Source organism: Protomyctophum bolini (assembly GCF_963924005.1).
Source record: "Protomyctophum bolini genome assembly, chromosome: 5".
In the NCBI taxonomy this organism is placed as follows: Eukaryota; Metazoa; Chordata; class Actinopteri; order Myctophiformes; family Myctophidae; genus Protomyctophum; species Protomyctophum bolini.
Genome location: NC_137866.1, coordinates 35,365,159 through 35,607,096, shown reverse-complemented (window position 1 = coordinate 35,607,096; position 241,938 = coordinate 35,365,159). Strand labels below are relative to the sequence as shown.

General features: G+C 43.0%; 5 protein-coding genes across 10 annotated transcripts; 4 read left to right on the top strand and 1 right to left on the bottom strand.

Moving 5' to 3' along the window:
* Nucleotides 1-8,052: 8,052 nt before the first annotated feature.
* Nucleotides 8,053-9,054, top strand: LOC308316171 (nuclear migration protein nudC-like; the record flags this gene model as incomplete). Its single annotated transcript, XM_080764608.1, has 1 exon — nucleotides 8,053-9,054. The coding sequence occupies one exon, from the start codon at nucleotides 8,053-8,055 to the stop codon at nucleotides 9,052-9,054; it is 1,002 nt and encodes a 333-aa protein (XP_080620734.1).
* A 17,659-nt stretch (nucleotides 9,055-26,713) lies between these two features.
* LOC308315091 (uncharacterized protein) lies at nucleotides 26,714-53,125 on the top strand. Its single transcript, XM_080762920.1, has 36 exons — nucleotides 26,714-26,807; nucleotides 27,098-27,244; nucleotides 28,847-29,433; nucleotides 30,418-30,438; nucleotides 30,565-30,642; nucleotides 32,624-32,677; nucleotides 33,502-33,546; nucleotides 34,072-34,098; nucleotides 34,180-34,224; nucleotides 34,563-34,607; nucleotides 35,594-35,647; nucleotides 37,534-37,602; nucleotides 37,709-37,777; nucleotides 38,474-38,542; nucleotides 40,473-40,541; nucleotides 41,586-41,654; nucleotides 41,838-41,906; nucleotides 42,042-42,110; nucleotides 42,421-42,492; nucleotides 43,361-43,429; nucleotides 44,109-44,180; nucleotides 45,684-45,752; nucleotides 45,881-45,949; nucleotides 46,746-46,814; nucleotides 46,946-47,014; nucleotides 47,137-47,205; nucleotides 47,559-47,627; nucleotides 48,704-48,772; nucleotides 48,861-48,941; nucleotides 49,488-49,523; nucleotides 49,695-49,731; nucleotides 49,978-50,541; nucleotides 50,697-50,914; nucleotides 51,247-51,310; nucleotides 51,606-51,788; nucleotides 52,556-53,125. Exons 2-36 carry the CDS (start codon nucleotides 27,106-27,108, stop codon nucleotides 52,561-52,563), a joined length of 3,465 nt encoding a protein of 1,154 aa, XP_080619046.1. The 5' UTR covers nucleotides 26,714-26,807; nucleotides 27,098-27,105; the 3' UTR covers nucleotides 52,564-53,125.
* Nucleotides 53,126-54,282: 1,157 nt separating this feature from the next.
* On the top strand, nucleotides 54,283-57,744 carry ssna1 (Sjogren syndrome nuclear autoantigen 1). The gene is made up of 3 exons (XM_080763103.1): nucleotides 54,283-54,506; nucleotides 56,205-56,404; nucleotides 57,561-57,744. Exons 1-3 carry the CDS (start codon nucleotides 54,455-54,457, stop codon nucleotides 57,651-57,653), a joined length of 345 nt encoding a protein of 114 aa, XP_080619229.1. The 5' UTR covers nucleotides 54,283-54,454; the 3' UTR covers nucleotides 57,654-57,744.
* A 1,669-nt stretch (nucleotides 57,745-59,413) lies between these two features.
* mtor (mechanistic target of rapamycin kinase) lies at nucleotides 59,414-197,304 on the top strand. 6 transcript variants are annotated; one of them, XM_080762886.1, is made up of 60 exons: nucleotides 59,414-59,580; nucleotides 59,886-60,030; nucleotides 61,043-61,151; nucleotides 61,571-61,803; nucleotides 62,213-62,413; nucleotides 62,715-62,849; nucleotides 63,140-63,415; nucleotides 64,069-64,177; nucleotides 64,512-64,559; nucleotides 64,883-65,066; nucleotides 66,395-66,523; nucleotides 67,040-67,284; nucleotides 67,999-68,214; nucleotides 69,789-69,994; nucleotides 70,435-70,557; nucleotides 72,496-72,579; nucleotides 73,707-73,799; nucleotides 74,340-74,474; nucleotides 75,253-75,382; nucleotides 82,548-82,798; nucleotides 83,596-83,682; nucleotides 91,195-91,362; nucleotides 93,013-93,125; nucleotides 95,023-95,185; nucleotides 96,292-96,384; nucleotides 97,913-98,059; nucleotides 99,361-99,503; nucleotides 100,827-100,989; nucleotides 101,431-101,576; nucleotides 134,031-134,106; nucleotides 139,312-139,451; nucleotides 146,564-146,664; nucleotides 148,879-148,994; nucleotides 154,747-154,824; nucleotides 155,700-155,807; nucleotides 159,497-159,622; nucleotides 162,272-162,436; nucleotides 165,896-166,011; nucleotides 174,945-175,062; nucleotides 176,835-177,038; nucleotides 179,920-180,020; nucleotides 180,267-180,363; nucleotides 180,498-180,596; nucleotides 181,210-181,332; nucleotides 182,040-182,222; nucleotides 183,063-183,197; nucleotides 185,077-185,251; nucleotides 188,715-188,850; nucleotides 189,284-189,310; nucleotides 190,162-190,309; nucleotides 191,670-191,792; nucleotides 192,195-192,277; nucleotides 192,629-192,701; nucleotides 192,793-192,867; nucleotides 193,415-193,550; nucleotides 194,054-194,119; nucleotides 194,210-194,290; nucleotides 195,044-195,124; nucleotides 195,216-195,321; nucleotides 195,978-197,304. In XM_080762886.1, exons 2-60 carry the CDS (start codon nucleotides 59,902-59,904, stop codon nucleotides 195,991-195,993), a joined length of 7,671 nt encoding a protein of 2,556 aa, XP_080619012.1. In that variant the 5' UTR covers nucleotides 59,414-59,580; nucleotides 59,886-59,901; the 3' UTR covers nucleotides 195,994-197,304. The 6 variants fall into 6 exon arrangements, with proteins under 6 accessions (XP_080619012.1, XP_080619011.1, XP_080619009.1 ...); XM_080762885.1 differs by having other exon boundaries at nucleotides 64,512-64,595; nucleotides 162,272-162,403; XM_080762883.1 differs by having other exon boundaries at nucleotides 64,512-64,595; nucleotides 176,835-177,029.
* Nucleotides 110,256-114,308, bottom strand: angptl7 (angiopoietin-like 7). The gene is made up of 5 exons (XM_080763083.1): nucleotides 113,713-114,308; nucleotides 112,134-112,234; nucleotides 111,585-111,779; nucleotides 111,221-111,416; nucleotides 110,256-111,067 (listed from the first exon to the last, which is right to left on the bottom strand). The coding sequence occupies exons 1-5, from the start codon at nucleotides 114,074-114,076 to the stop codon at nucleotides 110,898-110,900; spliced, it is 1,026 nt and encodes a 341-aa protein (XP_080619209.1). The 5' UTR covers nucleotides 114,077-114,308; the 3' UTR covers nucleotides 110,256-110,897.
* Nucleotides 197,305-241,938: the final 44,634 nt, after the last annotated feature.

Sequence of the window (241,938 nt, the reverse complement as noted above, 5' to 3'; positions counted from 1 at the left end):
CCTCCTGATCTTGACACTGCTGCAGCCTGCAGGCCTCAGTCTGCCTCAGTGTGTCCTCCTGATCTCGACACTGCTGCAGCCTGCAGGCCTCAGTCTGCCTCAGTGTGTCCTCCTGATCTCGACACTGCTGCAGCCTGCAGGCCTCAGTCTGCCTCAGTGTGTCCTCCTGATCTCGACACTGCTGCAGCCTGCAGGCCTCAGTCTGCTCAGTGTGTCCTCCTGATCTCGACACTGCTGCAGCCTGCAGGCCTCAGTCTGCCTCAGTGTGTCCTCCTGATCTTGACACTGCTGCAGCCTGCAGGCCTCAGTCTGCCTCAGTGTGTCCTCCTGATCTTGACACTGCTGCAGCCTGAGGCAAAACCACAGACATGCACGCTCATTAATAAAGCACATAAAAAGGAGCACATCATCACTGCTGGGTGGAAACCTTGTATGTCCACAGCAGTTAAGTCTAACCTGTGTTCCTATGGAGTCAATATAGTTGTTATTTTGTCACAAGTTGTTAATTCATCTAATTCATTTTGTGTGTGTGTGTGTGTGTGTGTGTGTGTGTGTGTGTGTGTGTGTGTGTGTGTGTGTGTGTGTGTGTGTGTGTGTGTGTGTGTGTGTGTGTGTGTGTGTGTGTGTGTGTGTGTGTGTGTGTGTGATTATGGACAGTGGAGATGTGACAACACCAGGGTGTAAGTAGGTGCATGTTGGTGGGGTGTGAGTGCCCCCTTTCGGCTTTTTTCCCCTTTTTTTTGCTTGAGCGTCCAAAATATCTGTGCATGGCCCTGATAGAGACATAAGTGTCACTTCTGCTCCTTCAGGCCTACTCAATGTAGCCTATTGACATTTCTCTCTCCAACCCAGGGGTGGGCAATTATTTTTCCCAAGGGGCCAACAAAAAATATTGTTGAGGGCTGGTCCAAAAGGCTCAATTCTGCATAATTAGATTAGATTAGATTAGATTACATTTATTAATTTATTGTCACTGCACATAGTATACAAATACTTTGACAATGAAATGAATAGTGGCGTCTATAGCCAGAGTGCAATACAGTAATGCAGTAATGGGAATAAATACACTTGTTGTACAGAATGTACAGTATGTACAGTAGTATATAATAAATAGAAAAGTAAGCAATGAAGTATAAATATAATACTATATATATAATATACGCTGGTAGGAGTATATGTTATAATTTGGCAATTAAAAAGTGAGGTTGCCTTACAAAAATAATTTATTCAATCAAATTTTCCAAAACAATGGTAAACAAGTTGTCAATCACACGCAATTCACAGCAGGAAACAGGTTGTGTAAGTGAATAAACAGGCTTCAAAAGCACGCATGAGGTAAAGTATGTTTCATTTTCTAATTTCCAACAATTCCAAGTAACCTTTCAATGGGTAATGCGCAGGTCTGCTCCAACCTGTACACATCTTAAAGAACCATTAAACCACCTAAAAATAAAGTAGGCCTACCCAGCAAAACACCAAGATGAAGGTAAACCAACACATCATAAGGTGTGAAGATCAGAAGATCTTTCACTTCTTGGAAGAACTTATTGGCTGGCGAAAAAGATGCAACAGAGATTACTATCAACACTTCTATTTATATTATATTATATACACTTATATTTACAAGTTTTCAGCTAAACGACCGACACTAATAAAATTACTGTTATGTGAGGCTGCAGTACCCTGCAGGTGCAACGAGACAAATGAGGAGACAGGAATAAAGTGCAGAAGTGACCAACATTCTGCATAGACCAACATTGATACTATATACGTATACATTAATGTTAAAAGAGTTTATCTGAAATAATGATATATACCAGTCAGTAACTTCAGCTGAAAACCAAACCTGGATATTATACAGACCAACATGCTTTTCAAGGTGTGAAGATTAGAAAATAAAGAGGTTTTAGCTGAATTTAGGGACAGAAAAATGTCATACCACAGCCACAATATTGCCACAAAAAGCAACACTAATTTGACATAGCCTGTAACATCAACATCAGTACATAATTATGGTGGTTACACAAAACATTATATCCATCATGCAGGATATCTTACAAGTATATGCAATTCATTTCTGAAGCAGGTACTGTAGTTATGTTTTGCATAGTTTAGCAGTCACACTGCAGCGTGTTCTTCTCACGGCCTGGATCTGTTTCCAGCCATATGCATCAATGTAATAATACATAGAACCTGGTTGTAGACAGTATGGTACAATCTGTGGAGCATGAACCATACCAAGTACTGGGAAGGAATTATCTGTTTGAATGGAATTTGTGTGTGTGTGTGTGTGTGTGTGTGTGTGTGTGTGTGTGTGTGTGTGTGTGTGTGTGTGTGTGTGTGTGTGTGTGTGTGTGTGTGTGTGTGATTATGGACAGTGGAGATGTGACAACACCAGGGTGTAAGTAGGTGCATGTTGGTGGGGTGTGAGTGCCCCCTTTCGGCTTTTTCCCCCTTTTTTTTGCTTGAGCGTCCAAAATGTCTGTGCATGGCCCTGATAGAGACATAAGTGTCACTTCTGCTCCTTCAGGCCTACTCAATGTAGCCTATTGACATTTCTCTCTCCAACCCAGGGGTGGTCAATTATTTTTCCCAAGGGGCCAACAAAAAATATTGTTGAGTGCTGGTCCAAAAGGCTCAATTCTGCATGCATAATTAGATTACATTTATTAATTTATTGTCACTGCACATAGTATACAAATACTTTGACAATGAAATGAATAGTGGCGTCTATAGCCAGAGTGCAATACAGTAATGCAGTAATGGGAATAAATACACTTGTTGTACAGAATGTACAGTATGTACAGTAGTATATAATAAATAGAAAAATAAGCAATGAAGTATAAATATAATACTATATATATAATATACGCTGGTAGGAGTATATGTTATAATTTGGCAATTAAAAAATGAGGTTGCCTTACAAAAATAATTTATTCAATCAAATTTTCCAAAACAATGGTAAACAAGTTGTCAATCACACGCAATTCACAGCAGGAAACAGGTTGTGTAAGTGAATAAACAGGCTTCAAAAGCACGCATGAGGTAAAGTATGTTTCATTTTCTAATTTCCAACAATTCCAAGTAACCTTTCAATGGGTAATGCGCAGGTCTGCTCCAACCTGTACACATCTTAAAGAACCATTAAACCACCTAAAAACAAAGTAGGCCTACCCAGAAAAACACCAAGATGAAGGTAAACCAACACATCATAAGGTGTGAAGATCAGAAGATCTTTCACTTCTTGGAAGAACTTATTGGCTGGCGAAAAAGATGCAACAGAGATTACTATCAACACTTCCTGTTATAATTACAAGTTTTCAGCTAAACGACCGACACTAATAAAATTACTGTTATGTGAGGCTGCAGTACCCTGCAGGTGCAACGAGACAAATGAGGAGACAGGAATAAAGTGCAGAAGTGACCAACATTCTGCATAGACCAACATTGATACTATATACGTATACATTAATGTTAAAAGAGTTTATCTGAAATAATGATATATACCAGTCAGTAACTTCAGCTGAAAACCAAACCTGGATATTATACAGACCAACATGCTTTTCAAGGTGTGAAGATTAGAAAATAAAGAGGTTTTAGCTGAATTTAGGGACAGAAAAATGTCATACCACAGCCACAATATTGCCACAAAAAGCAACACTAATTTGACATAGCCTGTAACATCAACATCAGTACATAATTATGGTGGTTACACAAAACATTATATCCATCATGCAGGATATCTTACAAGTATATGCAATTCATTTCTGAAGCAGGTACTGTAGTTATGTTTTGCATAGTTTAGCAGTCACACTGCAGCGTGTTCTTCTCACGGCCTGGATCTGTTTCCAGCCATATGCATCAATGTAATAATACATAGAACCTGGTTGTAGACAGTATGGTACAATCTGTGGAGCATGAACCATACCAAGTACTGGGAAGGAATTATCTGTTTGAATGGAATTTCTTAATCAAAGATACTACTGGATGGGTCTAAGCTTACTGACCACTGACAGACTGCTTTACTTTCAGAACGCAAATCTGTGGTTTTGTCATGGAATAATCAAATGTGTTTCTGTAGAATATAAACAGGTACAATGTGATGAACATAGTGTGTGATTATGGATAGCGGTGGTGTGGATGAAACATCACTACATCAGTGTGGGAATAATGACTGTCAGTGGGGTGAGTGGACTTAAAAATGTCCCTGGTTGTATACATAATTTATTTCCATTTTCTCACAAGTTTCTTTTCGAACTTCCAGTCTGAGGGGATATATTGTACACATTTTATTGAATAGGCCTGCTGCCATATACTGTAATGCGAAGCAACTTGTTTTGACATTTCTTTGAATGTTTTTGAATACATTTTTGACAAACCCAAATTAAGGACCGTTTCCAGTAGTTCATGAATTACACCCCCTATCCACTAGAGGGTGCTTGTATTCACTAAATCTTAACATGACTTCCCTTAGCTTCACCATGTACATGTAGGATGATTTATCACAAATGAATCATGAATTCATGTTAATGAAGATGAAGACACTACGTTTTTGTAGATATGCTTTTTTCGGTGGATTCTATTCCCAGGATGAGTGCTCCTAGGCGGGTATAGGAATAGCAATAAGGAATAACATTTAGTTCACAATTGTTATACTTGATTTTTACATTTATATATATATATTTATATATATATATATATATATATATATATATATTACACATGAAAAAAGAAAGAGAACAAAAACATGAATTGCATTAGTTCATCAATATCAGTATATATATATATATATATATATATATATATATATATATATATATATATATATATATATATATATATAAAACACAATTAAATAACATACATCAATTCTCAATTACGTATAAAACAGATTAAAACAGACTATAGTATAGAATAACTTGTATATATAGCCTAAAGTTGTTCTTTCAACTGGTCATTCAGGTAAATAACTCTTTACCTTTTTCTGAAAGGCTTATTTATCATTTGTTAGATGGAAGTGCTAACTTGTTCCAAAGATCTATAGCTCTATAAATTACAGTTTTTTTCATTGAGTTTGTGTTTGAACCAGGTACAGCGATATGCCCATTAACAGCATGCCTTGTATTGTGGGTGTGTATATCTTGACAATAATCTATTTCTTCAAACAAAAACAAAGGCATCTTTGACTTAATAACACAACAGAAAAATGTGGCCAAACTTGAGGAAATTCTTTGCTGAATAGTGAGTCATGAGAGGCTGAATAGTGAGTCATGAGAGGCTGAATAGTGAGTCATGAGAGGCTGAATAGTGAGCCATGAGAGGCTGAATAGTGAGCCATGAGAGGCTGAATAGTGAGTCATGAGAGGCTGTATAGTGAGCCATGAGAGGCTGAATAGTGAGCCATGAGAAGCTGGAGTGCATATTTACAATACTAGTTATTATAGACGTAGATGACCATACAGTTGAACAAAAATCCAAGTGACACAAAACTAATGATTTACAAACTTGACCCATGATGTCAGAATGAACATAAGATTGACACTTTCTTGTGACTGCAATAGCTCTGTCCATTTTGCTGACTATTGTATTTACATGCTCAGTCCAGTCAAGGACGCCCAGCAATTTGACGTTGTCCACCTGTTGTATGGGCTCACCAGCTATGGATAAGTCAAGTTTGGTGTAGTGACCAATTTGGGCCGTGACCCAAAGACAATATGCTCTTAGTCTGACATATATTTAAAGATAATTTGTTTGTTTTTATCCAATCGTAAACTGTATTCAACTCACTAGACAAAACTTGATTTAATTCATGGCATGAGTGTACATATAATAAATATAAAATTATTTAATGTGCAAAATAGGCACAACTGGCTGAGTCATTAAAGATGGGGGGGTTCAGGGTTCAGTACTCTTTCATGTCATGAAAGGTGCTATACAAATAAAGTTTTATTATTATTATTATTATTATTATTATTATTACAAAGCACATAGTAGACAACCAGTAAGATGCCTTATAGGTGAGAAGTGACTGCGGGACTGAGACACCAGACTAATGGAATCATCACTTCATTATGTTCTTTTTTAAATCAAAGGCTACTTAATATCCAAATCCAACAGATAAACTATATGAAGTGTCTTCAGTGTCTATGAATACTAAAATGTGCTTTACATGGGGGCATGATGAGAAAACAAATGACATTTTGGAAACACAAATACATCACACCAATTCATAATATGCACAATATATGAAAAAAACATACAATTGTCTATACTGTATAAGGCTATACTGGTGTCTTTAGTCCTCGGCTCGGCGTTTCACTATGGTTGTTTTTTATAATAATTAGGCATTGACTGGAAGTTCGAAAGTGTTCATAAATAATGTGAAAGCTATAGGCTTGTCAGAGAACAGTCTGCAAATACATTTACAAATTACCATGGGACACCATTTAAAAGGTATAAACGTTATGTTGAAGAACCATTGTTACAGAAATAGTCTATGAAACAGCAATCCCTAACTTTACTTTGTTTATATTACATCAAGGAATCAATGTGAGATGTGAGAAATTATTCTAGTAGATGTTTGTAATCAAATTAATTGGTTAACCTGATTAACCACTGAAGCCCTATTTACTTGCGCAAGCAGAGTGCGCAAGTAATAGTTTCGCCCAGCTCGTATGCACCGTCGCAGCCAACCCGCCACTTTTGATGCGTATGCACCGTCCCAGCAAAGTGTGCCTGATTTGCTGCCTATGGGACCAGATTACATGGTGTGTGTGTATATGTATACCGTAACTAGCTCTCAATGATGACGTAAGAAATATGTGGATTAAAGGACCCAATGCCAGAGTGTAATTGGTTTTCGATGGTGACGTAATGACGATATGTTTTAGTGTTGGGAGGATTAAAGCTAATGCTCCTGTGTATACATGTATGTAATCTGGCACCACTGCCGTATCAGGCACAGTTAGCTGTGACGGTGCATACGCATCAAAAGTGGTGGGTTGGCTGGGACTGCGTACGGCACAAAGTAACCACAGTATACCGCTAATCAACTTACAAATTACATATACATACTGTATATACATAGTATATATGCATAGCTCTCAATGATGACGTAAGAAATATGTGGATTAAAGGACCCAATGCCAGAGTGTAATTGGTTTTCGATGGTGACGTAATGACGATATGTTTTAGTCTTGGGAGGCACACAAGTTGTTGACAACGGTACAGCCTTGTTTTGTCCGTGTCTCCTTCTTTCTGGCAGGTTACAGAGCTGACGATTTGCCGACAGGGGATCTGTCCATTCCTCAGCATTTGGCAGTAGGTGTCATTGTGGTACCTCGTCATGTGTTTATGGAGGTAGATCTGAGACGTGAAGGCATAATTATGTACACTCAGAACAAGAGAATACCTTATTAGTCTGGTAAGACTGGGACCTCACTCCTACCAGGAGAGGTGGTTCATCGTCAAAGCTGCTGCTAAACATGACTGTGATGTGGAAAAGTGTAGGGCCTTTGTGTGTTCTCTCTCTTCCCCTCTCCTCTCTCTCTCTCGTATATCTCTGTCTATCCTGTCTATCCTTGTCTATCTTCTCTGTGTCTGACCTAACCTCTTAGGACACTATATGAGTTGGTAGAAGTGTACATAATGCACCGTATATAGGCCAGAGATCTGGTCTGACCACACACAACACAAACTGTTGCCATGCATGCTACATGATACCGATTTGTGTGGCCAATTATCAAGATGTTAATTATTAATATATAGCTTGATTAGTGCAGTGTCTTGAGTACTTGGAGGACATTCTATTATGGGTGCATGCATTGATATGATGTCATGATGTTATGACATCGTTCACAAACCGCATACCAAGTAACTTTCTGCCTTCATACGGTCTTCCTTGGTCAGCTGGTCACTAATTCCGCATTGGTTACCAGGAAGTGCAGTTAAAAAGTGTGACTCATTTCAAGTTGTTTCATCCGAGTCATTTTGTTTCCGATCGCTTTCACATTTGACCCATTTGTATCATATTCATCAATAATACTCATCATTATGGCTGATGGGGACGAGAAGTATGACGGGATACTGCTTGCTATGGCACAACACGAAGGAGGCGTACAGGAGATGGTTAATGCATTTTTCAGCTTCCTCCGGCGCAAAACCGATTTCTTCACAGGTGGGGAACATGGCGCCCCCGAAAAGCTTGTGAAAGAGGCATTCACTCACCACAGCACACTGGCGTTGAAAGCCAACAGAGTCAAACAGGACAGACAGGTGGACATGGAAGAGAAGGCAGGGAGAGCAGCTGCAAAGATTGCAAAGGAAGAGAGGAAGAAGAAAAATAAAGCTGGTCCCCAGATTTGTGAATTGACTGATGAGAAAGCAGACCAACGTAAAACTAAAATCAACCAGAGAAATCAACAAGAGGGGACAAAAGGGCCTGTGAACACAAATGAAAGCTCGTGTGAAGAGGAGAAAGCAGACATGGGGTGTAATTCAGAGGGAGAGGACGATGAGAAGGATAAAGATAAGATGAAGTCTAATGCTGGTAATGGAGCTGACCTTCCCAACTATACGTGGACACAGAGCTTATCTGAAGTTGACCTGGTGGTGCCCTTTAATGTGACGTTCCGTATCAAAGCGAAGGATGTGGTGGTCGACATCCAGCGGCGATCCCTGAAGATTGGCCTGAAGGGACATCCTCCGATCATCGACGGACAGCTCTGTAATGAGGTGAAGGTAGAAGAAAGCTCCTGGGCCATAGAGAGTGGTAAGATTGTGACTGTTCACCTGGAGAAGATCAATACAATGGTGTGGTGGAACAAGATGGTTACCACAGATCCAGAAATCAACACCATGAAGCTCTGTCCCGAGAACTCAAAGCTCTCGGACCTAGATGGAGAGACTCGAGGTATGGTCGAGAAAATGATGTATGACCAGAGGCAGAAGTCCATGGGCCAACCCACCTCTACAGAGCAGAAGAAACAAGACATTCTTAAAAAGTTCATGGCTCAGCACCCAGAGATGGATTTCTCTAAAGCCAAATACAGCTGAGAGGTAATTTAATCTACTATCTATAGCCATGTTACCTAGTGGCAGTGCTGGGAGTGCTAGCATTTAAACCAAACAAAGCAAACCAAACAAGCAACTATCCATTAAAAGCGTTCCAAGGTGTCGATGATGACCAGGCTGACCACCGTGATGTTGGGGCCGGAGCAGGAGCGCTGGAGCATACATAATTTCCCCCACCAAAAAACTCAAAACCTAGGCTACATTTTACAAAAGCAGATCTACAAGCTCCAGTCACATCGCAATGTATTTGTGAGCTTGTATCTGCTATTATGTGGTTAATTCATAATGCTTTTTCTGTAACTCTGGGTCCCAACGAGACACCAAATGTATTTTTCGGGTCTCAGCTGAATTTGGGAACCGATGCAGATTAGACTTCACCTTTTTCGCACAGGTTTCGCTTCGACAACCTTCTCAAATTTTGAGAATATGAAGAGGACTATTTTGTCTTTGAATGTGCCTCCCCACATTTTGTGTTATGTTATTTGAAATAAATACATTTAAATAAATGGGATTTGTGTGTGGGATCGTGTTGAAACCTTGGCCAAATCAAGTCATAGCTTTGTCAATACTGTCTGTTGGCTTTGTATATGGCCTATATACTGTATTATTAGGCCACATACTAAAGTACTCATGCCATTGTATATATAGGGCAGCGGTGGCCATTCGGTGCACAGATAGAAAGCCCATTACTTTTCCCCATAAAGATTTCCAAAATTATTTATATTAATTATTTTAAGAGGGGAACTAAGCCAGCCAGGCTCCTGTAGAATCATGAACATAAAATGTCTGATTCTGTGTCAACATATTTTAATATTTAATTCAAATTGATTTAATAAATGCCTTTTTTCTTCTTTATTTCTTCATTTATTTTTTTCCTTTTTTGTTTTTGCAGTTATGTTTTACATCAAATGTTTTATGGTCATGATCCACCAGGAGTCTGGTTGGCTTGCTTCCAGCCTTAAGATAATCTATTTGTTTTCGCCATGACCGTAGAATCTACGTTATGGTAGTGGCGAAAATGACATATACGGCGTAAACATCTACGGCGTAATGTCATAGTATTGATGACTGACATTAACCCATTTAGGCCTGACGTCAAAATTAAAAAAAATGTCTTCTAAATCCTGACAGTTTTCTGAAAATCCTCATATTTCTATATCAGTGGTGCTCAATATTTCATGTCAAGGACCCCACAAATGATATGTAATTGGCCCCTGACCCCCATCTGAAAATATGTTGTACCAGGGAATAGGGATCCCCCAGAAGCTAAATCTTTAGTTAAAAGCGTTCACTGTGAAAGAATATATATATTCAAAGAATTGCTCCATATTTTCAAGTTTTTTCTAAAATAGCAGATCTACAAGCTTGTAGCGCGGCACAGAGCTTGTAGATCTGCTATTGTTTAATAGCTAAACTATAACATAATGCTTAAAAATGGGTTTTAATAACCTATTCTGGGGGAACATATAGCCGATCTACAGGAAACAGGCTGATAGACGATCTGAGCTTGTAGATCTGCTATTTTTTAGGCAGAGATTTCGTGTAGATTAAGTACAATGAAACTCAGGTCTCTCAACTCATGTGAATTTGGTTAATTCATCATAGTATTCTGCACCCTGGACTTGTGTCATGGCACCCTATATAGGTGGGTGCTACAGGAACCCACTTTGAGAAAGAGCAGTGATTTGGATAGGTGTCATCACGATGCTCCACTTGTCTTTCATTTAGCCCAGATGAACCCAAAGGACCCAGAGAGAGGTATAGCCTACCGGCTCAAAGTGTTAAAGTGTAAAATGAGCTGCTCTTCTGCTCATTATGTATGCACTGTAGCTTTGTGTGTTTGTGATCATTTGATTGGCTGATGTATGCCATATAAGAGCACCCCTCATTTCACACAGGTGTGATTTTTAGTATGTTATTTAGCTGCTACATTTTAGCACACCCACACTTAAACAGAATCCATTGAAAAATCTCTGCATCAATTATTCAGGGAGAAAATGAATGGGGAATTTACTTCCTGCATGGGCCACTAGTCGTTCTGAAAGGGGGCGGGACTGCAACGCTCTATTGGCCCACATGACATCACAGGCCAACAGGAATAAAGATGTACCATGGGCTCGCTACTTGAATAAAGATGTACCATGTGCTCGCTACTTGAATAAAGATGTACCATGGGCTCGCTACTTGAATAAAGATGTACCATGGGCTCGCTACTTGAATAAAGATGTACCATGGGCTCGCTACTTGAATAAAGATGTACCATGGGCTCGCTACTTGAATAAAGATGTACCATGGGCTCGCTACTTGAATAAAGATGTACACAATAGCAGGACTGGCATTTAGAGCTTGTTGATTGGCAACTTTTGGCACACCGCTATAAGTATATAAATCAGGAATTACGATATAAGTATATAAATCAGGAATTACGATATAAGTATATAAATCAGGAATTACGATATAAGTATATAAATCAGGAATTACGATATAAGTATATAAATCAGGAATTACGATATAAGTATATAAATCAGGAATTACGATATAAGTATATAAATCAGGAATTACGACGCCATCACAGCGCATCAAAATACATTTTAGTCTAAACAACTGTAGCCTACTGTAGGCTAATTTATTTAGTCAACTAAAATTAAAACATTTCAAAATACTTTTTTTTTTTTCAAATTCATAACGACTATGACTAAAAGTAAATAAATATTTGCTGTCAAGATTAACACTGTGGCACAGTTTGTGTTTGTTTGTTTATTTATTTATTGCTGTAATCCCACCCTGATGTCCTTTAAGTTAACAAAACCTTTCTTTTGGAAGTTCGTGGTTCTTGGGAGTTGGTTAAATGAACACTTTTACACTGACAGAGTTAAACAAAAAATGTGCAATTCTGCAAGTGTGGTTGCACTGACAATTTCAAGGTTTAAGTACAGTATGATGATGATGTACTTTGACAGTGTAGTTACAGTGTACACTAAGTCCCAGAGGGACTTAGTGTACACTGTAGGGACACTACAGTGTAGGACACTACACTTAGTGTAGTGTCCCAGAGGGACTTAGTGGGGACCAAGAACAGCGATCATATGGGTACGTATGTCGGTACATTCCACCAGCCAATGAGACACCACTGTTCTCCATGACGTAACTAAAGTATTCAAAATTGGTATAAGGTCAATATAGGGGCTATGTATCGGCTGGGTATGTATGTATGTCGGTGTACCCCATTGGGCAATGAGGGACCACTGACCACTGCTCTATTTCAAACCTAGACAGCATCAGTAGTCGGGGATCCAGTCACCGGAAATTTGAGAGGACCTGTGATGTCATGCTATACTTTTTTTTGGTGTTTTTTCTATTAATTTGGTCATTAAGGTCCATAGAATAAGAGGGCTGCTCTGCCGGAAACATCGCGAAAAAAAGTTATGGCCATTTTAGTATAATGAAGCCTTTATTTTTTTGCCCATTTTCGCCTATTGTAAAAAACTAGGTTTCTTTTCTTAAAGTGCTCAGTAGGTTGTGTAGGCTGTCAATAAATGATTCCCAGATACACAGAACACATATGTGAACAACACCAAGTCCAGAAATACACTCACAAAGCCTTTCCAAATGATTTATAGCCATTTTTGGTACCAAAAATTCATCCGTTTTTTGCATTTTTCCCAATACTTTCATCTTTACTTCAATAGTAATCAACTTTGCCATGGGTTATGACATCAGCCAATGTGTCATTCTTTTCATCAATTTTTATAGTCATTCCACATTTTTTTTAATTAAAATCAACCCTAAATTAAAGGAACTGTGGTGACTTTATTACCCTTATGCTCAAAATTCCCAGAGCCTTTTTTTTTCTTGAAAACACCTGTACCCCCACAAAATAAAAGTGTAACACAACAAATTCAAAACAACACAAGTATTTTTTATTATAAAATAAACAGATGTGCACAGCTGATTCTTTGTTAGTTGAAATATCACACCTAGTGTGAAGTGAGCTGTGCTATTTATGATAGCAGGAGCACAGCTCAAAAAAGGAAATTAAACATTGTCTGAATAAAATAAAGATTATGTCTAATATCACGAAAATGAAAATGATCAGGAAAATGAAAACAACTAACTAATCAACTCACTCACTGTCACTGTCTTCGAGTGTGAGTTCAACTCGTGAACATCTTTTGGGGTCCCCAGTGCAGAGACAGGCAATGACATACTTGACACCGGCTCTTGCACAGGAGCATCCTCTGGCACACTTGCTTTTCTTGCAGTGGCAATATTTGGTGCGCTTGTATTGTGCAGGTTTTGCATCCTTCAGCATCATTGTTGCCACCAGCTTACCATTGACAAGCTCTCTGCCAAAGTTGATTGCCACAGGGTAGGTTGGCTGAGACATGTGTGCCCTCTTACATACTGTACAACCAACTGATGCAGGGCTCTGAGAAGGTGTAATTTGAAGGCATCTTCAGTAGGTGGAAGGCAACGCAGGTCTCCTTTGATGTTGCCAAAAAGATGGGCTCGCAGTGCATCCAAGTTACCACTGAAGTCACTCCTCTCATACAGTGAAGCCATGTAGGTAGATATCCATCTTCTTTACCCATAGCTCTTGTAGGCCATCCATGTGTGTGATGTAATATATGCACATCATGATCACATCTGTGTCAGTAGCCACAACTACAGCCCGTTCGTGGTGCAGATGTTCTACTGAGTATGCAATGTGGGCAAACATCCTGGTATCTGCCTCCTCATGCTTCTCACAGGACAGTTCTGGAAGCTCAACCTGACAATCTGCTGATAACAGAACAGTGCGACTAGGATCATGGAAAAGTCCACCCAGAATAAGTGTTCATCCAGCAGGAAGTGATTTGTGCTGAGCAGCCCATGCTTCTCCCATATACAGGTTTGCTTTATTCAGTGGATTTTGAACAAAGCCTTTCCATTCAGGTAAGGCAAGACTATCATGTGGCTTGTACTCCTTCATCTTGCTGGAGACATCATATCGATCACCAACAAAGTGGATGCAGTCACAGTTGTCTGGGATACCACTAAGGAGCTGCTTCAGGTATTTTTCTTGCAGTTCATGGAAGGTGCTGCAACCAAGATGTTGTTGACGCTGGATGAATGCCATGGCATCAACCACCATTACAACAGGCTTGTCGAATGGTGGCAATCTGTCCACTTCACACCATGAACTGCCAAGGGATGTCTTGATTGCAGCCAAGTAGTCAGCCTTATTCCCTTTTCGCATGGCATAACCTTGGTCAAGGGATGGATCTGGCTCCGTGATCCTAGTCGCACTGTTCGGTTATCAGCAGATTGCCAGGTTGAGCTTCCAGAACTTCCAGAACTGTGAGAAGCATGAGGAGGCAGATACTAGGATGTTTGCCCACATTGCATACTCAGTAGAACATCTGCACCACGAACGGGCTGTAGTTGTGGCTACTGACACAGATGTGATCATGATGTGCATATTACATCACACACATGGATGGCCTACAGGAGCTATGGGTAAAGAAGATGGATATCTACCTACCTGCTCATGCAATTGTGGATGCCCTGGCAGTGAAGTATGATGTTGAAGCTTCCGATCTTTCATCCATACTCCTCAGCACCTACATACTGACTGGATGTGACACAGTGAGCTATCTTTACAGAAGAGGAAAAAGACGTGCCTACAAAGCTGCCGTTGATCACCTGAAAGACCTTCTGCCTCTGTGCCAAAATGGTGACTCTGGGGAAAGTCTGGATGTTACACAAGATGTCGGGACAGCGGCTAGATGATACATGGCTTCACTGTATGAGAGGAGTGACTTCAGTGGTAACTTGGATACACTGCGAGCCCATCTTTTTGGCAACATCAAAGGAGACATGCGTTGCCTTCCACCTACTGAAGATGCCTTCAAATTACACCTTCTCAGAGCCCTGCATCAGTTGGTTGTATGTAAGAGGGCACACATGTCTCAGCCAACCTACCCTGTGGCAACCAACTTTGGCAGAGAGCTTGTCAATGGTAAGCTGGTGGCAACAATGATGCTGAAGGATGCAAAACCTGCACAATACAAGCGCACCAAATATTTCCACTGCAAGAAAAGCAAGTGTGCCAGAGGATGCTCCTGTGCAAGAGCCGGTGTCAAGTATGTCATTGCCTGTCTCTGCACTGGGGACCCCAAAAGATGTTCACGAGTTGAACTCACACTCGAAGACAGTGACAGTGAGTGAGTTGATTAGTTAGTCGTTTTCATTTTCCTGATAATTTTCATTTTCGTGATATTAGACATTATTTTATTCAGACAATGTTTAATTTCCTTTTTTGAGCTGTGCTTCTAGAAGGAGTATAGCTCCAAGCGTCATGGGACGTTTAGCATGTATGTACGCCAATCAAGATCAAGGATAGCAATTGCATCACTATGATCACAACAGAGACAATATATATTAGTATTCATAAATAGCACAGCTCACTTCACACTAGGTGTGATATTTCAACTAACATCAGTGGTGGAAAATAACGAAGTACAATTACTTCGTTACTGTACTTAAGTACAAGTTTGGAGAATTTGTACTTTTATTGACTACTTTTCTTTTGCTGTATTTTTACTTTTACTTCGTTACATTTACAAGGAAAAAATCGTACTTTTAATGCGCTATATTTAAAATCGGACACCTCGTTACTCGCTACAAATTAAATAATAAAATCTTATATTTGTCTTACTGGAGGAATGCGCAGTTGAGAATTGAACAGGGCTGCTCCACTCTCAGATAATAGGGGGGCGGAGTTGTGTTCTGCTGCCTGGCCTGCTTTGAAGACGGCAAGACGCACACACTGTGTTGTTTTGTCACACGCATTCAACATGGATGCATTAAACATGCCTTAATATTTAGCGGAAAACCAACCAATAAGTCCCTATCCGACACAAATTAACTAATCTTTCTCAGCCGTCACTGGAGCGCGCATCTAGCTACTGCATGATGATCATGCACGCTGACAGACAGCAGACACTGTCCCAACTCCTAACACAAACACTGAGGGAACTTGTTGTTGTACACACATAATGTGCCACGAAAAATAGCTTCCAATAGCTTAGTTGGTTATTATCGCTTCGAGGAGGTACGTGTCCATAATATCGCCACGAACGGCCAACAAAAGACATCTCTCTTCCACAGTGATGCCTAATTTATTCTTCGCCGTACAAAGTGTTCCGTGCTGAAAATAGCTGATATACAAGCTCACAACTCGTCGCGTCCGGACACGTTGTGAGCTTGTAGATCAGCCAACCCCAGCATGCGGAGATGCAGGCTCTGAGAACGTTCAGAAACTTTTGCCTTCACAATAAAAGCATACAAAAGCCCATATAGAGAAGGAAAAATAATTCGGTGGCATTTCACATTGCAAAAGAACAATTTTTGTAAAATGTAAAAAATATATAAAAATTAAAGCAAAAAAATAACGAAAAAGAACTATAATAGTTCATTTTTCAAAATTTGGAATGATGAACTATGAACGGAACTAGTTCATTTTAAAAATGTTGAACTGTGAACTGAACTATAGTTCCTAAAAAAAAAAGAACTTTCCCAACACGATGTATGCTGTTGGGGGTTCTGTATTTTCAGTATTTTTTGGAATAAAGCCACTTTTGAGGATGACAATTTTGGAAATTAATTTCTTTGTATTCATTTTGAAAATAATTTTGTATTTTGTACTTTGTACTTGTACTTTGTATTTTTTACTTTTATACTTAAGTACATTTTACGCCGGGTAAATTTTTGTACTTAAGTACATTTTATTTGAGGTACTTTTATACTTTTACTTAAGTAACTTTCTTAATGGGCACTTTGTACTTTTACTTAAGTAATTTTCAAGTAGAGAATCAGTATTTTACTTAAGTAAAATATTTTTGTACTTTTTCCACCACTGACTAACATAAAGAATCAGCTGTGCACATCTGTTTATTTTATAATAATAAAAAAAATACTTGTTGTGAATGTTTTGAATTTGTTGTGTTACACTTTTATTTTGTGGGGGTACAGTTGTTTTCAAGAAAAAAAAGGCTCTGGGAATTTTGAGCATTAGGGTAATAAAGTCACCACAGTTCCTTTAATTTAGGGTTGATTTTAATTAAAAAAAATGTGGAATGACTATAAAGATTGATGAAAAGAATGAGACATTGGCTGATGTCATAACCCATGGCAAAGTTGATTACTATTGAAGTAAAGATGAAAGTATTGGGAAAAATGCAAAAAACGGATGAATTTTTGGTACCAAAAATGGCTATAAATCATTTGGAAAGGCTTTGCGAGTGTATTTCTGGACTTGGTGTTGTTCACATATGTGTTCTGTGTATCTGGGAATCATTTATTGACAGCCTACACAACCTACTGAGCACTTTAAGAAAATAAACCTAGTTTTTTACAATAGGCGAAAATGGGCAAAAAAAATAAAGGCTTCATTATACTAAAATGGCCATAACTTTTTTTCGCAGTGTTTCCGGCAGAGCAGCCCTCTTATTCTATGGACCTTAATGACCAAATTAATAGAAAAAACAAAGTATAGCATGACATCACAGGTTCAACCCATTTTCAAGAGCTTTTGGGCCTGTGGATCCCCGACTACAGAGAGCTTTTGGACTCAGAGCAGAAGTCGTACCAGCAGTGGTGAGCTCACAAGTAGGCCATACATGCCCTATACTTGTCTGCAACGCGCAACTTGGCAGCTTGATGTCAGGCCGGGCAGAGGAGACCTCACACCTCACATTCTAACATGGGTGTATAAATTGTGTTTTTTGATTGAGAATTCAAATATGACATTATTTTTTTGATAGAATAACTCTAACCTAGTCTCCTGCTGGTCTCCTGAGCCCTGATCCCTCGAGAGAAGTATGTAGCAGAAGCCTCAGTCACCATCTTGACAACCCTCTCAATGCTCTGAGTGTGCATGGCAAGGCCAGTTGGGCGGAAATGCCCCCCCTAAACCCGCCACTCGCAGCCTCCGCTCCTCCAACACCCATGTTCTCCCCGCCCCCTCGCCAACCTCCGACCGGCGACCGGGTCTTCTGCCACACAGCCCCTTGTCTGTGGAACTCTCTTCCTATACACCTGAGAGCCACACAGTCCACTGACTCTTTTAAGAATGGACTTAAGACCCACCTTTTTAAGAAAGCTTTTCCCTAAACTTGTTTTTACTGCTAATGATGTTGCTTATGCTTCTTTTATTGTATTTTATTGTTTTATTTTTTGCCATGCTTTTAATCTCTGTAGCACTTTGAGATTGTTTAGTGTGCAGGTGAGAACAGAGGTCAAAGTCAAAGTCAAAGTCGTACGATTAGTCACACACGTTAGTTACCGCAGTGAAATTTGTTCTCCGCATTTGACCAATTTCTTGGAACGGTGAGCCGCAGCGTGCGTCGCTCTCGGGAGTCATTCGTTGATTTGACCCCCAATCCAACCCATTGATGCTGAGTGCCAAGCAGGGAGGCATTGGGTCCCATTTTTACAGTCTTTGGTATGACCCGGCCGGGATCGCTCCCAGTTTCAGGGTGGACACTCTAACCACAAGGCCACTGTCTGGTTGGCCTTGTGGTTAGAGTGTGTCAGAGGTGGCTCTGACACACCTTCTGACCAGCTAATCAATCCACCAATGCTGGAAGCATCATAATTGATGTCTCGGGTGTACTTCTGGTTCTTACAGAGGAGTCTCCCAGCTGAGTGTCTGCAGGGTCTCCTTCTCCCCTGATGGCCAGGATTCTCCACCCCCTCAATCATCTCATTCTGATCCGAGCACAGCAGTGTTTGGAGGATGGCTTCGTGCACTGTGGGCACACCAAGCAGATCTTCTAACCAATATTTGAATTCTCCATAAAAATAAAGACACTCCACGTTAGAATTTCCTTGGATAAAAAAAACAAAAAACATTTAGACAAATGTTAAAATGTCCTTTTACGTCTTATAAAATTGATGTAGGTTAGAGTTGTCCTATGCAAAAAATATTGCCATATTTGAATTCTCCATAAAAAAACACGCAAAATAGACACCTAAACATTTTAATTAAAATAAAAAAAAGTCTGACCTGCCCTACAGCGCCTGATGGAGGGGAAAGGAACTGGTCGGAATAACGTGTCCCTTCCACGCGCTACGTCCGGCCGGGGAAATTCCCCTCTGTCAGGTGAAAAGAAGCAGCTTGGACTCCTCATGCATAGAAGGGGGCATGAGGTCAGTCCGCTGCCCCCCCAGGTTGGCAGAGGAAGTGTAGCGCCCAGGATTACATTAGATAATTGGCACTGGGTGAAAAAGAAAACTGGGTTACAAAATCGTGGGATAAAAAATAAAAATAAACAATACAAATGATGCTAGTTTTGTGTATTAATTTACTTTTAATGCGTGGCCCCCTGTTCCCCCCACAATAGCGATTTTAGCAATTTGTGACAGGGGGGGCGCGGGGGCATTCGAACGTGGGGCTAAACATGTATTTCTTTACACCATTTTATAGCAATTTCATAGCATTACATTGCTATAAAATTGTGTAAAAAATTACATATTTAGCCCCATGTTCGAATGCCCCCGCCCCTGTCAAAAACAGCTAAAAGTCATAAAACGAAAGAAAGCAGCAAATGAAAAAAGATTAACACTCATCTTTTACTTTGTCTAATAACAACCTAAAACATGAACCATGGTTGAAAAAAACTAAAGTTGTCCTTTAGGGTCCATTTGGACTGGTGTCCAGGATCCTCGCCGTCTTCTGCGGTAGGCCATCCAACTGGCCACTAGCACCAGGACCAGCACTATCAACACACAGATGATCACCAGCTTCGGCCAGATGGTATCACCTGAAGACACCACAATGGTCCTGGCGTCCTTTCCCAGCCTGTTGCTCACGCTGCAGGTCACGGACATGGACTGTCCGTTGTGGACCACGGTGACTTCTTTCGTGGCCTTGCCTTCCCTCTCGTTGTAGGAGCTCTCGTCCTCCGTGGTGCTGACGTTCCACATGAAGACGGGTCGGGGCACTCCCTGAGCCTCACAGGCCAGCTGGATGCTGTTGGGGTGGGCACCGTCCTGGGTCAGATTGGTGATCACGGGTGAGCCTTCCACCACCAGATCAAAGGACTGGCGACGTGTCAAGCCTGCCGAGAAGACCTCATACATGTAGCTGCCTGCGTCGGTGTAGCTCAGCTTCCCAAACTCGGGCGCCGCATCCATCTTCTCGCCGTCCTTGGTCCAGGACACTTTGGTGTTGTTGCCTGAAGTGCTCACCTCCATGTTCACCGCCAGGGGCTCGCCGCGCAACTTCACAACATCCCCCGTGGGGCGCAGGCTCAGGTCCAAGTAGCTCACAGCAATGCTAAGTGAAGCCTCGATTGTCTCGTCATCGACCAGCGAACACTTGTACTCGCCGGTGCTGTCTCGTGTGATGGCCGTCAAGGTGTAACTGTCATTCTCCACCAGAACCGTCTGGTTCTTAAGATGGAAGTTGTAGCTGCTTGGAGGAGGGTTTCCGTCCGCACGGCACTTCAAAGTCACATTGTCCCCTTCTGTGATGGGACCTTCGGGGGTCAACACCTTTAGACTCAGACTCTTGGTCCGGTAGTGGACGGGAATGGTCAACGGCTCGGACTCTGCTGTGCCCAGCTGGTGGCTGGACAGGCAGTTGAAACGTGCGTCAACGTCCTGTTTGGTGGCATTGTACTGGAGAGTTGAGGACGTAGTGGACAGCTCGGTGGAGGAGTCGTTCGCCACGTTGGGCGTGACGACGACATGCATCCCATCGGACACCAACGGCCGGCCGTTCTTCTGCCACGTGATATTGGCCGCGGGATAGGCGTCCCTCGCCACGCACGTTCCTAACCTCATCAGCACGCCTTCCTCCAGGAACTCCGCTTTGTTGACGATGACAGGGAGAGCTGGCTTCTTGTAGACTGCCACAAAGCTGGGCTCGGACTCCTCTGTGCCCAGCTGGTGGCTGGACAGGCAGTTGAAACGTGCGTCAACGTCCTGTTTGGTGGCATTGTACTGGAGAGTTGAGGACGTAGTGGACAGCTCGGTGGAGGAGTCGTTCGCCACGTTGGGCGTGACGACGACATGCATCCCATCGGACACCAACGGCCGGCCGTTCTTCTGCCACGTGATATTGGCCGCGGGATAGGCGTCCCTCACCACGCACGTTCCTAACCTCATCAGCACGCCTTCCTCCAGGAACTCCGCTTTGTTGACGATGACAGGAAGAGCTGGCTTCTTGTAGATCACCAGATTTCTGTAGTAATACTGATCTGGTATCTTCTGAGATTTCACTTCGCAGTAGTAGTCCCCCTGGTCTTTCAGATTTACTTGGATGATTACGAGGCTGTAGTTGCCGTCGATGTCAAACCGTAGTGGCACAAATGTTTGAACTTCGGAGTGGTCCGGGTCCTTTCTTGCCAACGATGTGGAATCAAGGTTGTCGTTCAATTTGTACCAATCCACAATTTCCAGATGGTCCCCCGGTGGAAGAAGGAATGGACACGGCACTGTGGTGTTTTCGCCATATAGGCCAATCAGCATCTCAATGCTCGGGACCGGAAGAGACATGGCTGCAACGCCAAGGAGCATCAACATGAAGGCAGATAAAGGCATTTTGAACACTTTCTCTTCAGATCACTGCTGAAGATGCTGGAAACTGAATTTTGCCTTGATTGATCATTGTGTCTGCCATGGAGATAATTATGTGGGCAGATACACTATCACACTGATGTCACAGTTCTGACATCAGTGACTGGCCTCCAACTAACCTGGACAATAGCAAGATCAGTGAGATCCATATACAGGCACAAAATGGGGTATGCCCATATATAAGATACAGATATCCATCTAGGGTGGCGGTGGATCAGGGGTAGAGTGGCTGAAACCGCAAGGTTGCCAGTTCGAACCCAGGCTCCCCCAAAGTTAGTGTCCTTGAGCAAGACACTGAACCCCAAATTGCTCCTGATGTGCTGGTTGGTGCCTTGCATGGTTTCCGCCACCATCGGTGTATGAATGTGTGAATTGATGCACAATACACTAAATGCTCCGAAAAATATCTGTCTTTCACTCAGTCATTCTGACTGTCATTCTGTCTGTAGCCTACACAGAGCAAGGCTGCTGCTCGCTTAGGGTGCCCTACAAAAACGCCATGACCCACGGACAGCCTCAAGGAACCTAGTGCTGCACAGCCCTGTCCTCCAGCCTCAATGTGCTCTGCTTCACAAACGCCACCGATTTCAACAATCATCTTGATTTAATTAATTTGCATCAAAAACGACTCAACTTCCCGCAGATCACGTGGCACCAGTCAAATGCACGTTGGGAGACAGATTAATGTATGGTCACAGTTTTCTGTGCAACATTCCCCATGCCTTCCTGTTACGACCCCTTGTCTAGGGTAGGGAGGGGTAACATAATAATGGAGGAGACAGCTTTTCAAAATACGTTTTAGATTTTCTTATCACTCTTTTCTGTTTTAGCAGAGGCAAACTTCATCATAATGGCTTCAGGGTGCAGGTTTACATTTAGAAAACTTGCTATAGTAAAGGAAACCCCCTAACATCAACCTAACAAAATAAACAAACCGGTCCAAAATACAATTTACTAACCTACCTACCTAAAACTAACAAAACCAGGAGAAAACAAGGAGTTGGATAAACCAAACAAAAACCTACCTAACACCCTTACAGGATGAAGTGGGCTTTGACTTAGAATAAGGACATACAGAATTATATTATACAATATAATAATATAAATATGGAAATATAACTTAGGATCTTACTTTAACGAATTAGCAAATAAACAAGATTACAAAAGAAACAAACGAAGAACTAACATAAACCAAGAAGACATAACTCAACTTACTCACGAAGGACTAAAGACAAACAAACTCACAGACTGAACATCAAAGGAAACAGAAAGAAAAGGGTTGCATTGGGTGGAAGACACGACAGAGCCTCTGCTCAAACTGGTAGCTGTTGTCCTCCTAGAAGCCAAGTCAGACTGAGCATTTTATAGAGAACAGGCTAATAGCTCAGCCAATCGCAGATGAGGGCGTGGATGAGAATCAACGAATTGAGGAGGGAGGAGCAGGCACAAGTTGTGCCTGTCAATCTGCATCACCATCTGGGTTCAATCAGCCACTTCACACTCACACTATCAATCAGCACCACACCCAACTCCAGACTTCTCATTCACCTCCATTCACCACCTTACAGAAACACAAAAGGAAAACAATATAATACAAGCCACAAACTATACAGCATATTCCACCTCAACACAATATTTCCCAAATACAATAATCATAAGGACCTTGGTCCGTAACACTTCCCCACCGCACCGGCACTTCCCCTTTTGGTTAGAGCGTTCTCGCTGACTGTTCCTCCTGCCAGGCAGGCAGCAGAGCCACACAGGGAAACCTTCCGACACGGATATACTACATACACGTGCGACACCCGAGACTGACACACAAGACTGAGGACGCCTCTCTCTCTCCTCTCTCTTGCTTTTAACTACATAATTATGTCTCTCTCCACATCAACAGAGCTGGCATTGGCCAGGCCAGCCACATCACCACGCTGTGAGATACCGGTATGTCCATTCAGAATTTCAGATCAACACGGTAGCCACTACAGTTAATTGACACCTTCAAACCAAATGCGGGTGAAACAGCTCAGGCATTGTGGCAGACAGGCAGCTGCTACACACGTTGCATACTACAGTTATTATTATTTAACAACTGCGCTATTCGATGTTGGAACGTCACTCCATCATAACTTCAAACCAAACGCGGGTGAAACGCCTGGCCACTGACGACGCAAGGTTAATTGGTAAATGGTGCATTTATATCCAAGGCGCTTTACATAGATTGTGCATTACATTCACCCATTAACATGCACATTCATACACCGATGGCGGCGGAGACCATGCAAGGCATGCACCAACCAGCACATCAGGAGCACTTAGGGGTTCAGAGTCTTGCTCAAGGACACTTTGGGGAGCCCATGTTTGAGCTGGCAACCTTGCGGTATACCATCCAGCCACCCTGAGCCACTGCCGCCCCACCGCCGCCCCCGGCCACGATCACAACGGAATGATTATCTGTGCAGGGCTGGCTCTGTTGGATCATAACATATCAATAATACCATCCACCACTCGACAGAAGGGAAAGACACATCCCTTGCCGTCAGTAAAATACAATGATAAAATGCATACAGACAGAGGGGTCAGACGGGACAAAATGTCCCCCCACTTTTCAATGCCAGTTGGTACCACAAGGTGGAGCACAACATTTCTTTGCCCCACTTCTGTCCGCCTTCTTCTTTCGTGTATCGTCATATGTCCAGCGTTGTGTCGTGTAGCCATGCCCTCGTCTCAGGTCCCACTCGGAAGAGGCCCTCCTCTGAAGGTGGTCTATGCAGGGGACAGGCACTGATGATGTGATTGGCAGTCTGCTCAGGCTCCCCGCACTCGCACGCTGCGCTGTCTGTTAGGCCCCACTTCTTCATCGAAGCTTTGAAGCAGCCGACCCCTGTGCGCAGGCGGTTGAGGAGGGTCCATTGCCGGCGAGGTAGGTCTTCTCCGTCGACGCCACCTCCAGGATCCGGGACATACTGGTGTAGACGTGTCTGTCCTGCCGACTCCCACTCCTGCTTCCATGCTGCCGCCAGCCAGGCTTTAGTACTCAGATCCTCCGGGATGGAAATAAGCAGCTCTTGCGCAGACCGGTTGTATGGGTGGCGGGACTTGAGTCTGCTTGGAGGCGTTGCCATAGTTGTGGTGTCATGGAGGACTTATGGGGTTCCATGGCAGACCCCCCTTGCAATGCACCCTTTGCATAGACTTATCTGTGATGTTAGATCAAGAGGTTTTGTTTCCATATTGTATGATTATTTATTAGAATCTAGTTATGGGACCTTGCCTGTCGATACTGTATGGAGGAATGACATACCAAATCTAGATCCAGATTGGAGCTGCATGGGATACAGTGTGGTCTAATCAGCCAAGCAGTTAGCGAGGTATTGCTCAGTTTCAGCCATTATAGGAAGCCGCTCAATTTGGAGGAGGCATTGTTTCCTTTATCCATGATTTATGTCTGCTGCCCGGTGCCCGGTTCAACTACAGGGCTACAATCACACCATACAGAATTTACAAATATCAAATATCACCATGAGTCATTTCCAGAAATGTGGTTGTTTCTGTAGATAATGTGTCCATCTTTTGGTTGAAAATATGTCACATATTTCACATAATATCTAATCACTTTCTTTTTCATTATTGCTCTGTAAAGCACTTTGAGCTGCATTTCATCTCATGAAAGGTACCTATAAATGAAGATTCATCCAGATTATGCACTTTGACTAGTGGGTGTGTGCATGGGTACAAAGCAATACAGCGTTGTACCAGCAGGGGGAGCCACCACCAAATAATTTAGTATGTTACTGCATCATTCAGGTCTGTCTGTCTGTCTGTCTGTCTGTCTGTCTGTCTGTCTGTCTGTCTGTCTGTCTGTCTGTCTGTCTGTCTGTCTCTGTCTGTCTGTCTCTGTCTGTCTGTCTGTCTGTCTGTCTGTCTAGGGAGGTTTAGGAAGGGGTCTCAACACGTCCTGCGCTGGTGAAGAGAATGATAATATCAGGCAGCCTCATCCCACACTCACCCCATGTCTCTCAGAGGGTCTCGATCCCTGGTCAAAGGTCTGTCCACACCAATAGTTATGAACATAACTATGGCCAGGTCAGATGGCCAGGTCAGTCTCTAGGTCTATGTAATTAGAATTCCCACCTGAGGGGACCCCGGTCAAAGAAGTATTATGGTTTAATGGTTAAAAGTGTGGCTTTAAGAGTTAGACACAAAATTGCAGAGTTGCGGAGGACAGATTTCAATAGACGGTAGGCCTAACACTCCATATTAAGTATCAAAGACAATGTTGACTTTACTTCAATTATAAACAGCTCAGCAATAAATCAAACCGTCAACAATACCAAATAATATGATAATGATAAGATGGAGACCAACCAAATTCAAAAACTGAGATTTGCAGCCATTCTTGGCCAGCTGACCTGTACTAACTTGATAAGCAATTGCTTTCACTACGAAAGAAATCATGTTTCAAAAGTTACAGTCAAATAAAATAGCACTTTGATCACTATAGTCTACAGGACAAAGACGTGTTATAAATTGTACTAAAGCAATATTATTATGTTTGGTGAGCAACACTATTTGTGCCAAAGTATACTTAATACTGAGTCACATACTGCTCACATACAACTGATGCGCATCATTATAGCTAGTAAAAGTGACATTTTATTATCCTTTTACTTCACAGCCTTCCATTTCGCTTATATTTGAGTAGACCAATTTGATAGAGCTACAGAATCTATGTGCTTCTATTTCCATTGTATGAATTGCTTTATTTCAGGAAATGTTTGGGCATAAATCTTCAAACAGCACTTCAGTGTTGTAAACTTTATTCTAGCCGTCCCAGTACCTGAGGGCAGAGCAGAGGCTTTGGCAAGGTTTGGTTCCTCCTCTCCTCTCTCATAAAGACAGGGGGAGAGACCCAGGGGCTCACAGTCTCTCTCTGCACCCCAGAATGGCTCACAGCTCTGCTGCTGCTTCTACCGCTGTACAATCAATGAGCTAACTGGAGCTGACTGCTGTTCCTCGTATACCTGGATTCAATTTGACCATTTTCATTTGCCCTCAAAACAGGATATTGAAGTAGTAGAAGTTTCAGCATTCTCAAAGGATTTTGGACTGTGAGTCTATTTTTGGTCATTATAGGCAAAAATGTTTCAGATCTATACGCTCACAACAAATTGCATCATGACATGTGAACTAGATTTGCTATTCTCACTGTACGTACGATGAAGTATACTATAAATTAGTGGTTAAGATAATCTGTTTAAGATCAAATAACCTAAATTTATTGCACATTTAAAGCAAAAACTATCACTATTATATATATTTTTAAACAGTTATCCGTACCAATTAACTTCAATGAAGTAGTGGTGGGGGTGATGATTAATATTAGACTTTCTTTCAACAGTTGGGACAATGGTGTGTCCCACCATGAAGCTGGTGCTGTTCATCACAGCGCTGACCAGCGTCTGTTCCCAGGGATACTACAAGAGAGTCGAGAGACAACCCAGTAGGAAATCCAGGACTAATAAACCTGGATTTCATGATGGACAAGGTAAGACACTTAGGCTATGCCATGAAAATATTATTTACATTATTTGTTTCTGGTTGTTACTTGCGCAAGCAGAGCGCGCAAGTAATCATTTCGCTTGGTCTCTTCGAAGTGAAGCCAAGTTTTCTTCAACCGTAAGTCTGTGCCTGGTTTGCTGGGACTAGTTACAAGTTACAACATTACGTCATATACACACCATGTACTCTGGTCCCAGTTCTCAACGATGACGTAATGTTGTAACTGGTCCCAGCAAACCAGGCACAGACTTACGGTTGAAAAAAACGTGGCTTCACTTTTTGGAACCAAGTAACCACAGTATACTGCTAATCAAATTACAACTACATACTCTGTATGTAGTTGTAATGTGATTTGTAATTTGTAAATCTGTGCCTGGTCTGCTGGGACCAGACTACACAGATGACCATATCTCTTACGTCATCACTGAGAGCTAGTCATACATATACACACCATGTACTCTGGTCCCAGTTCTCAACGATGACGTAATGTTGTAACTGGTCCCAGCAAACCAGGCACAGACTTACGGTTGAAAAAAACTTGGCTTCACTTTTTGGAACCAAGTAACCACAGTATACTGCTAATCAAATTACAACTACATACTCTGTATGTAGTTGTAATGTGATTTGTAATTTGTAAATCTGTGCCTGGTCTGCTGGGACCAGACTACACAGATGACCATATCTCTTACGTCATCACTGAGAGCTAGTCATACATATACACACCGTGTACTCTGGTCCCAGCTCTCAACGATGACGTAATGTGGTATCTGGTGGGACCAGATTACACAGATGACCATTTCTCTTACGTCATCACTGAGATACAAATCCAACTACAGATTTCGGAAGTATTTTAGATCATGTATATTTCAACAAATTTGAAAGTATTATTACAGAAATTGAAGTTAGAGACACATATTACTCTGATCATGATTTAGTATTAATATCACTATAGTACAAAATGAAATACATTTAAAACAATTGACAATTTACAATAAGTAATAAAATAATTATACTGTATAATATATTTTAGTTTATATACCAGTTTATATACCTTTTTTTTCATCACATATCAATGATTCATTTTTCTGTAAAAAAGTAGTTAGGTAGCAAATAGTTACACGTAATGATTATACATTTCAAACATTCCTTCACAGAGATACTGAGATGTGATAGTTTCCAGCGGTCGAAAGTACTTGCGCGCTCTGCTTGCGCACTAGTAGGCCTAGCCTACTAGTGTGCAACAAGCAAGTATGCACTCGGCAGAGTGCAGTTCTAGTTGCACCTGCAACTGGTGACATTACTGGTGACATGACTGATTGACATTACTGGTGCTAATTATTTATTATGTCACGAGGAAGGTCAAACTACCAAAATCCGTTATGTATCTGTGATACAGTAACAGGGCCATATCTATATTGTCACAAAGTGACGTGTTGTGAGATTCTAGATTGGCTATTTGATGTTGTAGAGTGAAAAATGTGGACCAGGCGAAAATGATGAAGGTTTTGATAAATTTAGAAACATTTTGAAAAAGTTGAAGACAGAGTGTGTCTGTCGAACCATGTTCTCTTGTGTGCATACCACACAGCCATTCTAGACGAGGACTGTGGCTGCCGCCTGGAGCTCTTCTTCTTGTTGGACAGCTCCGAGAGCGCCAAGGAAGCAGGCCATGAGAAGGAAAAGCGCTTCACTCTGGACCTGGTCAACGGCCTGAGAAAGCGCTTCACTCTGGACCTGGTCGACGGACCTGGCAGACTGAGCTGGAGGGTGGCCCTGCTGCAGTACAGCAGCAGAGTCCGGGACGTGCAGAGGTTCACGGACGACACGGATGCCTTCAAGGCCCATGTGGCTACAGTCCAGTACATCGGCCAGGGCACCTATACCACCTACGCCATCAAAAACATGACCGAGATGTATAAGGAGTCTCCCGACAAAAGCATCAAGATAGCCATACTGCTCACGGACGGCACCAGCCACCCCAGGAACCCCGACATCTTCCCGGCCGTCGCCGACGCCAAGAAACAGGGCATAAGGTTCTTCACCGTGGGCATCACCGGGACGGCCGCTGAGCCAACCAACATGGACAAGCTGCGTCTGCTCGCCAGCCACCCGGACTCCCGCTACCTACACAACTTGCAGGATTGGAACATCACAGAAAAAGTCCTCACAGAAATTGTAAGTATGCTGTTTGATTTTCATGAAAAATGGAGAAATAGATTTAATTACAATAAAAATATTCAGAGTTGGCACTAGGGCTGTCCTCGACTAAACACATTAGAATATTAATGATAGGAATTGTTCGACTATTTGGTTAGGTGATTTCGTCTGTCTCTGCATACAATCATGCAGAGACCAGACCTTTCAGGTTGGTGAGGTTGAGCACTGATGATCCTAATGTTGAGTCCACAATGGCTACTGGCTTGAAACTTACAGTATTGACTGGCAGAATCAAAGGGATATATAGAGTTTACATCAGACATGGAATTAATTCCCCTTTGTTGTATGACAGTGTTGCACAAAAGTCACTCATAATGCGATGTGAGCTTATAGATCTTTGGTGTAGAGGACGCAAATGAGGGGCTAATGATGGTGGACCCCAGTCAATGAAGTAATAGGCCTACTATTTAAGGTTTAAGTGGTTAATCGACTATGATGGAACAGCTCTATTTGGCACAGGGATGGGTTTGTTCCAGCATTCCTACCACACAAGGTGGTGGAGTGATGGTGAAAAAATGAGGGAAAGAAAGAATGTCAATGACAGATGTGTTTTTGTCGACACCTTTTTAACGGAACTTATAGCTGTCATGTATGCATTGTGAGTGTGTATACTCTGAGGTTCAACAGCACTGTTGTACTTTTTTGTCTATAGTCTTAAGCCTAAAGACCCTCTTCATGCCATTTCATGTCACATTCCTCAGATTACAAAAGCCATATTCTGACACATGATAATGACACATGGCGTTGCATTTGTTCCATATAAAGGCATTTCTCTACAACCCCTCTGGTTTTGATATTGCCCATCAAGTTCAAGTATTTAGATATTTTATGGTTTCATTCAAGGTTGCGTAATTGTTCCGTAATGTTAATGAATGAATTGTCAGACTGCATGAGATTATTTAGTTTCTTATAATCTGTCTTGCAATTTATTTTTCTATGCAGGCTGATCTGGCTGATGAAGAGGTAAGTAGGCTATTTTATCTTTAGAATGTCGATGTCTACAGTGTTACACATACAATTAGGTGTGCCCAGCAGCAGAATGGGCTTCCATGCATCACAACACTGACAGACTGTCATTCCTTTTTGAAGTGCCCCCACTGCCCCCCGGGCGGGCTACGCCCAAAGTGTGATTGTGAGAAAGGAGAGAGGGGAACGAGCGGACCTCCGGTGAGTATTTACCCCGCTTACAATTCAAAATATCCCACAGCCAAAGAATAGCTTTCCTTTGAGGTTTTCCAGGGTTATTTCCCTAAACGGCTGGATTCCTTAACATCTTACAGCGACAGAATAACATTGTGTGTTGTTCTGAAATTGAATAATTAGGATAATTGGGTGCGATTTTCCGTCTCTCCTCCAGGCATATTACGCAGCGCTGTACTGTATATTGAATAGGCAGACTGAAAGGATACTGTAGCCTATAGGTGGTCGTCTGTATAGGGTCTTCTTAACCCACATTCTGACACTAATCCTATGGCAACAGGAAAAGCTTTGCTCTGGCATTCCCAGAGAACTATATTTGTTGCTTCTCCGCTTGTCGTGTCGGTGCAAATTAGTGCACATTTTCCATCCAAATAACGTGTCCCCCGTGGCAACGAGGGGCTCCAGTCCCAGTAAACCTGGACCTTTGGCCAGCATAAATAATGCTGACAACCCCTATTGTCGGGGCGTGACCTGGCCATCTGACCTGGCCACAGTTATATTCATAATTATTGGTGTGGACAGACCTTTGACCAGGGATCGAGACCCTCTGAGAGACATGGGGTGAGTGTGGGATGAGGCTGCCTGATATTATCATTCTCTTCACCAGCGTGCAGGACGTGTTGAGACCCCTTCCTAAACCTCCCTAGACGAAACCCCCTCTTTAAAATGTCACGTAAGCCCCACTCCTATAGTCCTTCGATTGATGACAGCTCAGTAAAACCACTTAAGCCCCGATTTATCTTTTTCGTGTGGCAGACGGCAGTGACTTGTGGCGAAAATAGCTGATCTACAAGCTCACAACATGTCACATCGGGAAGCCTTGTGAGCTTATAGGTCAGCTATTTTAGCCTAAAATGACATGCCCAAAATATTCATGCTAGGTTTAAAGTGGTTAATTTCAGGGTGTCAGTCACAGTGCTGACAGAGAGATGGGTGAGTGCGAACCAGGTGCCTTCGCCCCGGAGAGATTGTTGAAATTCTTACACTTAAGACTGAAAGTCTCTCGAAATTGCCCTCATTAGTGTAATGGTCATAAACAGGTGGTTTTTGAGGGCGGACAGTGGTTGACACTCGCTGTCCAGGTGCTGCTCCAGAGAAATGACCCTTCAGTCCGCGGTCATTTCTCTGAGCAGCACCTGGACAGTCATGGACTTCATGGACGCAGTGAAATTCCTGCCCTGCGCCCCTTGACCTTCTGGAAGAGACACCTCAATTGTCTCTTCAACCATAATACATCCTTAAACATGAATGCACGCACGCACGCGCGCGCACACACACACACACACACACACAGTCACACACGCAGGCAGGCAAGCATACTCAATCCCCAAAAATGTGCACATCTATCTTTTCCATGTGCCCCCTAAGACACAAACACACTCAACACATGCAACAAGGAACTCACAAATGCGCTCATGGGTGGCCATAGCTGAATGGGTAGAGAGGACGCCTGGGAAATGGAAGCACTTGCCAACTGCTCCTTATAGATGGGTTAAATGCAGGGACAAATTTCACATTATGTACAAATGTACTGTGATAAAATATACCCCAAAGGAGTGAGAACCATATTATTATATTGTGCTGCATGCATGCACGCATGCCCACATGCATGCATGCACATCCATCCAACCTATGAGCTTTTCCACCTTTTCTGTGTTTTTAAATAATTTATTTTGTAGGTATATTTTTTTTAAATTAATAAATAATAATGTTTACGTTCAGTATGATTTCAGAGACTGCAGGCAATATATTTTGCAAGCTCTACAAACTTGTACAAGTCGAGCTTGTAGATCGGCCATTTCGTTTGAAGATATTTGGTGTAGAGGGAAAAAGTAGCGTACCTAGTATAGAGCCTGGAGGACGCCAGTCAACTAATTACATAGGGTTCAAGTGGTTAAATGAAATGTGTGTAAGTGAATCTCACCCCGCTTTGTGTTCCATTCCTCAGGGGAAGAAAGGTCGTCCAGGAGATGACGGAGCCTCTGGCCTGATAGGAATGAAGGTCTTTCCATTCATTCTCATTCTCCTCTATTTTGGTCTATAGTGACACGACCCACACAAATATGAATTAGGCTTCTGTTATACGTGTTATATTCTGATGGTAATCGTTGCTATGTTGACCGTTTGTTCAGTAACAGGAGTCTCCAGGTCTCTTCAGCTCTTTAGCTTTAAAGATGGAGTGCCACAAGTTTTATATTTTTCCAGTTTTGCATGTGTCTATGAGGTGACAGTACTTCATTAGACACACTGGAGTCGTTTTTATGTGCAATGGTGTAATGACTTTGTATTTAGGGTTTTTTCCTGGAGGCTGAACCCTTGACGGGCCAGCTGACGGGCCAATGAAATAAACAGTAATATAATGACATCACATTATCAGCCCCTCCCCTAACCCCTCCCCCTTTATCATATAACTACAGCTGTGGGTGCAGCTTCAGTTCAGGTGGATCACCACTCATCACCACCCCACCACCACCCACTTAATGAACTGGTGGCGTGCCCACATAAAAACAACATTTTAACAAATACTGTACACTTTTTTGAAAAAATTATACCTCCTTATATAACAATAAGACCTGATGATCATGTTTTAGGGTATACAAAAATCAAGGCACTCCATCGTTAACAGAGAATGCATTTTCATATTGGGATATGAGTTTGACCCAATCAGAAGAGAGAACTCACACAAACTACATTTTTTTACTATCACAAAATAGAGCTTTACCTACCTACCTTTGAAATTTTTACATTTTTTTTTTATTGTATTTACATTTATGTATTTGTTGTTTGTATGTGACATGTACTAAGTCAGTAATCATTTCATAACAGGGTGAACCAGGGTTAAGCGGACTTCCTGGCCGAGATGGCACTGAGGTAAATATTACTATTTATACTATTTAACACAATAATATGTATTGAACATATTTTTATAAATTAAACATTACTTTCACCAATCTCTAGACTCAGACTATGTAACTAGCACGTCTGCAGTGATTGGAGGGGGTCTACCTAATCTTTCTTTTTAAATTTAAACCCTATAGTGTCAGGTAGGATGGTTGACAAGTAGTAGTACTGTGATATTTGTAACCCAGGAAGAATATTGCCAGGTGTAACAGTCAATGGGGATTCTATAAACTGCATGAAGCTCATGAGCGTATAGTATCTCCACTTGGTCTCTCATGCAGGCGAGTGAGGCGACAAGTGTTAAAATACTAGATTATGGATAACAGTTATGGATTCCCATGTTTTTGTTATTGCTTAATGTAAGTCGCTCTGGATTAAGAGCGTCTGCTAAATGCCTAAATTGTAAATTGTAAATTGATTGCAGCACCTGTATACATCACAAATATATTGATCTAATTCACATTCAAATTCTAACCTGATTATATCCACTTGCAGGGAAAAACTGGTTACAAAGGAGAGCAGGTATATCTTTCAGTTTAATGACAGTGTTAAATTGTTAAAAAGTATAGTTGGAACCGTGTTTGATGCTATTTTCTATTTCAGGGTGAAACGGGTGAATGTGGCACTCCAGGAATCAAAGGCGACAAGGTATAGAAACACTATCTTCAATATACTGTACATAAAGTAGCCTAGACATTTTGTTTGGCCGCAGCTGAGTGGACTGTAGAGACTGACCCGACTGGGAATTGGAAGCTTCGCAGTTCAACTCTCGTCCAGTCTATATGTGTCGATGTGACATGTGACCTCTAACAAGAACCCCTGTGGGCTCATCTGAGCCACCTGAGCAGTAGTCATCTGCTGGGTGATACAGTAAAAGTATTCTCCCCTGGAATACTCCATTTACCATCTATTGCCATTTTCTGTCAGATTGTCTTTTTCTCCACATCTTGTGATATTTACTGTCTTTCCTCTGTGATGTTGACCAGGGTCCTGAGGGTCCATTCGGTGCAAGAGGACCTAGAGGCCCGCAGGTCAGTGATGGAACATGTATTAGCATATTCTTTGAGATACACATAAGGGTATTTCCGAATCCGCTTTTCTTTCATGGGATAAAAACATGGAGTTGAATTACGGAACATTATACATACATACCCATTGTTACATTTTATGTTTATTTTTATTTCCGTCATAGTGCAACACATTAGTATTGTATTATTGAAGTATTGAAACAAACAACCACTCGTTATTGTGAAAATTTGAAAGGGGACCGCCAAATATCCTAAACTTTCTACAATTCTGCCAATAATCATATTCCTTGAAACACACTTGTGGGTCAAACAAGAGAATCACATGACGTTGATCTCCTTCCACTATTCGCTCATATGACAGGACGTGTAGGCAGAATATTTGCTGCTGGCAGCTTGTACTAGTAAATGTAAATTATTGTAACAAGATACGGGAGGAGAGTCATTTCCATATTCTGTGTCATCATATATTTCCACTGAGAATGAAATGTTGCTGTTCTTTATTTTCTGTGAGGATACTCCAAGGCAGCGCATCACAGATTATGCCTAATCTTCACTTAGTTTATAGCGTGCCGCTGTCACATGCCGAAAATAGCTGATCATCAACAACATGCAACATGAACATGCATCGTGATGTCTTGTATGTCTTGTAGATCTGCTATTTTCAGGTGTGCGACACAGGTGTGTGATAAGTATCATGTTGCGTCCACATGAGCAAACGCAACGACACAGTCTACAGTACCATTCAATGTCAATGGAAGCCAATGACGTGAAGCTACGTTTGTAGCTGCTGCAAAAGCTACAACAGCTACAAATACACTGTGTAGCTTTGTACAGTAGTGTGATGTCACACAGCTACCTTAATGCACACATGCATATACACACAAACATACATTATTTGTACAATCACGCACGCACGCACAGTCACTCACACAACCAGAACATGCTATCCACATGTACATTATTAATGGCTGTATGTTCTTCCTGCCCAGGGGTTACCAGGACCGCATGGTGACATGGGACCAGAAGGCCTTCAAGGAAAGCAGGTTGGTGCATTTTGTGCGGAAGGACAGGCCATGAGCACCTACAAAAAAAACATCTGCTGTGACCTTTACTTTTCCTTCTATTATGAGTTTAAACAACAGGTTTCTGCATTACCACCCAAACATTTAGCATGGTGGCCAGGCCTGTCTCCCTGGAGTCCCTGGTAATAGGCACCTGTGGGAATGTTTGGCAATCAGCCAGCTTCTTCTCCTTCCTTACTGTAATTCACCAGCGTGGGCATTAAATCAGAAGTGCACAAATCCAGTGCCAAGTTCTCCTGTATCCTGTATCCTGCTTCTAAACACAGCATAGGAACTGCCTACAGCATTGTCAGTTGTGTCAGTGCTTTGACAAAGAGTGACATTTGTCTGTTGATGATGGATGGGAGTGATTAAGATGATAATAACCGTGTAACAGTGTACAAACCATCCAACTGCTTCAATGGTGAAAGGAATTACAAGCTAAAACATCCGGGACAACACTCCCAAACTGTGGAACAAACTCCCCATTGCAATTACAACTGCAGACTCACTCCCAATCTTCCACCACAATCTGAAGACTCACCTCCTCAGACTCCACCTTAACCCGTAGCACTTGCACTAGCATCGCCGACCTTCCAGGCTTATGGGCTAAAATGTCATTTATATAGCATGTTATGTAGACCGATGCCAAGTCATTGACCTGGCAACCTGTAGTGTAGTGGGTATAGTTTTAATGTACGGACTATTGATTTTGTTTATACTGTTAGACTGATGACTGATTGGTGACTGGTTCTTGGTTTATGTAGAAGGGAGTTCCAAGCGCGCCTCTAGCCTATAGCAGGCCAGTCTGGTGCATCTCAGAAGCCTCTAGCCTATAGCAGGCCAGTCTGGTAACATGCGAAAAAGAAGGCACTGGAGCAGCACAGACAATTTAGGCCCACCCTGTTTAATATAACAGGGTGGAAATAAAAAGTGGCAACGTTTCGATGTTTAAGTTACATCTTCGCCAGGTTCTTGGTTTACTTATGATTCTAGATTATTATTTCTATGCATTCGCAATGGGTAGGGGCTAGGGGGCATGTTAGTATTAAATGTTTGTTTCCTTCGTCTTTGTAATCGGAAAGAGCTGAACTAGATGACAAAAATTCCAGGTATTTAGGGAACGATGAAGGCCATGTTTGTCGGTTTAGTTTGTAGGTAATGGAATGAAAATAGTATAAGTTCCATCTTGTTCCGTTACAACTTGTCAAGTAATTGGACTGTCAATTTTTTGACAGGTTCCATTCCTTTGTCTCATCTCCCTCGTTTAATAAAAAAAAGTGGTCTGAACCCCAAGTAAATCTCATAATTACTACAACAGCCTCAAGAGAAATAGGTCTGGTTGTTCTGGGACAAGCTTTATGTGTGCTGAGACATCAATGGAACTGATGACAATGTGAAGCTTGTTTGTTCTGACTTGTAGGAAGGGATCATATATCTTGCCTACCACCCAATTTACATTATATGCAACCACCATGATTTACAAGGGTTACTATAGTAGTCCTGATAACCTTCAAAACAACATCAGGTATCTCTGTAATGTCGTCTCTGTGATAATTGCCCTTTTCCCCCCTTTTGTTTTTAAATGTTCACAGTAAAATCAGTGTTAATTCATTTTAACTTTTAATAAAGGTGGTTGCACACTGGTCACTAGCTGTCAGCCTGTCACCAACACACCACTATAGACCCCACTAGAGAGTTGCGTAAAATTGATAAAATCGACACAGGTACAACTTTGGCCAATCAGCATGGATGTTAACTAACTAATCAGAATGATCAGAACATGGGTTATTGTCCTATGACATTGCATGGTGTGAGTTTCAGTGCTTCTTGTGTATGTAATCTTGTGTTTATATTTGTGGTCATAGGGTGAACGGGGCCCAGCTGGCCCACCTGGTGTTCAAGGTGAAACCGGAATCGGACTTCCTGGACCAAAGGTACATTCTCTTGTCAACTGTATTTTGCCGTATTTTGACATTTGGCTGATACTGTATGTTATGTCCTGCACCAGCTTTGCACTTCACTACCTGTGTTTACCTACAGGGTGACATGGGATTCCAGGGCCGCCATGGCCCTCCTGGACCGCCAGGAATGGGAGAAAGTGGCCCCCCTGTAAGTTAAGAAACCACACCAGTCCTGTAGCGCATTGTCTGACATTGGCCTATAGTTTCACTCAGCAGAAAACTACCCAGGGTTGTGTTTGCGTGCGTGCGTGCGTGCGTGCGTGCGTGCGTGCGTGCGTGCGTGCGTGCGTGTGTGTGTGTGTGTGTGTGTGTGTGTGTGTTCTTTTCTTTCTTTTTTTTCAACCATCATGTTGGTACGCCAGCAATATTTCACTGACAATGTGCAAGTTTCACATGAGCCCAATTCATACTTTGTTTTACGGCATTGTGGAAGGCCGGTGTTACATGCCGGTATCGCATACCAGTCAGCCACACGCCAGTGTGGTAAGCTGGTGTCGTATGTCGGTGTCGTTGCCGGTGTCATATGCCTTTGTCATAAGCAGCTTTTCACTCATTAAATATCTTTTCTGAAAATGGAGAACTTTTCTCATTTTAAGTCATTTCCATATAATTATTTAAAAATAGCAACTGATATTGTCTAGATATGGACTAGTAAGTAAATATTAAGTTCCTTATAGTTGCCCCTATAGTTAAATGTTTACTGCCCACAATCTAGACAGGCTTGTATGTGTGACTACCTCCAGTGATCAGCGATCACGGTGGGAAATGTGATCTGTTCTGCAGTTACAAAGGTACTTTGATCTGAGCAATGTTTTGGGGACATGCTGACTGTCTTCTCTTAAAGGGGCCTCAAGGGCCACAAGGTGTTCAAGGGGAAAAAGGGCCCCAAGGCGAGGGATTCCCTGGACCAAAGGTACGATTACGCATCTGTCACGAATCTAGAAAGAACCAAAACAAAAGAAACGTGATCTGGGTCAACACTACACTCCTGTGTTAACCCTTTTAAAGGTGTAGCCAACAGCCAAGGCGTCTAGAATCCGATTTGTCTGTATACATACATAATGTATGTGCGTATTTCTGTGCGGGTATATTCACACACAAAAGTTATGGATTGCAGCTATAACACCGTACAAACTATAATAAAGAGAAAAGTATATCTCACAGTTTACACATATCCGTTAATCCTGGGGTAGCCTTTGGTCAGTTGAGAATTTTCTGCAGTTCACCTTGAATGAATGATTTGGCTGAATCTTATAAATGTTCACCCATATCAGCCATGGTAACAGTTAGTGATGCACCGATGTATCGACCACATAATTGGTATCGTCCAATATTGCTGTTATTGGTCAATATCGGTATCTGCAAATAAAACCTGACATTAACCGATAGCAGTAGCCGATGTTTATCTGATGTTGATAACCATACATTTTGCATTGGCTATGTTGGTGTGTTGGTTATCTGTAGTCTACCAAGCTGTAGATTCTGATTCTTTATTTGTTGTATTGAATATGTATTTGTTTCTCTGGCACAAAAAAGGGAAATAAAAACAACAAAAATATTTTAAACATCGGTATCGGCCAAGGATTTCCATATCGGTGCATCTAACGCAAAAGCCAACACAACCTTAACCAGATGTTAAATCTGAATCCAGAGAATAAACAGGTGCCATCTAATTGAACAAAATATATATCATTTGATGACCTGATATAGTCATCAGTTTTGATATAGCTCATTTTAGAAATTCACCTGACCGTAACACATGGAATACAATAAACCAACATGAAAAGGGTCCTTTAGACTAGAGCATTGACTAATTTGTACATGTTTGCTGTTCATCAGCACATGGCCTACATCTGTCAAAACCAGACCTCACTGTTCCAACTCACTGACTCACTGAGCCTCAAGGTTTCACCCAAGTGTTACAGTTCCATTCATACTTCTGTTCATGCGTTACTGTAAGCCTGAGAAAGAAAAGGGGAAAAATGCCTCCATGTTGCAGCTTGTTACACAATATGCAAACTGTAGAACGTCTCTATTTCCTGTTGAAATGGATCGAGGCTTCCTTATAAGACATGCAGAACAATATAAATAAAATATATAAAACATTATTTTTTGCTTTCGCATGCAGAAGCAGAAGCAGTCTTCTTGGCCCTATCATTAGCATTATAACCACAGAGAAAGCCCTCATCATAGAGATGGTAAAATTATATTAGCTAAATAAACTAATAAACTAGACAACAAAGTACCCAACATAAATAGCCTCCTGCGGTTTATTGCACATCAAGTCAGGACTTGTGACAATGGGAGGGAAGGCCAAGTTTATACGATTGTGGGGGAAATCTACACACAACTTTTATTTGTGAAGGCAGCTCCTGGCCTAGGTTACAATTGTCCTAAGGCAGCTAAACATCTGTTAGACCTGCAGCTCATTGGCATCCCCTCCCAAAACATCCCCTCCCCTAATTGGAGAAAGTAGCTCTATGTAACTACAGTATGTCTGTATCTGCATGCCATTGAATTGGACACACATTGGTCTATAAACAAGTTTTACTTTACTGTTTACATTATGTTAGTACATTACTTGCATTACTTCCAGGTTTTGCTATTAATTTACACTTGACTCTAGAGTTCACTCTAGGGTTCATGCAGTTAAGCACATATAGAACAACTAACATATTTCCATTACCATATCTTTGGATAATTTCATGAGCACAGGAGAGTAACAGGTGCTAGCTTGTTCTTTTTCCTTTTTTCCTCCTGACTGAGAACAATGTTGGCTGTGAACCAACAAACTGTGATATGATATGCAGAGTCTGGGTTATGACCTTGTTTTTGTTCCACAGGGGGACCGGGGGCTGGCGGGGCCGAGGGGGCTACGTGGACAGGCGGGTGCAGGAATCAAAGGAGAAAAGGTAGGCTGTAAATACATCAGCTAATGAATGCCATTCGCGTAAAGAACCTACCACGTCTGCTCCACAAAGCATCAAATGAAATCCATAAAGAAGCCTGAATGTCCTTTCAGGCTACAATTAGACAGACAGCTCGCAGGAATTCTGTAATGAGACAGAACGGAGCAGATGGAAGGCTCTGGTTACTGTGGGAAAGTTTAACATCAACCACTTAATCCCTATTTTCCAAAACTGCAAAGAAATATCACATCTATAAACTCGATGTGACACATTGTGAGCTTGTAGTTCTGGTATTGTTTTTATACAGTAGGTGAAATTGTTCACCCATGTCCAAAATAGGGACGGACGTCATGTTAAAAGTGGTAAAAGGTCCATGGTACAGCACCACTGCCACATGCCATGAACTAATCCAATTCAGTCCAGAACAGCAGTGGGCAATTATCAGGAAAAGAGAAAAAGAACCTGCACACTCATCTGCTCCAAAAGTTTATTGACAACGTTTCGAGCCAAGGCTCTTCGGTCAAACATAATTGTTATCAGGAGCTTGCATCTCCATCCGTTATGACTATGCTAGTATAAAATATACCGTATATGACTGTGGTTTAAATACAGCAGAGATAGTTCAGCTAAGAGCTAACATTATTTCAACTTCGAGACTTTGTTGCTTTGTTTAATGGTATCAGTGTCTTCTTGCTGCTACAATGTTGAAGAAACGAAACCTAATAATTTTACTCTTACTCATACTTTTGTGTATTGGGATATAACAAAAGGCTCATAGTCATTTCAGAGAAACAAAACAATTTGAAACATGTTAGATAATTATTAGGACAACATGATCAAATATGCAAGTCATTTGATTGAATTCAAAGTTGAAATTCAATGTTGAAAAAGAAAACAAAATGAGGCAGAATATCAGTTAGCAGATAGCAGATATATACACTGTATAAATTAATACCGGATATATATAGCAACAGATATAACATCTGAATCAGAATTCAAGATTGTTGCATATTGAATATTGATTCTTGCATATGTGTTTACCTCCAGGGTGAATTTGGACCTCTAGGTTTTCCAGGGCACATTGGCCTGCCAGGATTGGGCATACAGGGGGAAAAGGTTTGTAAATGTGTCCTTATGTGACGCACGCACGCGCGCGCACGCACACACACACACACACACACACACACACACACACACACACACACACACACACACACACACACACACACACACACACACACACACACACACACACACACACCAGTGGATGATATCCTGATTGTTTTTTTTATCTCACAGGGAATGGAGGGTCCAAGGGGCCCACCTGGAGTGCGAGGAACCCAGGGCGAAGGATTACCTGGCCCCAAGGTCTGTAAAACACAACACCAAGGAAATGGGAATATAATCAACATAATGTCCAAGCAGTTCTGACATGGTGACATCTGCACGATGTTGGATTATATAATATAATGTTTAAATCATTTTTGGTATTGTGCAAATCAGGGAGAACAAGGTTTACCGGGAGAACAAGGAGTTCAGGGGGACAGAGGCATCGGTGAACCTGGCCCAAAGGTACAGTATAGGACTAACGTAATAATAATCCTATTACATGGTCCATGATAGATTATGGAAAACTATACGATGCTGTATTCATTTAACCACTAACTGTAATGGACTGTCCACAACAAGCTCTATCAATATAACTATGGTTCATCATTATGGTTCATAGTCGTGTTGTGGACATTTCCATCTACTAGAACCATTTGTAACGAAAGATTATTTTAGTTATAGTTATAATGTTTGGAGTGGATGGACCAAGGGATGTCAGTTTGAATGGGGTTAATGTACCAACAAATAACCACTTATTATGTTACCGTGTTAGGGTGAGATTGGGGCAGGCGGTCTGGGCGGCCTGCCAGGTCTTCCAGGAGAGGACGGGGCTCCAGGACAGAAGGTACAGTATATACAGACCCCATCAGTGGGCCCACAAAAGCACCTGGACACTGAGAATCACAATCAGGAAGACTTATACCAAATACCAAGCATGCATGAGGTTGCATGCAGTGACACAGGGGTAATGCCTGTCCACCTCTGCCAGTCTCCAGTAGGCGCTTGAACTAGTGTTGAATTTGTCGACTAAATCTATGGCGACAAATGTTCCTTTTTTCCCCCCGCGAAAACTACAAAAAAACTAAATGAACTATGTTATAATGACTAAAACTAAGACAAAATATATTGGCAATTTCGTCAACCAATAAAAACCAGACTAAAATGTTAGGGAGGGACTAGTTGATTTAATTCATTATTTACACCTTGTAGATCGGCTATTTTCAGCATGTAACCAAGTGTAAAATCAGGCATTATGACATTACGACCGCTAAAATACATTTTACTGATTTTAGTCAGCTGTAGATTTAGTCGACTAAAACTAAATGGAATTGTATTGAAAAGGGCTCTATTTTCGTCCATGTTAAACCCCTTATCCCTAAACTACTACCATTCTTTTTTACTATTTTGAAAAACATTTTTGAATAGTTCAAATAGCCAATCTACAAGCTCACAACGTGTCGATGTAGATTGGTTATTTTAACCATTCAAAAATGTTTTTCAAAATAGTTAAAAAGGCTAAATAGTTTAGGGATAAGGGGTTTAGCATGGACGGAAATAGAGACACTAGTTTGAACCCACTGTGGTGCACTGGCTTGGCAAACTCAAATGTCAATACGTACACAAATGGTCGCGTTCAGGGGAGGGAAGCTGGGCATGCAATGTTTTAAGAATAAAGATGCTGATGACTGAGAGAGGTGCTCTTCCTTCCTCAGGGTGAGGCTGGCCTACCTGGCTTAATAGGATCTGAGGGACCAGCTGGCATCGGCACTCAAGGAGAGAAGGTGTGTTTTACATTCACACATGTCTTCTATGTGATTCACTTTTTCCTATCACTGTGTAAACCAAATTCAAGGTGCCAAAAGTCAACTCTGAACTTGGCAGATGTGCTTATAACACATGGAATGACCTGCAGACTGCATTGAGATTAACCACTTTGGTACCCTTGAGTCGTTTCAGAACCTTTGGTGACCAAACAGATGCCCACAAAATGTAACTGTTTTTAGATTAAATGGTTTCCATTTGTAAACCTTATATTTCACATGTTTGCCTTTAATTTTAGACAGCTATGTGTGTGGGTCCCTGTGTCCCTGTGTCCGAGCACGAAAATAGCGTTTGTTCACCACCAAGTGTCACTGTTGCACAGCCTAACACACAGACACAGACAGGCCAAGGAGGAGGGCTTGTACAGTACAGTACAGTACAGTACAGTACAGTACAGTACAGTACAGTACAGTACAGTACAGTACAGTACAGTACAGTACAGTACACACTCACTTCAGACGGGTCTGATTTTTCCCAATCCTCTGATGTATTTTTTCAACAGTGATGTTTTGTATTATATATACCGTATTGTATTACTCGACGACACTGCAAATGACTTTAATTACTCAGTACTGTACTTTCGAGAATAAATACATGAAAACCACGCTATATAAAATGATGTGCTCTAATCCCTCCCAGGGTGACCAGGGTCAGAGGGGTATCCGTGGGTTACATGGACCTCCCGGAATCACCGGACCCTCAGGAGCAAAGGTGATTAGAGAGAGAGAGATTTTTATTTGAATTTTTAGGGATTCAACCTTATTGATGGTCATAAATCAACTGATAATCAATGATTATGATGACATAGGTCAACATTAATGGCTTAACGTAGGAGTCGGTGGGACCACATTTTCAAACTGTCCACTCACCACTGACCCAACAGTATAAAACATGTTGTGAGTGATTCTTGCAGATCGCATCGGCTCTCTCTTTTATACACTGCGAGTGTTGAGTGTGTGCATCAGTGCATGCATGAATGGATGCCTGCCGTTGGCATGCAGTTGGTTGCTGTCCCATTGGCCAGAGGTGCGTGTGTGCATGCATGGAGGCCTGCCGTTGGTAAACTTGGTATGCAGTTGGTTGCTGTCTCATTGGCCAGAGGAGGCAGACGAGGCAGCCAATCAGGCTAGGCCGTCAGTATATGACTAGGTCCTCTAAATGAGGTCATCTACATTTCATGAGTTTCAGGTTTCACCTGACAAAAAAAGACATACTACTGAGTAACGGTACATGTAACACAGCTATGACCTGAGTAGCGGTACATGTAACACAGCTATGACCTGAGTAGCGGTACATGTAACACAGCTATGACCTGAGTAACGGTACATGTAACACAGCTATGACCTGAGTAACGGTACATGTAACACAGCTATGACCTGAGTACTGGTACATGTAACACAGCTACTGTATGACCTGAGTAACGGTACATGTAACACAGCTACTGTATGACCTGAGTAACGGTACATGTAACACAGCTATGACCTGAGTAACGGTACATGTAACACAGCTATGACCTGAGTACTGGTACATGTAACACAGCTACTGTATGACCTGCGTAACGGTACATGTAACACAGCTATGACCTATAAGCAAATGCAGCATATCAGTGGTTCCCAAACTTTTTCATGTCAAGGACCCCCAAATTGACACGTATAAGCCCCACGGACCCCCATTTGAAGAGATAAGCCAGGGACCCCCATAAGAGAACATTTATATGGCTATAGCAGATATTCTCAACCCGTTTAATTTCAAGGACCCCCAGTTTGACATGCATTAGTTCTTTCATTCCATATGTTGATCTGACCTCATCAAACGCTGTACACTCAAGACACGCTCCATACATGGCCAGTACAGAATTCATTCCATATGTTGATCTGACCCCCCCATGCCAAAGCGCCAGCACTCGCCCATCGGTCTAACGTCACCCAGGCGGATATGTTGATCTGACCCCTCATTCCAAAGCGCCAGGCTGATGTGTGCACGCAAGGTCGCTTCTCGCCCTCAGGCGTCTTACTGGTATCTATGGTGTGGATATGGTTCATAGCAAAGGGGGAGGGGGATTATATTGCTATATTTTCATGAGCTGTAGATGTGTCCAATTCCCCCTCTCTGGGATCAATACAATAAAGTATTTCTATTTGATTTAGTTTAAATAAAAAAAATTGGTTTGGATAAAACAAGTGATCTGATTTCTTGCCATCTGTTGTCTTCCAGGGAGAGCCTGGTATCCCAGGCCGGCTAGGCATGCCCGGGCTGCCGGGGCGAGCCATAGCAGGTTCCAAGGTAACAAACGCAAATCTATTATCAGCGTCTGTCAACACAGGTCTTGGCAGGTAGACAACCAGCCTCCAGTCAGAGGGGTCTGATGCAGTGCCTTCAGTGATGTGCTTATATCTACTTCTTCGTTTTAGGGTGACGTCGGCCCTGCTGGTCCGTCTGGGCCTGTTGGGGAACCAGGCCATGGCCTACTGGGTCCAAAGGTCAGCATTGATTGATTGGTTCATTGATCGATTACTTTATTATTTATTATTATTTTATTATTAACAGTCTGCAATTTGTAAAGATGTATGGTTTAATGTACAATGAATAGAATTGTAAATTCTATAGTGCCACTTGAAGTGCCACTATTACTAGTGGTACAATATTCAGCCACTAGATGTCATTACTGTTATTGTATCCACCAGGCCGAAGGCCTATGTTTTACCCCCTGTCTTCCGTGAACAGCTAATCTCCGGTAGGCCTACTGTTGGTCTGATCCACTCCCTGTATGCCAGAGCAAAATCTCTGCCCCATTTGTTTCAGGTCGGCCTGTTTATTGGCATCTAAAGTTTGCAGAAGTGGTTTGCTTTGAACAAAAGTGCCACCCTTTTCACATTGGCCACCAGGAGGCCGATTTTGTTTTTTTTATATTTTTTTTGTCCAAACATCACGCAAAGCAGTACACATTATATCTATGGTCTGTGGTTGTATTATTTTCTTTATTATTCATTCTCATAATACTAGAGCTTTCCGTGCCCATTGGGCACTAGCCTATACTTGAACGATGCTGAGTTGAAAATGTCTGTGTCCCTTTTATGCCCAAATATGGAGTCTATGCTGTCAGAACACCATTGTGATGTCAGAACAGGCCATCTCCATATATGGAGATAAAGGGGTGATCAGGTGTGATCAATAAGGGGTAATTTATCCCCTGTCCAGAACCTGGGCAGAGTGGTTAACTTGGTTAACAGATTGTACTGTGTGCATAGTGCTTATCAATAACTTCTGTTTTACCAGGGTGGTCGTGGTCATTCTGGTTTACCAGGTCCAGCTGGTCTGAAGGGCGACGGTTTCCCTGGTCCCGTGGTTCGTATTATAACTAAGAAATAAGAACTAACAATTCCCAATAAATCACCCATTTATACTTTGATATAATAATACTATAAGTTTGGCAAATTAATGGCACTGTGAGTTGACTTTCCATGCACCATTTGTAGGGCGCTACTGGCTTGCCAGGCTTACCAGGTGAGCAGGGACCTGAAGGTGTAGGAATCCCCGGTCCCATGGTTAGTGTGTATACATGTACTCTCTATACTGTACTTTCATCATTACATTATAATGCAATATTATCATGTATGTACGTGACTGACTGTGTATGTACAGTACAGTAATAGCGTATCTCTTCCAGGGAGACATTGGCTTTAGAGGATTGCCAGGTTTGTCCGGTCCAGCTGGTGAGGGGCTACAAGGACCACCGGTAAGAACAATTCTGTACCACTTGACATGTTTCAACCCAACCCACATAGCCAATAGCTGTGTGTGGGTTGAAGCAACATCCAAGTATGGAAACAATCGTCATAGATGACTAACATCATAGACTAGCCAGATTAATTCCTGAGATCCACATACGTAGGAACCACGCCATTATTATTAACCCCATCCTGTTTTATTTTGCGTGCTGTAGATAGAGTTCAGCCATTACGGGCAATCATGCTTGGGTTGTTCTACCCACAGTACACCATTTGTCAAAGTTGAACATAATATAGTGAGTGGGCTCTTGGATCCTGTGTAAAAGCAGCAATCTGATGACTATTATTAATTTGCGTTAAGGGCAACGTTGGAAGACCAGGACCCCCGGGTGCAACAGGACCTCAAGGCGAAGGTCACCAAGGTCCAAAGGTAAGTACGTTGGTGCAGGTTCATTAAGCTGGTTGCATATACTTCAAATGAAGTCAAACCTTTTTTCCTATATACAGCTTTGTCCCCACATGTCTCAATATTTGCCATTGACAATGAAAGGAGAAATTAGGTCAAATGTCCACTAAATGTTGTCCCCACACGTCTCATATATTTGCCATTGACAATGAAAGGAGAAATTACGTCAAAATTCTGCTAAATAGCCTATGGCGTAAATTAAACATCAAAACATTAAACGCCATTGACATTGAAAGTAAAATTTACGTCATATGTAAATCACTAAAGTTAAACAATCACAGGCAACAGGCCTTCTGATTGGCCAGTATGAGATGATGATGTATGATGATAAGAGCTGAATATGACGCAAATTAAATTAAACATTAAATGCCATTGGCATTGAAGGGAAAACTTACTTTACTCATATGTAAACAAGCAAATCGGCTAACCAATCACATGTTGGTGGGAGCACTTGGCTAATAAGGGACCACCTTATGTACCGTATGTAGCAATGTCAAATGTCCACTAACATAAATTGATGTACGATTACCAGAGCGCCCCTCATTTCACACGGGTGTGATTTTTTTAATATACATCTACTCCACTAGTATACATCAGAGGCAAATGTACTTTTTACTCCACTACAATTACTGTATGTGACAGCTTTAGTTACTATAGTTGCTTTGCAGATCTAATGGCTGTATTTTGCGTGTCTTAAGTACCAGGTCTTATTCCCTAACTTGAGTAAACTAAAGACCTGGAGGCGTGATCAATGCTCTTTTGCCACTCAGAATAGCCAAATGGCATTGATCACGCCTCCAGGTCTTTAGTTTACTCAAGTTAGGGAATAAGACCTGGTACTTAAGACACACAAAATACAGTCGATTCTTATTACAAAATAATGTATCCCTATTTTATACTTTGTCTATTAAGAAGTAGCTTTATTGTGGCATTGCTACTTTAAGTAAATAATCTGAGTACTGATTTTGGTATATTACATGAAGCATGATGTGATAATGACTTATTGCCAGGTGCATTAAAAACCTGAATTGTAATTTCAGGGTGAGGTAGGGCCTTCGGGTGTGACCGGATCCAGAGGAATCCCAGGAGAGGGCCTTCCAGGTGCTAAGGTGAAGGAGCTAAATATATATTTTGTGTAGTTTTCACGGCCACCTTGCCACGTTGTCTGACTGTAGACGACCTGTCCTCTCATTACAGGGAGACCGTGGCGTACCGGGCGAGAGGGGCACCAGGGGAGTAAACGGAGACCTGGGCGATCATGGACTTACTGGTGAATCTGTATGTAGATTAGACCTTCTCTTCATTTTATTAACATGTCTTTATACCCCATTAGAAGCATATGGTTTGGTTCTATAATCAGCCAGGTTTGTACAGTAAACCATAATATGTTGCTGATATGATGACACAATATGATCTACACGATCTACAACCAGATCTACTATTTACTCACAATAGACCCTTCAAACTAATGCCACAGACTAAAAACAGTCTAAGTCCACACTATTGATCCATAATGTATAAATGATAGATAAGGGTTCAGGACAACGAGGCCTTTTCGTGGAGGGGTCAGAATGAAATTTGGTACGTATTCATTATAGAATGTAACTAAGCATTGAGTGATCAGTTAATTTGTCAAATGTATTTTTCTGAAGTTATTTTGATTACTAATTTGATTATTATTTAGTTATGCATGTTTGCATTGAGCATGCAGGCCACCACATTATTGGATGGATTAATTTATGATGTCAGTGATTAGGATTTATGGTAAAAAGTAAGATTTTGAGCAAAAACCATGTGTTGTGATGTTTTGTTTTCCAATCCCAGGGCATACCTGGAGCCAAAGGAGAGCCAGGCCTCACAGTAAGTTCATCTCCACTAATGTGTGACCACACTCCTCATAATACTGTAGGTATTGCAGTAGTCTGGCGTAGCATGCAGAGTTGCAGACAACTATTCCACAATCTCGGAATGAAGCTTTTGGAAATTGTGGGAGGCAACAGTCGTAACCCATACTTTGCTCATGTTTTCTAGAGAGAAGACATCATCAAGCTAATCAAAGAAATATGTGGTAAGATCTCAACCAGGCTGCAATAAACAAAATAACAGAAAAACTAGAATCGTCCATAACATTTCGGGTTTATTTACTAGAGCCAGAAAAAATATCAGACATTATTTGATGCCATCATGCCATAGTAAATTGGTGGTCTATAGGACTCTCCAAAATCAGGATTGGCATTGGACAAACACACAAATCTGGTATCGGTCGGGCTATAATATTTGATAAGGAAAAAAACATGCTTTCTTATTTTTCCAGGATGTGGCACTCCCATCAAATGCAAGCAGAGGCCGATGGAGCTTGTGTTCGTCATCGACAGCTCAGAGAGCGTTGGGCTGAAGAACTTTGAAAACGTCAAGGATTTTGTCACAAGTTTGGTGGACCGCACCACGATTGGACGCAGCGCCACCAGGATCGGATTGGTTCTCTACAGTCGCGACGTTCACCTGAAGTTCAACGTGGGTCGCGATATGACCAAAGAAGATATCAAGCAGGTCATCAGGAAAATGCCCTATATGGGCGAGGGCACCTACACCGGCACGGCCATCAGAAAGGCCACTCAGGAAGCTTTCTATGGCGCCCGGAATCAAGTCAAGAAAGTGGCCATTGTCATCACAGATGGACAGACTGATAAGCGAGAGCCTGTGAAGCTTGACATTGCCGTGCAGGACGCACACGAAGCGAACATTGAAATGTACGCCGTGGGGATTGTCAATTCCTCTGATCCTTCACAGATGTTATTCTTACAAGAGCTCAATCTCATTGCCTCCGACCCAGTCAACGAACATTTGTACCCTATTGATGACTACAATACTTTATTTGGTGATTATATTTTACGATCAGTGTATGTGTGTGTTAATGATCAATACAGCAGTCAGCTATGTAGCTTTGTTATGATACAATCACAACATATAATTATTTTCATGAATGGCCTGGCATTAAGTGATCTAAATACAATAGTTTTTTCTGCTTTTCAGCACTGGAGTCCAAACTCCTCAGTCAATTCTGTGAAGATGCAAACGGTGACCCAATTGTCAGTCTTATCACCAACATCTTTGGAAATGGCAACAATGGGCGTGGTAACACTCGACATGTGAAGGAGAACAACTTTGTGAATAACGGCAATAACGGCAAAACCACTTACCCAGAGGTCGTACCAACGCCTAAACGACCTGACGTCCGTCTGCCACTCCAGGTCCAACTTAATACTCATTAATAATCCTACAAGTGTTCATTTTCTATATACTTTTCAAGTCCGGGTGGGCGGGTGGTATTTGTTTGGTATGTTCAGAGAGAGAGAGAGAGAGAGAGAGAGAGAGAGAGAGATGGGGGGGGGGGTGAGTGGGAGATAGAGCCTATTTCAACCACACTAACCAAGTCAATGCTGGGTCCTGAACATGCTGATCGACGCTTCATTTCATTTTCTTCTTAGTTATACGATAATTCACCTCTTATTATTTCAAGTTCAACTGTGCATAACCCTTCTCAAATGATCATTGCTCATTTTACTCTATCATTTTAAACTAGGACGAGGGAGACAATGACGGTGGGGATCTGGAGTTTCATACGTTGTTTCCTGTCGTACCTGAAGGTGAGCAGCAGCTTCACTTAGTCTAGTTTGCATATTTTTCAGGAAGGACTATTCCATGTATAGCGCTGCAAGGTGTGTGATTCCTGTCGTTTACACTGCTATTACGCATAATTTATTTTTTAAATAGGGCTTAAGTAGTTAATACTTTGAACCGACAGGTATATTCTCAGCTAAAACCAATGGATAATAATATGAATAATGAATAATGAGTTACTACTGCTACTACTACTAATACTACTAATAATACATAAACATTTGAAATAATGTACTGTATCTTACACTATTTCTCCATCAGTGACTCCTGATTCCCGCTGTAACCTGACTTTGGACCAAGGTAGCTGTCGTGTTTACACAGTCCACTGGTACTATGACAAACAGGCCAATGCATGTGCACAATTCTGGTATGGAGGCTGTGGTGGAAATGACAACCGCTTTGAGACGGAAGACCAATGCAAAATATGCATTCGATCTAGAACAGGTAAGCCTCATTGATCCTTGACAACAAAACAGCTTGTACATTTTTTTCTTAAAGACGCACTAGTACTACTAACATTCAACTACTAGTTTACAGCACATTTGATGTATACGGTTAGATATTTCTACAGATATTTCTACAGAATCCTGTTCTGTGCAGCACTTTGGAACTATGTTTTGAAAAGCGCTATACAAATAAAGTTCATATCATATCATATCATTTCCCGTTAATTTTATAAGGCAACAAAGGCAGCAATCATGTAGTCTGACTACAACAAGGTAACTGCTTAAAAGGTGGCTGCTTTGCAAGAATGCATTTAGGGTAAAACCTACGTACCTTACCCAAAGGAAACAATCCCATAATTGTGGAGTTGTAACATCCTGACAAAATGATTACAATTATTATTATAAATTTATACCACAACTAAAAGCTCTGTGGATAGTTCACCATTTATTATTGATTTTCATACTGTATATATTTTTAATATACCTTTTACTATACTGTTCCGAAATCTAGGCAAAACCAGGGGTGAACGAACTTTTGCTGTGGCTGACCCCAGGCTTTGGAATAGCCTACCCCTCTATATTAGATCGGCCCAAATCCTATAAGACTCACCTTTTCTCCCTGGCCTTTACTCCTAGTTGACCCTGGTTGATGCTGTAACCTGTTTTTGCCTTTTATCTGTGCAATGTTTCTGTTGTGCTTTTTGCAACTTTTTTTGCTGTTTTGATGTTGTACTTGTACAACCATGTATTTGTTTCATTCCCCAGCTTTATAAATGAGAGGAAGAAACTCATATGAAGAAGCCCCTGAAGGCAACCTAAACGGAGTGGATTCTGCAAACTTTCTACTTCAGTAGAGAACTTTCACCTGTGATTGTCAAATCACGTCCTCTCTCCGTTTCATATGCAAACACAAAGTTGAAGCAATAAAGCAGTGCTAATGGGAACTGAATTCATAAGAAGCTGCTAACATATCACTGTATATAGCTATACTGCTAATTATGGCTGTAGAATTAAAGTCTAGCCAGAGTATATTATTACCTCACACACAGGGACGTGCACACATAGACATCAAAGGGGGCTTCGGCCCCTGCCATTGTACCCATCTGTAAAACAACTGCCCTTTCCAGACCACGAATGCAGCATTTACTATGGTGGAAGAAATGCAAATGCCACTCCTTTCCATGCCATGCCGGAAGGCAGCATTCAGGAAAAAACTTGGAACGCACCATTTTACGTTGAACACATTTGTTTAGAAATCCATGTCGTTACACAGCATCTCCAGTAGATACAGAGTGCTTGGTTGTGCCCCGAAAATAGCTGATCTACAAGCTCTCATAGCGTCTCAGCCACGACGCGTTGTGAGCTTGTAGATCAGCAATTTTTTGCTATTTTTGTTCAAAAGTGTTCTCTTACGAGATTCTCTGCACGTTCCTGCCCATACATGTAAAGTGTAAAACATTCTCAGTGAAACTTTTAGTCAAGGGCTTGGCTATTCCTCAAATGAAGTATAATCTTCAGAAAACACAAGTCGTTGCTGCCCGGAAGAAACCGCCTAACTCCATTTTTGAGGTTTTTGATTTATTTTATATATTTTTCATAAATCAATGTTGGTTAAAAGAAATACTGAACCAATGGAAGGTATTAAAAAGTGCTTCAACAAAAACCTCCTAACTCCACTTGAGCTGGATGTTTTTTATTTTGGAGTTAGGTGGTTTCTGCAGAGATATCACTATTTCAGGTTAACACATTATTCTTATACCTCTGACCATATGCTGTTACAACACTGAATTTATTTTTGTATTTGTACTTTGTATTTGCAAGACAACTAAGAAAGACATTTTTTTGCATCTTTTTTTCCCTTTTTTTTGTAGCCTATATTATTTCTGAAAAATGAACTGTGCTCTGAATATTTCTGTTTGTGTTTTTATGGTTGCTGTTTGCTATTGTTACAATTTTGTTCATTTTCGATGTAAGTAGCCCTCACTGAAGGTTGATTCTTAGTATTTTTTTGAAAAGTATTTTTTTGAAAATGTATGTAGCTTATTTTATATTTCTGATATTTCAGGATTCTCGATTTTAATACAGCCAGTATGCATTTTGGGCCATTTTAACATCTGAATAAATGAAATGTTTTATTAATATAAATGTATAAATTAAAATAAATGTGTCTTTTTTTGTTAACTGTTAAAATCATGACAACAGTAGGATAGTCATCATCTATCCTATTCATCATCATAATAATATATAAATGTGCATGAAAAACTGTTTAAAAAAAAATATATATATATATATAAAGCTACTGTGCACTGCTAATCTGGGAAAAAGTTTATACCGGTTAGTTATTTATAAACTTTTTCCCAGATTAGCACATTAGCCTGTACAACCACTAGAGGGCGGAAATATACCACTAATTATATTGTCGCGTCCCTTCGACGAATGTTTGTTAGTCGCTTGAAAACAACGTCAGGCGTTTCATTTAGCTCCATGGGAACTCATGAGAAGAAGGGATTTTGAAATAATACCCCAGTGGTGGAAACTAGTAATTTAATGTATACTTTCATGTTCCTAAATTAATCTTTTACACTTAAATAGATAACCTCACCGGTTATCTTGACGGGCAATAAATAGTAATCTTGTGTTATCAGAGAAACTTTGCGGAAGAGAATGAGCCAACAAGGAGCAGCGCTTCAGAGCTACAACAACGAACTGGTCAAATGTAAGTCACAACATCATAAATCATAACTACTGTGTGTGTATATGTGTCTTTAGTCTCGCGAGTCGCGAACCAGCCTAGTTTCATTCATGATACATTACATGTCTGTTTTATTATTAAGTTTACAGTTTACACAAAGTCCAGTTGTCTGTTTCAATCACTATAAAAATAATATGGCACCATGCATATTAAATTTGGGTTGACTCTAAACAAGCAGCAAACACGTACATGTACTGTAAACGTCCTTCAGTGCGCATATCACACTTAATCTGTGTGCCCAGTTTGATTGACACACACACACACACACACACACACACACACACACACACACACACACACACACTCCCATCACAGTTTGGAATGTCTGAATAAGCAAGTGGCACTGGCAGGACTGAGGGAGGGCACCTTAACAATACACAGTTACTGTTACATCTAGGTTACATCCACACAGGAATTTAGCTGACACTCTTGTCCATGTCTAGTTCATTATAATAAAAAAAACAGCTGTAAATCTCTACCTGTATAAACCTACCTGTATGACTCTTGTTCCATTTCTGTTCCTGAAATTCATGAACATCTTCACAACCATTTGAGTTATTCTGTTTGCAGGCAGAAGTTGTATTCCACAATGTGACATCACAAATAAGTACAGTAAGGAATTAGGTCGGAGAGGCTTAGGGTCGATTCATACTCCTATTTTAGAGCCGAATAAAAGTCGGTTCGGCGCTGTAGAGCCTACAATTTGACGTCATTTGAGGTTCGGGGGGGGCGGGTACCGTCCTAAAGTCGGCTCTTCGGTGCTACTGAAATTTTTTGACGAGCCGAAATCATTTCGGCACTACAGCGCCGAAACAGGAGTATGAATCGGCCCTTACAGTCGGTATCAGCCAAGGACTATAGGCGTCTATCCCTGGTGCAAGTGTCATCACAGAGGGCACAGATCACAGGTGGCACTTGAAATCACTCTGGATAAGAGCGTCTTATAAATGCCTAAATTGTCAATTGTAATATATTAACTACATCTCTCCATTCCTGAGATATGATTATGTCTTCTCTTCTTGAGCTTGACTGTGACCTTTGGCCTTTTCAACCCAAAAGATAATCGTTTCTTCGGGGTACCCAACTGAACCCTGTTATGTTTTTGTCTTCAAGTTTTTCTTTTTAATTTTAAGTTGTCTGGGTCGTGCTCGAGAAAAGTTCCTGCCCACCACTAAGGAGACTTGGGTCTCCTTTTTTCCGAGTGTTTTGCCTGAGGACCACCCACAATATTAGCGTGTCTAACCTTAACCTCACACAAACTATGCCTAAACCTGACACATGTTCATCTACTACACCCTACCACATGACCAACTGTATGGGGTTAGCAGTGACAGGGACTACACGTGTGGGGGGAATTAATGGCTCAGATGGGAGAAAGTATAGTATACTGTTGTTCACACACCCATGCAGAGACAGTGAGCGATTACAATACTCTTCCATGCAATGCTGTGGGTAAATCAGACGATGGTAGAATAATAAAATCAGTGTCTAAGGAACCTGGTTGTCACTGATTATTAAACATCAAGGATTGTACAGTACACCCCAGCTAGTTTTCATGTGATAGTACATCTCTTGACTAGATGATTCCATCAGTTCTCAATGTATTGAATATTGATGGGTTTGAGAGCAATTCTATTACGTTCCCTTCCGCCCCCCCCCCAGGTATTGAAGAACTGTGCTCGAAGCGGGAAGATCTGAACCGTCAGATCCAACAGGAGGAAGAGGAGAAGACCCGTTTACAACATGATATCCGCGTCCTCACAGAGAAACTGTCCAGAGTCAACGAGAGTCTGGCTCGTCGACTGACCGCCCGCGCTGAATTCGATCGCACCATTGCAGAGACGGAGACTGCCTACATGAAGGTGTGTAGCTCGGTTGTAATGGATCATGCTAAAGCTGAGCGATATGGCTTCTCACTCAATATCACAAATATTTAAAACCTTTGCCTTGATTACAATTAATGAACAATTATTCAAAAACAGTACATTTCAAGCACAACTCGATACGACTGTTAACTGTGAGTGGATGACCGCATAAAGCATTACATTTGTTTACAAGAGGGTTCACCTTGTTCAATTCATCAAATTCCCTTCTTACCTTTGTGGTCAATTACAAGAAAAACAAACCTAGAAGAAAGTAACAAAGCATGAGAACGACGAGTAACCATTATCTTGGTTAGCCGCTACTTGCTAGAGTCGTATAGGGGGTGAGTTTGAGTCTGAAGGGCAAGTAACCGTTGTGTTCCACAACACACAGGCTCATCCCACATATTGATATTCAACTCCCTGTGCACCTACTCTACTCTTATGACAAATAACCCCCCTCAGCTCCACTTATTAAAGACAACAGTGCAGGAACAAATGCCTGGGCATTTTATTAGTATTTTGGTATCGTGTCCATTTGTGTATCTATCTACCTGCCTATCTGCCTAAGTATTTATTCAAAAGAAACCATTTTGAAAAGTGCTACAGTATGTATTATTCCAGAGATTGGTGAGGTGTATATTTGTCATTCCTGTCTCATCATAAACACTTTATTGCAGAGTACGAGGTTCATCCAAAGATTTGGCTCAGTGACAACCTCACATTTTAATGATTAACACACAATTTGATGTTTAGTGACAACCTAACTTTTAAATGATTAACACACAGATCTAAGTACATGGATGTATGGAGTAACATGACAACATGATGTGTGTTACTGCTGGCCACCACTGCGCTTTACTTATATTTACTTAATACGCTTGTTTTGCTATCTATGGAATAGAGCAACAGGACATTACAGATCATATGCATTTAAAACACTTGTTCTCAGTGTGGGGTCTGGGGGGGTCTAAATGATTGATATAGAAACCAAATTGAGACTTTTGGGTCCATTTATACTGTACACTCGGAGTTATGGGGGTCCGTGGCCTTAATGCATACTGGGTCCCTTGAAAAAAAAACTTTTTTAGCACAGTGGACTCATGAGTTTACAGTATGGTCTTTTCTATTCTCTCTCTCTCACTCTCTCACACAGATTCTGGAGAGTTCTCAAACCCTTCTGAGTGTACTGAAGGAGGAGGCAGGAAACCTCAGTAAAGCAACGGAACCCAGAGCCAAACATCACTAATGGTGGACAATTACTTGTCCCCTGACCACTGCAGCATTCCTTCCTTTCACAACTATATGGACTATTTTCTATGTTTTATTATACTATCACAGTAGGCCTACTAAATTTTGATTAAATAAATTATTCTATTGAAAATGTCTGAGATTGTCATTTACTTGCATGGAATGACAATACAATTAGGGGTACTTTTCAGTGTATAAACTGTTCTGCACCTACAAGGATGGACGATGGACGATTCTTTTTTGGAACATTTATTGAATGTTATAACTTTACAGTTTATAATACTTTACCTGCTGTACACAAACAATTATATCGCCACTGTCGGGCAGAAACCTTCTATCTCCCTATTGTCTGTCATACAAAAGTAGAGAAAATGGTTGATCTACAAGCTCACAATATGTGAGCTATGTGAGCTTGTAGATCTTTTTTTCTGAAAATGAAAACATTTTCTATTAATGACATGCCAAATAATGCGTAATAATGAGATGCCAGGTTTTAAAGTGGTAAAGTTTGTCTGGATTTTATATTAATCAATGAAACTAAAGGCATAGTCACGCGATCTGAGAGAGATATGCTCTATCATTCTGATGATTCTGAGACGGAACATTTTATGTCCCTTTATAGCTTACTAGTAAGACCCTGCTGCTGACCTCCCTGGTGCAGGTTGGTCCAGCCAACGAGTTGTCTGGAAGTGTATAATAAATGCTTCTGTGATCACACCAGGGGGCACACCAAAGCCGAAACCAAAAAAATTAAACATGCACTAGAATGGTGGTACTCGGAGTAGAACCGCTGCTCCTTCGCCTGGAAAGGAGCCAGCTTAGGTGGTTCAGGCATCTGGTTAGGATGCCTCTCGGGCGTCTCCCTAGGAAGGTCCTTGATGCACGTCCCACTGGGAGGAGACCCCGGGGCAGACCACAGATAAGCGGTTGAAGATGGATGGATGGATAGAATGGTCAATTTGTTCCTAAGGGGAAACATTGAAACTCATGAATAAGCTTTGTTCTATAAAATATTACTAGTAGGCTAGGCTACTTTATGTATCCCTGTGTGTGAATTCCTCACCATCTAAAACGTTTTTCAAAATGGTAAAATATAAATATGACGTAAGAAGTCTAGGCATACAGTAAAGGGGTAAGGTGCACTACAAATATTTACAAATAATATATAGTGTTTGTGTGTGTGTGTGTGTGTGTGTGTGTGTGTGTGTGTGTGTGTGTGTGTGCGCGCGTGCACATGTGTGTGCTGGACATTTTTGGAAAGGTGTGTGACCTTGTGACTTTTCCTTCAGATATAATTGCTTAGTTTAGTCTAAAACTAATGAGTAGCTAACTTTCTAATTTACTAGAATATTCAGCAACAATTAAAACACCTTTCATCTATAATTTATTGTATTTCAACCTCATTTAACATATCACTTATCAAAGGTAGCCGCTATTACAACAATTTTAGATGTGATGATACCCCTGGGTCCCATTTCTCTATTATGTGTTTAATATTTTCAATATAAAAATAATGATCCATAAAATATATTGAGAGGAATCACAAGGCAGAAAGGAAGAAGAAAGGCAAAACACCATGACTTCTCATGTCTGTCAAGGAAAACAGCAGGCAAGATATACTGTCACAGTTAATAATACAATAAAGTTGAATTAATTAATTTATATTTCGTTAAACATACTCTCCTATTCCCCACTCCACTCCAGTTGGTGGCGGTAATGCAGCTCTAAATACTAGATTTGCCAACCCCCAAAGGAGGAGGAGTAGATCCCTTCTGTTTGCACAACACACACAGCTAGCTAACCTTGTCCTACAGTGTAACTATACTGTTATTAGGCCTCCTGTGAGTACTGTCTGACGGTCAACAATGACACACTGGCTGTCTGTCAGAACCGACTGATAAAAACTACTGAGTGGGACTCAGAACGTAAGAGATACGCGTTTTCTATGCAAGCTAACAGAACCTACCTCTATAAGCTGCTAACGTTAGCTCATTCACGCAGAGCATGTCCCTGCATTCATTGCTATAACGTTGCTATCAACAAATAGCAATTTCTACTGCTACTGAATTGAACTATATTTCAAAGCAGGACAGACAACCATCAACATTACATGACATTACATGACGTAATGTTGATGTACAATCATGCATATTGTTGTATTGACTTGCTAGCCTAGCATGTGATGAAGTCACCCAGCCAGACCTGTGTGATGTGCAATGCATGTTTACAGACTAAGCCATCCAGAGATGGTCATCATGTCGGGCACAGCCACTGTGCTGCAGCAGTTTGTCAGCGGCCTCAAGAGTCGGAATGAAGACACTAGGGCCAAGTCTGCCAAAGACCTGCAGCATTATGTGACTACAGAGCTTAGAGAGGTAAGTCATGTAGTAGAGTAGAGAATGCCACACATATGTGCTATGAGTCCTATTTCTGGCATGACTGCTGTTAACTCAAGTCATGTCTTGTGGACATGATGATGTACCATATCGTTGCTTGTCGGACAGAAACATTGTAACTCCACATTTCAGCCTTTTAAGATTTTCTTTGTAATTAATGCCTTACTTGGGGCACGTTGGCACAGTCGGTAGTGCTGTGCTGTCGCCTCACAGCTAGAAGGTCCTGGGTTCGATTCCCGCTGGGGACGCTGTGGGCGCTGGGGGTGTATTCTTTCCTCTGCGTCATCAGTGCCCATACCCGAGGTGGGGTTGGCGAAAGGACCTTTCTGTGTGGAGTTTGCATGTCCTCCCCTTGTCCCCTAGGGTAGGTAGTAGAGGTACCCTCACAAAAAATATGCAGTAATCCTGGTCTCTAAACTAAACTACCTCCCCCTGCCTGGCCTGGAACTGGTTCCTTCCACGCGCTACGTCCGGCCGGGGAAACTCCCCTGTCGGGTGAAAAGAAGCAGCTTGGACTCCTCATGCATAGAAGGAAGCATGAGGTCAGTCCGCTGCCCCACCAGGTTGGCAGAGGAAGTGTAGCACCCAGGATTACATTAGATAATTGACACTGGGTGAAAAAATGGTTTGCAAAAATTTTAAGATGAATGCCTTAATCAAATTAATGTCGTACATGAGTGTCACACAAAGTAGCGAAAATAGCAGATGTACAAGCTCGCAAAGCCTCGCGAATGTCTTGATGTGGAACGTGTTTTATACATATTCAACCAATCAAAAGTACGAGCTTGTGACTAAGTAACTACATTGCATCCATTGGAACACATTTTCCTTTCTCCATTTGAGGACCCCCTCTAAAACGAGATGCTGCATCTCAAGGGGCTATCCATTAAATTAAATTAAATTTCAATATATTCCACCCGACAGTGACGATATATCTGTAGTGTTTCCCAAAGCTGTTTGTTTTGATGTTTGATTTTGCAATCTTCCTCAGCTGAGCCAGGATGAGGCCACTACGTTCTATGATGAGCTGAACCATCACATCTTTGAGCTGGTGTCCAGCTCTGATGTGAACGAAAAGAAAGGAGGGATTCTTGCCATTGGTAAGCCTCGTCATACCACTAACAATGTCATATCATTAATTTGACTAATTTGTATGGTATAGCATATTAATACAATATAACGCAACAGAGGTGGTTAGAGGTAGTTTGCCTGCTTTTCTATAGAGACATTTAGATCCTGTGCTTGGGTAAGAACACGAGTTACTGCCTGAAGCTGCAATATGTCCCCTGCATGACGTGGGTTTTCCATCTTTGCTCAGCAGTACAATATCGACCCTCACACGGGAGACCTGAGTTTGGATCCCGGGTATATCGTCATAAGAGAAAGTATAAATATGGCCTATTGGTTTACTTAGCCGTACCATAGCAGTTAACCGTGGTTGTAAGAGGTTGACCTCGGTTGTGGTTGTAAGTGGTTTGTCATTGATGCTGATGATGATGGTGATGATGATGTCTTCCAGTGAGCCTGATTGGGGTCGAGGGAGGAAATGCCACCAGAATCAGCCGCTTCGCCAACTACCTCCGAAACCTCCTTCCTTCCAGTGACCCCGTGGTCATGGAGATGGCCTCCAAAGCCATGGGCCACCTGTCCATGGCGGGGGATACTTTCACTGCCGAGTACGTGGAGTTCGAGGTGAAGAGGGCACTGGAGTGGCTGGGGGCGGACAGGAATGAAGGCCGGCGCCATGCCGCGGTGAGTCGCTTAGCAGAACGCAGCCCGTAAGGGGCCGTGTTGTTTGTTGTTGCAGGGCTGCTAAGGGCTTGGGAGTGTTCTTATGTATATGGTGAAAATAGAGATGTCTACTGTAAGTATGATGTTGTATGACTAGATTGTCCCATCCCACTGCAGTGTTTCTTTGTTTAATAGATTTTAAACTGGAAAGAGTTTTCCACGACATTGACAAAAAATTACTGTGTATGTGATTATTACTAATAGGGATGAGATGGCACAAACACAAACACACTATTTGTAAATGATCCACATGATCCCGAGTAACACATGATTCGATTATTTTCATGGTACTGCAAATGTTTTCTTTTGCTACTTGAATTAATGGTTACCTGCTCCAATCGTGAAATGTGTTTTTTCCTTTACCATGCAGGTGCTGGTGTTGAGGGAGTTAGCAGTGAGTGCACCCACCTTCTTCTTCCAGCAAGTGCAGCCCTTCTTTGACAACATCTTCTATGCCGTATGGGACCCCAAGCAGGCCATCCGAGAAGGGGCGGTTTCAGCCCTGCGAGCGTGCCTCATCCTCACCACCCAGAGAGAGACCAAGGAGATGCAGAAACCGCAGTGGTACAAAGTAAGACATCCCTCTTTCCTGAAGCGACATGCATCGATACAGACTGTATAGTGCTGCGACAATCGATTATTTTTAGTGATTATTTTGTCATACATGTTGCTATCGTATAGATAGAATAAATCGTTCCACAAATAAATCGTTCCACAATCGATCATTTTATTAAAAGCAATACTATTTAATAATTGATTAGATCGCGTAGTTCGATTAACCGTTGGAGCCCTAGTACTGTATTGTATTTGTAAGGGGAAGAAATGGCCACCCTTGTAATGGGAAATCTTGACGTTTGTCCTTTCCCTCGAAGCAAACATTTGAGGAGGCCGAGAAAGGCTTCGATGAGACCTTGGCTAAAGAAAAGGGAATGAATCGAGACGACAGGGTCCATGGTGCTCTCCTCATCCTCAACGAGTTGGTTCGTATCAGCAGCATGGAGGGAGAGGTAAGAGGGCCTAACCTTTTGCAGCAAATATTGACATTAAATATGGATGTGTGACGACAATTTTTAAACCCCTTCCTTTTTGACCTATACACTGAACATAGAAGTTGCAAATTAACGAATTGCAAGCTTGTAGATCTGCTATTTTCACTGAATGTTCACCTATATTCGCCAAACGTTCAACATGCCCACTGCCCAGAATAGGGACGATAGGGTTCACAGTTCACACGGTTAAAAGTCAGATAGTGAAGCACATTCTCCATGCTCACTCTCACCTGGCTCTCTCCACTCAGCGGATGCGTGAGGAGATGGAGGAGATAACGCAGCAGCAGCTGGTCCACGACAAGTACTGCAAGGAGCTGATGGGCTTCGGTACCAAACCGCGCCACATCACACCCTTCACCAGCTTCCAGTCGGTGCAGCCGCCGCAGTCCAACGCGCTGCTGGGCTTGCTGGGCTACAGCACGCCGCAGGGCTTCCTCAGCTTCGGAGCCACGCCCGTGCCCGCCAAGAACCTGCTGGTGGAGAGCCGCTACTGCCGTGAACTCATGGAGGAACGCTTTGACCAGGTATGGTACCTTGTGGAAGCAGATTGTTTTGATAGGAATCTGTTGTACTGGGATGGGAGTTTACAGAGTTGGAGCCAATATGTACGTATGTATATTGGCATGCGCTTACCAATATAATACAATTATTGAATGTGGCTTGACTAAAATCTTTAGCCCCTAACATGAAAATGAAAGGACGCATTAAACCAACCACCACGGCCATTGCACATACAACTTTCTCCTGCTACTTCATGAACAAATTGTGGTCAGTGGAAGAGTGTATCCACCAAATGTTAGGAATCGCTAAATCCATCCACAAGACCACAACTGTTGGCTGCATATGCTCTTAGTTTGTCACGCAATTGTTAAGTAGCACTTTGAAAATCTTAAAGTCTTAAGTCTATAATATACAATTATAGTTAAAACAAGTTGGGGTGCCGGGAGCCCAATAACATTACTTCAGCTGCCGAACAGGAAGCGTTTGTGTGTTGTGGACATTGTTACATTTGTCAAGAGACAAAACATTGAAAAGACTCCTCTTGGGTTGTTTACCCTTCAAAGTCACTGTTGCCATTTATTTAGAGTGTAGGTGTGTGAATTGACAGAACAGCTTTATTCTTGAGATTAATGCTGTTAGTAGCAGCACATTTTATTTTTTATTGTGTCTGTGTCAGGTGTGTCGCTGGGTGCTAAAATACAGGACCAGTAAGAACCCTTTGATCCAGATGACCATCCTGAACCTCTTGCCACGGTTGGCTGCCTTCCAGGCTAACACCTTCACAGGTAAGGATCAGCAAGACTCTGGAGTAGTCTCCTGTCCCATGTTAAGTCCTGCCTCACCATTGACAAGTTTAACACTGTAATTTAAATGCCGGTTCCCACGATTTTTCTATTGCTTTTCCCCCTGTGGTTTTATTCCTCTCATTGGATAATAATATTATGTACTTTTATTCATTTACTGTGTTTTACACTTTAGTCTTTTCTAGGTTATATCTTTGTATGGTCATCCTTGATTGTAAATCGTTTTGGCTCAACTCCTGTTATTTCTAAATGTGATGTATAAATCATGACTACTTGACTTGACATGAAATCAACATGTTTCTGTGCTCCTATCCAGCCACAATCCAGCACAAGCAGACTGACGAACAGTTTCCTCCCCCAGGCTGTAAGACTGCTGAACAAGTCAAAACAAATTTCTGTGGTATTACAGCCTTATTTATGTACTGTTTTTATTTCTGTGTATTGTGGAGCACCCCCAACTTAAGTTTCTCACAGTGCATGCACTTATATATCCTTGTGACAATAAACATCTTGAATCATGAATGGCGGACGGAATAAAATAAATAAATAACTGCACCAGCCCATTTAGAATTAGACCAGAGGCTCTCAACGATGGATTGTTACCTGCCAAAGTTGCACGGTCATTTCAAACCTTTTGCATATAGTGTTGTCATTGTGGTGATTAACCTCCCCTAATCCCCCTTGCAGACCAGTACCTCTCAGACACCATGGGCTACTTGCTGGGCTGTCTGAAGAAGGAGAAGGAGAGGACGGCGGCCTTCCAGGCCCTGGGGCTGCTGGTGGTGGCGGTCAGGACAGAGATCCATCCTTACCTCACCAAGATCCTGGAGATCATCAAGGCCGCGCTGCCGCCCAAGGATTTTGCACACAAGTCAGTCATCTACCTCTCTCTACCATGTAGACTAGAGCAGTGTGACGAGAACGCCAATAACGCCAAACCACCTTAAGATCACAACCAAACGGGACGATGAGATCAACAATTTACTTTCATCATGATATTTAGTGCACAAACATTACAATGCCTAAAAGGAGCACACCTTTGTTTCCCCTCAATCAATACTGGTAAAGCCCAAGCATAGAATCTATATGTTTCCCCTCAATCAATACTGCTAAAGCCCAAGCATAGAATCTATCTGTTTCCCCTCAATCAATACTGGTAAAGCCCAAGCATAGAATCTATCTGTTTCCCCTCAATCAATACTGGTAAAGCCCAAGCATAGAATCTATCTGTTTCCCCTCAATCAATACTGGTAAAGCCCAAGCATAGAATCTATCTGTTTCCCCTCAATCAATACTGGTAAAGCCCAAGCATAGAATCTATCTGTTTCCCCTCAATCAATACTGGTAAAGCCCAGGCATAGAATCTATCTGTTTCCCCTCAATCAATACTGGTAAAGCCCAAGCATAGAATCTATCTGTTTCCCCTCAATGAATACTGGTAAAGCCCAAGCATAGAATCTATCTGTTTCCCCTCAATCAATACTGGTAAAGCCCAAGCATAGAATCTATCTGAATACTGGTAAAGCCCAAGCATAGAATCTATCTGCAACTTGATTATTGTTTTTGTTGATTATGCCATCAATTACTTTTTTGATAAATTCAATAATCGCTAAATTAAATTGATTAGTCCGATTAACTGTTGCAGTCCTATTTATTTTTTTATGTTTATTTTGAGGCTTTCGCCTTTATTTTATATATTTTATGGAGGGACAGACAGTAAGTAGGCTGACAGGAAATGGGGAGAGAGATGGGGGGGGGAAGACATGCAGTAAAGGCCGTCGGGATCGGGAGTCGAACCCGCGGCACACTGCCAGACTGGATTACCAGCCAAGGTGCCTGGACCACTGAGCCATAGCCAGTCCTATTTTGACATCTTACTGTATATAAACTATAAGATGTCTTATGTCTGTGTATTGTGTATATATTGAATTTGAACGTTATGTAGATATCATAATAACTCAAGCCTATGGACAGGGACACAAGAAATTCACCAGCTAAAATATATATTTATATTACACATTTTCTTTTATATATATTCAATTCAATTGATTAGTTTGATTAACTTTGCAGCCCTAATAATCAACATACAAGAAAGTTTTATTATAATTCAAATAATAAAAACATTGTGTGTGTGCGCGTGTGCGTGTGCGTGTGTGTGCGTGTGCGTGTGTGTGCGTGCGCGTGTGTGTGCGTGCGTAGAAGGCAGAAGACCATGCAGGTGGATGCCACAGTGTTCACGTGTATCAGCATGTTGTCCAGGGCCATGGGTCCCAGCATCCAGCCTGATATCAAGGAGCTGCTGGAGCCCATGCTGGCTGTGGGTCTCAGGTACAACATACTGTAGGGTTTCTATTTTCTACAGACACCATGAGTCCACTAACAAGGCTTTTAGGATGGACTGTGCTTATATGCACATGAATAGCCTGATGACGCTGAATAATCAGGTCAGTTAAAGTGCTTACATGTTTGATATAACAACCTAAACCAGTGATTGTCAAAGTGGGTTACTTCCGGGGACCCCCAAGGGCCTTTGAGGGGATTCCAGGGGGTCCCCAGCAAAATTAGTTGATATAGCGTCAAAAACTGTTTAAACACATTAACCCTTATGGCTATACTGTACATATGCTATTTGAAAATAGCCGAAGGGTTGCATTTTGAGCTTGTAGACATGCTATTTAAAAACAAACTCAAATCTTGCATGGGGGGATCCTTGGCACAAAATATTTTCTGATGGGGGTCCGTGGCCAAATACAGTACATTAGTTTGTGGATGCTTTACATGAAAAGATTGCGGAGAACAGCCAGCGTTCTAAGCAGTTTGTAAACGGTCCCTCCCTCCCTCCAGCCCTGCTCTGACGGCGGTGCTGTACGACCTGAGCCGTCAGATCCCCCAGCTGAAGAAAGACATCCAGGACGGCCTCCTCAAGATGCTGTCCCTGGTGCTGATGCACAAGCCCCTGCGCCACCCGGGCATGCCCAAAGGCCTGGCACACCAGCTGGCCTCGCCCAGCCTCACCAACATCCCTGAGGCCAGCGACGTGGGCAGCATCACCCTGGCCCTCCGCACGCTCGGCAGCTTTGAGTTTGAAGGTAATGCGCACAACGATGCGAATCCGTACATCATCATTTCATTTTAATGGACTTTAATGTATAGACTGATTAGAAACAGCAGGGACTTTAATTTCCAGTGTTTTTTGCCAATATTGACTCAATTATTCAGCTTCAATTCATGAGTTTCAAATGTAGACCTGCCATGTTGGGGACCAACAGGTGTTTCAAAACAAATTAATTCGTTCTATGCCAATCAGACTGTTCAGACAAATTGAAACACTTGTCCTGTGTTTGTCACCAACATGGCAGGTGTAGGACTATTATGTTCTAATGATTATGCAGATAATATAAACGATGTGGAATCTAGAAGTAATACCATTAACGCAGAAGTCTATATTCATGTGACATTTACTCTTATTAATCTGATGTATCAATGAACAAGACAATAATCATATTATGAGTGAGTCTAGTGTAATCCTGGGCGCTACACTCCCTCTGCCAACCTGGGGAGAGCAACGGACTGACCTCATGCTTCCTTTAGATAAATAAATAAAATTAATTAATTAGTTCATTTAGTGCATGAGAAGTTCCTTTCTCCTCCTGGCTGGCCAGGGGGAGCAGTATAGGGATGACTGCATGTTATTGTGAGGGGTACCTACCCTAGGCCCTAGGGGACACGGGGAGAAGATGCAAACTCCACACAGAAAGGCCCTTTCACCAACCCAACCCCACCCTTCTTTCCTCTGCTTCTAGGACACTCCCTGACACAGTTTGTGCGCCACTGCGCCGACCACTTCCTCAACAGCGAGCACAAGGAGATCCGCATGGAGGCGGCTCGCACCTGCTCCCGCCTGCTCACGCCCTCCATCCAGCTGATCAGCGGCCACGGCCACGTGGTCAGCCAGACCGCCGTGCAGGTGGTGGCCGACGTCCTCAGCAAGCTGCTGGTGGTCGGCATCACAGATCCCGGTAAGATAATATAAAGGGAAAAGTGTTTAAACGCATTGATTGCACATTATTCTAGAAAGCGTGTTTTGATATTTGTCTGTATAGTCGTTGTGATGTTATGCCATGTTGTTTTAGTGTTCTTTTTTGAGCTCCAAGGAACAGCAATGTCCGTATGTGTGGTTAACCTATGTGTGGTTAACCTATGTGTTGGTTAACACATTTAGTACCGGAACTGCATCAAAATAAAGGCGCTGCTTGCGCCGGAGTAATCGCCAGAGTAGTGATCGCTTCCATTTTGAAAGCCATGAACCGGAAATACTTTCTTAAAAAAGTTGACTGACAAAGTGCCATCACAATCTCCGATCATCTTAATATATTTATATACGCTACAAAAAGAGTTCATATTTTGCGGGAGAGACGGATGAGGAGCAGAAACGCAGCGCCAGCATATCGATCCATTCATCACCACGGAGAGCGCCCTGGATGAGGAGATACGAGTCATTCTTTCCGCCGCGCTAACATGGGAGTCAATGACAAGCTAATAGTTTCACAGAGCGTTAGCATACGGCAAGCGAAAAGCGAAATGCCAAAAAAAAAAAAAAGTAATTATTCTGAATATTATTATCTCGCCCCGCGTCGTTTGGACGTCGCTAGGACGTCCACAGACGTCTAAGGCACCTCTCGGTTCCAATCCTTATGACGTTTCAGGACGTATTATGTACAAAATGTGTTAATGAGCACCAGTATAATGAGTACCAGTAGGGGCGCTGTTGTGCCATGCAGAAACAGAGTGAGAGAGACAGTGCTGTTGCCTGCCATTGAGAGAGAGAGAGGGGGGGGGGGGGGGAGAGGGGAGTTGCACCACTCGGTTCACACAGGTGTGATTTTTTTGTTGAGGACCGCAATAGAAATGCGCGGAAAGGCTTTCTTGTGTTTTCATCCTCAGTGATGCTGACTTTTATGTTGGAATGTTGCTCTTTGCTCTTTTATTACCAAAACAAAATCAATCAATCGAGTTGAAAACGCAGGTGTAGGATCGGTGACGTATTGTGGCCCCGGAGTGCGGGCGTATGCGGCGCTTCCGCATGCTCCACATGCATCACGGCCTATAACTTGGCGAACTGAATTGTGCACAAAGTGTGCACTCACAACTTGTTACCGAATCAATTGTTTACAGTAGATGCAAACATTTACAAGCAAATCGGAATACATTGGAATAGACGAGCACAGTTGGTCTAGGTCTAAGTGCAGTGTCCTAAAAAATAATGCTACATTCTGTTTAATGTTCAGTGTAACATTCTGTACAGTACACATCCTTTGCCTTGATTATTTAAAGACAGTGGTTGTCAGATTTGCTATTACATTCATGTTCGCACCGAAGAAGGCATTAGGTTGAACCATGTTGGCGTTTTTAGTAATAAAGGCAATTTTGTCTTTTATCTTTTGATTGCCCGGATTACTTTTCTTCTCACACTGTTCTTATTAGAGTAGTATTTTGTCTATATTGCCCTTATCTCTCACTTTGTTCTGGGCCAAAAGTTTTTTCTGAAGTGAAGCTCTGTCTGAACTTAAGTTCTGCGTCCATTGTCCTCCAGACCCCGACATCCGCTACTGTGTGCTGGCGTCTCTGGATGAGCGCTTTGATGCCCACCTGGCCCAGGCAGAGAACCTGCAGGCTCTGTTTGTGGCCCTCAACGACGAAGTGTTTGAGATCCGAGAGCTGGCTATCTGCACCATAGGCCGTCTCAGCAGCATGAACCCGGCCTTCGTCATGCCATTTCTGCGCAAGATGCTCATTCAGGTAGGAAATCACACCTGACCCTAAACAAAACACTATACTTTGTTGACAATGTCGCCCAGATGTTTATCTTTGCTCCCCTAATTTTTCCCTCCATATAAATCTATATGTCAAAAATGTATGATCTACAGATTGTCTATTTCTGGGGACTGCTTGCCTATTTTCGTAGAATGTTTCATATGCTGAACTGAAATGCCCATATTAGGGATGCTAGTGTTCATTTAATGGATTTGGATACAGCAACAGAGTACACAGACATTCAGTACAGGACCTGCATGTGTTTTCAAATGCATTGGTTATTGCCTTTAGAGGGCAGCAGAGCTTCAGAAACCAATATCTTGTTACAGTGAAGACGCATGCAGCCATACACATACAGTATATGCTCAACTTGGGTCTATCTCCTCTCCTCCTCTCTGTGACATGGCTGTGGTCTCTGCGTGCAGATCCTGACAGAGTTGGAGCACAGTGGCGTGGGCAGGAACAAGGAGCAGAGTGCTCGCATGCTGGGTCACTTGGTCTCCAATGCCCCGCGCCTCATACGCCCGTACATGGAACCCATCCTGAAGGTATGACAATCAGCACCAGCTATCACTGGTGTATGTAGTGGCTGATGAGCCGGCTTCCTACACCGAGGCCCCTTTTCCAACGGCGTTGAACCAGCTCGGTTCTTTTCCCCCGCCTATTATTGAACCAGTTGAGCGTGTTTCCACTGAAAATGAATTGGTTCAGAACCCTAAATGTTGGTTTCGGAACTGGAACCAAAAAGTGGCCGTCGGTTCCGTGAAAGCGGCAAGGTTCCAATAATCTAGAACTGAACCAGTTCTAGAACCAAAGTTATTTTGGTGGAAAAGGGGCCAATGATGCATGATGCAGTGCACGTTTTTATTCCAAGGACCCCCTGTTTGGTATGTCATTAGGACCAATACCATGGACCCCCATAACCCGGGGGGTATACAAATGAACTGTTTGAACTGAACTGAACTGTTTGGTATGTCATTAGGACCAATACCATGGACCCCCATAACCCGGGGAGTATACAAATGAACTGTTTGAACTGAACTGAACTGTTTGGTATGTCATTAGGACCAATACCATGGACCCCCATAACCCGGGGAGTATACAAATTAACTGTTTGAACTGAACTGAACTGTTTGGTATGTCATTAGGACCAATACCATGGACCCCCATAACCCGGGGAGTATACAAATGAACTGTTTAAACTGAACTGAACTGTTTGGTATGTCATTAGGACCAATACCATGGACCCCCATAACCCGGGGAGTATACAAATGAACTGTTTAAACTGAACTGAACTGTTTGGTATGTCATTAGGACCAATACCATGGACCCCCATAACCCGGGGAGTATACAAATGAACTGCATGTTCCCCCTGGACCCCACTTTGAGAAACACTGATGTAGTGGAATGTTTTGTGCCAGTGCCCAAGGGAAATCAACGGCGCCAAAATGATAAGAATTGAGAATAAAAGATTATTCAAAACTCTAAACAAAGCTTGTTTCAAATTGAGCCCATTAAACCCCTCTTTATTGCAAATGTTTGCATGGTTAATAGACAGATTATCAATGCCATAAACATATTGGCTTCATATCTATGGTCCATTTCCTGCAATGGTGAAGATTTACTGTTCTGACATCACTACTTGAACAAATCCAACTGATTCACTACAGACACAGTATACAACGGTGAACAGAGTCCAAATAAAGCACATATAAACAGTCATCTGTCTTCATGGAAATGTTTTACAAATTTCCACTGCCTTGTGGTTTCCTAGTTGTCTAGAATACAAAGAATGCCTTTACCCCTTAATGTGCGGCTTGTTTTGAAGTTAATATTTATAGATTTTGTGGCAACTTTGGGTATCCGAACTCAAAAATCTAAATTTGGAATATTATCGAGTGAAGTCCATCGTTCACATTCCACTAAATATGTTGCTCACTGCTCAGATAAACATGGATGAAAATAAACCTGTGGTGAAGTTGGGTATGTCACTTTTCCATAAAGTACAATACAAATACAAAATTAGACAATCCTGTCATTTTCAGAATAGTATTGGTTGCTCTACACCCCAGAAAGCATAACAACCATGCCCAATTCAGACAGACATTTGGCTCTGTGTAGTATACTGTATACAGTATCATTTTGTACCAGACAGGCTGTTATTTGCAACAAATCAATAACTAGGATTGTAGCCAGTCACCTGCCGCTTTGAATGATGATGCATGGCATTCCACTCCTCTCTCCCTCAAACTCACTCCCCTCCCAACTCCCAAAGTTGTAATTTATTTTTAAATGTAATTTCTTTCTCTTTTACAATATTTTATTCCTCATTTTCTTTTTAGTCGTTAGGCCAATTCAGACTGTATCTGATATGGTAGACTCGCTGTTCCAACTCATTGATAAGTTTTTCCATTCCATAGTTCTATTGCTTGATATTGTGTTCCAAATTCACTCAAGGCAACCACTTCCCTCTCTCTCTTCCTCAGGCTCTCATCCTGAAGCTGAAAGACCCGGACCCCAACCCTGGCGTGGTGATCAGTGTCCTGGCCACCATTGGAGAGCTGGCCCAGGTACTGACTGTAGGCTTTTGACTGCCATGTTTTATTCCCTTCAAGGTTCAAGGTTCAAGGTCTTTATTAATCTCCCAGAAGGGCAATTAGGTTTACAGCAAGTTGTTCGTGCTGACAAATTCAGTTTCAGGATCTTTGGTTTGTGAAGAAATAACTTTAAGTTAATCGTAATACGGCTGCTTAGTTAGTTAGTTTGATGAGTTAGTAGTTAAAACAGGATAGACGGATGTTTGCTTGCCACCTTATGTAGCTCTTCAGTTGCTGTCTGTAATATTAAGACCAAATCAAGTGTTCAAGACACCAGGCTTCTTCTTTACAGGAGAACATGAATGATCATGAACGTGAATGTGATGATGGTTTATATAGTACGACAATTCCCCTCAAAGCAACCAACTTTCCTTTTTTATTTACTTTTCCTTCCCCCCCGAAAATGGAGCTTGTCCCTTGCAGAAACGAGGAGTCTTGAGTTTAGTTCAGAGAGCCCTGCCCCAGTAGAGAAACCAGTCCCCAGAGAGGAGCAAGCAGGACAGTGTGAGGAGCAGTGCCGTGACTGTGCCAGTGCAGGAGAGGCACCGCTAGAACAATGAGCCAAGATTGAGGCAAAGCCAGGAAAGGTTAAGAGCCGCACAGTAAAAGTGTTCATTTATTTATTTTGAATTAAGAGTACTGTAATGACCATCAGAGTCAAATGAACACTTTGCTGTGCATGGTAGGATACCCAAAGAGAGGGAAGGGGCAACAGAAAGCATGTGGTAGGATACCCAAAGAGAGGGAAGGGGCAACAGAAAGCATGTGGTAGGATACCCAAAGAGAGGGAAGGGGCAACAGAAAGCATGTGGTAGGATACCCAAAGAGAGGGAAGGGGCAACAGAAAGCATGTGGCAAGCTCCATTAGATGTTTGAACACAGAAGAATCAGTGCAACATAACAGAACAAAGGGCTTTACTAAAGAATAAAGAACAAGATTAATACATAATAACTGCTATAAAACCTTAGATTCACATGGTTTGCATTAAGAAAATGGGGGTAGGGGGAAATCTAAACCTCCAAAGGTGGTTTAACGGTTTAACTTAAGATCCCATGAATGCAAAAACAATTGATTGGTTTACCTGTACCTGCGCTGACAGGTGAGTGGCCTGGAGATGAGGAAGTGGATGGATGAGCTTTTCCCCATCATCATGGACATGCTCCAGGACTCCTCCTCATTGGCCAAGAGACAGGTACTGTATGTCCAGAAAGTGATTGGTGGGTTCATATGGTTCCCATATTTTCCACTGTTATCTCCAACACATCGCCGTAATCCTTACCTCAAAACGTGCCTTGCACTAAATCTTATAAATTTATGTCTCGAAAAGAATTGTTCAGTCAGACTAGATTTTCCTGCCATTATTACATTGGTTATGTATTGTTTTTAAAGACATGACCAGAGCTTGCGAGTTCAGTTATTTTATGCCAGACTTTTCTCATGAAAAGAAACACATGGAATCTCTCAACTGTCAGTACAAACGCCCTCCCCGCCCTCTGTCTCATAGTCTTGTGATGTATTCATGTTTTTTTTTAAATAACAGACTTATGATGATGAGTTAGATACTTTTATCAAGTGTTTTTATAGTTCTTTGGGACATGTTATTGTAAAATCTCTGTAGTTATCATTGTAAGTGTGGGCAGTGTGAATTCTGTGTGGCATAATTTAAATACTACCTGAAATCAAGACGTAATGATCCGGGACGCTAAGCTCTACCTTGTGGTATTCCCACTAGGTGGCGCTGTGGACACTGGGCCAGCAGGTGGCCAGTACAGGCTACGTGGTGGAGCCCTACCGCAAGTACCCCTCCCTCCTAGAGGTGCTGCTCAACTTCCTGAAGACTGAACAGAACCAGGGCATTAGGAGAGAGGTATGTTGTCCCTGCCTGCAGCCCTGCTGGCACCAGATCCTTGTTTTCCTAGCAGCAATGACAACTCGGTGGCAACACTCGTGGCCACTCGCGTCCACGCCAAACCCAAGCTGGCGGCATTCGCCAAACAAATGCAGGTCTGTTCAATCGCATCCACTTTGACCCGCAAGTCATAATCACAGGAATATATAAGAGCTTGCCACATTTTCCAAATGGAAAGTGGAGGTTTTTCCCTTGAGCCTTGACTTATAAAGCCCCATTTAAAAAATAAAATTGAATATGGCAAATCTTCAAACTCATAATGCGTCGCATCATGATTCATGACCTGTTGTGAGCTTGTAGGTCTGCTACAGTATATTTAGAAGATTTTTACCTTTTAATGACAAAATGGGGAAGGCAGGTTGGCTTTGGCAAAGTCAAACCTTTCAACCCACTTCTTCGTCTGTGGCTCAGAGGGGACTTTGTCACCCAGCCTGTCACTGAGGTAATGCGTAATGTTTGAAATGGTGTCATGCGGTGTCACAAATGCTCGGATGCAAAGGGAAATCTCATCATAATGCTCCTGAAGTCAGAGATAGGGCTCCAAAATTGTGCCTAATATTTTCTACTGAAGTTGTTCTATGACGCTACGCTGTTGAGTTTGGGTTAGTAGCTTGATATTAAATATACTTTTAGTAGCAACATCATTCTGGGTAACAAATAAGTATATTTTTATAAGAGTTGACCGTAATCCAGGGTGTCATGATTGTGTGTGCGTGTGTGCGTGCATGTCCACCAGGCTATCCGTGTGCTGGGGCTGCTGGGGGCTCTGGATCCCTACAAGCACAAGGTCAACATAGGCATGATCGACCAGTCACGAGATGCCTCCGCTGTCAGCCTGTCTGAGTCCAAGACCAGTCAAGACTCCGGTAGGACAGGACACACGCACACGCACGCACGCACACACACACACACACACACACACACACACACACACACACACACACACACACACACACACACACACACACACACACACACACACACGGACATGGACACACACAAACACCAGTGAGCCACGATTATTGATCCTACATGCTCTCTATGATTTTGAGAGAAACCTTTGGTCTTCTCGCAGTTTTGCGCATCTTCAACATCATCATTGACAGTTTATCCAAGTCTCTTACATGGAGACTCTTTACATGGAAGTTGTTGCTGTGATTTCATGGGGATGCACTGTACTGCGTTCCTTCTACAGTATATACCGTATAGTAACAGTACAGTATACCTGTACATGCTTGCGTTGAGGTACAGTAGGAGGGACTGCTCCAGCCTTGGCGCTTTGACACAATTAATTTGTTGGATTGGATATAATGGGCCACTCTGAGTTCCAGTTTTACAGTTGCGTTACAGTTGTCATTTGGTTTGAAAATCAAAATATCTCTAGGTGAACGATGATGAACATCAAACCATTTTTTTGGTTCACAAAACAGTACACATACAATTTTTTTGTCCACAAAACAAAGTACACATACAACCCCCCACATCCTTCTCCCCTCCCCACATACATAAAGGACAGCACAGATCAAACAAGTTAAAAGACTCCTCCCCTATGACATCATCGATGGGGAATCCAAGCTAATATAAACTGCAGGCTTTCTAGTCCTGAAAAGTTGCAATGTGAAAATGGAAGCTATTGATCTCACAATAATAAAAATCTAAACACTAAAACTTGTTAAAAAAAATATCTGCCTAATGATGATGTCACTGGTGGACGGGTATCTGAACTGCCCACAGCCCTCCTATGAGACACAGACTGAGTAGACAAAAATTGGTCCTTTAACAGATCAATAATTAAATAATTAATTCTGTATTCTGACAGTTACTTCTTTTTATTTTAATCGAACATCAGTGTATCAATTAACCACTTTTATTTCATAATTCATAACACAATCAATGGTGTCGTTAAATAATCGACAAGTAACAAATCTAAGATCACTACCCAGCGCGTCACGTTGTGTGCATGTAGATCTGCTTTTTTCACTATTTATGTTTGTTTTTGGAAAAATTCTGAAACTTATCAGATACTAGTCATTACTAATACTAATCAGTTGTTTTTGTTTTTTGAATAATTGATACGATTGGTTTGATTAACTGTAGCTGATCATGTGACTAGATGACTGAATGATTGGACACTGGTCATAACGAGGTGGGGACAACAAATGGCAGCACTTGTTTTGGTGACAGAAGGCAATAACATTATATTCAAGGTTATTTTTTTATCAAATTAAACCAAATTAAACCATAATTATACGATAATTGATTACACGTTTATTTCAAAGTCTTGACTTTCAGTGATATTTTCCTCAGTCATTGTATAATTGTGGAAAATTGAGATATTGAATTACACAGCAAATATGAAACGTTACTTTTTCTTAGTGCCTTCATTAGGGATGTTGTCATTCTTGTTTTTCAAAACGTGTACACTTTGTGTTTTTGTGGTTATCCGTGCTTAACCGTAGCGTGTTGTCATATTTATGAACGCGGTGAATGAAGCCAACTGTCTCGTTACAGGGAGAATCTACGAGGTGCACAGCCTCCAAATACAGTTAGTCATCTGTCTTTCTGGAAATGTCTCCCACTGCCTTGTGTAGTGGTTTCCTAGTTGTCTCTTTATCAGGTTTCAGAGCAAAGCCTTTTATTTTAAAACCCAAGCCATTAAAAATGAAAGGGAAACTTTACTGCGGTTCATGTTTACAAAACCACATTGCCTCCTTAGCATGCCGCTTGTTTTGATTTAATACTATAGATTTGGTGGCGGTCAGCAGCATCATCATGTCCACATACTGTACATGTTACTTACAGTGAATCCAAAAGAATACATGGAGTGGAGTTAGCTGCTTTAGGAGACAGTTTGAGGGTTTTAACCAACACACAGATGTAAAGGGTGTTCTGATAGGCACTGATTTATGCAAAACAAAAAATTGAGTTAGGTGGTTTCCTCTCGACGGAAACGATATGGTAAATAAATACAGTCTTTACTTCTATTAAGTAGCTGGCTGGAAAATGTGTTAAATTCAGTTGAAATCCAGTTAAATCCAGTCTGAGCTTTCATTGAGCTTTCTGTGAACTGTGAACGAAAATAGCCAATTTACAAGCTCATAATGCATTGCAAAACACAACGGGTCTGTATTTTTAGAAAAGAGATTTGGTGTAGAGGCAAATTAGGTGCACCTACTGTATGGAGCCCAGTGGGACCCCAGTACACTACTGTAAGCTAAAGTAACTGCACAAAATATCTGCAAGAACTGAATCGACTGTCCCAAAGCTGGCACTAACCACAGACGCATGGACAGCACTCACCACTAAACATTATCCTTCTTAGACCTTGGAGTATATATAGATTTATTGTTGGCCAACTAATACTACCCAATCAAATGTATGAAAGATTATTCTTAAGTCTAGTGCCTGTTTTCTGTGCAGTACCCTTTCATTATAATGATCTATTCCAGTAAAGAGAATAACAGCATTCAGTTTGTCTCTTATTATCTTATTTTTATTTTCTTCCTCCGAGTGTGTGCTGTGTGTGACTGTCACTGGGGGTATTGAAAGAGAATTTGCCAGAACAGTAGAATTCTCGTTTGATTATGGTCTATCCTTAATGCATGTGTACAGTAAAGTACCCTCCTACCTCAGAAAAATAGAGCTCCCCACTAGCTACAGTGAAGCCACAGTGTAATTCAAGCTTGCACGTACACGCGTGCAGCCGTACACACACACACACACACACACACACACACACACACACACACACACACACACACACACACTCACACTCACACTCACACTCACACTCACACTCACACTCACACTCACACTCACACACACACACACTCTTGCATACACACTCGCATATCATCTGCTCAAATGAGATAAACGATCTTCATATCATCATATTAGTTACCTGAGGTGTTGAATCTGGCTGACCTGAATCAACTACAGATGAGTTCCACTAATCTCATTATGCTTTGTAACTATAGACTGTCCCTCACGTTACACGGTGACAACTTTAAATGTGGCATCGTAATTTATTTGAGAAAATTGACACTGTACAAGCTCCACAATGTGTCAGTACATGTTGACGTATTGTAGGCTTGAGGACACAAAAGCGGTGTTCGCGTGTTGTGTTAATTGTCTACACAGTACACACTTCAACACAAAATATTTTTTTTGAGAGAGCTTCACACATGGACTCTGTGCCTTTGGGTTCCCAAACTGTGGGAGTCACTCAAATCACAAATCCAGAACGGGAGCCTGCCAGCTGAGTGGGAAGAAATAATTGCCACAAGGGGTCTGGGATCTGTTGCAGTGCAGTGATCTGATTTATGGTGACCCACTTTATACTGATAGTTCTCCAGACATTCAGTAAAGAAAAAAGATTAAACGTGAATTATTCAGGTCAAGTTTTAGTTTTTAGTTTTGTAGGGGTGTGGGGGTGACATCATGAGTTGGAATTGATAGTCAATATTTGATCAGATAAACTTCAGATAACCAAGTAATTGTTTGACATTCGACCGCATGAAGTAGAGGAGACTATTGAGTTGCAACTTAACACCCTGTGGGGCTTGATTTGACTGCCAAGACAGATGTAAGACATAATTTGACAAACAACTACAATTCAAAAAAACCTTAAAGTTACAATAAACAGAAGGGTTTTTATTTCCCTCAGAGTGTGATTGGAATGCATGGCGTTCTATTTTAAGGACATGCAATTACATAACCTTACTAGAACTAATCTGTCGTTGGCTCATATCCAACAGTGGGTTTCAAAAATGTTGTGCCCATGGCACACCAAAGGACAATTCTAAAACTATTAATACCCATGCAAAATAACATCTATAACTATAACATGACTTATCACTATAAACATTTATTTGTATTTACGAATGCCAAATTAAGTTTAACACTACTTCATATACAGTACCAGCCTCTTCAAAATGTAATGTATACATTCCTTTCACAGTTGGAATGGAATATAATGTTTTTGGCGACTCTAAAGTCTAAATCACCAATTTTCAGGTAGTATCTTGCTACCGTCAAGGTGGGAGGAGGGACTACTGCAGAAGCTATTATATTTTGATTTTATTGACTGGACATTTTTAGTGTGCCTCTGAGTGCAGTGAGTCATCAGATTTATTTATTTTTCCACGAAAATTACACATTGTAAAATCAAGATAACTTTTTTTAACTCTTATCTCTACCGCTAGCTGTTAGCATAAACCCCAGTGCCAACATACGCGTTCACTTTAAAAGACGGAATTTTGGTGCCCGGACCGCTAGGCTACATATTTTATTTTGCCATTTATACATTATTTTGAAAGGACAGTGAGCAGAGGCAGGAAAGGCGGGAGAGAGAGGGAGATGACATGCAGTGCCATGCATTCGAACCCGGGCCAGCTGCGGCAAGGAGTCGGACTACAGTCTTATTTATGTGGTATGCGCTTACTCCTTGAGTTGCCGGGACGCCCCCTTTCTCCCCCATTTAGTTGTTATGCCAATTCCCCTGGAACAGCGAGATATACGTAGTATAGTCCCTGTCACTGCTAACCCCCGCAGTTGGCCACGGGAGATTGTAGACAACCGCGTCTCCTCTACTCCCACACATGGGGTCACCAGCTGTTTCTTTCCACCTGACAGTGAGGAGTTTCACTGGGAGGGTATAACGCATGTGGAGGAACTTGCTATTCCTTATCAGTTCCTCTCTCTGTTGACTTGGCGCCCCGACCAACCTGTAGGAGTCACTAGTACAGCAACGGGCAACGCAATCTCCTGCCAGCTTCACACCTGCAAACACAGCAGTAGTTTTATTTCCAGTGCCCGGGCCAAGCCGGAAGCACGATGGAGGAATAAAACCCTAGTCTTCTCAGCGATGGATGAGTACTTTACCCCTATGCCACGTGGATGCCTGAAACATCTACAGTATTTTGATGGCATACAGAACTGTTTGCAGCAGTCCATTATGTCATGTCCCAGTTTGAGTAGAGGAGGTGAGGTAAGTTCTGGATCCCTCCATCTGAGACAAAGCCCGAGACAGGGTCCTCGAGGGGCATATTCAAGCCTTGGCAAGGTCCACGATGAAAAGATAGTTCCATGTCAAACTGATGTCAACTCAACATCTGACTGCAGTTCTTCCTCCAGACCTCTCCACCTCCCGCTGTGCTCACTCGGTCTCACTCCCAACATGACCTCGTGTGCCGCGTAGCAGACCGAGCACATTGAAATCCTATTAATATAAACACACACCTGTCATGTGGGTTGTTTGCACGCGTGGAGAATGCAGTTCCCTTTCTCTCATCCGGCGACGCATCGGGGAATGTGACATCGGTGCTTTGGCGGATAATAGTTTTAGCAGTTTGTTCTCGAGCTCAATGGACTGTGGCTGGATTGTGGAACGCTGGGCTGTATATCTCTCTCCGCTGGCAGATTGTGTTACAGTCAGGGTCACTGTCTGGAGCATTAGCCATCTTTGGCAGTTGCTTGCTGCGTACTCTCCTTGTAGTGGGAGGTCACTGGCTCGGTCCTCCTCCTCACCTGACTTAGAACGCAATCCCACCAAAACAGGTCAAGATCACATGACTGACACTCACACTCCAAGGAATGATAACAAGACGTGCTTTCCATGGCATATTTCATCGATAGTTGACCTGTGATTTTGCTGAGGAAACACTTGATACTTTGCAGGTTTTGATTAACAGCTCAGGCTTCTTGTGCTACTAAGGTGGTGCTTTCGCCTCGCTGAAGCCAAATTGATGCATTTTCCTGGGTCGCAAAGATACAGATGTGTGATCATCCATCACCTTGCCATCATCAATCTAGACTTGGTGAAGGCCTCGCACAACACCAAATCCAGCAGAAGTGCTTGTTGTATGCTCACTCGGCCTCCCTCAGGCCCTGCACCCCATCTATTATGCCTGAGAACAGTAGAGTCTACAGGCTGAAACTGTACTCCCACACTAGGCCAATGAAACTCTGAACACCAGACATCAGTCTTCACAGCAGCTCGCCAGTAAAACTCTATCCCTTCCTCACTGGACAAGGACAGACAGACCAAGGCACTGTCTGTCCCCCCCCCGTCGCATACTGTACAGTCTCGTGCTATTGGAACCCCAACTCAGATGTTAAATAAGATATATTTATTCAGAACGTGTATACGCAACTTCCACAATTTCTCACTGAACGGGAAGTAATATGTAGAATCATAGTTTATTATAAACCTGCTCCTCGTTACATGACTCATGAGGAGCTCCCAAGCCCTTTGTTTGTGCTATTTCCTGAATGGCTTAATTACCAAGTGCAGTTTGCAATAATTGCACAGATTGTTTGAAGTCTGGCATAGAAATATGCCAGTAAATGCAACTGGAACAAATAAGCAAATCATAATGCCCACAGGGACCTTGCTCTCATCTACAAATTAATGAGGGCCACTGGTTTATAATATCGTTACTGTCGGGCAGAAACCGTGTATCTCCATATTCAAACGTTTTAGTTTTTTTCCCCATAAATGTATGTCCAACTCCGTCCTACAGGAGTGCTGTGTAAAAGTAGTGAAAATAGAAGTTGTACAACGTTCACAATGCCTCGTGACATTGTCCGACAGCGACGATATACTGAGAGGAATTAATCTAATGTCGTCTATGTCAGTGGTTCCCAAACCTTTTAGCCTGTGACACAAAAGAAAAATTAGACTTTTGCCTGCGACCCAAACTAGTGAAAATAGCAGATCTACAAGCTCACAACGGGCCGCTTTGCGCCGCGTTGTGAGCTTTTAGATCAAACATCTGTTATCTAATGTATTTGTTTGTGCAATATCTTATACATTTTATGTTATTTCTTCATGAAATTACTGAAATAAATATATAATAAAAGCATTTTTTTAATTCATGAAAACATTTTCTGGGCATGTTTTCTTTTTAATGTTTTGAAATAACAGAAAAAGTGACCCATAAAAATGTGTCCGCGACCCAGTGTTTGTGAAACAGTGGTCTATGTGTCTCGGTGCTCTTTATGGTGTCCGTTCCTTGTCTCCCCCACCAGCGGACTACAGCACCAGCGAGATGCTGGTGAACATGGGCAACCTGCCACTGGACGAGTTCTACCCCGCGGTGGCCATCGTCACGCTCATGCGCATCCTGAGGGACCCCTCGCTCTCCAACCACCACACCATGGTGGTCCAGGCCGTCACCTTCATCTTCAAGTCTCTGGGGCTCAAGTGCGTGCAGTTCCTGCCCCAGGTCATGCCCACCTTCCTCAATGTCATCCGGGTCTGTGATGCCAGCATCCGAGAGGTAGGTTAGACTAGGCTTGGGCAGGGGATTTATTTTCCCACGGTCGTTTATCCCATGTATTTATGTACCTGTGTACATGAAGCACGAGTGTCCTACACTTATTGTTATTATTTATGTACCTGTGTACATGAAGCACGAGTGTCCTACACTTATTGCCATGTGGGGAATGTTACATTTTGAGGGTTTCATATAAATTGGTGTGTTAATGGACAATTATTTGATCATACTCCAATTTAGGCACTACACAACTACACAAAATGGTCCTGGCTATCTTAATCAGGTTATGCCTTACCTCAATTAACATCATTAGTATATGCAATATATACATTTTAGATTTATTTATTTATTTTGATAAATTGGTAGGTAAAATATCTCTTCTGTTTACAGAGGAGAAATCTAATCACTATGGCTGGTCGGGTGCATGACTGCATGCATGTGCAGGTTAATGTGATGTAAAGTTTTTATGGATGAATGTTTTGCGTTTCGTAAATGCAGGGCAATTTTCAAATGGCTGGTGGGTAGGTTAAAATGGAAGGTTAAAATGCCTAGTACATTAAAAGGTCCACTGATTTTGCTTCACTTCAAGCTTTTGGACAAGAGTTTGTTTTGTACTCACTCATGTATTACTCCATCTTGCAAATTCAACAAAATGAATAGCATCCAAGCCATGAAATCAAAAGCCAGCCACCCATGAACAAAACCTTGACCCTGGTGGGGACAAGCTAGACTTTCACCTCACAACCCCAAACCTCTCAACTTATTTTGGTTACACCTGTTCTCTCTCCTGTTGTCTGCAGTTCCTCTTCCAGCAGATGGGAATGGTGGTGTGTTTCGTGAAGGTTCACATCCGTCCCTACATGGATGACATCTTCACCCTCATCAGAGTGAGTAACCCTGCTCAAAGACTACAGTACATCCACTTCCACTCCCACCTTCTCTCTTTCCTGTGAGTCTGTAAAACAGCTGCAAGCTCTTAATTACACTCAGTTGTTCTCTCTCTGTGCTTTCCTCATTAGGGGTATTTCATCCCCCCCCCCCCCACCCCCCCTCGGGACAGAGTTCGGCCCTGTGTCTCACAGCAACACACAACATGTGTGGCATACTTAAAAGGGACACATGAAAAGAGCTTTTGAGAGTATGGGAAGTTAATTTTATTTACATTGAGGTCCTCTGAAGACATGTGCATTTAATAGCCTCGCTTTCATTTTGTGTATAGTCTTCATTTGCTTGAATTACAGTCATTTTTCTAAACAAAATGTACAAGTCAGTTCAGCCATTGGACTGTGGCAGGAGTTTCCCTTTTTAATCCAGACAGCGTTGCTCTAGCTGGTTAAGAGAGAATAGCCGAGAGAGATCACACAAAGTGGCACAGACAACTAGGCCACTAAGCCACAATGTGCCACGCATCAAATACCCACCTTCCTCCTTTAGCACCTGTGTGCCGCTAGTGGGGCTCTAATGCTGAATTCACAATAACGGGTATTGTGGTTTTCCTCTTAGCGTTTTTCTGCTAGTACATGTTTGTGAACAAAACGTACAAAACTTCCATGTCACCTTTGTGTGTATGTATGCTTAGTCAAGACCACAGTGCATTTCTGGTTGATTGCTGTTTTGTCTCACCTCAAACCTCAGTTCAGTCCGCCTCCTGACGCAACAAATTGCTCCTCGCCATAGACAAGGACCCATGCTGCTTTCCCCGAAAATTTAAGCAGAGTGCCAATATGGTGTGAATTTGTTCCCATACTCTTCTGTCAGCCAGACAGTCAGGCCATCTACAACAACTCATCTCCAAAACCACTGGCTGCATTGCCATGGAATATTTGCACAAAGAAATTAAGCAAATTACAAGGATACACGCCACCATAAGGTTAAAATGTCTGGCACTTGCACATAAGGTTTTGAAGGTACGCAGCCTGAAAAGGTTGAGAACCTCTAGTGCAGTGATACTCAACGTCCGGCCCGCGGGCCACATCAGGCCCGCGGGACCATTATGACTGGCCCACCAATAAAAATCTAAAAAAAAAAAAAAAAAAAAAAAATCTGGAAAATTAAATAAAAATAAATAAATCTGAATGAAGCTATCTTTAATTTAGGCCTGTCAAAGTTAACGCGTTATTAACTAGTTAATTTACAATCCTCTTAAGTCTTAACGGCACTATTTTCTTTTGACGCGCGATTAACGCACTGTGAAGTTTGACAGAATGGTTGAGAATGTGAATGCAGGCAGTCAGTGAGCCCCGCCTCTCTCCCCCCCTCTCTCTCTCTCTCTCTCTCTCTCTGTCTCTGTCTCTCTCTCTCCCGTCAGCCTGTGCGCACTGGGGGAGTTGAGATGTGAGCAGTGCACTCGTCAGTCGTCAGCTAGGCTGAATGCCTCCTTTGGACTCGTTATTAATTAATTTGCTCCACAATGTGTTAGATCAGAATTGGGCAAAAGCAAAACTCTGGCCGTTTTGGTTGATAAATATAGCAGTCAGTTGTAAAAGCGCTAATGTTGACTGTCAACATTAGCTTTAGCATTAGCATGGTCTGTGTGGCAAACTGACATAGCATGACTGCGTGCGTGCTTGCAGGAGAGAGAGAGAGGCAGGGAAGGGGGCCACTCGTCTGGAAGTGTGTGTGTGTGTGTGTGTGTGTGTGTGTGTGTGTGTGTGTGTGTGTGTGTGTGTGTGTGTGTGTGTGTGAGAGAGACTGTGTGTGTGTTGAGTTGAGTTTATGATTTCGTTTCTCTCTTCCATGGCATTTGCAATAAAGCAAGCATTCTCCCATATTGATAAGAGTATTTGAAAACTTGAAAAGCAGTGGTGCGGGGACCACCAGTGGTCCCTGAGGGGGTTCCAGGTGGCCCCCAGCTAAATGATGAGAGTTGGTAACCAAATGAACCCTTGTGAATCTTTAACTCTTGAGAGTGTAAAATGAAGAGACAGGCAGTGCCTGTCTATGAGTAGCTGTCTGCCTGCCTGCCTGTCCAATTCTCCATGAGTAGCTGTCTGTCTGCCTGGCAGACAGTAAGACAGCTACTCATAGACAGGCACTGCCTGTCTATGAGTAGCTGTCTGCCTGCCTGCCTGTCCAATTCTCCATGAGTAGCTGTCTGTCTGCCTGGCAGACAGTAAGACAGCTACTCATTGACCAGTGGTGGAAAAAGTACAAAAATATTTTACTTAAGTAGAAGTACTGATTCTCTACTTGAAAATTACTTAAGTAAAAGTACAAAGTGCCCATTAAGAAAGTTACTTAAGTAAAAGTATAAAAGTACCTCAAATAAAATGTACTTAAGTACAAAAATTTACCCGGCGTAAAATGTACTTAAGTATAAAAGTAAAAATTACAAAGTACAAGTACAAAGTACAAAATACAAAATTATTTTCAAAATGAATACAAAGAAATTAATTTCCAAAATTGTCATCCTGTCAAAAGTGGCTTTATTCCAAAAAATTAAATAGCATACAAATACTGAAAGTACAGAACCCCCAACAGCATACATCGTGTTGGGAAAGTTCTTTTTTTTTAGGAACTATAGTTCAGTTCACAGTTGTTGATTTTTAAAATGAACTAGTTCCGTTCATAGTTCATCATTCCAAATTTTGAACTAAAGTTCATCGTTTGAAAAAAACTATTATAGTTCTTTTTCGTTCTTTTTTTGCTTTAATTTTTATATATTTTTTACATTTTACAAAAATTGCTCTTTTGCAATGTGAAATGCCACCGAATTATTTTTCCTTCTCTATATGGGCTTTTGCATGCTTTTATTGTGAAGGCAAAAGTTTCTGAACGTTCTCAGAGCCTGCATCTCCGCATGCTGGGGTTGGCTGATCTACAAGCTCACAACGTGTCCGGACGCAACGAGTTGTGAGCTTGTATATCAGCTATTTTACTAAAACTCCACTACTGTGGAAGAGAGATGTCTTTTGTTGGCCGTTCGTGGCGATATTATGGACACGTACCTCCTCGAAGCGATAATAACCAACTAAGCTATTGGAAGCTATTTTTCGTGGCACATTATGTGTGTACAACAACAAGTTCCCTCAGTGTTTGTGTTAGGAGTTGGGACAGTGTCTGCTGTCTGTCAGCGTGCATGATCATGCAGTAGCTAGATGCGCGCTCCAGTGACGGCTGAGAAAGATTAGTTAATTTGTGTCGGATAAGGACTTATTGGTTGGTTTTCCGCTAAATATTAAGGCATGGGCGTAAGGCATAAGGCAAGGACAAAAATAAAAAATCCTTCTGCTAAGACTGTGTCTCGGTGAATATCCATGTTGAATGCGTGTGACAAAAAACACAGTGTGTGCGTCTTGCCGTCTTCAAAGCAGGCCAGGCAGCAGAACACAACTCCGCCCCCCTATTATCTGAGAGTGGAGCAGCCCTGTTCAATTCTCAACTGCGCATTCCTCCAGTAAGACAAATATAAGATTTTATTATTTAATTTGTAGCGAGTAACGAGGTGTCCGATTTTAAATATAGCGCATTAAAAGTACGATTTTTCCCTTGTAAATGTAACGAAGTAAAAGTAAAAATACAGCAAAAGAAAAGTAGTCAATAAAAGTACAAATTCTCCAAACTTGTACTTAAGTACAGTAACGAAGTAATTGTACTTCGTTATTTTCCACCACTGTCATTGACAGACAGACAAATAACTACTCATGGACAGACAGACAGGCAGGCAGGCAGGCAAAGAGCTACTCATGTTATGTTATTATGTTATCACAGCTACTCATGTTATCTGCAATAATTTGTGCAGTTATGGAAACAGCTCTTTGTGTTTATGCAAGAAAATGTAACACATTTATTTATTTACATATTGTGTGCATGCACACAATATGTGTGCACGCGTGTGCAGTGTGCACGCGAAAATAAAGCAATTGAAAGAGAGAAGTTATCAAGTATCATTAATGTCGTCATTTTATCTACTGGCCCCTGGCCCCTTGCCATTTTTGTAATGCGGCCCACCGGTAAATCTACTTGAGTATCCCTGCTCTAGTGCAACCTTTTCTGCAAGAAAAATGTCCAATGGTGTGTAAGGAGCAGCATGGCCTGCAGGGGCTGCCAGCAGTAGACTCATGGTCCTGATTCTTCTAGCTAACATATTATGAACGCCTCGCAGGGAAAAGAACTAGAGAGAACTGGGCCATTCCACCTTGAGAGCCTCTGACTTAATAAATGGGGAGTCAAACAAAGGATCTATTCATTTTCCTTCCAGTCTACCTCATGCATCCAGATGGAGGGGGCTGGAATAGCCATTCAGGACACGCAAACACACATACATACACGCACGGGTCGCACGCACGCACGCACACACGCTCGCACATACACTCTCAAACTATGCGGCCATAGGCAGGGCAACGCAGGAAAGCGGGGGCAGAACACCTCAGCCAACTTTTACAGCTGAAGCCCATTCGTATATTGACGTATTACGTGACTTTGAGTTCTCTCTCCCTGTCTCTTTCTTACCATCTTCTTCCTGTTGTTTCATTCTCTTGTCCTCAACTCTATTATCTCTAATGTACCCAGTCACTGCTCTGGCACCAGGCTTTTCCTAGACGCTGTCAGTAGCCACACGGGAGACGTGATATCAATTCCAATTGACAGGAAATTGTCTTTGCCATTTGCACCTCGCACCCTCCCCAATCTGGCACATGAGACCTTTGCATCACCGCTGCAATTCTCTGTCCAGCACCTTATTCTCTCATTCTCTCTCTCTCTCTCTCTCTCTCTTTCTCTCTCTCTCGCACTCTGTCTCTCTCTTGCTCTCTCTGTCTCTCCCTCCCTCCTCCCCTCTCTCTCCATCTCTCTTCCTCCCTCTCTACCCTCTCTATCTAAGCTCCCCCCCCCCCCCCCCCTCTCTCTCCCTCCGTCCCTCTCCCCCTCCCATTGACAGAAACACATTTTGACCCAGGCCTCTCGGGCCGAGACCCACATACTCCCACAGCACCAATAGATTTTACCACAGCAAAGGTAGATGAGGTAGTGTTTGGACGTCCCCATCCACATGTCGTAAAAGAAAAGGCATACATCAGAGTCACACGAATCTGGGTCATTGGTCATTTTGGATAGAGGCATAGCTCAATGTCTTCATTACGACCTGACTTCCTGCACTAAAGCACAATATTACATTCTCAACTCATATGGCCACTGATGGTGTGTTAAAGCAGGGGTTCTCAACGTTTTTGGTTGGGGGACCCCTGGAAATGCTTCGGCCATCTCTCGCGACACCCTCCCCGCCCAATACAAATTGGCCACTACAATAACCTTAATAATAGAGAAAATACATCATAAATAAATGCTGAAACCAGATATAATCATTAAGGAAAGTTTACGCATGTAAACTCTTAATTTCCATTTAGCCTCTTTTTTTTAAGAATAATTTGGCGACCCCCATGTTGAGAACCCCTGTGTTAAAGGACGAGTGTTAATGGACCACGATGGAAATAAGCGATCACATTTTTTGTTGTGTTTTATCATTTCAACTGTGAAACAGCTATGATCGTTCTTTATATTGTTTTATATTTATTTTGTTAACATTATTTCCCTTTTTAGGTTTTTTTGAATTTTGAATTTTGGGGCTTTTATGGCTTCATTGATAGGACAGTAGACTGACAGGAAATAGGGAGAGAGATGGGTAGCAGAGATGCCCACGAGTCACGGAGCTCAGAGTCTTTCGGGGTCGACTAGTACGAGTCGAGTCTAGAGTCGCACTTGTGGTGACTCGAGTGCGACTCGTCTCGGTTTAATAAATGTAATTTTTTGTTTATACGACGGCTGTAAAGGGTGAAATACAGTGATCTACACCCAGCCCTAAATGAAAAATGAATGAATGTTTATCAGAATAGTAGGCTATATACGTAGCTACATATAATATAGATTAATTTAGGCTCCACTGCTCTTTGCGGCTATATTAAGTATCAATCAAATTGCACACAGCATCGACATTCCCCGCTGTTGGTCACCACAGCCGTTTTCAGGAGGAAAGGCACAATGTACTAAAGTCAAAGTCGATTTGTCACACACGTTAGCGCAGTGCAATTTGTTCTCCGCATTTGACCCATCTCTTGGAGCAGTGAGCCGCAGCCAAGGAGCGGTGAGCTGCAGCCGTGCCGCGCTCGGGAATAATTTGATTCGTGGATTTGACCCCCCAATCCAACCCATTGATGCTGAGTGCCAAGCAGGGAGGCATTGGGTGATTTGGGTCCCATTTTTACAGTTTTTGGTATGACTCGGCCGGGGATCGAAGTTCGGACACTCTAACCACAAGGCCACTGTCTGGTACTACTCACGTGGCTGTTAAAGTTCCAACCTTCTCGTGGTTCCATTTCCAGAACAGGAGTTTGAAGTATAGGTATCTCCATTTAGTTTCCACCGAAGTAACGCCAAAGCAGTTATGTCCAAGTAGTGTCTCCGTTCGAAAAGTGAACCTTTTTCCATTCATCTTATTCATGCAATGTTCCAAAACAGAGCTACAGCTATATCGTCGTGACAACTGACAAGTGACAACTTTAAATAGGCTATTAAATATCGAATACTGTAAGTTTACGGTTTACATCAATCACCTCTCAAACTAGCTTGTTCCAATGCGTCGGGCCAGCTACCCCCCAAAATAACAGACATGTCGACACGCCGTTTCGTGGCGTGTTGAAAGCTTGCAGATCTGTTCTTTTGGACACAACATAATCAATGATGCATGACGCGCGATGGAATATAGGCTACAACTAAACATTTTTGTAACCAAAAATAAGCCTGTAGGTACTGTAACATTAATGCAATGAACATTAATTACGTAGTGTTTAATAACAGTGTTGTTTTTGGCGGCACATTTTGATTTTAGTTTCAGTCTCTTGAATAGCTTTCATTTTGTTTTAGTCACATTTTAGTCACCTGGAATGTTTTAGTGTTTAGTCTAGTTTTAGTCTACTAAATCTACAGGTGATTTAGTCGACTAAAATGTATTTTGGCGGGCCTTGATACCGTCATAATGACTGTTGGCTGCGACGAGTTGTGAGCTTGTAGATCGGCTATTTTCAGCATGCAACGAGGTGTAAAATGATTTATACTGGATCTCTTGTCCACTAGCCCCTTCCTGACATTTTAGTCTAGTTTTTATTTGTTGTTGAGTCCGAGCCGAGTCTAGAGTCCCATTTGTGGCGACTCGAGTGCGACTTGAGTAAGAGTCTTTAACTCGATTCTTCGATCTCTGATGGGTAGTGACTTGCAGCAAAGGTCTCCGGGATTCGACCCCGGCATTTCAAGCCTAGGACCACCACTAGGACCACCACGCCAGCGGACTGGGCTGTTTTATGTTTTTTTAATCTTGTGCAGGACATTAACCTTGTGTTTGTAAAATGTGCTTTATAAATAAAGTGTATTGAATTGCATCGTTCTTTTCCATTTCTTTGTTACTTTAGGAGTACTGGACGCCCAACAACCCCATGCAGAACACCATCATCCTGTTGATCGAGCAGATCGTGGTGGCACTGGGCGGTGAGTTCAAGCTCTACCTGCCCCAGCTCATCCCTCACATGCTGCGAGTCTTCATGCACGACAACAGCACCGGCCGCAGTGTCACCATCAAGGTGAGGGCATTTCTTTGACTAACACATTCACATTGTACTCAGTACTGGCTGATGGTAAATGGTGCATTTATATAGTGCTTTTATCCAAAGTTCTTTACATACGTTGTGCAATACATTCACCCATACACCAATGGCGGAGGAAACCATGCAAGGCAGCAACCTGCACATCACTTCGACACCAACTTCCATATCAAGAACAATAACTAAAAAAGATACCTAAAATTGTTGTGGATGGCCAAGTCCACACTACGAACGAATTTGATTAATAATAAATAAATAACAGAACCAACCGTTCATCTGACAGTGTGGATCATCATTATCTTTATAATTATCATCCTTTATTCCTTGGTGTGCACAGCCTTTTACTGCTGCTTAGCTACTTTCCATCGGCTATTTTTGCGCGACACTGCCATACAATGAATACAATAAAATAAGGGCTTTTGTGGATAATGGATACTTTTTTGTGTGTGATTTCTTTTTTTGCATTATATTTAGCACCTCAGAAAGTGAAATGTGGTTTTGTTGCACCCTACTGACACTCGATAAGTGTAGGCACAACAAGAAGTTCAGTTGACTCAGGACTTAAGAGGTAGCGTTGCTATGTCAGTCTGTGGCTGTGTCCATACCCCGTGCCAACTTCCGCATCTTGCCCGCATGACACTAATACAGCATCCCAAAGCCAGCGATGCGGAGCTGGCACCTTCTCCTCTTTCAGCTGTCGCTGATGCTTATCCCATTCATTTCCCCTCAAACTCAGAATCTAAGCCTGGAGCAGAGACCGCAAAGACCGACAATCACAGGCCTGCGGTCATCCAGAGTCTCTCTCTATCTCTCTCTCTCTCTCTCTCTCTCTCTCTCTTGCTCTCCTGTTCCTGCTTTGTCTCAGCGTCTGCCGTGTTAGATAACCCAGTAGAGACCACCGCCGTCTGGGTAGGCTATAACCCGAGGCCAGGGTCTGGGCTAATGTGTGGAGCACGAGATGGGGTCGCGGACAGAGGCAGCCGGGGAATCGGGTTACTTTCCAGCCTGAAGGAAAAGAAAAGAAAACAGATCTCCATCATTTAAGGAGCTGTTCTGACTATCCAACCCCCAAACACACACACACACACACACACACACACACACACACACCGCTCTCCAGACCCCCGCCTCGGCTTCCTGTAGTCTCGCCTGGCGCAATTTAGACATGGGGGCTGGTGGGAAGGGGGCCTGTCTATAGTTGGCTGTAACAGACGTCATCCCTCTAAACCACCATCAATATGCAGGCCTGCATGCACGAATGCACGCACATGCATGCATACACACTCACACACACACACACACACACACCCACAATGTGACACCTCTTCCCATTAGCTCCAGAAACAGTGCGTGACTTGGTTCCCCAGAAAACACCCACGTCATTTCACCAAAGGTTGTGAAATCCTCACTTATGACATGTTTGGCTTGCTCGGAAGAGGAGGGCCAGCAGTACCAAGAACGTCCGCTATGTTTCGTCCCGCAAACCAAAATCACGATTAAGTCACCTTCCTGGAAAAAAAAAATGTAATAACAAAACGTGCAGGTTTTCCACGAGAAGTACTCCAGAAAACCCATTTAGTCTTAATGGGCCTTTTTCGAGTTTGATCAACGGTGTGCTCTCTTTTCCAGCTGCTCAACGCCATCCAGCTGTTTGGCGCCAACCTGGACGACTACCTCCACCTGCTGCTGCCGCCCATCGTCAAATTGTTTGACGCCCCAGATGTCCCCCTGCAGGCACGCAAGTCAGTACCGTGACCGTGCCTGCTGTTTGTGACCGTGTGTGTGCCTGCTGTTTGTGCCCGTGTGTGTGCCTGCTGTTTGTGCCCGTGTGTGTGCCTGCTGTTTGTGCCCGTGTGTGTGTGTGCCTGCTGTTTGTGACCGTGTGTGTGTGCCTGCTGTTTGTGACCGTGTGTGTGCCTGCTGTTTGTGACCGTGTGTGTGTGCCTGCTGTTTGTGACCGTGTGTGTGCCTGCTGTTTGTGACCGTGTGTGTGTGTGCCCTGCTGTTTGTGACCGTGTGTGTGTGTGCCTGCTGTTTGTGACCGTGTGTGTGTGCCTGCTGTTTGTGACCGTGTGTGTGCCTGCTGTTTGTGACCGTGTGTGTGCCTGCTGTTTGTGACCGTGTGTGTGCCTGCTGTTTGTGACCGTGTGTGTGTGCCTGCTGTTTGTGACCGTGTGTGTGTGCCTGCTGTTTGTGACCGTGTGTGTGCCTGCTGTTTGTGACCGTGTGTGTGTGTGCCTGCTGTTTGTGACCGTGTGTGTGCCTGCTGTTTGTGACCGTGTGTGTGTGTGCCCTGCTGTTTGTGACCGTGTGTGTGTGTGCCTGCTGTTTGTGACCGTGTGTGTGTGCCTGCTGTTTGTGACCGTGTGTGTGCCTGCTGTTTGTGACCGTGTGTGTGTGCCTGCTGTTTGTGACCGTGTGTGTGCCTGCTGTTTGTGACCGTGTGTGTGTGCCTGCTGTTTGTGACCGTGTGTGTGTGCCTGCTGTTTGTGACCGTGTGTGTGTGCCTGCTGTTTGTGACCGTGTGTGTGTGCCTGCTGTTTGTGACCGTGTGTGTGTGCCTGCTGTTTGTGACCGTGTGTGTGCCTGCTGTTTGTGACCGTGTGTGTGTGCCTGCTGTTTGTGACCGTGTGTGTGTGCCTGCTGTTTGTGACCGTGTGTGCGCTATCTCTACATAATATGCTCTAAATTACAAATTATTAGTGCTACACACAGACTAGTGCAAGTGCTACACTTACATCCAGTTACTTTATCACAATTTCTTGGGAACAAATACAATTATTTAATGTTACTGTATATACAATATTGCCATGTTATTTCCAGTCAGATGGTTCAGGTTCATGTGTATCCAGTTAGCTTAGATTAGAGTGCTCGCCTTTTGAACAACATGGTTCTGGGTTCAATATTTTGCGCCGCCATCTCAGCGTATGAGTAGCACATCTTGGGTAACCGACACCTATACTTAGTTGTACGCTAGTGTCTTTCTCACCCCGGAAATACATGAAGCAGATATACAAGCTCACAACATACCATGCCGTGTTGTGAGCTTTTATTTTCGGTGTGAGACACAATGCGCAACCAAGTTCAATTCAGGCTTAAGACAAGCGGTAAGTATGGAGCTGACAGTGTGGCACTCCACCTTACCCCTTGTCTGGTGCCTTGTAAGGGGAATAGACACCCTCGTTGCTCGTCTAATGCCAACAATAAGCCCCTCCGACATACTTACTTCATGTTCAAGTAGGACCAACGTTGAGATAAAGAGGACATGATTGAGTGAATCATTGTCCATTGTCCAGATTCAATGAAAACAAGTTCTCATTCTCAATACGTCATAGGTTTGATATATTGCACAGCTCTACTAACACCCTAGAAATAATGTGCCCCACATTTCCAGAAATACAGTAGAGGGCTCCTGTGCCAGCGCTTACATATCGTAGAGCTTATTAACTTTTATTTGGCCTCTCTCCGGCTCTTCGGTAAATACTTGCATGGTGAGCACCTTCACCAGCTTTTTAATGTCAGACTTTTGGAAATGCACCATCTCTCAGGCCTCTCTCGCTTCTCTCTCTTTCCTGGTAGCGTTTCAAACAAAAGCGCCACATTGTTTAATCTTGTCCCCTCCCGCCGGTCTTTTCACAGGGTCGCCTTGGAGACGCTGGACCGCCTAACAGAGTCTCTGGACTTCACTGACTACGCTTCGCGCATCATCCACCCCATCGTGCGCACGCTGGACAGCACCCCTGAGCTGCGCTCCACCTCCATGGACACCCTGTCCTCGCTGGTCTTCCAACTCGGCAAGAAGGTAAAACAGTGCAGCGCGTGCCTTTTGCACGCCACCGTTATCTATAATACAATCGCGCTAATTCCACGCCCCCATCTTTCGTAGCATTGTGCAACGCTGCTACTGCTCCCACTTCTATCTCCAAATGCGACATCGCTCCAAGTGGCTCCACGCCCCTCGCACAACATTAATCTGTGCTCTGGCATCAATGTAAGCTTCTTTGAAGCATCAAACATGTGCTTGCATACATTTATTTACGTTGTAAATTAATCACCATTAACAGATTTCTGAAAGGAAAATCTTTCAATCTTTCACTTTTGTTAAATCTTAAAAAGATAATATATATATATACTGTATAGTATATATATATATAGGTAGATATTTACTACTCGTGACCCATAGTTTGGTGACCACTTGGTGACCGGTACACTCTGTCCAGCACAACATCTCAGTGTTTCTACAAGCCGCTGATGTCATGGATGGCTTGGCGGTGGGAGTAATGGTGTTTACGAGAGAGGGTGGTGAGATCACACGTAACTACAGCCCCCCCGCCACCACCTCCACCACCCTCGGCCTCCGCCCTCGACTTCCCCTCTCTCTCCACGCCCCTATACCCTGCCCTCCTGGCCCTATAACCTCTGAAGCAGCAGACCACATGTTGGACGACACCGCCTTGAAATCCTTCTTTTCTTTTGATGGGAACGACGAGCATGCACCACCGTGTCATTTGGCTTTACGGTGTGGTCGGAAGCAGGGTGAGGCGGAGGGAGGGCCCCCCAAGAGAGTCTGGAATGTGCACACACGCCCCGGGATCGTCACTAAGGCTGACACGACCATAACATTTTAGTTGACCATTCATTGTCATACAAGTAATTGTGTAATTCTCTGTTTAGCTTTTAAGCTTTGTACACAACGTGTTATATCGTGAGACATTGCGACCTTGTAGATCTGCTATTTTTACTTTTATATGTTTGAAAATGTGTGCAAAATGCATGGAAACGATTCTGACAATTAGGCAAAAATGTTTGCGATTATTTCAAATGAATGCATCAGGTGGTTATGCAATAATTGTGATTGGCCTACTACGGGCTCGCCACTCACACAGTGCTCTCTGCTGCCCCCTACAGTACCAGATCTTCATTCCCATGGTGAACAAAGTGATGCTGAAGCACAGGATCAACCACCAGCGCTATGACGTGCTCATCTGTCGCATCGTCAAGGTCAGCAGCCATCCACCCACCCCTGCAAATCACCTCTCCATCTGTCCTATCACTGGCCCACTCATCACCCAGCTCCTCTTTCCCTCTAGCTGTCTCTCTCTCTCTCTCTCTCTCTCTGTCTGTGCACTTAACTGGTGCTAATTTAACTCCTTACATGTTCCTTTGGTTCCATTTCTGCCCTGTCTGAGACCTACGGCAGTGTTTCTCAAACTTCAGAATCAGATTTATTGTCACATTACAGTTTAACAAGTGAAACAGTGGGGGAGATTAGTTTTTGCACATTGTTCCCATCGTGTTATTATTTTTCCAGGAAACAACATGGAAATGTGACCACGGAGGATTTTTACTGTGTATGTGGTTGTGTTTATTGCTTGTGAGGATTTGAATGAATATAAAGTTACGACAACGATGTTCATCATTATCGTTATTATCATTTCCAGAGTGGTGACCTGGCATAGCCTTTGTGGAATGCATAACCAGTCCAGTACAGCTTTGTGATGTTCAGAGGCATTCTTCTAATACTTCACGTCAAACTTTATCAAAGACCTCTGGCAAAAAAGTTCAAATTAACATTTTACTGTGTAATATGTCCTCATTCAATGAGAGATAAGGAAGCATATGGAAGGATTTGATGTTATCTGCTCATATCCCCCCCCCCCCCCCCTTGTGTTCATATCCCCCCCGGCCGTCCCCCTTGTGTGCTCCAACATGGTTTCTGTGATGCCCCGAACATGAAGTCTCCTTTGAATGAGAGCGTTGGCGCTGACAGTAACACTCTCCAGCACTCATCTAGAATATAATGAGACACAGTAAACAAACAACATCCACTCTGACCTTATCCTTTACACACAGCTGTCATTAGTACGCCATAATATTTATCAACAGGAAATGCATCGCAGCATCCAAATGCTTTGAAGGCCGACTTAACAGTCTGTATGTGTGTGAGCGTCTGTGTGTGTGTGTGTGTGTGTGTGTGTGTGTGTGTGTGTGTGTGTGTGTGTGTGTGTGTGTGTGTGTGTGTGTGTGGACGGTGTGTGTGGACTGTGTGTGTGTGTGTGTGGACTGTGTGTGGGCTGAACGACTGACGCAAAACAACTTTCTGTGTAAATGGATGATGGGCTCTATGCACACAGAATAACTCTTCCTTCTTCCGGGCCGCTTAGTACTTCCTTCACAGGTGTTACTGATGATAACTAATTAAGGCTTCAAGGGCTCTAACTAAATAACTCTGAGAGTGTACGGGTCCATTTGGTTCCATTTGAACCCACTCAAGTGGTGTCCTTGAGTGGGTACAAATGGAACACTCAAGGACACTACTTTGAGACTGGTGTAGCAGAGTGTTTCCAGTGAGCCAACACACACGATAGCAGCACCCTGACGCTGTTTGACCAGAATGTAACAGAGCCTTCATTAGTGTCATCAGTAACACCTGTGAAGGAAGTAGGGAAGGGGCCCAAGTTCTTTCCAAAATGGCGTGAGTGTGCTGTGCATAGAGCCCATTGCGTGTCGTCATGTGGTGTCACATCAGGGCTACACGCTGGCCGACGAAGAGGAGGACCCTCTCATCTTCCAGCACCGGCAGCTGCGAGGCAACCAGGGCGACGCCATGGTCGGCGGGCCGGTGGAGGCGGGGCCTATGAAGAAGCTTCATGTCAGCACCACGGCCCTGCAGAAGGTAACACACACGCGCGCGCACACACACACACACACACACACACACACACACACACACACACACACACACACACACACACACACACACACACACACACACACAATCACTCTGTCAGTGAGCCATCCATCCATCCAGCAGGGCTGCAAGATAATTACCGTATTGTGCCCAATATTGGATGACATTTTTTTCCAATGAAATTACACCCTATTAACATTGGCAGGTACAGTAGGAACTAACATTACGGTACATGAGATGGGCCCATAGCCTGACTTGTACAAGAAATACCAAAAGACTACAGTTTATTTTCAATTTTGTTACAGTACCTTTACTATGGTACCCTATTGTGATATGAATTTCTAAAAGACATACCAGTATTAGTCTACATTACGCACATTATAGTCTATAGCCTACATATTCAAATGTTTCTATAATCATTTTAAAATACATTTATTTTCTTTATAAAGAACCAGATTTAGTCTTCAATGTGTTTTGAAAAATGGGGGTCGTCTTATTATCTGAATGATCTTATAATCGGCACAATTCGGTATCAACGTTGTGGATGTATTGATTTAAGTCTTCTATTGTCTTGTTTTCTCCCAAACAGTGGATATGTTAAAAATAATGTAATAATTTAATTGCAATTTTAATATAAAAACATTGTAACTAGTCTTCACCTCAAAAGATTGTGCATGATTTCAGTAAATAAACAATAAAGCGTAGATATACACTGTTGAATTGCATAATGGCAGTTTAGAGGAAAGCTGGACAATTTTGTCCTTAACTATTGTTCATTCACTTTGAATTTACATTGCCCAGCTCTAAAAATGTACCCAAGATCCTTTGTAATTAGACTTTCAAGTTAATCAATTTACATGTAGTAGTAGCACATTAAGGGCATTTATACTTGAAGCTCGATACAAATCGGTCTCACGTTGCTGTGTTTAAGTTCGCCTATTGTAAAACACTGCTTCTCAACGTGGGGTCTGGTGACTACCATGGGTCCTAAAGGGGTTCCAAGGCGTCCCCAGCTAAATGACTGATACGAGCGCTCAGAGTTAAATGAACACTGAGGATAGATTGGGTTTCCCAGAGTAACAAAAAAAGGAAATAAATGAATTAAATAAATAAAAATATATATATTATAGGGACAGTGTCCCTATGATGTGTTTTTAGCTGCTACACTGGACTGTCACACTGGACTCCTCACAATGTTGGACTCCCATGTGATTCTGGAGCTGGACATGTGTATCGTCTCCGTCATATTCTTATACTCTGAGTTAAACGAACACCTGCGTTGCCAGGCTTGGGGTGCGGCCAGGAAGGTGTCCAAAGATGACTGGCTGGAGTGGCTGAGACGTCTCAGTGTGGTGCTCCTCAAGGAGTCCTCGTCTCCGGCCCTGCGCTCATGCTGGTCCCTGGCCCAGACCTACATCCCACTGGCCAGGTAGTACTCTCTGCTTCTTGATGTTCCTCTGTCCTTACTTCATCCCTCGCCTCCATTCTTCCTGCTCACATCACAGTGAGACGCTCCAGCGGCAGCGCCTCATTGTCCCCATATGAATATAAAGTTCCACGCCAGTTCGCACTGGAGGAGTACTTTCCATTATGAAATGGCTGCTTTTTTTCTTTTTAAGTCCGATTTAATATATTATGTCTAACCTAAGCTTTCAAACATCATAGAGAATGTTCTGTTGACACATTTTAAGAGGGCCATACAGAAACGTTCTTAGTTTGCATTAATAACAAGTGAGGCAGCGGTTGGAAAAAACAGTATAAAGTCAGGCCTGTGACTTCGACTACCACTGAGGTGGCCCTGACAGTCAAACCTCCAACTGGTTCAGAGTTGAGTTGTTTAATGGCCAGCGGACGACTGGTTCTCCTGGGAGGCTTCCAGGTGTGAATGAGTTCAGTTTTTCGTGAACATTAAAGCAGGGCGGTTGCTGAAAAAAGCACGCTTGCTCTGCAACCCAAGCTCTTACACAGAATGAAAGGGGTGAAAGTCATCCTGGGACACACAGAAAGGGGGTACTGTACACCTTTAAACAGTACAACATCAGCAGGACCATGATGCATTGCAGAAAGAGCCAGAGCCTAGTTTTTGCCGACAGAGAAACATTTTAGTTGAATGTGTGTGTGTGTGTGTGTGTGTGTGTGTGTGTGTGTGTGTGTGTGTGTGTGTGTAATGGTAATGGTTTGGAATAACAATGGTGCTACAGTGGGAAGTATATGTTTTAATACAGAAATTGCTGTGTTTTAGAGATGTGCATGACTGACAAAAATCAATAGTTGAGCAGGGAAAAAAGACAGACAATTCTGTTATTCTCTTCACTGGAATAGATCATTTTATTAAAAGGTTACTGCTCAAAAACCGGGCACTTAAGAATAATACATAATAACCTTGATTGGCTCAGCTGGCCGACAATAAATCAACTCGGTAAAGTTGATTCTTGATTCTTAAATTAGAAAACTGAAAACATGTTTAAGAAGTAGTGAAAATCTCTACAAGCTCACAACACTTTCCACTTCTGGGTCCTGGGCAAACGTCTCATTTCTCTTCTTTGCTCAAAGTTTAAATGTGTAAACTATATTGGCCATTAATTGCACAGTAATAATGGCCTATGTTCTGGTATTAACTACACCATTCATTAAAAGATGCCTATTACGTTTGTTAATTATTGGGTATAGGGAGGGTTAAGGGACTTTATAGCATCAAAAGAGACCCTGTGTCACCGTGTGTATGTCCATTTGCATGGCTGTCATTCTCCAGGGACCTGTTCAACGCTGCCTTCCTGTCGTGTTGGTCGGAACTGAGCGAGGACCAGCAAGACGAGTTGATCCTCAGCATCGCGCTGGCCCTGACCTCGCAGGACATCGCCGAGGTCACACAAACGCTGCTCAACCTGGCAGAGTTCATGGAGCACAGTGACAAGGTTTGCAATGAAACCCACTATAAACTGGCCACTTTGAGACATGGCAGAAGTTTGTTCTTTTTGTAGCCTTGGCAGAGGTATATGGAGTTTGATTTGACGTTGTGGAAGCCAAACTTTTAACCACTTTGAACCTGGCATACCTGTTTTTGCATGCCATTATGCCTTAGATGTCGCTATAGTAAAGAGAAATGTTAATCTACAAGCTGATGATGTGCCACAATGCGATATGTTGTGAGCTTGTAGATATTTTCACTATTCATCATACGCCAAAGTATAAATTAAGGCTTAAGTGGTTAACATACAACGTAGCGTAATGTAATCTTTTTGTGTCAGCACTCTATATATTTCACTATACAATATCACTATACAAGCGCAAGCGATGTCATTTTGAATGCAAACAGCAGGTGTGCTTTTGTTGTAAATCTTGTGTTTCTCTGTCAGGGTCCTCTGCCTCTGAGAGACGATAACGGCATTGTGCTCTTGGGCGAGAGAGCAGCCAAGTGCCGTGCCTATGCCAAGGCTCTGCACTACAAGGAGCTGGAGTTCCAGAAGGGTCCCTCTCCGCAGATCCTGGAGTCTCTGATCAGGTAAGGAGCTCCCAACGCAACACACTGTGTTTCCTAAAGCAGACCATCTCAACCAAAAAAAATAGATGCCTCATTGGGCGTTGCAGTTCGTTGGAGCCATATGTGTGCAAGAGGGAAGTGTGGAAGGCACGTTAAGTCACGCTGTCACTCAAGTGATTACTGGCCAATCACAGCGCATATTTTCCGGGACCCGAACATGCGCTCTGTGACTCACGCTCATGCTTTCCGCGGGGCTTCGCAAGGACTCTCGGGAATGTTTTGCCCTTGTTTTGCCCTTGAGCACATACGCTCCAGAGCCGGAAAGGGAGTCTACGTTTATATGTCTATGATCTCAGCCTGTGGGCCGTGATTGCCAAATTATTGGCAAAATGCTACGATAAAAAGTTAAAAAAATCCCAGGACGTCTTGGGCTCACAACCTGTTCAAACGATTTATTAACATTGACATTTTAATTGTGATACCGATAAAGAGGAACTTGAAGTACTATGCTAGTTCCATTGATCCCAGGTTTATTCAATATAGAACAAACATGCTCTGAAAATGCCCACTTTTTTTAAGTGGGCCCTGATCCTGTGTCCTATAATAACTAATTAGGGCAGCCATTGCCAGTGCTAAATAGTATTGATAATGTGAATTATTAGTGAATAAATAGTCTTTGCATTGCCAGACTGCTTACGCATATACTGTACATCTGGTGATTCGAAGGACTGCCCTAAAGACATTGAATTGCAATTATTTATTAAATAAACAAATGGATTACTCCCAGTTTCAGCAATGGAGGCTCTACTTAAGAGATGTTGGTCTAGTGAATACTGTGAATATTCACGTAGCAGTAAATGGGCAGCTGACGGCTGATTGTTTATGGCTGAGCTCATTACGCTTAAGCATTCTTAAAGTTGAAAACCTGAAGTTCTACAGGGCCATTTCACTGGTGTCTGTATTGGTGGAATGTGGCACTTGGCTCTGAAAAACAAATGCCAGACATTGAGTTGTTCAAAGCAGGCATGTCACTTACATCATTGACTGAGTGTAAATATTGACAGAGTGCAGGCTAAATGACTGTATTGCTGTGACATTATTCTATAATTCTTTATGATAATGTCTTCAATTCCCTGTTAAATCCCCTCTTTATGTATATTTTGACGTGCAGAACTTAATGCATGGAAAGTGGAAACCATGCATGGCTTAATCATCTTGGACAGAATAATAAATCGTCACTGAATAGTTTACACAGCTAGCTTCTCAAAGAATATAGAATGGATTATGAAAAATGATCTGAAATAACAGTCCTTGTCAGATCATGACTCAATATCCACTTTATGTGGAATGTTTTGTTTCAATCATTTAAGAGTGGAATAACTAACCACTGAATAGGTGAGGTGAAATATGATTTACTTTTATAATTTGGATATAGGGAATGTACAGTACTACACAGAGCTTCTTGAATATTTTTTATGCATAGAAATTATACCCACACGCAAGGGGTAGCTCATATATAACCTTTTACTGCAGGTGCTGCTAATCAAGCCTATTACCTTTTTAAGTGTACAGTATCTGTTAAAATCTGATGAAGGGCCTGATGAGAACTCTAGTGTGGCTGCAGGGGCAGTGTCTTGAGTGTACAGGGTTTGATGAAGGCCCAGGTAGGGCCAGGACTTAATTTCGGACAGACTTAATGTCTGTATGGGCCACATATTCCCCACATATTCCCACATGGGGTTAATATTGATGACATCAGGGATCTCCATCCCTGATGATGTCACGTGATGTCATCATATATGGTCATGACTGACTGACGGGAAATGCACGATTTCATAGTAAATGCGACGTGCGGTTGTAATAAATACTATTCACTGTAATGTCACATTATTAGTGGACCCTGAAAACTATTGTAATGAGGCACTCATCATGGATTCACAACACCTGGCCCGGAGACTTCATTTATTAGGGTTAGCTCAGTGTGTGACAGGTGGTGCAATTTGGTGGACAAAGGTCAAGGTTTGCGATGAGCCATGTGGCTCAATTACTCCCCTTGTTATGGAAGTAACTGTGAACTACCACCAGTCAAAACTGTCTTGCATTCAACCAAATGCAAATTGTATAATATATGCTATTTGCAGCCTAAGCATTTTTTCTTTTTTTTTAATCTTGATCAAAAGCTCAATGAGCAAGTCTTGACAGTAAAGAATATTGTCTTTCTAATGTTAGAATGGCCTTAGACCCCTATAGTAACAGAGATTGATCAGCATCTTTATAATTCTCTACAGATAATTGATGCATTACCTGAACCTCCATTAATCTTCTGTAGTCTATACATGCTTGGTAAATATTGAGGTTGGCGGGTTCTTTTGTGTATAGCAATCCTTTACTTAGAAGGGACCATTGGATGACTCTCAGAAATTTCATTTTTATTATAGATGAAGAAGTGCTTGTCTACACACATCCTCGTCCTCTAAAACGCTTGCATATCGTCCCTGTCGGGTGGAAACCTTGTACTGTATGTCCAAATTCATATTTCCTCCAGGAAAAAAAAGAAAAAAAGAAACTGCGTTCAAATGTATCCAGTGTAGTTATTTACTCATAAGCTGGTTAATATTTAGAAAACCTACAGACAAATGTAACCACCTGGTGTCTCTATTTTGGGCATGTAAGAGGCTGACATTTCTTTCAAACTAAATGTATGGGATTTAAACAAATAATAATATAAAATTCTAAAAACAAAAGAAAAAGGGAGATACATGGTTTCTGCTCGACAGCGATGATATCCACAATCATCTTTTCCATCGCCTCTTCTCACCTCTGCGCTCGCACTCCGTCGGCCTCGTATGAAGAAATCTGTTTTCCAGGCATCTAATTGGACGAGCGCCTCCTTTTCATCTCTGCGAGCGTCTGGAATAGTGTTTCTCCGGGGGTCTGTTTTCAATTTCTCAGGGGGCCTTGATGATGATGAATGATGGGAGGCAGTGCCGCGGCGTTTTCGATCCCTCCATCTGGTTCTCACCTCTTCAGGATTTCCCATAAAAAGATCTAGCATCGTGGTGCACAGCAGAAAGCGCTACGCAAAAAACCCCACTCTCTCTCTCTCTCTCTCTCTCTCTCTCTCTCCCTCCGTGGAGGAATCAGAAGCACACATTTTTAGGCTTTTTTTTATGACACTAAGCACCGTCACTGCTACTTCAGCGTTACTGACTCATGCTGCTTGCAGGTGAACTTGGCATCGTTTCCAGAGCCTGTTCTCTTCGTATTCTTCCCTTACATATTGAATTTCAGGGTTTGCAATCGGAGTAAGGTTCTTTTGACATTATAAGAGATGGAAATGCACATTCTTGTTTTTTCTTTTTTTTCCCCTCGCTGTCCTAGTAGAAAACTTTGATGCTACTCCTGGTTCAGATTTCGGTGCTGCTCCTCCTGGTTCACATGCCGGGGTACACTGTATGAATGAGACGTATGAGGGACTTGGATCAAGTCAAACCAAATGATTTAGCTTGGAGCTTGATTAATGATTCAGCTTGGAGCTTGACTGTATGCTTGGCCCTATACAGCCTTGCTCCTGTAACTCCAGTTACGGATCCATTTTACCCTCTCACAGTTAAATGAACACATTTTTAACGATGTGGACAGAAGTTGTGTAGTTATCTTGGTGGTAGCTGATGTTGTCTTGAGTTACAAGAAACCACTAAGCCTGATTTATACGTTGTACAGCGCAGTGTTGTTTTTGGCAGCAAATTTAGATTTTAGTTTTCATTTTGTTCTAGTCACATTTTAGTCACCTGGAATGTTGTAGTGTTTATCTAGTTTTAGTCGACTAAATATCATTCATAAGATTTTAGTCGACTAAATATACAGTTGATTTAGTCGACTAAAATGTATTTTGGCGGGTCTTGATGCCGTCGTAATGACCATACACCTGCTGTAAATAGCCGATCTACAAGCTCGCAACGCTTTGTGAGCTTGTAGATTGGCTATTTTCAGCATGCAACCAAATGTAAAATGACTTATACTGGATCTTTTGTACACTAGTCCCTTCCTAACATTTTAGTCTAGTTTTTATTTGTTAACGAAATTGTCAATATATTTTGTCTTAGTTTTAGTCATCATAGGTTAGTTTTTATTTAGTTTCCATTTATTTTTTGTCAGTGGAAAAAGGTAGTCGACAAACATTTCTTGTCTTAGTTTTAGTCGACGAAATCAACACTAGTAAAGCGGTGTCATCGCAAATAATTGTATTTTCGGCAAGGCACATTGTTATACGACGGCGTATAAATAACGTATTATTGAGCCTAAAATAATTACGCTGAGATGTCTAGATTATCGGTCTGCACACAGTGTACTAAAAATAAGTGTTCTACATTGAGTCGTATGGACTGGCACGTCACACTTCATTTCCACCTTGTTGCAAATGGCTGATATGCTCGACTAAACTTTTCCACTATTTGAGGTCATTAAGCAGCTCTAAGGGTGATGTGAATAACCCAAGGCCGTCATTTGGGTCTGCTTTTCCCTAGAATTCAGCTGAGTAGAGCCATTGATCAAGTGTCCTGATCCCCCAAGGAAGGGTTGGATGTCTTATTTGATTTATACCACTGATTTGAATCAGAAGGATGTCTGGTTGATTTTAATGATGGGAACATGGATCTGTCTGGGTCAGTAGTTATATAAACCCCTTTGTTGAAAAGGCTGAATTAATGTACAGTCTTTCTCTGTCTTTTCTATGCATACTACCCATTGTTAGCATTAACCCCCCGTTGAAAGTGTGAGACCTGATTGATTGATTGATATTTCTCAGCCTATATGGCCTGGCTCCAGCCCTGAATCGCTACCATAAACGGCTGGGTTTGATTGGCCATCAAACCCATCACTCGATGACATCAAACAACAAACATGGCTGCCCCCACTGTGGTAACTTTCTGGCTATTAAATCTCCCTATGATGAATAGTTTCTTTACAGAAATGACAGGTTTTTACAAACATCATCATCCGACATATTTTACCGTTTTTGTTTACATGCTAGTATAGCGCTCGTTGACTGTGTCTGTCTGTTTGGTTAGCGTTGTAATCTGCTTTCTTACAGTTTTGATTGGTTGGTATGAACCAATCACAGAATACTGCCGCTTTGGCAACGTCCATCCCAGAAACGGCTGCCGTGGGAACGGCTTTCAGTCTGAATAATGAAGTGAAACGAAATGAAAATGCAGGTGTCAGGCTACAACCTTTATGGACTTACACTCTTACAGGACACTTTTACAATTCATTTGACATAGACAATGAACCAACATGACATGATCAAAAAAATAACCAACTAAAACACTCAAGCTTCATACTGTACGTGGCAGATTACATAAATAAAACGAAGTTAAAATACAGCATAACATACTACTGAACAACTGGTTCAGACCTATCCACAGCCTCTTAGACACAGAGAAAATAGACAGAACTTGTACCTTACTTTAGTGAGGACTGATATATGGAGATTGAGAAACAAGGTGAAGTGTTTTCCTTTAACCATAATGCTGATGTCTCCATCTCCGCTCTGACTGATGGCTGGCTGGCTGGAACTCAGTGTCATTGCCTCCCAAACATCTGTTTATAGTAAATACACAGCCAGCCATAATGTGCTGGGCACCATGAAAATGGAATTTCAAATAAAGTCTGGTATGCTGCTCAGATGGTAAAGAGTCTGCAGACGTCTTCAGCAACAGTGCATCCTTCTCAAATGGACTACAGTCCCGTCCAGTGCAGTGCAGGGCTGGGCGCTTTTAGATTGATTTAAGTCTGCTACAGTCCTGGCCGGGCCGTGGCTCAACGGTCCAGGCACCTTGGCCGGTAGCCCGAGTCTGGCAGTGTCAACGGGTTCGACTCCCGATCCATCACCCAAATTTCCTGTCAGCCTACTGTCTGTCCCTCTATAAAAAATAAAAATAAAGGCGAAAACCACAAAAAAAATAGTCTGCTACAGTCCTGATAAAAAGGACTTTCTATTGCATGTTGTTTACAGGGTATAGTGAAAGTCTACGTAAAGGCAGCATGAACTAGCATGGTTTCCTATGCTAGTTCAAGACAGGGCAATTTAAATTAGCAAAGCAAATAACTCCATAACGGTATTTGGGAGTCAATATTACATCACCATTATGTTTGTCAGATGAAACCTGGCATATATCCTCTCGGTTTGCCTATGAGGACCTTTGCGCGACCTAGTCCTGATTGGCTGGCTCGTCTCTAGGCTTCCAGACACGCCACCTAAGCCAATGGGAGTGCCTCCTAAGCCCTGAAAGGCCGCAGCTCGTGTTAGCTCGTGTTAACCCAGAGCCCCTCACAAGTTGTCACAACCATAGAGCGGCTAATGTTATGAGCTAACTGGAGCTACAGAACAGAACACAGTGATTGAAAAAAAAAGTTAATCTGCTGCTAAACCCCTTGCGCACATGCTCCATGCTCGCTCTGACAATAATATATATTCAAAGATTTGCGCCACATTTTCACGATTTTCCCAAAAAATAGCAGATCTACAAGCTCATAGTGACTTTATGAGTACTCGGCACTCTGTGCCGCTATGAGTACAATTCTAACTTAAGATCATATTGCAGAATAAAAAATAACCTCAGGAATACAAAGTTTAAGAAAACCAGGCTTTGTGATGGTGTGATGAATTGATTTAGATCCACTGAACCTCCTACAAGGGAGGATAAATGCATATAAATTGTTTATATATAAATCCACTTTCTCCTAAGCAGATGTCCTTTTTTATCAGAATCATTCACTCAAAATGAGTGATTCATGGGCAATACCTTGAGGTACTACTATCCAAGTGTTTACACAGTAAAATCCTCAGTGCTCACCCTCAGAGCCAGTACCCGTATGCATTTGTAAACACACTCAGATGAATGAACACTGAGGAGTTTACTGTGTGCAACGTTGGTGATGGAAACAAACAAACAAACAAACAAGCAACATTCCAAGTGTTAATTTAACGACGCTGAGTGTTAATGGGAGTTTGCACTTTGCAGTGAAGCTTTCAGTTTGAATTTGTATTAAGTGCAACCATTTAAACCTTGTTGTTGTTCTGACCAAATTTAAAGCATGTCAGGTGAATGTGTATGTGTACTTAAACATACTGAAGGTTTGATTCAGGATATCCACAATCTGGATTTTCTTTTCCTACACTAAATCTGTTTTATTTCAGATAATTCATGGTTCCTGTTACTTACTGTGAGCCTTTATAAATGATAGGATATCTATTTGATGGCATATTGGTTGGTTGGTCTTGATAGAAAATAGTTGCTTTTGGCCAGAGGTCAAAAGCATAACAGCTTTTGGCCAGAGGTCTTTGATAAAGGTCTTCGACATGAAGCATTAGAATCCCTCTGAAGGACCACTGTGGAAATAATCACAACGATATTGATGAACCTCACTGTCATAACCATCCATCCATCCATTTGTAGACTCAGAGGTAAAGCAGCAGTCCGAAACTTATTTCAATGAATGCAATGCTATTTTAACCAACCTGGATGGTAGAGTGTGTTTATACAATGCAACTAATACATCTGCAGTGGTTGGAGGTGGTCTCCCAGTCCCTACACAATTACTACGGCCTGAAGCTCATAATAACCACAATATTATCCCTGACCGAGTAGCTTTTTCTTTGTCTTAAAAACGGTAGAATAGACCAGGGGTAAAATCCTGGGTATGTCATGCAGATTTCAGCTTTAAATGAACACTGATGATTTGGCTGTGTGCAGAGAGTGTCCATATAGGACTGACCACCCAGGAGGTGCATTGAAACCAGTGGTGGAAGTACTGTACTTGAGCACAATTTGAGTGCTTTCACTTTACTTGACTATTTCTATTGTTTTATACTTTAAACTTCTACTCCACCACATCTCAGACAGAGGCAAATATGAATACGTTTTAGCACTTTTTACTTTGGTACTGTAAGTATACTAGAATTCCGCGGGCCGATATAGTTTTGTACTTTAAATCAAGTCACATTTTTAATACAGGCCTTTTACGTGTAACAGAGGATGTTTAAGTGTACTCCTTCCACCACTGATAGAAGCTCAGGCTTTTGTCCACCACTGATTGACTTGGGCTTGGTCTTCCGGGGGCACAGGTTTGTGTGGATGGGCTTGCTCCCGAGAACACAATGACCCGGTCATTTGTCACTGTCAAATTAGACTTGACAGAAAGCCATTCTTATTGAGATGTCTTGCAAGAGGTATGAATACATGTCAGTCTTTATTTGGGACCTTGTTCTTCCGCAGTTCAGCACCTCGTTAAATTCTGAATTTATGACTTTGTTTGAGCTAATGTAGCCTTTCTGTCTTTGGGCATTCAACCATTGGAATGTCCCAATTCGTTAGACACAACTATGTTCTCCCAGACAAGCACCGTTTTTCTTTTAACAAAATGCTGCTATTGTTTACAAGTACTAAAGGCAGGGTTCACTAGTATTTAACTGGATGGCAGTTGTTAGAATTGTGTGTGTGGTCTTATATGCTGAAATGTCATTATTTGCCCTGAGACCTTTGCCCCGAGACGTTAGGAGATCACCAAACTGTCAGAGGTCAAATAGTTTAAGGCAGTGTGTGACATTGAATGCACGACCAATTCTCATTGGATGTCAAGCTCCCCAAAAGTGTTCTGTATGGTGGCATTAATGTTGCAAATAAGTAAAACTCACGGTTTTCTTAAAAATACAAGTTTATTTTATATCACATAAAACATAATTATAGAGCTGTACACATTTTACATTTTACAAATTACACATTTTACTACAACAGTAGGTTTTTACAAATAAAACCTGTGGTGTAATTCATAGGAAATTGTTTGGGTGGTTAGTTCCATTCCAGTAATTCACAACACTGATAGATGTTTTGTGATTTTGTCTTATTACTTGTAATAACCTAACCTCACTATAGCTTGTAGTCAGCTTGTGTTATGCCTGTTTTATACTTAGTTATGTGCCGTGTCACACATCGGCAATAGCCGATCTACAAGCTCACAATGCGTCACGATGTGGTGCGTTGTGAGCTTGTAGATCGGCTTTGTGATTGACACCTTAATGCTTCTGAGACTTGTCTAAGGGAATAACGTATCCAGTTAGCCCTTATGGAATAGTGGTAAGCTTTTAAGAAAATAAAAACAAATATTTTCAATGATAAATATACGAAAAACAACTACAATTTACAATCAAACACGGTGAAAACACAAAACACAAGACACAACATTCAACCACCGAAACATAACAGAACAACTCCTAACTGTTGCACGGACATGCGTACAGTATCATTCTCATCCAGGGGGTCCTATAATGTCTGAAGCTCTTTAGGGCCGAAAACTCTGTGGTCGGATCTTCATCTCCACCCTCTTCAGGGAGTAGTTGGGCCCGTGCCAGCCGTACCAGGTCATCCCGTCTGAGTTCTTGGTGTGTTTGCCGTAGCGATGGAACACGCCGTTGAGGTTGGAGTCAGTGCAGCAGTTGTACCAGTAACCACCTGTGACAAAGATAGGACCAAGATTAGTCTTAATTATTGTTCGCCACGCTATAAAATCCTCAATTGCAGTATTAATTTAAATCTGACAGGCCAACAAATTTATCTTGTTCACCCTCAGAGTTAAAAATGTGGTATTTATCACTTTTTGCTAACCTTTGCGCAGCGAAGCGCAGTCATCCACGCATTTGTCATTGTCCTTGCCCTTGGTGCTGAAGTTGGTGTTGTTGTGGTAGCGCAGGGAGTCTCCGGCATTCCCGCTGTAGTTGGCGATGAAGAGCTTGTAGCTGTTGAGCTCGTTTTTGATGGTGAAAAAGCCATACTCTGCAAAGCGAGTCTCCCCCTCCCAGTCCTGCATCAGGGAAAGGATGACATGAGGCTGATTTAGAGATCAAGTTCATTGGTTATTAAGAGTGTGCATGTGAGAATACCGACATCGAAAAGACAGTGTTTTGCCTTTGAGGAAAGGTTGTGAGTGTGAGTTTAGCGATGGACAGCTTCAACAAACACGCGCACATACCTCCATCTCTATCCTGAGCATGCTGGGCTGTCTTGTGAGACGGAAGATGTGGTCATTGCCCAGCCAGAAGTCCCCACGGATGGTACCAAAGCCATTCTTGTACTGCTTCCAGTCGCGGTTGAACGACGTCAGGCCCACCTTGCGCCTCTGGATCAGTGTCCAGCCTCCACCGCTGCTCTCCATGTCACAGAACACCTGAAACCAGTGGAATCCAGTTGTTCTTTAGTTCCTGAGCTGATGAGCCTAACATTCTACCTTAAAATACCTAAAAACACCTTCTAAATCCTGACCTAAGTTTTCTGAAAAACGGAAGAAAAGAAAATCCCAAAATGTTATGCTGCTATATACTGTACATAGCAACAAGAACCCCAAAGGAGCTTAAGCCTAATTATTCAAACTTTGTCTAATGACTACTTCTTGACAAAAATAAAGAATCTTGTGATGCAGTGCATTTGCATTTTTCACCCATGATGAAGGCTTTAATTTAAATTTACATTTAAATTAGGCTTTGATATTAATTAGGCTTTTCAGGTTAAGGCTCTGACTTACATCCAGCTCAGGGGTTCCCAGAAACTCATCTTTAGGCAGTTTGTACTCTCCAGAGATCTTGTAGTTTCTGTTGTACAGTGACGCACAGTCATACATGGCATCTACGGGGAGGGGAGAAAAATGTTAGTAAAAAAGAAAGAAAAGAGATTTTAATCACAGTACCTAATAAGTACCTACATAATAATGTTCAAGTAAGGGGACAGTTGAGAATGTGTCCCTGCTCAAAAGCCAGTGAGTTCAAAACAGAAGGAAATTGTTTAGGTTCTATGGCATGGTATCATATGGCGATGCCATTAGGAGGGCTATGAGATCATTGGCTACTATTGGAATCTTCACTGTGAAATGTGCAGTGCTCATTTAACTCAGAGTGTACAAATCGGGTCCATTTGGGTACATGTGTACACTATCTGAGTTATATATGGATGAAATACGACTCAGATTTTTTTACTGTGCACAATAGAGGGAAGAAAGGCATGTGTGAGTGAGTACAGTGTCTGACGTGAAAACCTCCACTCTAATCTTAACTTCTCTTCCTGGCCTGCTTTTCCTGTCTGCACAATGTCTCTGTCATTTAAAAAGCCCTATTCAGTGATCTCTTCTGCCAGTGACAATAAAGTTGGGCTGCTGGACCAGGCTAATTGGCTATTAAAATAATAAACTGTGCCATGCCTGGTTAAGTCCTCTCCACAGCAGCCAATGCTGATTAATGGTTTGTTAGAGTGGAGATGACTGATGGAGTCGATGTTGGCTTTAGGTAGAGGTGGTCTTTATTGACAGCCCACCAGACGGGGCTCTGCGGCTCCAAATTATGGCTTTTGGCTGCCTCAGAGCAACCCAGACAAGTGTGTACACTGTAATCTATATTATCAGCAGTCTGGTGCCTGTGATTAAAAGCGCACAAGCGTGATTATAGCTTTCCGTGGCTAATATATATGTACGTTGTCTTGTACATGACATTGTTTGCCTATTTGTCAGATTAGTTGAGACAATACTGTACAGCATCCCATTCCAGTGAAATTAATGGTTTGTCTGAATTATTTCTGTGGGATAACTTGTTATAGTATCTTGGCGGTGTCCATAAATCATAAATAAATATTAATAATAATTATAGAAGATCATGTAGTACATTCCAGCCACACTCCACACACTTCTTGAAGAGGTGAAATGGTCATTCAAAGCGCAAGTTTACTGACTGGCAGACAGCAGACTTTCCAAGCTTCACATTTACTATGATTTTGAAAGGGATTATGGCTGTGCGCTGCATACAGAGCAACCACCGGTAGGACCTGCACACCTGGAAAGTGCATCTGGTCGCAGATGCCGAACAGACGTGAAAGAAGGAAAGAGGCTGGGTAGCGTGACTGGGAGCAGGATCTGTTTTGCCATGTGGAACTGGTATAGGTTTTACAGTCATTACTGCCGAATTATTAGTCTAAATACTTTTCACAACTGCTGTGAAATAACTTCTCAATGGAATCTAATTGCCACAGTTGCTTTCTGTAAAGCTTTGCGTGTTGGGCAGTTAGTACCTTTAACACCTGCTGCATTAACAGCTGCACGGCCAAGCGTTGGGGCTCACCTGTCGAGGTTTGGGTCACGGACTGAGCAGCTTGCAGCTGCATGATCTCCACGCGGTTGTTGATCTCCGAGTACTTGCTCTCTGCCTCTGTGACACGGGCCTCCTGCTGCCGGTTCTGCTTATCCAAGTCCATCATTTGCCTCACGACGTTCATCAAGTCCGTCTCCTGCTTGCGGTTCATCTCCTCCAGAATGCTGGTCAGATTGGCCACCTGCACCTTCAAGGAGCGTACCTCATCGCAGCAATGATTCTTGGATGGCTTGGGCGGCGCCAGTCTCTTCCTGGGGTTCTGCTGTGCCCATGTCTCGACCATCAGGAGCAGTGTGATCCCTAAAGCCAATGCGCTCAAATTTACTTTTGCCATTTTGTAAGCGAGAAAAAAAAATCTAGATCTTTGCAAACCAAGTCAGAAATGTCTTTCTTTGGCTCGCTGTGTTTAAAAGTGGTGGATCCTAGTAGAAGGTACTCTGCTGTGCTGTGCTGGAGGTCCCAGAACGAATAATGGAGATCTGTCTGCCTCAGTCAGTAGAAGCCCTTGTAGCCTTGCATTGACCAGCCGTTCTCTCTGTCTTGTCTCCTCACTAAAGCTCTGCTCTGCCTGGTGCATCTTAAATATTTTCTGCACGTGGGTTCCTCCCCCTTTCTCTGCCGGTGCACACCAGTCACTGTGCTGCTGACCCCCACCAACCTCCTGGGTGGAGGGGCCTTCCCCACCCCACCCCTCCTCTCCTCTCCTGCCCCTCCACCTCACCTCCTCCTCCTCTCTCACTTTCGCTCGCTCCTAATGGCTCGGCCCCTGTGTCTACTCTCTTTGTCAGGTGTTGAAAGTTTCAGGGCGATGGTGTTTTTTTCCCTTCTTTTCCCCAAAGCGCCTGGAAGAGCATCAGAAGTCGCAGAGGAACAAAAACAAAGGCTCCCATCTGAACAGAACCCTTTTCTACACAGTGAAATCCAGAGATTTAATTTAATTCTGAGAGTGTAAAAATGGACCAGTTTTTGACCCGTGCCCTGTCAAAAACACAGACTTAGTTCCAATGTTGAATGCAAAAATAGCTGATCTACAAGCGCACACTGCATCACAATCACAACAATGTATTGTGAGCTAATAGAGCTGCTATTTTCGGGGTCCGGCGTTGGCGCACAACTAACTATAAATTAGGCTATAGGAAGACACGCTTTGTTTACAACTTGTAACGCTTGTGTGGTGATTGCCACTTTTATGGCGTTAAGTCAGGTAAGGAGGTATGGGGTTTGCATGTATGCAATTAACCCCATACCTCCTTACCTGACTTAACGCCTGTCAATGACAGCTGTTATTACATCCTCAGGGCTGTCCATTTCTGTAATGGACTGAGTGTAAAAGTGAGTCTTTACATGCCAAAGAGGTGTGCAATGTCAGTATGTACTCTTAAGTGTGGAATAAGTGTGCCAATGAAGGTTTTTGGCAGCTGATATGATTTCTACTTTGCACATAAGAAGCATCTCAAGAAAATTGGGTTTGCAACAGAGTTACTAGTTACTACTGTATAGTTTTTAAATGTACATTACATTACTGTTAATGAATATTGTTAATGAGTGTTTCAGTTTAGTTTATTTAGTTCTTCAGGCATTGTAAGGAAAGCCTTGATTATAGAAGCTGAAAAAAGGTTGAATAAGGAATCATGACATGACACATGATGGTGTAAAATCTAAAACAAATGTGATTCCTTTTTTTTTTTTACATACAATTCTATTTAGTTTTAGTTAGTTTTGCATTGTTCAATAACAAATACATTTTTCCCTTTAGTTTTAGTCTTAGCACTTAAACACTACAGTACAGTATATACTTAGTTGACCGGAGTCAACTATACCCCTCCTTTTTTCATGGGTTTTCTGGGTTTATGAGGTTAACTATAATCACCCTGGTTTGCAAACACTTTTTCCCCAAATAAATAGTTCAGCAAACACGTTATAATTACATTGTTGTTACTGTGAAACAAGAACGAAGAGGTGGTTGAGAACATAACGGTCTAATTGGGAGTTCTGGACATTTGCACGGCATTTCACAAGAAGGTCAAAGCAAGATGCTACATGCTGTCGGAAGAAACCTTTTATTCCCACAATGCAACCTTCAATGTCCCCACCCCACCCCCCCTTAAATTTAAGCCCTACTTCATCATTCAAAAGTGTCACAAAAGCATCGAAAATAGCTGATCTACAAGCTCATTAGAAGTTGTGAGCTTGGAAATTCTTTCCAAAAAGAATCTGGAAAGTGAAAGTGTTTCTGTGGGTTTTGTAAATATTGGACCAATGGAAAGTATTAACAAGGGCTTGTGCTGTGATGAAATACATTTTACAAATTGACTAAATTATTATTATTAACAGTTTTGGACATACAAGGTTTCCACGTGACAGTGACCATGTATTCTGTCATCAAAGGAGAAACTTGTAGAGCTTGTAGATCGGCTATTTTTGCTGTTTATCATAATGACAAAGTATATCACTCGCGCAGGTGCTGACATTTTTACCACTGAGCCAATAGTCAGAAAGACCCCTGACGTGCTTGCTGAGGGGAGAAATTACATTTTGACATTCAGGCAATACCACTTGTCAACCAGTAGTGGTCCTACCAGACCACAGGATCACAACATGTCTCAATAGAAGAGCAGTGACATAGTCGTATTTCCCTGCTGTTTCCACCGCAGTTGTGTTAGCTATAATATTGTATTAACATACTCTACCATGCTGATTTGTTGAAATAACATTTCATTCACAAAAAAAGAAGTTAAGGCATTTGTTGTAAAACTAATTGTAACCACTTGTGTAGGCCATGAGTCAGACATGGCCTGCTGCTATTGTGGCGGTTGTACAGGGACAGCTGTCTGATCCTTGCTATTTGCAGCCCTGTCTAGTGTCTATTAGTGTAAATCTGCTGATTCCTTTTTGCATAGAATATTACCATTTAGGGACACTTGCTGTGCCAATGCAAGAATAGCAGTGCAGTTTCCTTTCCCTGCTCCTCCTTGGACTGTCACGACATTTTAGCTGACGATTAATTGTTGTGTAAATAATTGTGATTAACACAACACAATTATTCAAAAATAATTATGATTATGTCGATCAAGCAATTATGTAATACTTTTGACAGCCCTAGCTGCTGCTCTCTTGACGTGGGTATAACTTTAAGAAGTGTCTCATTGAGGACTGTTAGGATATTACACTATACAGTTGGAGGAGACATTGTGTGCTCTGACCAGCTCTGTAATAAATATGGTCGGATCAATCATGCTTTTGATCTGCACAGAATTTCTAGCTAACACGAACAACATTTCTGTGACAGATTGGCCTTGCCTGTGTATTTTATTTTCCGTTCTCATTGCAAGCTGCAAGCTTCCCTGACAAATGGATGAATAGGAACAAAGTGGACTCCTGTGTCAAGAGGGGCACTGTGAATGAGTATAGTGTGTAAAATGGGCACACTGACTCAAAGAAAGACGGTAAAATAAATATTTGGTATTGTCTCTGACTTCCATTTCATTAGTGTGGTTTTGGATTTACATAACCTGACAACATTCTACTTTTCAAGGACTTTATTAAACAATACAAAGGGAACATTGTACCTGTAACTCTCAAAGCCATGCCCCAGAAACCATAGCAAAATGATTTGTTTACAATACATCATGTGGCTTCAATCGTGCGGTCTAGTGCGGTCAAGGACTTCTGACAACTGGCCAACATTATATGTTTTGGACTTTTATTAAGCAGTACAATGGCAACTGTGTACCTGTAACTCAATGCCCCAGATATCATGGAAATTGTGTGTTTTTTTGTAGCTTAAATCAAAAAAAGCATTTTTTAGATTAGTTGTTGGCTTTTATTCCTTTATTGATAGTTAAGATAGGCAGGAAAGAGGGAGGGAGAGACATGCAGAAAAGGTCGTCATGAACGGGACTCGAACACACAACATGCTGTCAGGCCAGAGCCTATATGTGGCATGCGCCTGGACCACTTGGCCAGTGGGGTACTTTTGACATCCTGCCAACATTACAGGACTTTACTAAACAATACAAAGCCAACCATGTACCTGTAGCTCTTAAAGCCACAGAAACCATAGCTACAGTACATGTATACGTTTCCATTTTGTGACTCTTCATGTGACCACCGCGCTCTGACTTACAGTAGGTGCGTTACCCGTTCAAAAACATATCATATAAATAACGGTAATGGGTCGCACACATGGCTGGATAGCACTGATGAAGGAAGGCTGGATAGCACTGATGAAGGAAGGCTGGATAGCCCAAATGTTTGTCTCTTGTCCAAAATGCAAGAATTAAATACTGAAATGCAGTCTTGGTGTGTGCGACCCAGGCCATTACCCTTATTTATATTTACATTTACATTTTGTGACTGGAATCAATCATTAGTTCAAAAACACATTGATCACATTATTATTTTATATATATAATTCAGACACTATATTTCTTTAGTTGTAGAGTGGTGGTTAGGGTTGGGCAAGATAGATATTGCCCAGTCCTTGTTAACAAGTACTGTAGATAGACATGGAACAAAACAAAACAAAAACTTGACACCTTTACCCTCACTCGATACCTCAATGCATAAATCCTCACCTCTTCCCCATGAACCCCCTTCCTCTCCACTAATCACTTGGCAGGCACCCCTCTCTAAATTTATCTGCACACGGTCCGGAAAAGCAGCAGTTTTCATCTGAATCGTGATTGAGTACAGGAATGTAAAATGTCTTTCCTTAGCCCCCATATCGCACAAAAAAACACAATTGTGTGAAGGTCCATCCTGCTGTTGATTTGTTGTATCACTGAGTTGAAGGTGAAATCATTTGGAGGAACATCACTCTCGTGTCCGGACATTTAGCTCAACGTTTGTCACTGGCTGCTCTTTCGAACTGATCACTGCTTCGCAATGTACGTCTCCAGTGCACATGGCTTTGTCCTCCTGAGATGTTGACATATGTTTTCAATTCTCCGTATTGGTTGTCTCCCTACCAACCATATGGGAGTAATAAGCCTATTTGTCAACTCTGTGCAAACATCCGAGGAGGGGGTTAGAAAATGTATGAATTTTCAATATGTTGAGGTTATAATTGTCTCTCTCTGATTAATATCCCCATACATATTTCAGTATTTATTTAGTTTCCCTCATTTGGCCCTCGTCTAAAGACAAAACCAGTACCCATTTATTGTATTTGTCTTAACCGCATTTACAACAACACACGCATGGCTTAGATGATTGTCGAAGTTGCATTACCTCATGCTGCATTTTCCTGGATATTCTCAGTTACATTTCCATTATAGTTTTGATACCATCTAGATTCTAGATGGTAATCTTACACAGAGTAATGACCAACTGAGTGACCATAATCATGATTGTGTTAAAAGATTTGACTTTGTTACAACAAATGCAATACAGCTGCATTGGAAACAAGAGCACGGTTCGTCCTCTGGTGTCCGTGTTTTCCTTTTAACCAAAAGCCCAAAATATATCATAAAAAAGATGGAATTTTGGAGATAAAGTGACAATGTCATAGTTGGCTGATTTATAACACGTTCATCTAAACACAGATAAACTACAAAGCTAATTTAGAAATGCTGTCCAGATTAGGATATATCTGGACAGCCTATCTCTCATGTATGGTACACAAGTGTGTCAATGTTTCTTTTATATGGACTTACAATATTGGCAGACGTTGAATCAACCTCTACACAATGCTTAAATTACTAGTAGCATGGTTCTGTGTTTTGTGTCCGTTTCATAAAACAAAAATATCATGTCTCCATTCTCAAAATACAGACTTTACAAAGTTGTAAATAATGATCAGTTACAGTTAAAGTCACAGAAAATTCCAATAACTGTCCGGAATTGATGGCATGCTGTCGCCAGTGTCTGTTGACATGCTCATAACTCTTAACCTGAAGTAATGGTTTGTGAGTCAGTGTTTTGTGGAAAAAAGCGTATAATTTGCTTTCCTGGACATTCTCATAGCCTTAACTGTACTGTGTGAGTCAGATCCCAGTCTCCGGCAAGGTGTCCCCAGCGGTATAGCTTTTCCTCCGGCCCTGGACTCTGTCATTCACTGCTCGGTGCCGCGAGGTCCAGCTGGACACTGTTTTATATGCTTAGCATCATGCCGTTCTGTTTTCCTCCCCCCCCTTCAGACACCGTTCTGCCAAACAGTGCAGCCTCTAACCACGTCGACATTAGAGGTGTTAAAACCAAATAAACTTCCACCGACGGTCCCCCCATATTTATACAACCCCCATGGAAGGCCCTCACATTCCACTGCGGGACACCATAATTTTTTTCTCCAAAATGTTGTAAAATTAAAAAATATCTACACAAAGCTCAATAAGCTTTGTGACAACACTTTGAACAGCTATTTTTGCCATGAACGAATTGAACGTATGAACGTATAAGATGTGGGAGTCACTTGTTACTGAACAAACATTCTATAGCACTGATTTCCATTGGAATAAACGTAAAGAACAATAAAACAATCACAACCTTAGATAGACAAGATAAATAAGCTGACGTAGCAAATCATGACCAGTGTTTCTCGTCAAGAGACTTCTTTGCAGTCTCTGTCCCCCACCCAACCCCCCTTTGAAAAAACATTGGAAATGGAGCCACTCTGTGACCGGAGAGGCCAGCCCAGAGCTTCAGATCACTCATGGGTTCAATTAGGGGGAAAGGTGGTGGTTGAAAGTGAGAGCCAGTGCATTCCAAGGCTTTCTCTCTTCTCTCCGGTCTTCCCTCTTATATAATATTTATTAAGGGGTAACATCTTCTACCCAGTCACCCAAGAAACGTCAGGAGGCAAGGTTTATAATAAAAAAAGCCTTTATTAAAGCAATTTGTCAAAGTAAAATGGTCAATATGTTTGAACTCAGTGGTCTTTTTCAGGACATGGAGGGGCATGTCCTAATTAAACTTTCTTTCCATCTTCAATATTAATACGGTATTTATTTCTCTTGAGCACCTGGCTGTTTCTTTCAGACTATATCATGTCGTCCTGTCTTAAAAACATGTACAGCGGATGAACTTTTTCAATGTTGGACTGTTACAGCTGTGATATCGATATGATGATTCTTTTGTAGCTTGACTCCATTTGATACAAATCAGTGGTGACGGACGACGAGAGCCTTTCTGGAGTCCGGTGGATAACATTTTGTTTTAATTGCAAACAGAAGATGCCTGTTTATCAGCATCCAAGTTCATGATTGCTGCTGATCGACTGGAGTTTACACAATATCGACGGCAGATAAAGGAAATCACAGGTCTATAAATATGACCTTTTCTTTTACGTCGTGGCTCCTCAGAGGCAAGCAGTCTAGAAAAGGGACTGTGCGTGTCTGTCTGTGTGTCCGGAAGCTAATCTCACCAACCGTTGGACCGATCAGGACCACATTACTTTTGCACAGTGCCAATAGGGCACAGACATTGTTTTATGGCCCGGTCCGGCCTAGTGGCCCGGGCACCTAGGCTGCTAATCAGCCAGATTAGACAGCGTGTCGTGGGATCGACACTCGTCACTCCCCATCTCTCTCCCCCCCATTTTCCTGTGAGTTTACTGTACACTATCAAATAAATCCCAAATAATATCTTTAAATAAATAAATATATATAGTGGACTGAAACTTTTCCAAACTTTGGAGTTGCACGTCATACTGTAGAATCATCAGATGACTGACTGTCATAGGGTGGCCATATGAAGATCTACATTGGAGCCATGTTGTTCAAATGTGGATCATGAGATCCACATAATTAAAAAAAAAAAACTATTTTGGGTGTGTCATTATACTAACTATAACCAAGCTCGACGAGCCACAATGCGATGCAAGGTTGTAGACGTCCGATATTCATCGTACAGCGAAGAATAACGAGCATCAGTGGTTAACATTCGATTACAAATTGAATAAATATTTCCGCAGATTGGTTTAGACTTATCTGGGATTTCAAATTTAAGATGCTACTCATAATGTGTCTGCGCTCTACAAGCCAGTAAAACCTGCTCACGCATGGAGGTTAAATAAATGGTTCCATATTTTTTATAATGAAGGAGACGGTATGCGTCCGGGCATGCATCAAACTGTCTGAGCGGAAGACCTCGAGCCCCGGCGTGCCACCAAGAGGTCAGGGTGGCTTTGGTTTGCAATGGCTACCAGGTGGTGCCTATATGGTGGGGTGGGGACACAAGCCACGTACCGGCCGTCTGTGACCCGCTCTGCAAAACCAGTAGCAGGAATAGATTATACCCGGGGGGAAAGGAACGCAGATTATCCCTCCCTATCCCACTTGAGCGGTCTCTTCTGCTTTGTGTAAGCAAGTTGTCTGTGTGGTGTGGCTTCAAAGGGACATTGCGTGACATCGGGCCAAACGAAAAGGAACAGTTGTGTTGACATTTTCGGATTGCTTGTTGACGACAGTGGAGTCTGTTTGTATTTTTCTGGGGTTCTCACCCATTTTAAGTGGATTGTGTCATTAAGTTTGATGATAGAAATTCTGAAAAAGGGTGTAATCGCCTCTTTATCATGGTCATCACCTTAACAAATGCCATACTTCTTTCCATGGCCTGGGTTTGGAATGACTAAATTAGTTTTATGTTTGTATGCAGTGTGTAAAGGCACACTTGTTCCTTTGACCAATAGCCAGCATTGCAAATTTATGGTTCTAACGTAATCCCACTGTTAAACTGTGACAACTGTACCCTCCCGCAGCTTGTTTTCCATAGAGCCAGAGGGAAATTTATTATAACATAATTCATTTTTTTGTAGAACAAAAGGATTACTGTAAATCACAAAGCTGAAATAATTCAAGGAAACCAGATGTGGGTGGATAGTTGTTACTGTTTAATTTTTGTATGTGTAGCCTATGGACACTCTTGTCCCATTGTTCAAAGCTTGCTCCTTTTGTCTCCATCCAAACAGCAATACAAGCGCAGCATTCCGATGACCTAACGGGCTATAGGCTCCAGCTTTTTGTTTCCTTTTTCTTTTTTGTTTTGCTGTTGGATTCACTTTCTTCCCTCGGCCTCTTGACCCGAAGGTGAGAGACCCAGGAGAAACATTCTGCCCCAGTGTCCCGATGTGTTAACAGCGTGGTGTAAACATATAGATGAGAATGGCTTCTCCGGCTGCCGTCTCAGTGGTCCCCTAACATGCCTAACTGAGTTTGGCCGGAAAACAAGAAAGCGGTAAAAAGAAAACGTCAAACAGAACATTAGCGATAATGACCGTCATACATTTAACTTGAATGCTTTTTCAACAGAAAGCCCACCTTGGTTCACTCTCAGATGTTCAGATGATCACGTCCTTGAAAGAGAACGCTTATGGGTTGTTATTATTTCTCTTTTTTATTTTATTCAATCTTCGATATATGGTGTGGAACCGTTCCTACTATATTAATTTAACCACATTAGCCCAGTCGTCCCTATTGTGGGCACATTTTCAAAATGTGGCAAAAATTGTCGTAAAAAAGGTAGAAAAAATAATACTAAATGGAGTACAAGCCCACAATGCATCACTCTATGACCCTATTGTGAGCTTGTAGATCGGCTATTTAAAAAAAAGATTAACAGAAGAACAAAGAAAATAATGGAGGGTTAGCCAGGGTTAATGGGGTTAATTTCCAACCACAAATGATTTCAAACAAAGCTAGAAAGGATTTTTCTCTTCTTCAGAGTGCAACCGCTCATGCATTAAAACAACTCCCTTTTCTTGTTGCCCATTTTGAAACAATGGCACAAGTCAAACTGTTGGAAGTAGTCAAAGCGTTAGGGATGAATGCAGTTCCAGGACCATCTGGAAGGGTGACACCCTGCCTGCGCTCATTGCATGCAGTGACGTGTTGCTCTCTCCACAGATGCTCCGTGCTCAGAGCCTGTATTCCATAGCGATAACGCGTTACAGACTGGTTGGATCGATGTTCTCCTAGCACAGCGGGTCTGTGCTTCTGGAAGATTTTAGTTGTGTGTTCATGTACTGCAAGTTTAGATACTGTTGTTGCTGTCAGGCAGAAACCTTGTATAATATATCCATATTTCATATTTGTATGTGTTTTCCTTTTCCTTAAATTAATGTCCTATTTTATTCTTAACCATAAATATGACAGTGTTGTGCAAAAGTACCAAAAAGATTTAGATTATTATTCTTTTTTCTTTTTTACATTTTCACCTACATAATGACATGGCCAAGATAGGGACACCATGCAGGTTGAAATTATTAGTAGTAAAAACCAATGAAAAGTATTACCAAGAGCTAAATAATAACTACATTGGATCCATTGGAATACAGCTTAGTTTTTTAATTTTATGAATAGTTTTGGACATAGTTATAGTATTGTCAGATGGGACTACTAGTCGCATAGAGAAGGTTTAGGCAAGTTATCCTGAAAAATGGAGTGGTAATTATACTCAACTCATATCACACAGTATTTTTCATAGTAATCTTTACCCTGTAGGCCTGGAGTTTACTTTGAAGATGGACCCTTTCAAGCACATGACGAGATAACTCAAACGTTCCGAAGTAGTTCCACAGCTTAAATTAAATGATTGAAGTTTAGCTTGTGACTACACACGGCACATCCATCTGTCCGTCCACGTGTGTCAATAATCGGTAGCAGACTATCATTTTCGTTCAGTCAATGCTCAGCCGTGCTCCTGTTGAAATATCCAGCTGAAAAAATAGGAACACTCTGCCTTTTCTATGTCAATCATTTCCTAATTGTCGGAGCTTGCTGGCGCACGTTTTTATGGATCATGGAACAGGAAAAAACCAAGCTAGTCTTGGCCTAATGTACTGAACTGCTCACTATCGTACGACGATCTAATGTGGAGAATTTGATACCGATCAGTTCTCCAAAAATGTCTTTGGAATGAGATAAAAGAAGTGGGTATTGTCAAGAGGGCTGCCCTCATTCAATTCTCATCTATCTTTCTTTCTGCATTGCGGGCCCCGATGCTATTTGATGTAAATGAAGTAATGAACATGAGTTAATAGTCTTTCTTTCTGCATTGCGGGCCGCGCTGCTATTTGATGTAAATGAAGTAATGAACATGAGTTAATAGTCTTTCTTTCTGCATTGCGGGCCGCACTGCTATTTGATGTAAATGAAGTAATGAACATTAGTTAATAGTCTTTCTTTCTGCATTGCGGGCCCCGCTGCTATTTGATGTAAATGAACATTAGTTAATAGTATTTATTTGTACAGAGCAAGTCATGCATGCAGCACTTCCACTTCCACAGGAAGTGCACTCTTACTGATGGAGAGACTGTTCCAGTGGTTTGATTGGCTCTTGTGTGACACCAGCGAAGGCACGCATATTGCCGTTCTTGTAAACCTTCTTTCTTGTAAACCTAGATAGTTTTAGCTTCAACCACATTAATTTCGAGGGGCCTGTTTTTCCTGGAGGATGAGAAATCTCAAAGATTCTTACCAAGACATTGAACTCAATGCACTGCAGGGGCTGTGTGTGTTTAAGGTGTTTAGTCAGTCAGTGCAACCGATGAGTAAGCTTAAGCCTACCGGAATGCCCTGCAGCGGTATGACTGCACAAATGACTTAGTATTAACCACATTAATCCTGGCATCCTATTTTGGGCATGTCATTTAAAGGACAACATTACAGTTGTGACCAGATTTGACTGGGCGACTGCCATTGGATTTTTTTTTCATGTCATATGAAAGGCATGGAATCATAGCTTCAAATTGACATATTGGTTGTTCAGTCTGACCCACCATTTTTGGAGATATGGCTTAGAGTGATGTCTTACAGAAAACAGCGAGTTGAGAAAACAGGCTTGAAAGGTTCACTTCTGTGGTCTCTAACATTACACCTAGCTACATGTTTAAGCATTTTTTTATATGTCAAATTCAGCTATGACATTGCTCTAGTATGTAGTAGTAGTAGTAAGAGTACGTACTATTAACTCATTTTGGATAAGAACAAAATAATTTCAGTTTTTCTCCTCTGGTGAAAAGCTGTGGCACAGTTGGTAGTGCTGTGCCTCACAGCTAGAAGGTCCTGGGTTCGATTCCCGCTCAGGATGCTGTGGGTGCTGGCGGCGTGTTTCCTCCTCTGCGTCATCAGTGCCCATACCCGAGGCTGGGTTGGCGAAAGGGCCTTTCTGTGTGGAGTTTGCATGTTCTCCCCGTGTCCCCTAGGGTAGGTACCCTCACAAAAACGGGAAAAAAACGAAAATAAAACACATTACATACAGTTAAACAAACAAATTCACAATGTCCGTCACAGTTCCCTACCCCCACCCCACAGCTGACTACTCAGTTAACCACTATACATCCAAAGCCTCTTCAATATCACCAAGGTGTCATTTTGGTTCAAGTCAACTACACAACTCAAACCTCTACCAAGGTGTAATTTCGGTTCAAGTCAACTACACAACTCAAACCTCTACCAAGGTGTCATTTTGGTTCAAGTCAACTACACAACTTAAACCTCTATCAAGGTGTAATTTTGGTTCAAGTCAACTGCACAACTCAAACCTCTACCAAGGTGTAATTTTGGTTCAAGTCAACTACACAACTCAAACCTCTACCAAGGTGTCATTTTGGTTCAAGTCGTTAAGACTCTTATGTTGAGAGGTGACTTTATGTGCTTTTGTTTTTCCAAGCCCATTTCCTACTTGTTCTCTAGCTCTGCCGGAAAGGAGTCAGTCAACAGCATGTCAGTGCTTCCCAGTATATACTATATCCTAGATGGATTTCTTTCCAAAGGTCCCTTTGTGTACAATGTCAACTTGGAAAGTGCCAGTGTCAAATTAAGCAGTGTTTTGGAAGCAGCCGAGTGTGAGCTGTCAAAAATGGAAAGCCCTCGCTCCCAGCTCCACCCTTGCTAATCTGCCGGGACAAGGTGCTACGACTACGTAATGGAAAGAATACCCCTACATCGCTGGATGGTTTCGCTCACTCCGTCCCAGTGTCTGAGACCATTGCTGATTGCGTTCTGGCCGCCCTGCAACTGCACGCTACCTCAGGCGCAGAATGCCAGATTTGTGTCTGACATCCAATGTCGCTTTTCCATTTTTGGCCAGTTTCTCTTGGAGTGTACCGCTCTGTAAGCCCCCCATACTCTCAAAAAAAGAAGATTAAGAAAAAAACTGACACCATAAGGGGATCAGTAGTGTTCAGAGTAGTTCAGTATGTACACACTCATGTTCCAGCTGGCCTCAATTACATGTGGGGATTCTTTACTTTAGCTCTCTGAGCCTCGCTGGGGAGATTGCCTTGTTTGACTAATGCAAATCCATGTGAGGAACCCTTCAGCTCTCCTCTACTAGATCGGACAGCTGCATGCAAGATGCGGTGGTACTGCCATAAAGTTTTGCATAATGGAACATAGTAATAACACAGTAAATTTGCTTACTCAACCTTTTTGTCACATTGCAGCTTTACAAGTGCAAAAAAAAAAAGAACCTGGGTGAAATTATTTGTTGTACAAGCTCCATCAGTGCAGTTTCATAAAAGTAGAAATAAATAGAGAAGGAAAGTAGCAGAAAACAAACGTGTACATAATATGGTGCGTGGTTATAAATATCAGTGGAATTAGGCAGTTTAATAGCAGTATATGTAATAACTATACTGTATGTACGGTGATTCATAAGGTAAGTAAGCCATGCCGAGCCATGAGGCCCATACGACAGGAGCCTATATCTCCTGTTTCTGTAGCGTCAGGCAGCTTTCTATAGCGTGAGGCAGCTTGATGTACAAGTACACCCCCTGGACATGACGCTAGTATGTCACAGGGCTTTACCTCCAAATTAATCCAACTCTTGATGCTAATGCAGGGACACTCTAACCACAAGGCCACTGAGCTGGTACAGTATATATTAGGTGCATAGTTTAAAGGAATATAAAAATAAAATTGGTTATAACACACCTTACTTGCACCTTACCACCCCTTTTGCATGCTTCACCAGTAGAGCAACCACTGAAGCTGCCTTAACCTATTTTGGGCATCTTTTCTCCTACATCCAGCTTTTGGTTACCGTCCATAAACGTAGTCTTAAGCAAACATTAAATTCCCATTGACAACAAATGTTGTCAGCCTTGACTCAGGAACAACAAGAAAGTTATTACCTCAGGCACATACTAGAGCTTTAATAACTTGCTTTTCTAATAACGTGCTTTCTACTTAACTCTACAGAATCTGGGCGAGCCTCCTGCATTTTGAAGCTAAATAGTCTACATTAAGGAATGGAGTTGACATTTGGCAAGCGAAAGGCATAAAGGAATGGAAGGATCAGTGGGGATGGATCCCCTCCTGATTAGATTAGACAAAGTCCAGTAGCGAGACTTGGATTTTCCTCTCTCATAAACATCTGAAGTATCATCTGTGGGGAGATTTGTACACTCTGGGAGTGTACAAATGGAACCAAAAAATGGATCCATAAGCCTACATTTGGTTTCATTTGTAGCTGTATATTTCTGTCATTTTAAAGCAAAAATGGAATGCTTTCAAATAGAGACACAACATGAGATCACAACACTGGTATCGGCTAACACAGAAATTGAGGTATCGGGATCGGATCAGAAGTGAAAAAAAGTTTATTGGGACATCCCTACTTTAAAACATGGAATGGCATACTGATGGATGGAGTGAGGATGATTTCATGAGAACGGAAGCAGTGTTTCTCCACCCTGTGTTAAGTTTACTTGAGAGCTGAGTTTCTTTCACATTTCAACGGCTAAAGTTACTGAATTCCCACTAGGCGCTTTGACTGCTTTCTAACCAAAGGTAGTGCATACTCTCGCTTAATTTTCTGTCATGATTAATGAGCACATATTGGTTTAGCGTTTGCAACATAAGCTGTTGGTACCACAGTGTTGGGGCCTCCCGAGTGAAGTGTGATTTGTTTTTGTTCCGATTTGGCACCCTTGCCTGCCTTCATTACCTGGCTGGGACGCCCGGATGGCAACACTCAATCAACATTTTGGATTTAAAGAACTGACTTAATGCTTTTACCACGACTATACGTTTATAATGGCTTCCAAACCAAAGCAGTCTAGATGTACATATGGCTTTTACTGTATGATGACCTGTTCTGTCTGTTTTTAGAGTGGATGATTTCATTTTAGACTTGTTTTCTTAGGGGTCTTTTTGCTCTGAAGTGATGAACAACAGTGGTATAGAGACCGTCACCTGCTTTTCTAATAGGAGTAATACAAAAATGAACAGACATGACGCTAAGAATAAAAGCTAAGAAATATAATCAGCCTGTTCACACTGCTTCTGGGAGTAAGTGGAGAATGTGGTAAAACATGGCAGATAATGAAGTTGAGAGTTGGGAAAGAGATTCAGAGTTCAGTCTGAGGAGTCTATTTAAATTCTTAACTTTGATCAAATCGACAAAAGCCTTTGTCTCACCAACACGTAAACCATTTTGGAATCGTATAAACATCTGTATTTGGAATTAATTTTGAGACCCCAGAGACATTTGGATCAAATCAAAGAACTCATGGCCGAGTCGAAAACAGGGCTCAAGTGGTAAGGTCTTTTCTTGTGCCTCACTAGGAACTATAGGAGTAGACAGGAAGTGAAGCCAGCTGTACTGAACACAGGACGGCTGTCACCAAAAGCTTTATGCTCACTAACGGGTCGGCCTGTTGATGGCGTTCTCACTGAAGAAGCCGGTTGCTTGAGCTCTGTCATCTGGATGCGCTCAGTTCATGTTCGGAGATGGCGGCCAGATGGCAGTGAATTCCCCAGGGTCCGCGGCACAGAAAGCTCTTCCTCGTTCTGATGCCTCATCCCGGATTGACAGATCTGGGCAGCTTTAGTATACTTAAGTATGGCAGGACACGGAAAGGCTTTTGAAAATGCCTCACAGCTTAGACAAAGCTAGTGCTACGCTCACAGGGGTGAGTGCCAGTCTCTGGACTCTGCCAGGGTACAGATTCCATCATGGTAATCGCATTTATTAGACACAATGGAAACGTGGTGGTTAGAGGAACTGGTTGCCGAACCATTGAACACTTCTTTATCACGCACGCTGACAGGTTCTCTGAGATGAGCTCAGTTTTCCATGTTATGCAACCGTGCTCTTTCTGTCCGTTTAGATTTTGGCGCTTGACCGGCTCCTTTGCCGGTCTACGCCAGCTTGTTCTGTAAAGTAACTTCAAAGGCTACATGCCGTGATAGGATGATATGTATACTGTAGATTAGAGCAGTGATTCACAATCATATTCATTTCAAGGACCCCCAGTTTGATACTCATGAGACCACAGACCCCATTTGATATTATTTGTCTCTGGCACCCCAATGTACACTGTAAAATCTTCAGGCAGCTAAGGTTTGGTTCCATAACTATTACATTTACAGTACATGTCTGAGCAAGCAGTAGCATGCCATTGATTATGGGCACATTTCTTATAATTGTGACTCAACCAGGCAATCCGGTACACTTTCCCTTGAGATTCTAGCTCACTTTTCTGTGGAAGTTCTTGACTACTGACTTCCCATTAACTGACAACATTGACGTGTCATCATACGTCACTAGTTTCTCAACTAGTGGCCGATATTTTTTTTTATAAAAAACAAATAAAATACACATTACTTTACTACATTACTAAATGCATGGTCAGGAACCACATGCAATACCTTCACGGACCACCAGTGGTTCACGGACCACCAGTGGTCCACGGACCACCAGTTGACACCCTAGGGTGTCGAAGGGTATTTTGTCACTGTTTACATCAGCGGTTCCCAAACTTTTTGGCCATGCATCCCCTGTTACTTCCTGACCTAGCTGACGCACCCCCTGCATGGAAATATAAATTGCATAAGCTATATAGAGACATACATTTCCTATTTATCTGCATATATGCACATAATATGAACCTGAATATGGCATGCAGCATATGCTATATTCTGCATACACTTGCCATATATTGACACATGTTAATATATTTCAACTAAAACCATAGCACCACCATTAGCCTTTTCATGTCACGCACCTCCTAGAAGGCACCCACGCACCACAAGGGGTGCACGCACCACAGTTTGGGAACAACTGGTTTACATAAAGTTGTTTATTTCAAAGGTTTGAATGAATTGTAAATATCGATTGCCTATAAATGGAAACAACCATGTGCACTTTTCTATTTTATTCTGGCAACAACCATGGCCCATGCCCCTTAGTATAGTGAAAATGGATCTCTGATCCTGACGCAACAGAAACATATAGTATACTGTACTCTGCACTGTACTGTATGTCCTGTATACAATGAGTCTCCAAAGCAAGAAGTTATCAAGCAAATCCTCTGAACTATGTTATTTAAGTTTCACTGTGTAGCATCCATTTTAGTAGTCTTTTTGGCGATGTAGTGTATATAGCTGTTAGAACTGCGATTCCCACATTTCAGTTCGTACCTCCAAAATGACTGCAGCAGGGTTCTAGTGCCACAGTCTCAGAAACTATACTTATTTACTATTTAACACATAATTAAATACATCTCCGGTACATTTTCAATGCCGGATGAGTGTCGGAGGCAGATACTTGTGACTAAAAATAGTGTTATTGTGAATAATATACCACTCAAAGATTAGATCAAATATAGGTATTACAATTTACACGGTTACTCACCTGAATGTTTTCTGCATAGAACCACATACAGTACAGCTGCAGTTCATCCTTTCTCACGCTTTGTGTTGTAAGTATACTGTATGTGTGCGATTGACAAGAAGCTTTTTAGCCGTGGAACAGCTGCCCACTGTGCTCCTCGTTGTTTGGATGGCCTTTACCCCTCGTCTAGCACAGATTCTGACATCTGCACCCATGCAGAGATCCTTCATCAACTCTGCCCTCACTGCCAATAAGACCCCCTGCTGCCATGAGTTTCATGTAGCTTCCTTCAAACCGTCAAACATTACATTAGACAAAATGCATTCACTCAGGGGTGTCAGGCTTGTGCAGTCTATGAAACATAACAGACTTGGGTTTGAGGTGAGTGTTTCCAGATGAGACACATAGCGAGGGTTGTTTAAGGGAGGTCAAACACACTGACCAGAGTTGCACAGAGGGGCAGATGAAGCGTCACATTGTATCCCAGATGTTAAATGCATGCATTGCCACGTGTTGATGGAAGTATTGGTTTAACACACCAAAACAAGTGAGGCGAGCGCTTCAGTTTACACACGGCTTCTCCCTACTGACAGTGATAGACTCAGAGACAGTAGTAAATGCGACCCCCTGTTTTGCAAATGGTGGGAATATTCCATGTCAAAATAATTCTCCTCTCAGAATTAATGGGCCTTTAGCTTTGCATGTCTTCAAGTAGTCAAAAAGCCATTAGTCTTCTTGTGATTTTCCTAGCAGCTGCTCTAAAGGCCAAATTATACATACTGTACTGTGTAGCCATGGCGGTCCGCTAGGGTCCACATGTCATACACATCCTCAGCAGCGCATGTCCGCGTGCCTGCCTCCCAGACAGTGTGTACTTTGGACTAGTACACTTGACTGCACGTGCGCTAGAAAAGAAAAATAACGGAAGCTATGTTGGAGGAGAGGTTGAGTGAGGAGATCCGTATAGCTACCCGCTGTGTCATATGAGCTTTGACAATAAATAACTGGAAGTGATGTTGTTCATTTGCAGATTTGTTAAATGTTTAGAAGCAGCACAGAATAAAAGCCTGAATAGAAAATACTTCTCAAAGCTTTGCTGAATGACTGTATTAACAAGAATAACAGGACTTCACAGAAATAACTGAGGCAAGATAAGGTTAAATGGCCTCATGCCATGGCACAAGTGCTTCAGTTCATCATTAGATTATGCCTTTTGAACAACAGAAGGGCATCCGCTGTCCACGTACCATCTTGCCTACACTGACGGGCTTAGTTTAATCAGGCCTTAAGGATGAGTGAATCTGTCCATCACTTTGAGCCAAACAACTTATCTCAAAATGTGTTTGCGCCTTTATCCTCCCCAGACTGATTTGGGTGACCCAAATGACCTTTACTTTACTCATTCGCCACCCTTATTAGGTCAAATTTCCACTTCAAAATCTAATGGGCAGATTGCCATCCAACTTGCTGATCGCATTTATGCTCCCTGGAATCTTTATCCCTCTGGCGCGCTGCTGCCCTTTGGCCAATTTACAGTTTGGTCTGCATAGTCCCATGGGCTCCTCCTGTGAGTAGATGTGTTTCTATGCATCGCATAGACAGAAGTTCAATACATTTCAACTCCGGTGGCGGGCCTGTGCATGAGACAAGCACCAACACAAGCCCACCTGTCGCTATGCCTGTCAGATTAGCATCGCCTCCCTACGTGCTGTACGCATTGAAAATTAATTTCTAGGCATGTCAGTAGTTTTTAATTTGAAAAGACCTTAACGGAGACACCTTAGATAATGTTGCTTTGTTAGGGTATTGCACTCTTCGGTGTGTAAAATAACTAATACTTTGTAGTCTTACTAGTTTCCCCCTCCTTAAATGTAGTAGATTTTATGTTAATAAAACCAAAAGACTGGAACCTTTTTTCTTCGTAATTGCAATATTTCACTCAAGGGTATACTTACTTAGCACACGTGCCACGTTCCTAACCGCAACGACTGTGTGTGTGTGTGTGTGTGTGTGTGTGTGTGTGTGTGTGTGTGTGTGTGTGTGTGTGTGTGTGTGTGTGTGTGTGTGTGTGCGTGTGCGTGTGCGTGTGCGTGTGCGTGTACGCGTGTCACTGAGTCACACACACTGTGAGGCACACATTCAGGCAGCCACATAGTAAATAGTTTCTCCACATTCAGTGTCCACTGTGAAGTGATGTAAGGGTTTTTCTGCAGACTCTTTTGGTCAGCTGTGGTCAGACAGCAGGCGTACACGCAACACATACTGCTGAATGTTCGTGTCTGCAGCCCATGTGCAATTCTCCTCCTGAGCCCGAACAGCCCTTAAATCAGGGTTCGTCCGGAGACATCAGTCACCACAGTGACACCTGTGTCTCCTGGATCCTATTCTTCCCATTTCATCAACTCCTCACTGGTGTGTGTGTGTGCATACTGTACATGTGACCTCAGCAGATATCCATCACCCCCAGCAAAACGTGCGTGACACCCGAGAGTTCCCTCCGGGTCGTGATTTGTCAGGGATAGTAAAGAAACTGAACCAACGCTTGTTCTGAGGCCTGATTTATGCTTGGTCGTAGGGTGGTGTCATTCGCCGTGAATAGCCGATCTACAGTACATAACCGCCGCTATGCTTCACACGTCGTGAGCTTGTAGATCCGCTAGATCGGCTGCGCGAGAGTCGTACGAGGGATGATGAATCACTGAGCATGTGTTTTCTGTCTCTTCTCGCAGCATCAACAATAAGCTGCAGCAGCCAGAGGCGGCGGCTGGGGTCCTGGAATACGCCATGAAACACTTTGGCGAGCTGGTGAGTGTTCTCTTTGTGTCCTCTTTTTTTTTTCTTTCACTTTTCATATATACAGTATAAATCTTCAACATTAGTCCTGCTACGCACTCCTGCTATTCAGCACTGTAAAACACTGCCGCTACGTAAAATGGGGATGAAACTCACAACCACCCCGCCCCCAGAATGTCCCATTCCCGACCAGTCCACAGTCACAGCTCGTGGAGAATATGCCTGACTCCCTTGGTCAGCAGTTAGTGAGTAAGTGATTCTTTCATCCACATAAAAAGGTTTGCATACCTGTTTTTATCTCCCATAATATGCTTTATAAAAACATTGTGTGCTTTTGCTCCCAAGTGTTAAATGCATGTACAGTAACGCTCCATAGAAGCAGAGTGCCTTGCAGTAATAGTACCTTAACCGTGAACGGTTTGTAAAGCCATTTTACTGAACCGTCTTTGACTGTAAGTCTCTTTGTGTTACTTCGTACCTGCCAAGCGGAAAGCACCTAAAGTCATGTGTCTTGAAGAAAAGTCTATTCTTTGTGTAACATTAGTCCAGTATGGCTTTTGCTGTTTATACTACATCCCCATCTATTCTTTATACTTATAGATATATTGTTGCATGTTTTGATACTGTATGTCACCAATTTTGTTGTGACACTTAACTAATGCCAGCAGTCTGCTTTGTTGACCGATACCAGCTTGTCCATTTATCATTTCATGTACTTGGGTGAACAGGTTGGGTTACTCAGATACACGCTGATGTTAAAAACAGCAGCTGCTGGGATGAAACGGTTTGATATTCATGTAAACAGCACGCTGTGTGAGTGTCGTCACTCAGTCTAATTTCATTCTTGTTGTTACCAGTGGCTCAAAGGAGTCTTTTTGATCACTCTTTTTGCATAGTTCGGTTCAGTAGTTTTTTGCCTTTGTTGGGTAGACTGAACAGGTCACAAGCTGCTGTAATATATGCGTGTTGTACTACAAACACGCACTACCGCAAACGCGGAGTTGCATACAGAACCTCCCACAGTGCAGAACTACGTCATTTTGATTCCCAACCCTGGTGCACGACTCGGTTTATAAATAAACATAATATGTTAATCAAGTTGTCATATTTCTTATTACCTTCAGCAATACATTGCTGTCTGCATACAATGTATCTGCATCGGTTGCTATTGTAGGTTACTTTTAACTTGCCAGCACGTCTCACAATGACTCAAACTGTCCACATGAAATTAGACCGGTTTCGTACACTGGACCAGACCGGGTAAACCGAAAACCGACCCAGCCACTTCTTGTCACTCAACGGAAGTTCAAGGACGCTTTTAATGTGTTCAGTGGGTCACACTGGTCTTCCCCAGCTCTTGAATAGGCGTTTCAACAACCCACAGGGTTGTAACAATCGCCTGCTCGTCAAACCTTCCAATTGTGTTTGTTGGAGTGCCCAGCTGAACTGGAGGTACTGCTGCTGGAAGTCGAACCTGGGCCTCTGAGAGTGTTTACCTAAACGCCACCCTGACACCTAGAACAAAGAAAAACTTGAATAGCAAAGAAGTCTTCAAACACACACACACACACACACACACACACACACACACACCAGTGAATGAGGCCGATTGTGGGACAGTGTTTTGGAGAAGCAACCCAAACAGATCTGTTAACAGTATGCAGCTTTTATTGAATTGCTACTTTTGGCCCAAAGTCAAGTCGTTAGCCCGCCGACTGTTTCACAGGTGAAAAATGGCCTTACCCCCCATCTTGGCAAGCAGCAATTATGTCCCCCATTAAAAGAAACTATGGGCAAAGTGGAAACATTCAGTAAAAGCGGCTCCTGAGAGCACTTCCAGGAATCTTGTTTATGAGGTGAGCATTTGGAGAGCTTTACAATGGGAGGTTTCTGTTTGGTGTTCCAATCAGGCATCACTATGTCAACACAGGTCTGTGCATCACTGGCTACGGTCACCTAAAGGAAGTGTGACCAGGATGAGAATGCTCAGAAGCGGGAATCTCCAGTCAGCCATGCAGTGTCGTAATAAGAACCGGTTGCAGAATACTTTCTTATAAATGGAGAGTTCTTTACTTCCAACTGGGCATCTGCTGAATGACTTAGTGCAGGAATTCTGAAAGCCTTTTACCAAGGAGTAATTTGAGTATGCTGTTAAAAGTTTCATTATGACACTGACTCATTCATACTTCATTTCTTGGTTCCGTCATAAAAACAAATTCAGTCAAGCAAGTGAAACATAAGGCAAAAATGTGTTGATCCTCATGGACACGCTGACAGCTTAGTGACCATTCTGTATGGGGGATAAAGGAGTGTCTGGCCAGTAGTGCACAGACTATACACTATGCTCCTGGTGAGCACAAGCACCTGGGTTTGAATCAGACATTCGTCTTGTCTCGCATGCCGTGTCTCTCTTCTCTGGTCTTGGTTTCCTGTCTCCCTACACTGATCGATCTAAAATAAAGATAACAGAAAAATGCCCCAAAAAATAGGTATATCTTTATAAAAAGAAAATATAATATCGAGTTGCTTTTGCTATATTTGAGGTTGTAACATAATTTGCTAAATTGTAACACACACATATACTCAACTCAAACTTTATTTCATATGGCACATTTAACATGACCATGTCAACCAAAGTGCTGTACAAGTTAAAGACAAAAATCAAACAATGCAATATAAACAGACATCAGCATACAATGAAATAAACACAATTAGCACAATTAGCACCAGTAAGGGAAACAGGGCTATATCAGCTGTTACTGAAAATTAGTCTTTAATAAGGATTTAAAAATAACTATCGACTGGGCAGCTTTGATGTGTATGGACAAATTGTTCTAGAGCCTTGGGGCAGTCACCACGAAGGCCCGGTCAACCCTGGGTGTAACATATCGTTGCTGTCCGGAAGAAACCACCTAACTCTATGTTTGTGTCAGGAGTAGAAGGACCCAAAAGCAGGCAACAAGATGCAGAGCAGATTAACTTCAAGGTGTTTATTAAACTAAACCAAGGTTCTTCCAAATAGGGCAAAACATAGCCAGATAAGACGTTCAGATAAATAAATACACACTCACTCGACACGGACCGACGAGATCACAATGCAAACACAGGGCTTAAATAGACAGGGATAACAAGACACAGGTGAACTCAAAATACACAGGATAGGTAGTCAAACGAGCAAACAGAACACAGCTGACTAGGGATACAATGATCAGGTTGATAAGACCATATACATAGATGCCTCATTGGCCTCATTGGAGCAATGTGTCTCCAGCGAAGGTGGAAGTCCAGCGGAAGTGTGTCTTTTCAACAGAGCTTTATTGGCACGAGAAAACAAACGGCAAAAACAGAAATGCAGTAATGATACAATAAAACAGGGGTACATGAGAATACAGTCCTAATAAGTCCAAAACCTTTTTTCTTCATAAATCAATGCTATTGAACACCCTTTACATCTGTGTGTTGTTGTTTTTTCGTTTCTTGAAAAATAAACATTTTGGAGTTAGGTGCTAGGTGGAGTTAGATGGTTTCTTCCAGAACCACCTAACTTCCATGTTAGATCCTGTATGGATGAAAGTATAAATGCATGTGGACAACCAATGTCCAATACATTAAGCTACATAATCCTCTGTTCTCAAATAGAAAGGTCAAACCACAACCTGTGGTATTTGCATGATAACTGTTAGGAACATGACTGATACATTTTAGGTTGGAACAAGACAAAGGCACAAAATGTTTATTCTCAACTGATAACCTGAAGAGCAGAATTCACAAGGTTGTTGGATACAATGTGCAAACTACAGTACAGTGTACTGTACTGTGTATCTGTTCGATACAATGTAAACTCAAAACAGATTCTGTAGTTGGTCACAGCTGCAACATTACTCTTACTGTTACTGAACATCACACATTCCACCCAGATGCTGAACTGCACCATCAAAAATATCTACACAACGTGTGTGTGTGTGTGTGTGTGTGTGTGTGTGTGTGTGTGTGTGTGTGTGTGTGTGTGTGTGTGTGTGTGTGTGTGTGTGTGTGTGTGTGTGTGTGTGTGTGTGTGTGTGTGTGTGTGTGTGTGTGTGTGTGTGTGTGTGTGTGTGTGTGTGTGTGTGTGTGTGTGTGTGTGTGTGTGTGTGTGTGTGTGTGCGTGCATAATTATTTAGGTACAATCCGCTATTTATTTTAATGAATAAAGCAGAATTTTAACCAGTCTGACTCTGTATGTTGGTGTGTTAATATAATCTACTGTTACTAGCATACTGTAAGTAGCCTCTTTTTACTCTTCCATTGAGACATTTAGACCCTGGTGTCAGATAGCACACCCACTGGTAGGCAAGTAGTACTACCTGAAGCTCATAGGCACAATAAAGGGATTCCCTCTTGGAATAGCTTTAGAAGTTTGCTCTCCCACTGGGGAAACGCACACTTGAATCTCACATGGAATTTACAGATTGCAGCTTTAATTCCTGGTGATTACAATGTCAGAGATTAGAATAGGGTGCATTTTGCATCCCAAAACGCAGTTTATAGTTAAGGGACGCAATAAAACAACAACCTCTGTAACTACTAACTACTGTACTCGGCATGTACAGTACAGCCAAATAATATGAAATATGTAGAGCATTATTATTATTCTTGTTAATTTTGCTAGCTGTAGTTACCGGTATAATAATAATTTCTTCTTCTGTTTTCTTCACAATATAACCACATAATAACCATATAAAATGAAATGGGAGTTAAATGCTGCAATTTGTAAAAATATGACTCCTAACGTCGTTGAAGTGGGACTCATAAAATGTCCCTGGGACTCATCTAAAAGACCATCCCTGCATCCCGGGACTCATTATTACATTGAAAACCTATTTACATCACTGCAATGTACTTTAGAATACACTAATGCATAGTGAATTGATCACCCACAAACTGTTAATGAGTTATGATGATCATTGATGAATGACTTCACTTAACGTGTTTGTTAATAGTTGGTTAATGATGTAAAAGTGCCTGGGCCGTGGCTCAGCGGTCCAGACACCTTGGTTGGTAATCCAGTCTGGGGTTCGACTGCCGATGCCGACGGCCTTGACTGCATGTTACCCCCCCCAACTCTCTCCCCATTTCCTGTCAGCCTACTGTCTGTCCCTCCATAAAAAAATAAAGGCGAAAGCCACAAAAAAACCCATAAAAACTGTAAAACTTCTTCATACTGTCTTTTCTCACTAGGAAATCCAAGCCACCTGGTATGAGAAGCTACATGAGTGGGAGGATGCCCTGTTGGCGTACGACAAGAAGATCGACATGAACAAGGAAGACCCTGAGCTAATCCTGGGTCGTATGCGCTGCTTAGAAGCCCTGGGAGAATGGTACGTTGAGCTGATCCTGGGTCGTATGCCCTGCTTAGAAGCCGTCTTACTGTATGCAGGGTTCCAGGGACATGCAGAGAGTGTTAGAGAGGCAGGGGCGCTGCGAGCTTGTAGATCAGCTATTTTCGGGGCGCGACCCAGCACTAGCTAGTGGAGATGCGGTGTACGACATGGATTTCTAAACAAATTTGTTCAACGGAAAATAATGTGTTCATGTTCAGGAGACTTCGGGAAAAAAAGCAATTCTCCTGAATGCTGCCTTCCAGCATGGCATGGAAAGGAGTGTGGCATTTGCATTTATTTCACCATTGCACGTCACTGCCGGGTTCACACTAAATGAGTTTAGCCCCAGTTATCCGGTCACCGACCTGTTTTGTCGTTCGCAGACAAATCCCCAATCTCATGTGAAATTTGGACATGAGATCGGGGATGAACATGATTCTGAAGATGCCTCCCCCGAGCGTCACGGTTCACGCACGGTTGGCCAGTATGGTTTGCAGTTACCCTGAGGGGATAATTACTTAAATTGTTGCATACGGAAGTAGCCTATAGTCATTTGATTGGCATACTTTTTGAATAATAATTTAATCACCATGACCGACTGAGGAAATGACTCCATCTCTCCTCCATCTCCACATGGACGTACTGTAAGTTGGTTGACTTGGTTCATTGAAATCACTATCGTCGACCCACATCGTCTGAATAATACAAATGAGTTATCTTTGCGTGGAAATAAAACAAAGAAACGGAAAGTTTTTACGGTAATGCAGGATATAATTGTATACACTTTCTGAAGTCATTTGATATAATTTTACATATAGAGAATTATTTACAAGCAAAATAATCACTAGCATGTTGCTCGGGTGGCGCAGTGGTAACGTTCCTGCCAGGGCTGGATTAGCACCTCTGAGGGCCCCTGGGCACTGAAGCTTGAAGGGCCCCCGTGCACATGCATGTGCGAAACCATTGTGTGCATGCAAAGCGTGTGTGAAATTTTGGTCGTTTTTGGTCATTTTGTGGCAGTTTTATTCCGTTACAGTATATTGGCCTATTCCCGGCCACCTACAAACACATTATTATTGTTTGACCAACGTAGTAAGCAAATGGGTGAGAGTGTTTTTGCCTCTTTTCTTGTCGAGCCACCTCACACACTATGCGTGCAGAATGAAAACAAAGCAATAACCAACAATAAAACACTAATTTTATTAGACACGATTTATTTCATTTGGATTAGTGGGGGGATTTTTTTATATGTATTTTTAGGTCCCCCTGGTGCCCAAGGGCCCGGCCCTGGGCACATGCCCAAAGTGCCTGGTAGATCCGGCCGTGGTTCCTGCCCACCACCACGGAGATTGTGGGTTCGAATCCACCGTGGTGCAACCGGCTTTGTCGGGCGTCTATGAGAATATAATTGACCCGTGTTCAGGGGAGGGAACTCAGGGCTGGGCTGGGCTGGGGTGGGGTGGGGTAGGGTGGGGTGGCACCTGTCAGTGGGGTGGAGTAGCACGAAGGCTCTATGTCAGTGGTTCCCAAAGTGGCCAGGGAGTTCCAGGGGGGGCCCAGCTAAATGATAGTTTGGAACCAAATGGACCCCTATGGGTCTGTAACTCAGAGTTAAATTAGCATTGATTTTACAATATAAATTGGGGGTCCCAGAGATAGAAAAGCTATAAAATGTTGGGTCTTTAGACTAATGCATGTCAAACTGGGGGTCCTTGAAATTAAACGGCCATAAAAATCTTCTCTTATTGGGGTCCTTGGCATCTCTTTTCAAATGTGGGTCTGCGGGCTAATGAGTATCATTATGGGGGTCCTTGACATGAAAAAGTTTGGGAACCACTGCTCCACGTCCTCCTGGTGGGGGCTCCTCACTGCTCCACGTCCTCCTGGTGGGGGCTCCTCACTGCTCCACGTCCTCCTGGTGGGGGCTCCTCACTGGCAGGCGAAGAGAGTATAGTGTGGTGTGAACTGCAAAGCTGGAGTTCCCCAAGTCCAGCCAGAAGGCTCCAAATGGACCATTATGGTTCCATTTGTACATTCTGAGTTTACACTCGGGTATTAGTGTAGATTGGCATCTCAGAGATAAAAAATGTAATGGGGGACCTGTGAATTTATGGATATCAATCTGGGGGTCCTTGAAATGTAAAAGGTTGAGAATCACTGCTCTATTGGTGAGTAAGAGTGATGGTTTGCTTGGAACACTGTAGAGCTATGTATATTTATTTGTGTAGGTGGCCACCTTCTCCAATTGAGACCCCGACAATCAAGCCTATGTGATGATTGAGCAAAATGCGAGTGAAAATGCTTCCTGTAAGACGATCAATGTGAAATTGCTGGGAGGCACGAGAGAACAGAAAGTACCAGAACAGCATCAAGCTCCACCACGCCAAATCTCAGTGAAACCTCGACCACGAGCACAACGCCAAAACCACCGTCCACCACGACCACCACGTTCGCTTCCCTCTACATTCCCGGGTGATTTCATGCTACACGGTTGGGAACACATGATAAATTACCTTCTGGGAGTAGAGTGTTCTTTTGTGTGGGTAAACAAAAGGATTTGTCCAAAGGCTCAAAATATGTGGATGAACTCAGATCTGGATGCTAAACAGCCACTGATTGCTTACGTAACAAAGGGCGCCTGTGCCATTGTTGTATACACTCCTGAGATTCATTTTAAGAGAGAAAATGATTCAAGTGGGGTGGGATTGACATAACTTATTGACCTTGCCAAGAGTCAAATGTGAACAGTCTTGTGGGAACACATTGTTTCCAGCTAAGGTAAAGAGGTTTAGTACAGTTCCATGAGATGAGACAGCTTGTCAAAGTCTAGCGGGATGTTTAGCGCCAGTCTAAACTCAGACTTTAAAGGAGCCTTTTTGTGCTGAAATGTCTGACATGTTCTGAACGTTCATACACGTACATGAAGCCCCAAAGGAACGGGGTAAATGTTTGGATAAATATGCCATATTTAAAAAACTGGGGGAGAAAAAACTGCTGAAAGGTTTAAAGTCATTGTTGGAAAGCTTGAAATCTAATAAAACATGTTTTGCTAGCTTGAAACTAAGTTTAGAAGGCTTGCATGACTGTACTTCAGCAAAGAGCAGACAACATTCCACTGGCCTCCAGCAGAATTATTATTTTCAGACTGTCTGTTTCAGACCAGAGATGGAAGACGACACTGCCTGAAGTCACGTGACTTTGAAAGTTTGCAACTGTGTGGATCTTTGAAGTTTGTGTTGAGTTCTGAATGAATAGTGCGCATTACGAGTTTTTTATTCATTTATTTGACAGATGCTATTATTGCTAATATTAGACAGATGCTAGGTTCATTGTTTCCCTGGTATCCTAGTTTTTTGAGGCACAACACATTTCTCTCTCCATTCTACTTATGTCATTATTTACCTGGTTTATTTTAAGTCGCTGTGATACAACAAGAGTGTCTGCCAAATATCTAAATTGTAATTGTTGTTATTAATATTTTTTACTCATTTTTCCTCCCAATTTAGTTGTTATGCAAATCAATTCCTCCGCACACATTTCTGTGTTGCCCTACTGGCTCACCTGCGAGAACAGAGCGAGTGCAAATGTACATAACATAATTGTGTCCCCTTTATTTCTTTGTCGCATTTTGCAAATGCAAATTTAAATAACTAGAGCGGTGCCCATTGGGCACTGGCCTACTTGGAGGATGCAAGTTGGAAATGCATGTCCACCCAGTTACTGTAAAACCCTGTTATGACGGAACAGGCCAGCTCCATATATGGAGATCTAGGTGTGATCAATTGGCTAATTTGGGCCCTGTCCAGAGCTGTGCGCGCGCACACACACACACACACACACACACACACACACACACACACACCCACACACCCGAGAGAGAGAGATTGAATACAGGTGCGGGGCATGATCTAATCAAGGAGATAGAGAGAGGAGTTTAAGGGGTTCTCTCCCAGGCGTTTTTTCGCTTTGAAAACAAAACGTCTGCGGTTTCCGAGGATATATACACATCCTGACGTAATGTATACTGTAGAGTAGAAGCAGTGGGCACCCAGGGAGTGGGTAGACATTATCTTACTGTAGAGTAGAAGCAGTGGGCACCCAGGGAGTGGGTAGACATTATCTTACTGTAGAGTAGAAGCAGTGGGCACCCAGGGAGTGGGTAGACATTATCTTACTGTAGAGTAGAAGCAGTGGGCACCCAGGGAGTGGGTAGACATTATCTTACTGTAGAGTAGAAGCAGTGGGCACCCAGGGAGTGGGTAGACATTATCTTACTGTAGAGTAGAAGCAGTGGGCACCCAGGGAGTGGGTAGACATTATCTTACTGTACAGTAGAAGCAGTGGGCACCCAGGGAGTGGGTAGACATTATCTTACTGTAGAGTAGAAGCAGTGGGCACCCAGGGAGTGGGTAGACATTATCTTACTGTAGAGTAGAAGCAGTGGGCACCCAGGGAGTGGGTAGACATTATCTTACTGTAGAGTAGAAGCAGTGGGCACCCAGGGAGTGGGTAGACATTATCTTACTGTACAGTAGAAGCAGTGGGCACCCAGGGAGTGGGTAGACATTATCTTACTGTAGAGTAGAAGCAGTGGGCACCCAGGGAGTGGGTAGACATTATCTTACTGTAGAGTAGAAGCAGTGGGCACCCAGGGAGTGGGTAGACATTATCTTACTGTAGAGTAGAAGCAGTGGGCACCCAGGGAGTGGGTAGACATTATCTTACTGTAGAGTAGAAGCAGTGGGCACCCAGGGAGTGGGTAGACATTATCTTACTGTAGAGTAGAAGCAGTGGGCACCCAGGGAGTGGGTAGACATTATCTTACTGTAGAGTAGAAGCAGTGGGCACCCAGGGAGTGGGTAGACATTATCTTACTGTAGAGTAGAAGCAGTGGGCACCCAGGGAGTGGGTAGACATTATCTTACTCAATGACATCAAGCCTGGAGGGGGATCAAACCGGGTACCCGGGAAAAGAAACAAATACACTGATATCGGAGAGGAGAAACACATTTTGGTATCATTGATGAACAAATCGAAAACCAGCACAATTTAACCACTACAAAGTACTGAAACGTGCGCTCCAGAGGGGTCTTGGTAATTGCTGCATTATACTACCAAATACCACAAAGTACACTGTCACTGCAAGCCAAGTCAAGTATAGCCATTAATCACTGCTGCCGTTGTGAAGAAGGAAAACTCGAATACTAAATGGTTGCAGACATTTAAAAAAACGAATTAACTAAAACCTTGTTTTAATTAGATTTCAAGCTTTCAAGTTTTTTCTCTCTCTTCTCAGTTTTGCATGATATTCATCTGACAGAACATTGGAAACATCTTGTGTTATAAAATTACAATAATTAATAATTTCATGAGGGGAAACGGCAAATCAGATTACCATAGATCAATTTCTCATATTTAAAAAGTATCAACTTATTGTTATGCATCATTTTTGTTGTGTCAAAATGAGTTTGAATTTCCCATTGGTCACTGAATCATTGCATCAATTAAACCTGAATATAATGATGTTGGCAAACTAAATAGAACCATAGATTTAAGTTAAACAAAGAGAGTTGCAGAAATGAAAATGTCTCGCTAATCCAAGTTGATCAACCAAAGACAAAAATGTATCTGGAAAGATCAGTTTGGCAGGATTAAGCACATATGCCCTACTTCAATTGGAAAATAGCCAATCTGCAAGCTCAACGTAACAACGCGCTGTGAGGTTATAGTTCTGCTATTTAAAAGAATTGCAGAAACAAAAGTCTTGAATATTTTTGGCCCAAAATAGGGACACCATGCAGGATTAATGTGCTTAATTTAAACAAAGTGGGCAGATTTCAACCTTTTATCCAGATTTCTGTTGGTGTTCCAGTCTAGAGTGAAATCCACTATAAAGATTAGCTTTCATTTTGTTTGGCCACATTCTGAATGAGGTGTTAGAGTTCACTCGTTTCAATGTACAGAATCACAGTAATATTTCTCTTCAATCGCTCCTTATTTATTTTAGGATTATTTCAAGTGAGATTCCAAAGATTTGAGTAATGCTCCGCTGAATCAAATGATAGCCACAGCTCTTTTCCTCTGGACCTGCTGTGTTAGCCCACGTAAAGGCACGCACAGAGCCAGGGCACTGGGGCCTTTTGTTCTTGTACGTCTAATATACGATACTGTAGCCAGGCAGCTGGGGAAATGATTCACCTTTCTAAACCTGCATGTATATCTCTCTCTCTCTCTCTCTATCTCTCTCATAAGTAACCCTGTTCATCGTCTTTGGTGTGAACCACATGTTTCTCCCGGAGTGCAAGCGAGATGCAGCGCTGATTGTTGTTAATGTGGAATTAGATTTTGTCAGATGACCCCGACGGGAACATCAAACCGTTTACTGGGATATTTGACAGCGGTCAGAGCTGTGTGCAGGCCGGTGGACAGCTTTAACATGCAGCCATAAAACAATTATAATAATGAATGAATGAATAGATAATGGTCGATGTAATAGAAACCAGGTTCTCGCCAAGGCGTAGCCTCTCTGGTGTTTAGCTGTCGGTCACCCGTCCTTCTCATCCCCTGCCAATGTGGCCGGGCCAAGCTCGGGAGCCAGCTGATCAAATGGCTGCTTTGCAAAATGGAAAAACTTAATTTCCTCCCCTTAATGATCTTCAAAGGCCCTCTGCTTTGATTGACACGGAAACGATCTCCGTCCTTACGTCACTCTGTTGTTTTTCTGCACACGTTAGGGCAGTGGTTCCCTGTCTTTTTAGCTCAAGACCCAAAAGACAAATTAGACGTTTGCCCGGGCCCCAAAGTAATGAAAATAGCAGATCTACATGCTCACAACTTATTAAACTCATGAAAGTACTGAAAATAATCTTTGAATCTAGTTTTTAATTCATGAAAAAAAAGTTTTTTTGCGAATGTTTTTGGAAAATGTTTTGAAATAATAATTTAAAACTAAATGTAGGAAACAAAAAATAAAGGGACCCATAAAAATGTGTCCGTGACTCATACAAATGTTTCCCGACCCACTGTTTGGGAGCCAGTGTGTCAGGGAGGCCGCGCTGCAGAGTGTGTATTAACTGGATGCTGTGTTTGTGTGTGTGTCTGTCCCACAGGGGCCAGCTGCACCAGCAGTGCTGCGAGGAGTGGACACTGGTCAGCGAGGAGACTCAGGCCAAGATGGCGCGCATGGCTGCCGCCGCAGCCTGGGGTCTAGGTACAGTACTAGCTCAAAGTCTTGGGAGATTTAACACACAATTTAAGCTGACACATTTTGGTTTCATTGATGAACAAATCGAAAACCAGCACACTTTAACCACTACAAAGGACCGCAGCGGTGAGTAGTACAGCGTGAGTCAAGTCTAGTACAGCCATTAATCACTGTTACAGTCTCAAGGGTCTTTCCAGGCCCACATCTTCTAACAAAGGACACAAACCAAAACTCCCTGTCCTTTGACCCTCAGTCGGGTGAGGAAGAACTCAAGAGAAAAGCCTTGATCGGAAGAAATCTTGGGAATAATTACAAAAGGAAACAGAAGAATCATGGAAAGTATAGCACCATCAATAAAACTGTGCATAAAATGAGCAATAAAATAAAGGCAATAAAACACCGTAATAAACGCAATACAACAAATAGTGGGAATGAAGCAAATGTCTAGGTCAATTTTGTATGCTCTCAGGGTTAAATTAACACTCAGTTCGACTGTGTAGTAGCACTTTGAAGCGTAGGACGTCTGCATAGGGCATTCAATACGTCCTCTCTCTCTCTCTCTCTCTGGAGCCAAAGCACTAATGAAAACGAATCCCCCACACCCCAACCTCTGCCCAGTCCTTATATCCAGATGGGAATGGCATTGACTCAGAACATCGACATATCATAACGTGCAGTGGTGGAGAAAGACGCCCGCCCGCCGCCATCCAAACTAACCTTGTGTGCCAACACTTTACTGCAGATCCAACCCCCCTGTGGCCTTGCGGCTTCGTGGCCCTACAACGTGAACTGTAAACCTCCAAACACACTGCACGATACATCCAGAGTGTGCTCCAGGGTGTCCTTATAGAGGGAAACTAAATATTAAGGCTGTTTTCTTTTCTTTTATTCTTTGCTTGCTCTGATGTGGCTTTAAGAAATAGAGACTGCCATTGTTAAGACGTCTCCCTCCTGAATCCGCTTCCCCAAATTTTCCTCGGCACTCGCTCAAATCTATCCTAGTTTAAGGTAAAACAAAAACAAAGTAATAATATGCTTAGCTCTTGACCCTGTCCTTAATAGGTATTGACACTCCCCAGAGTCCCCAGTCATCCGATTGTATCATAATGATGTTATACTAAGAAAAGTAAGGTTACTGTATTCAATTGTTGCATTTCAGCCTGGATAAGAGCATCACCTGACCTGAAGGCCTACTAATCACCTTGAGGCCTACTGTAAATTGTGTTGTGTAACTTGTTCTGTACTTGCACAAGAAATTTGGCACTGATCTGGCCAGAAGTTTGTGAAATTAGTCCCGGACACACATACCGATTTCTAGACCATTCGCCTCCTACCGAACACGCCATAAAAACTTTTGCTATCACCTCAGCTCGCATGGAACCTCCACAGAGGTTATCCCTAAAACATACAGTACCAGGTTGTATCTACAGTACAACCTTTGCCTGATGGAAAACAAAAACAGGCGAGTAGTGTTGATTTCGAGCTTGGTACCATACAGTTGAAAAGCATCATTAATAATTATTTCTGTGCCGCTAGCTGGTAGCATAAATGTAGTTAAGCTGCGTCCACTTTAAGATAATCAGTTTCCTCCCATGCACACACTCACTGTAACCATTGGCTATCATTAGCATTAGCGCACACTGTTTACCTGTGGCCACCTGTGGAACTTTGGATGGCTGACGATCGCCATGGACAGTGCTCGTAGATTCCGAGTTGTGGAGCTTTGAAAATCCTGCTTTGAAACGACGTAAATGGAGAGGAGTTGTAACGTCCCATAGCTGGTGGTGATGGAGGCGTTGCATAGCAACCGGATCAAGTATTCGAGCGGGTACGAATATGTTCGTCCCTAGCGGATAATGTCCCATAGCTGGGAAAAGGAGCAGGAAGAAGATGAAACTTAACATATATACGTATATACAATGTATGTATATATATTGTATATACGTATATATGTTTCTCTGCTACGTACCTAGCAGAGAAAGAATTAAGGTTGGGATTTGTTACGCGCCAGTGTCGCACACCAAAAATAGCAGATTTACAAGCTCACAAGGCGGCGTGCTGCGCCGCATTGTGAGCTTGCTGTTTTCCATGCACGACACAGCACACAACCACGTATTGTGGCGGTATTAGATGTGTTTGGTGTTCCTCCAGGACACTGGGACAGCATGGAGGAGTACATGAGTTGAGTTGAGTACTGAGTTGAGTTTGGTGTTCCTCCAGGACACTGGGACAGCATGGAGGAGTACACCTGCATGATCCCCAGGGACACGCACGACGGCGCCTTCTACCGGGCGGTGCTGGCGCTGCATCAGGACCTCTTCTCATTGGCCCAGCAGGTGAGTGACAGCGCCGTCCCTCCGCCCCCACGCACCACCAACCGTCTGCCTTGTTTTAAAGTATGTGTACATTAGAGGCGTATGTATTTTTATAAAACATCCCATAAAGACGTGGCCATATGGGATCTCTCGACCAGCCTCCCGTACTCCTGCCAGCCGCATTACACTTTATTACGAAGGTGTGAAAAGTTTACACCGTGGCCATTAAAAACGGTGTGGAAAAGAACACGGTGATGAAATTATTTTAAACGGGAAAAGAAAAGAAAGTAACAGTCTTGTCGCTGGTCCAGACATAATCAAGCTCACTCCCTCTCCCTCCCGAATAAGAGCTTTCATTTAGATGAATACAATCCTACTAGTTTTTATTTATTTCCCTCTGCAGTCTACACTGTGGTACTTGGACATTTTACATGACACCCTCCATCATAAATCATCTTCGCTATGCACCTATTGCTGGCACATAAAGAGCCTGTTACCTCACGTGCACAGTGCACACACACGCACGCACACACACACACACTCCTCCACAGCCCAGTATCAACAAAGGGTGGTGGTGGTCGCGGGTGGTGTTTTCCTCATCTTGAGGAAGGCTTGATGAGCTCACAGTCCCTGGAGACGGACCGGTTCAGGCTGGATGCCAGCGAGACTGGGTTCATCCGCCCAGTTAGCTCTTTCACCGTGATCACAATGGCATCCAGGTGGGGCCCGCTCCATCCCCGTTGTCATTTAAGGTTTCTTTTCCGACGGCGGGGTCCGGTCACAGGGGGCGGAGGAGAAGGCGAATGAGAAGCAGATGTGGGGAGAGAAAGAGCGAGGGAGGGGGCCGAATGCTTGAATGTCAAACATGAGCTCAGATTAGTCTTGCGGATCAGGTAGGTAATCCTCACGCTTAAGTCCTTTCGAATTCGTGCCCCCCGCCACCCCTCACAACCTCCCCCTGCTTCCCGACAACCTGGACGTGTGCTCTGGGACTGAGAGCGAGCATCCGTCTGGAAGGTTATAGCAACACACTAGTCCTGTGTTGTAAATCTCTCATTGATTGGTCTGTTCCGGCGATCTAGTGTAGACACAACATACTGTAGGTGCTTACGTCACAGTCAGCTTGTAGATCTGGTATGCTATTTGTTGAAATCCTTGGAATTTTGTTTTTGTTCAGCGTGTTCCTTCCACATGCTACTTCCAATCGGAGAACCCCCCCCCCCCCCTGGGGGGTCAGTCCGTTACTGGGGGGTCAGTCCGTTACTCTCCCCAGGTTGGCAGAGAGAGTCTGTGTGCGCCCAGGATTACATTAGATAATTGACATAAAAAATGGGTTGCAAAATCGTGGGATAAAAGAATTGGGAAAGAAAAAATGCATCTTTAAGTACAATGACAAAGCCTGGATGCCAGCTTGAAAGTGGTTGGCACAAGACAAGTACAGTAGGTCTTCATTCATGTTTTGGGCCTTTCAGTTGGTTTTTATTTCACATCCGTTAACGTGGAGTCATTTGGCGGCACAGTGTAATGCTGCAGCGTTGTTAACAATGACAATGGGAAGTGCTACAGTACAGGCTGTGGTGGAAAAAGTACTCAATGGTTTTACTGAAGTAAAAGTATCAATACTGCAATATAATATGGAGTAAAAACTACAAATGTATCGGCATCAAAATGTACTTAAAGTACCAAAAGTAAAAGTACATTGTGCAGAATGTCCCACTTCAAATGTATGAAAAATGTCAAATCTTTTGAAAATAACAGATCTACAAGCTCACAATGCGTCGCTTGTAGATCGACTATTTTCAAATAGCCGAAATATATATATATAGAACTTAAGTGGTTAATTAAAATGAATCTACTTAATTAAATTAAGTGTTTAAATTCATATTTAGTAATACAATCTAAAAAGTAACTAGTAACTTACAAAATTGTACTTAAGTAAATGTACTTGTACAAATACCTTAAAAATTGTACTTAAGTAAATGTACTTAGTTACTTTCCACCACTGGCTACAGGTAAAGAGGACCGGGGATGTATTCTCCTACAGTATGTGTTTGTGCTCGGCACTGAACGCCTGCACGACCCCACAGACACTGCATTTATCAGGAGTCGTCTGGACTGCACATTTCTATGCAGCCCGAGGCCCCCGGAGCTGTAATCCCTAAAGTCAACAGAGCTGTAACTGACTCCGGGCTGTAAAAGAAACAAGCCTCATTGTCACCTCTTCCCGACGACCCCCCCACCCCCCTCCTTGTTGTGTGCGTCTGTCGAGGTGTTTTGGCACGCCATCACTCTCCTCCCCCCCTCCCCTCCGCAAGAAAGTAATTGCTGGGAGGCAGGCTGAAACAGCTGCGTGTTGCTGCCCACCGACAGCAGTCCCCAATTACAGCCCCCCTCCGCACACACACACACACACACACACACACACACACACACAACACCATGTCAAGGGGCTTTCCTCGGTAGCATCATCCCACTGCTTTTCGTTGTCTGCGGTCAGTGCGGTGTCTATCTGTCCACCAGTCTTCTTATAATAACCAGTCCCGTTTTTGTTTTTGAATTACTTACTGTAACCCCCTCCCTAGTCCCTACCCTGGCCCCGCCTCTATGGATGCCTTTTAAATGTGCCCCAAAAGAAATACGCAAGGACAGCCTGGCATGATAATGCGCATAACTTCCTCGCCCTCCGTTGCGTAACTCTCTCTCTCTCTCGCCGCTGTCCTCGGCTGTTCCGTTTGCCTCTCCCTCATAAAACAGCTGGCACTCAGCCTCACATCAAAACCATTTACTCCCGGCGCTATACAAGCCTCGATCAAAGGGTTTGTCTCTGCGCCCAGACACCTCAGCTCGAGCCCGGTCGCTCCTGATGCGGCTGAGGAGGTGGCTGCGGTTGGCGCAGCTGAGGCGGTTTGGCGTGGGGGACGGGCGCGCTATGCGGTTTGGAGTTCACGTACTCTTTTCCACTGCTGAGGAAGTGCCACATTTTGCTTGGAGAGCCTGTGAGTGCTACTGAGGTCTGGTCACACAGATTACAGGCGCAGATGCTTATGAAGTCCATATAACAGTCTTTAGCATTGTATTATTGTCAGTGTCATGTATAAAATGAATACTTTGAGTTCATCAAAGGATATTTAGGAGGTGTGCATTAAAGACCCATTCCACAGTATCATAATGTGGTTTAATTCCTCTGTTCAATAATGTACAGAGGAATACAGTATTTTTCTCGACCCTTATGCTCTGCTCTGTCTTTGCCCTCATGTAGCATTGCTGGACCTATTGATTATATGCTCATTAATACACCAATATGACACAGCTAGACTCTCCATGCCCCTGCACTCAAACACAAACACCTGTATCACTATGGCTGCTGGCAAGAGGCAATATGTAACATACTTTAACACATCAGGGCTCAATATGTGTATTTAATTCTTTAACATAGTTTTGTGTTTGTGTTCTCTGCCTTTATTGATTGACAGACTTGACAGGAACAGGGGAAAGAGTCAGGGAGTGACACATAGTACACGTGTTATATACATTTTAATATATAATGTAATTAATATAATTAAATTTTTACAATATACTTGAATTGCAATGTAAATAGTAACCTAGTAACCTAGCCATTAGGTTATGTAATGTAGGCAATGATAGAATAGGTTGTGCTTCTGGGCAAACATTAATCATAGAATAATAAGCAGTGTGCGTCTGTATAGAAACTTTAGAAGCGGGGATGAAGGAATAATAAACTTGAGGCTGTCAGTCCAGTGCTGTAGTGGAGTGTATATACAGTATGATGTTAGATTAACCACTATAGGTTACTGACTTCTATGTACGCATCAATGAGGGCTAATATTGTTAAGGCCTGTCCACACTGGACCGAGACTCCCCGACAAGAAGCTCCCGTCGCTTGCCGTCCCTAGCGCCTTATCGACGCGTCGGAACCCGTTGATGAAGAACCGAACATGTCCGGTCGGTTGCCGATGTCGGGAGCTCGATGTTGTGAGCATTTACCCCCCTGTAAATGCTCCACTGTAGAGTGGACTTCTAGTCTGCTTGTCATGTTTCAGGGCTGACTACTGGTGTAGTGTGTGAACTAGATATCATATTCTCAATATCAACTCTCAATTAATATATATAATACCAATCAATCAACTCCAGTCTCCAAATCAACTCCAAAGCAAGACTAGCGAAAATAATGCTATCTTTGTTTGTTTTGGTGTGAAGCGCTGTGTTGCCAGATTCTGTGAGTGAAACAAGCGACCAGGTCTTTGAAAACAAATCCAAAAGAAGCAACCAGTTTCACTACTTGTGCCCTATTACATCAGCTATTTTTAAATGAATCACTAAAGCAAGCCCAAATAAGCAACTACACTTCAGAAATACGCAACGGGCAACTATGAATATTAAGCTATGTTACAGGACAACTAGCCCAAAGTTGCTTATAATAAGCAGACCTGCAAACCAGCGCTTTCTGCAATTTGCATGGTGGAAAATAATCTTTCGTCAGCAGACTGTCTTTGTGCAGATAAAAAATGCTAGTCTGTTGCAATATGAGAGTTTTAAGTAGTCTTTGACTGGTCTGGACAAGTTTCCTCGGTCTGGAGTCACCTTTATAATATTTTTGTTTTCAATATACTACCTATTGATTCTCTGTCGAGTATCGAGTATCTGAAACGGTTACAATGCAAAACAAATGGTACCAGTGTGACTCTTCTCTCTGCATGACTCTTCAACTCTGAATATAAAAGAAAATGCTCTGACAGCAACATGTGTTGCGTCCGTGCGTGCACATGCACACACACAGACACACACGGCTTCAGCAATGTCCCACGCTGGCCTGTTGTCCAATCAAATGAGGACATAATGCATGCTTATCAGAACGCATGTCTTTGATGAGGCTTTGATTGGCGAGTGGGTTTGTGACATCGTGCCCCATCCGTTTGCGCGCCCCCCCCCCCTGTGTCAACTCCGTTTTGTGTGAATGATCCATCTGAAAACCAAATAAATAATAATAGTCTTTATTGTCGCCTGAGGGATATTCACCTTCAAAGTCTGTTTCAACAGAAAGAACACATGAATATGTAGCACGAAACAACATAATTAACAATTAAAGACAAGACATGAAGTTCCCGGTATGAACAGAACCATCATATCAGCGAGGCAGTTTGTTGAACTGGGGGTGGCAATGAAGGACCGGGAAGTCTGGCGTAGCATTGTGGAATCCATGATCTCGACCGCGGTCGAAAAAAGATGATGATTGTTTAGTGTGGTTAAAGGGACACAACAGCTACTAAAACCTTTTTCCATTTCAAAGTTCTGTATCTTCTTAAAGATGTAGTAGGGGCTGATCAGTATAATTAGCTTTTGTGAGTGCTAAATGTCTGATGTCTTTATTGTTCATGTCAGAAAGTGTGGTTGCAGGATTTTAAATCTCTTTATCAATGCTTTGTGATGCAGCAGTGTATTGAAGCAGTGTACAAGAAACTTCCAGATTTGTCAATGGTAAGCTTCAAGAACATTTTAACCAAACGGAGAACACTATGTTGGGGAGGTGGGTATTTTAAGTTCACACTGACTGTGTGTGCCTCACTGTTTGGGTCGGTGTGGTTATTAAATTAATATTTCACGGAAAGAGTTGGCTTAATTTCTCCCCAGTAGTTGGACCACGGAGTGTTGCTTAATGTCAGGATATTAACCTGGACTAGGAAATTAAAAATTATTTCAGCAGAAAAATATTAGCGGGTGAAATGTCTGACCCCTTGTTTTTCTTCTCTCGCAGTGCATCGACAAAGCCAGGGACCTGTTGGATGCCGAGCTGACGGCCATGGCTGGAGAGAGCTACAGTCGAGCTTATGGAGTAAGAACCCACAGCCCCCCCACATCCCCTCTTCTAAGACCACACACACACACACACACACACACACACACACACACACACTGGATTAAGCTCCATACATCAGTCAACCAGCTCATTCTCCACAGTCCTGTATGGAGGGCCTGGGTCCAAAAAAACTAAATTATCATTACGCGGTGAATCGCAGAATTCGGATGTTCAAAGACGCCAGATATTGCAAATCAACCACACACATTAAACCTGATTTATACTTTCATGCACGGTACGCTGTCGTATGCCAGAAACAGCCCGGCTCACAACGTGTCACGGCATGTTATTTTCGGTGCACATTTGGACTTTAGAACACTAGCACAGACTTCTGACATCGCAAATCCACCACAAGCAGACGGCAGACATTTAGACTGTGAATGGTCAATGTACAGAACCCCACACGGTTCCAGATGGGGCACAGGCCATGGGTTTTGACACATGAAGGTCATATGTACACATTTTGTGCACACCACGATTTACCAGATGTACCAGAGCAACACCATGTCGGCCTCAAGGATTCCATATAAATTCTGAGAACAGCGCCTCACGGAGCAATGAAATTAACAGTCCCATTTGGACTGTTGAAAGGTTATACTCCAACACGAGGTCTTTGATAATATATATACTGCCCAATTTAGTGTGTGTGTGTGTGTGTGTGTGTGTGTGTGTGTGTGTGTGTGTGTGTGTGTGTGTGTGTGTGTGTGTGTGTGTGTGTGTGTGTGTGTGTGTGTGTGTGTCTGTGTGTGTGTGTGTGTGTGTGTGTGTGTGTGTGTGTGTGTGTGTGTGTGTGTGTGTGTGTGTGTGTGTGTGTGTGTGTGTGTGTGTGCGTGTGCGTGTGATTTTCCCAGGCCATGGTATCGTGCCAGATGCTATCCGAGCTGGAGGAGGTAATCCAGTACAAGCTAGTGCCAGAGCGAAGGGACATCATTCGCCAAACGTGGTGGGAGAGACTCCAGGTATGTGTGCCGGCCCGGCACGCGTGTCGCACAGACACACGCGTGTCGCACAGACACACGCGTGTCGCACAGACACACGCGTGTCTGTGTACTATATCTCTGCGTGTGCACAGAAATTGTGGCCTTGTGTGGCTGAACAACGCACTCCAAAGGTGGCATGCTGAAAGACCTCTTTTGCTTTTGACAGACGTGAACAGACAGTTCACAGTGGAGTTTGACAGATAGACAGTTAGACACATGGACAGACGTCAATCCAGCATCATCAGTGTAGGACACTCTTGTCACGCCATATACAGTATAAGTACACACACACACACACACACACACACACACATGTTAACATGAAAGACACAGAACTCTCTGTAGACAATCCATCGCGTAGTTACTTTCCCCTGTTCATAGGAAGTGGCAGAAGGCAGATTTAAAACTCTGGAACATCACGTTTTCATGTGTCACGTTTGCATAACGCACAGTCCAAAGCCCATCCAGCACATGTTGCTTCCTTTCAGATGGATTGCGATTACTGCCATTATGGCAATTACAGTCATACCTGATAAAACGCTGTCAAAATAATGCAGAAGACCCACAAATCGTTGGAAGAATGTCACTAACTCAACACAAAATCCCTAATACGCGTCCAAGATATGAAACCGCGCTTTGAGATAGATTTCAAAGGGGTTATTTTTACAGCTGCTATTATAACCGAATCACAGCGCGGCTCGCTCAAGCGGCTACCGTCTTGTCTGTGCACGGTGTGGGAAGTAACGTGTAAATGGGTACAGCGACGTGCGTGTGGCTCTTTGATCTGCAAATGTGTCGATGGTTTCTGCATGACAGCGTGGTGTCCTGGAACCCTGCTCTGTTTAAAATGACGGGTTCCATAATCCCTTCGTAGGACGTATCACTATAAGATACCTCATAATTAACTCCATATTTAAACTTTTTGTGTTTTATTCTTTTTGGTAAATGTATGCCCAATTTGATCATTCTACAATGTCACACAAAAGCTTCAAGCTTGCAAATGTGATGCTTTTGAATTAGAATCCTGAAAAGAACCAGTACCAGTCCACCCAACAGAGATGATATCTGCCCAGTGTTGGCCTGACCTTGTCAGGCAGCGTGGACAGACATACACACATTTTACCACTTCAGCCATATTGTATACTTGCCCATATAGAGGTGGCACGGGGTGAAAAAATAAGCCTGGCTTGTACTGTAGATTGGTTTGTAGATGCCCAAAACACGGACGCCAGGCTTTTATGTCATTTTTGGACAGGGTTTCTACCACATGATTGACTATCTACAATAAATGCTCTTTTCACCCTGACAAGAATATCCTTCTGTGGGCTGTTCTGAATCGTCGTATTTCATTTTTGTCGCTGTAATTTTGGCATTAAAAAAATAATAATGCTAATGTAAACATATTTGAACACAAAAAAAAATCAGCCTTCAGCGACTTCATTCCATGGGCTTCACACTGGTTTATTCGCTGTTGATGTACCTGACCGCCAACAACTCCCTTTAACTCCACCTGTTGCCGTGACAACAGCCAAACAAGGTGGTTTTTCCATTCTCTTCAAAGTCTCCCCGGAGGGGTACATAGGTCGGCAACACGCGCACGCACACACACACAGCACAGCACATGTCCCAGCGTGGTAAAATGAGGCCTCCTTGATCATAGTGACGTTTTCCGTTCATAAAAAAGATGAAGTTAGTGTTTGAGGACGTGGAGGAGGGTATTGGGGGGGGGGGGCTCTCCCTGAACAAACACAGTCACACACACACACACACACACACACACACACACACACACAGGGTCCATAATTGCAGCACCAGAGACGGGCAGCGCGGCATGACAGGTCAACCCCCTCCAGTGGTGAAAGTACTGTACATTTACTCAAGTACTGTACTTTTTGTTTTAGGTACTTCTGCTTTACTGGAGCATTTCGATTTTCTTTTATACTTAACTTCTATTAAGACCTATTTTATATGTTGGCTATTCAAAAATTGCTGATCTATAAGCTCACAATACCTCACATCATGACTCTTGGCTCATGTGGATCCACATTGTTCTTTTACTTTGATACTGAAAGTATATTTTGATGCCAATACTTTTGCAAGGTCAAATGATAAATACAGGCCTTTTACTTGTAACAGAGTACTCAGAGTAATCTGAGTACTTCCACCACTGATCCCCTCCCCCCCCATCCTCTCTCTCCTCTCAAAGTGATTTATTGGTGGCTAACCTCACACATCTGTCAGGGAGTCACCACAGCCCTCTTCAGCCCCTGCTCTCTCTCTGTCTGTCACACACACACACACACACACTCGTTCTCTGTTTCCTCAAAAGACTGGAATTATGCCATCGCATTATGAACGCTGTGCCATCATCGCTTAACGTGCACATTGCCGTGTTTCACACGTGAGTGGGTTTTTTACACACGTGTGCGAGCGAGAGAGAAAAGCAGCCTTGTTAACCATGTAGGTCCCCTAGGACCCTGCTGGACATCTTTGGCCCTGACCCCTTCACACAAAGACACACACACATATCATCCTCTCACGTGTGTGGTGTTGTTATTCAGTCCAAATCCATCCTCCATTAACTCTGAAATTGTACAAAATGGTTCCATTTTATACACTCTCAGATAGTTATGCACCGAATTCGGCCACCGAAACTATTCAACCGAATAAAAATGCATATTCACTATTCAGTTCGGTTGATTTTTGTAACCTAATGTTTTGTTGTGAGGATGTGATCAAAATGTAATCATGTATTTGCCATTATTTCTTTCTTACCCATGTCCGTATATATACGTACCCCGACGCAAGGGGGCGTCATATCCCAGGTCCGTTTATATATACGGACCCCAATGTATACTCCGTCTATTAGTGATGCGTGGGCCGCTCACAACGCGTCGCAGGCGACGCGTTGTGAGATGGTAGAGCGGCTATTTTGGGTGTGCGGGCTGGCTCCTGTGGCGGGGCGGGTTATGCAAAAAATCCGGCCCGCTCAACACTACCGTCTATATATTGGTTCAGTCCCACAGAAGATTTTAACATTGGTCCGGTTGCTATGGCAACGCCCCACCGCTCCAGCTAAGGGATTGAAAATATAATCACTGTGTAAAGCAGTTGAAAGCAGTTTGTATGGCGACGCTCCCGCCATGTAAAAGCTTCTGACGAAAGATAAACAGTGTGTGCTTGTTCCAATGATACTAGAGTGTGTGTAGCGACTCCGACTTTTAAAGTGAACGTGTATAGTGGCACCTGGAACTGGGATTAATGCTAACAGCTAGCCGCAATAAAATAAAATAAATAAAATGTCCTCCTCCGACCAGGGCTTCAAACACAGCTATAGCTCTTTGGCTTGAGAGTTTCTGCTGCCCATCCAAGAGGCAGTCGCTGCTCAGCCAGGGGAGACACTGTGCTTATGAACTTCAGGCAGTACTAATTGTCAACCTGCAGGTGTTCTAACACCAGGGTCTGGATTGTGAGCTTGTAGATTGGCTATTTTTGGCAATCAAAGATTCTTCGGTGTAGACAAAAGTGGTATACTACAGTAATTTAAATAAGTGCTGGATTGTTGCTTTAACTGTGTGTGTGTGTGTGTGTGTGTGTGTGTGTGTGTGTGTGTGTGTGTGTGTGTGTGTGTGTGTGTGTGTGTGTGTTTGCTCTGCTCTGCTCTGTAGGGTTGCCAGCGCATTGTGGAGGACTGGCAAAGGATTCTGATGGTGCGCTCCCTGGTCATCAACCCCCATGAAGACATGAGGACCTGGCTCAAGTACGCCAGTCTCTGTGGAAAGAGTGGCCGTTTGGTCAGTACTCGCTACACATACACATTAAACAAGCCTCGTCCCCCTACTTAATATGGGTACTGAGACCATGTTTACTACTGTATCACATGATTTAACACTTTTCGCAACAGGAGGCCACATACAGAGACTATGGCTATTTGGGGGTCTCTGTTGCTTAATCCCTGGGTCAAGCAGTTGCATTATGAGAGACAGAACTGGAATAAGCCCAACGCATACAACTGACTCTTTTACATCAGAGTTTAATCGTCTGGCTAATATGGGATTCATGCTCAATGGGTTGAATTTATGATTAGAATTGTACGAATAATGTATTGGCTAAGGGCAAAGTGTTTTCTTTCCTTTTTGTTTTTAAATAAAAGATAACCTTCTGTGTGATATCTTAAACGCTGAACAAAATGTACTCATAGTGCTGTAATTCAGGTTTAAATGGTGTTTGACTGCTTTGTAACATGATTTAATGGGACGTATTATAGTTATAGCTCCGAGGCTCCTGTGCCAGCCCCAGACCGAGCATAATTTCATGCATTGTTCAGATGCAGTCAAAGATGATTAACTCTCACTTGTCAAACGAAAGCGAGAAAAAGGGGAAATTAGTCCTTGCCCAGGGGCTGGGCACAGCAGTGAACCCTAGCCGTGAAACGTAACTTAATTTCAGGCGGTTTGTTGAATTTTACTGATGAAAGCAGCGCAGGCCGTCCCAATCATGCTGTTTGGAAACACTATCCCTTATGTGCCCAGTAAAAGTGCCACAATAATTCCTCTACAACCATGCTGTTTTTCTAACTGATTATACGAGATTGCAGACAGGCCCTTTTGCAGGCTTACACTCGAGTGCACGCATGCCGCGCCACAGTACACACACACACATTGGCAATCACCGCAGTCACATCCAGCATGATGTCAGTGAGAAAAGAACAGTGATTGGCCGATTGGAGCCGTCGGCTGCTTGGGAAACACGAAGGAAGGCACGGGTGGATGAATGACTTCTCTGTTTGATAAGACCGTCCAAGGCTTGGCTTTACCAGCCACCCCACATCACCTTGATAACACCCGTCCACTGTGGAGGTCTGAGGCTTGGCTTTACCAGCCACCCCACATCACCTTGATAACACCCGTCCACTGTGGAGTTCTGAGGCTTGGCTTTACCAGCCACCCCACATCACCTTGATAACACCCGTCCACTGTGGAGGTCTGAGGCTTGGCTTTACCAGCCACCCCACATCACCTTGATAACACCCGTCCACTGTGGAGGTCTGAGGCTTGGCTTTACCAGCCACCCCACATCACCTTGATAACACCCGTCCACTGTGGAGGTCTGAGGCTTGGCTTTACCAGCCACCCCACATCACCTTGATAACACCCGTCCACTGTGGAGGTCTGAGGCTTGGCTTTACCAGCCACCCCACATCACCTTGATAACACCCGTCCACTGTGGAGGTCTGAGGCTTGGCTTTACCAGCCACCCCACATCACCTATAACTACAACTACAACTATAATAACCTTGACACGCACGCAAGTGCACACACACACACACACATGCACACATGCACACGCACACACACACACACACACACACACACACACACACACACACACACACACACACACTTAAGATGGTCCAAGTTATTTAGCATTTCTTGAATAAATTAACGGGAATCTACACGTTTTAAAACCTAAATCCCATTGTTCTGAAGTGAGGAGATATATAGTGTGGGGGGGAATACCCTATGACCTATGTCCTTGTCTTTTTATGTGTGAAATACCAAAGTATATACCAGACCAGATGACATCAAACACAATGTACAGACAATGTCTAGCCATCTCTAAGAGTGTCTGTCTGTCTGTATGTATGTGCGTGTGTGCGTGCGCACATACTGCTAATCTCGCAATCTGCTGGACCGCTTAGTGCCACATTGCTGTGCACTTTATCTTTTCACATAAAACATTTTGAAATGTTTAACTTCAATTGTATAATGGAAGTCAAAGGGCCTCTCGTCGCAGTGAAACCTGGGCCACATTTGTAGCCACACTTCACATAACATGAGAGAGGTTTTCTGACGTTTTCTATCACATGTCCAAAGTCTGAGATCCACATTGGAGCCACCTCGTTTCCCATGTGGATCTAGAGATCCAATGGGCTATACTGTACACACACAGAATAACTCTATAAACACACAGAATAACTCTTCCTACTTCACAGGTGTTACCTATGATACTAATTAAGGTTCTGTTCCATTTAGTGTGCAGTGGTTCTCCAACTTTTCAATTTCAAGGACCCCCGTAACTCTTGAGAGTGTACAAATGGAACCAAACGGACTCTTACAGGTCCATTTGCTTCCATGTGTACACTCTCAGAGTTACACACCCATACGGGTCCCATTTGGAACCCACTCAAGAACACTTTGAGACCCACTGGTGTAGCAGATTGTTTTTCCAACACGCACAATAGCAGCACCCTGACTCTGTTTGACCAGAATGGAACAGAGCCTTCATTAGTATCAGTGGTTAACACCTGTGAAGGAAGTAGGGAAGGGGCCCAAGTTCTTTCCAAAATGGCGTGTGTGCATAGGTTTTTCCCCCTTATGAACAAAATCAGCTACATTTCCCTTTCCTTTTTCTGACGGTCTTGTCATTTGCCTTCTCTCCAGGCGCTGGCCCACAAAACCCTGGTGCTCCTGCTGGGAGTGGACCCGTCCAAGCAGCTGGACCACCCGTTGCCCACCGTGCACCCCCATGTCACCTACGCCTACATGAAGTACATGTGGAAGAGTGCCCGCACGGTAGGAGCCGACCGAGACCGTCCCGTCCCCATGGTTCGTATTGAACTTTTCCTGAGAAATAGAATCCAAAAGGAAAAGCACGCACATCTCAAAAACGATTATACGGGTGCTGAACAAAAAATCTACAGATAAGAAGGTAGGAAGTCTGCGCACCGATCCTGAGCTCCCAACATGTATTACTGTAATAAATAAGATGCTAACAACATTTCGACCCTTGCGGGCTTAGAGTATATATTAATAGAGACGGCACCCGAGTTCTCCTCCCATCCACGCATTAAGTTGCTCAAAAGCGCATGAGGCGATTTCACTCCTCCTTCAGGGTAGGAACAGAGTGCATTCTGGGATGGATTGGGCCTAAACACATGAACGTGCTGGCCGTTGACTATCATTGCACGCGTTCACGTATGAAACAGCGTTCACGTGTCATCATGAACGTGCGCAATAATAGTCGGACCAGTGCGTTCATGTGTTTGGGCCAGCGTTCCAATACCAAATTCGGCCACTATGTCCATTTCGCCTCAGGGTTTCCTCCGGGTGCCGTCTCTATTAATATATACTCTAAGCTTGCGGGTCTTCGTCTTCCTGATCAATTTATACCAGTGGGTCTTCCTTAATCAATTTCAACCCTCCGTCCGTATTATGGGCATTTTAGGTACAAATTGTCAAAAATAGCCTAGGCCAAATGCTTACATAATTATACAGTCTGTACACCGGTGTGGTGCAGCGGAAATAGGCCATCTACAAGTGGCACGCTGTGAGCTTGTAGATGGGCTATTTGAGGTGTCGGTGGTTAAAGAGGTTTTATTGGTTCGATACGCTTGTGTTTGAAAATGGACTGTGATGGAAGACGAGTAGGAGAGGGGCGGGCTGTCAAACACAGGAAAGGGGGAAAAAACGAATAACGTCACTCCTGTCTCGTGGCGGAGACCGCACGCCGCCATGCCAGCAGGGGGTTCGATCCCCCACGCTCCTCCCCTTTTTCCCTGACCCTGCAGACATTTTACCCCCCCCCCCCCGACATGCACGCGCGCACACACACACACACACACATGCAGTGGCACTCTCCAGCAGACGTCAAGTAGCCAGGGTTGTGGCTCACAGAGAGAGCAGGAGCTCATTAGGGAAGTGTCTGACAGAGACTTAGGTAAGTGTGAGCGTGAGTGCGGTATGTCTGCTGCTGCTGGAGACCAGCTGTACCGCTCACAAAGCAGGAATGTGTCACACACACACACTTACACATACACACACACACACACACACACGCATGCGTACACACACACGTGCACACAAACACACTTACACATACACACACACACACACGCACACACACGTACATGCACACGCACACACACACACACGTGCACACACACACCCCCAGAGCCAGAAGAGGTCCCATCCCCATCTTTGCAGAAGTGTTTTGGAACAGCAGGGCGTCTCCGTTCTCAAGTCCTGCTGGCACATGAAAGGTCACTCGTCATTTCTTGCCACTGCGGGGGATTCGTTACACTATAGAAACATAGCCGCGCCGACGTACTGTAGCTCCTCTGTCCTCTTGATGTACGGACCCCGCACGTACGCGCCTCTGGACGAGTAACTGGAGCCGCTCAAATTCTTCAGCAGTTGTTTTTTTTTGGGTGGTTTATTTCCACCAAGAAAGTGTCACACCATCAGTCATATAGTCATGTGCTCACTGGATAGTGTGAAGTCCATGTGCTCACTGGACAGCGTGAAGTCCATGTGCTCACTGGACAGCGTGTAGTCCATGTGCTCACTGGACAGCGTGAAGTCCAGTGTCCATGTGCTCACTGGATAGTGTGAAGTCCATGTGCTCACTGGACAGCGTGAAGTCCATGTGCTCACTGGACAGCGTGTAGTCCATGTGCTCACTGGACAGCGTGAAGTCCATGTGCTCACTGGACAGCGTGTAGTCCATGTGCTCACTGGATAGCGTGAAGTCCAGTGTCCATGTGCTCACTGGATAGCGTGAAGTCCATGTGCTCACTGGACAGCGTGAAGTCCAGTGTCCATGTGCTCACTGGATAGCGTGAAGTCCATGTGCTCACTGGATAGCGTGAAGTCCAGTGTCCATGTGCTCACTGGATAGCGTGAAGTCCATGTGCTCACTGGATAGCGTGAAGTCCAGTGTCCATGTGCTCACTGGACAGCGTGAAGTCCAGTGTCCATGTGCTCACTGGACAGCGTGAAGTCCAGTGTCCATGTGCTCACTGGACAGCGTGAAGTCCAGTGTCCATGTGCTCACTGGACAGCGTGAAGTCCAGTGTCCATGTGCTCACTGGACAGCGTGAAGTCCAGTGTCCATGTGCTCACTGGACAGCGTGAAGTCCAGTGTCCATGTGCTCACTGGACAGCGTGAAGTCCAGTGTCCATGTGCTCACTGGACAGCGTGAAGTCCAGTGTCCATGTGCTCACTGGATAGCGTGAAGTCCAGTGTCCATGTGCTCACTGGATAGCGTGAAGTCCAGTGTCCATGTGCTCACTGGATAGCGTGAAGTCAAACTGGGGGGTCTTTGAAATTAAACAGGGTGAGAATCACTGCTAGAGCCGTGAAAATCTTCTCTTATTTGGGGTCCCTGGCATATCTTTTCAAATGGGGGTCCGCGGGCTAATGAGTATCATTTTGGGGGTCCTTGACATGAAAAAGTTTGGGAACCACTGGTTTAGATTAGAAAGTCCCTTATGATATAAATGTTTGAATATCGTATGAAGGCATGAGGGGTGATCTTAACCACATACAGTAAGCACTACTGTAGTACGGTATACTTCATCGGATGACACAAATAGCTGATCCACAAACTGGCCTGGCTCATTGTGAGCTTGTACTGTAGAGCAGCGGTTCTCAACGTTTTTGGCTGGGGACCGCCAGGAATGCTTTGGCCATGTCTCTCCCCCCTCCCCACCACCAACACAAACTGAACATATATCATAAATGATATATTTATGATACCCCCCGAGTATGATAACCCCTGAGGGGTCGCGAGACTCGCGACCCACGGGTTGAGAACCCCTGCTGTAGAACAGTGGTTCCCAAACTTTTTAGCCAGTGACCCAAAAGAGAAATGAGATGTTTCCGAACTACTGAAAATAGCAGATCCACAAGCACACAACACGTCGCTTTGCGCCGGCGTTGTGAGCTTGTAGATGGGCTATTTTCACTACTTCTTAAATACTTGTAAAGTAAATGGAATTGCTTCGATTTTTCGTTTATTTCTTCTTGAAATTACTGGAATTTTTTTTTTATTATTTTTATTATTTTTTTGTGAATGTTAATAATAATTCAAAACAAAATATAGGAAACCAAAAAAAAGGGACCCATACAACTGTGTCCGCGACCCACAAAGGGGTCCAACCCGGTGCTTGGGAACCAATGCCGTGTAGAGTTCTGTACTCTGTTCTGTTGGAATGTTCTCCGGCCAGTTGGGTAATAATGTGTTGTTCACCCAGGGTTCTGTGCTCGTCCTCCGTCCCATGCAGATCGACGCCTTCCAGCACATGCAGCACTTTGTCCAGGGGATGCAGCAGCAGGCGCAGCACGCCATCGCAGCCGAGGACCAGCAGCACAAACAGGAGCTCCACAAACTCATGGCCAGGTCAGACCCCTGCTTGCTTCCCCACAGCCAGCCAGCCATGCTGCACTGCTACCGATTCAGCATTCAACCCCATGCGCAAGACCCTTGGAAATCGAAAGAAACCGAAAAGGGGGGGGAAAAAGAAACATTTGGGGTTGATCACATCACCAGATGCTTTTAAAGAACCCCCCCCCCACACACACACACACACACTCACACACACGTGTTCAGTCCTTTCTGGATACAATGATAAGCTCCGCCGCGCCGTTCGAGTTTTGTTTGGCTCTTGTTTGAGCGTAAAAAAAAAAATTAAGGGAAGTTAACTGCATGAACCCTAGCGTCCCTATTCTGGGGTGAACAAATAGCCAATCTAAAACCTCACAACGTGTTGCTGCGATGCATGGTGAGATTTGATGTGACAGAATGAGCAGACGTAGGTATAGAGGGGTACTCTGTTCAACAATGTATGTAGATTTTAAGTGATTATGGTAAATGTATGGTTAGTCATGTTTACCAGGACTAAACGAGGCCAGCGGGTCATACGGAGTGCAGGGGTCGTCCATACAGCCGCTCTGATAGGACGGTGAAAATGCAACAACACAAGTTGATGCAGGGAAAAAGTAGCCTCATTCTCTGCCCTCCAATTATAAACAAGACGGGTCATGTACAGAACGTTCAGCTGCTTTTCCATGACCACAGCCCTTTATATCCCTTCTTCTCTTTCCAAAGCTCGTCATGTTCTCTCTCTCTCTCTCTCTCTCTCTCTCTCTCTCTCTCTCTCTCTCTCTCTCTCTCTCTCTGTCTCTGTCTCTCTCTCTCTCTCTCTCTCTCTCTCTCTCTCTCTCTCTCACACACACACACACAAGTCGGCACAATTGCCCGCATTGTATCCAAGTTCTTATCACCAACCAAACATGGCACCGTGCCTACAGGTAACACAGACCAGGTGCTGCTCTGGTATGTAATTTGAATGTCTGCACCTGCACTCACGGCCCTGCCATGGGTGGCGTTTCTTTCAGTCGGGCACCCTCCTGGCACAGAGCTGGCATCTTCCTGCTATCATCACCACCCATATTAGGAATGACAGGCAGCACGAGACGGTAGTCAAAACAAAACGTTTAAACATCTCAGTCATGTGGACAAGTACCTGACATGCATATTAGGAACTCGTAGAGTTCATACACAACGGAATGAACATCTTGTAGACGCGGCATCATGTTCAGTTCTGTTCAGTGTGTGTGTCTGTGTGTGTGTGTGTGGGGGGGGGGGGGGGTAATTATAAAATGGAAAGTTTTTCTATTTGCATAAGTTTTCGCTAAAAGACTTCAAAGCCTGTGGAAGTTGTTTGCACGCTCTGCAGGCTCATAAAAATATTTACTGTGGTAAGCTCTCCCCTCCGAGGTCAAAATTCAAATCACCTCTCCAGTCTGCGAGATAATTTAAAAAAACTCAAATCACCCAGGGCCATTTTTTTGGGTGGGACGGGACGGGACGTTAACTGTTGCCACAGCTGGACAGAATCCTGTCATCATACTGTAGTCCATCACTCAGTGGCCAAGCAACTGACGATAAACAAAAAGATGCAAAGCTGCCTTTTGTCTCCGTGATTGTAGACAAACATTCCGTATGCCTAATATATGCTCCGTCATACGATGTTGTCACTAAGGCTGTCACGATCATGACAGTTTGTTGACAATTAGTTGTCCTACAAAGAATTGTGGTTAATGATTTAATTGTGGGTTTTTTTAATTATACAAAGCATATTAGTGGAACACAAACAAATGATAGACAATGACCGGTACCAATAATCAAAACGAATCATGTACCATGTCCAAAACAGGCCATAGACTTAATATTGTATTCTTTAAAAAAGATTTTGCATTCGCAACACGTCGTAGACGTAGATTTGAACATTTATGAACAATGTTGCTCGAAATGCCCAAAATAGGGTTGCCAGGTTGATAGTGATTAAAGGACTGTGGACGACGCCTTGCAAATAAGATGGAAATATCGTGACATTTCCATTAATTTAATCTAGCTGTTTTTATACAGATGGATGGAAATGTTCCCCACAATTATGGAAACATTATTGCGATTAACTAAAATAATTGCAATCAGGTGATTATTATGATGATAATTGTGACAGGCTAATGTCACTCTCCGAAACAGGCCAAGCTCACAACATGTCACACAGCCGTATGTGTTGTGATTCGTGAATATCACCAGATGTCCTTCAAAAGCATCTGGTGTTGTGATTAACAGAGTATAAATGTAAGCATCAGACAGCAAATAACAGTACATAAATCAGGCATTCACACACACACACACACACACACACACACACACACACACACACACACACACACACACACACACACACACACACACACACACACACACACACACACACACACACACACACACACACACACACACACTACTGTACTGTACTGTACAGGCCATCATGCCTTCTAATTTAATCATATGGGACAAGCAGCAAGCATGACGCCAGCATTTTAAGTATTTCTGTAAACAGGGGACACTGTCTGGCTGAGGAATGCATGTTTAGGGGGACACAGACACACACACATACCTGTATAATCTTTGTCAGAAGAACCAGACGTGCTGACACACTTTCTGGAATACAGGTCGACAGAGTGGAATGGTGCACACCTGGTCCACACACTCTCTCTCTCTCACACACACATACTCACGCACACATACTCACGCACACATACTCACGCACACAGACACGCACACAATTTTTATTTGCACAGAGAGAAAATCCACGCTTTCCTAGATTTTTTTATGTGATCAGGCTGCTTCCCCTGTACACGCCTACAGTACATACTGTATCTACTGAACCCCCCCCCCCCCCGTTCCCTGTACAGACTACAGACGAACATACTGTACAGTATAGGCCTCCAGTCCCATCCCCTGTGCACTTAAACATACAGGCCTACGGACCCCCCCTCAATTGCCCCTTACAGACCACCACACAGGCCTATTGCTCCCCTCCTCCTCCACTGTACACACAAACATAATGTACCCCCCAGCTCCCAAACATTCATCATCGTTCATCAACGCTTACTGTACAGCGCTCACATGGTGAAACACTCAGCAGAAACTTACGTAAACCATAGCGGTGCGGGACAGCCGAAAATGGGCGTGCTGCAGACCGCAGCTGATGAATGGCGGCCCTCGCCAGCTCCTCGGTCCAACCTCTGTGTTCTCACCCCGACTGCTTGTCTCTCCGCTCCAGACAAACGTGGCTGGTTGGAGTGTTTGACTTAAGTGCCTGCGTCGTTTAGCGTGATGGATGGAGCTAAGAACCAGCACCCCCACTGCACGTTTCCACATGACCCCAGATCCAGGCCTGGTGGAATAGGGTGGGGCGGGTGGGGGTATGGGTATGGCAGTGAGGATAATTAAATGACCCTGTGCAGTGCCTGATCTCTACATCTTTCAGTAGCTCAACGCACTGTTGCCTTTGGTAATCATGTCTTTAATAAATGCCCTATATGATATCCCAGTCTCCTATCATCATCATACTCTCTCTCTCTTTCTTTCTTAACCCCTTTAGACCTGAGGCCGGTCCTACACATGCCTTCTAAATCAGTACTTCTTAAACCTTTTCGTGCCAAGGACCATCAAATTGATACAGTACATGTTGGGCCGCAGACGCTGACGAGGAATTTCCATCATCAAAGCTCATTTGAAGCTCATTGAATACACTAGGTTCGTCTAGACAACCTGACATCCTGTGAGAGGCAACATTTGGCGGTTGTCACTTAGATCCTCTCCACAGCTCCACCTCACAACCCCCGTCTCTTCCTGTCCATGTTGGGAGAGCAAGTTCCCCCCCCCTTCCCTTCTCACCTGTTCCGTCCCACCCCCCCCCCCCCCCCCCTCTTCCTCTTCCTTTGTGTGTAAACAAATGGTCCTTTGCGTATTCACCTCCCCATCCTGTCTGCTCTCATTCTGGTCCGCCTTGTGGGTGGGACTAAGACTGTATATAAGGTATAACTCTGTGATTGTTATGTTATGCTTCTTGGGAGGACCGGCCTGCGAGCCAGTGGCATCCGTGTATACTGAGTGCACGTTAAATAAAGGTCTACAAAGGGAACTTGGTCTCACGCGTTTAGTGTCAGAAATTCTGCCATATCAGTTTGGTGTCGAGAAGTGGGGTCCTGTGTCGTCTGAAACTCCGGAAGATAAACGGCTCCAAAAGGACAGATCTCAACGAAACGGCTCCAAAGGACAGATCTACAGAAGAGTCTGCATCTATGGAGTTTCAACGCCTGGATTTAAAAAAACCTGTGGCTACACTGAAACGGTGAGAACATTCCAGACTACAGACAATTGAAGTGCTAATTCTCATATTTTGCAAAACCTATCTCCTATTGTATAAGTCTAGCCTAGTGGAAAGAAAAGAAAGAAAAGAGACGTCAAGTTTGTAAAACATAAAGAGAGACCTTGTTTTGCATTAAGTCAAGTAGCACAAAGAACCTTGTTTTAAAACAACATAAAGTACCGTGCTTGCATTACCTTGCATTAAACACAAAGACACCTTGTTAAACCTTGTTGTAACAAACATAAAGAATAACATAACGATACAGTGTTTTGCATTAAGTAAAGAAAAGAGACCTTTAAGTTGAAAGCACAAAGACACCTTGTTTCACTGTTGGCATAAGTCACAGAATGACATAAAGATACAGTGCTTGCTTTAAAGTAAAGAAAAGAACGTCAAGCTGACAGTATTTCATTATGGGGAATAAAAAAAGTGCCCCGGCGGCCACAGAAAAGAAAGAGATGGTTGCAAAATATGAGAAGAAAATTAGTAAGAAAAAGTCAGTAAAGACAAATCTGACCGCCACAAAAAAGTATTTTCAGTGTGGATGGAGGAAGAGACAACTGGGAAATCATATAGAAGAACTTCCAAGGACACAGAGCAGACCACTGGCTCCTCAGAAATCTCCTTTGTCTTCACAGCAGGCACTGACTCTCGACCTGGGCTACATACAAGCCAGTCAATGCCCAGACGGAGAGGAGACGGTGCCTGCAGGAGCCCACGCGGACGGTCCACAGCCTTCAACCAAGAGGAAATCGTCTGACATCGAGGTGGGGAGAACGGAACCAAAACCAGCAGGAGCAGAGCAGCCAGCGACAGACGTCAACGACAAGGGGACATCTCCTGTGCACAGCGCAGGAAGGCTCCTGACTACAAAGACGGAGGCTCCTGCTGAGCAGTTCGGGACCAGAGACAAGCCAGCGACAGACGTTGAGAACAAGGGGACATCTCCTTCGGAGGCCCTGGAGCCTACCTACACAACCCTAATCGTCAAAGCAGCGACGGACGTCGAGGGTGTCAAGAATCAACAGGCGGTGGGAGAGGAGTGCACACTCATACGCCCAGAGAGGATTCCGGCAGGCCAACAAATGAAGGAGAGGATGACCAAAGTACCGGCAGCGTTCCGTAAGTTTTTACACGCACTGTCAGAGTTGGCAGGAAAGGAGAGGTTCACGCCTCCATTCCTTAAATCTAAGGCCAGAAAGATGCCTTTATTTTCCGATCCCGATGGAAAGAAAAATAAGGTGAAATGGAAATGGAAAGACACTTTTCGGAAGTCTGCTAAAAACTAGCAGCATGTGACTTGCCCACCGCCTCAACAACACACACACACACACACCCCTATCAGAAGCCTACAGGATTTTCTTATTAGTCAAATATATAGTCTCCATGTAAGTGAGTTGACCTTAGGGACGAAACGACTGGCACTGTTGCATAGATGTAAATGAGCTAGTGATTGAGTGCCCTAAGTCAGTCTAAAAAAAAAAAAAAAAAAAAAAAAATAGAGGAGTATGTGTAGTTTGTCTATATCTCATTTCTATTTTTCACTTTTCTGTGTGAATAGGTATGAGAAAGTAATGTAAATCTAATTTACAAGTAAATGTTTTCCTTGAGTGAGTTTGTTGACTCTACTCATTCTGTGGGGATGGTATGCAAATGAAATGCATGTCTGTGACTGTGTGAGGTGTGTCACCCAGAATGAGTGCTGACACTGAAAAGGACAGTTCAATACTCAAGCCCGCATGAAGAGAGACTTACAGCATTTGAGACGACTCTATGAGAAATGTGGGGACAAAGACACCGCACAGAACTTTATGGAAAGTATTGCTACAATTGCTAGGAAAGAAGCACAAAGTTCAACAAATTGCTACAATTGCTAGGAAAGAAGCACAAAGTTCAACAAAAAAATCGCATTGACGCAGCTGCTTAAACCATGCTTACAATGTATTTTGTTCAAATGTATTATGATGTATTATTTTGATATTGATGGAAAATTCAAATTATTGTTTAATTAAGCTGTTGTTTTAATTAACAAGAGGAAGGATTTGACGAGGAATTTCCATCATCAAAGCTCATTTGAAGCTCATTGAATACACTAGGTTCGTCTAGACAACCTAAACATCCTGTGAGAGCATTGGAACACTGAACCATGCTGTGAACATTTGGCTTAGACCCTCTCCACACCTCCACCTCACAACCCCCGTCTCTTCCTGTCCATGTTGGGAGAGCAAGTTCCCCCCCCTTCCCGTCTCACCTGTTCCGTTCCCCCCCCCCCCCCCCCCCCTTCCTCTTCCTTTGTGTGTAAACAAATGGTCCTTTGCTTACTCACCTCCCCATCCTGTCTGCTCTCATTTTGGTCCACCTTGTGGGTGGGGCTAAGACTGTATATAAAGTATAGCTCTGTGATTGAATGGCTTATGCTTCTTGGGAGGACCGGCCTGCGAGCCAGTGGCATCCGTGTATACTGAGTGCACGTCAAATAAAGATCTACAAGGGAAGTTGATGTCTCATGCGTTTAGTGTCAGAAATTCAGCCATAACAACGCCAATCTCACAATGTTTTGCGCCAGGAAGGGACCCCTTGAAGATTTGTTCATCCATTAGTGTTCAACAAAAAAAAAATGTTCCAAAATAGCACGCAGCATGACACGAAGTGGCACACTGTGAGCTTGTGTCTGCTTTTTTAACCAAACCAACGCAAAAAGATGAATGGGCTGCCTTGCAGTGCCGTGAAGACTGAGTTATACTATACTTGCACACAGGTGTCGTGCACCAAAGATAGACTCACTGTGACCTTGTAGATCTGCTATTTTTGGTGGTGACACCACGCAACCAAGTAGAAATCCAGGCGTGGTGTCGGTGCCAGCTCTTCCCTCCTATTAGCCATGCCGGCAGAAGTGTGGTTTTAACGCTGCATCTGTATTGCTTGTGGAACCCGTCACAAGGTGTCTTCTTACAAACCACAGAATTATTGACTTTCTTTTTACTAAAGAGACAAGCCTTTGGCCTGGAAAAAAAATATTTTTTAATATTCATTCACATCACTCTGTGGATGGATCTTTGCAGAGGGATACTTTTTCGTCCTTAGCTTCTGCACTGTTAACATGTGGTTTGATAAATATTGATGTAGCCCAGCTAATTAGTCAAACTCTAAATGCACTTGTGCCGCAAGCAATAATTGTTTGATTTATTTGGGAACACTAATAGCAAGATGTTTTTTTTGTTTTCTTGTTGACGACGTGGCGCCGAATCAAGCCAGCCGTCTAGGAAAGGGAGGGTCTTTTTTTATGTCCCCCACAAAAGTAGTCCAATCACAGCGTGCCTACTCTATTTACACTGCTGCTACGCCTGTCCTAGCTCAGCCACATTTGCACACAGAGCAGCTCATTTTAGCACATTTATTGGTGATGTGTGTAGGCATTTTTCAGGATATTAGGCATGTCACTGGAGTCCAGCGTGAAACGATGGAAGAAAGCAATTATCCCACTTCTGCAAAAAAAAGATTTCAATTTACATTTTAAGATGTAGGCTATTATATGTATGGGAAATTGGGAATTCAAGCCTGCTAGCCATTTAACTGACAATTAATTTAATTAACTGTCTGGAAGCCTTTTCAATTCCACAGGGAAACCACACTATTATTAGGTTGTGTCTTGTTTTAATTCAGCCGTATTAGCTGTTGTGCTTTAGGGTCTGTCTGTTACAGTATTTTCATTATTTTCTGTAAGTCTACACATTATGCTTTTCTTAGGTTATGCTGCTATTCACTTTAGCCACATATAAACAAATGTTTTACATTTTCACTCAATCTTTTCTCCAGAGACTAGACTTTTCCAATCAATTTGCTTTTTAAATATGCATTAAAAAGTAGCAAAAAATTTAACATAAAATAATTTGTATTTATTAATATAGTTGAATGAATATAGTTTTTTATAGTATATACATTACAATAACTACAAAAAGTGCTCCTCGGAGCACAGGTCTCCACCAGGCCAGGCCAGGTCAGGTTATTGTGGCTTCCTGGTGCCGCTATAATAAGCCAATGTGAAAAGGGTGGGATTTATTCCTCAGCCTAGTAGAAAAGTGTATGAAAGTTTTCACGTAAATTGCACGCTTCGTTCATGATTTCAGGCTTTTTCTTCAAAACGGGCCAATCCTGCAAATTTGGAAGCCAATGTTTAGCCAATTAGGATGGAATATGAAATATCTGACAGATCCGTCTTGATCACACTAATATAGAGATGCTGTGTACCGTTTTGCAGTATTTTTGGGCAGAATCTGGAGTTATAGGTACAGTATAAATATGAAACTCTGTCTCATGGTGGCGCTATAACCAGCCGTTCTGAAGAATTTGGGGCAGAGGTTTGTCGTTGGCATCCAGGGAGTGTGTGTGCAAAGTTTGACATCTACCGGGCCAACTGTGCCGGAGATTAGCTGTACACAGACGGACGGAGTGCAAAACTCCTCGGCCTGGTGGAGACAATAATGTATGGTTGTCATAATATCCCAAGACTTGTCACCGATATATGCCTCAGCAGCACACAGCTTGGGAGCTGTTAACTGATTACTGTTAACTGTTGTATGTCTCTGCACCCCCTGTGTAGATGTTTTCTGAAGCTTGGCGAGTGGCAGCTGAGCCTGCAGGGCATCAACGAGAGCACCATCCCCAAGGTGCTGCAGTACTACAGCCACTCCACTGAGCACGACCGCAACTGGTACAAGGTCAGTCCCCCGCTGCCTCAACTACCACCTCTGAACCTCTCGCTGTATGTCCCGCCATGAAAAGTCCCAGGTGGGCATGAGGGTCGCGCCACATCCACAAATATCAGATGATATTATGGCATCTACCGAGGGTATTTTCTCTGTTGTGTGCATTCATGCATGGTTTTGCGTGTTCCAATTATTAAAGCGTTCTTATAATCATTGTCCCTTCCAAGACCTCAAAGGCACAACATGACGGGAAGAGGGGAGAGCATCTGCACACCCTCTCACCCACACGGCAGGCTCCCAAAACAACAGGCTCCACTTTCTTGTGGAGCCTGCAGACTGTGCGTGCCTCCCTCATGTCCAAGGTCTTCATCCCTCTGTTCCCCCTCCCAGCTTTTCAACATTCAATAGCAGGTTGCGTAATGCAACAAACATGAACAACATCTGTCTGGACCCTGAAAAATGAAAAATAAAAAATCCCCCAAGGAGATACCTTGTCTTTCCCCTCAGTTAACTGGACAATTATTGGCAAACCCCAAAAAAAAGAATAATCATAATCATATGTGATTACTGCCTGCCCTTTATGCAGTAGAAATAAGACTCGCCCAACCCCAACCTTTTTTTACCAGCGGATTCTTATGAATATCAACCGATAATCTCCAGTAGGTTACTTATCACTTGAATGCAATCAAGCCAGCAGGCCTACTGGCTGCGATTAGGCAACGCAGAAACGCGGAGACGTACGAAGTGCCGTTGGTCGTGTTGTCCGACTATTACTAACCCTAAATAACCCTAACCTTAGTCTTAACCACGTAAGTCCCCTAACCTCATATCAGTCTTAACCGGCCATGTAAGTCCCCTAACCTCATATCAGTCTTAACCGGCCACGTAAGTCCCCTAACCTCATATCAGTCTTAACCGGCCATGTAAGTCCCCTAACCTCATATCAGTCTTAACCGGCCATGTAAGTCCCCTAACCTCATATCAGTCTTAACCGGCCATGTAAGTCCCCTAACCTCATATCAGTCTTAACCGGCCACGTAAGTCCCCTAACCTCATATCAGTCTTAACCGGCCACGTAAGTCCCCTAACCTCATATCAGTCTTAACCGGCCATGTAAGTCCCCCAACCTCATATCAGTCTTAACCGGCCATGTAAGTCCCCTAACCTCATATCAGTCTTAACCGGCCATGTAAGTCCCCTAACCTCATATCAGTCTTAACCGGCCATGTAAGTCCCCTAACCTCATATCAGTCTTAACCGGCCACGTAAGTCCCCTAACCTCATATCAGTCTTAACCGGCCATGTAAGTCCCCCAACCTCATATCAGTCTTAACCGGCCATGTAAGTCCCCCAACCTCATATCAGTCTTAACCGGCCATGTAAGTCCCCTAACCTCATATCAGTCTTAACCGGCCACAGTTTCACATTTTTTTCACTTCAGCGGCAGTAATTTCACTTCTGTTTCCTAATGGCAGCCAGTATACATCCATACATACATACTGCCAGTATACATGCAGTCAGTATGTATACATGTATACATACAGCCAGTATACATGCAGTCGGGTGATAAGTAACCTACTCGTAACCTACTCGTGATTATTGGTGGATATCATTCGAAGCGGGGTTTTGGACATAAATGATGGAGAGTTGGTAACCAAATAGACCCCTATAGTAATTTAACTCTTGTGTACCGGTAGTGTAAAATGAAACCAAGTGGACCATTACTGTAGAAAGTTGACTCGCCCTCCCTCCGACCGGCGCGTGACCTTTCCCTTTTCCGCCAGGCCTGGCACGCGTGGGCAGTGATGAACTTCGAGGCGGTGCTGCACTACAAGCACCAGAACACGGGCCGCGACGAGAAGAAGAAGCTCCGCCACGGCAGCGGTGCGAGCGCCACCAGCGAGGCCAGCAACAGTGACAGCGAGGTGGACAGCACCGACCACAGCCCCGTGCCCTCGCCCGGACAGCTCAACAAGAAGGTGAACGAGGTACGACGCCGCTTGTGCTGAAAGCAGCAGCGGCGGCGGCGGGGGAGAAGTACTCCAAATATAGAATATAGGCTGAAGTGGTTACTGTAGGTTTTGTTAATAATAATCCAAATTTACAAAGTAACTAGAAACTAAAGCTCTCAAATAAATGGAGTAAAAAGTACAATATTTGGATCTGAGATGTAGTAGCAGTAAAAGTAATGGAAATTGGAAATACTTCAGTAAAGTAAAAGTACCTCAAAATTGTACTTAAGTACAGTACTTAAGTAAATGTGCTTAGTTACTTTCCACCACTGGAAAAAATTGCTGATCTACAAGCCATCACACAATGTATACATTTTGGCATCATACGTACAGTGTTGCCGAGGATATTCACAGCCCAAATGTTGGATATTTTAATATTAGACTTCAGTGCTCTGCTCGTGCACCCACAGTTCAGGCCCAACCCTTGCGCCTCCCATAAACCAATACCAGTGGAAGGTCAACAGGTTCACACTTAACGGCTACACGCAAACAAACAAATAAATACCATGCTAAGTGACCTGTCCTCCACGGGTCACAAGGTGCAACTCGCTTGAAGGTCCTTCATATATCACCCTGACACATGCAGGTATGCACACAAACAATTACACGCTTTGTTAAGTCCACAGTTTGACAGCTTAAGAAAACAAGTCAAAGTGTTGTCCTAAATCACGGTAATTATAGACTGAGTATTTACTCAACTATGAATCACACTCGTGTGAAGTGAGGGGCGCACACACTGTGGCTGCCACAGAGTCACTTTCAGTCATTTCCACTGTCATCTCTTCTAAATAGTCAATTTGCTTTTCACCTTTTAGTGGTGTGGCATCATCATCTTTATCCTGTCACCTTTTAGTGGTGTGGCATCATCATCTTTATCCTCACCCTGTTCAAGTTCTTCTCTATTGTCACCTTTTAGTGGTGTGGCATCATCATCTTTATCCTCACCCTGTTCATGTTCTTCTCTATTGTCACCTTTTAGTGGTGTGGCATCATCATCTTTATCCTCACCCTGTTCAAGTTCTTCTCTATTGTCACCTTTTAGTGGTGTGGCATCATCATCTTTATCCTCACCCTGTTCATGTTCTTCTCTATTGTCACCTTTTAGTGGTGTGGCATCATCATCTTTATCCTCACCCTGTTCATGTTCTTCTCTATTGTCACCTTTTAGTGGTGTGGCATCATCATCTTTATCCTGTCACCTTTTAGTGGTGTGGCATCATCATCTTTATCCTCACCCTGTTCAAGTTCTTCTCTATTGTCACCTTTTAGTGGTGTGGCATCATCATCTTTATCCTGTCACCTTTTAGTGGTGTGGCATCATCATCTTTATCCTTGTCACCTTTTAGTGGTGTGGCATCATCATCTTTATCCTTGTCACCTTTTAGTGGTGTGGCTTCATCATCTTTATCCTTGTCACCTTTTAGTGGTGTGGCTTCATCATCTTTATCCTCGCCCGCCTTGTCATGTTCAACTTCTTCTCTATTGTCCTGGCTGGTATTTTCTTGGCTTAACCCATTTTTGGGCGGGAACCCCTTTTGGTGTTTTTTTTAGCATTATGTTATACTTTAGCTGTTGAAAAATAGCAGATCTACAAGCTCATAGCCTACGAGCTTATAGATCTGCTATTTTTTTTAATCTTGAACAAATCTTTGAATATATATTCTTTCACAGCAAATGTGTTCAACTCAAGTCTTTGCTTCTGGGGTGGTCCCTGGAACACCATATTTTCAGATGGGGGTCGGGGGGGCAATTACATATAATACTGGGGGTTTTTATATCCTTGATATGAAATAGTTTGAAAACCACTGACACAGAAACATAGGGTTTTTCAGAAGACTGTCATGATTTAGAAGACATTTGTAGAATCTAACTAAATGGGTTAAAGTTAATAGACCATTGCCATCGTACGATTGATCAAACTCGTCATCGTCCCCGATCATGTCCACTGTCATACTGTCTAAAAGCTCAATTTCCTTCTCAGCCTGACACTATCATCATCTTCCACGAGACAGGAATGCAGTGTGTTATAATTGTATCGTCATTTAGTGCCCTAAACAAACATTAAGTCCATAGATTTGGCTGGGAAACAATTTACATCATAAGTAAATCTAATGAATTTTAAGTTAGATTAGACCACTTTGCCCTCATTTATCAATTGGACAAAGCAGCTTATTTTCCTAGCGTGCATTTGGTCTGAGCTTTGATAAGTCGGCTGAAACCGTCATTTAAATAACACACTCTAAACATTAATGCATAAACATGAATGGCTGGTGTGTGATGGGATGATTATATCTCCGATCTCTCGGTGGCCCAAATAAATCCACAGACTACCTGCGCTGGGCACAGGTTTGGAGAGTCAGGTTTCTATCCTTAACGCAAGTTGCACATAAGTCCAGAGGACGTAGCTTCTATATATATATACCGTATATACGCTTGGAGACCTCACTGTCCATGAAAAGATTACAGAGGCGCCGGACGCCGGCTTATGGTCTTGTCTTGCATAAGCGCTCATATAGCCTAGGTCTGAGCCAGGTCTGCAATCCTATCTGTATGACTGTTACATGAGTGAATGATTAAGCACCTAACTTATAACATTGCAAATAGTCTATGTTAGATTGTTTCCATATCGCTTGATTTGAATTGCTTGCCATTGTCACGGTAATGCATATCAAACCGGGGGTCCTGGAAACGACAAAGGTTGAGAATAATCGTTTTGAGATCACAGAGATCCATAACGCAAAACAAATATATCGCAAGATTATTGTTGACCAAAATGAAACCAAACAAACAACCAGGCAGAGCATCAGCTGCTCTTACTGACTGTATGTAATCTTCCACGTGTGTGTTTCGTCTGCAGGACCTGTCCAAGACGTTGCTCCTCTACACGGTGCCCGCTGTCCAGGGCTTCTTCCGCTCCATATCCCTGTCCAGAGGAAACAACCTCCAGGACACTCTCAGGTGAGGGATAGAGTTCTCCCACACAGGGGTTGGGGGGGGGGTACTCAGTCCCACAGACAGAAGCCTCCTTAAAGAGTGTGTGAGGAGAGGGGGACCTCTTGTGATGAGCACAGGAACTGTATAATGTTTTGGAACATACTGTAGGTCTGTGTGTGGGTCATGAACAGACATAATGACTGCCTGGTATACTGTATGTGGGTCAGAAGAGCATAGATGATGATGATGATGTTGTTTTCACCACGCCAGGGTGTTGACGTTGTGGTTTGACTACGGCCACTGGCCTGAGGTGAACGAGGCCCTGGTGGAGGGAATCAAGACCATTCAGATAGACACCTGGCTACAGGTAACACTCAGACGCACGCGTGCACACACTGACATAGAAACATAGCTTTTTCAGAAAACTGTCAGGATGTAGAAGACATTTTTAGAATCTGATCTCAGGTCAAAATGGGTTAAGATGATGATGATGTTGTGCAGGTGATTCCTCAGCTGATCGCCCGCATCGACACCCCGCGTGCCTTGGTGGGACGTCTCATCCACCAGCTTCTCACTGACATCGGACGCTATCATCCACAGGTAATACTACAGTAGCTCTTCAACTGGGCATAGTAGCGTAGTAGCAATGACGTAACATGTGAACAGTGGTACTTACAGTACGTGTCTTACTAGTAAAACTAAAAGTATCAATTCTGTAATGTACAAGTAAAAGTCCGGAATTCAAAATGTAGTTGAGTAAAAGTACAAAAGTACTGGCTTCAAAATGTGCTTAAAGTAACAAAAGTTGAAGTACTCATTTTGCAGAATGTCTCATTTCAAATGTCTAATAATCTTTTGAAAATAGCAGATCTACAAGCTCACAATGTGTCGTGATGCGACACATTGTGACCTTGTAGATCTGCTATTTTCAAATGGTCTAAATGTATATAGGGCTGAAGTTGTTAATGTATGTTTTGCAATAATAATCTAGAAAGTAACTAGTAATTACATTTTCAAATGAATGTAGTGGAGTAAAAGTACAATATTGCCTCTGAGATGTAGTAAAGTGGAAGTGGAAAAAGTAAATACCTCATAATTGTACTTAAGTACAGTACTTACGTAAATGTACCTAGTTACTTCCCACCACTGCATGTGAATGCATTGTCATCGTGTGTCACATAATTCACCAGATTGTTCCCATTTGTGTCCAAAGGCTTTGATCTACCCGCTAACTGTGGCGTCCAAGTCCACCACCACAGCCCGCCACAACGCCGCCAACAAGATCCTCAAGAACATGTGTGAACACTGCAACACCCTGGTCCAGCAGGCCATCATGGTAAGAACATGTGTGAACACTGCAACACCCTGGTCCAGCAGGCCATCATGGTACACTACACGCATTGTCTTTCATCTACGCTGTACAATCATGATCATCATGTTTATTCATTTAACTCTGTTAATGTAAGAGTTATAATAATAACAATCCATACCATTTTTACTGTGCTTTTCTAAGTAGTAAAACAATCATAATAACCCTAACCCTAAGAAAAATAAATAATAAGATTGAAATAAAGGCAGAAATGTGGTCTGAAAAGGTGTGGGGTTTTAAACGTGGCGAAGGTGGAGGCAGCTTTGATGTGATCTGGGAGTGAGTTCCATGGGGGGGACTGGGAAGGCCCTGTCACACCAGGTTTGTTTCTTCTTTGTCTTGGGGATGATCAGGAGGTTGGCACCACCTGAACTGTGAAGTGTAGAGATGTAGCGGGGAGCCTGAGGGCCTTGTAGTTGGTGATCAGTATCTTGAAATCTATTCTGTGTTAAAGCAAGTGAAGGTCACGGAGGACTGGCGTGATGTGGTCCCTTCCTTGATCGGGTTCTGGTGAGCAGGCGGGCGACAGTGTTTTGCGCATACTGTAGTGTCTTGAGAACCTTGACACGTGGGTGGGATGAAGGCATGAATGAGTGTCTCGGTACAGTAGCATAGTGTGTGATAGGCTGGTATAAGCAAGGAATTAAGTGATATTTGTGTCTTTCTCCGTCCAGGTGAGTGAAGAGCTGATCCGCGTGGCCATCCTGTGGCACGAGATGTGGCACGAGGGCCTGGAGGAGGCCTCGCGGCTCTACTTTGGCGAGCGCAACGTCAAGGGCATGTTCGCCGTGCTGGAGCCTCTCCACGCCATGATGGAGAGAGGCCCGCAGACCCTCAAAGAGACCTCCTTCAACCAGGTCAGTCAGTGTGACCACACCTCAGCGGCAGCTCCTGCTGTCGCTTTTGCAGTGGTTGATTTCTCACCATGTCATTTTAGATCAGTGGTTCCCAAACGTTTAAGCCCATGACCCAAAAGAGAAATTAGACGTTTGCCCCAGGACCCCAACTAGTGAAAATAGCAGATCGACAAGCTCACAACACATCGCTTTGCGCCGCGTTGTGAGCTTGTAGATCGGCTATTTTTACTACTTCGTAAATATGTGTTCTAATTTATGGAATTTCTTCATGACAATGATGACATTACTGAAAAAATCTTTGGATTTTGTTATTAATTCATGAAAGGTTTTTTGAAAATGTTTTGAAATAATTAAATGTAGCAAAAAATGTGTCTGCGACCCACAAATGACTGTCCCGACCCACTGTTTGGGAAACAGTGATTTAGATGGTATGCATCGATATCTGTACTGTATGATCTCTTGTTCCATGTCTCTTGCCGGATTTATACTTCGCTGCGCTGGCGCTGCAGCTAAGAATAAATCAGGCCTCTGTTTTTGAAATATGACCGATTACGTAATTGTGAACTCGACTTTTGACTTCTTCATCCCAACAGTTAATCATGTCTTCGCGGGCAGCCTATTGATCATTCCCACCGCGTTTCATGAACATCCGCCCGTCCGTTATCTTTCTCGCAGACACACACAGACGGCAGCGATTACAAGACCCCGACCACGCACCACTGCTGCGGGCCGAGGTCATAATGATGATCGACGCCTTTCGCCCAGTGCTGTGTCGGGAGTGTGTTCATCTGAATTGGATCGGATCACTCACTGTCATTGCTTTTGATGTCATAACCACAGGCTTACGGCAGGGACCTGATGGAGGCTCAGGACTGGTGCAGGAAGTACATGCGCTCCGGCAACGTGAAGGACCTGACCCAGGCCTGGGATCTGTACTACCATGTCTTCAGGCGCATCTCCAAACAGCTGCCTCAGGTATCACACATCCACTCATTTACTGCCAGTATTGATTCAGTCTGTAGTCCCTTCCCTGCCTCGGCCTTCAGTCGGATATTATATTATATTATATTATATTATATTTTGAAGTCCCCCAAAACTCAAAATGAACTGGAATCAAAATCGGTTAAAACTAATTTGGCTACCGTCTTTTTATAAATCATCCGAAGTGTTAATATTGTAACCGCGAGGTAGTGAAGGTTTAGTAATGCGCCGCCAACACATTTTGATCAAACACCTCGATCTGAGAAAGGATTCAGAGAAAAAAGGGTTTATTTAATCATTTCATTGACGGACCACAGCTGAGCCGAACGTTACCTAGCGACGGGGACGCTGCTAGACGGTGTAGCCTTGGGAACCAATGGTCCCTCAGCCATATGGTCCATAGGTCAGTACTCAGCCATATGGTCTATAGGTCAGTACTCAGCCATATGGTCCATAGGTCAGTACTCAGCCATATGGTCTATAGGTCAGTACTCAGCCATATGGTCTATAGGTCAGTACTGAGTCAGCCATATGGTCTATAGGTCAGTACTCAGCCATATGGTCCATAGGTCAGTACTGAGTCAGCCATATGGTCTATAGGTCAGTACTCAGCCATATGGTCCATAGGTCAGTACTCAGCCATATGGTCCATAGGTCAGTACTCAGCCATACTGTATGGTCCATAGGTCAGTACTCAGCCATACTGTATGGTCCATAGGTCAGTACTCAGCCATACTGTATGGTCCATAGGTCAGTACTCAGCCATACTGTATGGTCCATAGGTCAGTACTCAGCCATACTGTATGGTCCATAGGTCAGTACTCAGGTATGAATATGGTACGTGTAGAACTTTGTAATTACATGCTTACAAATGTAATGTTCAAATTTGAGTCTGAGGAAGAGAAGCTGCTGGAGGCTACCTCCACTGCTCTGCCAGGTGAACCTTCCCACTGAGACTGAGGCCCTGCTGTGAAATGAATCACGTCATATGAGTGTCTCACCGGCGGAGCCCCGAGTAGACATTCCAATCACCATTCCAATCCTTCGTCACATGTTATGAGAGCTACTTAACCGTTCGTGTCCGGACTCATGCTGCTGTTTATGCCACAACAAGGCAATCTCAGCTATCTAGGTCACATACAGTACAAGTGTCAAAAATAATGAAGAGATTTGTTTTTCCCTTGGTTCATTCTCTATACAGTACCTACTAACAATTGTCTTGACAACTGCAAAATGTTGGGAGCTTGTACCCTAAAAGAATTACACCTGTGAACTTGTGATGTGACAGCACAGTTGAAGTTGAGAGCTAAAGCCTGATTCACAACACGTTGTTAGCTTGTACTGTAATCTGTTTAATTAACCTTGTGCAGTCAGACTCATTATAGTGTCACTGCATAGCTAATGGCAATACCAGCAAAGTCAGATGGAGAAACAACCAAAAATGAAATCACAGAGAAATAGGTTCCTTTTACTCCAGGTTAAGTGATTGTACTCCGTTTCCAAGGGAGAATTGAAAGAGGGCTGGGATGAAACACATGCAGTGGGATATTGTGGGGAGTGAGGGAGATGATGGAAGTGACAGGAGAATGACAGAGAGAACCCGAGACAGAATTACACCTCAGCCACCTCCCAGCAGCATCATCCACGTAGACACAGCCACCTGTCAAAATAATGATGCGTGGGAGAACACCTTGCATAGATTCTGGATCTGTTTTGTTAGTTACATCACAGGTTTTAAAAGTGTGTGTGTGTGTGTGTGTGTGTGTGTGTGTGTGTGTGTGTGTGTGTGTGTGTGTGTCTCCTCTCCTCTCCTCTCCTCTCCTCTCCTCTCCTCTCCTCTCCTCTCCTCTCCTCTCCTCTCCTCTCCATGCAGCTGACCTCTCTGGAGCTGCAGTACGTGTCTCCCAAGCTGCTGATGTGCAGGGACCTGGAGCTGGCCGTGCCTGGCACGTACGACCCCAACCAGCCCATCATCCGCATCCAGTCCATCGCCCCCTCCCTGCAGGTCATCACCTCCAAGCAGCGGCCGCGCAAACTCACCATCATGGGTAAGAGAGGGCGCCACCAGAACCCTGGCTGGGTTTGTTGAGGGGATGTGAGGAGGATCCATGCCTCTGCTTTTGATATTGCCCTCCTGCTGGTCGTTCATTTTACACAGCAAAATCACTTGAGAACTAGAATTTGAGCTCTTTGATCGTTCGTATAATTACAGCTTGTTCCACTACTTTCAGATTTCAGTGTATGACGCATCGTTTAAAAAATGAGTGTCGGCTTCTATCAGGCCCTGTCCCGTTTTGCGTTTTTGTTTAGAGCTGATGGCTTCACCATGGCATAGTACCCAACTTAAACCAGGTTTAGAAACAGAAACCAGATCAAACCAGGGCCAGATGTGTTATCAGAATCAGCCCTAGCTTCCACAGCTACAACCGTTCAACACATCTAAACAAAAGATATGAAGTCATAAAGTATCGGGATTATATTATAGAGCTATTCAACACAAGTATATATCCTGTACACCAGGGGGTTCTCAACCCTTGGGTCACGACCCCCCGGGGGTCGCCAAATTATTTTGGGGGGTCCGCCAAAACTACGACTTTTAAAGTGAACACGTATGGTTGCACCTGGAACTGGGGTTTATATTATAGTTAGAGTTATTAAGGTTATTGTAGAGGTCAATTTGTATTGGGGGTGGGGGGTCGTGAGACATGGCCAAAGCATTTCCGGGGGTCCCCAGCCAAAAACATTGAGAACCCCTGCTGTACACAACTGTTAATAGAGCGCCGCAGTCCCTCCCCCTTTCAGAAAAATGAGTGGCCCAGGAAATCAAAACCCAATGCATTCTCCCATAGGCACTTATTTATTTAATTTATTTAAAGACGGTTACGCCGCGGACAAAGCCAACTCGGATCGTGACAAATCATGACAATGAACACAATGTTTTGGGCCGATCAAATAATTTACAAGACGAAAAACAAAACGAATAGTGTTGTCTCCTGACTTTCTTTTCTTCTTTCTAATGATTTGATCGGCCCAAAACATTGTGTTCATTGTCATGATTTGTCACGATCCGAGTTGGCTTTGTCCGCGGCGTAACCGTCTTTAAATAAATTAAATAAATAAGTGCCTATGGGAGAATGCATTGGGTTTTGATTTCCTGGGCCACTCGTTTTTCTGAAAGGGGGAGGGACTGCGGCGCTCTATTCTTATAGTGTACACATGGAACCAAATTGGTTCCATTAATACATTCTGAGTTGAATTAACACAGAGAACGGTGCACAAGCACAAACACCTCCTCAGCTGCAGGTTTAATGTTCTCTCACAAGAGCAACGGGTTGTGTGCCCTGTGGGAATCGATGCCCTCTCATCCCTACTCATTTGTCCTTGACTTAATAGGAAGAATCGATAATCGATAACACTGAGAATTCCATTGGGGAGATTTGTCAATTGGAATATATTCAAATGTGTCCATCGTGCATTAATTCCACCTTTATGGTGATTGGTCATAGTAATTCTGCGCCGTGTTGTGGGCTCCATTGCAAGCACCATAGCTAATGGCGCCCACGCGGTCCAATGTGTTATTCCAGATCTTTCCACTGGACAGTGAGGTGCATTCTTCTGATGACTTGATCCACTATACCATAAAACGCCCCGTAAAAGTCGTTAGCCGCTAAATCATGGGACACTGGTACCAAGGCGACCATCAAGACACATCACCCTCCACTGTCAACTTTGTTTTTGTTCTAATTGTTCTTCACCTTTATTCTACCAGGAATATTCCCATTGAGATTCTGAATCTCTTTCACGAGCGAGTCTGACCTGGCCCAAACATCAGCAAAAGAGTAACATGAAATGTTTCACATAATAACGATATAACAATCGTATAATTACAGCGCAAAAAAGAGGATTTAGCAGAGTTCAGTAAAGGACATTCAGTGGTCATTAAGCCTGTGTTTGATCTTCTAGGCTTATAAAATAATCTACTTTAAGATGACTCACACCCAGATGTGTCCACGGGATCAAAGGTTGAACATACTGAGAGGTTTAGGAGTCAGTAGAGAGCACAGGGAAGCGGTTTGTTGGCAATATGAAGACAATTATACCAGTGTTCCATTCCACAAGTGTATAAGAATTGTCATATAAAGTGATCAGTTGGGCATAGAAACTTGAATGGGAGATAAATCGCAACGGTTAGCGTAAATATTCTCTCCTCTCCTAGCGACGCAGAACACCGCCCTCGCTGGGATTGTCATCAAGCCCCAAAATCCCTTTAATCTGATCTCTGATCTCTCTCTCTCTGCTCCTGGTCTTTCCACGCGCCACGCCAGGCTTCTTTAATGGGGACGCTATAGATCCATTGTCTTGGCTGCTTCCACAGGGACTATCACGTTCTCCGCAGTAGAGCTGGTATGACAAATACTGGAGTCGGCGTAATGTGGTCAGTTGGGAACACTGGTGTTATTGTAAGGGCTTTGTGCAACTGCATAACGGCAGACATCTGTGGTTTGGATAGATTGAATAGATGTTTCCCTTGGTAACCCTAGCCCTGGTGAAACCTCGCTTTCCCTCCTCTGACCCTAGCCTGCAGCTTGGCCGTTACATCAAGTGTCCTTACTGTCGGGAGGAAATCTCGCATCTCCGTATTTCAGCCTTTTACGCTTTTTCAACCGACGTCAAAAGATTAACAATTTTAATCAGATTAGTCACAGTTTAGCTGTGATCTATCGCCATTCGTTAAATATGCCCAGAATATGCTCATTATCTTCATAGATTGTTGTGGTAAAGACTTTTTATTATGACAAAATAATAAAAACCAAGCGGGCACCCTTGGTTGTGCCACTGAAGGAAAGACAGATAATAGCAAGGTTTAAGAACCAACTTTATCCTCACATCACACGTTTGCACGTGTAAAGAAGTGGGTGGAATTAGTTTTTGTGTAAGCTCCATCATTTATATTTCATCAGAAAGGGAGGAAAAGAAGAAAAAAACAGGTCAAACAGTGAGTTGAAGGTGTGTGTGTGTGTGTGTGTGTGTGTGTGTGTGTGTGTGTGTGTGTGTGTGTGTGTGTGTGTGTGTGTGTGTGTGTGTGTGTGTGTGTGTGTGTGTGTGTGTGTGTGTGTGTGTGTGTGTGTGTGTGTGTGTGCACGCGGGGGTTGGGGGTTGCTCTGTAACCAACTAATCTGATTTGCTGTAAATGTTTTATTTCACCATCTCTATATCTCAGCAAATTCCCTGTTATCTAAAAGCGGGGCAGGTTTTCTGTCATGAATATTCATTGGCACAATTTTGTAGAACGGTCCATTATTCATTATTATTCAAAAGGCTTTTATAGTTACATTTCCCTAATGCAGACAGTTGTCGGGATGCGTATGTTTAATAATAGATTAATCTGGGTTAAAATGTGATTTTAATTGCACTGCTGCTGGGTCTATAAATGTCATGTGAAACGGCTGCTATAATACGAGGAGTAGAGGGCTTAACGTGTTGAATGGGGACGTGTGGCGCCCTCTATAGGCAACAACGGCCAAGAGTTCATGTTCCTGCTGAAAGGCCACGAGGACCTCAGACAGGACGAGCGGGTGATGCAGCTGTTTGGCCTCGTTAACACACTGCTGGCAAACGACCCCGCTTCCCTGCGCAAGAACCTCAGGTATGTACACGCACACGCACATATATATATATATATATACACACACACATCCCTGCACAAGTCAGGTACAGTACATAAATACGCTGTACATTGAGAAAGATGACTGAAGAAGACACAGATGTATGTTTGTCCTGATGACGGTCTAAGGCCCAAAGCGCACCGATGCGACTCCTTGCGACTCCTTGCAACAAAACTGTTTTTTAAAGGACACGTCACACCAATGCAACTCCTTGCAACTGCCATTGGGGATTTTCACTCAAACCACACGCGACTATTCGCAAGCCGTTTGGTTGCAAAGGAGTTGCGAGGAGCTACATGGGTGCAGTTTGGGCCTAAGGCCTAAGCCTTTTTTTTTGTTTAATAAAAGATGTTTTGCCAGTTCTAGACAGTGTGAAGGATCTTTCTCATTTCTCACCTGTCGCCAACATTTTAGGTGTGCATCGGCCTTTCTTCAATTAAGGTACATACACAGCAAAATCCTCAGTGTTATTTATGATTTATCCCTTTTGTAACTCCCAAGGATGTACAAATGTAAGGGTCCATTTGGTTACATTTGCACATCCTTGGGAGTTAAACATGTATTGCGGAACTTATTTTTAATGAATAAAATGATATTTCATTCATTAAAAATGTATCAAATGCCATGTATATGGTAGAGTTTGTTACTGTAACTAACTAGTGATTGGAGTTGGTCTCCCTGCTTTTCCATTGAGACTTTTAGACCCTGGTGGCGGGTAGACACGTACTGTAGCACTGCCTGAAACTCATGAGCCCCATATGTCCAATATGTCCCCTGGGCCCTGGGCACTCACACGGGGGATTCCCTAGCTCTTACTGTAGCTGAGCGGTAGATCTTTGGTCATGTCACACAGGGGGGACCGGGGTTTGAATCCCGGGGTAGGACATGATACATACCAGTTATGGATTGCAGCTTTTCAACGATGCTGAGAGACATTGAGCAGCGTTTCTCAACCGATGGGCCACCGAAATTATTGACAAATGAATTTGATTCATAATATAACATTGATATTTAACAGAAAATATGTTTAAAAACCTTGAAAATTTTGGTTTTTATTGCGATACCGATAACTACGTTAGGAACTACAGTAGTTCCATTGAACCAAGCCAGAACACGGTTGATTCATCGTTGAAATGAACATGCTCTGAAAATGCAACCCAACCCTTTTCGGCTGCCGCGTTAAAGTGGTCTGTGAAGTGGCCGTGGTCCAGAAAAGGCTGAGAAGCGCTGCTACTGTGGGACGATTGCAATGAAAACAAAGTGCGAGTGTGTGTTTGTGTCGGCCTCTCCAGTATCCAGCGCTACGCGGTCATCCCTCTGTCCACCAACTCGGGGCTGATCGGCTGGGTGCCTCACTGCGACACGCTGCACGCCCTCATCAGAGACTACCGGGAGAAGAAGAAGATTCTGCTCAACATTGAGCACCGCATCATGCTCAGGGTTAGCATCTGTGCATGCATAGGACCACAATGGAAACAAGTCCTTTTAGCCCAAGTGTTACTGTACTGTATGTACTGTACGTGCTGTTTACATCTTTGACTAATGAAGTACTCAGTCAATCAATCAAACCTTCTACTAACAGTTCCCACAGTTAACTAAAACCCATTTAATAACAAAAACTAGGGTTAATTTACTGAAATAGACATGTTTACAAAACGAATGTCCTTAGTTTTTGTCATTGACAATATCTCAAACTCACAGTACAATATTTTTGGGTGGTTCTGAAATCTTATCTTTCAGATTTTTAGCTATGCCAGTTTTACCATGACTACATTTAGTTTTTAACGTGCACGTGTTGGTCTTCAACCTGCCTAAAGTTTTCACAAGTCTTGCACCGTTTGCAGTGACCCGTAAGTGTCTATTTGGTTCCTAACTATCAGTCATTTAGCTGGAACCCTCCCAAGGACCCCTGGCGGTCATCCATGTTGAGAACCAGTGTTGTGGAAGATGACATTATTGGGGTGTATATTTTATTTTGAGCAAGCTGCTTGTAGTGCGCAGCCTTCAGCCGGCGTATCAACGGGATGGCAACAGCTTTATTTATCATCCACTAACCATTTTTAACAAGTCCACTCAGGCGTAACAGCGGAGCAAGCCGAATATTAAAATAGAATAAATAAATAATAAAACTGACGATTAAATAAAGCAGGCCAAACCATTAATCAGTTGACTGTGAGAGAGGCGTGTGTGTGTGTGTGTGTGTGTGTGTGTGTGTGTGTGTGTGTGTGTGTGTGTGTGTGTGTGTGTGTGTGTGTGTGTGTGTGTGTGTGTGTGTGTGTGTGTGTGTGTGTGTGTGTGTGTGTGTGTGTGTGTGTGTGTGTGTGTGTGTGTGTTCATTATGTTGTGTTAACGCAGGGCTACTCAACTTAAGATGGCTCAGGGGCCACTCAGCAAAATTCCAAGGGCTGCAAGCTAAAAATGTCAGTATTATTTTGTGGCTACGTTTACAAATTTATTTTGTAACAGACACGATTAGTCTTAAAATTAGAGTAAAAAGCCACATTTCCATCTATAAGGCCAAACCTCAATGAGCAGTGATTAATGATGAAGTTACAAATTTTGGCTTCATTCACAAAATGTGAAGAGAACATAATGAACAGATTATCACAGGTGAATAAAGAAGTGGTTAATACTCCGCTGACATCAGGCTACTGAGGCTAGGGCTTTAAGAAACTAGTCCACTATTCAACTATTACAATAAGTAATCATATTTTTATTGGTATGACCATGACGGGCCGCATGTACATTAAGCAGGGACAGTGGATTGAGTAGCACTGTGTTAACGTGTGGTTTCCACTAGATGGCGCCGGACTACGACCACCTGACTCTCATGGAGAAAGTGGAGGTGTTTGAGCACGCCGTCAACAACACGGCCGGAGATGACCTGGCCAAGCTACTGTGGCTGAAAAGCCCCAGCTCAGAGGTAGACAGACCACCACATCATCATCATAAACCTTTATTCTTCAACATATCAAATATAATTTAAGCAGTTTTCTGAAAAAGCTGTGTTTCTATATCCGTGGTTCTCAAACTTCATGTCATTGGCCGCCGGCCCCCATCTGAACATACGTTTTTCCAGGGACCCCCCAGAAGCAAGGATTTGCGCCACATTTTCCCCAAGCTTGGCGATCTGCTATTTTTCAATAGCTAAAGTATAAAATAATGGTTAATGTGGTTAAACGCAAAGGTGACGCAGATGCGTTCCAGGTCTTAATGAGATAAAGTGGTGTGTAATTCTATTAATTAATTTGATTTGTGGGGAGATGAAAAACTCCATACGAGTGAAAAACTAGTTAATTATAATCGGTGATATTTTCCCCACCAGGTGTGGTTTGACCGGAGGACCAACTACACACGCTCACTGGCTGTGATGTCCATGGTGGGCTACATCCTGGGGCTGGGCGACAGGTGAGACATGGCCCACACCTAGCCTTTTATTTCCTGCGTGGGAGACTGTGTTTCACTTCAGTTCAATTAAAATGTATTATAGTGCAGAGCCATAACAAGCTGCACATGTCAAGCAAAGTCCCGGCATGGTTTACCCAACTCTAAGCAAGCTTTGTTTTTGTTTTTTACGGTGGCAAGGGAAAAACTGCCCATTAACAGTAATAAACCTCAAGCAAAACCAGACTGTAGGGTGTGCGGCCATCTGCCTAGACCTTGTCGAGGGAGAAAAAGAGTCGGATGGAGAGAGAGAGAGATCTAAGCAACAACAATAGTAACAACAACAATAATGATGTTTTTGTCCTTTATCCTCAGGCATCCATCCAACCTCATGTTGGACCGGCTAAGCGGCAAGATCCTTCACATCGACTTTGGAGACTGTTTCGAGGTCAGACTGTTCTCCATAAACGACCAACAGTGTTGTTAATGTTTCCTTTAAGATGCAGAAGGCTGAGCTCTTCGTTTGCCCTCCTCCGCAGGTTGCCATGACCAGAGAGAAATTCCCGGAGAAGATTCCGTTCCGTCTGACGAGGATGCTCACCAATGCCATGGAGGTAAGCGCTATACGCAGTGCTTCAGGAATGTCGTGACTCACATGTGTATGATGAAAGATATGAGATGAAAGCGAGGAAAATATGCCCTAAAAAGGTCGTTTGTGTGTTTCTCAGGTTGTGGAATGCATTAGCATGTTGTGTGCGGTAGTCAGGATTTTTACGAAACTAGGTTATCACAGAATTTCCAAATATGTTTCATCCCTTTACATTAACATGATTGTTATCTTGACACTATGCTACCCTAACAACACACAGTTCCATCAGTGTGGTGTTTGTTCTATAAATAAATCATAATCTAATCATTGGCCTAAATATTTCTCTCATTTAGCACAAAATATCTATTATCTATTATAAAAACATCCTATAGTTGTTCACAATAATATGTTCTCTTGCATTCTGAACCATCAATTTTATTGCTACAGTAGTCTTAATCATCTTCATCGTGCACATGCCTATGCATGCATGCACGTGCGTGCGTGTGCGTGTGTGTGTGTGTGTGTGTGTGTGTGTGTGTGTGTGTGTGTGTGTGTGTGTGTGTTGGCTGCAGGTGACAGGCCTGGATGGTAACTACCGCATCACGTGCCACACGGTGATGGAGGTACTGAGGGAGCACAGGGACAGTGTCATGGCCGTGCTGGAGGCGTTCGTCTATGACCCCCTGCTCAACTGGAGGCTCATGGACAGTAAGGCACTGCTCTGCTCAACAACTAGACCCCAGGGGTCTATACTAGGCCCGCTACATTAAATGTCTTTGACGAAAGGAGCCGGTCTACTGTACATGTTTACAATGCGTTGTGTCGCAGGCCAAACACCAATCAAATTAAAGATCTTTTGGGAATGTGTAAGGAAGTATACAGGACGGTTGCATGATAGAAAACATGCACTCCTCCACGACATGTGGGTGAAGGTCCCGTCAATGAGAAAGTGACTAGCTTTTATTTTGTTCTCAGTTGGTATTATACGCAAATTCTGGAGGATCAAATTTACCCATATTAATAGATCCTGGAATATGAAATGATGAGGCACTGGGGGAAGGGATTTTATGTCCCTTCATGGGTATCGCAGAGCTCTTCGTTTGAGAGAGAGTTGGAAACCGAGAGAAGATATTTTCCAATTGGCAAGCTGCTGCCGTCTAATTTTAAAAAGCAGTTTCTTATAACTTTTCTTTTTGCTATGTCGCCCCCAGCGAATACGAAGGGCAACAAACGCTCCCGCACCAGAACAGACTCCTACACCGCTGGACAATCCGTGGGTGAGTCAGCAAGTCTGGCCTTTTTTTCTTTTTTTTGCCTTGCTGAATATGTGTGTGAATAATGAATGTGATTTTCCTTCTCCTCTGCAGAGGCTCTGGAAGCAATAGACCTCGGAGAGACCACACATAAGAAACCAGGGACCACTGTGCCTGAGTCCATCCACTCCTTCAGTGAGTTGTCAGCTCGCATTGTCTTTTGACAAAAAATAGAATTTATTTTGGCCCTGGCCCATTATTAGTAGATATTTGTAGAAATGTGGCATGGTAGAGCTTTGTTGTCATCATAAATCACTCTACTAAGCCACCCAAGTTCACCTTTCATGCCTTAACTTTAATTTAACTGTACTGTTTGCACGCATGTACTGGCAGATTCATCAGGATAGAGAGCACTAAAGTGCTAGAGAGCACTTTAGTTAAAGTTGCATTAAGTAAAGCTCCTGTTCTACCCCGGATTTGAACTTGTTTCTCCTGTGAAAAGTCCTGAATCTTTTACCATTACACTAATAGAGCCTGCCTGCTTGCTCAAGGGAGAAATCGATTTTTTAACTGAAGGTCAAACCTTTTGCCAAACCAGAAACGGGATCATGTCAAAGGTCGTGTCTAACCGGACACAAGACCTAAATGTCTCAATAGAAGAGCAGGGAGACCAAATACATCCACCCCAATTGTAAATGTCATATTGTATTAAAAAATACAGCCAATATACCAGTCAAGAACAATGGTACTCAAAACTTTGAAGGACCCCCTGTTTGGTATAAATTACACCATTTGTACCACTGGTCCCAAAAGTCATATCATGATGTTCACAAACTGCACACAATATAACTTGCTATCAATGTGTACAGATTTCACAAGGAAGCTATGCCACTATTACATTATATTTCTTATCTAAAGACATAAATCTGTGCATTTATGTTTATCTAGTCGGAGAGGGTATGGTACAGCCTGAGGCGCTCAACAAGAAAGCTATCCAGATTATCAACCGGGTCCGGGACAAACTAACAGGTAAGAGGACAAGGATTTGTGCACTCCTTACCAAAGAGATGTCCCTTTAAATGCCTTGACCTTGACCCATGGGACTGCTTACTCCAACCAGGTCGAGACTTCTCTCACGATGAGACGCTGGACGTGCCAACTCAGGTGGAACTCCTAATCAAGCAGGCCACGTCACACGAGAACTTGTGCCAGTGCTACATCGGATGGTCAGTACCGTCACGAATGATCTTTACTGTCCACATCAAGTGGCTTCTTTTGTGACATGTGCTTGGGTCAGTTCTGTAGTTGGCATCTTTTTCATGTTTGGGCTTTAAAGGAAACTTAGATGATTTTGAATGTAAATTCCAGTGTTCTGATATGAAGAAATGACTGTATATATAGTGTGGTTGCCTATTTCTAGTCTTACACAGTGTGTGGGCACACACCGATTATGGTACTTTCCCACCAATAACGGCATTTTATTGTTTTGTTATTTATTTTAATTTATTTTATATAAAGTGAAAGTGACTCATCCATCTCTCTGACGTAGCCTCTATAGAGGGTATGCATGTGACATCATCATCATCATCATAGCCAGAAGTTATACGGGAACGCCTACTGAGTGTAAAAAGAAACTACTTTCTGGCCTTGACAGCCCATACATCCAATCTGATTGCATTAGACGATGTTAAACTCACTTTGCCACTCAATTTGCCACTCACTTTATGCATGCGTATAGCCGCTATTAACACCTACAGTACTGCTCACAGCACCAATCACACTGCAAGGCATGAGATTGTCGATCAGTTTTTTTTCTGATGCACGAAACAGCACGTGGCCGCATATAAATCAGACATAATGCTATACCTTTTGCTCTCTGCAGGTGTCCATTTTGGTGAAGACACTACGTTTGGTTGGCGGAGCCATGGCAATGGTATCTCAGACACAAACAAACACACCGGCTACTAGAGAAGCCTCTCAAACTAAAGCCTGGTCCAAGTTGTGTATTCTCACTGGTATTTTTCAACGTTTATGGGCAAGCACCTTAAAGGCCTTTTCATGCCAAGTCAGACTTTTCTGCACGGAACAACAACCCCTTTCCCGCACGTGACAAAAACAAAAGGTTGCCGTGCCACGATGGTTTGTTATATTTTTGAACTGGAGCCAGTTCCATTTCTGCAGAGTTCGTACAGTACGTAAATAAAAATAATTGTAACCTTTATTTAACTATGGCGTTACTTTTGTGTTTAGGTTTTTTTTGTAACAGTGTTAGCTGTGTGTCCTCTACAATAAAACCTATGATCAAGAACACTTTGAAGTTTCACTTTTATACATCTATCTCTAAAGATGAAACTGATAAGATAAAGATAAACCATTATTGACGCCATGGGGGAATTCAGGTACCGTAGCAGCAACAGCAGCAAGACTGAAACACAGGATATGTAGTATAGGTAAGAGTTGAGGAGACAATTAAAGTACACTTAAGAGTCTGATACAGTGATACTAGACATACTGTAACGAGTATTCCATCAATAAATACAAGTATAAATGTTCAATCTATCACCCGTGAATATATGCATGAATATACATGTCGCCAATGGATATATGAATGGATATGTGCAGACTATCAACAGTGATTGATTACTGTATGAGACTGGTGCAATACAAACTGCCTATATTTTGTAAATGTACAGTCTATCAACTGTGAATATTGTATAGGACTAATGAGTATAATAGTCTATCAACAGTGAATGACTATGTCTCACAACAGATATCCTTAACAGGCATCTGTCACAGTTCTGTGTACATTCCGGTAGTCCATGTGAAAATGTGCCAGAATTAAGCGGGAGTCAGTAATCCAAGAACAGAACGGAGCAAGCGGGGTCTAGATTTGGCTGACGGAGCCTAATGGCTACTGGCTTGAGAACTGAATCCATACCAAGTAACCTGACTCCGCCAGATGAGGCGTTATTGAATTCACAAGTTCACAATTCTGTGAAGCAAGCGTCTTCCATCTGGTGGAGTAAGGTGGAGTCAGGAGTCAGATACTGAGGCTTACACATAATGGATCTCACTGAAATGATACAATTAAATTAAGTTATATAAGTAATTCAATGTTTTAATTAAATAACATAATCAGAGCCGTGCGGAATAAGAACTACTAATTTACTTTGAATAAAGTACAGACAGAAATATACATGATAGGACATTTCACGACACAGACAGATAATTGGATATACACTGGATAGAAAATGTATGAATGAGATAAATCAGATCATATGCACACATACAAAACATTTAAACATGTCTTGGCTTCCCAATAGGATGTTGCCAAGCGGTCACTCCGATGGATACAGGCCAATGGAGTGGTGTCTTAGGTCTTTGTAATCCAGAGAAATGGTAAGCAAGACTTTGCTCTCAGACCTATTCTATGCTATTGCATAAGAGACAAACGTAACTCCATATTTAACCAAATTAGTCTCAGTGAGATTTGCCAGATAGACCCAACACATGAATAGAACAGTATACAGTGTACTGCTAAGGCCTCTAACAATGATTAAAAGGACATTACATTCATGTTACACATTGAAGGCTTTTCTTTGTTATCTTTAATTGTTACCATTAAAACCCATTAAAGATCGAATACCTACATTCATTCAAAAAAAAGAAACTGAGAAGCTGCTGGAGTCCCATAATGTAGAATAACGCCAAAGTAAATGTGCTGCCCAAGAATATTGATTGAATGAAGATATGGCATAACGTCATAATATTGAATTTGACATTTGGAATATTGATGTTTAACCCGTTTGCTGTGGGGAGACTAACCTCACCTGTGACCATCTCAACCTTTGTAGGCTATAGATATAATAGTTTATCATCTTGGTTTTGGCTACATCCAGGTGTGTTTGTCACCCCGGAGCCTTTTATGCGTTTGTTTTTTTTGTTTTTTATCCCTGGCTTTGAACTGGAATGTGAGTTTAGCTATGATGTTAGCTGTGAACCGGTTCTAGATTGCCTTTCATACTACAGTGTGCGCAGGCTGCTTATCTGACTGTTATTAAAAGGCTCATCCAATCGTCTGCAAAGTAATTTCGGTCTACACCCATAACTACTGTATGGACGGCAAAGGGAAATAGTGGGCTGGCCTTGGGAGGCTCTTTTTTTCAGAGATTGCTTCAGACTTGTATTATTCCGGTTTTTCATTATCTTGGTGTGAAAAGTTCTTAGTTGTTTCGTTTTGTAATGACATTGGCACTCTTAGCCACTTGAAGGCTGGTCTTGTTTTGGAGGGGTTTTAAACATCGTCCTCACTTACTAAAACTCTATCCACAATGGCCAAACTGTTAAGAAGTGACATTTTATACCTGTCACACTCTGTGACAGGTATAGACTCATAGACTCGACCAATCCACTGCATTACTGTGCATTAATGTGACATAGGCTAATGTATTTGTATAAAAACGTATGCCTTTCACTAACTTGAGGCATTCTGTGAAGGTTACACATTTGACTATACGTTTTGATGAATGATGGTCACAATGTATGGGCATTTATTTGCCATTAAACCTGTAAAGATGTGGTCATGCTGTGTTACTATACTGATTCCCTTAGTAGTATTAGCTCATCATGTTCACTGGCTTATGATGGAGAAAGCTGTCTGTGCTAGCGCCCACAGAGGGCACTGTGACTCCTGCTAGATACCGCCTCCATATTCTGAGCAAGCAGAGAGTGAAATGATGCAGCCAGGCTACAGAGGATCAGATCAGATAGGAGTCTGCCTCCCCAAAAACAGAAGACACTTCAATTTAGGATGTTGGACACATTTTGAAATGAGATCCAGTTCCTCACAGGAAATGAATGGCAAATGCAGATGGTGAATTTGTGTCAGATGCATTTCTCTTCAGGTTTTGAGTTTTGACCACAACTTGGTTTCATCACATTGCTACTCTGCTTAAAGTATCCTAGTCTGCACCCAGTTCAGTTCATTGCTATTCCCCCTCCCTCTAATTTCACCACACTTCCATCCCTGCATTCTCCTCTGAAGGTTAATTACTTATAGATAGTTAAGGATTACGGAGCAGCTAAAATCAGCCAATTGATCTCTTCCCCCGCGCGCCCACCTCTGCAATGTCACACTCTTTACACATCGGGACAGAACCCCGCCGATTATCTGCTCGCATCGATCGATTTGCTCCTCTGTTTTGCCTCCCTCTCTTTCTCGCGTTCCTCTCTGTCGCTCGTCCCTTTTATTTTCAAGCTGGCACCTCCTCCGAGCGCCCGCCACCCCCAAAAGCTCATTATGGGAAAATGTGACTTTTCATTGTCTATGCTCCCGTTTGTGTTGTTCTTTCTCGCCCCGTCTAATTTGTTTGTGTTTTTTCAGCCTCTCAAGTCTGTTGAGGGGCAGGCGAGTCAATAGCTCAAGTTAAATAGGCTCCATCGATTGGGAGTGGGATTTAGCTGTTTACCGACTGTGGCGACGTGGCCGGGGCCTGCGGAAGAGCAGCGAGGCTGCCTTGGTCGATGGTGACAAATGATACTCATCGCAGGACAATAGCCCCTAAGTGATGGAAAGGTGAGGCACTCGGTGGTGGAGGTTGAGGCCATGGCGGGCCACATTCCATCAGGCCTTAAGGCTTTCGTACAAGGCCAGCCAGGCCAGACACCTTGAGGCACGGCAGGAGAACTGATTGGCACACAGAAGTACGTTCAGGAGTACAGGGTGCCTCTGGGGGCTCTTCCACTCCCGTTATCTTTCCTCTGTCAGGAGCCCTTTGTCCTCCATTCTTCAGTTTGAAGAGCTCCCCAGGAGATATGATTTGGTTTCCACGCTGCCCTCCCGGGCTTCGTGTGACCTCTACTCCAGATTTCAGAGGTGCATGCCTGATCCCAATGCTCACTGCATCCATCTTAGGGCTGCTGTAGTCTTGTCGCATGAATCAGAATCAGCGTTATTTTTGTCACATCACAGGTTTAAACGGGTGTGAATTTAGTTTGAGTGCAAGCTCCATAAACAAAGAAGGAGTCAAACAGTAAATAGAAACCTGAGAAAAGACTATTTTTATTTATAATTTTTTATCCCATGATTTCCTTTTCACCTGACAGGGGGGAGTTTCCCAGGTTGGACGTAGCGCCTGGAAGGGACACATTCCAACCATTTCCATTCCCCTCCATCAGGCGCCCTGGCTGGCCAGGGGGAGGCAGTATAGAGACCAGGATCACTGCATGTTTTTTGTGAGGGTACCTACCCTGTAGGAAGACTACTTCTGTATGTGCCTGGCCCTCCTCCCCTCCTCCGATATACATGGCGTCACCAGCTTTCCACCTGACCGTGAGGAATTTTGTCTTTGTTCATGCAGAGGTTCACACTATCTCCCCCACTTCCCCTCCCCACTGAACAGACGCTGTGACTGTGACCAACCAACAACAGGGCACATTGGTGTAGCAACAAGGATGTGATCGCTCGCCTGCTTCCCACCAGTGAACACTGGCAAATGTTTTCGTCAGAGCACTGCTGGTGCTATATTTAAGATCAGCTAAAAAGTCTAGACTGAACACCTCCCTCCCTGACAGAATGACTGAATCTACCAGGCCTGGACTGGCCTGCACAGGACAAGCATATGCCCGGTGGGCCGACCCTCTGGTGGCCCGGTCTGGGACAAATGTTAATGTGGTGTTAAGGGCTTGTATTTCAAGTATTTGTATGGGTCTCCACCCCTGAAAAGTCAGTAGAGTATCTGCACGCTGGTTGTGGTGGGCCAGTCCAGTCTGAACGTCGGACGGATTGGACAAAAACAACGACTTTGGAGTATTTTTCTGAGAAAACAAGCAGCAAAGAAACTATACAATGAATGGATTATGGGATGCACGCGCATCCGTCCCCATGCTGAGATGGACACAGACGTTGCCTAGCCAACGGGACCAGGCTACAGGTTGGTGCTCAGCGTCAGCCAGTTGGTTTTGATATAAAGCTTTATCACCGCTATATCGCTGCCTTGGCACGCAGCGGGGGAAATCTATCACCGCGATATCGTGCCTATGTGGCGCTAAGCGGGTTAAGTGGGTTATGTGCACAGCACACTACCAACAGCCACGCAGCATGCAGTGGATACACGGTGCACTAGCCCCCCAGAAAGCTCCTCCAGAACACAGTCGCCGCCTCCAACTCCATCTGGTTTACACAAGAAATAACAAGTGGCAGTTATCATAATTAAATAATAACAAGGGACGGGTCTAAAAAAAAGGGGGCAAAAGCAGTGATAGAGCTACGCCCCCCCCCCAAAATATGTGATAATTAGGCATCAAAATGCATTACATTCAAAATACAGAATAACATTACATCAACAGGCAAGGTCTGTGTGTATCGGGGAGGGGCACCTGACACATTCCACAATAGCAGGAGTACAAAAGCCTAGAAGTAGAACAATAAGGTACAGATTTTCAAAGACAACATTACTACACATACCTCGGGGTACTGGTGAGGCATCTGCCAGAGGGATCTGGCCTACAAACAGCCTCTTGGCATTTGGCCTTCAACGTTTGATGCATAGGGGTAGCCACTATCCACAAGAAACTATTTAGATCCTATTTTTAATATCTGGAATCTAGAGTTGCAACTTAGAGATGAGATAGCAGAGGCATGAAATATACATTAGGACCATCTGAAATACTTAATGGCCAGACTCGGTGCCAAAGCAAAAACAAGCATTATCCAATCCTACCTTGCTCAGTGCATACAAAGATTAGAAGACTGATGCAGGCATGGTTGTAAAACAGGTCTGAAAATCCACCTTTCAGGATGCCAAAGGGGGAGGTAAATAGTGGAGAACCCAGTGCCTTAACCCTAAGTGTCTGTTTGTGTGCTGGAGAACCCTATATCCTAATTATCTGTCTGCCCACCTGTCTTTCTGCCATGCAGACAGTGAGCACCTGTAGACGAATCCATGGAGCAGTGCCCTATAGGCCAGGTGTAGGCAATCAGTGCAGTGGTGTCAAGCTGCGCTTAATGGTAGGTACACCTCAACTATGTCTGCGCCCAAGGCGCCCCTCTGTGGATTCATATACGGTATACAGCAACAGCTTTAGTAGCAGCAATACCAACACTATTACACGTCCTATCCTTCAACTATATGTCCATGTCATAACAGTTGTCAGGTAGCATCCATAATCAATCAGAAACTTGTTGAAATGTCTCATAAATTCTCTTCTCCCCGGCCAGGCTAGAGTGTTACTAGCCCTGAAACATGATCATCATCATCATAATCCTGACAGTCATGACGCAACTGAAGCCAGTTTTACGCGATCGCTACATTTACTGTACAGTGAACGCGTGTACATCAGACTTCAAATATAAAGTACTCACCACGTGTGCCAAGGGTGTTAAAAATGTGCTGGTACAGTGATTAGCACTGCTGCATTCCACATTTCTGGCCTTGACAGTCCATACATCCAAAAATAAAAGTCATATCTAATTGCATTAAACGGCATTAAACAATGTTAAACTCACTTTGCCACTCGATTTGCCATTCACTTTATGCATGCGCATACCCTCTATAGTTGACCATCCACCACAGCCCACCTTGTTGTTATTAACGTCAGCTGTGGTAGAAATACTGAGTGATAAAACCCCACCCCTCTCAGAACCTGGTAGGTGGACTTGGACTACAGTTGATTGACACCTGGCCCCCCAATGGCATTTGTGTCCATGACCTTGGTATACGTTTAACGATTAACGTTAACGTTTCATTCATAATGAAACAGTCTGGATACTATTTGGCATACGGACAAATGGTTAGTGCTGCTGACTGTGACCTGAGAGACTTGCTTTTCAAGTTCTCATCTGCAAGCTTTGCTGTTTGATGCTAGGTTAATTTAAACACTTCTCTTACTTAAATGAAAACTGCATGTCAAATCAAATCTGTTACTTTATTACTTTATTTTGCATTCTCTCTAAGATTCCGATCCATAATGAATGTAGTGTGTGCACATTTCATTCTAGACAGGCATGTTTATTGCTTTCCCTATCTTTCAGTGCACTAAAGACAAAGCAACAGATAATTTGAAATGCTGGAAATTCTAATAATGTGGAAAAATGTATGTTATAAATGTGCTTTCTCAGAAACAATACATTATGTTACATCAATTTTGGAAACCTGTGTTTGAACAGCTAAATCTGCCCAGCCCCACCATTCAGAAAACATCCAGTATGTTTTGTGCTGTCGGGAGGAGAGGAAGAAGTCCACCCTGGTAGGCTCACCCAGGCTCCATACAAGCAAGTACAGTAGAAGGTTCTTTTGTAGCTTGTTTTTTTAATGCTAGATTATTTACAGTGCCTTTTCAATAGGCCAATTATACCGTACAGTCAATGCAGTGTGTAACTGTAGTAACTTCTTCCACTCCTGATGTCATGATTTTGCATACAGTTGTGTCCTTTGAAAGCTTTGACCTCCTCTGAGGTTGGTCTGATTTCTCCCTCTCATTTCTGCTCTCGTTCTGTCCTCATTTGTGTAATGATTTTGGTTCTGATTTGTCTTCAGTGTGTTTCCACTCTCCACTGTGCCCGGAGAGATTTCTTTTCTTTTGCTGTAGTGGGCAGATCCTTTGTGTGGTTTCTTTAGTATTATACACAAAGCTTTCATTCCCAGGCCCTCACCTGAATAAATTAACCCACAAGCTCACAACGTGTCGCAACACATCGCATTATGAGGTTGTCCATCAGCAATTTTTGGCGAAGTGATTTGGTGTAGAGTGAAATAACTTAAGCATACCAAGTACAGTTGCAACTTTAGTATTTAGTAAGTACTAGATCGGTGCCCGGCTGTAGAGTGCCGAGTCAGTAACGATGGAAGTTTGAGATCCATGCCCCACCTGGCTTTGCAATACCCGTTGTACCTGGGCCGTGTCACCCATCTGTCTGTGTCCCTTTTATGCCCATATATGGACATTTCTCTATCTGTCTCTCTGTGTCCTTTATTCCTATGGAGTTCTGTGTCAGGCATGCCCAAATATGGAGTGTTGTGATGTCAGAATAGGCCAGATCCATATTTGGAGCCTGGGCAGGGGCCCTGTCCAGAGCGTGGGCAGAGGCCTTTTATGGCAGTTCTGGACAACCGTGGGTCCGACGGACACCAGGCACTGACTGCACTCGCGTGTGTCGAATGGTGCATTTATAGATGGATAATATGGGGTTTAAGTGGTTAACCAAAGGTTGACCATGTTCTGGATTCAGTTCTGATACAGTTAGAAGGTCAACACTTGCAAATGCACCATTTCCTTCATCTGAGTATATTATGCATTTGTCTCCTCATCCAAATGCATGCATGCATCGTCTCAGCACACCGACCACCCCAACCCTTTTCTCTTTCCCTGCCATAGTTAACAGAGGTGTCGAGAGAGAGAGAGAGCTGCTGGGTGGATGGAGGGAGGGGAGGCTTCATATTGACGGCCAGCTACAGAGGTTCGATAGCAGGCACTGGGGTGTTTAAGCAGGGGCCCGGCAGCCAGGGTCCCGGACTGTCTTTGTGCACTGTGGTGTAAAGCTAGTATCGATGAACTTGACAGCAGTTTAGTCCACCCCAAGATCTGCCGCTCTCTAAAGACACTTCAAACATGCATGCGTGTACACACACACACACACACACACACACACACACACACACACACACACACACACGCACAACTCTGACTTGTTTACCATCCCAGAAAATGTGTGTATAGAATTATAGATGATACCACATGTGAATTATTATTATTATTATTCAGTATTTGTTGTTTACAATTATTACAATTATTATTATTAATATAATTTTTAGAAACCATCAGTCAAATCCTTTTGAATTTCAGGTGTTTGGTGTAGGTTTAAGAGGTCATTTTAGTAAATTACCATTTGAAATGTAACATTTGTGAAGCATTTGTCTTAAGGGATGATCAATGAGTAAAGGGCCTTGCAAATGTGAAGCGAGGAACGCAGGGGTTGTTGCCATGATCAACACAGGTCTCCTCCAGGTCTGATGAAGAGGGGCGCAACAGCGCAAGCGTGGAAAAAAAAGCTAAACAGAATCCAGGTCTGGTGAGTCACGGGCGTGTGCACGTAATGAGCACGCGCGCAACAATTTCACGGGACCGCTCTCACGTAAATACGCTTGCGTTGTCGCACCGCAACTTCTCTGAGCAAAAACACAAGTCTCATTGAAAATGAACTATATAGGCGCATTTTATCGCTCCCCGTTTGCAAGGCCCTTAATGCAGCCAGTTATCAAACAATCAGGATTCGGACTAGGCTTTATCATTGCATGCAAAGGGAGGCTTTACCATTACAGGCAGGGGGAGTTTTTACCATTGCATGCAAAGGGAGGCTTTACCATTGCATGCAAAGGGAGGCTTTACCATTGCATGCAAAGGGAGGCTTTACCATTACAGGCAGAGGGAGGCTTTACCATTGCATGCAAAGGGAGGCTTTACCATTGCAGGCAAAGGGAGGCTTTACCATTACAGGCAGGGGGAGGCTTTACCATTACAGGCAGGGGGAGGCTTTACCATTACAGGCAGGGGGAGGCTTTACCATTGCAGGCAGAGGGAGGCTTTACCATTGCAGGCAGGGGGAGGCTTTACCATTGCAGGCAGAGGGAGGCTTTACCATTGCAGGCAGGGGGAGGCTTTACCATTGCAGGCAGGGGAGGCTTTACCATTGCAGGCAGGGCGAGGCTTTACCATTGCAGGCAGGGGAGGCTTTACCATTGCAGGCAGGGGGAGGCTTTACCATTGCAGGCTAGAAATACATAGTATACCAGTAAGACGCGCAAACGCGGGAAGCGAACGCAGCTCGTACATATTTGGGTTTTTTTAAGATTTATTTTTAAGTTATTATTTTTTTAAGTTAAGTTATTTTTAAGTTAAGTTTTTAACTTAGCCATAACCATATAAGGAGTCCCCAAAGCAGCTATACGTCCAAATATGGAGTGTGTTGCATCAATCACAAACAAAGCTCCATATATGGGCACAAAGGGGGGACCACACGGACACACACACAGACAGACAGACATGATCTGCTAGGTCTCATAGTAAGTGCTCACTGCGTTCGCAATCAACAAAGCCTGATTATTACTTAAGGATTGTTACCTTGTTACCTTTTTATTACACATTAATTTAGAACGTTGATGCCACCATGCTAAAGGTACAGTGTTTATCTGAAATTACTGCATTATACCCTCTGGCCAATCAGAGTCTAGTATTTTCTATGGCCATAATATAAAATAAATGCTGATTCATTGACTGAGTCGACGTCATTGAATACTTTATTAACAGTTAGCAAAAAAAAAAGAAGCATAGAAGAGTAGGCTACAGTTAAAAGCAAATACAATTTTAAAAGGTTTGAACCCAAGAAAGCACTATGGCTTGTGTCAATTGGGGTCCTGAACCACTTCCAACCTGGAATTCCTATTGGGAGCATATTATTATAGGTGAAAAATAACTCACGAGTTGCGATGTGAGAGGTTGTGAGCTTGATTGGCTATTTTCGCCATTCGTCATACGACGAGGAAGTAGACTAAACGCATAGGGCTTAGGTGGTTACTTTTGGACATTCTAGCAAATAAATCCAGCTTGATACGTTTCTGCAGGGCCCAGGGCTACAATCAGGTTCGGTGCCCACCAGGACAGAATTTCGTCAGTGGGATATGGGGTGCTGCTGATGCATATTGACACACGATTTAGCACTATTTCAGCAGCCCCTGGGCAGCATTCTGGCGCCGTTACTTTCAGTAGTCCTACGTGTCTTTTTGCCAGGTGAAGCCTGGCCTATTTTTGCTCGGGTTGGCTTTGAGGGCCTAGTCATGATTGGCCGAGTCTGAACCCATACTCTGAAACGCCGCCTAAGCCAATGGGAGTGCCTCCTAAGCCCTGAAAGGCCACAACGCGGAAGTGTTAACCCAGACTCTGCAACGCCACAGTATAACGGCTAATAATGTTATGAGCTAACTGGAGCTACAGAACAAAACACAGTGATTGAACCAACAAAAGCACGTCGGAAACGAACGCAAACAACGTCCGTGAGGTTGTCACAGAGAAACATACACGTTAGATAAAAAAGAACACGGGGGGACAGATGCACAACAGAGAGCGCTTGTTTCACCTGGCAGTTAATGATACGCATGTCATTCTTGTTCTAACTGTGCATTAAGCCGGGCCTGGTTTCTATGGCTCAGTGTCCATACAGCGAGCTGATGTATACCAGCCATGACAGTACCACCATGTGTCATGGCTGTTTAAATTAGTCTTTGTAGCTGAAGGCGTGGAGGTAACGGTTAAAATCAGCTGCAGAACCTGTGCCATTCTTTCAACGGAAAAGTCATCACTGCTGTTGACTCTCAAACTCCAAAAAACATCCATTTATTTTTCAGAAGTAAGATGTAATACTGAAAAGACTTACTATCACTATCAAGGCCATTTCTAGGCATATGCAACCGCCTATATAGGCCTAAGGTGCTCCCTTTTGTGCTAATTTAAAGATATTACATTACAAGAAACTGTACATATTCTTATACAATAGGCAATGCTGCAGGTGATGTACTGTATATTATATTATTATTATTTCCTAACTGTTTAACATGTTACTGACATGATATTGTCATGATACTGACCATGATATTATCATGATACTGACCATGATACTGACATGATACTGACATGATACTGACCATGACACTGACATGATACTGACCATGAAACTGACATGATACAGACCAATCTGACCATGACACTGACCATGATATTGACATGAGAGTGACATGATACTGTCATGACACTGACATGATACTGAAAAAAGGGTTGCACACTTTTTCTTTCTCCTTTTTGTACTAAATGTATTAAGTGTATTTTTCTTTTTCTTTTCTTTTTCTCACTAGCACAAGCACACCAGTACTTTTACTCCAAATACAAATGTGACTGATCACCTAATCATTTGACCAGTAGTACAGTACAGCATCTGTACTTGACTACTGGTGAGTGAGTGTACTTGATATAGAGTGAGATGTATAGTGGTTGTGTGTGCCTGTACTGGGCCGCTTCCAGGTGTCATTGTATCTTAATTTATGAATTTGAAGCAGGTTGAGAAAGAGCTGTGTGCTCAGCACAAAAATAAAATAAAATACAGCTTAAAAACAAGTCCCATTTGTCTCGGTGCGTACAGTAGCTCTCCAATAGTCGTAGAACCGAGCTACAACAGATGACATTCCTCATTCGGAGACTTTTACTGCGCATTTCAGCTTTATTGCATAGTGTGTAATAAAGAGGTTGGTTGTAGCAGAGCGATGTTGGCGGGGGTGAGGTGAGGCCATACACAGGAACAGGGCCGCAACACTTCATCAAACTCATTCCTATATAATCCATATGAAAAAAAAGAATGAAATAATTGATTCATAATCAATCCCAATTTAGGGCGTGTCATTATTATTATAGGTGAACGGTTTGGAAACTATTCAAAAATAGTGAAGCCGATCTAGTCACAACTGATAGATCTGCTATTTTCACAATTATTGGGAACGCATGCGAATGCAGTGAGCACTTACTATGAGACCTAGCAGATCATGTCTGTCTGTGTGTCTCGTTGTTTTGTACAACACACAAAATAACGATATATTAAGTGGTTAATCAAGTCGTTGACAGACATTTTTTAAAGGACCACGTCACCACTTTTCATCTTCTCTTCCTATAATTGGTCCTAACTAATGTTCATGATAAAATACCACCATTTTTTCCTACTCAGTCTGTGTCTCATAGGAAGGCTGTGGGCAGTTCAGAAACCCGTCCACCAGTGACATCATCGATGGTGAATCCAAGCTAATAGAAACGGTAGGCTTTATTTTCCTGAAAAGTTGCAATGCAAAAGTTGAAGCCATCGTTCTCACGATAATAAAAATCTAAATATATTTTAAAACAAATCTTGTTTAAAAGAAAATATGCCTAATGATGATGTCACTGGTGGACGGGTGTCCGAACTGCCCAAAGCCCTCCTATGAGACAATTCTGACTCAAAATTGCCAGCTGCAGCAAGCTCTCGTTTATGAACATCACAGCTTCACGTTGCGGCTTTCAGAGTATGGGTTTTATGCGTAACTTAAGTCTCCCATTGGCTTAGACTTAGAGTCAGCCAATCAGTATGGGTGTTATGGGTAGCCTAAGTCTCCCATTGGCTTAGACTAGAGCCAGTCAATCATGACAACTGCTTTTCAAGCATCTGGCAAAAATGTGCTCGACTGGATTAAACAAAAAGGTAATTGATACAATAGGGAAATAATCAATCATTGCATCCCGCCATTTGACACCGTGAACCACTCCATACTGGTTAACAAGCTTAAAGCTATTGGTTTTGATAGCACATCAGTGAGCTGGATGCAATCCTACCTGGAGGGGAGAGAACAGATGGTGGAAGTGAACGGAACACTGTCCCCCCCCCTCCCAGTGAGCTGTGGCGTCCCACAAGGAAGCATACTAGGGCCTTTACTGTTCCTAATATATGTAAACGACATGACTTCAGCTTGTGACTGCAACTTGTTCCTGTTCGCAGACGACTCAGCACTGCTGGTCTCGGACAGGAACAAACTGCAGGTTGAAAAGACCCTCAGCTCTGAACTCGGTAGAATCTGCACCTGGCTCGCTGATAACAAACTATCCTTACACCTGGGAAAAACTGAATCCATTCTCTTCGGATCAAATAGTAATCTCAAAAAGGCAGATGGCTTCTTGGTTAGAGTTGGTGATGATATTATCACACGGAAGGATCAAATTACCTACCTAGGTTCCATCCTGGAGGCCAATCTTTCCGGTGATAAGATGGCCACCAACGTAATCAAAAAAGTCAATCAAAGAACAAGATTCCTCTACAGGATCTCCTCACTGGTCGACAAAAACACATTGAAGACCTTAACAGGAGCCCTTGTACAAGGTTTCTTTGACTATGCATCCACCTCCTGGTACCACAGCACCTCAAAGGCCCTTAAAACAAGGCTCCAGACCTCCCAAAACAAACTGGTCAGGCTCCTACTTGGCCTCACCCCCCGAACCCACCTCACCCCTGCCCACTTTGACAGGCTGGGATGGCTTAGGGTCGACGACAGAGTACAGCATCTTGCAATGGGTCTGGTCCACAAGATTAGATACACCACCAAGATACCCATGTACCTGTCTAAATACTTCCTTAATGTAAACGAAGTCCACACCCACAACACCAGAGGGAGTGCAACAAACCATGTACAACCCAGATTCGGCACAAACAAGGGACTAAATTCTTTTCGCTCCTATGCGACCAAAATGTGGAACGCCCTACCAACAGTCATTAAGACATGTGAATCCCTTGGCTCCTTCAAAACTGCTCTCAAAGGGCACCTACGGATGGCTGCAATTCGAAACTGGCCTCTGTAAAAGCTGAATTTGTATCTGGATTGTACTATGTTTTTGTATGGACGTGGTGTTGGGTGCCTGCACATATGCACACATGGCATCAACGCATGGTGTTGTGTGCAGGCGCCCTACACTCTGTCTTTGTACTATGGATTGTACTATGTTTTTGTATGGACGTGGTGTTGGGTGCCTGCACATATGCACACATGGCATCAACGCATGGTGTTGTGTGCAGGCGCCCTACACTCTGTCTTTCGTTTTCTTTTCTTTTATCCCCCTGTTCCCCTCACTGTATATATACTTTTTTTCCCTTTTCGCTTCCTATATGATGAATTCCTGTTCTGTTCTTTAACTACATAGAAGTGTCTATTTGTTTGTCTCTAAATGTTTTGATGAATTGAACAATGTGGACCCTGTTGTAAACAAGTGTAAGGCTTAATTGGGTCGTCCACTCACAGTTAACAGTCTTTGTATTGAGTTTGTGCTTGAAATGTACTGTAATTCTGCAAACTGTTAATAAAGATTTCAATCAATCAATCAATCAATCCCTACACAGGATGTATGTGAATGAGACCAGAATGAGCCAACAGGATGCCTCAGCTGGACTTTTGTCTCAAACATCATTTGATCAGAGAGAGCAGAAATAAATAATTTGATGTTGCATGCAGGCACAATGATGCATGCTGCCACGTACTCTGTTGCATTGCACATAACTTGAGTCTTGACTGATTTCTGATTTGACACAATTTACACCTGTGTGTTTGTTTGATTGATTGATTGAAATATGTATTAACAGAATTACAGTACATTTCAAGCACAAACTCAAAACAAAGACTGTTAATTGTGAGTGGACGACCCAATTAAGCATTACACTTTACAGCAGGGTCCACCATGTTCAATTCATCAAAAGTGTGTGCGTGTGCGTGCAAGAGAGAAAGAGACAGACAGTTGAGACAGATACACACAGAGAGATAGAGAGAGGGAGGGAGGGAGAGTTATCCACTCGCTTCATCTTGATTTCAGGCACAGTGTCAGTGAATACAGCCAGTGATCAAAGATCCACCTGCTTGAGCTGGAGATTTAACCCAATATAATGACCAGTATGGAGTGTATACACTGGTGATCTGCTCCTCTACGTGGGGTACAGTATATTGTTGCCATTGCCAGGCTTGTATCTTTCATGTTTGTTTCGTTTTCCTAAATGAATCCACTATACTTCATCATACAGTATACAAGTGTTTCACAAAAGTTGTGAAAATAGCAGCATCTATAAGCTATATAACAACACAGTGCAATGTGACTAACGTGTCACATTGTGCTAATGTGACTAATACAATAATTGGTTTTGGACATAAACGATTTCCACCGGACAGCAACGTTATAATGTACTGTTGATTCGGTTACTTATACTGTTGATGGCAGTCCATTTGGTCATGCTGTGGCCATAGTTCTGGGGCCTTTGGAAAGACAGGCTACTGTCCAAGCAAACTGCCATTCTGTTTAGGACCTGGTGGGTGGTGGCTCCACTAGAATTAGTTCTAATGTAACTCTATGGGTGGGCCGCACAGGAAGCTAACGACATCTTCAATAACAAACAGCCCCGCCGAGGGCTGTCGAATGGCCCGGGACATTCCAAGTCATGTAGCCACAATCATTCAGCCTATTGCCGATTTACACTTGGTGGCATGGCGGCGGTGTGCACTGAATGCAGCTGATCTACAGGTTCACAACACATCGCACTGTGACCCGTTGTGAGCTTGTAGATCAGCTATTCGCTATACCAAGTATAAATCATCATGCGTAAGTAACTTGTTGATGTGGGTTTGTGGGAGCGTCCTCTAGCTGTCTGCGCTGGGGCCCATCCTCTTGTCTCTGCTGCTCAGATTTACTCACCGCAGGGAATGGCTATTACAATCTCCTGTTATTATTTGCCATAAAAACGTGCCGAATGGCGACTGAACGCAGAGGCCCTATAAAGCGCAGCGGGCTGTGAGATGGCGTCTGCGCATCATCAATCAGACACAGCGGTGGAAACAGTCGGGCCTCTCCGGAGGGGGAGTGGAAATTGATTTTTCTATAAGTCTCAACGATTAGGGAGTAAAAGGGGAGGAGGTGTGGTAGGGGGATGGGGTACCGTGAGAAAATGGAAAAAGGGAGCAGGGGTGGAGGTACTCTATAGAGATGGAGGAGACAATGTTATTCAGGTCGGGCTCATCGCTGCTCAATCTGTTCTTTTTTAATTCCTCTTCAAATATAGGTATAGGTTTTGTTTGAAGTTGGAGGGACAGTATGGTTCTGATGAAAGACCCCGGCCCTCGTAAAGTAGCATCTCATAAGCTATGTCATCGTAATCATGCCATTGGTGTATACACATGAACCCCAGCCCTGTTCTCAAATTGGCAAATATTTGGCAAAATAGGAAGGGGCCCCTGAGCTTGAGCCAGGGGCCCCCAAAAAGTGTAAAGTTAATAACGGTGACGCGGTCTGTGTCAGCATGTATCACTGTTATTAACTTTGCACTTTTTGTCAGATAATGGGCTTATTCATTCATTTCAATAAAATAACCCCAAAAGTCCTAAACCATCATGATACAATCACTGCAAGTGATTAAACCCTCAGTTTATCCATAAGTCTTCCAAGGGAGGGATCCAAAAAGAAAGTGCAAAACATTAGATGTTCTAATGTCCACACATTACAATGAGGGGATCCATTTAGATAAATAAAATAGACCTGTGATGATGCCATGACATACTTTTTTTTTGTGTTTTTTTTTCTATTCACAGTCATTAAGGTCCACAGTCGTCATGTGATGAGGTCAGCACATTTGGGCAAGTGGCTATGGCCGAATTTTGGCCAAGGAGTGTTTTTAGTGCAAAACTAATGCTTGATTCAGAATCATGAAAACCCTCTAGTTTTAAGCCACTATAGGAGACCCCGGTCAATTAAGTATTATTTGGTTTAAGTGGTTATGGTTTATTATTGTCAAACTCTGCACCCATTCACATGTTGTTGTTATGGGGAGGGGCTACTGATCTCCACAAGCTACCGAGTCCTTAGTGAAGAGGAAACAAGGAGATAGCCCTCTTCCATTATAGGCCTACTACAGACAGCCTTTAAAAATTCCCTCAGACTTGAAAAAGATGAATCCTCTTTCTTTCCTCTGCGATTGGTCTGAGTGGACAAGAGTGGTAAGAGCTCTGTGTTTACCGTGGAAGGTAGAACTCACTCAGAGGAGCTAGCCTGCTGCCCCTCTACTGAGTTGCCTTCCTTGTCGCCCCGACTTGATTGTCTTCTGTGCTTTTTCAACCCGGTGTTTGTCTCAGTGTTTTTTGAAAGCTAAGGCTAAAAACACTCCCGTTCACTGTTGATACGAGCCGGTTTGACTATAGCTGTCCTTCATTTCTGTCTGTCTGTTTTAACCGGTCCCTCCCGATTCTTTGTTTGGGAACGACGCCTTCCCAAGACGGCAGTGGAGGACGTTTTACTAGCCACTAGCAATGCACAGGGGAGAAAAGAGATGCCACGTGCATGCACCCCCCCCCCCCCCCCTCACTCCATGGTGAGCTGTTAATAGATAAATCCAACAGAAAAACGCATTTTGAATAGGGCTTAAGTGATTATTTATGTTTTTTTGCTTGCTTATATTTTTTTCAATTGGACCAAATATCAGTCAAAACATCAATCAGTGTTCTAGGACTCTTCAAAATGGGGAGCAGCATCAGACCCAAAATCGGTTGGGCTCTAATTATTATGTGTGCTGGGCATTCCCGGAACCCGTCTTTAGTTGAAACTTGAAAGTGCTTTTAATGTTTTATGCAGTCTTGTCTAGATTACTTCATAAGCATGGAACATTATAAAAACAGTCTTGTCTAGATTCCTTCATAAGCATGGAACATTATAAAAACAGAATTAATGTTTTATGCAGTCTTGTCTAGATTACTTCATAAGCATGGAACATTATAAAAACACAATGAAGGGCTACTGAACCATTGAACGCTGCCCATGTCCTTTTACTGAACTCCAAAGTGTTATTTTACGTACTGCAATTTGCCATTTGTTTTTAAGTCTCTGTTTTATGAAACCTTTTATGTTGCTGTTCCTTTTATGTGAAATGTTTTGGCCGGGACTCCCTTGTAAAAAGACATTCAGAATCTCAAAGGGATAAAGAAGTACCTAGCTGGTGAAACAAACTAAACACATCATGCATGGCTGCAGTGTAAGAGCTGAGTCTGAGCCTGAGCACTATTACAGCCTGTGTGGTGGTGTGACGTCGCCTCTGCATGCCTCCACATGGGCAGAACTATATCGTTGCTGCGTTTTGTATAGGTATTGTATTGTTCAGAGACGTGCACACATAGACATCAAAGGTGGCTTCAGCCCCTGCCCTTTTACCCGTCTGTAAAACAACTGCCCTTTCCAGACCACGCATGTAGCATTTACTACATGGTGACAGAAATGCAAATGCCACTCCTTTCCATGCAGCATTGATTCAGGAGAATAGCTTTTATTCCGAAGTCTCCTGAACTTGAACATAGTATTTTGCGTTGAACAAATTTGTTTAGAAATCCAATGTCGTACACTGCATCTCCACTAGCTAAAGAGTGCTGTGTTGCGCCCCGAAAATGCTAAACTCTTACGGGATTTCAACACTCTCTGCACGTCCCTGGTATTGTTTGTTCCAAGAGAAAGTGATATTATGTGGCCTGATGTCAGTAGCCTGGCTAATAAGCCAGACCGAATCAGCCACACGACAGTGTGATTTGAGTCTGGGTTATTAGCCAGGCTATGATGTCAGCTGAGTATTAACCACTTACCGGTACTTATTTATTCACCTGTGATTATCGGTTCATTATATGTTCTCTTCACAGGCTCATTTTGTAACTTTATCATTAATCACAATGTTCTTGTTCATTGAAGTTTGGTCTTATCGATGGAAATGTTTCTTTTACTGTTAGTGTTTCCTTCATTTTTTAAACTAGTCCTGTAGTCTGTTACAAAATACAAAATTAAAGGTTTCAAAATAGTACTGATAGCTTGCGGCCCTGAATTAAATGAACAACATTTTTTCTGTGCAGGCAGCTTAGCTAACAATAACCTCCATGCAGGGAGCCTCAGAGGAGAGACGCTGAGAAATGAATCCAAGGAAAGTGGTGGTTCAAGAAAAGAATGCAAGCCTCGGTCCGCCACTTGTTTCTTCAAACACATTCCCATGAGAGCACTTCTTGACTGATGCAGGGGTCAACGACACAAGCCACAGGAACGGATGAGTGAATTTCATTTACTACGCATGCATGTGTGTGTGTGTGTGTGTGTGTGTGTGTGTGTGTGTGTGTGTGTGTGTGTGTGCGTGTGCGCACATGCGTGTACACATGTGTGTATTAGTGTGAAACCAACATTCTTAGGGCAGCTTATTGTTACTTGGTAAGCTTGTCACATCGTGATGCATTGATGTGCAAGTTGTATAAATCAGGCATACTGTGTGTAACTCCTACCCGTACCAGGCCTGGATGAATGCACGGGCTATAGCGGGGCTGCTACCCCTGGAAAATTTTTAAAGTAATGGCACCGGAATAATGTTCAGGGGCTGCTGAAATGGTGCTAAATTGGTGCTGTTGAAGAGAAATCTTTCAGTTCAATTAATATTTTGTTGTGAAATATTCAGCGGCACATTTTCATATATTTTATTCGTCACAGTCCCATGGACCAATACGTCTAAAATATATATATATATTTTTGGGGCTTTTTGCCTTTATTGATAGATTCACAGTAGACAGGAAACAAGGAGAGAGATGGGGGGAAGACACGCAGCAAAGGTCGTCGGGGTCGGGACTCGAACCCACAACACAGATTTCGGGCCACTCTCAAATATTTTGAACCTTATGAACAACACATTTTCTTGTGAGCATCAGGAAAATTGTTCTGCCGATATCTATTTCTCAAATTCTGATATAGTTATGTCTCAATCTTGTGTTTCGAGGACTAAAATGTGCAAGCAGGCAATAAGAGGAGGCAAAGCTGCAGCTTTTGCCCGACTGAATTCCATTTACAAAGTAGCGTGTTGCTTTTCTGCAGGGGGAATGAGATAGCAGCGTTGCAGACAGTAGAGCAACATTATCCAGAACCACTCGCACCATCTTCTCTCCTCCTTTATCAGCTGACGTTTTCTTGCATTGCTCATCAGCCCCCGAGGCTCACACATACGCGCACAGCGCCGCGCGCGCGCACACACACACGCACACACAAAGCCTGTCTCCCAGGATCAATTAGTCACTTCCAGGGAGTTGTGGTGCAGAGAGCGAGCCGACGAGACAAAAGGCACGGCCGTGTTACCGTCGCGGCAAGGTGATAAAGTGACACAGTCTTCCTTCCAGGCCATTAACGTGACAAGCCGGGGGCCCTGTCCAGGGAAGGTGGACCCAAACAAGAGAGGCACGCACTCCTGGTGCTCGAGAGAATTCTCAAAAGACGCAAGTCTCTCCCTGACACACTTTCTCTGTATCCTTGCTACTCTCCCTCGCCTTTGTCCGCTTTCTTTTTCTTCTCCTCACTCTCTAAAGCGCCATTCATTCAGTCCGTGTTCCATTCTCACTGACTTTCTTCCTCCGTCTCCCTCGCCGAAGCTCCTTTTTTCTCCTGCCAGTCAGTTGACCTCCCTCTCACCCATCACTCTTTCTTTAAGGCTCTTCTCTTTCCGAGTTTCCGTCTCCCCTTTTCATCCTCTCTGACTCTGCTAGAACCATGTCTCTTTTCTTGCTAATTTTTCTGCTTGTCCTCTCTAGAATCACCCCTCGCCTTTTAATGACAATGATAATGAATTTATTTATATAGCACATTTCTAGACATGGTCACAAAGTGCTTTACAGAGCAGGGTAAAAGAAAGCAGATCAATGAATAAAACAGCAGGCACAAAATGTAAAATTGAAACATAGACATAATGAATGATAAAAAAGGAAGGCAAGAGGAAATTAAGAAGGCCTTAGCATTTGATCTATACTAAATTCCCTCAATGGATCTCTATTGTTTCTTGGCTCGCCCTCCAGTCTATCCATGCTATCTTTAAGGCCACAGGACGATGTAACATTAAAATAAAGCAAAAAGCAGTGAGCTGGCACACTGAGTCATGGCAGGACACAAGGGTAAACAGGGACTATTTATAGCATGCTTTGTGCTGGCCCTTATGAGACTAAATGTAGCATTATGTCTCTGTGCAGGCCTAGAGGAGGAGAGGAGAGGGGCATCCCTGGTACACTTTTCTGAATACAATTATTTCTGTGGAGATGGTGCAGGCGTTGTAGCGAGCTGCAATAAGGGAATATTCTCAATTTACTATCGGTCAAAAGCAAACACATTTCTCAAAACAGCACACAATGTCTCAACGATTATTTGTTCCCCCACTCCTAAATCCTGATTTGTAATTGGTTGTGTGCTGAGCACCGAAAATAGAAGACAAACTCACAGCAATTGATAAGAACCAGAATCCATAGGCAGAATCGGAAATTCGGAAATCGATAAAATCCTAACGATATCCATCCCTAGCCACCGACGGCCCTTATACACTCCTGCATGGACCGCAGGCATCGATTTCAGGCTGTCCGTCCATACTGTACATACAGTACGTGCGTCCCAACTTCCAACCTCATGTAATGCGATATTTGAAGAACACATTTCTTTCTCGAATTTCTTCTTCACATTTTGAACAAACGTCCAATTTGGACTGAAGGATGATAAAATTAGATTTTTGTAGTTAAAGGTGAAGGTCACCGTGACCTCACGTCCATCCCATTCTCATGAACACGTCATCTCGCCAAGAGCTTATTTCATTATATTTGGCACATATTTTGTCTTGGACTCAAGCATGACCTGCATTGCAATATAGCGGGCAAAGGGCAATGGTTAAGGTCACTGTGATCTCACATGCTCATTCAATCCCTTCAAAGTCTTCACTACAAATATGAGTTTGGACAGACATGGATGTAAACTGCAACTGGTTGGTGGAGATACGTATACAGTACAGTTGGTTATCTCTGTATTGCGTTCGACCCCGTTTGTCTGTCCTCAGCTTATCTTGCATATTATCAGGCCGATGAGTATCATATTTATTGTGCACAATGACAGCACCTCAATTCTTGAATATTGTCTAACAAATCTAACAACAATCACAGAACATGAGAACAATCATCCCTCCAGGCTATGAGATAAGTGTCCCGCCCTACGGACCAGAACTAACCAAACGCAGGTCGTTGCATGGTGCTGCTGCATCAACACGTACTGTAGCCTCTAAATTGAAATTGACAAAAAAAAGAGATAAAAAAGGTTTTATAGAGAGATTTGTGTTTGTTGAATATGGTCATTCATTTTCTGCTGACAAGGTTTGCTCATAGGGGGAGCTGTGGGGAGTGTGGCCAGTGGAAGATTGATTTGTCATTATCCATGTCTCTGCCCCATATAAGCAGGACTGGTTTTACATTGGTGTGGAAGATTCTGGTTTTAGTTACTTGCCGTATCTCTATAGTGCTGTGAAAAGGCTTGCCTTGCCTTGGCTTGCCTATACTTTGACATCTGTACTACCCTGACAATTAATTAATTGTAAAGTAATTCGTCCTCACTAATGTTCATTATAAGATATGGTACCATTTCCTTCTTGTTCTGGGTTTCAGTCAGAGGTGGGCTGTGGACAGTTCAGAAGCCTGCCTTTTTGGCATGCTCAACCACATGCTAAAGTGCTCAAAGTGAATGAGTGACATTTGGGTCATAAGACCATCGTCAGTGCCATATGAATGAATCACAGACATAAGACCATCGTCAGTGCCATATGAATGAATCACATGCAGACATGTTTAGGGCTCTGGGTCAACACAGGTGCTGAGGGATCAGGGTCATCAGGGAAACTAATCAAGGTCATCACCATGGCAACAATAACAAGTGGGCATGATTACAAATAAAAAAGACCAAATAGTACAAAGCAAAGCATTTCACATATATGACATCACCTACTCACCTGCCCATATGCTATATAGGCATTCCAAGAAAATGGAAACTACACCGTTTTTGCCCAGCTTTGTCTGTTTGTGCATACCCCATAGCGATGATTTGATTGGCCGAGCACTGGCATAGCGATGATTTTATTGGCTGAGCAAAGTACGTAATGAGGATAAAAAGTGAGGACAGAAAAGTGAAGGCGTAAAAGTGAGGACGCAAATTGTGATTGGCCGGGATGAGATGATGTATGATGATACTTTACACTGGTGTGATCTTTTCTCTTACTGGAAATAAAATGAAAGCCATTCTTTCTTGCATGACTGAAAAGTCAAATAAAAATCACACCCGTGTGAAGTGAGGGGCGCTCTAATCATCATACATCATCATCAAGAATGGTGGTCCCTTATTGGCCAAGGGTGGCCACCGACATATCCAGTCGACCGCCCTACTGTACTGTATGTATCCTTGAGTGTGTGTGTGTGTGTGTGTGTGTGTGTGTGTGTGTGTGTATGTGTGGGTGATTACTGCGCTTTGACTTTTGTTACAAAGGACATGTCACCTCCATTTAAATGGAGAGTGCTTTGTGCACCACAGAATACACATTCACGAGAGAGGGAATGCACGTGAATGCGTTTCGTTAACTCACAACGTCGGTGAGTGTGCGCACACGCTCAGGCTTGAATCACAATAGCCCATCAAACACTTATTGAGGAAATTGGATTTTGTTAATTTGGCAGTGCATGCGCACCTCAATGAACAGGAGCTCATTTCTGTTTTCACTCACTGCATTTCCCGCGGGGGTTTGGTCTTCGGAACGTGTGAAGTGAGGGGGAAAAATAGGCCCCTACCCTGTTTGTCTCATTTGATCATGGAAAACGACCCTTTGGCTTGATTTAAATATTCCGTATGACAGGGTCATGTGCCGAAAACAGTAGAACTACAAGCTCACTATGTGTCGCGATCCAACGAGTTGTGAGCTTGTTCACACTAGCATGCAGAGGTGTTATGCCTGCTGTGGCAAACTTCTCCAAAGTTGTACTCCACTTGAGGTGCATGATGTGAATTTGCCACCGAAACCTCCGCCCTTTCACTCGCATAGAATGTAAAAGAACGGCAGGCGAAGATTTAATTAACTTGCAGTGTGACTATACCCTCAGTGCAGCTCTTGTCAGAGCAGCCCAACTTATTACTTATGTTCACAAAAAACCATGTGCCTTTCTTTCAGTGAACTTTAATAATAGTAGCCTATACGGTATTAATACCCCTGTGAAAATTACTCTTTGTCTGCATGCCTATCAAAAAAAGAAAAAGTAAAGAAAAAAATCCAATAACCCACTTTGATGTCTAAGCTCACTGGATATGAAAAACAACCCTAAAAGCTAAAGAACATTTTTGCAGTAACTAATTCGTCTTGAGACTGATAGGAGAATTAATTGTTTAGAATTTGGCTGCTGGTGATGTCATCAGGACGACTCTTATTCCATGTAGTGTTGATTACAGCTCTGTGTTGAAAAGGAAGAATTTGCATGGCCTAAAGACTCACTGAGGGAGACTGCTGCCGTTGCAATTACTAAAGCTTCCTCTTTTTTTCCATTTTCTTTTCTTTACTTTAGCATACTGACTTGGTATTAAAATCAAAACAAAGCAATAGCTACAACCAAATTCTAGTGTAAATCTTCCTGGGAAAATCAGCTATACCGAAGGCTAGGATTATAAAGCTGCAATCTTTACCTTGTTTTATGTCCTACCCGGGATTCGAATCCGCGGATCTTCCACACAAAACCAAATTTCTACCACTCATCAAGAGGCAACCCCCATTACGGCAACTGCTTATGAGCTTGTCAACCAGTAGTGGTCTAAATTTCTCAATGGAAGAGACCACCTACACATGCACAACTACTGCTTTTGTGTGTGTGTGTGTGTGTGTGTGTGTGTGTGTGTGTGTGTGTGTGTGTGTGTGTGTGTGTGTGTGTGTGTGTGTGTGTGTGTGTGTGTGTGTGTGTGTGTGTGTGTGTGTGTGTGTGTGTGTGTGTGTGTGTGTGTGTGTGTGTGTGTGTGTGTGTGTGTGTGTGTGTGTGTGTGTGTGTGTGACCAGGTATGGCTGCAGTCTCTGTCATGACAGCACATCTGCGGGTATGTCTTACCACTCTGTACAAAACAAACTGTAGGTATATTTTGTCATATTATATATTGACTCCTAAGGTCATGGTCCTGCATCCAGCATACCCATTGTTGTTTTTAATAGGCTTACATGTGTAACTGCAGCACTCTCCATTTTCACTGTAAATGTGTTCACCATATTAAATATATTGCGCACAGCATCACCAGCAGTAACATTCACTGCTGCTCTTTCACACCATTACCTAATACAGTACAACACACACACACACACACACGCACACACACACACACACACACACACACACACATATACCAGTACACACATACTGTCTCCTACCGCCCCCTTTATGCTGTCGTGACAGCTTTGTCACAAAGATGAATTCATCGTCAGTGCTGCCGCCAAAACAAGTAATTTGATTGCCCCGACCACAAATTAAGTTAGTGTGATTCAATTTTCGATTTGGGCTTCTCTAGCAGCCATACATCAAGGGCGACATATTTCATTACGCAGCGAAACCATAGGCAGCGAGGCAGCGGTCGGCCCTCTGCCTCCGTAGGAACACATCATTGGAGCATTATGGCGTTTACTCGATAGCACCACCGCCGGCCCGACAAGGCGCAGGGCTGGCGGTGCGGCGGGGGACTGGTAGTGGTGGCTGGCTCGTTGGCCACTGGACAGCACTATTAGATATACAGTAGAGTTCAGTTGGCCCATTTGGCTGGCTGCAAACTGCATTGTGACACACTGACAGGCCTGCAATCACAAACCCCCCCCCCCCTCTCTGTCTCCCTGTCTGTCTGTCTTTCTCTCCCTCTCAGCTCTAGACAAACACTCTCCCTTTGCAGTGTGTCTACAGTATGCCCATTCCTATTCTTCCAGGCCTACGTCATGTCCTAGTATGACATGAGTGAATAGGGGTCAACGGAAAACTCGGATGTGTGTCTGAAAGAATATATGATTCTTGTCGGTATCACGGAAAGTTTAGAATATTTGGCGGTCCTTTTTCATTTTTTACAGCATCGGTGGTTGTTTACCAGCACTACAATACTTCAATAGTAAGCTGTGTTGTTTTCACCGAAGGAATGGTGGATTCGGCCATGACCCGAAATTTACCCCTTGTTAAAAAACACTTTCAACCTGGCTTCCTTATTTTGGGCATGTCATCATTTAGGTGAAAATGTGCTATTTGTGCCATGTGACACTGTCCTATAACGAAGTATAAAAGTAAGTAGTTAAGAAAACTTAAGATTCCGATGCATTCACGCTATCGTGTACTTTCTCCTCCTCAAGGTTTCGTAGTGGGCTCTTGTCTGACTAAATGGGCTTGAAGACAGAGTGCTCCATCAGGAGCTGCTGCCTCCCCTCGTCACCCCTCCCTTCCTTCCTAATTAAACTGCAGAACTGTTCCTCAAGGTAGCCAGAGTTTGAAGGCAGCTAAGTGAATATACCAAGTTGTAGGACCAAAATGCCTTGTTTCCCCGCGATCGATGACTAATTGGTCTAATTGTGTCCCTATTTGTTCTCTTCTGCTGTACAAACTACACTGGTAACATACATCTGCTATGGGAGTCAAATGTAATGCAAGGAATGTAATGAAATTGTTTATGTACACTGGCGGAACAAGTCAATACCAGGCAGCGGCGTAGCGCACGATCAGGCCCCCTGAACCTAGCCAAGTAAATAAAGGTCTCTGACTGTGTAACACCGTGTGATCCTGATCATCTGACGGCTGGACAGCCGGACCCCTGGAGTCCCGGGCCGGAGAGCCACCACGGCCGCACCTCCAACCCACTCTGACGGCCCGCCCCTGTTTATCTACTAGAAGCTCGAGTGCCTGTGGCACACTCACGTCTAACGCCACGTGTCCGTGTTGTTGTTTCTCCGTGAATATCGTGTGTGAGTGCAGACAGCCACATACAAAGCGAGACATTTTGAATGAAGGCAGGCAGCTATGTGTCTTTGACCACTGACTGAGGTTGTGTCGGCGCTCTGTAATCGAGCGATAGAGAGAGGTAGGTAAACTACAGGGAGTGCGAGCGTTCCGTGCTCATCACAGTTGTCGGAATGCCCCGCTGTGACTGGCCAGTAGTCGAACAGCCACAGAGCTTGGTTGAAAACGCAGAGGTCAAGGCAGTGGCGTATCACGGCCACAAAGCACAGGCGTGAACGGCACTTCCGCATACTCTGCAAGTCTGCATACGTCACGGTGAATGACTTGGCCACCTGAACCTGCGCACAAAGTTGTGCGCTCCATGGGCATTAGATAACCCTAATTTGACCTGTTTCAATGCTTCTTTTCTTTCCTGTTCTTACTCAATCTATCCTACGGTATATCTACCCTTGCCACGAAAAACTAAATGGAGTGTGAAAATAATTCCACCTTCTTTACACCTGTAAACCTGTGATGTGTCAATAAAGCAAAATAGCAGATCTGCTGAGCTTCTGCCAAGTTAAAATAGGGGTTAACAACATACAACAATCCAAAACAACTACAAGTCCATCATAGTCACAATGTGTCAAAGGGTAATGCTGCTGCTGGTAACCTTAGAATATGCAAGCTAGCTTTCCAGAATGTTCGGGGTGCAGATTGACACGTCCCAAATGAAAAGTGCTGTCCTTGTCTTTGCCTGCATGCCTTCTCTAGCATTCTACCCCCCGCGCGCGCGCGCACACACACACACACACACACACACACACACACACACACACACACACACACACTGAAATGCACCTCATGGCATTGTGCCTTCAAGGCTGGCTGCTCAGGTATAGATATGCTGCCTGCCTCCTGATGCACGTTTTCATTTGTGAGAAGGTGGTGAAGACCGACAGATACAGAGAGGGTGAGAGAAAATGATAAGGGGGGGAGGGGAGGGGTCAGCTATAGGCAGTGACGGAGAAGCCCGCCAAGCATGGATTGCTTCTGGCAAATGAGAATCTGTCGTGCCTCCCTCTCCATCCAGACGTCAGGAACCCTGCGGATCCCAAATTATGGCTGTAAATTTTGCACAATGGCCGTATGCTTGATTACCCCTGATCTGTGCTTTCGCTCGCCTCCTTTTCATCTGCGTCTGTGTGCCTCTTTTCATTCTGTCTGTTTCACTTTCTTTCTCTCTTCCTCACTCCTGCCTGCTCTCTTTCTCACCATATTTTAACATTTGTCTATTACTTCCTCCCCCCCCCCCCCAGTGTCTTATCTTTCCTCTCGTGGCCGCACTGTTTTTTCCCCTCCAAAAGCTGAATCCTTCTAACTTGACTGACATTGACAAGATCCCCATGACATGCTGACAAGACTAGATCTGCTGGTGCATTGCTTCTTATTGCTGCCATTCTTCACACAGTTGAAGGCCCCTCTGCAGTATGCATACAGAGCACTCTGGGACATTGTTTGAATTCCGTGCCTGTCGGCCGTTCTGTGTGTGATTTAAGGAGAAAGTAATGAAAAGAAATAGTGCCGTCTTGATATAATGGCAAAACTTTTTTATATATATATTTTCTGCCGCTCTCTAATCCCCGCAAAGATTAGTTCTTCCTTAAGTGGATGAGTCACTATAGAATTACTAGGCCAAATGAAGAAGAGGCCATTTGACATTCAAGTGGACAGCGAACGAAAATAACAACAACGCAAGAGAATGGTGAAGGAGATAAATGGAGCATTAGCCTCCAGTTCCTCCATCATGACATAACTAGCGTGGGCGTGAGCCGCTGGAATATTTTTCATTGCAAACTCCAACTCATAATATGAGTTAGTGCATGCTGAAAAGTACACAGCAAAGACCTTTTTATTTATTCATTTGTAACTCTGAGGACAACTTGAACCAAATGGACCCTTACAAGTCCATTTGATGAATAAAACATTTGTAACCAATTATGGTAGAGTATGTTAATACAATACAACTAGTACATCTGCCGTGGTTTTAGTGGAGCTCCTTGTCTTCCCTGGCCAAGCAGGGATTCTGTCAAGGGAGAGAGGTAGAATGTATTCTCTCACATGGAAGACCAGGATTCAAACCCAGGGTAGACACGGATTGTAGCTTGTATCTCCATGCAATGTTAATGTGAGGGTGCGGGCTTGCCCATATTTTGGGGGGAGGGTGTAGCAACAGGGATGCTGCCTGCAGCGTAGCACAAAGACAAACATTAGAGGAAGCAGCAGAGACAGGTCTGCTTACAGTCACTTTGCAACCAACTGCTTGACGGGCAAACACCAACTTTGTATATTTTGCCTGCTGTGGATCACACACTGGTGACCAATTTTGTGAGCCATGGAAAACTACAAGAATTGGTTTTGAAAGCAGCACTTAAAGCTGCAACCCGGAAATAATTGAGATGAATAAAATGTTTAACCAGGCTGCCTCTACTTGCAGGTTGTACTCAGCCATCTCGCTACTTGTCATTATAGCTAAACATCTTTGTCCAGACTGATAAGGGCATGGACTTTGTCTACAAATAGCTAAAACAAGGGCTACCTTTAGCTAGATCTGTTATATTTTATTTAGTGCGCTGATGCAAGCTCTTGCTCTCCCTGCGTGTTACAAACTTCCGACACAAATGCGTTTATTGTGTTGGCCTATACTGAGTGAAGTCTACAATGGAACATAAAAGCTACTGTAGATGTATCCAGATTACGTTTCACTGACTTTGCATGCATACTGTATTTGTTGACTCCTATCAGCCTATTGAACTCTGGCTGATGCGTTTTGAATTAAATGTGCCACATTTTATCACTGCTAGTGCCTACCAGTAGATGGTTTAATTCCCTTATCACTGCTAGTGCCTACCAGTAGATGGTCTAATTCCCTTGTCAATTCTGGCTTTTGAAGTGAATCCTCAACTATTATTTATGAGTTCTTAAATTGCTCCCATGGCGGAATGTATACAGTACATTTACTCAAGTAATGTACTTGAATACAATTTTGAGATTTACACTTTTATTAATTTAAGCTACTTGACTATTTCCATGTTCTTATACTTTGTACCTATGTCTTAGGCCAGACCACTATCCACAATATTTGAATGCTGCATAGAGGGCCCCATTGCGCCACACTATGCTCTATGCCCACGTCCCCATATAGTGGGACCTCAGACCTCCCATTATGCCTTATCCATTTGGTCTGGCTCAACCTGTGATCCATCCTCTGAAAGACTCATGTTTCACTCACAATTTAAGTGCCATTTTAAATACTTATTCCTTCATTGATCCCGTGATTAATACAATTCACTGCGGTTTTATCGACTCTAGAAGTGCAGTCATGAAGTGTTTTTTTCTCTCTATAACCACACCAGACCATTCAGTTTAATTAATCCATAAGACAATCGGTTGTTATCCTATATTAAAATTGGCTAATGGAAGGGGCCAGTGAGCGCGCATGTCACTATGACTCAGTCTCAGCCATAACCATATAGTAAGGAGGAGTTGTCATGGAGTCAGGCGCAAAGCTCCATATCCAGCAGGTTTTAACTCGGACATACAGTAGAGGCCAGCAGCGGCCCGTCACTATGACTCAGACATAACTTTGTCACATGCCCATATATGGGTATACTGATGGCATCAGGGATCTCCATATACAGTATGGGCATAAAAGGGACATTGAATGACCGATAGAGGTCTCCATACTGTATATCGGTTGGATCGGCGGTGCGACGTAGGGCCACTTCTAGTAATGTAAAGGTCTATGTAACCAGCAACACATAGGGGATAATTCTGTGTATCAAATATGATTTTATTTAGAAGGCAATCAAATGCTACAGCCTTGAATGTAAATTTCAGACTGCCTCTCTTCCGTGGGCAGAGAGGGAGAGAGGCATTTGGGGATAACTCATAGCTCAGCCTGCTCTGAAAGGCATTGGCACCTGGCACGCGGATCGGTTTCATTAATGCAACGTCCAAACCACAGAGCATGTGTTTTAGGGACAAGGCTGGTGGTGGCGCACAACATCAACATGGTCATATAGGGCAGTGATACTCAACCTCAGGCCCGCGGGCCATATCAGGCCCGCGGGACCATTATGACTGGCCCACCAATGAAAATCTAAAAAAAAGAAGAAAAAAAAATCTGGAAAATGAAATAAAAAGAAATAAATCTGAATGAAGTTATCTTTAATTACATTATTATAAGTAATACTATTAGAGTTGTACTATTACTCGAACGAAAATAAAAGCTTGGGGGGGGGGGAGATGCAATGCAAATGAAAGACATATACTGTGTATCCCTATTCCCTTACATAATTACGGACAGAATTCTATTTTATTTGAATGATGAAACCCAGCTGCCATTAATAGTTGGAAATGGAAATGGAAATTGCGGAAATTGCGGAAATGGAAATTGCGGAAATTGCGGAAATGCGGAAATGGAAATTGCGGAAATTGCGGAAATGGTAATTGCGGAAATGGTGGAAATGGAAATTGCGGAAATGGAAATTGCGGAAATGGTAATTGCGGAAATTGCTCTTCACTTATAGCTATCTATTTTCAGGTAGATTGTTTTATTTTACTCAGTCAGCCATATCACTACTCATTTTTTTTCATGAAAAAGGTCATAGCTGGGTAATCTATTTTCAGGCAAATTGTGTTTATTGTATTTTATTTTACTCAGCCATAACAATTTATTTTCTGTTAACCAACTTGCTGGCTGGCAGGCAGGCAGACAGCTACTCATAGACAGGCAGACAGACAGACAGACAGACAGCTACTCATGGAGAATTGGACAGGCAGGCAGTCAGACAGCTACTCATAGACAGGCAGACAGACAGCTACTCATGGAGAATTGGACAGGCAGGCAGACAGCTACTCATGGACAATTGGACAGGCAGGAAGGCAGACAGCTACTCATAGACAGACAGACAGCTACTCATGGACAATTGGACAGGCAGGAAGGCAGACAGCTACTCATAGACAGACAGACAGACAGACAGCTACTCATAGACAATTGGGCAGGCAGGCAGACAGCTACTCATAGACAGACAGACAGCTACTCATGGACAATTGGACAGGCAGGAAGGCAGACAGCTACTCATAGACAGGCAGACAGACAGCTACTCATGGACAATTAGGCAGGCAGGCAGACAGCTACTCATAGACAGGCAGACAGACAGCTACTCATGGACAATTAGGCAGGCAGGCAGACAGCTACTCAGACAGGCAGACAGACAGCTACTCATGGACAATTGGACAGGCAGGCAGGCAGACAGCTACTCATAGACAGGCAGGCAGACAGCTACTCATAGACAGGCAGACAGTAAGACAGCTACTCATTGACAGACAGACAAATAACTACTCATGGACAGACAGACAGACAGGCAGGCAGGCAGGCAAGCAAAGAGCTACTCATGTTATGTTATTATGTTATTATAACAGCTACTCATGTTATGTGCAATAATTTGTGCAGTTATAATGGAAACAGCTCTTTGTGTTTATGCAAGAAAATGTAACACATTTATTTATTTACATATTGTGTGCATGCACATTGTACTTTGATACATTTTGCGAAAATAAAGCAATTGAAAGAGAGAAGTTATCAAGTATCATTAATGTCGTAATTTTATCTACTGGCCCCTGGCCCCTTGCCATTTTTGTAATGTGGCCCACAGGTAAATCTATTTGAGTATCCCTGATATAGGGCCTACTACCCCTCACACAAAGCTTCATGCCAACATCAACATGGTCATATAGGGCCTACTACCCCTCACACAAAGCTTCATGCCAACATCAACATGGTCATATAGGGCCTACTACCCCTCACACAAAGCTTCATGCCAACATCAACATGGTCATATTGGGTCTACACCTCACACAAAGCTTCATGCCCAAATAGCAGGTAGGAAACGCAGATACAGCTGTCATCTGTCACTTCCTTTATGGAAAATATATTTTAAAATATCTCTAAAAAACCTCGAAGCAGCAAGCTTTTTTGATTTACAGTAGGAATTATTTACGCAACTGCCAAGGTAAAGCTTCACATTTTCCAGTGCTTGTACAGACTGTGGAAGCATTTGAAAATTCTGTGAGCCAACAGTCTTTGTCTCAATATCTCACAGGAAAATATTATATATTGTAACGGACCCCGGGATGGTCAAACTTTTATTTTGAAGGGTATGGCCGGAAGCGCCAGCCAGCTCTTTCCGGCTGTCATCAGAGGGCTATTTAAACCCAGCTTTGCATGCGCAGGGAGAGGAATTGTTTGGCATGGACGGACGGCATGGGGAATCGCATGACAAACAAGACATGTTTGGTGCGATCCCCATGTAACTTTGAGAACACAAGAATGGACCTTGAGAGAGACATGCTGTTTAGAACTCTATGATTTAGCGCCTAGCTGGAAGGGGAAAAAGGTATTATTGTTTTTGATGTTTTCTTGTTATTGTTCACTGAATGTTTGTTTGGAGTTTCATTGTTTCCTGATCTGTCTAATGTGGATTATGATGGTTTATGGTTCGGTTTGTAATAATTATGAAAGTAACTACAGGATTAGGTACTAAAGTTTTCAAATAAATGTAGTAAAAGTAAAAGTACAATATTTGCCTCTGAGATGTAGTGGAGTAAAAGTATTGGAAATTGCAAATACTGAAGTTAAGTACACATACCTCAAAATTGTACTTAAGTACAGCACAGTACGTAGTTACTTTACACCACTGCTGGTTGACAACCAGTCGTACCGTACGGCCTGAAGCTCATAAACCCAATATCTCTCTGCTGGCTAAGTGGGAGTTGTAGATGTCTGCCATGCGGTTACGAATCCGGGTAGGACATGAAACTTTTCAAGCTCATATGAATACCCATCATCTCTCTCTGCTTTCTATTCCTCCCATTGCTGTCTGAATTCCTGCCAGTTATTTCTTTCATAGACACATCGCTCTGTCATAGAAAGACATTCTTAGACCACAGTTCTCTTAATGTGGTAAATGGTGCATTTATATAGCGCTTTTATCCAAAGCACTTTGAATAGATTATGTATTACATTCTCCCATTCATACACCGATGGCAGAGGATGCAAGGCAGGTTCGCACATTGGGAGCAAATAGAGTTCAGCATCTTGCTCAAGGACACTTCAACACTAACTCTGGGGGAGCCCGGGATCGAACTGGGAACCTCATGGTTCCTATCCAGCCGCTCTACCGGCCACACGACCTCTGAGTCACTGCCGCTCCGCCACTGTGCTTTTTTCCCTTGAAGAAATTAACGGCGGAAATACATTTCACCTCTCTAAGCATGTGCATTTATACCTGCTGACAATCCTTCCTGAAAGAGAAATGTGGCCTTGCCACCAGCTGAAGGGTGTTAAATGTCCATGCTACTATACAGTGACATTTACAAGAAGATAACAGCATTGTGGTGACACCACACTGGGCTAATATCCCTCCCTAAAATGATGACAACTGAAGATCATGATTGTGCATGGTAAAATAAAAAAACAACAACTCAGGAATGTCATCATTTAACAAGCCTAAAACCATATCTCACACCAGGGGCATGGTAGCATTTATAAGCACAGCACCATATCCGTTTCCCCCCTCCTTGCCGGCAGAGTAAACTGCTCAGTGTTATACTCGGAGAGTGTACAAATAGAGCCTTATACGGGTCCATTTGGATCCATTTGTACACTCTCAGGGTTAAATTAACAGTATGGACTTCATTGTGTGCCCTACTTTTTGAAGCCATATTGTTGTCATTCAAAGGGAGTGGCCACCCAGCACCCACACACCGCTCCAGGAGAAGCAAGGTCTCTGGGCAGATGGAGTACGAGGCTCCTGGCTGCTGCTCTCGCTCCTCATTTCCCTCATGTCTGCCGGCATGTCAGAGGCTCCTGGCCACAGCTGTAAGATAAATAGACCCCCACCACCTCACTTTGTCATGGTGTCTCTGCAGGCTGTACGTGGAACTAAGAGACTCCCCGGCTCTCTCAAATGGGATATCCGCAGCCCTGCATTGACCTCCTGTATGTGGCTGGACACGTCTTTGAGTCGTAGAAGAATTGCGAACCATTCCCAAATGATCTCGGAGACAAATGGATGAGCCTCTTGAGCTTTTTTCCTCTCATTTCTTCCCCTCTCGTTTTCCATTTTCTCCCAATTTAGTATTCGCAGATCCCCCCCTTGTGTATTGTGGTCCCTGTCACTGACAACCCCCACCGTTGAGGCCTGTGGAACGAGCATACGAGTATACACTACCATACGGTTGCTCCTCGACTTGATGACTTTCATCGGGAGAGAGTAATACGTTTTCCCCTGCTTCCCTCCCTGCTGAACAGACCAACCAGTTTTTCACTGCACTTCAAAATGTACAGAGAAATGTTTCAAATAACCCAAGGACCAAACATGTCATCCATTGTGCATTTGGGGGGTATAAAAGCAATTATGTAGAGTAGGTGTCTTGTGTTTTGTGTGAGAGATGGTGTACACTGTACAGTATGAAAGCCTCATGGGTAACTGCCGATAGAGCCCAAAAGTGAGCTCCTTTGAATCACAAGGTTCTGGGTTCGATGCCACGCCGGCAGTCAATGTATGAGCAGCACAGCTTGGATAATGTGTGGTAAGTGCTGGGACCTGACAGTAGGTGTTGCACTCCACCGTGGCAAACCATCTCCCATGGTCTGGCGCCTTGTACGGGTGGCAGACGTTGCTCGGCTGATACCGACAATAAGTCACTTCGACCTACTTCCAGTACTTATGGTCTCTTTGTATATATGCACAAGGCCCTGTGTGTGCGCACACAAAGCGCTGCCTTGAAACAATCCGTGCTTCATCCGTAGGCGAAGAGGAGTTGAAGGCACCAAAGCCCCTTATTCCATGCAGTAGTTCCTAGTGTTGCATCTTGTCACGCTTCTCCACCAGAAACAGGTGACACCGAGCTGTCTCCATGTTTGCATGGAAACGCATCCAAAATCACGAGAGAGAGAGAGAGAGAGAGAGAGAGAGAGAGAGAGAGAAAGACAAAGAAACATCTGCTGCACTGTAGTGTTGTCTTGAAGGCCTCTGTTCCTTTTCTTGACAGCACAGCGCGACCTGTCACTCTATTCCCTTTCCCGCCTGCTGGAGGTAAAAAGCAACACGCTGCATGCACCGCGATCGCAATGTGATGAACTTCAAGGCAGCCAATACTATACATCTTCTCAACCAGCCTACGATGCGTACGTTCATTCTTCCCCGTTCAGGGTGTGCCCATGCATATTTCAGTAGTTTTTAAGGTATTCTTCCAAACCGAGTGTGATGAAAGCAGGGTTGACACGCGGCCTGAGGAGCATGGAACTGAGATTAAACCCGAGATGCCTGTAGCGCCGACAGGCAGTGATTACAACAGCTCCCATTAAAAGCTGCCTTGATGGAAATGCAGAGTGGCACCTCTCGCCGGGCCAACGGAATGCACGCACGGCCGTCTTGTAGACACAAGGCAGGAAATGTTTCCAGGGATAATGGGTCACATGCAGTATCCTACCACTGTTGACTGTCACAACAGCTCTTCCACAATGAGATCCTCCAACAAGATCCTGTTTGGTTGGTGGAATAGAGTACGCGTATACTGTATATAGATGGATGCTGTGGCCTGTCACATCACGACGGTGTCTCAAAACTGAAACAGTAGTGTTGGCGTCTGGATGATTTGCACAGAGGGTTATAGGAGTCTAGCCTGTAACTTTATCCACCTGCGGTCCATGAAATCTGACACATAGGCAATCACAGTGCCTAGTACATCACGGCTCATGTGTTCACCAACAGCCTGTAGCATGAAAAACATGTTGCCGCGGAGCGTCGCGAGTGACGCTTAATTAATCCAGCAAATCATCCAGAGCCATCAAATCCCTCCATTAGATGCCACCTGCTATTCACATGCTTCATGGACACAGGAGCTCATTTGATTTTGTCTTTCAGAAATAAATGACACCAAATGAACAAGTACTGCAAACAGCTTATGTGGCCCTGGGGGTGAGGGAGTATGTATTTCTTTATTTCTTTCATTGCTGGTGCTGATGATGCGTGGTGACAGCATGGCGAAATGAGATTGCTAGTGACTGGGTAAAGGAGATCCCGGTCGGTGACTGGAGTTTTCCATATAAAGACACACACACACACAGTAAAAAATAAATGTAATTTAACTCTGATGCTGAATTCACACCAGCAGGGCAGGGCAGGGCAGGGAATCACAGGCAGGGAGGAAGATTTCAGACACTCAATGCTCGTTTTTGGCAGCTTGTTCGTAAATGATATACATTTTAGGTAAAAAAAACAATAGGCCATGCAGCTGCTCAATCACATCTACAACTGCTAGTTTAAAACTACTTTACATACAGTAGCCTAGTCCGTTTTGTGTGTATAGCTATAGGCTATGTCTTCCCCACACCTACCACAGTGTGCTTCTTGTTGGCTATATTGCTCTGTCGGTCTCACTGCGGCAGCGGCATTGCCACTCAAGTTAAACATTTCTCAACTTTAATTTGCCACACAGTTTTTTTGCTGGCTCTGCCTCCTGCTACAGCGGTGAAAGTGCCGGTCGCTTCTCACTATTCTCGCTTTCTCAGAAGCGGAATAGCACTGTTCAGTATGGAAAAGCAAAGTTACTGTTTACACAGGGTAACTGGACTAAGCTCAAGAACTTGTTGGTTCAATGCCTTGCTCAAGGGCACTTCAGCGGTGGTAATTTTAACGTGCCGGTCCGGGGATACGAACTAGCGACCTTCCGATATCAAGACCGCTCCGACCACCGCTGCCCCCGGGGCCATCGTGGAGCCATCGTGTTTCCTTGCGCTGTGCTTTTAGTCATCGGCCCTTGAATACACGTACAATATATGATTCACGCTTGAATCCAGAGGGTCGAAATGCACTCCTCATGGACATAGATAGGTCGTACGACATCATTGTACGAGTAGTACGTATGACCTTCTATTCCATGGAGGGACAACAACGGCATGCTGTTGAGCTGCCAGCGGGAACTGTACCCGCTCTGCTGCTGATTTCTGCAGAGGTGAGACATAAGCAATCTTCAACACCCCTAAAACGGCTGAAAACGAAGATGTGAAGCCTATGAATTGAACTGGATTATTTAATAGATTCTTGGTGTAAATGTCAATGGTGTGTATCAGTCCCAGGTGCTGCATGTATTGACCTGCTCTAGATTCAAGCACCATATTGACCTTCTGTATTCAGCTCATTTAATTGCACCAAGCTTTAGTCCGTCAAATACGTAAGGCTGAACACATCACTGGAAGCACAGCTTGACCTTACAGCCCCATCATCATCATCATCACCATCATCATCATCATCATTGTAAGTCACTGGTGCAATAAAAAATGTCTCTTCACACATATTTATAACCTACATTGCCCTGAAGGGTAATCCACACCCAGAATGATAACTATAAAAGTTGTTTTAAAATGTATTCCACCATTAAGTGGACGCGTGGAGTTCACACGACAGCTATAATGGCACTGAGTGTCGAAAAATATCAGTGAGATCACTTTCAGAGCGACATAGTACTACTGACAGTCAATGAAAATCCATCCAAATGTACAACATGTTTACAGAACTTTAGTGTGTATGCTTGTACCAAATCCAATATGGGGCAATATAGTTATCTTTATAGTTCTCACTCTTGGTGCTGAAGGCCCTTAAGCCTATGTCACAATCGTACTTGGAGTGGTCCTCCGTAGACCTAGCTATACTAAGTAAGAGGTGTTCAATGAAACACCAGCCAAGTTTCTAGTGGGATTCAAAGTCCCACCTAGGAGGATTTAATTAGCGGTGTGAATGGATCACATTGCACCCCCTTTCTCTCTCTCTCCTTGGTAATCAGTTCTGGGCCATTAATGGTCGAATGACTATCGACTGGCGGAGCAGCCTGCTGATAATTGAATGTGTAGAGGCCATTAAACATTTCTAATCAAAAATAAACACTCCAGAGCTGCGGTTCACGCTCGCTCAACAATAAGATGAGGTGACGATGGAAGATTGTTCATTGAAAAACAAGGGGGGAAATGTGTCAGGAAATGTGCTCTGCATTTATCTTTTTATTTTGGAGGCTTTCAGTGCCCACAATAGAGAACTCAACAGACAAAAAATAGACATATTGAGTTCCCCAACTCAGTGTTACAATCAGAAAAAAAGTTAAAGCAGAGGAGAAAGACAGGAAAACCACTTTGTAATGGAATGTGAGAGAGTGCATTCCACCTCGCAGAGGGTTTAATAAATCACTACTGGTGACTGTGGCATGCCTTTGGGAATCACCATATCCCTATTGACGTTGTGCTATTGATTGGACGTCATTGTCACCACAACTCATATGAAGTTGGCTGCTCAATATGATTAGTCCACAAACCCAACCTTGAGACAATCAATGCTGTTTTATAGACTGTGGTCAAGTCTGGTAAACACATAGATTTCTCATAATGCAATAGGCCTCACGTAAATTCTGAAAAGAAAACATGGGAGGGGTCTGATGAAAAAAAGTAGAATCAAGTCAAGCAGCTGAGCAAATTGTCATTTTATCATGCTCTGTAGGTTGCAGATTAGGCTTATCATGTATACGGTGGCACAGATTGGTTTCTCATTTTAAAGCGACCAAATTACCCTGTGATGTGCCATAGCCTGAAGTGGCTAGAAACGTGAAGATGTACTGGGATGGAATCATTATGAGGGGGACATTGCATTCAGTAATTGCGACTCACGCGCCGCTCATGTCACCCGTAAAACCATGTGTAGAACTGAGAATTATGCTAGTAACAAAAAGACACATTTCATTGCATGGAACCCAGAGTTTTCCAACCCCAGTGCTGCCACGAACACCATCAAGACGACATTTTCCGATGCTGTATGGGGGTCACGGATATTCTTAAGGACTGACCTTAAGAATGTTTTCAAAATGACATCTTTGGTATAACTGAAATAGCCATGGCAGGAGAAGCTAGAAATCAGTTGCAGTGTTTTTGTTCAAATTGTGCTAATTTAATTGCTGAACTCAGTTAAAGGTGCCTTGAGTTCAACAATGAGACTCCTTTTGAAAGCTTACCTTTTATGTTCACGAAAGGACATTTTTCTGAGCAAAATTGACCCAATTGTACCTCACTCGCAATAGGCTGATTCTTACAAAAGCAAGATTGAGGCCGTCGCCAGTGCAAATCCCAGCTGGGGAAAATCTATGCGGTGAAGTGAGAAAACCATGTGTATCCCCTCTCGCAACAACTAGGCTACTGTTGACGTGCCCTTGAGCCAGGCACTTATCCCCAAACTGCTTGGTGGCCAGCAGTAGATGTAGCAGTGCAGGGGCTACTCCCGGGTGAGAATATGTGTAATTGTATGAATTCAAAGCACAGGCATTATTACTCAGAAGCATAAAACCTGATCATATGGTGATGGCGTGTGCTAAAGAAATTGCTGATCTAAAAGTGCACAAAATGTGGCATCCTTGACGCATTGTTAACTTATAATTCGGCTATTTTCAGCATGTGAAACCACCGGAGTATACTGTGAATGATCAACCATGAGGATATTATTGCCTGGTCCCATCTGCGAATCAATGTTATCCCTCATCCTGCCGAGGGAAGAGTCTGTTCTGTTTGTGCACATGATGAAACAACATGCCATATGCTCTACTACAGAGAGCTCGGGTGGGTAGCAGAAGACATGGTGGGAGGTGGGAATCCATGAGACTGTTAGTCTAATTGTGTTGCACGTACACAACAAATCATTGTCATAAGGTGCTCAAGCACATGCTGGGGAGCAAGACATAATCCTTTAGGTAGTCCTATACTTTGCTCTGCCCCCCCCCCCCCCCTCCATAATCAGTTGCTCCATAATATGCCCTAATTTAAAAAAAAATATGGAGATATGTTTTGTATACTGTTTTGTCTATTTGTTTGCCTACACCCGGGAGTTTGGTAATTGCACTTCTCACAAATCTGAAAAATTCTACAAAGGCTGTACGCATCAGTGTGCATCCATTATTTGAATCAGCTTGAAGTAACAGGCTTCAACGGAATTACTTTGAACTTGGGGGGTTTGATTGGATTCTAGCACAATTTTATCATGTAGTATTATTATGTGAAAGCTTGTCCCATGCAGCAATAAATCCTGCCTAATTTAGTCATAAATATGTGTTTTGGGAATCATACAGTGCAAAGGCTTTCAAATAATTAAATAAAACTCACAATGTCAACACGTAACAACCTATTGTTGCAACAAAATGGTTCACACAAAAACTATTAATCTCTAATGAAAACATTTCACATTTACTGCCATGTGCATGCCATTTCCCTGCTGGTTCATGTCTTTGTGAGATTGAATGGGCTCCATTTGAATAGCTTATGAGTATGACAAGTAACTCTTCATATAATAAAGTGGTAATGTGAGAGTCCCACACTGTAAAATCTTCAGTGTTGATTTACCCGTTTGTAACTCCAGACAGTGTACAAATGTCACCCTTTCCGTACTCTCAGAGTTAAATTAACACTCCGGATTCTGCAGCGCAGACGGCCACTATGTCATCATAAAAGCCACTGAGGGACGGGGTGATGGTATGGGAGCGCGGCAGGGCCACCTCTCCATCTGCTAATAAAGTGCACACACTGGCTGGTCAGGGATGGAGAGGAGAGTTATGGCTGTGGTCCCCCAGCAGCAAGAGGCTTTTAATGGCATCCTTTCAAAGAGATAGACTGGCATCTGCAGGCTTCTACATCTGACTGACTTGGGAGACTTACAGTATGCAGTAATGCAGTAACATGCAGTACAGTAGGTGTATATACCACAGGTTCCTTCAGGAAAACATGGGCCCTTATGCCTGCACACAAACTTCCCGGGTGGCTGATATTATGAAGCAGTGTCCCCTGGGAACTGTTCATCCTCAACATTTGTAAAAGGAAAATCCATTTGAATCACTTCTCTATTTGATCTAGGATAGATGGTTCAAGATACCACTATAGCCATTATACTGCTTTACTACTACTACTACTACTACTACTACTACTACTACTATACTACTAGTAGTAGTAGTAAGGGCCAAAATACATTTCTCGTCTTGTACTAAATCAAGACCAATCTAGACCTATCATGTTGGCTTGGACTGGTCTGCTTTCTGTGAACCCAGAGTCAGAATTAATCTAAGAAACAGCATTCGGGTTTTATGCACCACATATCTGTAACAATTAAAGTGCCAACACAAACTTCAAGTTCAGGTCTGCTACAACTCAGTTATTTTAATTCAAAGCCACTGAGGTTTTTAATTATTTCTTCTGCACTGTCATTTTTATCTAGGTAGCTGTTTTGTGTATTCAAATGTAGTTTTATAATAGAATAGTTTTATGTAAAGCACTTTGAATTTCCTTGTTGTTGAAGTGTGTGATAAAGTTTGATGTAATAGTTTTATGTAAAGCACTTTGAATTTCCTTGTTGTTGAAGTGTGTGATAAAGTTTGCCTTGCCTTACAAAAGTACATTACAATATGTATATTTTTGTGGTGGGAAGAAAAACTTTTCCCCCCTTTTTTTGTAAAAGAAAATAAATATATATACCGGTAGGCCAGTACGGTATATATAGGCCTATAGCGATGATTTGATTGGCTGGAATTGGCACGGAATGTGCTCAGAAAGGCACATAAAGCTATAGCCAGCTTTCTGTGTCTAAGTATATATACACACAATATACACACACAAATATATATATTACAACAATAATGTACTATAATAACTTTGGGGAATAAAATAGAAGTGTTTGTTTGTTTGTTTTTGAGTAATATGGGTGTCTGTTGCTTAGGTAGTAGGAACCTTTGTAACAGGTACTGCGTGACACAGGAACCTGTTAATGGTTGCACGGTTGCACCTCTATTCACATTTGAGCTGGAGAGTGCATTGCACACTATTTCCGGTTGGATTAATTGATGGGAAAAGGGAAGACACTTTCTCCCAAATATAGGTAAGACATACATTATTGTTTATTGCTTCTGCCGCCGTGCAGACATGGGGTGTTAAAATGTGTGTGTTGTGTGTTGACCGGCCCTCTAGCCTCTGTGATTTGCATTACTAGAAGTTCGTTGGCCTTCGGGCGGCTCACCTCTAGTGGAGCACGGCGCGAATGGTAAAGAAGAAATTGTGGGATTTCACAGCCTCCACTTCATGTTTCAGCTTTGTTTTTAAACCTGTTATTCTGCCCTTCACATGTAGTAGTGGATGGCTGCACATCGCACATGCACACCCAGAGTAAATAGTATGTATACTGTACTGTAGTTTATGTAACAGTATGTTTAGGCAAGTCAGATGTAACTTTGCAAAGACCTTATATTTAATAGCTTGTATATCTAAGAGCTTGTATATCTGTGGAAGCTGCAGGTAGTATTGGCAAGTGTGGTCATTCTACAGTGTTTGTCAACCACTGTGAAACCACATTGGACAATACATTGTGTGGCAGGTTGAGGCCAGTGTACTGCAGGGACCATGTAGTGAAAGCAAATACGGCATGAAATTACCAGGTGTGGTGAATAGAAATGTATTTGATACACAGAACTCATTGGCAGGTCTATTGTTAGGTTAATGTGTAAATTGCTTCGAAACTATGGCTCACAGCCACCCATTATCACCTCAAGAAAGACAATAGCAACACATTCCTTCACATCAGACAGTACAAAAGGGAAAATAAGGAATTATACAAAAATACAAACACACTTTTCATATGAGGATGTTGGGTTGAGGGGGCAATGACGCCTTTTGACCCCCCATGGCGCCGGTCCTGGTTTAACTTCCACGGTCAAAGAAGTGAATAGTGTTTAGTCTGAGCCTAGGGCAAGTAGTGTGAAAACGTTACCTGGGTGTTGTTGTGGGGCAGCGTCCTCGACACTTGTGATGGCGGCGCACTGTGTATTGATGTTTCAACTTCTGTCATGTTTCTACAGCGATTCCTACGTGGATTTTATTGTTTATAACATCGGTGGAGGTCGGATGCGGCCATGCAAAATGATCGTGCGCATGGATTATTGTTTTACTGCAAATTTGTGCTAGTTTTTGTTGACCTGGATCATTATTGCTGTACATTGCATGCAAAGTCATCGTGTCCGTGGATTATTGTTTTTATGTCTGTTATTGTGTGGCACTGAAAACTTGCGTCAGAACCTCAGGCTCAGACACATAGGTCAATGCACCGCCTCAACTTGCCCACTGTGATCTTTTCACTTGCAGGTCGAAGTTGTCATTGTGGGGTGTTAAGGTAACAGCCCCAGTGTCAGGCGTGTGATATTTCTTTATGGATCTTAATATCTTACCAATAGCAGGATGCATCCACCACATTGTTCCATCCACCGACTGTTGAGAGCCACTGTTTCATGTACAGTATTAATTTCCGACAGTTTCCTTACTATACATATTAACTTTGGGCTGTTATCATTTGAAAGTTTTTTTTATGTGGAAATGGGAGGCGTACATCTCCTTGTGCTGCAGGGAGCGCTGAGCCTGTGTGAATGGTCTGTGCCTGTTCTTCTCCCTCGTTTTATTAATAATAATAATTTTCTCCTAACGCAGCATTTTTCTGACTGCTACATGAGGTACAGACTGCTGCACTTGTTTTTGTTGGCTCAAGTGTTGTCGGTGCCGCTGCAACATTTATGCAGCTGTCTCGTGTTGTCCGTAGACCCGTGCGCACGATATGCACATTTTCAGTGCAAAAACTCCTCTAGTCCCGAAACAGTCCCGGCTGAGATCAATTTAAGTCGCAAATAGATATTTTATAGTCCCCGGGACGTAGTCTGGAGCCCTGGTGTGTTGTGTGTGTACATGTGTAGAGTGTGTAGTGTGTGTGTAGCATAGAGTATTCAAAGGATAGAGACTGAACCGGAGCGATAGTCTATACTTCCACATTTTTTCGATTTGGGCACCAAAATTTGGTGCCGAAAATGCGGAAGTGCAAACGCGCTCAACGTTTTTCACGATTGTTAACACACAAAAATCACAATTTGCACAACATGTACCCAATTGCTCGACACAATTTGCACTACATCACACTCCCTTATCTGCATTAGACTCTGACTTTCCTTCTTTACACTCTGATGTCAATTACACATTACCTTACACTACACACAATGTTCAGTTGTTGCACACACTTCTCACATAAAATCTCAAAGCATCAACCTACAACACACCTTGCTGTCCAAACACTACACACAATGTTCAGTTGTTGCACACACTTCTCACATAAAATCTCAAACTACACACAAATAGTCAAATCTCTAAACATTCAGATCTGGTGAGCAATTTGCAATCCGGACTGCATAAAAGGCACTTGAGAGCCTTTGTTTTGTTTGGTGAACAATGGAGAACCTTGAAAAGATCGACAACCAGAGAAGGAGTGGGGTAAGAGTGAGAGGAGGACGAGGTGGTGTAGG

Coding starts and splice junctions, on each gene's coding strand:
- LOC308315091 (XM_080762920.1), top strand. CDS start 27,106: ATGGTGTGTCCCACCATGAAGCTGGTGCTGTTCATCACAGCGCTGACC. Junction 27,245..28,846: donor TGGATTTCATGATGGACAAG/GTAAGACACTTA, acceptor CATACCACACAG/CCATTCTAGACGAGGACTGT. Junction 30,439..30,564: donor CTGATCTGGCTGATGAAGAG/GTAAGTAGGCTA, acceptor TCCTTTTTGAAG/TGCCCCCACTGCCCCCCGGG.
- angptl7 (XM_080763083.1), bottom strand. CDS start 114,076: ATGGCAAAAGTAAATTTGAGCGCATTGGCTTTAGGGATCACACTGCTC. Junction 112,235..113,712: donor CGTGACCCAAACCTCGACAG/GTGAGCCCCAAC, acceptor CCCTCCCCGTAG/ATGCCATGTATGACTGTGCG. Junction 111,780..112,133: donor TGGGAACCCCTGAGCTGGAT/GTAAGTCAGAGC, acceptor CACTGGTTTCAG/GTGTTCTGTGACATGGAGAG.
- ssna1 (XM_080763103.1), top strand. CDS start 54,455: ATGAGCCAACAAGGAGCAGCGCTTCAGAGCTACAACAACGAACTGGTC. Junction 54,507..56,204: donor CAACAACGAACTGGTCAAAT/GTAAGTCACAAC, acceptor CCCCCCCCCCAG/GTATTGAAGAACTGTGCTCG. Junction 56,405..57,560: donor CGGAGACTGCCTACATGAAG/GTGTGTAGCTCG, acceptor TCTCTCACACAG/ATTCTGGAGAGTTCTCAAAC.
- mtor (XM_080762882.1), top strand. CDS start 59,902: ATGGTCATCATGTCGGGCACAGCCACTGTGCTGCAGCAGTTTGTCAGC. Junction 70,558..72,495: donor ACATGGAACCCATCCTGAAG/GTATGACAATCA, acceptor TCTCTTCCTCAG/GCTCTCATCCTGAAGCTGAA. Junction 190,310..191,669: donor AGCACCGCATCATGCTCAGG/GTTAGCATCTGT, acceptor GGTTTCCACTAG/ATGGCGCCGGACTACGACCA.